The following is a 255704-nucleotide window of genomic DNA, read 5'->3' as shown; positions in this document are numbered from 1 at the left end:
AGCAGTATGGAAGCTCCTCAAAAAATTGCACCTACCATATATGATCCAGCAATCCCACCGCTGAGTAGACAGGCAAAAGGATTGAAATCAAGATCTCAAAGAAGTATCTGCACTCCCCCGTTCATTGCATTATTACTCACAATAGCCAAGATATGGCAACAGCCTAAATACCCATATGTCTAGATATGGGTAGATACATACAGCAGAATACTGTTAAGTCATAAAAAAGAAGTAACCCCTGTCATGGGTAGAACACAGATAAACCTGGAGGACATTATGCTAAGTGAAATAAGCCCGTCACCAGGGGAAAAGTACTGCATGATTTACTTATATAAGGTATCTAAAATAGTCAGACTCATAGAAAAAGAATAGCATGGTCGTTGTTAGCAACTGGAGGAGAGAGAAATGGGGTGTTGCTGTTCAATGTGTATAGAGTTCCAGTCATGCAAGACAAGTTTGAGAGAGCTGCTGTATAGCTACTATTTTGTGTAGTAGTTTCCAATCACTGAATTTGTGATAAAATTAAACCTCTAAGTCTTTTTCACACAAAGACTTAGTTTTTGAACACGCCAGCATTTCACCCTCCTGTATTTTTCTAATTACAGATTTAACCCTTGAAGGCAATGTTAGGATTACAACCGTCAAGTTTCTTGGCCCTGCTTCTGCCCTGATGCCACATTACCAAGTTCACTTTGAATGTTTGTGACTGGTGGCATTAAAGGAGACCCAACCCATGCACCCCTATTTACTCTTCCTCCATTCTGATCCAATGGAGGAGTTAAATTTGGAAAACTAACGCAGAGGGTAAATTAAGATAGTACTTTGATTTATGAGAAATTATAGTCAATGTGACTTAAGTATAGAGAAACAATGGCATCCTGATATTGTACCCCAGAATAACACAGTCAGCCACCCCATCCTAGGCAGCTCTCTATAAAGGCGTCTGCCCTTGTAAAACTTCCAACACAGAGAAGCAGAGTTGAATACATCCTTCCAAAGGCATCTGAGTTGCTAACAGCAGAGGGAAGATCAGCAGTCTTCACAGAGAGGAATAAGGGGTGAACAAAAAAGAAAGCACAGAGTGCTACAAAATCTGCAAAAAATCCCTTTACAAAGAAGAGAAGACCTGTAAATGTAAAAATAGACAATAATTGCCCATAAGTGGATAAATGATCATATTGGCTTAGTTTATCTTACAGGTTTGCTGTGACAATTAAATGAGAGAATGAAAGTAAAAATTCTTTGGAAAAGATAGGACATCGTTAGCTCGTAAGATAGATTTATCCTATTTATGCCCAGGCAATCCTGAGTTTGGGTCCCACCTCCACAAGCCAATAACCGTGACCTTGGGCAAGTTGCTTCACTTCTCAAGTCACTCATCCATAAAATAATAGTCTTCTCAGAGAGTTTTTGGGACTTAAAAAAACGGTACGTGTGAAATTTGACACGATGCTCATCATACAGAAAGCCAAAAAATTTTGTAGTAGTAGCAGCCCCCGGTCGTAGTAGTTTCTATTACTATAAAGAAAAGGTTTTCATCATATCAGAGTGAAGTCTTCAAAGATTACAGAAACATTAGCAAAGGTTTCGCACTCTTTAATGTCTGGCTATTTTCATTCAATACATCAAGGTGAGGATCTGTGCTATCTTTTCTGACCACTGCCTAATATTCTAATTGAGTGATAACATCATAATTTAATTATTATAACCTCATTTAAATGAATATAAATAAAGATATCACGAACCCACATGTACACACATCAATTATGTTTTTAATCAATTCCTAGGGGAAAAAAAACATCCATTTTTAAAGAAGTATTAAGGTAAGTGTTACAAGTCTTGTATTTTTGATACTTCCCATTGTTATGCATAGATATGGAAAATGTCCTGTATTTTTTCAAAGCCCAAACTGGGATCTCTCCCTTTTCATGAAGCTTTCTCTGATTGTAAGTCTTACAACTCTCCTTCCCTACAGTGTGGCATTCTCTCATTTATTATTCTGTGTTTTGTATCCTAACAGGTATAACATTCCAACTCTTTTACAAACTCCTGGAAGTTATATACATATTTTTCCTTTACATGACTCAAACACACTAAGGATATTAAACCAACATTAGTTTCAATTAGTCTAAAACCATTTCCCCGAACTGGTGCTATTTACCTCCCTGCCCTTTTACCTTGCTTATTCGTGCCTTGTCTAAAAAAGAAAAGGTAAAGAAATTTTAAAACCTCTAAGACAAAAGGTTATTTTAAAGGTTAGCCAATCAATAACAGGCTGAAGTGCATTTACTGCAAGTTTATTCTCAGCTCTTTGGGGGAGAGATCTGTCCACACACCCACAGCAGATGTAAAGAGAACCAGATCACCCATGTAACCCTCCGGGGCGGCTGCTGGCCATTGTTGGCCAGATTAGCGGCCAGATAAATGTGCTCATGGCAGACTTGTGGGACCATGATGAGAGTGTCCTTCACTCTCAGCAGTATACACTCCCATATGGACAATTTTCAACATTGTACAGGAGCACAGGTTCTCAAATTTGACCAAAGTGCAAGATCATGATCCAAATTTACCCTGTTCTCCCGAATATGACGTCGAGCTACAATTAATTTACAGGTGGGGTCAATGCTACAGATTAAAATATCATGTCATAAGCTTTCAAAGATAACATTTTAAAATAGTTTTGCTGAAAGCAATGCTATGATGTAGGCGAAATAAATGAAATTTAAATATTATGCCTAAACTAGATTATTCGCTATTTTAAGAGTTTCATGTGCAAGACCTTCATTTGTATCGAAAACGCAAGAATCTAAATTATAGAATATCTTACTGGACCTATTTTTCAGTGTAAGAAGACCATGAGATGTCTTTATTTTTGCCTACAGTATAGTTTAAATAAGGTTTGTGGGCTTTTCAGTGGTACAAGTACCCTAGCTGATTGCTTCTATATTCAGGAAATCGTGTATTTAAAGCTGGTCCTTCTGTGGAGACAACTGCTGATAAGCAAAGCTGTTTCCTTGGAAACATCTAAGCAGCATCTGACAGCTTGCTGAACATTCGAAATTCACAACAATTGATCTTGGTAGCCTCTCCTTAGACAAACTGACTTATGAGGAGGGAGTGGAGGGCTGGGGCGAGGAGCCAAATTTGAATATTAATTGGACAGCGAATTTCTCACTGTCAATCTTCTTCAAAGACTCTATTCTGGCTCATTTTATTATCTTAGAATTCATTCAGTGACCGCAGCATTGTATTTAAAATTCAACATGCAACAAAATTTTAATTTGGGATATGATATTTTCTGGTTTATACTTTGAAAACATAAATTGCTAGAATGCCTATTGAGGGCCTCGTATCCCTTAAATGCAGAAGCCAACTAGAGGTCAGTCAGGGCAGACCTTGGGCATCATTAAAAGAGACAGGGTTTACCACTGTCACTTGTCTACCTTGTCCGAGAATAAAACCTGAGGAATTGTTGGAGCATAGAAAGAATCATAACAGTAAAGCAAGTCTTATGCATCAACATACTGCAAAAAGTGTATATTTAAACATGTTTAGGGGTGCCTGGGTGGCTCAGTGGGTTAAGCATCTGACTCCTGATTTCAGCTCAGGTCGTGATCCCAGGGTCATGGGATCAAGCCCCACCTTGGGCCTCGTGCTGAGTATGGAGCCTCCTTAAGATTCTCTCTCTCTCTCTCTCTCTCTCTCTCTCTCTCTCACACACACACACACACACACACACACACACACACACACAAATAAAAAAAAAACACGTTCATCATATGTTTATATATATATAAAACTCTGGGATAGTGTCCAGCCGTTTGTGTTCTAACAAGCCCTTCAGGGAATTCTGATGTAAACTAAATTTTGAAAACCACTGTTCTAGCATATGAATTGTGGGATGGTTACATCCACCTGAAGATGGTCTTCATATGCTTCTGATGATGACCTACAGTAAACATTATGAAGGTGCCAGAATTGCCTTGACAGAGGATTGAAAAAGGGGTCAGTAGGTTCACAGCGGTGGACAAACAGTGTGTTATTATGTAAGACCAGAGAACTACAGTCTGCATGATCCCAAGAGAGTGAGGAAAAAAAAAAACAAGTTACTTCACTAAATCAATAGGGAATTAATGAGGGAGCACTGGCACTGCTGAGAATCTGTCGAATGTCTATTCTCTGTAGCCAAGGTCGATGGGAGGATATGTTGCTATGGAGCCAGGCTCCCTCCTGTTGATGGGGTGATACAAATGATGGTATTCTGAAACATCAGAGGCCAAGTATTGCACACAATCATCAGAGGCAAAATGGATATAATTACTACAACAGGCAGAAGTTAGGATGGCAACAAGGGGTTAATAGACCATTGGGTCACTAAAAGAAAGATAAGCTAAGGAGGCAAGGAGGACATAGCTTGACTTATACAAATGAAAATGGTCAAGAGCTGATGAGCAGCTGCTACATGGAAAAGCCATGATCCCCCTTTCACCTCCCAGACCTGAGGCTGATTTTTCAGTTCCAGAGCCCATCCACTGAATTTGGAACATTAAAGAAGAATCTTGCGGGACGCCTGGGTGGCTCAGTGGGTTAAGCAACTGACTTCAGCTCAGGTCATGATCTCACGGTCCGTGAGTTCGAGCCCCGCGTCGGGCTCTGTGCTGACAGCTCAGAGCCTGGAGCCTGCTTCAGATTCTGTGTCTCCCTCTCTCTCTGCCCCTCCCCTGCTCATGCTCTGTCTCTCTCTGTCTCAAAAATAAAAAATAATAAAAAATAATTTTAAAAAACATTAAAAAAAAAAGAATCTTGCAATACCACAGAAGGTATATATGATTAGGATTCCCAAAAATCCTTCCCCAAACAACATACAGTTACGTACTAGATGAACCAAGGTAGGGAAAGGAAAATAGCCAGTTCCTTCAAGGACTGCTGGATAGAGGGCCTGAGTGGTGACAAGAGAACAAAAAGTACATTGTGACCCATCTGTTGAAATGGAAACACACAGAGGGAGGCTATACATGGACTCTCAGCCCATGCCCACATCACAGTAGGTGCAATAGTTCCAAGGAGGCATACTGTTGTCATATCCCTAGTCCCTGAGTGCGTACCTGAGATGGATAATTGTAGTTGCTATACAACTTCCTGTAGATCTCTGACCAGCAGAGTAAGATTCATCACGGTAGCAATGGCCAAAGCCTACAATAGTCCCCTTTTATAGGCCAAGATAGCAAATCTGAAGCAATACCAAATACCAGGTGTATTATCAAAGATTAGTACCACTCAAAAATTTAAAAGACACACAGTGAAGCCCCTGCATAAACCAAAGAGATCAAGCAAATGATCAGAGACTGCCATAAACTTAACCATGTGGTAGCCCTGATTGCAGCTGGTGTGCCGATGTGATATCTTCACTAGAACAGACCATTGGCCTTAATTAATCTGGTAAATGCATTTTTTTTAAATATAATGCACTATTTTCAAATACTATCAGGAAGAAGAATCAAGAGAAGTTCTCATTAGCATCAGTCCATAGCAGTTCACATTCATTCTCTTGCCTCGATTACATTCGCTCTTCACTGTCAAAATATAATCTGAAGAGAACTCCATCATCTCAACCCTATGCAAAACATCACACTGGTCCACTATAATGCACCATTATACCTTTTTATTAGGTAAAATGTAATCAGAGCATAGTACTCAGGCCCTAAGTTCTTGGGACAGTGACAAACTGATTCAAGAGAAGTAAATGAGTGAGGATATTGCAAAGAGATATTTGTGATTGACTCAACAATATTGGCTGCCCTTCCCTATGTGAGGATTCTCACTCTAGTAACCTTAGATGAGAACATTTGAGCTACGACTCTTCCACTGGAAACTTCAAGAGCCAGTAGGTGCTTCCCTATGTATTCTTTTCCCCCTGCCGCAACAACTGGCACTGTTCCAGATAGAAGCTGATCCATCTTCTTGGATCCCAGAGTGAAGGTGATATGGAACAGAGTCGTAATGAACATTATCCATAATGAACATTGTTGATGCAAGCCAGAGAGATTTTCTATATTGTCTTTTATACTGCATAACCTAGCCTAGCTTAGCCAAGCCAACATCCTTCTGTGATGAAGTTGACCAAGACCAACGCTGCTCCCCAACAGGAATGAAATGAGATGCCTACAAGAAAACTTCCCAACTCTAACTACTATATTATGTGATTAGTTCTGAAAAAATGAAGGACTTACCTGTATGCTAACTGAAGAGGTGATCAGTATAAAATGAATTATAATGTGCCAAGAAAGTCTGTTGAAATGATAGATGAGGTTGCAAAGTCATCACAAACAAAAAGGAGCAACACCCCCGGAATCTACAAAAAGTAGAGTTGAGAGGAGATATTGTTAGGTCTCCCTAAATCGTGACTGGGAGGAAAAAGTTGCTTTATGTGGCTGACAAAGAACTTATGTCAATACTTTAAAGATTTTCCATTTAATAGGAAACTGATTCACTGGGCTCCTATACTCTGGTAAAAACAACACTTAAGACCATCTTATTTTTGTCTCTCATTTTATATTTCCAACATTGTTTTCAAAATTAATATCTATGGTTTCTGTTGATTATTAGAGACAGAATACACTGATGAACCAACAAGAACATTCTGATCACTTGGCAGTCACATCTCATTACTAATTAATGATCAGCATTCTGACCGAAGTGGAGGCAAAGCTTCTTAAAAAATAAAACACATTACATATTTGTCTTTTACTCTTTCATTATCTCCAGCTTTGGCAATCTCATTGCAAACAATTTATCATACAATGAAAACACTCAAATTTGTGTCTCCAACATTGACAACTTGTCAATACCCTAGTTCTGGTTGATGTCTTGTCAACACCTCAAATACATATAAGCAAATTTCATGAGCTAAATAGAATCATTTATCTCCCCACCCAAAACCAATCCTACTCATCTTTCTTTATCTGTCATTGGCACTAACCAAATAGTAATCTTCTCTCTTCTTCCTCCCTATTTTGTCGTATCCAAAATGGTAATTACCTCTTTTCCCACGTTGATTGCCCATTTGGTTTGGCCTAGATTTTCACTCCCAAATCCCCAGATGTCCTCACCAATTCTATCATCAGTCTCAAAAGAGTTCAGAAATACGGTAATAGTCTCTAGCTACCTCTCCTTTTATAATATATTGGGTATTAAAATTAATACCGAGGGCCACTACCCAGGCATAATTGCTGAGTGTTTAGATTTCTTTACTGCCAGTCAGACCTAGGACTCAAATATACAATACCAAGCAAGCCCTGAACATATATGTGACCTGCAGGTTAAGTCCAAGCACTTCTACTCTTCTCAGTGGTCTCACCATATAGGACTGGAGCCCATCCTAACCTCAGTTCCAGTGAAATGGGTCCTAATACATCACTTGGGTCTTCTCTTCTCACTTCCCTTTCATGGGCCTCAGTTCTTTCCCCATTCCTCTACTATGTATTTGTAGATCTGCCAGAATCTCATCATTGCCCCTGCTATTTCTGGATTTCATAATGTTAGACCCAGTCCACATGCTCAGATGTTCTGACAATAGACACCACTCCTAACATCATTTTTAAGACTATTGTTTCACCAAAATGATATGTCTCAAACGTCTCCAGTTTTTTACTACGTTGATTTCTATGGCTGCTGTAAGAAGTTACCATAAACTTAGCAGTCTAAAACAACTGCTCAGTTTAGACAACCAACCTCACAGTTCTGTTGGTTTCAACTCCAGGTTGGCTCAACTGGTTGCTCTGCTCTGAATTTCACAGGCCAAGATCAAAGTTTTGACTGGCTAGACTCATCAGAAAATTCTGGGAAAAATCCACTACCTGGCTCATTCAGGATATTGGTACAACTCAGTTTCTTGAGGTTGTAGCAGCGAAGTCCCCATCTCCTTGCTGGCTGTTACCTGGGAGCCACCCTTAAATCAGAAGCTCCATGCATTCTTCCTCACGTTTCCCTCTGTCTTACCAGCAGTGGGACAGTGAGTACTTCTCACATCTCAGATCCCTCTGACCTCCCGTCTACCATATCTCTTGCATCTCATTTTCTGCCTTCCTCTTGTGTATTCCTCTTCTGTTGATGCACCTGGAAAATCCAGAATAATTTCCTTACCTTAAAGTCAGCTATTAAGTATTCTTTTTTTGTTTATTTATTTTAGAGAGAGAGAGAGAGAGTGAGAGAGTGAGAGCAGGGGAGGGACAGAGAGAGTGGGGAAAAGAGGATCTGAAGTGGGCTCTGTGCTGACAGCAGCAAGTCCGATGCAGGGCTCGAACTCATGAACCATGAGATCATCATGACCTGAGCAGAAGTCAAATGCTCAACTGACTGAGCCACCCAGGTGTCCCAGCTAATAAGTATACTTAATTTAATCTATAAAGTCCCCTCAAAGAAGTAACTAAACTAGGTACCAAACAGTGCATAGATTACCATATAATGGGATAGCCAAGCTGGGAATCCTGGGAGGACACCTCTAGAATTCTGCCTACCACCACTACTCTTCAGACACATGAACCAGAGAGACTCAGGAGCCTGTAAGTAAGCACAGCGATGGCAGGGAGAAAGCAGGAGACTGAAAACAAGGGGATTGTAAAGGTCTTCTCCTGAATGATCCAAGGCACCTCCGTCCACTCAGCTCCTAGAACACCGAAAGTTAAGCTTTGATACCCCAGGCAAAGGACTGGAGAATTTCTCCCTGGAGAAGCTAATGGGCACAACAGAAAAGACCTGCTGAGGTTTGATGGGTGGGTCCCCAGTGAATTAGTTATTCCCCACCAATCACTCTACAGGGAAGCTCAACAGGGAACAGCCCTGGCCATGCAGCCACAGTACCCAAACAACTTGGTAAGTCTCTCTCTGTCGGGGCGCCTGGGTGGCGCAGTCGGTTAAGCGTCCGACTTCAGCCAGGTCACGATCTCACGGTCCATGAGTTCGAGCCCCGCGTCAGGCTCTGGGCTGATGGCTCGGAGCCTGGAGCCTGTTTCCGGTTCTGTGTCTCCCTCTCTCTCTGCCCCTCCCCCGTTCATGCTCTGTCTCTCTCTGTCCCAAAAATAAATAAAAACGGTAAGTCTCTCTCTGTCAAATATGATCCCAAGGAAAATTAAATTAAAAAATAAATTTTAAAAATAACATCACCGTTACAACCTAACTCAAATCTCTCTTTTCTTATAACAACCTTCCTGCCCTCTTTAGGTGCAAAGAATACCTCCCTGAATGCCACTAGCACTTTGTCTGTAATTCTCTTAGGATTTCTGTCACGTCCTTTCTATCATTGCCATACTGCTCATTTTCATTTACTAAGCCATAAGCTTCTAAATATCCATTTAACTTATATAATTCAGAAATTTCTCATCCTGTTCTCTGAACAGTAACATCAAGAAATATTTCTAGAATCATATACTGTAAAAAAAAAAAAAAATTCAACAATGTTTCTTTTATCCTGCATTAGATTGTGAGTTCCTTGGGCGCAAGCACTATCTTGCATGCATTTTCTCCCCAGCTTATGCTCAGTGGTTAGCACTCATGGAGTATCTGTAAATGAGTGAATTCATAAAAAAAAACATGTGTCTAGTGCTCTGTTGTTTCCCGGAGATTCACATTCAATCTCATTTGATCCTGACACCTCCATATGTGGGCAGTTCAGTTGTCATAATATCTGCTAACACTTATTGAACCCTGTTTTAAGCCCTCACAAAACACTACGATAGACGCAAATTCATTACCATCCCGTTTATAGTTAGGAACTCAGGCACAGAAAGGTTACGGCTAGGAAGAACTAAATCGAGGCTTGAATATTGGCAGCCTGAACCCTGAGCTTTTGCTATTCACCAATATCCTCCACTGATTCCCTAGTCAAAAAACAAAACAAAACAAACCGTTCCATTTTATGGGAAACTGAGATCAGTTGACAACTATTCTAACTCGAGATCTTGAGTCACCTCTATTGTCTTATTGTTTTCCATAGATACTTAGTGTATTAATGAGAAAATAAAGATGAGATCCACGAAGACAGGGATTTTGTCTGTTGTGTTCATTGCTACAATCCACCACCTAAACAAGCACACTTTTTGGATATTTGTCAATGATTTGAATAAATGGTCATTTGATAGTGAATAAAATTGGTAAATATCTCTTGGATCAAATCAACTCTGGGTAAATTGGCCATCAAGTTTCTAGATCTTGTAAGGTGTGAAATATACTCTCAAAGCCCATAAAATTATAGCAATCCAAGATTCTTGGAATAAATAATTTCTTACCAATTCAGTGCAGTTTTCTGGGACGAGGGTGAGCATAAAACCACTGAATCATCATCTTGCTGTAGTTATGATAAAAGTTATACAAAGGAGGAAAAATTACATGCACGTATGTATATTACAAAGTGGGAAATAAGGTAATTATCTGGAAATTTAGAGGAAATGAAAAATCATTTGCCTTGAATATAGTGATTTTCTAGGGAAAAGCCCTTTCATTACTTTTTAAAATTGTTTGATTGGGAGCACCTGGAGAGCTCAGTCAGTTGAACATCTTACTCTCTGTTTCCACTCAGATGGTGATTCCAGGGTAGTGGGATCAACCCCACTCGGGCTCCATGCTAAGCATGGAACTGCTTAAGATTCTCTCTCTCTCTCTCTCTCTCTCTCTCTCTCTCTCTCTGTCTCCCTATGCCCTCTCCCTCCCCAGACACTCTAAAATTAAAAAAAAAAATCTGTTTGGTTTATCATTCCTTTTCTGTGTGTGTAGAAGAGTTCAGCTGTAGGTTTACTCTCCCTCGGGGTTCTTTCCTTCTCTGCGTCACCCCCTCCCTTGCAAATGATGACTGACTTCAACACATTCTATTCTCCTTACAGCTTCTACAACGGGTCTTCTCTCATTGTTCCTATGGAAAGGATCTGACCTGTACCTGATGCCCACATACTATTGGCATCGTCTCCCTCTACATCCTATTTCTGATTTTTGAGTCCTACAGTAGTAGAATCTGATTCTTTTGCAGCACTAAATCATACCTAATCAGATAGGGGATCTGTTTTACAACACAAATAGTAAGTGTATGAAATAACTTCACCCTTCAAGGTGAGCTGACTTTTATACAATGCTTCCCAGCTTCTCCATCAAGACAGAAATCTCCATTCAGCAACTTATTGAGAGAGAATGGCCACCATGCTTCATACTGTTAAAGTTACTGAAGCTTCTTATGTTCTCTCTTACCTACAGCACATTCTTTAAAGGTCTGTGCTAACCAATTGCCAGGCTGTCAGCAGGCTGCCGGGCTAAGATGAATTTTGTAGGCTTAGCCACTAACCTGAATCTCTTTCTCTTATCAGCCAGCCCTACTACAAAATTCTTTTTAACTGATAAACAATATATATCTAAATTTTTCAAAAAGACTTCTATTTCATTATCTTTATGTTGAAGAAATGTATGGAAATATACAAATACAAACATTTTTAAAATCATGGCCAATTAAATAATTTCCCAATGACACATGGCCTTTACCTGCCAGAATATTTTTGTTTTTATTTATTCTATTGATGGAGGGAAGACATAACTGCATTGATGCCCTTTACTCCCCCTAAGGGAAATGCAATGCCCAAGTAAGAAAAAAAAAATTCTGGGAGAAGAGAAATTCTGTATCAGAAGCTCAGATGTAATTTAAGGTTCACCAAAATGCTCACATATTTTTGAAACCTTATTGATAAAAGTGGGGACTAAATCTAACAAAGAAACTCCCACATACTTTTAAATCTTTATCTTTATTTTGTTCAGCTTAATCATTTCTGGGTTTTGCAAGGGGCATTTGTTATTTCTAGTTTATATTTAAATATTTAGAGGGAATAGAATGCAAACTGCAAAGCTCTTGGATATTTTTTTCTTCCATTTCTCAAGTTCTCCCACAAGTGAGAAAACAGGGAGGATCTACATTTTTTGAAAGGCATTACATCACCAGAAAAACAGAAGTTCACCATTCATGAAAGACCAGCTTTGTGCCAGACACTGGGTTGAGCTCTGGATTGGGATATAAAACTGAGGGCAACATGGTCCCTCTGAATGATCTAGTAGAAAATATGCAACTAGGCTCTGACACTGTGCAAGGAATACCCTAGCATCATTTCCAAAGTCTTGTAGGAACACGGAAAGAACAGCTTTTATTCTTTCCAGATGGTCGAGAGGCAAAGAAGCAGTGTGGCTCTTGCCCTGGAGAAGGAGCATAATTTTACCAAGCAGTGGACAGTCCTCCCCAAACCCAAATCCAAAAAGAAAAGAAGTTAAGAAGGAATGAATGAAAGGAAGGAAGAATGGAGAGAGGGGGAAGGGAATAGTTTGATTTCATCTAAATTGCCTACTCATTGAAGGCTGATTTTCTCATAAGAAAATGACATGATTAGAATTTGGAAAATATTTTGTCACACTGAGCATTTAATATCACCTAATCAACAGAAAATGATACTGAAGAAAAAAATCTTAAAGTCTTATTTTTATCTCCAGCGAATGCAATCAACCTACTATTTGATATATTTTTGATAAAGCTGCCCTTACAGAACGATCTGGCCAGATATTCCAATGATGTCACAAGATGAGTGGTCCCAGTGAAACAAGATGATGGCCGGGGTTCATCTCCCCACCCCAGAGGTTCTAATGATTCTCTGACAACTCTTCTGACTCATATGACCAAAATAATTCAAGCTTCGATATTTATTTATAACCTCAAAAATACCTTGAAGACTCATAACCCAGACTACCTCATTATTCTAGTGATTATGGCAATCAAAATCAACCTTAAATGCCCAGGATAGCACAGCATCTCAAAACTTTGCTATCTACAAGACAAGAGGAAAGTCATAAAGGGGGAAGAAATGGACAAGGTTGGCTTTTTACCAACTCTGATTATGCTACTGCCTCCGTCAGATCTTCTGACATCAAGGATTGCAAAAGTAGAAAAGTCAGTCATACAGTGACCTAGTTAACAACCTCACTAGACCAGGTTAAATGAGAAGGTTGTGTTATGATGGTGACTTCCACGTTCCCACAAACTTTCCAGGGTTATCACTTGGATAAATACAAACAATAGCCCTCACAGAAGCTACTGGACATTAATTATTTACATAAACATTTTGGTCATTGTGAAAATAATAGGATCATTGAAGAAAATTTGAAATGTATATATAGTAAACAAGAAAAAAATATCCCAAGATACTAAAGGAAACTGCAGAAAGGTTGGTATCCTGTTGTTTTATGACAAGGAAATATTATTTGAAAATGTAATTTTAATGATTATTACGTGTCATTCCATAATCTACATTAATATGCTCTTAATTTTAAAAATTAAGATGATTTCCAACTTTCTCTATAATAATTTGTCCTAAAATGAATGTCCTAACTGTAACCTATCTATTGATCTTTGTCCACATCTCTACTTAGTTCTTTGTGATAGATTCCTAGAAGTAAAATTACTAAGTAAAACAATAGAAAACGTTTTCTTAATACATGTGGCCAAATTGCTTTTCCAATACCATGTACCAGTTAATGCTTCAACTAACATAACATAATACAGCCTCCACAAACCCTCACCAGCATTAAGTAATACTATTTTGTTGCTGTTGTTGATCTGATAAATGAAAATTTGTAACTTTTTACATATTCATTGCCACGATGAAGAGGGAATTGAAAATTTTCTTGGGGCACCTAGGTGGCTCAGTCGGTTAAGTGGCCGACTTCCACTCAGGTCACGATCTGGTGGTTTGTGGGTTTGAGCTCTGAGTAGGGCTCTGTCTGACAGCTCGGAGCCTGGAGCCTGCTTCGGATTCTCCCTCTCTCTACGCCCCTTCCCTGCACATGCTCTGTTTCTCTCTGTCTCTCAAAAAATGAATAAGAACACTTAACAATTTTTTGTTAATGAAAAATTTCTTGTAGTTATTCAACATTAGCATTTCTACCATATTTTTTTTTGCCCATATTTTAGGACCTTTGTATTTTAATCATTGATTTGTAAAAATTCCAAAAATTAGGAATTGTAACATTCATATTTGTTACAGGTATCTCACTTCATAATTTGTCTTTCATTTTGGCTACTATGAAATGTGAAGTGTAGGATAATTTTATGTAAAAAATCAAAATGTTGATTTTTTAAAATCAATTTTTCCAATGCTTTTATGAATGGAAAGTCTTTCCCTATCTTGAAATCAGGCTAACAAATTAGGGGGGAAAAACCATAAATAAAAATCTTCTTTACAATTAACTCTTTTATCTAGTGAGACTGAGAATCTTAGCCATTTAATAGGATTTTAATACATAACCCTTATCATAATTTAAATATTTGGTCTTCAGATATCTCATTTTATGCTCTTATTTTCTATGCTTTATTGCTACTCTTTTGTTTCTATAGAATGTTTTTCTACTTCAATCATTTGAAAGTTACAAACTGTGCTTATTTTTTGCTTACAGACTTTTCCCACTAAGGTATTCCCAAACCTTCTTTGGCCGTTATTCCAAGGTTAACACCATCAAGAATGAAATAGCACTTTTTACTATCCACTCTAAAAACTAGGGATTTTAGCCTACTAAAACTTCCCTTCCCACCCCATCTAAATTTCCAGTATACTTTAAAACAACTTGACGGGGGCACCTGGGTGGCTCAGTAGGTTAAGCATCCAACTTTGGCTCAGGTCCTGATCTCATGTTTCTTGAGTTCAAACCCCGCATCGGGCTCTATGTTCACAGCTTGGAGCCTAGAGCCTGCTTTCAATTCTGTCTCCCTCTTTCTCTGCCATTCCCCCACTTGCACTCTTTCTCTCTCTCCCTCAAAATAAATAACATTAAACAATTTTAAAAGAAAACACTTGACATTAAAATTGTGTTTTTTTAATATTATATAACTTTTGTTTCAGTTTGCATTCAATTTTGCAACCTTAATCTAAAGTATGAGAATTCACAGAATGATTATGACAAGAAGTTTTGCTGATTAGAGAGACTTTACCGTATTGATTAGATATTCCATGTATTTTTAAGTATCATTTATTCAGATTGACTATATATTCTTTTTTAAATCTTTTTTTTTTTTTTATGTTTTCTCTCATTGATTCACAAGCACTTATCAATAGGCAATGAAGCATAGACAGGCCAGCTGTGCTGCTGATGGTTTAGGACATGTTCCTTGTGTCATCTGAACGTGAGACATGAAGGGGGGAAGCCTGGAACCAAGATGGGCACAGTTAGAATGTTATGTCTCTCCATTCAGGTGTGAAACTCTCAATGTCCACAACAACATAATCCGTTCCTAAGATTCAACACTTGCTATTTTTAGAAAATATTTAAAATTAAGTTTTCATTGTACTCTTTCTGAATTCTCTTAGCTCTGTGTATCTTTGCTTCTCAATAAAAGGTGCTAGCAATCTGCAAGTCATAAAATTTATTGCATTGGTTCCTCAAGGGGAAAATCAGTTTTGTGTCATTAAATAAAAAGCAAGCTATGGAAAGAGTGACTCTGTGTTCAAATATAATTTCAGATGTATCGTGCTTTACTTAATAGATTCACTTCTAGCCAGTAGTTTCTTAATAAATCAAGTTATGTATTAAACGTACTGAAGACGTTTGCTATTTTATCACACGATGAATCCTTTTGTATAAGTATCGTCAATCCCTTTGTAACCTGTTTTTATGTATGTGAACTCTCTAATGTCAAGATAATTTAGTTAAAATTTTTTTAATGTTTATGTATTATTGAGAGAGAGTTGCTTGAGGGGAGCCAGCAGGGGAGGGGCATGGAGAGAGGGGGATTGCACTGACAGCAGAGAGCCCAATGTGGGGCTCAAACTCATGAACCCTGGGGTCATGACCTGAGCTGAAGTCTTATGTTTAACCAACTGAGCCACCTAGGTGCCCCAAGAAAACTTAGCTTTAAACCAGTATGTTCTTCCTCTTATATATATATATTACATATTATAAATGAAAAGCATAGTAATTCCCCTAAACCAGAGGAAGAAACAATTGCATCATATCCTCAAGTCTTCTCTTGGCAAAATAAGTCTTTAACTGTCAAGGTGGGAATAAAGTGAGTATTACCTTAAATACATGAGATAAAAAGAATCCGGAAGGTAGGCTCTTGGAGAAACGGGCAAGATGAGAGATGGGGTAGAACATCTTACCCAAGCAATGCATGAGACAAATACAACAAGTCTTGAAGAGGTACCAAAGGCACAGCTATGAACCATATTTCAAATCAGAGGTCATACATATCAAACAAGGAGGTAGAGAAGTATAGAAGATAAAATATAGAGCCAAAATGACATTAGGACCAAGAAACAAGCAAAAACGAACATGAAGAGAGATAAACAATAGGAGAAGAGAGAGGTGTATTTTGGGTTAGTCAAACAGTGCAGCGAATGAACTACAGCTATGCAAATGGAAATGAGGAATCACAAAATAATGTTCAATGAGAAAAGCCTATAAGTAGTATAGCTCCATTGATATATGCAAAATATACAACATTAAGAATATACATGGTGAGAGTATTTACACCATGGAAATAAACAAATGCTACCCCCCCAAGAAAGAAATTTTTTTCTTCATTGTTTGAAAGTCAGATGTTAAACATTTGCTAACATATCAATGCATCCATCCACACGGAGATGGAATGTTCATCAGTTGGAGTGGCATCTCAATCTCCACATGTCTAAAACCAAACTTATTATCCCCTCTCCTCAAGTTTGTGTATCCAGTATCCATTTTCCAGTTAATGGCATCACCAACTATCTGCTTGCACAGCTCCAGAACTGTTACTCTTCCTTTTCTTCACTTACACACTTAATCAGTCACCAAATCCTCTACATTTACCTTCAAAATGTGTCTCACATTTGTTCTCTCATATCCTTTCCTCATGCTGTTTCTATAGGCAAAATAATCTGTGATCTGTACATATGTTTCCAGGGTTGCTATTCAAAATATTTAAAAATGAATTATGACGGCTTGACCAATCAGAACAGAAGTCAGCTGTAATGCAGGACAGGCCCTGGAAATGTGTTAGCTGCTAAATCAGAGAAGGTCCTGAGTCCCTAGAGGTGCAGCAGGTGGCCAGAGCTCTAGGCAGGTGGGGCGGGGCGGGGGGGGACATTCAGGAGCTCAGGGCAGTCACTGTTTAACAACTGGTAAGGTGGCATTTCAATATTTTAACAACTTAAAAGCCACATCAGTGTATGCCAGCTGAATTTTTGTCATGAGTATGGCATGTGTATTATGAAGATACACAGGATAAAGAGGTGCATATACAAACTTTTTAAAAATAAAAGATGTATTTTTATTACATTTTAAAAAATATAATACACTAAGGCCAAATTTCGAAATATATTTAGTATAAACTAGATAGATAGACAGATAGATAGATAGATAAGACTGATAGATGATAGAGATAGATGATGGATAGATAAATAGATGATAGATAGATAGATAGATAGATAGATAGATAGATAGATAGATAGAACACTTAATAAAATTTAGATGGGTAACAGGAATTTGGAAATTTCAAAAAAAAATTGTTAATGTTTATTCATTTTTGGGAGACAGAGAGAGACAGAGTGTGAGCAGAAGAGGGGCAGAAAGAGGGGGAGACACAGAATCTGAAGGAGGCTCCAAGCTCTGAGCTGTCAGCACAGAGCCTGATGAGTATGCAGGGCTTGACCCCACAAGCTGTGAGATCATGACCTGAGCCAAAGTCGGGATGTTCAACATACTGAGCCAACCAGGTGACCCAGGAATTTCGAAACTATGATGCCTTGCCTCCACTTTCTCCCCACTTCAGCTCTTTCAGAGCTGCCAGAGTATTTTTTCTCAACAAATATTTGATCCTTTCAACTCCATAATTTAAGTTGACACTTTTTGTTTAATCGAACAAAGACCAAATTCCTTAAAGCATACGGTAGTCTTGCAAATACGGCTTCATAAAGTTACTTTAGGCATCTCACCAGAACCTTTACATACTTAGCCACATTTGTCCAAGTTTTGCTTCACATTTTCCCAGCTGGTAAACCCCAAATGATCATTCAAACTTCAGTGTAATGCCATTTTTTTCCATGAGGCTTTCCCCAATGCTTTAAATAGAAGTAATGGCATCTTTTCCTTCCTTCCAACATGTTTCATTCACACCACCATTTAGAAGGGACTGTACACTACTTCTTCCAATTGCCCGCTGAGAACATTTGATTGCTCATTGACAACTCTCTCCCAAAGAATGGGCGCAAAATAATAGAATTCTATGTTAATTGTGGCACAACCTAAGCTCTTAAAGCAAAGAGAGTTCAGCAAAATAGAAGTTTATTTCTTTCTCTTGCAATAGCCCAGGAATGGTAAACAAAGTGTGGGAGGGTGGATCCATGGTTCTCAACCTCCAGTCTCCATCCCTGTTTCCAAAGTGTCTGCTCCACTCCCAACATCATGCATGTAAGTAGCAAGCAGGAGAGGCCATGTTCAAGCCTGCTTCTTCACTCACAGGGCATTTAGTAGAAGTTGCACATATCACATCTGTTCACACGTCCTTGACCAAAACTTAGCCAAATGGTCCCATCAAATCACACCAGAGGGTCCCTGGTATCTCCCAGTATAACTCCCAGTATCCTACTGGGGGGTAGTCATTACCTGGTCAGCAATGTGCCCAGTCAAAATCTGAGAGGTTCTATTACTAAAGGGAAATGGGGAGAAATTGAGACAGAACATAAATTAACAGTTGGTACCTCGAACATGAAACACAAAATTTCTCCATTTTACTTACATATGAAGCATGAAGATAAAAGGTTTTATGGGAAAACTGTCAGATTATTGGTCACAGCCAGGTTCCTGGTTACTCTGGCATTTTAGTCATTTATGGTCTCCTTTATTACTGTTATTATTGCTTCAGCTTCCTCCATAAAACCAAGCATATATATGATCACAATCCCTCAGCCCACGTATAAATTTTGTTATTTTATGGGACCACTAAATTCTGGGCCAGCTTGTGTACATCCCTTATTTAGAGAGATGGTAAAGTAAATTAAGTCAACCTTATTTTCCTTGTTTTCTACTTCAATGGTATAAATCTTGCTTCCTAAAAATAAACCTTCTTCCAAAAATACAGTTATCATATTCTTTTTTTTAAATTGCATACCTGACTCTAGAATTATCTAGCAGTTCTTATCTTGAATTTTTTAGCTGACTCAAAGTTTTTGCAACTTGACCACAGTTCAGAAAATAATGCACTAAACCTGAGTAGGAAAGTACCGCACTCAAAGTCTGCATACAATTTGCTAGGTACCAATTATATTTTTCAAACAGTGCTCTTTTGGGCATAATAGTAAAATCTATGAAGCTTTTCATCTGCCCTCAAATTAATAAACATTTGCCTTCTTCACTGAGCAAGACTGTAGTGAAGTGAGGGTTAAGGAACCATAATGAGATACAATTATCAACTGTAGGTGTTTGGTTTGAAGCAGTAATACATTTTGTTTTTGTATGGTAGAAAGATACTCTCATTTATCCTACTGGGGGTTCTTCTTTCTGGACTACTGAGTATGAATTACTTCTAGAGGCCAAACATGTCCCTCATTGAATATTTCAGCATAATTGAGAGCTGCCTCGGTGAGCCTGCCCACATTAACAGTGTTTTCCAGTGCCGAATTAAATTTAAACTAATAGCTTTTCATGACCCTCTGGATAATCCGAAACTGAGGGCCTGCGTGTCAAAGACGGCAAACTGGTCTACCTAGTACCACCACAATGCTTTCTATGCCATATGTGAAAACAGCTGCCCTACCCACCCTCTCCCCCTACCTCAAGAGTTGGTGGTCAGCAAATGCTTGCACTATGGGACAAAAGTTAACTAATGTAAGAGTGTCTGTCTCCAGGCTTCCTCCTCAGACAGCCCACTGCTGAGGATTTGATCTTGACCCTCTTACTATTTGGGTCTTCCACCATGAGAAGAGGAGCTTTATGATGCAGGAAAAGAGTTAAGAGGGAAGGGACAAGAGCTTGTAGACATAGACTAGAAGGGAACTCTCAGAGGGAATTTTGAAGCAAGACATATGGGGACAGCTGCAGTATTTGAATGCAGTGGATAGAACAGAAAATTGGAAATACTTAGAATTGAGTGGATAGTCTAGGAATCATGGTGCTTAGGAAATATAAGAATATATATGAAACACTTGGGTTGCTTTGAAATTACGTTTGGTTGCTGGAATTTTGTCCATCAACTATGAGATTGCCCTGGGATTGAATAGAGTGGGTACTAGTTTTAAGACATTACCCTTATATTCCCTCAACACCCTCTACTGCAAGAAGAAAGGAAGAAACCAATTCTAATATTATATTTCTCAAATACTGTCAACTCCTGATCTCGGCTTTCATCACTTTTAAAATCACATTTATGAGCAACTAAAGGAGGAGTCTCTGTTGGTTATATTGAGTGTAGGGGAGGCATCTGTGCTCAACCAAAGTAGACAAACGGAGCAAAAAAGACAGGACCAAGGAAGAGCTCGAGATGTCTCCATGTTGATGACTTAAACTGTCAGCTACAAGGCAATTTCATCTTCCTCACATAACCTACTAAAACTCTCCAATAACTACTCCCTCTCATAACTATTTTACTTCATTTATTTGCCATCTCATGTCTGATCTCTGCAGCATTTTTAAGCAGCAGATGAGTCCTTGCAACCTCATTGATATGGAGACAGTATAGCAAAGCAGGGGAGAAGAAACAGAATTCACAATCAAGCAGCACCGAGTTCAAATTGTGATTTGACCATTTACTTCCTTGGCAAAGATACTTGAAATTGGTAAGCTGTAGTTTTCTTGTCTATAAAGTATTTTGAAGATTAGATGAGATAGAAATTATAAAGTACTAAGCCTGACACCCAGCCTATAAGTTCTAAGTAAACACCAGCCATTTTTTATTATCATTAACACATTACCATGCTGTAGGTCACTATTTATTAGCTACAATTGTCACTATTGCCATCTATATCACCTTCTTTCTCTCTGAACACTTGTGTTCCTCAAGGCCATATACTGAACCTAATCTGCCTGGTTATATGTATGTTATTGCAGTTAGGAGTGGTCAGAACCCATTACAACCACCATCTGAGGATTTCAAGATGTTATCCTATCTAGTATCCATCCTGACCAGCCAACAGTGTCTCACCTGTGTCTCCCTGGTGTCTGCATCTGGCCTGAACTCATCCCTCTTCCCTGACACCAGCGAATCTAGCCTCCAATAGACAAAGCAAGGCCAGAGTTTAATCAAAACATTTCCCCCTGTATTCTAACCTTGCATTGGGACACCTCCACTCAAAAACAAAAACAAAAAAACCCCAAAACCAAAAAAACAAAAAACAAAACTAATTTGACGCATGCCTGGGTGGTTCAGTTGGTTAAGCATATGACTCTTGATTTCAGCTCAGGTCATGATCTCATGGTCATGAGATCAGGTCCTCTGTCGGGCTCCACACTAGGCATGGCACCTGCTTGAGATTCTCTCTTTCCCTCTCTTCCTTTCTGCCCCTCCCCTGCTCCTGCTCATGGTCACTCTCTGAAAGAAAGAAAGAAAGAAAGAAAGAAAGAAAGAAAGAAAGAAAGAAAAAGAAAGAAAGAAGGAAGGAAAGAAAGAAAGAAAGAAAGAAGGAAGGAAGGAAGGAAGGAAGGAAAAAAGAAAGGTAATTTGAATGCTAATTTTTATCACATAATTTTCTAAGGACTTCTGAGAAGAAAGGAACTGGATTTTTCCTATTACATTTGAAGTATTTTAATGAAATATAATACTTTAAAAAGAGAACTTTTAGGTGAGAACTTTAAAAGATCTATTCTGATCTTTAAAAAATCTAAATCATGGGTGCCTGGATGGCTCAGTCAGTTGAGCTTCCAACTCTAGATTTGGGCTCAGGTCCTGATCTCACAGTTAATGTGATCCAGCCCCACATCGGGCTCTGCACTGCTTGTAATTCTCTCTCTCCTTTTCTCTCTACCCTTCCCCTGCAAGCACTCTCACTCTCTCTCAAAATAAATAAATCAACTCAAAACAATTTAAACCAACTAACCCATAATTATTTTCTCTCTACTGAGAAAAAAGAAACCCACAGGGGACAGGAGAAAGCAATAAAACAGTAAATCAAATAAATCTCAATTTCCTTACAATTGTCTATCTTCCCAGATATTCTGTGAGATAGGTGGTATCATCTCCATTATACAGATGAGCAAACTAAGGTTTAAAGAGAGGATGTGACTAAGGCACTCAAACCAGAAAGAGTCAAGGCTGGCATAGAAGCCCCAAGTATCTGACTTCAAAGATCATCACAGTGCGAAACACTGTACCCAGGAGTAGACCCAACCCCGTGAGAGAGACCTTCCCCCCACACACTTCCTCATTCCCTTTCCACTCCCCAAATGTCCATGATAACACAACAGGGCACTATTTTAAAAAGGCACATTTTATTGGCTGATGCTTGCACGGTTTGAGCCATTTATCCTGTCTACAGCGTGCGGACGACTTCTGCATTGAGTCCACGTGACAGCCTGGTGCTCTGAATCATGATTCAACTCAGTTCTGTTACCAAACTCCCAGACACTTTTAAAAATCACTTTACTGGAGTTACCATGATGAGAAAACAAGCTACCCAGAAGCACCTGCTGAGAGGGCAGCTGGAAAGTGTCCTGAGCAATTACAGGTCAGCAGCATTTCTTCCTATTTCATCTTTACAATCACAACAGATTCAACATTTGGAGGAGAAAAATAAGAAAGCTCTCAGAAAATCGCCAGTGAGTGAATGAGAATATTTCTGAGTTCTACTGCATTGTGTTTGTACTGTGAGCATCACACCTCCTTCCATGCCAGTTACTAGCAAAGGCCCACCGGGAAACAACACCATGGAGGAAAGATAAGAGGGTTGTATTATTTTCTATACTAGACCTGAGGGATCTTGCTCTCAACCCTTATTTTATCAAGCCATCTTTACATCTTTGCCCTGTTATTGTTTTCAGCATCACTCCCTCAGTTTGCAACTGATAACGAAATGGTAGACATTTGATGTGTGTGGAAGACATCAGGGCTGCTCACCCATAGTTATAGGTTCTTCTTTCCAGGTATGCAAGGATATCTTGTTCTCTACACTCTTGAGGTTAGTCCTGGTCGGGTGATTTGGTTTGGCCAGGGAAATATGGGCAGATATGAAGTGTGTCACTTTTGGCCAGAGTAATTAACTGTACTTGACTGAATCAATCTTTCCCCTGCTGCGGTGTTCATGGTAGCATGTGTTGACATGGAATTGCCATAATACCGCCAATGCTGAGCTAACTCATGGATACCACCTAAACCACAGCAAGCATACCAGAAGCAGGAAATAAACTCTTTTTGTAGGAAGCCACTGAAATTTCCAGTGTTCATATATTGTAGCATAAACCAGCCTAACCGATTGCAACATGTATCAGTTGTGTTTGTCTTTGGTTGACAGAAGCAGAAAACTCCATTGCAATGGCTAGAACAAACAAGGGTAATTAGCTCACAGCATTAGAATGCCCAAGAAAGTAATGCAGGGCTTGTTGGGTGGTTCAATAGTATATTCCATGCCAAATCTGTTTCCATCTTCCTACCCTATTATCTCTGGTTGTGGCATTAGTCCTCATGGTATCATATGGCTCCTGCTCCTATAGGCATCATGTCCGGGTTGCAAGCAGGAAGAAGAGGTGAGCCCTTGTCTTTTACTTTGGGGAAGGAAGGCATCCTTGGAGATTTCTGCCTTTGTCTCATTGGCTAGATATGCATGCTATGATCAGTGCTAGCTGCAGGGAGATCTCGGAAGATGTTTCAGCTTCGTACTCTCCAAAGTAGAGGAAGATAAGGGAAAGGAGGTTTGGGGGTAGCTAATTCACAGTTTCTGTTACTATGTGAATTTTAAGAATATCAGGTTTTTGCAAATTGTTTGTTTTGTCTTTTATGCATCCTAGAATGACTATCACATCCATTCTCTTTTTCCCCCCTTTTTTAAAATTGAGGAAGAATTGACATGTAACATTGAAGTGTACAATGTGTTGATTGGATACATTTGTATACTGCAATGATTACTATCATAGTGTTAGCCAATACCTCTACCATATCACATAATTCCCGTCTTTTTTTTTTTGTGGTAAGAACAATTAAGATCTCATCTCTTAGCAACTTTGAAGTTTATTTTTTTTAATGTTTATTTTTGACAGAGAGAGAGAGGCAGAGCATGAGTGGGGGAGGGGCAGAGACAGAGGGAGACACAGAATCTGAAACAGGCTCCAGGCTCTGAGCTGTCAGCACAGAGCCTGACACGGGGCTCAAACTCACAGACAGCGAGACTGTGACCTGAGCTGAAGTTGGACGCTCAACCGACTGAGCCACCCAGGCGCCCCTTTGAAGTTTATAATACAGTATTATTGACTATAATCACTATGTTGTTCATTAGATCTCCAGAACCTATTTATCTGTCAGTTGCAAGTTTATACCCTTAACATTTCCCCAGTTCCTTCACCCTCCAACCCCTGGTAACCACCATTCTACTCTGTTTCTATGAGTTCAGCTTCTTTAGATTCCACATAAAAGTAAATAACATACAGTGTTTGCTTTTCTCTGTCTGACTTATGTCACTTAGCACAATGACTTCAACGTTCATCCGTGTTGTCTCCAATGACAGGTTTATTTCTTTCTCATGGCTGAATACTATTCTATTACTATAATAATGGACACTTAGGTTGTTTCCTTATCTTAGCTATTGTGAGTAATGCTGCAATGAACGTGGGCATGCAGACAGGCAAATTGTTTTTAAAAATCTAATAGTTCACCAAAGGTAGTATTAAGGAGGATACTATATAATAATAAATGTTATTTTATAGCAAAGTATATGTATTTCCTCCACTTTTGTATGGCTTACTATCCATTGACCTAGACTCATGGACAGTATCACAGAATTACAGATTTCCCCAAAAGGATTAGCAGGATTGGGCGTTCCACCAAACCAATAATTGCAGTCTTTATAATCTGAGTCTTTAACATCCTGAGCCTCCAGAGATACACCATCTAATTTCCATGTAAACCCAAAGCATGATCAGGTCACAGAATGGGAGATGCTTGTTCATTCATTCCACAGATGTCTACTGAGCCACTACTCTGGAATAGGCAACTTGCTATGTCCAAGATCTATAATTATGATAAGTGAGGCACCAACTCCGCCTTCCAGAAACTCACACCATAGAAAGAAACCTGTACTGATCAACAAGTATCTAAGTGCAATGGGACAAGAGCAATGACAGTGATACTTACAACCTATAGTTATTGCTCTGAGGAGGAAACACTCAGAGTGTGGAATGCAGAGAGGATGGGAGATTAGAAAACATGGTATTTGAACTGGGTATTGCAGGATTGAGTAGGAGCTTGCCAGGATAAATGGGTTGGGAGAGAAATCCTTATAATCAAATGAAAGAAATATCCATAGTATTTAAGATCTGAAGATTTTCCAAGCTTTATATGTTTTATCAACCCTTATTTAATACATTTAAAGATATATATTGCATCAATATCATGGGGGCATTATATAAGCCTACTATCACTAGATTTTTCCCCAATAAATTTCCCCCAGAGAAATGGGGCATAAGGGGGGATAATTAGGGCATAAGAATAGATTCAACCTTCACTTGTAAGACATATTGAGTTCAAACGCCTGCCGTCTAAAACATGCTGCTATGGTTAGGAAAGACAAATGTACTATTTTTATATGTGATTCCATAAAACAGAATAAAAAATTACAGATTTTCCCACAGGGGCCAAGGAGGGCTTTTGCGAGAGCATCCAATGTTACTGAAAATATATTTGGTGGTCTTTATGTGCCTCAGTTTAAAAGTATCCCAAGCAACTGAATCCATATATCAGACCTCCCTTCTATTTCCTCTTACCTTTTTGTACATGAGACACTGGAATATAGGGGGAAAACCTTACATAATGTAAGACTTATCAAATTGCCTACTTACATCCAATTAAATCATGAATGGGTAAAAATGGGCCTTTTTCCCACTGCAACTATACACATTTTATTCATTTGTACCAAGTATGATAGAAAGTCTTGGCTTCAGACTCCTTGGGTGAGTGAAAATTCTGAATAAGACAAGTGTCTTGTGAGCTCCATGAAAACATAAACCATGTTGGCTTTGTTTTTATATGCCACCGTAATAATATAATGTAATAATATAGTACATGTACCAGCCGCATCATAAAAACTGTTTGGCTACTTGGTTGAATGAGTTCATAAAAAAAGAAGAGAGGCTGTGAAGTTTAATATAAAATAGCAGAATGTCATTTATCCCAATGATTTGTATTACTGCAAGATCTTGTAGCAATTACTTACAAACAAAGAAAATATTGGCCCGTGTAACAACAAAATTTATTAAGGACCAGGAAGGCATTGTTCTAAGTGCTTTGCATATGCTAACTCACTTAGCTTTCCCAACACCCTATGCAAGTATCCTTGATGCTGGCAGAGATTAATCAACCCAAATCACATGTCTGAGAGCAAGAGAACTTTGAATTTCACAAAGAGAAATTAGGGCTCTGAGTAATAGATGCTTGGGTGGAATCCAGAAGTGCCCACCACGGTCCCAGGATGAGTAACATCACCAAGACTGAGCCCACATCTTCTGCCTCAGACTAATGAGCCCTCACTACACCCTGCAATCCACTTCCCAGAACAAAAACATATATGATGACTCACTAATATATGAATATTCTTTCTTATTCATACAATAAATATTTCATTCATTCAACCAACATTTATTGAGCAGGATTTGTATCGCTTTCTTTACGTACGTAAGGAAACTGTGTCTCAGAGACGTTTCTGACTAAGGTTACCCTATTCAGCAGAGAGTCTTTGGGAAGAAATTCTTCAACTTGCCAGAAGCTTCATCTTCTCTCCATGCAGTACTTTGAAGTTAATCCAGTTTCACTTCAAAAGGCACGTGGCACATGTTTACAAATGTGGGATCGATGTTTGTGAAAGAAATTATTAGAAAAGGCCCACCACAGCTGAGGATTCGTAATCATCTCCTACATTAAGCTGCATTCAGCTTAGAGGATAGGAACCTCCTGAAGGCTACCTCAAAATAAAGGAGCTGTGCAGACTTCCTCTTACTATTCCATGGAAAGCAGCCCTTCCTGGTAACCCCTATGAGCTATTTTAACTCACCACACCATCTGCAGGGGGGACTCCAAGTTTCAAGCCATGAGCTCAAAGGAGTGGTCCTATGCTCTCTCCTCTTCTTTATACACATTTTACAATTCTATTTCCAGGTAAAGAAAAGTGCAGTGAGACAAGAATAAATGGGAGTGGAATAAACAGCCCGTTAAAGAAGGCTCACATCTTTCTCTCTTATTTTTAGATCCTGTCCCTTCAACAATTATTCATCACATGCTTAACATGGGGCAAGCCCTGTTTGGCACAGGTAAAAACAAAAACAAAAACAAAAACAAAAAAAAAACACATAGGCAAATTTTTGCCCCTGGGAAACCTGTGTTCTAGTGGACTTTATATTCTAACACTATTTGAGGAAAACTGGCTAGGGCACAGAAAATAATTGAAAAGTTTAAGTCTTTTGTGAAGTCAAACTCAAATTGTCAACTATGAGTCTTCAGTCTCAAAGAACCGTGAACAAGACCCTTCCCCCACCCACACCAGCATCCGAATGATAATCTCAGAGAATGGCAACGGTCATCAATGCTGACATAAAGATGTGCCTTAAGTGTTAGGAACTTGAAACTTAGGTGAAAGTAAACTTGGGAAGGAGTCAGCTTTTTAGTCAACACTATGTCACCTCGAGAATTAGGCAAAAAAAGAAAAAAATCTGAAGTCAGCAAGTCAAACTTGAAATGGTTTAGAGGAGAAAAAGATGGGGTCAGAGACCCCCATAGAAAGATATCATCCAATACAGGAAAACTGGGTAGTGCCTTATATTATGTAAAAATAACATTTGATGAATTAGATTTCAGGGAAGTTTTTGGCTCGCTGTCTGTTAATGCTCCCTAACAGCCTCTGTCTAGACATGGAGAGCTGGTCAATTGTCCAGACCCTGTCAGAATCTTATTGTTATTCTGAACAGATGCTTCATCATGCAGGGTAATTTGGCATCACCAATGAAGGAATTAACCAGATGACTCACAGAATTTATAATGAGCTCAGGAGCTCTCACCTGTTACACCTACAAACAAGACCTCAAGTTGGGGTTCAGGTTTACTAATGACCACATATTAATTAATCACAGGAGACATATTTTCCTGGCTTTAGACCTGAAAGATTAAAAAATAATAATAATTATTATAATAATTTTTTTAAAAAGCTCTGTAATTTCTGTGAAACCAAAGGGTAATATCTACTGTGATTCATTAAATATGGTCTCAAAGTAACAGCAGCAATTGAGTAGTGCACCATCTGCTGAAAAGTTATTGTCATTTGAATACAGTGAATCTCTGGCGCTGTATATCCAGGAACATGTAAATCCAAATAAATAGAAGTAGTTAGGTGTTTCAGTTTTCCCAACAAGTTTCCAAAAAGTAAGAAGGAGAAGACTTCTAACATTTACGAAGTGACTCTCATCTGATACGTCTCTTATCACACTTAATCTTGCAGAAATCCTGAGTTCTATATTATTACAAATCTACTTTGTAGATAAGGAAACTGAGACTCAGAGAGGTATGGTAACTTCAGTAACTTTCCCTTGGTCACACAGTGAAAAAATAGCAGAAAAACCAAGTCTGAGCTTTCCAGGTGCTTACAGCTGTGCATAAAACTGCTCAGCACTATGAGGGTTCCCCTACGGGTAGCAGCCATAATCCCTACCTTTGTGGATTTATGGTTCAGTTAAGAAGATGAAGCACATAGATATAGAAGTTAAAGAACAAGATCATAGAACACATCAGCACAAAAGTGTAATAATGCCTTACACCCACACAGGGCTTTACACTTTCCAAGATGCATCCATTTACGTTCAAAAAGCTCCTGACACATATGTTTCAAGCAAAAAAGTATTCCCATGTCTTTGTTTAGGATTTGTATTTGAAGGAAATTGGGACTAATCTTCACACTTGTAAAATGTAAGCTTTCTAAATATACTGTACGTGAATATATTCATGAATATCATGCTGAATACACCAGCCTAGACCGTTAGTTTTCACGTAAGTTCAGCAGGCAGAGCATCCAGGGGCCATAGAGACCACTTTGAAGAGGGCTATCAAATATGGTTCCATAAAGCCAAAATATTAAAAATAAAATACATTGTGTGTGACACTGGATATCATATTACATCGGTATAGTCAAGTGACAGCCAGTGCTGAAGGTCTAAGGAAAATGCAGAGAGGTAGGCAAACTTAACATTAGGAATGACTCTTCCATATACGCTAACTAATTTGGATGTAAATTTAAAAAAATAAAATTAATTTTAAAAAAAAGGAAAAAAAAGAATGGCTCTTCCAATGCTTTTGGTTGACATTTCAGTAAACTGTAAAAGTTTCTTCTGCAATAATGGATTATCATGATCCCCTTCCTGGAACTCCAAAGGGGAACCCTGAAAACATCCAAGATGGTGGGCCAGAACTTCTGGTCCATAAACCTCCCAATGAATGCTGTATATGCATTCATGAGACTATAATAACACATTTTATATCCAACGTGTTTGATCAATGGCCTCTTTAGGGTCATACTTCCATTTAAAGAATAGGAGTCAATATATGTTGAGTGCCACCTATCAGTAGGATTAATACCAGGTACTTTACCTTAAATATTCAAAATGCTGGCAGACTATTGTCTTCATCTTTGGATGCGGACAGTGATATCCCCAGAGCCTATAGCCACACAGTCAATAAATAATAACACCTCACTTTGTAATAGCAGTCCTGCCAACCTCATAGAATTCTATTAAGGATCAAATGAGGGGGCATCTGGGTGGTTCAGTCAGTTAAGTGTCTGACCCTTGCCTTAGGCTTGGATCATGTTCTCATGGTTCATGGGCTTGAGCCCTGTGTCAGGCTCTGTGCTGACAGCGTGGAGTCTACTGGGGATTCTGTCTCCTTCTCTCTCTGCCCTTCCCCTTTTGCTCTTTATCTCTCTCTCAAAATAGATAAAAATAAACTTAAAAAAATGAAACAAAATAAAAGACAATAGCCTTTCAATTAAAAAAAAGGATCAAATGAGATAACACACAAAAGAATAACTTTGAAAATTTTAAACTTTCACCTAACTTCACTGTATCATCATCGCTATAATCATAATGATCATCAACATCACCATCAGTCATTATCATCAGTGGGTCACTTTTTTAACGAGTGGCAGTAAATCTGTTATGTGATAACAAGTATTAGCATCAGAATTATTTTTCTTGACTTATGGATAATTTTCATCAAGATGGTTTTAAAACTAAAACAGCATATCCATTGAAGACTGAACAGTACGGTTTCATTTTGCCTGAAAAGAGAAAAATAAATGAAGACCTAATAACTATTCAGTGATTCAGTTCCAAAAGCAACCTAATGAGAAAGCAAGAATGGTAGCCAACAGAAGAAATATCACACTTAGCCCAACCATGCTAACACATCATTGCTCTCTCCAGATTTTAATATTCATTTTCTACATAGCTACATTCAGTGGACATATAGGTATAGACCCTGTTTTTAATTCACAAACGTATCTCATGGTCATTTTAAAGGGTTATTACATGATCTTTATAAACCCTTATTTACAACAGCTTCATAATAGATCACATTGTATATTATTTAACAACAGCCTTACTGGTGATTTATAATCTTTTCATGACTACTTATGATCCTGTGATTTAACGAAAATACTTTGTACACATATTTTATCATTTGGATTTTTTTAGGAGACACTAGCAAAACTTTCAATAAGAACAATCTGTAGTTCCAGATTCATTCTAATAAATATGTTTCCCTGAAGTCTTAACCAATATACACATGTCAACAACAATTAGGACTGGACTCACCAGATACTTGTTAGAACTGTTTTATTATTATTTAAATTTATTTTTTTTGCTGATTAATGAGAGGAAAATTTCACCTTTTTATTCTAAAATATGCTTCTTTGCTAGTAGTGAAAATAAATGCTTTCCAACATGCTTGCTAGTTGTATTTGTTCCTTTTTTAATTGAGATATAATTGACCTATAATATTAAGATGTACAGTGCATTGATTTGATACATTTATATATCGCAATATGATTACCACCTTACCATTAGCTAACACTTCCACCAGGTCCAATAATTATTATATTTTGTGGTGAGAACATTTTATGAATTCTCCCATGAAGGCCTTTACACACTGAGCTATTACATTCTTAATGGTATTTCCTTAATTTATATAAAGACTTTTTCTAAAGACGCTATTTCCCTGACCATCAGTATTTGCAAACATTTTTCTCAATTTGATGTTTGCCTTTTTGTTTTGTCTTTTGTATTTTTTTTAATGTTTATTTATTTTTGAGAGAGAGGGACTAAGCGTGAGTAGGGCAGGGGCAGAGAGAGAGAGACAGAATCTGAAGCAGGCTCCAGGCCAGATGCGGGGCTCGAACTCACAAACCATGAGATCATAACCTGAGCCGAAGTCGGTCACTTAACTGACTGAGCCACCCAGGGGCCCCTGCCTTTTTGTTTTGATTGCTAACATTCAAAAGTGGTAGCTCTGTGTTCACGTAAACCTCTTTATTTCAATGTGAATGTTTTTGTTTTCTTTTTTTTCTTTTTTCTTTCTTTTTTTTTTCTTTTTGCCACTTCTATGCTTAGAAATTTAGTGCATCTGCAGAGGTTTAACAAATATTTATTTCTTGTTTCTTCAAGTTTTGATAAATTTTAAAATACCACTCATTGGTCCAGTACAGCTTAGAGTTCAGTGGCACAGGCCTCCCTCAGGTCTTATCACTGACTTGGCTCACATTCTCTGCATTAGGCCTTGATCTCAAGTTTCTTTACGCTCCTCTTGCTCTACCCAACCCTTAAATGCTGGTACTTCTCAGACATCTGCGCTGGCCCTCTCCTCTTTTTCCTCTGTAGGGTACAGCTCCCTGGCCATCCTACCCATGCCCATTATTTCAGCTACTCCCAGTATGGCTTTGACCTCCAGATCTGTATCTCCAGACCCAATTATCTGAGTCAGAAACCCAGCCATTATCCTTGACTCTTTCCTCCCTCACATCCTTGGCAATCAGATTCTGTAGGTTCTGCCTCCTGATGTAGCTCCTCTCCCCCTGCCTCCATCTGCACGGCCATTCTCTTAGTACTGGCCTTCCTCTGGAAGGCTGCAACTGCCTCCTTACCAGCATTCTCGCCTCCATTCTTGTCCCTTCCGACGCTGCCTCTTCACAGATCCAGGGAATCTCGTTACCAAGCACATACCACACTCTCACCTCCCCATCCAACATGATCTGTTCATCCACAGACCAGTAAACAATTACCGACCAGGAATTATAGTGAAGTTACACAAAGGAAATCCGGAAAGAGGGGTGTTAACCAAGACTGAGATCAGGGGTCAAACACAGGTGAAAGAGTTGATGGTGACTATGCATTTAAAACAAAACAAAACAACAACAAAACACACGCAGAAGGAGAGAAGGCAATTCTTCACAGAGGAAGCTATGGGGGTGGATTCTGCCATCTAACATGTATGGAAAGCCTGACTCTGTGCAGGCATGTCACCTGTAATTCCCTATTCAGTCTTCCAACACCCATCTGAAGTAAGTACTATCATTAACCCCATCTTATAGATGAGGACCTGTAGCAACAGGATGGCAAAGATACTGTCTTTAGTCACAGTGCCAGAGAGTAGAAGAGCCAGGCATTTGAATCTCTAGGCCAATGCTGTTAGCTATTATGCAAAACTGCCTTTTATGGGGGGAGCAGGGAGGAAGGGACGGAGGGAGGGAGACAGAAATGGTTGAAAATTGACAGAAGTATGGCATTAGGGATCCTGGTTAGGTAGGCCATGAGTCTATTGTGTTCACTTCAGAATAGTAATTAAAATGTATGCACCTTAATTTCAGTATTTATAAAATTCAGTTACTGGTACTTCCCCTTCTAGTTTCTCACCATCAAACATCATTTTACATATACCCTTGGAGTATTACTAAAATTAAGTGTTACCAGATCTATTACATGAGAAAAACTCCTCATCTTGACAAACATTCCCAACATTGTTCTCTCTCAAAATGGGTGAAGGAAGCTTAATTTTCAGTGCCCTTGACCTCTGCATTTCTTGGAATCTTATGCGACGTCACTCAGGTCTGAAGTGTGCTTGCCTTCTTCCCCCGGCTTTTAGACCTAGTGAAGAACTTCTTAGAGCTTGGGAACCTCATTGTCAGGTACTCTATGCAACTTAAAAAAGAGGTATCTTTGGGGAGTACAGGTTCCTAAAAGCAAGACAGGCATCTCAAAGAGAAGGTGTTCCTAATTGGCCTCCTTGCCTGTCACCTTAGTTCTTCCAGTGTAAGGCTTGGATCTGGACTTTACTGGAGACAAACACTGCTCATAAATTATTCTGGGGATGAACTTCTATATGACCTTTGCCTCCAAGAGCATCAATTTAATCCACGTTGTCTCCCAAGCATTAAACTTGTTCTCTTAATGGAAAGAGAAGTTTGTTGAGGAACTTTGCCTCAGTGGCAAAGTTAATCTAAAGGTGTGAGGATTTTCTTTCCTTCTTCGGGAAGGTATCTTTTAACTAAATTGACACTCAGCCACCTACACTGTTTCTATAGTAATCCCTTACAAACCAGGGTCTCAATTCCAGAAAATAAAAAGCCTAGACCATGAGCCACAGGAAACATTGAAAATTATTATATTATATGTAAAGCCTTATTTTTTTTCTTGTTCCCTTGCCCTCATAATTTAAAATTATTGCACAGTGACTCAGTGTTTCTCCTTCTAAACCTATTTTCCAGAAAGAACTATAATATCTACTGTGGCTAAGGATAATATATCAACATTTGGGAAGAAAGAAAGTACAGATTTGGCAATTTCTGTGCATATTTTGGGAACCCATGTGTAGCTCTAAGGAATGTTAATATAACCTATCCCTGTATCCTTTTAGATTTTTGTTTTCCATTGATTGCTACACACAAAAGAGGCCTAAGCAATTTGCAGAAAGTCAGTGTCAATAATCCAAAGACAAAATGTCCTAAACACTTGAATGACAGCTGAAAATTAGCTGCATTATGTAATGGATCAATATGGATTATAAAAGCAAAATAAGTCTGACATTTAGACAACAAGTCAAAAACATTTGCGGCACCTGGGTGACTCAGTTGGTTAAGCCTCCAACTCTTGGTTTCAGCTCAGGTCATGATCTCATGGTTCATGGGATCAAGTCCTGCATCAGGCTCTGCTTGGAATACACTCTCTCCCTATCTCCTCTGCCCTTCCCCAGCTCGTTCTCTCCCTCTCCATCTCTCTCTCTCTTTCTCTTAAAATAAATAAATAAACATCTTTTAAAAAAAAAGTCTGTAAAAACAAAGCATTCAAGAGATGAGAACGTAATTTTTCACCGTAAAACTGTTATGTAATTCAGTTCTTAAAAATGTAAGGGACTCCTGAAATCATTGTTGCACTATATGCTAACTACTTTGGATGTAAATTTAAAAGTAAAATAAAATAAAATAATAAAATAATAAAAAGAAAGAAAGAAAGAAAGAAAGAAAGAAAGAAAGAAAGAAAAAGAAAGAAAGAAAAATATAGCAAGCAAGTGTTAATGAAATGAGCCTCATCTCAGGATGAGATGTTATACAAAGAAAGAGGAAATAAGCAGTTAGAAATCTGTTTTTTCATTACCTCCTTTCCAAACCAAACCATTTGGAATAAGCTGCAAGTGCTGTAGACTCAGTCCTAATGCCTCTAATTTTCCTAAAGCCAGGAAGGCAGAAGAGTCATCTTAAGATTCCAACTGAGTGTCAGTGTCACCTGTGGAGCTGGATTGCAAAGAACGGTGACGGGGCACCTGGGTGGTTCCATCAGTTGAGCCTAGAACTTAGGCTCAGCTCATGATCTCATAGTTAGTGAGTTCCAGCCTCAGATCAGGCTTGCTGCTGTCAGTGCAGAGCCTGCCTCGGGTCCCCTGTCCGCCCCGCCTCTCTGCTCCTCCCCTGCTAATGCACATGCACAAGCTCTCTCTCAAAAATAAATAAACATTAAAAAAAAAAAAAAAGAACTGTGAGGTTACGACTGGACTCAGCAGGAAAGACATCTGACATGGATTAGTGATGTCTGCCATAGACACTGAAGGATGGGGGAGGAGGTGGTAAAAAAAGGTGCTAACTATGTACCCACCTTAACTCTCATGGCATTTTTGTGGGACACGAGTGACATATATGAACATTCTTTGGCATGCCCCTTAGTATACATCAGTAAGCTATCACTGGGTTGTGGAGAATGCAAATATTCAGCTTTACAAGCTAACACCAAGTTGCTTTTTCAGAGTGGTTGTACTAGTTCACATTTCCACTAAAAATGAGGAATCTCCGCTACAGAGAAATTTTCCCATAGTTTCATATCTATAAGTGATGGACACAGATTTGGATACAGACATATTACCTCCAGAATCTTCTCTGTTTGCAACTGCATTAACCACAGAGGTATATATGAAGGCCTAAGGAAAAGAAACCTGCTGAGGAAGTGTTGAGTAGAATTCAGGATATACTGGATTTCCAAGTAAAGTTCTGGTGGCAATAGACAGAGCAATTTTGATCAATATGGAGATTTTGGTCATAGGAAGAATGACACAACAAAATGGAGATTCCTGTCTGACACGTCACAGAAAGAATCACCATTCTGGATTTGAGGGGAAAAAAAAAAAAACTGAGCTCGAAATCCAGTTACAGTGGAATGAATCCAGTTTTGCAGAGCAAATTATACTCCTTGACCATTAATTACCAGTTTCCACCTTAAAGATTATTTGCCTTGAATAAAAGGGGCTTTGCATGTGAGAGGCCTGAGAAAATTGAAACTTAAAAGCTTAAGTTATGGGAAACTGAAACCTAACCAAGCTTAACCAGCTTGTTCCGCTTCTGTACAATTGCTTGGCATGCCCATGTATTCCTGATCAATCATTATTGCCTGGCACATCCGTATATTCTTGATCAACCATTGTTACTTGGCACATCCGTGTACTCCTGATCAATCATTGTTGCTTGGCACATCCGTGTACTCCTGATCAATCATTGTGATACCCGTACCCCCGGTTGTGGTCTGACCTGAAGGCAGGAACCAATCGAATACTGTTAAGTGTCCAACTTTAAACACCAACCAATCGCAGCTCTGTAACTGTGGAAAATTCCTGATTTCCCCATGACTTGTTTGTACCTGTCTATAAAAGGGGTGTAAAAACCTCTCTCAGGGCCTCTTGGCGTCACCGGCAACGGGGGCGCAGAGGTCCAGGTTCGAACCTGCAATAAATGACCCTTGCTGCTTAGCTTTGACTCTGGACTCTGGTGGTTCGTTTTGGGGGTCTCTTAGACTCTGGGCGTTTCACATGCTTCGGTATTTTGTGGGCAGGCTGAAATTAAGTAGTCCCCAGAAGAGAAAGGTAAAACATGTTTCCAAAATCCTGCTCCAGAAGGACATTTCTGATTTGTGGCTCAGTAGAGAGTTTCCTCTATTTGGGAATATACTGGTTGATGTGGTCATAGTTATAAGTCACAATGTTTTAGATGTATTAGATATGGTTTTTAGCTAGGTCTGCAACAAAGAAGTGAGGTAAGAACATCTAAAAATGTTTGAACTTGAAGCATATTAATAACAAAAATGGGAAGGTTATAAGTTAAATTAATTGCCTCTCATTTATACCTTATATTTATAAATGTCTGTTTTTAAGCTGAATCAGGACTTCACCATCACTTGACACGGGAATAAAAATAAAAGCAAACTCTTTCCAAGCCATGCTGTATGTGCAGCATTTTCTAAGTTGCTCCTTTTGTGTTGGCTTGACTTTTTAAATATTGTAACATAAAGAATTAGAAGTAAACCTAAGGTTTATTCACTTCTCAAACACGTAAATTGAGTTCTGGGTTTTGAAAGGAAATCTCCAGACTCTTTCTAATTCTCAGCTTCAGAACAACTTTTCAAAATCTGTTCTTTCACTGAATTTATTTCTTTTTTTAATATTCAGTGCAATTCAAGTTTATATTAGAATTTGATGTTTATGAAATACCTTACTTTTTATGAAGAATTCTTGACCCTCTTGTATAGTTTCTATTTTTTCAAGTTTTATATAGTTTCTATTTTTAATTAATATATACAGGATAATTTCCCATAGGTTATTAAGCACTGAATGTAAATTTTTATGTTACAAAAATAACAAAATTCCCTTGATCATTGCTCCTTAAAAGGTAATGTCAGGCTGAGGGCCACAATTTGAAGATCTGTTTCAAAAGAAGAATCTATAGTTTTGCTGACCTTTATGGTATCACATTCCCTTTACGTTCAGCCAGTAACTTACTATTTGGTCCAGGGTTGCTTTTGTTTTGCTTTAAATGTTATCATGGGTTTCATCTTGTTTTAACCCGCATCAACAACTTCTATATCCCCTCGACAGCTCCTTCTATTCTTAGGGTTCATGTGTGGGTATATGTGTATGAATGGCTATAAGGCATCTCTTTCAGGTTTCAAGTTACCGTTGAGGACAGGGTCATTAGCCACGCGCCCAAGTAGCTAACAAGACCCAAAACGTGGAGACAGGCATGCATGTGGACCCTTGTCAAGCAAGTCCTGCATTGCAGGCTGCCTGATGTCCACCGCTCACCCATGTGGGTCATTACAGAGATGCCTCTTCCTCTCGCACTGCCATCGCATGGATTAATCGGCCCCCAGTGCTTTGAGGCTGCGGCTGAATTCAGTTTTGGCTTCATACAATTGCATAAATAGGTTCTGTTCAGGCGCGTTAGTCAGTGAAGTGCTTTTTTCTCACATATCCCTTCACACGGCCCCAATTCCCTTAGCCATACAATACAGTCTTTTCTGTTATAAAGAAAACACAAAACAAAAGGAGATGAGAAGAAATCCCAAGTAAATGCAAAGTATAGACCTTTTCAATAGTTTTGATTCTGATTCTAGTGGCACTCCACTCCAGAGCTGGTGATAAATGAGATAAGGTGCCCATCTGGAATGTGGTCATTTATCACCCATTAGGTAAAACGTCTGTTGGAAGTGTTATCACGAAAGGTTGCAGTAATCAGGAGGACGTGTAATGCTGCCCAGCCTCCCTTTCTAACTTTACCAGGAGCCTTGTGATGCGATTCTGAGCAGTAAGGGTTGCTTACCAATTAGCAAAGCAAACCACACTCTGAAATGTGTAAACGATCCTTTAAGCTGGGCAGAAAGCCCAGGAATAAAGCTTCTCTGACCTGTTATAACTAATGTTACCACCGTTACCTCTTGCCTTCAATTATTCAGGCTTCCCCCATGCCTGGACTGGATTCCTGCTGACAGTAATGTGGAGTGCATTCATTAATCATTTTCTTGTCATTGTACTCTGGCGGGGGGAAGGGAGGGATGCTCACAACCAAAAATAGAATGCCTTCTCTCTCTGATAAATAGGGGGAAACTGTAATGAACATGTTATCTTGTCACGAGCAATTCCTTCTTCAATTGTTTTGAGAAGAAGCATATAATGATGGTGCTGTATATCTATAATCATAGGCACCCAATACTGAAGATGTAAATAGATACTAAATTCAAGTAACTGCCTTAAAAAATAACTATGTAAACATAAACTCTCAGTTATGCTCATTATTTCCAAGTCATGGAACACTGAAGTTTCTCAGCAATAAATGTCAGTGCGTGAAGACTGACCTTTGAGTTTTTTATCATTCATATACATGAAAAAGCCCCATTCGTGTGTGTGTTTATGCATAAAGAAATATTTTCATCACCCGACATGTGTTTGCAAAACCTCTCATGCTGGGTCACTGCTTTGAAGGGTTTCTAGAAGATTGCCATTGCACACAAATCCAATGTCATGATGATGTCATCAAGTCTAACATTTGTTAGAACTAGAATTGCTGTTAAGAGCCATTCATTGTGTCCCATCTCTTCACTTTATTTTTTTAAATTTTTTTAAAAGTTTATTTATTTTTGAGAGAGACAGAGTGTGAGTGGGGCAGGAGCAGAGAGAGAGGGAGACACAGAATCCGAAGCAGACTCCAGGCTGCGAGTTGTAAGCACAGAGCCCTGTGTGGGGCTCGAACTCACCCTGAGATCATGACCCAAGCTGAAGTCAGACGCTTACCAACTGAGCCACCCAGGTGCCGCCCCCACCCCATCTCTTCACTTTATAAGTCAGGAGATGGAAGCTCAGAAAATTTTTTTTTATATAATTTTTTTAAACATGTATTCATTTTTGAGAGAGACAGAACATGAGCAGGGGAGGGGCAGAGAGAGAAGGAAACACAGAATTAGAAGCAGGCTCCAGGCTCTGAGCTGTCAGCACAGAGCCCGATGCAGGGCTTGAACCCACAAACCATAAGATCATAACCTGAGACAAAGTCAGATGCTTAACCGACTGAGCCACCCAGGTGCCCCATGACAATTCTTATTCAAGAGACTGGAGATCCTCTCTGACCCTTGCTCCCAGTGTGAATTTTCCTTAACTCTTTGTATCAGTTCATCCATGTTCCCATTCTGGCTTAATGTGATGTCTCATGAGGCAAGCAGGGGAGAGACTCAGTGCTCCCTGATCACCCTTCCAAAGGCCGCTCTATCATACTTTGACTTTAATTTAAGAAGGGTTGCCCCATTTTTCAGTTGAGAAAGCGGAGTTAAAAAAGTCAAGTTGAGCAAATTAGTGACAGAAGGACTAGTTAGTTGGAGCTAGGCAGAGTAGGGATTAGTATCCAGGTTGCCTAATACCTAACATCCAAATGCGAGCAGTATTCTTGCCATCAAGTCCCTGGTATCTAACTACATTTTTCTTCTTTTACTCAGAAAAAAAGTACCTTTCTTTTTTTCTTTCTTTCTTTCTTTCTTTCTTTCTTTCTTTTTTTTTTTTTTTTTTGGTGTATCTGTAAAAATGACTATGTTTGCCTTCATACAGGTATAAAATTAGGGCTGTGAGGGCATTGGAGAGGCATGACTCCAAACACGCCACTTGGAACACTCTCCCAGAAGTCACGCCAACAGTGTCCCAGGAAGTCCTTGAGAGACATTCTTGGGCTGGATGCTTCGAAGGATGGTTCTAGAACCACTGCAATTAACTTTGAGTTTCATCCATCACCATCTCTCATCTCTACAAAATAACCTAATGAAAGCAAATAACACTTATGGTTTTCAACATATTGGCCTGTGGAGGAAAAATGTCAGCTAATCAGTTTAGTTGATATATTGTAGAGGAAATTGGCCCCACCCACTGTCATATAGCAAAGTCAAGCGGGAGAGTCGAGTTGATTACCCGCTGTTTAAAAGGCACCATCTGTTTCACAAGTTGTTTTTTTTCCTTTTGTCTTTCCCTCATCCACGACTTTTCTTCATCCGTGACTTTTCTTTTCTCCTACTCAACATTACCTTTCACAAAGCAGAGAAACCAAAACCTAATTGTTCTATCATGGTGCCTAAAAGCATCATTTCCCATTGATGAGATGAGCTACAGGTTGACAAACATGGAAATATCATCAGCCAGAGTAATGGCAGGGTATTAAGGAGACTATATATGACTGTTCTTAGTAAATTAATTTCCATGTAAATATTATTTTTAGCCCCCTCACATTTTAATTAGGTTCCCATCTTGTTTCACCTGACAAGGTAAAATCAGTGACTATTGCTATAGATTGCACCATCAGGTTTGTACTTCCAAATTTCTACAACATAATTTGAGACAGGAAATTCTAGCCAATGTAACTTGAGAGAGCATTTGATACCTAAGCCAAATGTTAATAAAATAAATCACTGTAGCATGTAACTCAATTCCCATCTCAGCTGAATAGTTTGATCCAGAGCTGCTGTTTGTATGGAAGCAAGACCTGCCAGCAGAATCAAAGTGAAGATTAGAGGGCAAAATGGGCCCAAGTGTAAATTGTATTTATAAAGTTTATCTGCCATCCAAACCATCAAAACTTCAACTAAAATTTATAGCACTTGGGGTTATACCATCTCATCAGCGCTCCCAGCCACATGGGGTATTCTTATCTTTGTGTGTCTTATCTGATTGACCGGAGAGGAAACAGAAATTCTGTCCTACTTCCTGCTGTCCTATCTTTCTGCGCTAAGAATGTCTGGCCCAGGATTGCCACCAAAAGTGAGCCCAGACATTTGTCAAAAACATTAGAGTGCCTTTACTGTGCAGAGGTATCCTCAAGAGTTTCTCCTGAATCCACCTTCAATGAGTTTATAATTTTTGATAGAGAATATTCTGGAATAGCAGGATGTCAACAAAAGTCAATGATAGCACACCCTTGTACGGGAATAACAGTGCAATGTCAAACATCACTGAAAAGCAGATTACAAATTCGGCAGCAAGAGCAGTATTTGAAAAGGTAGGTTAAGGGAGGTAGTGAAAATGAAGTTTGTGAAGAGGAAAAGGAAACACTTTGAATATTGTTCATGTTAAATAGAGCTTCCAAAATGTTTTTCATAACTTTCAGTGACTCCCTCCTTACCCTCACAGTAAATTTCAAACCCCTACACAAAGCATGATTCATTCAAGTAGTTATGGAATATTTATTCTCAGCCAAGTAGGAGGGAGAACACAGCAAACACTAAGCTTCGGGGATCAGTTCTCTACACCTTTCCCACAGACTGACCTACAAACTCCATACGTCTATACAAGTCCACAACTGTCCACTAATCTTTCTGCTTCTTTACCTTTGCTCATCAAAGAAGAGTCTTCCCCTTCCTTTGCAACTTTTTTCATCATTCAAGGTTCAGCTCAAAGTCACTGCCTTTAGAAAGCCTTGGATAATCCATGAGGCCAACTTTCAAAGCACTCGATTATACCTCTGTTTTAGTCCATTCAAGCAGCTACAACACAAATACCATAGACTGGGTCTTCTCAGCAACAAAAATTGATTTATCACAGTTTCAGAGGCTGAGAAATTGAAGATCAGGACACGAGCAGATTCAGTGTCTGGCGAGATCCCACTTCCTGGTTCATAGATGGCCATGTTCTTCCTGTGTCATCACAAGGCAGAAGGGGCAAGGGAACTCTCTAGAGCCTCTTTCACAAGGACACAAATTTATTCATGAAGGCACCACCCTCATGACTTAATCACATCCCAAAGGCCCCATTCTTAAAACTGTCACATTAAAGGTTAGGTTTCAACATCTGGATTGTAGAGTATACAAACATTCGGTCTATAGCAACCGCTATGGTCGATTAATAATGAACTAATTAATGAACTAATCCAGGGAGTGTGTCATACGTGAAGGGAAAGTACACTTTGGACACATGTCCACAGAAGATCCCACACGAAGCTGTTCACAAGCATATAAAGCACCTCCTCACTCCTGGCCCTGAATCCTCCCAAGGAGATTGTATCACAGGTTTGCTCCATGGCAGTTATCAGTAAGGCTGGCATCCACTGCACTGTTGAGAAGTGAGGTGGAGGAGTAAGGAAAATGAAGACAAAATCATAAGACTTCAGTTCTGTTCACAATCTAGTTATAAAGCCAAGTGTGTAAAATAAGTGTTTGTCGTTGATAAATGGATGTGAGTTCCTGAAACACTTTACACGGAAGGAAACCTGACTCCGTTGGATACTACTTCTTAAATATGGCTCCAAGAGGAAGACTTTGGTCAGCGGTAATCTGATCGGGGAGGTGGAGGCAGTTCCTTTCTTCTTTTGTGGCCTAAGGGAAATCCAGTCCCAAGGCCTTGGCTAATCATCACAGTGAAGTTAGACCCCTGGAGGAGGGAGCAACCGACTGAAGTGCTACAACCAGCATCTGAAATTCAGATTTATCGTACCTTTTCTATTTTCTGAGAAAAATCTATTTAGAAGTCATGAATAATTAAGGTTAATATTAAAAAGCACACTCGTAAATCTTGTTAAAGTCTTTCTCAATTTTTTCTCTATTATTTCCTTGTAATTTGTAAGGAACAACCATCCCAGACCCTGGAAGTTGGGAGCTCGGGGTATATTTTAAGCTTATTATTCACTAGAATTCTTCACAAGGGGTCATTGGTAGGATTTTCCTCATGTGTGTGTGTGTGTGTGTGTGTGTGATTTCCAATTGTAGTGGGGAAATTGCCTACAAATATTTCTGATGATTCAGAAACTACACAGTCTCTGGTAATATCGACGAGGAGCCAAGTATTAAGTGAATACTACCATTTGCAAAATGATTTCTGTGAAAAAGTCCGAAATTAAGGCTACTGGTTTTCATTTGCCCTGTCCATTTCATGGGAAATTGCTTTTACTAACAGGTAGGGCTTATCTGCCCAGTTTGTAGCCCACTGACAAATTTCACTTTGCCTTGTCTTATATATAGTCAGTACATTAGGCATGTTAAACAGCTCTCAGGTTTTATTTTGTAATGGGAAGGGGGAAATGTGGCGGAACCTGTAGGCAAGCTGGGTCAGGAGAGAGTCTTTTGAAACTATAGCCTTTAACCTTGATGAGGAGTCTCCCTCCTTTGACTTTTCCAGCACGAAATTGCATTCTATCAGAAAATGGAGGTACCGGTCATGGTTCCTAAGTAGTCAAAAGAAAGAACCAATTGATTTAAGCAGAAAAGAAATGAATTGAGGATAATGGGTAGATTTGGCATCTCTGGGAGGATGGAGAACCAGACTTGAGGCTTTGTGGCCAAATATAATGTTAACTCTCCACAGCATGGCCCCAACAGAGATGCAGCACTATATCTGGCATCAGCAACACGAGGGCCTGCATACATTTTCAGAGGCTTCTGTTCCACTGGCCCTAGAAACTGCACATCTCTCTAAGGCTGTCTTCACCACAGATTCTTCCCAGGGCCTGCTTCCCTCCATCATTCCCTTCTGAATCTATGACCTACACACAGATCTCTGGATGGGAGCACCTAGATCACATGCTTATGCATAACTGCAGAAAGTCTGGAAAAATCAGTTTCTAATACCTTCCACAGGGACGTGCTGACACAGTAGGGAACTCCCTAACGTAGATATGTTCAAAGGTGCCAGACTGCCATGGAGAATGACAAACGTCCATTGTCTTGATTTCTTGGCCAAGCTGGAATATCAGCCAACATTCCAGGTCAGGGTGAACGTAAGCATAAGCAGGAAATGGTGTGTTTCCATTCAACTCCTCTATTCTGGCTAACCCCATCTCACTTGGCCCTGATTTACCAGCTGAGTGTCTTTGAGTAAATTACTCAACATTTCTAATCCAAGCCATCCATCCACTTGGAGTCCCTCTGGTTCCACTCTTGCTGTCCAATAGCTCATTTTTATACCCAGTTGAGCTTTTTACAACATATATGTGATGATGTTATTTCCAGCCTTTAGATCCTCAAATGGTTTCCACAACCAGCAAGACCCTAAAAGAACTGATTGCTGCTTATATTCACTTCAAGGCCTCTAGAACCATCCTTCCTCTCATTAATTGTTCTTCTATCCCACTTTCTTCTAACACAAGCAAGCTTGTTTTGACTCAGGGCATCTGCACTCGTGGTTTTCCCTACCTGTAATATTCTTCCCCCAAATCAGTGCATAGATGGATCCTTTTGATCATTCAGGTCATACTTCAAATACCATTTTCTCAGAGACCTTCCCTGACCACCCTATCTAAACTGGACACCCCTCCCAAACCCTTTCTACCATACCCTCTTTTAAAAACATATTTCTTGGGGCACCTGGGTAGCTCAGTGGCTGAGCCTGTGGCTCAGGTCCTGATCTCACAGTTCCTGGATTTGAGTCCCACGTTGGGCTCTGTGCTGTCAGTTTGGAGCCTGGAGCCTACTTTGGATTCTGTGTCTCCCTCTCTCTCTGCCCCTCCCCTGCTCACACTCTCTCTCCATCTCTCCAAAATAAACATTAAAAAAATTAAAAATCATATTTCTTTTAAAAATGAATTTAGGGGCGCCTGGGTGGCGCAGTCGGTTAAGCGTCCGACTTCAGCCAGGTCACGATCTCGCGGTCCGTGAGTTCGAGCCCCGCGTCGGGCTCTGGGCTGATGGCTCAGAGCCTGGAGCCTGTTTCCGATTCTGTGTCTCCCTCTCTCTCTGCCCCTTCCCCGTTCATGCTCTGTCTCTCTCTGTCCCAAAAATAAATAAATGTTGAAAAAAAAAATTAAAAAAAAAAAGAATTTAAACTTAAAAATAAAATAAATAAAAATAAAAATCAATTCTTATCCATGCCTAGATTATCTTTGATCTGTTTATTAAACTATTTTCTATTTGCTCTACTAACAGATGAGGTTCATGTTTATCTAGATCTCTAGTGCCTAAAACCATTCCTAGACAATTAACAAGTGTCGAATTCCTGAGCCTCTGGCTTAATTCTTTCCACACTCTGCTTCATTCCAGGCTTCCCTTTGCCCCAATTCCTCGCACCCTAACTGAGTTCCCTGTCATGTGTTTGAGCAGATGGGACCTCCCACTTCCCTCGAAACAGATGGCACCCTCCGTGGCTAGTGTAGGCAGGGTATCAGTAGCCTGGGAGTTGAGCACGTGATCAGAGTGTGCAAGGCTGTGGAATTTGGAAGAAATTAAGTGGGAGGGTGAGGAAGAAGGATTGGAGATGTCAGGCGGGCCGGAAGTTAAGTGGGCAAATATGTGACAAAGGTGGCTATGGATACAGGGTTGATATCCAACGTCAGTTGACTTGCTGTCTGGCCAGGGCCTAGCCTCAGTCATCATTTCTTCCTGGATGAGCACAGCAGAGAGAAGCGGACGACACATACAAACCATGTGTCTCATCAAAGATCTGTTTCTTAGAGACACAAAGACGACAGGATTAGCTCAAACATCCATATGCTTGTTAATGCCTCTTGTTAATACAAAGTCCCAAGACCCAGAGTATTCCAAATGGAAGAGGAGTACATTTGGGTTTGAATTGTCCCAGTGATGTGTGAGTTATCTGTGCTTTCTCAGCTACAGGTTCGAAGGAAGGATGGTACTTTTTCCCTTCAAATAAAGTCCTATGTTAATTATGTTTCCTCTTAACATTGAGCTAAACTGATTTCAGGTATAGCTGCAAACAAACATGTCCTCAAATGGAAAACAGGCATCCACTGAGAATCTCTCCATCATAGACCTTGACCTGAATGTTGTGATGAGTTGATTAATACTTTTCAGTCATAACTACTTTCCTTTTAAGTATCTGAAATATTGAGATAATCATTCACGCTAATGGAGAAATAGCCATGACGTGGTGAACTGCAATTTGTATGAGGTACAACCTTTCACAGTTGTGAAATTTTTCACAGTCGTGATAACATAATGCAATCCAAAATGCAATCCAAACTCCGACAAAGGTCCAAATCTCCCCCTCTTTCATCAGAGGACTTACCAGGGCCCAGGACTATTGGATGGTAGGTGATGAGTGAGCAGGCAGTAAAGTGTTCATCCTCTTCGTTCTTCCATTCTGCTCTTGATTCTCCTGACTGAAGGTTTTCACTTTGTTCCTCTAAACCATCCTTCCTCTTCCACTGATTGTTAGACGGGTTTTTGTCCCCTCTCTCCCTTCCCCATGGGCAGTGACATCTAATCTCTTCAAGTGGGAGTGGAGAAATAGACCATCAGGCAGCTTCGTAACAGTCACTTCAATAGAAGATTGTTTGAATCCTTGTTTCTACTTTGCTGTGAGGTGGTAGAGGGAGAAAGTTTCTTCTGGATCAAGTGAGAGGCTAGAGGGCAAATAAATGCCCAGAAACAACTACATTATTGCTTGGAGATACAGTAAAATCTTGGTTTGCTTGAACATAATTCGTTTAGGAAACATGCTTGTAATCCAAAGCACTTGTAGTGAATTTCCCCATAAGAAATAATGGAAACTCAGATAATTTGTTCTACACCCCCAAAATATGCATATAAAAATGATTACAATACTGTAATATAATACAAAATAATAAAGAAAATACAAAATATAAAGAAAACTAAACAAACTAACCTGCACTTACCTTTGAAAACCTTCCTGGCTGGTTTGAGAGAGACAAGAGAGAGGAGGGTTATCGTGTAGCATAACCTTCATTATCACTAACGGAATCACTGCTGTCTACGGCTCAAAGGAATCTTTTTCTCTTCATGCAGCTTTAACAAGAAACCTATCCAATGACACTTGCTTTTGCCTCCTTTTGAAGAGTTCATGGGAATGTGACATTGCATTGTCGTTAAACAGATCCATCACTCACACTGCTACAGCCTTCTTTGGGTGGTGCTTTTCTACAAAATTTTGCACTGCTTCCCACATTTTAGACATCTCCCTCATCTCATTTGAAGTCAGGGATTCCTCTGCCTTTTTCTCCCCCTCTGCAGACGAGATGCAGACGTAGACGTCTTATAAAATCTTGAAGTTTTGGCCACTCGCATACCCTGTTCATACTTCTCAACGATTTCCTTCTTAACTTCCACCCTAATCATCTCCTTCTTCTTAGCACCTTTGTTTTCAGCCTTTTTCTGCACGGGGGCCATTGTATATGCTCACACAGATATTGGCCACAGTATTAATAAACTCTTGTCATATACTGTATTTAATGTAACTGGCAATAAGGCAGCAGAGGAAGGGGTTTATATCTGCAGGCAGCCTGACCTAGAATGAAGCAAAGCATTCCTAAGCTTACTCACATATGGAAAAGCAAAGAACTGTCCATAGATGCTTTGAAGTGCCAGTTGTGGGCACCTTCCAACGTTATGAAAAATCATTGATTTCTGCCAAACACCAAAGCCTGAGACTGAGCATCTGAGCATAGAAGACAATCACCCACAGTCCAGCAGCAAGAGAGAGAAAAAGAGAGAGAGAGAGAGAGAGAGAGAGAGAGAGAGAGAGAGAAAAGAACCATTGGCTCAGCTGTGATCATGTGACATTTGTGGTCATGCACTACTCTTATTGCAAGACATTGCTCATTTGTCAAGTTAAAATTCATTAGAAATATTTGTGTCTTGCAGAACAAATTTCTTGCAATCCAAGGTTTTACTAAATAACAGGGACAAGGTTGCAAATAGAAACCATTTGAGGAACTCAGAAAGGGGGACTTTATTGTAGAGGAGGTGTTTCCCACGAAGCCGTATCTGGACCCATTTTCTGCCTGTTGTCTCTGTGTCTGTTGCCTCTAACTCCCTCTCACTCTTCTCTCTTTCCAGGTCTTTCTCTCCTTCTGGTGCTTATTATAGTTCCCCTTACCCTACTCTAAATTTCTGACTAGACCAGCTTCCTCTGCTTCTCTAGTGCACGTGGAAAAGAAACATGCCTCTTGGATTCACCTGTTACAGATCCAGCCACTGAAATTCCCAGGGAAAGTCACCCAAGTTTTGACAGGTCTACCCTTGGAGTATCAATAGGAGAGGTGCTAAGTCAATGTCACATGAACATGGCAGAGTCCTGTAACCATGTGACAGGAAGTCATGGAGTGGGAGAGCAAGGAACAAAAAATAAACACCCCATATAATGGATATCTACTATACAGTTTACTTATAATGCATGGCAAATTGTCTTCCTGATTTATGAGTATCATACCAGTTGCCTAGTGTATTTCATCTCACTTGAGAACAAAGAAAAGCTCTCAGCCCTTAGAAACATTTGCAAACATGTCTATCCATATAGTAGAGATCTTTGAGAAATCTGCATGAGCTATCCTTAACCGGAAATGGGATTGGGATCTTATCATTTCAGTTGTGAGAAATTTCTTGGTGTTCTGTGTGGTTGCCCACAAGATCAAGTGCTTTATGCTACATTTTTAACAGATGGAGAGCTTTCTTTCCTTACTATAATTTTCATGTCATTGAGCCAGATGGGAGTAAGGGAATTGGAAAATAACAATAGATACAACAAATATCAGTTGCTGCTCCTTCTTTTTTTTAAGACAAAAATTTTAATGTCATTTTCTTCCTTCCTCTGTCTTTCCTCAAGTTCCTACTTCAATACTCTATATCCTGTGGTGACATATATCCCCTTCACGGTACAAGAAAGGTAATAGGTGCTCCATAAGTTCTTTCTGAAATAAACTGGGTTTATCCAACATGTGCGCGGTCACATGACTGACTTTGCCATCTCCCCTCTGATGGACCCAGCAAATAGGGAGGAGATCAATGTTTAAGCATTCATCAGTACACATCAGAAGTCCTTCATGGATATTTCAGAAGTATTATTCTTTATTGTCTTTGCAGTGTTAGGCTGTGAAGGTTTTTTTTTTTTTTTCTCTTTTTTCAGAATTAGCAGTAGGTGTGGTTCCCTTAGGGAGGGACTAAAAATATTCTGCTCCACATATGGCTTTCTTGGTGTTACTGCAGGTATTTGTGCTTTGCTAGATGCAACCGACTGTCTGCTACTTTGAATATATTCCAAGATCATTTGCCAGGGTGTGGGCAATTCATTGCAGAAGCCTTTATTAAGCACCTCCTCTGTGCTAAGTGCTGTGTAATTCCAATAAATAAAAAGCTAACATAATTGGTGATGGTAAGGAAATGCTTTATTCACTTTTTCTGTTGTTAAATGATTCACAATCCCTTATTCTTCCTATAATCATAAGAGTAGTTTTCAAAAAATGAGATCTGCTCCCATATTCGTATTTATTTTCTCTCATTTTAAGATAGTTTACACAAAGATATACATGTGGTAGTGCTCAGTGCCTTTTTTTTTTTTCTTTCCTGGCTTTTTAACTGAAATTTTTATTGTTCCCTTCTCTTGGCAGAAGGAAAGAAATATTTTTAACTGAAATTTAAAAAAAAAACCAATAAGGACTATTCGTAAGAATAGAGTAAGTGTTCTCTCTGTTCAGAGTTGTCTGCCAGCCATAAAGTAGAGTGTGGCCGCTATCAGGTTATTTGGTCCCTATAACAACCAATACTGATAATGGACACATTAAAAAGGCTTCTTAACCTGTTTCGGATTCTGTGTCTCCCTCTCTCTCTGCCCCTCCCCTGTTCATGCTCTGTCTCTGTCTCAAAAATAAATAAACGTTAAAAAAAAAAATTTAAAAAAAAAAGGCTTCTTAAGGGAAAAGTCTCTTCCCAAAGAACCGAAATTAATGAAGATACATGTTTAATAGGAATGTGAAGGAAGTAGAGATTTTGACTTCTGCCAGCTAATACAGTGCTCAACTTTTGCTTAAAAGTCCATATATAATGACAGAATTAGCAATGCCTTGAAACCACACTCAGGATTCCTTTTCATTTAACAGCCTCTTCATAATGTAAAAATGACTCAAGTTATGTATAACTGCAGCGCCTAATGAATTTCTGGAAAGAAGGGGGTCTTCGTTAAAGCACTGCTGTGGAAACTCTGAATTCAGCAGCATACAGAGTTGACCTCCACACTGACCAGTCAGGCTCTGACATAGTCAACATTCCAGATCTATGAAGTACCATTTGCTCTCTGATAGATTTTGCACACAATACTCACAGCATCTTTTATCACAGGGCTTTCAAGTGTTCTATGGCCGCAGTTTACAGCCTTGATTTGCAAATGGAGATTCAGAAAGGTGAAGTGATTCCAGATCCTATTCTTTGCTGCCCTCATTAAGCTCGTAGGGCTCTGTCCAAGCCGTATCTGAGAAGAAAACAGTGACACAGATAACAATGTCCATCTGGGTCACTGCGGCAGCCCCCAGTGATCCATCTGTACTGATACAGGAGACACGGGGTTGGGAACACGGATGGCCATGCTGCTGCCACCTCAACTCACCTTGAGCTCCTCTCTTCTGAACTCCTGCTACACTCATTCTTAATTCACACATCGGGCTCTTAATCATTCACGACTCTGCACTGTGCTTAATCATTTCATGTTCATTGATTCATCTGGCACACAATGATGAAACATTTGCAGTAAAGAAAGCACTATTCTGGATGTGCATGTACGTGTGTTTTCTTTTTAATCTTACTCAGGCAAATACCTCCATGTTATTCAAAAATTAAAAAAAGAATTGAAGGAGACTTAGTTTTCCATTGCAGTGAGGAAATACAGAGTCACTGTTCTCTGGAATTCAAACCTAGAAAAAGAAGTTAGGCCTTACATGTTGTTCATTAGGACGCTCCATAAATATCCTAGCTCTTCTTTTCTCCTAGATATATGGTTGAGTTGAAGTGACTCACCTCTCAAGTGGAATGTGACCATAAGACTTCTTTGGGCCAATGACACATGAGTTGAACTGATGTGTATAACTTCCAGGTGAAAATTTAAGGGCCAATGGGCGATTCACCATATTCCTTTGGTCCTACCTAGTGATCATAGAAGTATATGATAATGCAAAGCCTCCATCAGCCAGGGTCTTAAGAGTGTCCACGCTGATGAGAGCCTGTCTCCCAGCCCTCATTGAGTGTGTAGCATGAGTGAGAAAATACATTTTCATTGTATTCAATTACTATGATTTCTTAACAGCTTCATTAAGATATAATTTATACACTGCAAAATTCTCCCATTTAAAATGTGTGGTTTGATGTTTTTTATTACATTTATTTATTTATTTATTTATTTATTTTTAATTTTTTTTTCAACGTTTATTTATTTTTGGGAGAGAGAGAGACAGAGCATGAACGGGGGAGGGGCAGAGAGAGAGGGAGACACAGAATCGGAAACAGGCTCCAGGCTCTGAGCCATCAGCCCAGAGCCCGACGCGGGGCTCGAACTCATGGACCGCGAGATCGTGACCTGGCTGAAGTCGGACGCTTAACCGACTGCACCACCCAGGCGCCCCATGATGTTTTTTATTACATTTATAAAAACTACACAACCATCACCATAACCTAATTTTAGAATGCTTTCATCAAAACAACACCATTTCGATTTCATCAACAAGAAATCCTAATCACTTGCCATTTCACTCTCATCTTCACAGCCCTAGGCAATCACTAATCTCCCCCTGTCCCTATAAATGTACCTATTCTGGACATTTTAAGTAAATTGACTTGTACAAAATGCAGTTGTTTATGACTGTTTACTTTCACTACACATAAAGTTTTGGAGGTTCATCTGGGTTGTGGTATCCCAGTGACATGTTCCCTTTTAGTGCTGAATACATTCTATGTGGTTACCACATTTTGTGTGTCCATTCGTTGTGCGGTAGACATTTGGGTTTTTCCCACTTTTCCGTGTTTATGAATAATGCTGCTACAAACATTTCTCTAGGGGTGAAATTGCTGGATCATACGATAACGTGTTCACCAGTTTAAGGTACTGCCAAAGTATTTGCCAAAGTGAATACACAATTTTGCATTCACGTCAGCAATGTGTAAAACTTTTTATCTCTTCACCTCCTTACCAACAATTCTTATCGTCTGACATTTTTATTAGAGTCAATTCAAGTGGGTGTGCAATGGTACCTTGAGTGGTTTTGATTTGCATTTCCCTATTAAGTGATGATGTTGTACATCCTTCCATGCACCTACTCATCATTTGTAAATCTTTTTTGAAGAAAATGCCTACTAAATACTTTGATCACTTTATAATAGGTGTATATGTCTTATTATTGAGTTTAAAGAGTTCACTGTATAATCTATATACAAATCCCTTGTTAGATATATAGTTTATGGATATTTTACCCATTCTGTGGGTTGTCTTTTTGCTTTCCTGATAATAGGTTTGCATGACAAAGCTTTTTTTAATTTTTGTAAGGTTTAAGTTTTTCTTTTATCACTTATGATTTTTGTGTTATGTCTATGAAAGCATTGCCTAAGCCAAGGTTCCAGAGATTTACTCCTATGACTTCTTGCTAAGAATTTGATAGTATTAGCTCTTACCTTTAGAGCTATGATCCATTTCAAGCACATTTTTTAAGTCTTTTCTTTTTTTTTTTTTGAAAGAGAGAAAGAGTGAGTAGGGGCGGACCAGAGGGAGAGGGAGGGACAGAATCTTAAGCAGGCTCCACACACAACACAGAGACGGAGCCTGACATGGGGCTCAGTCTCTTGACCGTGAAATTATGACCTGAGCCGAAATCAAGAGTAGGACATTTAACTGACTGAGCCACCCAGATGCCCCTCAAGTACATTTTTATGCATGGTGTGAGGTAACGGCCCAAATTCATTCTTTTGTGTGTTTATATCCAATTGTCTCGGAACCACTTGTTGAAAGGATTCCTATTTCTCCTGCTGAGTTATCTTGGCACCTCCTTTAAGAAGCAACCGACCATAAACATAAGAGCTGATTTCTGGTCTCTTAATTCTATTCTTCCAATTCTGTTCTACATGTGTCTATCCTATGCCAATACCACACTGTACTAGTTACTGTAGCTTTGTAATAGGTTTTAAAATCTGGTAGTGTAAATCCTTCAACCTCATCATTCTTATTTCAAAATTTCTTTGGGTAATCTAGATTATTGCATTTCCATGAGTTTTAGGATCAACTTGTCAATTTCTTAAAAACAGGAGAGAAAAAAAAATCCCAGTTGGAATTTCAGTGGGGATTGCATTACATTTGTAGATCAATTTGGGAAGTTTTGCCATTGTGATAATATTGAGTCTTCTGATCCATGAACATAGGGTGTCTTTTCATTTATTTAGATCTTTAAATTTTTCAACAAGTTTTATAGTTTTTGGTATACAAGTCTTACACTTTTTGGCCAAGTGTATTTTTAATAAGTTTTAATATTTGAATGCTATTGTAAATGAAATTGTTTCCTTAATTTCTTTTTTTGCATTGTTCATTTCTAGTATATAGAAATGCAGTTGATTTTTTAATATCGGTCTTGTGTCCTGCAAATTCGATTCATTCATTAGTTCTAGTATTTTTATAGTGGATTCCTAGGGCTTATCTACATAGAAGTTCATATTGTTTGCAAATAAAGATAGTTTTGTTTCTCCCTTTCCAATTTCATGCCTTTTGTTTCTTTCTGCCTTGTCTAATTGCCCTATCTAAAACCTCCAGTATGATGCTGAAGAAAAGAATCCCTGGGATTTTGACATTGGTTGTTAGGAAAGACTTCTAAGAATGACTTGGAGAGGCTAAGCCTTGAAGGACGGAAGTGAAACCATTCAATATGAAAAAATACAGTATTGAGTCCTCTGCCTTTACTTAGAGTAAATCTGTACTGGAAGAGAGGAGAGAAGACAGGAAATATAAGTTGGGAACAGAATCTTTGCTTAAAGCTGTACTGGAGAACTGAGAATGAAGATAGAAAGATCAATTGGGAGATTCCTGCAAAAACCTAGAGAGGAAATAGCAAGTGTCATAGCTAGTTAGCGCTGCCTGTTCCAAGATCTCTCCAGTGCTCACACTTAGAGCTCCAACAGTAGCTAGACTCCACCTCCTCAGGCTTCCAGAACCCCCCAGCTCCAAACTAGAGGATATTTACTAGCTACTGAGTATGAATCTAATGGTGAACCTTGTCCCTGACTCTATCTTCTATTCTGGACCCCTATATCAGGAACAGCATGGGTTTTCCACTTTCAAATTGCAAGAATGCCTTTCCCATTTTGTGATCTTTCTGCTTTACCAGAGGCCTAGGAATCAATGTGCTTCACCTGTGTTTTTCACATTGCTCTAGCTCATTCCTCACCTAGGTTTTCTCATCTAGCTAGACTGCCTGTGGAGTAAAACCCAATGTCCTTAGCCGCTACCGATAGCCCTGCAACCCTTGTCCCCATCCACACAAAAACAAGACACAAAAGGGCCAAAATTCCTCAAATGAAGTTTTGTTAATTGGTTGGTTTGATTTTGTTTTTACTCCAACCTATGGATGTAAACAAGAAATAACAAACTATAAAGTTTTAGAAATCTGGCAGAGTTTTGCTGTCATGATCTTCTTTTGAATTAAAAAAAATTTTTTTTTACATTAACTTATTTATTTTGAGAGAGAGAGCACAAGGGGAGGGGCAACAGAGAGAGAATCCAAGCGGGTCCACACTGTCAGCCCAGAGCTCATCATAGGGCTAGATCTCAGGAACGGCAAGATCATGACCTGAGCAGAAGTCAGACTCCCAACCGAGCCACCCACACGCCCCACAATCTTCTTTTAAAGCAATAATTGTGAGTCAAAGCGGGCCTCTCTTCTAACAATAATCACCACCAGTGAGTACCAGGCAATGTGCTGGTCCTTTAACATGCTTACCATTCACCATTGCAAAGTAGGCATCTTACTGCCTTTTCACAGAGGATGCTAAGGCTTAGAGAAGAAGATTTACTACTACAGCCACAATTAGTAAGTGTCGGAGCCAGTACTGGAACCCACATTAACTAATTTGTCTCCAAAACTCACATCCTAATATTATAGCCTACTGCCTTTTTGAGCAGAGTTCATCAAACCCCTTTTAGATTCCTGTTCTTGCATTGTCATGACACTCTTTCATTGTGACCCTCCTTTTCCCTTCAATCCTTTTTTCTAGAGTGTTAACCAATGTCTTTTCAGGGATGTACTTGTCTTCATGGTTTTATTTGTATTTGAGAAACCTCTAAACTGATTGATGGTCATTTCATTAGAGTCTTGCCCCACACAGGCACAATCATTTTTAGAGTCCCATATTAGATTCAATTTCCTGAGAACAAGGCTGAGCTCAGAGCAAAGAAGTGCTTAACAAATGATGAATTAAAAAAATGAAATAGATGAATTTATGAATGCACAAATTTAATAGATCATTCTTGCAACTGGCATTTGCACTGTTTAGAGGCAATGTCACCCTTTAGCAAAAAAAGGCAGAGTCCATCATGGAAACTGAATCCCAGCTTCATCACTTACAAGCTCTGTAAAGATGGATGTATTACTTAACCTTTCTAAGCCTCAGATTGTTCATTTGTAAAATGAATAATAATCGTACAGCATATGGAAGGCCATATGAACACAACACAGAGTAAACATTCATTGAGCATTATTTCCCTTCCCTTCCCTTCTCTTTCCTTTAAGACAGATGTTGCAACCTGAGTTTCCTTGTCTTAAGATCGTTTTCTTTTGCCTGGTATGCTACCTAGCATCTACAGATGGGAGTATATCAATGTTTGAAACTCAGATTCTGGAGCCTGACTACCTGCATTAAAGTCTATGCCCCACCGCACCCCACCTGTGTGATTTAGGCAAGTACCTTCACATTACTTTGCCTCTGTCTCTTCATCTGGAAAATGGGAATAATAGCTCCTCCTTCTCAGAGATTCCAACTTAGAATTAAGTAATATCTATAATTCCCATAAAAGTCATATTATTATCGTTACTGATAATAAGAATAATAATACCACTACTTTAGGCACTTAAGTAAAAGACACCTACAATGTTCTTCTTGGAGGTACAGTTCTAGCTGAATCTCTGCCTACTTCATTTGCTGTTTACCTTCACCTCCTTGATGTTTACTACTGGATATCATGAATGCTGATTATCGTGGGTTATCTGCTGCTGAAAATTGCCCCTAAGTACTTGCAGCACTTTAAAGTTAGTCTGTCTCAACTTCAGGATTCATTGATTTTTTTTCTGTCCCATTTGGGATATATAGAATTCTACTGTTCCGAAATTAAGTGGCCTCTGGATCATGATGTAGTGTGTGTGTGTGTGTGTGTGTGTGTGTGTGTGTTTGAATACCTGTCTCCTCTGCTGTCATATGTTATCTGACTCTTCACTGTGAGCAGTCATTTCTTCCAGATAGCAGCTGTTCATTGTCTCTAATCTGCTGTGGTTTTGCCAACCAGGAAAAGCCACCTTGTTTGAATTTTGTACATAGTAAGTATGAAAAGACCCTGACAGAGAGCCTCTGGGGATTTCCCACTGAGTCCAGTAAGTGAGGGTCAGTGTGTATTAACATTGTAACATGCTGTCTAGCTGCTTAGGGAATTCTTTTTAGCTCACTTTCTTATTTTTGGTTGTGGTCCAAGAGAGGTGAGCTTTGCCAGGCATCTGAGTCTTAGAGAGGTGGAGCATGATTATTCTAATTTTCTTACAAGAAATGCAAAAAGCATTCAATTCACCTCTTATCCATAGCATCCAAAGTTCTGGGCCACTTACGAGCACAGGAAGTGTATTTTGCTGGTTTGAGCTGTGTAATGGTCTGACAATCTAACCTCTAAACCTCTTTCTAGTGTTTAGAGAATTCTACACAGCCTAAGTCTAGATACAGGGCAGACAGTATCTCTTCCTAGGTTCCCAGTCCCAGAAGCCAGAGTAAAGAACTGTACAGGACAATAGTGATGGCAATGGAGCCATGGTGGGATCCAGTAAATGGTACTCGTGGTGGCAATGGCGTAAATGCTCTCCTGGATGTCTGTTCCTGTAGCACTGAGTGTGGATCCAATGGGCTGACCTCTTCAATCTCTCCCATTTTACAAGCCTGGTTCTCCAGCCCTCCCGCAATAATGCAATAATTTTCCAGTGAATTGCTTGTATGCTTAAACCAATCAGCACTAGTTCTGGTTTTTTTTTTTTCAGCCAAGAACCCTGTGTAGGACATGTGGGTAATTTCTTGTATTTCTATCTAAATCATAACATAAGGCAATCACTTCATTTCAAACCATAGTTTAGCTATATATTTGATTACAGTCAGTAAATTTAACTGTTCACATTCTTATTAACACACTCAGAGAAAGTGTCAAAATTCTGTTTTGACTTACCACTTCCTGTTTAGTTTTACTCTTCTCAGTACCTGAGAAACTAGCAAGTAGCATTTAGATCATTTTTAGAAAAAATCACTTTTTCCAGGGTTCCTGGGTGGTTCAGGCTGTTAACATCAGACTCTTGATTTTGGCTGAAGTCATGATCCCAGGGTCATGGGATCAAGCTCTGTGTCCAGCTCCACACTGAGCATGGAGCCTGCTTAAGACTCTCTCTCCCAGGGCTCAGTTGGTTAAGTGTCCAACTCCGGCTCAGGTCATGGTCTCACTGCTTGTGAGTTCGAGTCCCTCATCAGGCTCTGTGCTGATAGCTTGAAGCCTGGAGCCTGCTTTGGATTCTGTGTCTCTGGCTCTCTCTGCCCCTGCCCCACTTGCACTCTCTCTCAAAAATAAATAAACATTAGGGGCGCCTGGGTGGCGCAGTCGGTTAAGCGTCCAACTTCAGCCAGGTCACGATCTCGCGGTCCATGAGTTCGAGCCCCGCGTCGGGCTCTGGGCTGATGGCTCAGAGCCTGGAGCCTGTTTCCGATTCTGTGTCTCCCTCTCTCTCTGCCCCTCCCCCGTTCATGCTCTGTCTCTCTCTGTCCCAAAAATAAATAAACGTTGAAAAAAAAATTAAAAATAAATAAATAAATAAACATTAAAAAAAAAAAAAAGACTCTCTCTCCCTCTCCCTCTGCAACCCCCCCCTCCCCCCGAGCCCACACTCACATGCTATCTCTCTCCCTCTCAAAATAAAATGAAAAATTAAAAATTTTTCCTCCCATATTTTCTTCTACAATTTTTATGGTTTCACATCTTACATTTAAGTCCTTAATCCATTTTGAGTTGGTTTTTGTGTATAACGCAAGGTAAGTTACAACTTTCCATTTTTTTTTTTTTTTTGCATCATATCTAGTTTTTCTAACAACATTTATTGAAGAGACTATCTTTCCCCCTTTTTGTCTCCTTGGTACCCTTGTTAAAGATTAGTTGACTGTATATGCATGGGTCTATTTCTGGGCTCTCTATTCTGTTCTATTGCTCTGTTTTTATGCCAGGACCACACTATTTGATTACTGTAGCTTTGCAACATAATTTGAAATCAAGAAGTGTGATACTTCCATCTTTGTTCTTGCTCAAGACTACTTTGGCCATTTGGAGTTTTTGTGAATTTCACAATTCTTTTTTCTATTAGTTTTGGCAATCATGTTTTGGATATGACTCCAAAAGCACAGGCAATAACTGAGTGAGATTACATCAAACTAAAGAGCTTCTGTAAAGCAAAGCAAACCAACAAACCTACAGAATGGGAGAAAATGCTTGTAAAACATGTATCTGATAAGGGGTTAACATCAAAATAGGGGCACCTGGGTAGCTCAGTCGGTTAAGCATCTGACTTTGGCTCAGGTCATGATCTCGTGGTTGGTAAGTTTCAGCCCTGTGTCAGGCTCTGTGCTGACAGCTCAGAGCCTGGAGCCTGCTTTGGATTCTGTGTCTCCCTCTCTCTCTGCCCCTCCCCTGGTAGTGCTCTGTCTGTTTCTCTCTCAAAAATAAATAAATATTAAAAAAAATTTTAACAATCAAAATACATAAGGAACTCATACAACTTAAAAGCAAAAACAAAACAAAAAGAAAAAATCCACAAATAATCTGACTAAAACATGGGTAAAGGAACTGAATAGATAGTTCTCCAAAGAAGACACACAAATGGCCAACAGATATATGAAAAAATGCTCAACAGCACTAATCATCAGGGAAACACAAATCAAAACTACAATGAGATATCACCTCACACCTATTAGGAAGGTTGTTCTCTAAAAAACAAAAGATAACAAGTGTTGGCAAGGAAGTAAAGAGAATCTTTGTACACTGTTGGTGGGAAGGTATGTTGGTATAGCTTTTATGGAAAACAATTTGGAAGTTTCTCAAAAAATTAAAAATAGAAGTACCATATGATCCAACAATCTTACTTCTGGGTAGATATCCAAAGAATTGACATCAGGATCTCAAAGAAATAGCTGTACTCCCATGTTTATTACAGCACTCTTCACAATAGCCAAGATAGGGAAACAACTTAAATGTGCATTAATGGATGACTGAAGAAAGTGTGGTCCTTACACATACTGGAATATGATATTCTGTCTTAAAAAAAAAAAAAATCCTATCATCTGCAACAACACGGATGGACCTGGAAGACATTATACTGAGTTAGATAAGGCAGACACAGAAAGACAAATGAAAGCATGATTTCACTTAAATATGGAACCTAAAATAGTCAAACTTCTAGACAGAGTAGGATGGTAGGTTTCCAGGGGCTAGAAGAAGGGGGAAACAGGGAGAGAATGACGAAAGGGCACAAAATTTCAGTTACGCAAGAGAAATAAGTTTGGAGATCTCCCATACAGCATAGTGCCTACGGTTAACAATACTGTATTGTATGCTTAAAATTTGCTTGGTAGACAATCTACCACAATTTGACATTAGTATTTGTGTTGAGGTATGGTAACTTCTTAAAAGAGTGGGAAGATCTACACTTAAATATCAACTCAAAATGAGTACAATCACTTTGTGTCCATTAACTTCTAAAAAGATTTCAGAAAAGATTTGGTTACTCTTTCCATGACCTAAGGCCTGAGATGTGGCTTGACCATACCCAGAATGAGTATTAGATGCCAAAAAAATGTGGGAGGGGGGAGGGAAGGGGGGGGGACAGAGAGAGAGAGAGAGAGAGAGAGAGAGAGAGAGAATATTCATGATGCTAAGCAAGAACCAGAGATGAAATGTGGAAAAATAATATCTTTTTTCCTAAGCACATTTCCAATTCTAGGTTCCAGTTTTTCTTGAGATTCATTTACACTTCTGCCCATGAAGTCTGTATAAGATCCTATATTCTTAAACACAAACAAAAAACAAAACAAATCCTCCTATATATATTTTTTTTAATTTTAAATATTTATTTTTGAGAGATAGGGAGAGACAGAGCCTGAGTGGAGGAGGGGCAGAGAAAGGAGACACAGAATCCCAAGCAGGCTCCAGGCTCCCAGCTGTCAGCACAGAGCCAAACACAGGGCTGGAACCTACAAGCTGTGAGATCATGACCTGAGCACAAGTTGGACCCTCAACTGACTGAGCCACCCAAGCCCCCTAAACCTCCTCTTTTTAAAAGAAATTCCCCCTTAGTTTCAGTTATTTACCACTAAAAAAAATTTGTCTAATGCAGAATTAGATTTGTATTCACTGTCTTTTAAAAATGTCACATATACTTATATTTTTACAATAAAAATATATATTATGGTTATAAATAAATATATAAATATAATAGATATTATATTTCTACACCATATTTATTTTGAGAGGAAGAAAATAAGTCCCCTAAATTTTAAATCTGTTCCAAAGACTCCAAATGATGGCCAAATGATCTTCCCTTACTTTCCAAGAAGTGATAGGAGTACAGAATTTAAACCCGTTTGTGAATCATTTGATTTGTAAATGTTCCTCAAAACCTCAAAGCAATCGTAAATAACTGCCTACTCTTCACCCTGACTAAATGTAAATAACCTGTCAATTTCTGCCTATTGTTCTCTAAATTTAGTCAGTAGGATCATTTACATTATGTGACCCAAGCAGACACATGGTGTAACTGTCACTAATTCAGGCTAAAGGACTGTGATGGGGACCATTATTTTGTGAAGAAGTAATTTCAATCAAATAACAAATACAAAGCAGAACTGCAAGAGTATTTTTTTAGAAAATAGAATCCATAGAATTATGTTTAGAGAGACTGTGATAGAATTATCATCTATGCTTAATTTTTACAGGAAAAATACCCAGGAAAAGAACACTTGGTCCCATTAAAACTTTGGGGGACCAAAAGTAAAATTAGCATACATTAAGTTTAATACTCTTCTAGTTAAGTACAAGCATTTAAACAATGAGATGATTGACCCGGGCAGTACATTTAAGATACTGGGGCCATGTCAGTATGGAATACTATAAAGAGAATATTTTTTGTATCTTATTCATGTGGATTCAGTCTTCTGTGGTAGAAAGATCTCATTTAATAACATTGGGAGAGAAATCTGGCTCACATTCTAGCTTTGCTATTTACTAGCTACCTGAATTTGGACAAATTATTTAAACTCTCAGAACCTCTTGTTACTTGTTACTATAAAATTGAGCTGTTAATAGAATTAAAGGATATGGAACCTAGCTTTTGCTCAATAAAAAATATGGAAACCAATGTATATAAGCCATGTAGGTAACATTGCAATCCAGGTGGAGTGTTTTATACCCTGTATGATTTGGTTTGCCTAACAACCCATATAAATTTCATAGAGAGGTACAAATGATGTCCATCAATTTGGCCAGATGGATCTTGTTATATATTGGTAGTCATGTGATACATTGTAATTAAATCCATGGTTTGGTGGTCAGAGCTTTAGTTTTAATACTGGCTCTGCCAACCACTAACTGAATGAACTTGGACATGCCACTTAAATCTCTTGATCTACTTTTTCATATTAAAAAAAAGGGGGGGGCACCTGGGTGGCTCAGTCGGTTAAGCGTCCGACTTCAGCTCAGGTCACGATCTCGTAGTCCATGAGTTCGAGCCCCGCGTCGGGCTCTGGGCTGATGGCTCAGAGCCTGGAGCCTACTTCCGATTCTGTGTCTCCCTCTCTCTCTGCCCCTTCCCCATTCATGCTCTGTCTCTCTCTCTCTGTCTCAAAAATAAATAAACGTTAAAAAAAAGTTTAAAAAAAAAATTTTTTTAAAAATTTAAAAAAGGGGGGAGGGGGGAAAGGTAGTATAGTTAATGCAGAAACTACCTCTCAGGGTTAGAATCAAAATGAGTTAACATGTGTGAAAGAGCTTTGTAAAAAGCAATTCTCCAAACCAGTATCAGATAAAGGGACAAGAGAGGAGAGGGTACTGTGTTTAAGATTAATGGCATGAGGGGGAAAATATTTGGCAATCATATAATGAAAATGAAATATCTGACTGAGAAATATGAAATAAACTACAAATTTTTAAACAACTCACCTTACTTTCTTCTACTTTGTGTGGTATGCCCAGTGCTTACAAAACAATGTGAGTATTTAGAAGGTTGTAAGAGGCAGACTGATCAAAAAATACATTAAACAGATTTGGAAGGGGGTGGATATAAAGTTAGAATTTCTGAGTCATGAAAACATCAGATAGCAATTTCAGAAAGGTGTAACTTTATTTAAAACCAAGCTGCTGTGAATTCTATTATGTCACAGACACCTCTGAATCAACCCTCTCTGTTGGCAAATTGTTATGCTGACAAATTCTCACATACACCGAAAATTTCCACTTTGTAAACAAGTAAGTGGGTTCCTGATGGCCCAGCTTTTCTCCTGAGCTGGAACCTTGGAAAGCAGAGTCCTCATCTGAGTGGACCTGTATAATCTACTCCTCACATCCCCAAAGCAGATTCAAACCTTTATCACTCACATTCAAGGGCCACCATGAACATTAATGTAATATTAAATTTGACATTCTTGTTCAAGTCTAGGAAACACAAAAACACATCATTGGCTTCATTGGCTCGATTTCCTGAGATAGTTAGAATAGGGTGTGGTAATTTGGTCATTTTTATAACACCAGGGGCTCTATTTCCACTTCTGTCCATGTGGACAAATACATAACACTGGTCCAGAAGAACCCAGGATATTTGACATGCAGAAAAGTGAGTGTACATATAGGTAAATACAGCTTGAGGGGTGGCCCTTCCTTCTGCAGGGTCAGAGTCAGCGGCAGGGGCTCTGGTTGTGTGCTTTATGATCACCAGCCCTGTCATCTCAGCAGGATGACCTGGCCAAGGGATAGAGCCATGCAGATGGGTGAAAAACCACTGCCAGGGCAGGGAAGGGGAGTAGGTGAGGTATATTTCCATAACATGGACCTCAGACAGGGGAACCTGCATATACATCGCCAAAGATGATGTGTGCACATCATAAAAGGTATTCAAGGGACAGCTGTGTCCAAAATGGGATATCAAGTGGGGATATTAGAGGTGTTGGGCCCTGGCCCCAGATACAGTGCGATTTAAAGAATCTATCACAGTGTCTAGCTTACAAGTGCTCAGTATATCAATATATTAGTTTAGGTTTCCTTCCTCATGTTTTATAAAACTACCTTGTGAGAGGGGCATTATCATATATCAAGGGGAGTTGGAGTCCATGAGCACAATGTTCCTCCTAGCTCTATGAGTAGGAAGAACCTAGCAGTAATTGAACCTTTGAACAGTCCTGTTTTTATCAAGGGCTGCGACCATTGTTGCCTAAAGACCATGCCTCTCTGTGGCCCTCTGTCCTATTAACCGGGGTGTGTGGGAGGATGAAGAGGGGAATACCCGTCCTTGGTCACAAGCGAGGTTCCCAGCCCATTTTTCCTGTACTTTTATCTTCCAATTTCTAGACGCTTTAAACTTTCCAGCCAGCTGCAAGGATGCTATGGGTTTACCTGTGGTCTCATCAGGAAACAACAGGAATACAAGGCATTCTGCAATTACGTTGGGAGAGTCTAGTCCAGTGTGATCTTGTAGACATAGACCTTCTCTGCCACACGGAAGCAGAGGTGATAACCAGCCTTCCACACCTGTGAACGCAGACCTGAACATCTATCTTCCAGGTTACTAAAGATGTCAGCCAGGGCCAGACCCAGGCAAAATTAGAAAATAGAAGAGGTTTGTTGCAAAGAGTGCTAAGACTGGGGCCACAATACCTGGATCCCATAGTTATACGACCTTGGACAAGCCCTTCTCTGTTTTGAACGTTGGTTTTCTCATGTGTAAAATGGAAGGAATAATAACATGTTCAGTATTTGATGAAGAGGAGAAAATGTTTGTAAAGTGTTTCAAACGGATATAAAAACAAAACCGTCTCCTAGCTAGAAGTCAGGGCCTGCCTTCCACATTCAAACCAGCTCCTTCCCTTCCGTTTTCAGTTCTTTTCTCTTTTCTTTCTCTCTCCACTGGTATAGTCACAAGTGCCTTGGGGTGGGAAATAAATCTAGTTAATTCCTAACAGTGTTAGTGCCAAGGGTGACATTTCCCTTATGCCATTTCCACACTAATGAATGAATCTCTGGTTTTAGGAGATCAGATATTAGCAAGAGACAGAAAACTTCGAAGATAGGAGAGAGATGTATGTGTATATGTGTATAGAGGAGGGAGGTGGTTGATTGGGTAGTGTCCTTAGGAGGTGTCCTAAGGTAGACAGCTCCCTGATAACCCAAAGACAGCGCTGGCTCTACCTATGTGAAGCTGGCTGTGCAGGGAGCCCTTTAAAACACCGCCGCACAAAAAATGTGAAAGTCTCTCTCCTCTGCATCCTTGGTCTGCAGTGACACTGGCAGATGCTAAACTTCGGCCTGTCTAGAACAGTTAATTAGGTTATAGAGGCTGCCAAAAATCCCAAAGTCATCTTAAGAAAGTGCAACACTTTGAGATGTGAAGCAAAGGTCGGAAGACACAAACACTAATCTGATTTTTAAGAGAGAAACCACCAAATAAGTAGGGGGAAACAAAAGAAAGGAAGGCAGGTCCCTGACAATCCGGAAACTTCTTATCAGTTTCTTATAAGCAGCATTGAGATTAGGCATAAAGTGGTCCTGGCTCTTTTCTCCAGTAATAAATACTGTATATTCATAAAGGCTGGTACTGTAACGGACACTGTATATTCATGACCTGTTCCAGAACTCTCAGTCCATACCTCCTGGGATATCAGGAAATCTTTCGGAGACCTCCTTCCTGCCGGACAATGTTCCCACCTGGGAGTAATAAAGCTGGAGAGGGAAGGAGATAATTTGCTAAATGGAATCAGTTGAACAAATGCCTGGCTATGTTCAACGTTTCTTTACTGGTTGCATCAAATTATTACAGAGTTCGAACGGTTGACTGCCCCCTGGTTCCCAGTAGTGGAGAGGCAGCCTTAAAAACCCAGAGACCCAATTCTTCCGAAAGATTACCCCAGAAAGCATGTTTTGGGAACGGGGTGGGGTCAGAAAATAAACAGCAGTGCATAGGACTTCACTGCCACCAGCAGGACCTAGGAGAAGTGCAGGCCAGGAGGAGGCCAGGAGAAGCCCCAGGTGAGAAGATAAAATTTGCAGCTGAGCTGCCCGCACCCTGTGCCCAAGCACCCCCTTTCCAATCCCAAAGGTTTGGAAAAGCCGTTCTTCCTCTCTAAGAGCCAGGAGTTCCTGCCCCAAAGCTCACAATGAGAGGTTTGGACGCCAAACTCCAATTAAGGCTCCAAACACACCTCCTCCCTTCCCCCACCCCAAGTACAATCACACTTTTAATTCTACGAGTTCTTCCTGTCCTGGAATTTGCAGTACTTGGCAAGGGCAGTGAGCGGGCACCGGAGATGGTGATTTTACGTTGGGGTCCCTCGGCATCTTACGTCACCCCGCCGTAGACCAGACCCCTAGAGCTACGACTCCCAACCCCGGGATAGCAGAGTTCCGCGACCGCTCTGGCCCCGTCGGATCAGCGTCAGGCGAAGCCTGAAGGGACTTGGAAAAGCGGCCAAAAGCCAACTCTGATCTCTCGCACCCCGCCCCAATCCGTGGCCACCTGCACTTTGCGGGCTCTTGCGCCAAACAGCGCTCCCCGGAGCCCCCAAAGGCCTGCCGGGCCCAGGCGCGCACCGGGCGGCACGGGACTCCTGGAGCCGCCCAGCTCCCGGAGTGGCCCGGGAATGCGCCAGGGCGGGGGCAGGAAGGACCCCTCTGGAGCCTTCCAGACCTTGGGAAGGCTTCCCGCGGAGACCCACTCTTGGAAAGGTTCCGCGACCACGCGGCGAGGAGCACGTGAGCGGCGCGGCTTCTCTATAAAAACCCCCGGCTCTGCCGAGCGTGAGGCCAGCGGAGCGGCAAGACAGTCACCTGCGCCACCTGAGGCCGGGCGACGGTGACAGCCCCTCCAGGACGCTCAAAAGGGTCCCGAGTTTTGATGCTTTGCACCCTCGGGGGCCGGGCTCAGTGCGTGAGTCTAACTTTGAGGCCGGAATTGGCGGCACGTAGGCAAAGAGGCGCCGGCGCCGGTAGGCGTGCGTTCCCCAAAATGCTGAGGGCTTGTTTGACCTTTAGGAGAGTTGGAGGAGTCAGAGGGATCTCGGGCTAGTTTCTTTCATGTTCTCCACCAAGGAGACAGCCACGAGCGCTCGGGATCGTCCTCAGAGAAGCCCGGGAGGCCCACGGGCAGCCCGCGGCCCCCGCGCCCCCGCCCCTGCCGCCCATTAAGCCGCGGGTGAGTTCACCGCCCCGCGGAAGGACGTTCCCATAAAGTCGGACGCCTTCAGCAGATAAAGTTCGAGCAGCTCTCTTCCGCTCGGTACCCGTCACCTCGGCGACCCCTCTTCCCGCGGCAGGCGCGGACGGGGAGATGGCCGCGGGCTGGGCGGCCGGCGCGGGCGCTTCCCGGCGCAAAGAGGCGCCGCGCGCGTAGCCGCCGCCGCAGCCACCGCCACGCTGACCTCCCGCCGGCTGCTGTGCTGAGCCCCCGGCGGCGGGCGAAGGCTGACGCCCAGAGAGCCGGGAGGCGGCGGCGTCAGCGGCCCGAGGGTCCGTATGGCCGCCCCGCGCCTGCCGGTGGTGTGCGCCGCGGAGCTCGCCGGCGGCGCCTCGGGCTCGGGGCGGCTCTGAGCCACGCCGCCTGCGGGGATCGACCTAGCTGCTCCGCGGAGCCGCGGGCAGGAACCGAGGACCAGGAGGCGGCGGCGGCTATTCCTCCCAGAGGGCGATGTGGCCGGCCGGCGCGGGCACCAGGCTGCCCTGTCCCCGGGACTCTGCGCTCCGGCGGGCGGCTTTCTCCGGGAACCTCAACGCCCTGCCTTCTCACCTCGTGCCCGCCGGGCGAAGCGTGCGGGTCTTCATCAGCGCCAACCCTGAAGGTAAGTCCTTCGCCCGGATTTGCCCGTCAGTCCTTCCGTCCGTCCGCGCGCGCCGGGAGCCAGAGAGTTTCCGCAGCACAGCCGGGCGCGCCGTGCGTGCCCCAATCTCCCTTCCTCCAGCTGAAAGCGTGGATGGCCTGAGCGCGTGGGAATTTCATTTGAATCACTTTTATTCTCCCTTCGCTCATCCCCTCTGCCCGCTGGCTTCCCCTGGGACCCCCATTCTCGCGCCCCTCGCCCGGGTTACGAATTCAGATCGAGCTAAGAAACGTCCGAGGCATTAGACGCTTCTGGAAGCGCCAACCTGCTTCCACTACCACCTTTTCTTTTAGCGGTGTCTTCTCCGGGGTTGTCGCGAACGCAAATAGTAGTTCGTCTCGCTCGCGGCTCAGCTGCGGGGTCCTGAAGGCGGGCTTCCTCCCTTGATACTTGTTCGCGCCGAGCGGGGTGAGCATATGGGGTTCCCTGAGACTAGCCTCTTGTGAGTGCGACGGTGCCCTTCGCTTTGGAGGGCAGGAGAATCCTCTGTGAATCGGAGGCCCGCGGCGATTGCAGAGGAAACGCGCTGTGGGGCCCCGGGATAGATGGGCGTTCATCCCGGCGCTGGTTTCGTGGCGAGCGCTCAGGAGTTCATCTCTACAGCTGGACCCCGGGCTTGATTTCCCGGTTTGGAACCTGACCTACTCAGGCCTGTTTCTGCTCAAGGCTGGGCACCTGGTAGGCGCCAAACGCAAACTTGTTGATTTCTCGCATTCGCAAATCACAGCGGCTGAGCGCTGGATGATGGTTCATTTCTTTTTTTGCTCAACACTGCCTTTGAGTTTTAGGACCTGAATATTAACTTTCCTTACTAGTAAGTGAAGAAGTAGGAAGCATTTGACTTAAGCTGGATAAAACTGCAGGAATTGCTCTTTTCTAGAAAAAGTAAATGTGTGGCCATAAGATAAGTTTTGCAGGAGCCTTTTTTATGCACTCTAACAAGCTTTGAGTCTGACAAAAAGTAAGCGTTAACAATCATTAGATATAATCTTTTTAACCCAAGAGTCTGGTTGCTTTTGAAAAGCATTTTGAGAGACTAACAAAAATCACTTTCTAAAGAAGTTGTAAAAAACAAAACAAAAATCTCAGGGAAACTTTACATTATGTCAGGGCATTGGGGAAAGACTCAAATAGGTAACTCACAGTTACCTATATAATAATAGAAAGACTGTATACTTTTTGAGACAGAGGCACAACTGTGCTAATAAAGTTTGCAGTTCATTTTCACAAAATTTAATAATTGAGGCATTTAGGAAATTACTGTCCACCCTTTTAAAACCTTTTAAAATCTCAGATATGTCTTCCAGGATTTTTACTTAAGTCCGAATAAAGGAAAACATGGAGATATGCAGCCTGTTTGAAGACTACTGGTAATCTGCAATTTAAGTATTCAAGGTGTTTTTTTTTTTTTTTTTTAATGCTAAAACATTTTTTTAAGTGGTTGGGAGAATTGTGTTAGAAAATGTTGTCTTAAAATTTTCACTTCTCCTAAGCTTGAAAGAAATTTCATGAGAAGTGTTTAAGTCTGCTGATGTAGAACCAGCAAAATTACTGTTTTTCTTTAAACATGTTCCTTCAAAAATACTGTGAAAATGTTAATATCAGTAGTTTGTTTTTCCTTTAAATTTGTAATTTCTAAAATAAAAATCAATGATCATGAATGTGTGTTAAGTCAATAATGAATTAATATTTAAGATTAATGTCATTTTTTTCATAAGCTTGTCCATATGATTCTTCAAATTTTCTAGTTTCTTAAAAGCTTTGCCATATGTTACTCTTAGGAAAGCAAACAGAAGGGAGGCTTTCATGTCTCCTGCTTACTGTGTGAGCTAAGCTTGTACATTGATCTTGAAGGACCAGAAATGTGACTTCTACGTGAGAAGTTGTAACAGGGTTAGCACCCAGATTTGATCAAATTGGAGAGTCGAGGGTATATTAAATAGAAGAGACAGAGACGGGTATTTTTGGGGGGCCTGTGCGTGAAACCTTGCAGTCTTGGTAAATGCTCTATCAGAGGCAGCACTCCACCACGAAATTTTTGTGGATGCAATTCAGGAAGCAAATGGTTGTGTTTTGGTTCCATCCAATATTAGATTCTTGGCCAATACTCAAGAGTTTCTCCACTGTCCAATTAAGACAAAGAACATTATCTCATGCTTTTCCCTACAAGTGGAAATCAATTCATGCTCTAGATAAAAGCTGCTTTGTGTTGAACTCCTAGCAGTATGTTTAAGAATTCAGCTAGGGTCTCCCTTAGGTTATTGTGTTAATACATATTGCTTTAAAAGGTTTGTATGGACTTTACTTATCAATAATGAAGGTAATACATAAAAATTACTTTCCCATGTGTTAGCTCATTCAGTATTTTAATTTTGATTTCCATCCCCAAATCCTGTCAGGATGGTGGACCAGGGGCTGTTCTCCCTGTTTCACAGATAAGGAAACTAAGGCTGTGCCAGGTTAAGCTACTTGCCTGAACCTGGATAGCAAAATAACGTGGAGCTTTCAGGGGACTCAAAACCTCTCTCTTGGTACTCTGTGGCCCAGCCTAGGTTTATGCCAGATTTCTGTGAAATCTCTTCCACCCACATGGACAAGACAATCAGCTGGATATATAGTGGATAAGTGTTATCCTTACTCTTGAATCCTGACAGCCAGCCAGAAGCTGACTAACAGAGAGGGAACATGGCTGCTCTGACCTACTTCACTTACACCAGAGGGGTAGCCTCAAGGGCATTCAAGGAAATTTCGGAATGTTCTGGACTCTAATGGACCTGTTTTGGTCCAAAAGTATATCTGCATACGACCAGTCCACGCCACATTAAGGACACTGGAGAAGAACCAGTGTGGGGGAGACAATAGCATTGTCCCAGATTCTCTTACATGAATAAGCCTTGGACTTCATCTAGTCCCACCTTCCACCCAAGGTAGAAATTCCATCTGTGGCTTCTGTATTAATCCTTGGGAGTCTTCTAGTTATTTAGCCATGCTTCTCTGCCAGAATGGCACATACACCTTTTTGGAACAGTGATTCTAAAACGTGTATAAAATCTTCCACTGTGATGAGCCTGAATTGTCCATGAATATGTGGAGGAGAAGAGCCAGCATAATTCTCTCCCTGTATTGAAATTCATGGGAGCGTAATAAATAATCCTCTTTGCCTCAATTCCTGTTGGTTTGTTTGTTTGTTTTTTTGTTTGTTTTGAGAGAGAGCAAGAAATAGGGAGAGAGGGAGATGAAGGGAGGGGAGAGGCAGAGAGAGAGAGGGGAGAATCCCAGACAGGTTCCATGCTGTCAGTGCAGAGCCTGATGTCAGGCTTGATTCCATGAGTTGAGAGATTGTGACCTGAGCTGAAACCAAGAGTCGAATACTTAACTGAGCCACCCGGGCACCCCTGCCTTAACTCTTAATCAGTTTAGAGCACAGTAATGTCTGTCTTAGCTCAGGCTGCTGCTGCAACAAAATACCATAGACTGAGTGGCTTCGACAACAGACCTTTTATTTCTCACAGTTCTGGGGGCTGGCAAGTCCAAGATAAGGGTGCTGGCAAGTGTGATTCCTGGTGTGGGACCTCCTTGTGATTTTCCAATGACCATCTTCTCACTGTGTCCTTACATAGAGCACAAGCTCTGGTCTTTCTTCTTTTTCTTTAATAAGGATGCTGATCCCATCCTTCATCTAAATCTTCTAATAACTTCATCTAAATCTGATTACCTCCCAAAGGGTCTACCTCTAAATACCCTGACATTAGGGGTGCCCGAGTGACTTAGTCAGTTAAGCATGCTTAACTCTTGATATCCATTCAGGTCATGACCTCACCATTCTAGAGATTGAGTCCCTATGTCAGGTTCTGTGCTGACAGCTCAGAACCTGCTTGGGATTCTCTCTCTCTCCTCTCTGTCTGCCCATCCCCTGTGCAGTGTTTGTCTCTCAAAATCAATAAAATACCATCACATTAGCTGTTAGGGCTTCAACATATGAATGAGGGAGGGGCAGAAATATTAAGGCCATAACATTCTGTCCCTGCACCTCCCCAAATTCATGTCCTTGTTGCATACAAATGATATTCATTCCATACCAACAACTCCAAAAGTCTCGACCTGCTCCAGCATCAGTTCTAAAGTCTACAGCCCAAAGTGTCGTCTAAATACAATCTAAATCAGGTATGGGTGAAACTCCAGATATGATTTATCCAGAGGCAGAAATCCTTTCCTGCTGTGAGCGTGTGAAACCAGAAAAGTTGTGTGCTTACAAAATGGAATGGTGGGAGAGGCATAGGATTGCCTGTCATTCTAAAAGGAAGAAATTGGAATGAAAAAAGGGATGAAGGGTCCCAAGTTAGTTCAAAAACTAGCAAGGCAAATACCATTAGGTCTTGAAGCCTAGAATAATGGTCTTTGGTTTGATGCTCTGCTTTCCATACCCCCTGGGGGTAGCAGTGCTACATGTGTAACTCTGTGGAAGGGAGTTACCCACCAAGACTCCAGGAGGCGCTGCCCTCAAGGCTTTGGACGACGCCATCTGCCCTGTTGAAGTCCAGGTGATGCCTTCCCCTACCTTTGAACCAAGATGCAACCCTGATGATCTCCAAATCTCCTTTGAGGTCATTCTCCCTTTGTGTTGAAGAACCACAGCTGAATGGCCTTATGGCTCAATCCTGCAGGATCTCAGTCCACCTATCTTCCTTGCAACCCCTGTCTTCCTCAGTTCCAGCTGAACCTTGCCCCTGCTGGGGTGGTCCGTGATTTACACCCATATCAAAGGGTTGCTCGACCACACTCTTGGTTTTCAGAGCAAAAAACTCTCGGTTTGTCCTTTTGTGTGATACGGATAAGCTGAGACTTTCCCAGATCCTAGAGTTCTGGTTCCTTTTTGTTTTAACAATTCCTTTCTCGGTTCCTCCTTTTTTTTTTTTTTTTTTTTCCTCTGCACGCAGGAGGAACCAAGCCACCCCTTCGTCCAGTTTCCTGGCTTACCAGTGCTACCTTCCACAAAACACTAGAACACAGTTCAGCTACATCGTTGACCACTTTATAGCACTTGCCTCTGCTCTGTTGGGCGATAACATGTTCCTGGTTTCAGTCTTAGGTGTCGCCCGGATGGCCAGTTCAGCAGAATGGCCATATTCTGTTCACAATTTCTGGATTCTCTAAGAATCTTTCTCCACAGCTCTCCTCTTTCCTTTCTGAGCTCTCCCCAGAATTGCCAGTAACTGTCTCTTTGTGGCAGTCATGGCTTTTTCTAGCATGTACCTCCCAACTCTTCTAATCTCTACCCATTACCTAGTTCCAAAGCTGTTTCCCCATGTTTTAGGTGTTTGTTACAGCAGCACCTGCCTCTTGGTAGCAAACTCTGTCTTCATTTCCTAGAGTTGTCATGACATTGGCCACAAACTGGGTTTTAAAGTACAGGAACTTACAGTCTCCTGATTCTGGAGGCCGGAAGTCCCAAATCAAGGTGTCAGCACGACTGTGCTCCCACTGAAGGCTCTAGGCAAGGGCCCTTCCTTGACTCTTCCTAGCTTCAGGTGGCTCCTGGTGGTCCATGCTGTGTGGACCTTGGCTTGCAGCTTTGTCCCTCCAGCCTCTGCCTCCATGGTCACCGGCAAGAAGGTCATGTCCTCATGTGGTGGAGAGAGAACTATTGTGTCTCTTCCTCCTCTTATAAATAGGACAGTAATCCCATCATAGGGCACCTTCGTGACCTCATCTATACCTAATTACCTCCCAAAGGTCTCGCCCCACAGTACCATCACTTTTGGGCTTGGGGCTTCAACATGTGAATTTGGGGGAACACAACCATTTAGTCCGTAACTGGTAATGTCTAAAGCAAATAGAAGGTCAAGATATTGCTTTTATTACTGGTAAAAACTGATGTGGGCCCATGCTCCTTTATCATCTTTTGGGCCAGATACGATTTTGGAATTTCATATTTTTTTAGGTTTAGGAAGAAAATGGTACGTATGCTATTTATTATGTAGGGTCTGGGTCATATCCCGTAAGCAAATATGAATGTGTGTATAAGGAAACATGCCTTCACTCTAAGCTGTACTTTCTGCAGTGCTGGAAGGTTTTCATCTGCATTGTCCTGTGTGGTAGTACTAGTTAAATATAGCTGTTATTGAGCTTTTGAAATGTGGCTGGTAGGACTGAGAATCTATTGTAACTTAGTTTAAATTTAAATAGGCACATGGGGCTGTTGGCTACGACATGCAACACAATGCTCTAAGGGGAAAAATGAGGATTTAAGTAGTTTCATGTCTGTTAGGGTCACGTTTTGCCACTGGTGACTCAGGTCACTTAAGGTTTTGCTGCCAGATGAATCGGGGAAAAATTTTTTTGTTTTCATTACTTTGTGGATTCTGGAAGTGCAGGTAAGGACTGTGGACCTTTCGGGAGAAATATGGCTTTGGACTCGAGCCAAGTAGGGTTTTCCAGTGCTGAACCTCAGAACTGCATAAACTTACCCTCCCAGGCAGTGTCAGCAATGGACCAGGGCATAAACCTGCCCCTTCCCCCAGCTGGTGGACAGAGTTGGCCCTTTGAAAATTTAAGACATGGAAGAAGAACAAAGAATGACAGGTTCACTTACAAGAGAGAACAAAGGGGCTGGACTGTTTGTGCTCAGATTTTCCTTCCAAATGCCTCCATCTGATTAAGACACTTCTGCCCTGAATAGTAAGTAATGGCCCTGTCCAGGGCTACTCTGCTAGTGGATCTCCCTATGTGTGTTGGGAGACATCAGGATTGGAGAAAAAGCTTCTCCAACACCTATTTTTGTCCCTTTTCACGCCCGCTCTGATTTATCCACTGGTCGACTTTGAGAGTCATGCACGTTGTCCATAGTATTCGTGATCAGCTTCTTTGTCCATTTCCACGTGGACTTTGTATGTCTTTGCATGTTCCCGTGCTCTCTCTTCCATGTCTTTGAGGTCTTAGTAGAAACGTTTGTTCTCCATTTTGGCAGAAGCCACAGTAAAGAGAAATATTTTCCCTACAGTTGTTGCAACCAGTGTTTGACTTTTACTTTATCTTGTGCTCCCAGGCAAGAGGCAGAAAGATGTGCATCAAGAAATTCAAATGAAAGCTACGAATATTCTTCACTGTGGTTCTTCTTACCTTCCCTGAAATGTGAATTATTTCTGAGGCTTCCTGGTTTTTCTTTTTTTCTTTTTAATGTTTATTTTTATTTTTGAGAGAGAGAGCATGAGTGGGGGAGGGGCAGAGAGAAAGGGAGACACAGAATCTGAAGCAGGCTCCAGGCTCTGAGCTGTCAGCACAGATCCCAACATGGGACTTGAACTCATGAACCATGAGACCATGACCTGAGCCAGTTAGACGCTTAACCAACTGGGCCACCCAGGCACCCCATTTAAGGCTTCCTGTTTTTTCATTGTTTTGGGAAGTAATCAGAAAAAATAAAGTTAAGGGGTGCCTGGGTGGCTCAGTTGGTTAAGCGGCTAACTTCGGCTTAACCAAAGTTAAGGATAAGGTTAAGATAAGGTTAAGTTAAGGTTAAGATCATGGTTAAGGTCATGATCTTGTGGTCCTTGAGTTCAAGCCCCGCATCAGGCTCTGTGCTGACGACAGCTCAAAGCCTGGAGCCTGCTTCAGATTCTGCATCTCCCTCTCTCTCTGCCCCTCCCCCATTTGTGCTCTGTCTCTCTCTGCCTTTCAAAAATGAATACATGCTTAAAAAAAAGAAAAAGAAAAAATAAAGTTAACATGGCAGAAAAAAAAAAACTGTGTGTGCGCGCGTGTATACACACAGCTATTTGCACCACAAAGTTAATAGTCTTAAAGGAGAACATACTGAACTGCTACTTTATGGTAAATGCACATAGAGCATTTATACTGTATTCTCAACTTCTAGTGGTTGTATCTTCATGTCCTGGAGTAAATATCATTCAGGCAGGGGAAGATGTTAGATGCAGGTACAAGACCAGAGAGCCGGACTGCCCGGGCTTGCCTCCACGGTCCACCTTTTAGTGCTGTGATTCTTAAGCACGTTGCTTAACTACTTTGTTCTCAGTTTCCTAATCTGTAGAAAGAGGACAGTAATAGTGCCTGCCTTGCAGGGTTACTGAATAAATAAAGAACTTACAACAGGGCTGGGCCCATAGTAAACATGAAATAAATGTTTGCCACGGTCACCCTTATTCTCTTTATCACTATTAGTTTCCGCTGTGATCCAGATCCTGTGCAGGCCTGGGTATGGAAGGATAAACCCTCCCCTCCTTATAGAAATGGAGTCTATGGAAGCATATCAGTTAGAATTCCACAGGAAAACAAGAAGCACTCCAGATACTTCAGGGAACTCAGCCATCCCAAAAGTCATTGTTAAGAGTCTGAGGAGTGAAAGGGATACCACTAGGCAGTTTCCAAAAGCCGTCACCTAGAGGGCAGGAAACCGTAGAAGCCACTGCCAGTTGTCCTAGCTGCGAGCCGTGTAGCTGGCCAGTTTGTACAAACACGCCCGACTGCTGAAGCCACGTATCAGCCACCACAACTCAAGGCAGAAGAACTTATCTTGTTCCCTTGTCCTCCATATCTCATGCAGGCGCACCCCCCCCCCACCGCCCCCCGGCAGAGTCAGAATTGCACTTGGACCCTCGCAGTGAGTAAGTCTAGGCCCTTCCAGGCTTCCAGCACAAGAGAGAGAATGAAAGGAAGCGGTGATGGACACTCACCACCAACATGCAGGGTCTAGTCCAGGGGGGAAGCAGGCGCATTGACTTATTCAACCAGGAGACATTCATGGAACACTTACTCCATATGGAGGGCTGTTCTGGTGCCTAGAATACAGCAGTAACAAAACAGGCAGGTCTCTGTTCTCATGCAGTTTATGTAAATAATATATGCGATGAGCACCGTGCTAAAGATATGAGCAGAGCAGTAGAGAGACACTGAGGAGGAGTAAGCCAGCCTAGAGCTCAGAATGAGGGTTGGGAGGGCTCCCCAAAGGAGCCAACGGAGCCAGGGTGTAAACACTATCCTACATGGTAATCAAATACGAGGCAAAGTGATGATCAGCTCTCTGGAGGGAATAGAAAGAGATTATTATTCAATGAAGAGCTTTTATCCCTTTGAACAAGAGAATGGAGCTGATGTCTTGAGGTGATAACTATGGTTTATCCCTTAAAGGTGGCCCATTTAGAAAGCCATTTAAAAGAGTGCGACTTGAGTATATAGGGCCGGCTACAAAGACATTGTGACTTTATGGTTTAGTCAATCATCTACAGCTCTTTTAAGATTCTTGTCACGCCATAGCAATGACACCACTTACTGCTTTAAAGGGTGTGTGTATATATGCGTTTTATTTTGTTCAGTTGTCTGCTGCCGTGTATCATGATGCCCACGCTGAAATTTAGTGACTTAAAACAATGATTTATGATTTCCCACAGTTCTGTGCCTGCCGGGGAATCCAGGTAGGGCTTGGCCTGAAGAAGACAGGTAGGTACCTTCTGCCGAGCGTTGGCTGGAGTCACTCACTTGACTGCATTCAGCTAAGCCTGGGCGGAACTGGGCTGTGGAAGGTCCAGGAAGGCCTCACTCCTGTGCCTGGCTCCTCAGTGCTCCTCCACGAGGGCTTGCTCTCCAGCTTTTCTCCTCACTCAGAGGTCTAGCCCAGGATTCATTGTAGGGGATTGGCTACCCGAGAGAAGGGAAATGGCAGCCACCAGGCCTCTTAAGGCCCTGGAAATCCCAGGATGTCATTTTCACTGTGTTCTGTCCATGCAAGTCCTAGGCTAGCCTAACTTCAGAGGGAGAGGAAATAGACCCTCTCTCTCAGATGAGCAGAGGTAGATGCACGTTGGGGGGGAGGGACGGGGAGGAGTTAATGATGGCCAACTTCAAAAGCTACCAAGACCCCAGTTGTATTGTGAAGTTTCTTTGGCCTGTTGTCCTAATTAGGTTAAGTGAGTAAATGCTTGCAAAGTGAATAAACTGGTGGCCTGGCACGTAGCACGTGCCCGACAGGTGTTCACAGTTGTGCTGATCAGTGAGTTGTTGAGCACTGATGGGGACTCCGTGCACAGTGCCCTTGTAGAACCTTCCAAATTCTAAACTGAGAAAAACCGGAGCCTGCAAATAGATGAAAATACCACCATTGGTACTGAAAAGGTAATAACGGAGAATGCTTTTGTGCTTCTTGATACTAAACTCCAGAATTAGACATTCTTCTACCCACACACTGGCACCGGAGGGCCTGCCCCACAAAACACTGAGCCTGGAGAAGAGAGCATGACCTCTGTGTGGACAGGTCAGTTCCTGGGGGAAGGAGTGAGCAGGTGGACTGAGCTTGCCTGGTTTATTTTTTCCCACATTTTCAGTCAAATGAGTCACCCCTTAAACCTTCCCACCCCTGTTCCAGGAAGTAAGGAAGGAGGTAAAAGGAACCCAGGAGTCCCATGCTCCAGAAGAAGCCTCCAGTTAGGGGAAGAAGGGCTTCTCCCCTAACCCAGATACTTACCTCTTTCAGTTTTAACATTTGTACACAGGATCACTTATATCGGATGTCTAGTTTGAAATAGGCCAAATTCTATCCCGGCTGGTATCTAACATAAGATGCTAAGCTATAAGGTATGACATGCTTTGTATGTAATAGCAGTAACTATATCAGCTGTCTGTATCAGATACTTTCATAAGGTAAGTGCTTCAAGTGGTTCAGGTGACCTTGGGGTAAGTCACTTCATCTCTCTAGAAACCACTACATTTTGGGGTAGATTGATAGGCAGCAATAGACAACCAAAAAAAAAACAAACAAACAAACTCACAAACACTTTTTAAAATGGCAAATGATACAGTTCCTGTAGTGTGACAGGAATTCATCTACAGGGTAATTGGGTTTGATAAAGGCTTAGAGTTCTTTGCAACTCAAAAAAATTCTTACAAGTTTTGCCCTTACTGGTCATGTGATTTAAATCAATGTAAAACCCCTAGGAGGTGGTTCAAAAGTATACATATATGCTGAGTTATGGACAATCTAAAAGAAAGTCTGGTGCTACTAACTTAAAGACCGATTCCTTCCTGTTGCTGTTTCAAAGCTTTATCTTTCATATTTTTTACTGAAATCAAACAGGATTCCTTCTGCAAATTAAAGTAAGTAGGCTAATGTATAATTAGGAAAAGGATACGTGATAGAAAGTTAATAAAGAGATTGAATGGCATCCAAAGCTGTAGTTTCTAAGAGAATAATACCCACTTCTAATGAAATGCTTCCTTGAAATCTCATTTTCAATCCAAAATATTTGCTAGGCTTTGACATGAGTACAATCAAAACAAAGAGCAAAGCCCAGATGTCAGGTGTCTTATTCCAAGAGTGATTACAGAATCTAACTCAGAAATGAAACCACAAAATTAAAAAGGTATCTTTCATAAAGTTTAATCTGATCCATTATGGATAGTGTCAGATTCTTGCCACTGAATAGATTTCCTTCAGAGTTTATTCTAAGTCTCACCTGCAGTATTTATTAGATACCCATTGTGTACAGCCAAACTCCTAACTGGTTGGTGTGGAGAGTTACAGAGGAAGTAAGAGATACATACTGTCTTCATTCTTGAGACTCCTGCAGCTAGGAGGCAATACAGGCATAACTACCGAAAGTATACTGTGCTTAGGGCACCCTGATGGCTCAGTAGGTTAAGTGTCCGACTCGACTCTTGGTTTCAGCTCAAGTCATGATGTCATGGTTCATGGGTTCAAGCTACTCGTTGGGCTCTGTGCTGATGGCATGGAGCCTGCTTGGCATTCTCTCTCTCTCTCTCTCTCTCTCTCTGTCTCTCTCTCTCTCTCTCTGTCTCTCTGTTCCTCCCCCTTACACACACACACACACACACACACTCTCTCTCTCTCTCTCTCTCTCTCCCCCCCCCCCAAAATAAACAAAACACCATGCTTGTGAGGTATTTCACACAAAGGGCACTTGGAAAAATTGGGATCAACCCGTGGTGTCTGATATCCCAGTCAGGCATGAGCTCATCAAATTTAGTCAAAAGGGAAAGACCAGGATGTGTCAAATCTAAGAAATGGACCTCTCTGCTGTAGAGGAATGGCCAGTGGGGAACTGGGTCAGTTGTAGGTGATGAGAGTAAGTCTAGATCCAAGAGAAAGGCACTGTTTTTGAAGAGAAAGCATTTGTTACCAAAGAGGCGTAGTGAGCACATATATGTTGAAATTTGTTCCATTTCCTTGAGTGTCAGTATAACTTCAGAGTTTACTCGGATAATAATTGGAGGGGTTCGGGCACAAGATAGGGACTCTGGGGAAGACAGAGGGGATAGTAAGAAGCATCTGGCAAAATCAAGGCAGGATCCCAGCCCCTCATCTTTAGGTGGGACCCAGGTCCTGAGAAAGGTGTCGGCTGCTGTTAGGACTGAAATCGAAGGCCAGGGCCACAGCTGCTGTCTGAGTGATCTGACCCTGAGTCTCAGGAGAGTTGGGAAAACAGGAACTAGGAAAGTAATAGGAAACATTTCCTGGCTGAGAATAGCCAGCACTGCAGGTGGCAGGAAGTGTGGTTCTGGATATTTCACAGAGTACATGCTGGGGCTGGGCAGCAGGAAGCCTTATTCAATACAAACAAGGAATTCAGAGCACTGAGAGATTAGAAAGGCTTGATTGGCCTAGTTGAAGATGACGAAGCATTACAAAGACGGAATAGTATATACCCTGGAAGGCAAGCTATTCTCATTGCTTAATCATTAGTGGTTGACTGAAATGTTTTGCAGCCACAAATGCGTTGGGGCCACATCCCGTGCTCAGGGATTGATTAGTAATGTCTCCTGTGGGTAAGAAATGGGGTGTATCCTTCTTTGTGCAGTGAATTTGCAACTGTGAACCCTGAGTGGGGAAGGGGTATGCAACAAACAGAAGGGTTTAGTTTTGGTTCATTTGGCCAAAGCAAGGAGAACAAGCCAGAGTGAAATAGGAAAAAAAATGCCCAAGAAATAACAGGTGAGAAATGTTCTTGCCCAAGTGACAGAACTGGTAGAATCACCACTTTTTAAAGGAGGAAAAATGTGTTAGCTGTAAAAGAGACTGAAAACCTACTTGCATGTGGTAGGACCTGCATGCTCGTTAGTTGCTAAGCAAAGGGTGTAGCTTCAAGCAGAAGACGGTGCTCTGTTGACAGTGTTCTGTAAAATTCTCTAATTAAAATAGAATTCAGAAACTACTGAAGTCAGTGAGTAAAAAGCAACAGAGGTAATCAAAGATATTACATATTAAAGGAAAAAAGAAAACCTGAGAACACGAAAAAGAAGATGTGAAAATTAAAGTTCCCTTTTAAGCCTAGGGTCGCTATTCAGAAGCCTGAATAATCTACATAGAGAGAATATGTAAAAAAAAAAAAAAAAAAAAAATGAGAAAAGACCCAGACCTTCCCACCTTGGAGGAGTTGCCTTTGGGGGCATTCATCTGCAAAGTCATGCAGGATGAAAGCATTCATAAAAGAGGAGTCTCACAATTTAACAAAATCACCATTGAACCTGAAGTCTTAGAAGGTGTGGGGGTTTCGTTACATGGCCCCCAATTTTTTTTTTTTGGCATGCATCCCACTGAGAGGTGGAATCTATGACTTTTCTCCTTGAATCTGGGCTCTCCCAACTGGTTTTGGCCAATAGAATATGGAACAAATGGCACCGCACCGGTTTCTGGGCCCTGGCTTCTGGAAATCGGCCACCTTGCAGTCAAGGAAAATGCGCCCCCTTGATAGTGCATCTCCGCTTTCCCAGTTCAGCTGAAGCCATGTGAGGCAAACGGCAGCCTTCCTTGCTGAACCCTGCCGAAATTGCAGATGTAAGGGGAAGATGAATGTTGTCTTAAGCCAGTGATTTTGATATGTTTTGCAGCAATAGACAAATTAGTAAAATAAAATAAATGCATTATAGTACGTACTGGGTAAGATGAAAGAACTTGGAGGTTACAGTTGGTTTTGAATCCCAAGATTTGTTGTAAATTTGTGTATTTAGTTTCCTCAGACTTCATTGTCCCTTCTGAAGGTTGGTCACAATAATAACTACCTGGCAAGATCATTGTGGGAAAGAAGTGAAATACGCAAGCACCTAACACAATGCCTGAAAGATATCAAGGACTCAAAAGTTCTAGATCCGAATTTGCTAAAAGCCCAGGGGGTTAGAGAAGAGAACGAGGGATAAAGGTTTCAAAGGAATGACAGTTGCTTGAGTAAGTTACTTTTTTGTAAATTGCAGCATGAAATGGTCCCTTTTCCCAGATTATGCCACCCATGTAATCACGTATGCTTTTAGCTAGAGGCAACTACATAAAAACACCGTTTTTAAATGATGGTTTTAACACATAAATATGAATTCAGCCCAAATTATAAGGTATTAAGTTACTAAGTTCCATCTCTAAATAACAGAGCAGATCTACTTAAAACCTGCTTTTAAAAATTAGCCCCAACTCTCTTTTTAAAGCCACGGATAACAAGCAGATTTCAATAAAATGACATTCAGAAAGAATAAAAAGATAGCACTTCCACCTTTTAATGTAGGGTGTGCTATAATCTTAAACCAAAAACCATAATTTCTTTCACACATAAAGAATCCCTTTAATGTTGCTTTAATCTACATAAAGTCTTGTCTTTTTTCTAACCCCTGTTAATCTTTTAGACCTTGATGCACAGTTTGCTACGATGTTTCAAAGCGTATTTGGTGCCCACATTCATGTGAGAAGGACCACTCTTCACAAAAAGGGACATCCCTCTTTAGGGAGGATTTCAATACAGACCTCACATATGTTTGAAAACTATTTCATTCTGTGTGGCCATTATGATAGAATGACCCCATGGTTACGTCAGTTGATAATTCTTAAAAAAATGTTTTTAATGTTTATTTTTTTTATTTTTGAGAGAGAGAGAGAGAGAGTGAGAGTGAGAGTGGTGGAGGGGCAGAGAGAGAGGGAGACACAGAATCCAAAGCAGGCTCCAGGCTCTGAGCTGTCAGCACAGAGCCACACATGGGGCTCAGACCCATGAACGGTGAGATCGTAACCTGAGCCAAAGTCAGACACTTAAATCACTGAGCCACCCAGGGGCCCCACATCAGTTGATAATTCTTATTGTATGTGTGTAATGGTCATTGTAAGCCCACGTTCTACTAAGCAAATGATCTAGATATTCCTGTGTGTTGGTGTTTGGGGTGGAGGAGGGGGGAGAGGAGATGGGAAGGGGAGGGAGGAGATGGGTCTCTTGACTGAGTCAGTGCAAGGTCCAGGGACAGGCGGATGCTAACTTCAATCTGGAGAGTGCTTATCATTCATTTCTTTGTTGATTCTGCTCTGCAGATTTCAGACTAGAATGAAATGAAGGAGAAGGCTCCAGAATCTAGAAGTCTTGAAACCAAAACAGTTTTGTTTCTCAAGTTTGGAGTTGGGTTATACTAGAAAAGGGCTAGCTATTTAATCTGGTCCCTCTTGGGATAGGGGAGCCAGAGTGCTTGGTGGAGGAAGGCTAGGAGCCTGCCACCCTTTATGTGCCCCATAGGATTATCTGAAGAAAACGAAATTTAGGGCTTAGCCAAGTGCTTTCATTCTTTTACTGAGATTTTTAAAAACTGTTTGAAACTCCTTTTTTTTTGGATTCAGTACTTGCTGTATAATGTTTTGTTTTTCCTTCTTTTTATCCTTTCAGAAATTAGTCTGTGTCAACCTTGTCAGGGAGGAAAAAACAGGTTTCACTTTTGCAAATCCCATGAGCAGTATCAAAGCAGACCTCTGCTCTGGGGGGCAGCCCCAGCGGGTATGTAAGCAGGTGGGTGTATAAGCTGACCTCACATGGGTATGCAGATTTCTGTCTGCCAGGGGGACAGCCGTGCAAACTGGTAGGCTGTGAGTTTCATGTGAGTCCGGGGCATCCAGGAATCATGACCCCAGAGTTCTCGATTCAGTACTGCCCACTATCTACCAGCGCTGTGACCTGAGGCGGTTTCTAGAACCATGAGTCCCATCTTCCTTCCTTTTTTTTTTTTAACTTGTTTTATTTTTTATTTTTTTAAATTCACATCCAAATTAGTTAGCATATAGTGCAACAATGATTTCAGGAGTAGATTCCTTTGTGCCCCTTACCCATTTGGCCCATCCCCCCCTCCCACAAGCCCTCCAGCAACCCTCAGTTTGTTCTCCATGTTTATGAGTCTCTTCTGTTTTGTCTCCCTCCATGTTTTTATATTATTTTTATATTATATATATATTTATATAAATTATATATGTTATATATTATATATATATAATTATATATTATATATATTTATATTATATAGTTTTATATTATTTTCATTTCCCTTCCCTTATGTTCATCTGTTTTGTCTCTTAAAGTCCTCATAGGAGTGAAGTCCTATGATTGTCCTTCTCTGACTAATTTCACTTAGCATAATACCCTCCAGTTCCATCCATATAGTTGCAAATGGCAAGATTTCATTCTTTTTGATTGCCGAGTAATACTCCATTGTGTGTATATATATATACCACATCTTCTTTATCCATTCATCCATCGAGGGACATTTGGGCTCTTTCCATACTTTGGCTATCGTCAGTAGTGCTGCTATAAACATGGGGGTGTGTATATGTGTCCCTTTGAAACAGCACACCTGTATCCCATGGATAAATGTCTAGTAGTGCAATTGCTGGGTCGTAGGGTAGTTCTGTTTTTAGTTTTATGAGGAACCTCCATACTGTTTTCCAGAGTGGCTGCACCAGCTTGCATTGCCGCCCCATCTTCCTTTCTACAGAAACAAAACCCCTCCATTGTCTCTTTTATGGAGTTCTGAGCATTAAATTCTGTTGTAGTATATAAACAGTGAGCCCGATGCAGAAACAAAGAATCATCCTTTAAAAAAAAAAAAAAACTCTTTCAAATACATGAGTTGGAAACTGACTCTTAAGTGACTGTGTTAACAGTGGTGCTCACATAGTATGTACTCAAGAAATGCTTGTTGAATTTGAAGACCCCTGAAGAGAAATGGAAGTGGAGAGGGCAGTGAGGTGGGGGCAGTCTTCCTCATGCCCCGGCCATGCTGGGTGTTTCTGCAGTTCCGGCTGTTGCCAGGACCACCTCTGGTTCCCAAATTCCATACCTCCTGTGGTGGTTCTGTCCCTGTTGTCTCCAGTCCCTCCTCAGTGAAGTAACCCTCCGTCACTATACCCAAACTCCTCATGCCTGTATGGCTCCCCTAGTCCTTCATCCCAGGGCTGATAGGGCCTCACCCACAGGCCAGCTAGGTGCCCACTGGGCTGGCCATGGAGGCCCAGCCCTAGGGTCCCCAAGCCCTGAGGCCCAAGTTCCCAGTAAGCCCCATTCCATGCATATAGCTCCCCGTCTCCTGCTGTAGCCACTGAGGAGGAAGTGGGGGGAGACGGGTGCCTTCCCACCAGGAAATCAGGGACTGGGGGTGAGGTGAAGAGAGGTCCGTCGTGAACTTGGACTGTGGCCGTGCAGCTTTACGTGCCTGTGCATTTCTCACAAGAACAGTGAGAAGGCAATTGTGCCAGTGGTACGGGCTAGCGACATTGTGTCTTTGAGGACCAGTTAGGCACCTTGCCGCTTTCTGAAACATCCTTTCTATGGCAAATTTCATTTTTTGTTCCATTTAAATCATGTGCCATCAGGCTTGCGTAACAGCCCTTTAGAAGTTGGAGAGCTGTGTTTTCACCTGAGACCTTCTCCTCGCCTTCTGATGGCCTTGTGTGCGCATATGGGAGAATGTTCTTGTCCTGGAGACATTGCGAGGTGGTAAGGGGTGGGGGGAAGAACATGGACTGAAATGTCTGGTTTGGACGGTATAGCTCTGTGACCTTGGGCATCTTCTCTGGGACACTTGCCTCATCTGCAGAATGAAGTGGCTGAGAAACAGGACCTTCTGGGACATCTTTCAGCTCCAGTATTACATTATCCCACTTCTTTGAAACTCCCCGGCAGTTCTGTCTTGTTTTGTTTCTGTGCGAGAAGAGGGAGTGTGGGGTCTAATAGCCCTTTTTCCTGACTCGGTGACCATGTCCATTCCTGTCCTCCTTAACCTACTGCATGAATGTGCACTGTTGATTTGAATGTGGAAAGTAAAACAAAGGGCACAAGTCAGTGGACGACATGGGCGGGATTTAGGAACTCTGACCAAAGTTTCAGTAGGAAGATGGGGAGCATGAGCAAGATGAAATACGCAGAAAGGGCCCCTTCCTTAGGCCAACAGATGAGACTTTAGGATGATAAAATCATTGGGCTTTGGGGTCAGATGGTTGTGTGTGAACTCCTGGGTGGAAGGGATTGGCTCTCTACCCTGAATTTTGTGGTGGAATGCATTGTGTGTGCATGTACAGCACACAACGCTTACGGGGGCTAGTAATAGAGGGTAAAGGGTCGTACTCAGGAGTCGGAAACACTTGGGTTGGAGCACTTGCCGTGTGCCATTTTCAGACTCCGTGACCTTAAAGCAGTCCGTTCCTCTAATCCTAGATTTGCCTATCTCTAAAATTGAAAATTTGCTGGGATTTTTATGAGGCTCAAATGAGGTAAAGCTTGTGAAATGCTTATCACATGCCTGGAACCTCATAAGCTTTCATTGAATGTTAACTAGGATTGTTACCATTATTAGCTCCATTATCTGTTTACCTGGGAGTTGCTGACACCTCAGCGGGTAAAGAAGTGACATCAAGCCTGGCTCAACTAGCTGGCAGTCATTCAAAAAAAAAAAAAAAAAACAACTCATCCACCATGGTATCTTTGTTGCCCACTCAGTAGGAGAAGGAAGATGTGTGCTATGATGACATAATTAGGAAGCATTTATATTCTGTTTGTATTAAGCCAGAATGTTTATTTCCAGCTGCCTATCAAGGTTGACATCTTAACGAGGCCATAGCTATTATAAACGTTTTATTTTTTTAATATGAGATTTATTGTCAAATTGGTTTCCATACAACACCCAGTGCTCATACAATGCCCAGGGCTCAACACAGGTGCCCTCCTCAATGCCCATCGCCCGCTTTCCCCTCCACCCCACCCCACCCCCATCAACCCTCAGTTTATTCTCAGTTTTTAAGAGCCTCTTATGTTTTGGCTCCCTCCTTCTCTAACCTTTTTTTTTCCTTCCCCTCCCCCATGGTCTTCTGTTAAGTTTCTCAAAAATATGGAACGCTTCACGAATTTGCATGTCATCCTTGTGCAGGGGCCATGCTAATCTTCTCTGTATCATTCCAATTTTAGTATATGTGGTGCCAAAGCCAGCACTATTATAAACGTTTTAAAAAGTGCTTTCGTAGAATTATCACCAGAAGGAAGTTTAGAGCCACAAGAATCAGCATGCCTTCTTCCTTTTACTCTCAGACCCCATTTTTAATCAGTGACAATAGTCATTTAACAAGTGTTTGTTGATGGCTTTCTGCATACAAACCACCATTCTAAGCCTTGAGGATAGAATTTAGCAATGCTAAATAACTACACATTACCCCTACCCCTTGTGGTTGTCACGTTCAGATGGAGGGACCATGACATAAAAAGGCAAATACATTTGTTTGTAAAGTTTGTGGAGGTGATGGTATGTATTATGAGGAAAAGTAGAGTGAGATAAAGAGGAAGCATTTGGGCAGGTACTGTCTCCCAGTAATGAGTGGTCAGAGAATGTCTGAGGAGATAATATTTGAACAGAGACATGAATGGCGGAAGGGAGCCAAGCACTTCTGCCAAGAAGTAAGTGGAAGGAGGAAGCAGTAAGTGGAAGGAGGAAGCAGTAAGTGCAAAGGTCCTGTGGCAAGGCATGCCTTTGGAGACCCAAGGAGCAGCAAGATCAGTGTGGTGGGGAATAGATGGAGGCAGTGCAGTTTTCACAAAAGTGTGTACCCCCCCATATTGGCAGGTACCAACCAACCAGAACAGATGCCATCTATAAGCAACCAGTAAGCTGTGCTTAGTGCGTCTCTGTTGAACATCAGTCTTTGGAGGGAACTTAGGGAGGCCAGATCACATGGGGCCACCATGTTCTTTTAGCATAATTTCTAGGCTTAGCTCCAGAAACGAACTTTATCCATAAAAGATAAGGATTACTGTTTATTTGGGGGGGAGTACATTTATTATTGACTCGGGTTATTTTTAAAAGTGAGTGTAAGAAAATTTCAAGGCAGATTTGTTACAAATCTGATCTGTACTTGTTTGTTTTTCATTCGGCAGTTCCTTCAGCATCCTGTTAGAGTAAAAAGATGTGGAACCTAACTTTCATCCCCTGCCTACTCTGGCTTCTAGGAATTAAAAGAGAAGGGGATAAGAGACACAGTTATTGGATCTTTTGAGTTAGCAGGTGACAGAGTGCCCTAAACCATGGGAATAAGACTCTTAAAAGAAGAAGCCACCTTCTCATATGTGACCTGGGCAGATCAGAAGTCCTCTGTGAGGTGGCAGAGGGTGGGGTCCGTCTTAGTCTCTGGGTGCTGGAAAGCGTCACAGGCTGCTTTGCTTCTTGGTATACCTCCAGGTGGACCCCTGTCATGTGCTTGAACTAAAGCCCTGAGGAACCCTGTTGAAAATTCTTTGAGAGTAGAAACCAGGGCAGTCATTCAGGAGCCCATGATAAAGTTGATGGGGCAAGGACCATCAACCCTACCACGTCGGCCTTGGTGAGGGCAGTAGCAGCCATGAGAGAGAGTGATGGCCGTCAACATTAGAGGCCTGAGTGAGTGTCACCTAGGGCCTCTGGCAGCCCAGCAGCAGCAGCTGTGATGTGACCCCCATCAGGGACAACCAGGGGCTACATGGTGCGGCTTTCACAGCTACTAGGATCCCAGGGCATTTTGTATCTACTAGACCTATACCTGAGGCCGAAAAACGGAACAGTCCGCAAAGGAGAAACACATAAGCCACATGTTTCGTAGCAGATCCCCAAGATGACCAAGAGTCTCATTCGTGGATTCATTCATTAGAGAAATCCTGCATGGCTGGAGCTGTCTGCCTCTTTCCCTTCTCCAGTCTGGTTTGGAGGCTGAGGGAGCGCGGGTTGTGAAAGCTTTCAAGATGTTAACCATGACAGAGAATTGTGTGGCTTCAGGTTCTGGAATCCGAAAGCGCTAGGTCTGGTATCTGGGCTCCGCCACTTTGTGGCAGTGCGTCTTCCTCCTCAACCTTCCCGAGCATTGGTTTCCTCATCACTGAACCGGGCTGAAAATAGCACTTGACTTAAAGTTCCTGTGAGGTTTAATGAGATAATGTATGGAAAGCACTTAGCACTGTGCCTGGTGTAGTGGACACACTAATGCTAGTTGTTGGTTTGATAATTCAGAACGGAAGTAGAATGAGTGTGTGTGTGTGTGTACATGTATGTGGTGGGGGGGGGGCATCGGGTGGGAAAGAAGGGGAAAAGAGGAAAAAGCAGAGAGGGAAGGAGGAGGGGAGAATATTCAGGAAGAATACAGCAGGGGAAAAAAAATCAGGTGTGCCGAGGTGTGTGAAGATAAAATATTTGAGACCCTTGAATGATAGGCTGGAATGGGCCCTAAATTATTTAAAATGAAAAAAGAAGAAATGATTTTAGCAGTAGGGCTTTGGATGATCATTGGAATTAATTAAAGATTGCTTTTATTCCTGAACATTTACTGAGTTCCTTTACACAGTGAGATGACGAACAACCACTTTCTGAGCATCCCTGAAACAAGATAGCAATTAAAGAGAGTGCTAGGGGTGTATCTGATCATTATTATGATGGAGATTCCAGACTATGGCAGCAGGGCAGTTAACAGCCATTCTATTCATTTCTGATGGAAATAACACCAACAGACCCGGGGAGGTTTTAGTCGTGGACTCCTTCAATCTGTCTATCCACTCCCAAAGCTAACAGATAACTGTCAATTTTAATTTAGTGCCTGGCTGAATTCAGATGGGATAGGTGGTGATTTTTTTTATCAGCCCCTTCCTATGATATAGGAAGACATGGAGAATTTGAGTGGCTCACTGAAGGTGAAATCGCTGGCTTAAACCTCGTATCTTCCCAGAACTTCAGAAGAGTTTGCTTTGCTTTTGGTGGATGTGTGGTCTGTATCGTTTCTCTCCCTTAGGTAAAATGAGGTTTCTCTATCCTCCCCCATCCTGGAGTTGTGTTGTTCATCATTTTGATTTTTTATAATCAGCTGACCTTTTTCCTAAATAGGTCATTTTGCTGTACAGTCAGTAAACTCAGCGTTCTGGAGATTTTTGCCCAAGGAGGCTGCATATATTTATATCTGGATGTGTCCATATGTCAAGCAGATATTTCAGTCTATATTTGAAAGCTGGTGAGGTGGTAGCATTTAAAATTCCCTGCCCTAACAGAACAAAATGAAAACAAATACCCTTAACATATAACCAGACATTTTCAAATGTTCAAAAGATGAAAAATGAGACTTCATTAAATAATAAATAAAATCAGAAGCAAAATATGCAGGATCTAGCCCTGTATCATTGATGCAACTATATTCTATGCACACATAAAAATGTTTAATTCCCGTTTAAGTTCTAAAGACGAATCACATTTAGATGTGTATAGTATATGTTTTTTTAATATTTGCTTATCTTCAGAGAGAAACTGTGAGTGGGGGATGGTGCGGAGATAGGGGAAGTGGGGGAGGGTGAGAGGATCCCAAGCAGACTCCATGCTGTCAGCACAGAGCCTGATGCAGGGCTTGATCCCATGAACCGTGAGATTGTGACCTGAACCAAAACCAGGAGTTGGACACTTAACCAACTGAGCTACTCAGGCACCCCTAGATGTGTATAGTATATTTTAAAATAAAATACTATAGTCCTCTAATACCATCTTTCAATCATCAAGAGTTAAAAAAAAAAAATACATTTGTTTTGGGCACAATGTTTCTGCCATAAGAATTATACTATCAAAATATGCAGGAGTGTTTACTGCAGAATCTGTAGGGTAGAATGAATCTCAAAATAGGTCTCCCTGCCATTAAATACTCAAAATAATACAAATTTCAAGAATATTAAAATCCGATCCAAGCAAGTTATTACCTCTCAAGCCCAGTCCAGCCTCTTCCGTGACTTGATTGTAAGCTTTTCTACCTTCCAAAAAAAGTGAAGCTGTGGAAGGGGAAAAAAAAAAAAAAAAAAAAAGGAATACTTTGTGATAATCAAGTATTGAATAATTCTTTTCCAAAAGGAGAGTAATGGGGTGCCTGGGTGGCTCAGTCAGCTAGGTGTCTGACTCTTGATTTCAGCTCAGGTCATGTGCTCCTGGTTTGTGAGATTGAACCATACATCAAGTTCTGTGCTAATAACACAGAGAGCCTGCTTGAGATTCATTCTCTCTCTCCCTCTCTCCCTCTCTCCCTCTCTCCCTCCCCGGCACACACACGCATCCTCTCTCTCTCTCAAAATAAATATTTTAAAAAAGAGAGTAAGTCCTCAAGATCCAGATTATCAAATGCTATCGTTCAAACAGGGTCAGCTGCCGTGAATTATACAAACTCCTAAGATTTAATTGACCCAGCTGTGAACAGTCTCTGTGTAAAGACACACAGAAGTATGTGACATGGGATTTATATCCAGGAGCTTACAGTGTAGTTACTGACAATGACATCTGAAGTTAGAAAGTATCTAACAAACATAAAAGATTGGAATTCATTTTCTGTTGCTTTCTTAACAAGTTACTACAAATTTAGTGGCTTATAACGGTACAAATATATTATCTTAAAGTTCTGGAGATCAGAAATCTGAACTCAGATTTTCTGGGCCAAAGTCAAGGTGTTGACAAGGTCTGCATTCTTTTTAGAAGTTGTAGGGGAGAGTCTCTTTCCTTGTCTTTTCCAGCTTCTGGAGTCTGCCTGTATTTGTTGCCTCGTGGCCCCTTCCAGCTTCAAAGCTAGTGGTGTAGCACCTTCAGGTCTCTGTTTCTGACCTCTGCTCCCATTGTCACATCTCTACCTCTGACTCTGTCCTTATGGTCACACTTCCTCCTCTCACCAGATCTTTCTGTCCGCCTCTTATAAGGACACTTGTGATTATTGGGTCCTCTCAGATAACCCAAAATAATCTCCCCATTTCAAGTTCCTGCGTTCATTCACATCTGCAAAGTCCCCTTTGTCATGTCAGGTAATGGTTACAGGTTCTAGGGATTAAAATCTGAATGTTCTGGGGGAGGGGCCCTTACTTAGCCTACCACAACTTTAAGCCACCAAAAACCACCCTTGCGGCCAAGATTTGAAGATGCTATAACAACAGTCTTTGCCTTCAGCTTCATTTCCCACCAAACCCCCTGAGTGCATTGTTTCTGGCTACAGCCCTGCCCTTTCTCTCCTCTCTGCCTTTGTGAATCCTCCTGTCTCTTGTTCACCTTTTGGAGTCCTACCCATCCTTCAAGAGTGGTCTTGAATGCAGTGTTCTCCCTTCAGTACTTGTGACTTTCCCGGGTTAGCCAGCACACTTTGTCTGCAGGGGACAGAAGCCTATCTCAAACTAATTTAAGCAAGAACTGGAGTTGTATTAATGCCAGCAATTTAATGGTGTAGGGGCAAGTCAGGGCTGAATCTGACCTCGGAAATAGGTAGGATCGGTGTCTTAGTTTGGGCAGCTGCAACAGAATACCATAGGCATGGGTGGTTTAAACCAACAAACATTCATTTCTCAAAGTTCTGGAGGCTGGGAAATCCAAGATCAATGTGCCAGTACATTCAGTTTTTAGTGAGAGCCCTCATCTTGGCTTGCAGAAGGATGCCTTGTTCCATCCTCACATGGCTGGGAAAGAGGGCTGTGGTCTCCCTTTCCCTTCTTAGGAGAGCACTAATCCCAATATGGGTTCCACCTTCTTGACCTTATGATTACCTCACAGAGACCCTACCTCCAGCACATTTAGGGATTAGGATTTTAACATGGATTTCGGGGGACACAGGTATTCAGTTTGTAACAGTCAGGAGCTTGAACATGATTAGGACTGTGTGCTGCTGCTTTTTGCTTCTCTCCACATGCCTACCAAATTATCTCAGACCAACACTTCTGACTTTGGTGGAAATAGATGTGGCCACAGGCTACTTCGGTCTCACAGTTTTACAACTTTTAACTAGGAAAAAAAAAAAAAAAGAAGAAGCAGTCTCCTTCAGCTAGAGTTTGAAAACACTTGGGTGGGAAGGACTTCGATTGGCTTGGCTTTGGTCACATGTTCAGCCTTTAGACCAATCACTGTGTCCAGATGGTCACGTATTGAAGCTGGAGAATGGAAATGGGGAAAAGATTCTCACAAGAGGTGAAAGAAGGAAAAAGGTGTTGGAAAAAAAATACTTGCTGTAGCCTCCAACCTGGTGTTACTTCTCAAACCCCACTTTATATATCTTAATTTATATTGCTGTTACTTACACCACCTCTATCTTCTTTTTCATGACATTGATCATATATTACTCTGGATCGTTATACCAACACACTGAATCCTTAGAGGAAGTGCATATGTCTTTCTCATTGTCACCCCACCCCTCCCACCTGGCACTTAGTACTGTGCAATACCGATAGTAAATGTATAGTCAGTGTGTTAAATGCAGTTGAAGATAACATGGTAAAAGAAGAGATATCTTGAGGCAGCTCCAGGTTAATTAAAATAAGTGCTAAAAATTCAGAGAAATTAAGTATACAAAAGAGCTTGATGACTTGAAAAATGTCATCGCTTGAGCTGGAACTTGGAAGATGAGTAGAATTCAGGGTAGAAAAAGACCTATAGCAAAGAGTATGAATTGTTACAGAATGCATGTGACCATAAAGGAAACACAGAGAAACAGAAAACTAAATTTTAGGTGGAGACTGTCTCCTGATTCCGAGACCACTTCTTATGACTGCGTTGCTATAAATCATAAATATTTCATGTTCACATTAATTAGAAATTGTCATTGCAGAATAGGAGATTTTCCATAACTTGCTATGATTCATACAAGCAGTCATCCAATTAATTACTTGCTGAGGGTTTACTATGATTATGTATGCATAGTAGGAGCTGTCACTCATGTTAAGGAACCTATTGCCGTTTCACCGAGGGAGGTAAGGAGCTGCAGGAAAAATGCTGAGGAAAAGGAGAAAAGCATTGCAGCCCTTGACAGTATCAACTCCATCAGAGCCTGTGGCTTTTAAGAATTCTTATGAATCTATTAATCAGAACAAAAAGAGGGTCTTACCCTCTAGTGTAGACATCAAGGGGTCCTGTCCATTTTTTTTTTTTTGATATGCCTTTTCTCTAGAAAATGTAGATGACAAGACTCTTCCTTTGAATTGAGCACCTCACCTAGGGATGCATCTAGCCACAATCTATAGACCTACAAAAGTTAAAGACTTTAAGTTTGGAGTGATAAAGATCTTGCAACCAGAGTCCTGCAATCATACCTCTCACTCTTAATGTGTTCTTTATAAATTGGTTTAAAGTTTATTCTGACAGAGAGAAAGCAAGCAAAGGGGGGAGGGACAGAGAGAGAGGGAGGGAGAGAAAGAGAGAGAATCCCAAGCAGGTTCCACCCTGTCAGTGCAGAGCCCCACATAGGGCTCAAACTCCCAAACCATGAGGTCATAATCTTAGCCAAAGTCAAGAACAGACCCTTAACCAACTGAGCCACCCAGGCACCCCAATGTGTTCTTTAAAACAAGAGTTGAGTCCCTACTATATGCCAGGAACTAATATTGTAACAATAATGGAAAGCATTATAACAAGTAATAATAAATTGATTCTGCCTCCAAGGATTTTGTGTCTAATGAGGGAGAGAAACAAAGAAATAGAAAGTAATAATTGCATGTAATAAGAACCGTGAAAGCCATTTGACCCCAGTGTCATAGGTTGTCTACTCTTCTTTATGAGCTTTTACCCTTACCTGTTCCTATGACCTATCTTACTTCCTGTAGGAGTCCTCTGTAGAAAGACTATAGCTTTGTATTCAAGAAACTATTTCCATATGCTTGCCCCTTCTCAACTTGGAAACCTCTGAATTACCCCTCACCACCTCTGGAATAAAGTCTGAACTTAAGAGTCTGAGTTGCTAGGCTTTCATATTTTGGCATCATCCTACCAGCTAGCTGATTTCTTCCTGTACTCTACCCTCACGTATTCCCCCAAATGAAGCATTTGTGTTTCAGTTTTAAGGTCTACTTGCAGGAAACTATTCTGAACGAACTCCTGGGAAAATTATTGCTTAAATGCTGATTTTTAAATCATAGACCTTTCTCATTATTGCTTCACTTTATCTAGTGTCTATGCCTTGTTTCCCCAATTCATTGTTAACTTCTAAAGAACTGGGATTGTTCTATGCATGTGTTGATTCTTAACACCTTGGACAGTACCTTGCCAGAAAGTCATCCAATGAATATGCAGTATTACAAAACGTAGCTTGAATGTTGATAAGACAATTACAAAACTAGGTTGACATATGATATTTTTATGCAGTAAGGTCACTCATCGGCATTAGTGATGTGTCCTATAATTGGTAAGAGCTTGTAAAAGGCTATTTGGTAATATTTAAAGGAGAAGGCAGACTGTTGGTATGAGGAAATCCATTTTTAAGAAAATTATTCTGGTAGCAATATGAATGGTGAGTTGATGAGGTGAGAGAGACTGGAGGCAAAAAGAGGAGCCACAAGACAGGTGTACTATGTAATATATTAAGCATAAGAGGCAAGTTAGGGGGCTCCTGGATGGCTCAGTGGGTTGAGCTTTTGACTTCTGCTCAGGTCATGATCTCACGGTTTGTGAGTTGAAGCCCACATCAGGCTTTGTGCTGGCAGTGCACAGCCTGTTTGGGATGCTCTCTCCCTCTCTACCTGCCCCTCCCCCACTTATGCATGCACGTGTTCTCTTTTTCTCTCTTTCTCTCTCTCTCAGTAAATAAACTTAAAAAAATTTTTTTTTAAAGTGGCAAATTAGTATCTGCGCCAGGATTCTCCCAAAAACCCAGCATAACCAATTGCATCCATAATTATTTAAATGTTGTTAAAGCATAAATCCTCAGGATTTATTTCCATTAATTGTTTAGAGAGAGAGAGAAAGAGAGAGAGAAAGAGAGAGAGAAATAAAGAAAGTCTGTTTTTAGCCAAGTAAGATCAGTTAGAGTGCATTCCAGATTTATTAGTATTACATAGATGTGAGCATGGGTGATTTCATAGGAATTAAATATAATAGCCTGTATCTGGGGCTAGAATAAATAACATGTGTTTTATAATCACAAATAAGTTTTAAAAAAAGGAGTATACTGAAATTGATGATGCCAGTCACAATTTGGTTTGATCCTGGACATCCAGATGCTGTCTCCTCTTGTGCTGCTCTTAATGGTTGATTGTACTTTTTAATTAAGGAGAATCTGAGCTACGCAAGACTGAGGTCTAGAATATTAAACTAAAAAGTGGAAGTTTAATCTACAGTCTTATCTACGAATGATCCAGTAATCCTTTGTGAAACTTATATGCATTAAGATATGTAGATGTTAAGGGTACAATTTAATGAGTTTTAACAATGTATTGCCTTGTGTATCCACAAGCTGTACATATCCCTTGCCCCCAGAAGCTCTTCATGGACTCCTCACCCGTCAGTTTCCACCCTTCATGAGCACTACTCTTCTTAATCCCTTTGCCAGTGATTAGTTTTGTTTATTTTTGAGCTTCATTCAAGTGGAATCATACAATAGGTACTCTTTCATCTGCGTTCTGTCACTCAGCATAAGGTTTTGGAGATTCATCATTGTGTGGTATAGTTCACTCAAGTACTATTCTGTCTTATAAACGTATTGTTGTTATTCTTTTGATGACATTGAGGTTTCCAGTGTTTTTTTTTTTTCTCTTATGAATTGAGATGTTGGCATTTTTTGAGAGTCTTTCATTGTATATATTTTCATTTGTTGATTAAATACCCAAGAGTGGAATTGCTGACTCAAAGGCTGTCAATTTGTAAAAACTGGTTGCGATTTAGGTACTTTACATCAGTCAATATTGTCCGTCTTCTAGTGAGTGTGATGTGGTATCACATTGAGGCTTTAATTTGTATCCCTCTGAGGAATACTAATATTCAGCACATTTTCCTATGCATATTGGCCATTCATACATATTTTTTTGTGAGGTGTATTCCAAGTCTTTAACAGGTTGGGTTTTTGTCTTTTTATTAATTGGTAAAATTGTTTATATATTCTGGATACAAGTCCTTTGTCAGATCTATCTATCTATCTATATATATATCTCAAATATATATATATCTCAAATATATATATATCTCAAATATATATATATCTCAAATATATGTATCAAATATGTATATCAAATATATATATATATATATAGCAAATATTTATTCACAGTCTATAACATGTACCTTTCATTTTCTAAATATCTTTTGATGAGCAGATGTTTTTAATTTTGGTGAAAAATTACCAATTTTATATTTAGTGCTTTTTTTGTCCAAATAAACCTTTTCCTATTCCAGGATAGCAATTATTCTCTTACATTTTTTTTCCCTGAAAACTGTAATTTTTGCTTTTAGGTTTCAGTCTCTGATGCAGGTTGAATCAATTTTTATATAAGGTATGGACCAGGGTTAGGATTCATTTTCTATACATTATCCAGTGATCCTGTGCCATTTGTCTAAAACATGTTCTTTACCCCCACTGAAATGCTTTAACAGCTTTGTTGAAAATCGGTTGACCCCGTGTGTGTGTGGATATGTTTCTAGACTATGTTCTGGTTTGTTGGTCACTTTGTCCTTATTCCAGTATCACACTATGTGTTCATATTGTCTTGAAATAAGGTAATGTAAGTTTTCCAACATGGTTTTCTCTTTTGGGATTCTTTTGGCCATTTCAGATCTTTCTAATTTCCATGTATATATTAAAATCAGTCCATTTTTATAAGACAGCCCACTGAGATTTTGATTGGGTTTCCATTGAATCTACAGATGAATTTAAAGATAATTGATATCCTAACAATATTAAGTCTACTAATCTATGAACATGGATATTTCAACAGTGCGTTATAGATATCAGTGAACAGGTCTTACACATTTTTATTTCTTTTTTTTTTTAATGTTTATTTTAAGAAAGAGTGTGAGCGGGGAGGCACAAAGAGAAGGGGAGAGAGAGAATCCCAGGAAGGCTCCATGCTGTCAGCACAGAGCCTGACTTGGGGCTCAATTTCACAAAATGAGATCATGACCTGAGCTAAAATCAAGAGCCAGAGGCTTAACCAACTGAGCCACCCAGGTACCCCTAGGTCTTACACATTTTTAAAAATTCTTTCCTAAGTACTTAAAAACTTTAATATGTCCTTTTAAGTGGCACTATTTTATATAATTTTCTAATTGCTGCTAGTATACAAAAATACAGTTGATTTTTATGTTAACCTTATATGCCCTATGATTATGCCGAGTTCATTTATGAGTTCAAATAATTCTTTTGTAAATTCCTTAGCATTCTCTAGATACGTAATCATGTCATTTGGAAATAAAAGGTTGCAATTCTGCCTTTCAGGTCTTTACACATTTTATTTCTATTTCTTGCTTTATTGCACTAGCCTATTATACTTCAGAGTAACTTCTTGAACAGAAATGGTAAGAGAAAATATTTTTTCCTTGTTCCCAATTTTATGAGAAAATGTTCAATATTTCACTATAAAGTGTGATGTTAGATGTAGGTTTTTGGCAGTTGCTCTTTTTCAGATTTAAAATTTTCTAATCAATTCCTAATTTTCTGAGGGTTTTTATTATGAATGGGTTTGCATTTTACTAAAGACTTTTCTGCATCACTTAAAATCTTATGGGTTCTCGGTCCTTAATTCTGTTGTTGTGGTTAATTGCATGTTTATTTTCAAATGTTAAATTAGTCTTTTCCTTTCTGGGATAAACCTAACTTGGTCATCATATATTATTACCTTTTAATATTTATGGCTGAGTTTGATTTGCTGATATTTTCAGGACCTTTAGTCTGTGCTCGTGAAGGATAGTGATCTGTAGCTTTCTTTTCCTGCATTGTATTTGTCTGATTTGAATATCAGTACTGTTGGCCTCAAAAAGAATTGAGAATTATTCCTGTCACCTCTATTTATTTATAATAGTTATATAAGATTGATACTATTTCTTCATTAAGTGGGTGTGACGGAATATATTACTGAAGTCATATGAGCCAGTGTTTTCTTTGTCAGAATATTTTATAATTCAACTCTTGAAAAGATACAGGACAATTTAGGTTTTCTGTCTTATCTTTTGTCAGTCCTGGTAGACTGAGGTTTGCAAGGAATTTGTTTTACTGAAGTTGTTGAATTTATTAGCATAGGGTGCCTAGTGGTATGACCTTTATTTTTATACTAATAATTTGAGTTTCCCTTCTTTTTATCCTTAATCAGTTTTGGTAATATAATCATTTTAGTATTATTTATTTATCTTACTAATCTTTTTAGACATCCATCTTTTGGCTATGTTAATTTTCTCTGTTTGCTTTCTATTTTATTCCTTTCTGTTCTTATTTTCTATACTCTATTTACTTGGGATTTAATTTACCCTTTATATATCTGCTTGCAGTGAAACTGAAGTTATTGATTTTAAACCACTTTTCTAATCCAAGCATTTATGGCATAATGTATGGTCTGTTTCAGAGAAAGTTCCATGTAAGCTCAAAAAGAATGTATATTTTATATACATTGGGCAAAGTGTTCTGTCGGTTGACTTGCTGTTCTTCCCAGTTGTCTTATCAATTACTGAAATCTACTGGTTTTCCCTTTAATTCTGTTAATTTTTGCCCTGTTTTAGGTATACACATATTTATCATTGTTAAGTCCTCTAGATGTATTGACCCTTTTATTCAAAGTATCTCTTTGTATCTAGTAAAAGTTCTAGAGCTGATTTTGCCTGATGTTACTATAGCCATTCCAGGCCAGTCATGGCATTCATACCTGTTTTCATGCTTCCACGTTCAACATAGTTGTATCCTTGAATCTAGAGTATGTCTCTTGTAGACGGCATGCAGTTGGTTGAGTCTTGTTTTTTTAATCAAGTCTGACAACTGCCTTTTAATTAGAGTTTTTGGACCGTTGATATATAATAATAATAAATGTAGTTGAATTAACATAATTCAGATTTCCATTTTGCTACTTGTTTTCTATGTGCCTTCTGTCTTTTTATTCCTCTGTTCCTCCTTGACTGCCTTCTTTTGTCTTAAGTAAATATTGTAGTATGCCATTTTAATTCCTCCATTGATTTTTAAACTATATTTTAAAAATTGTTTACTTTGCATTTGTTCTAGGGATCATAAGATAAATTTATTTTTTCACAATCTCTTTAGATTACGATTAACTCTGTTCCACTAAAATGTAGAAAATGTACTTGAAAATAATTCTGTTCCCTTCCCTTTTGCATTAATATTGCCATATGTAGTTATAGTTCTGTAAATAATAAGCTCAATAAAAGTTTTTTGATTCTTGCTTTATATAACATATCTTTTAACGTAGGTAGATACAAAATGAAAAAATACACCTATAGAGTATTTTCTATTAACACACATGTTTACCATTTCTAGTGTTTTCCATTTTATTCAGTGGATTCTAGTCACCTTCTAGACTCATTTCTTTTTTTTTTTTTACTTTAAAATTTTTTAATCCGTTTTTAAAATTTCAGCATAATTAACATGCAGTGTTATATTAATTCCAAGTGTACAATAAGTGATTCAACAATTTTATACAGTACTCAGTGCTCATCCCTTATTTCACCCATCCTTCACCTCTCCTCTGGCAATCACCAGTTCTCTATATTTGAGTGTGGTTTTTTTCTTTTTTTAATTTTATTTTTAAAAAAAATTTTTTTTTAACGTTTATTCATTTTTGAGACAGAAAGAGACAGAGCATGAATGGGAGAAGGTCAGAGAGAGAGGGAGACACAGAATCTGAAACAGGCTCCAGGCTCTGAGCTGTCAGCAGAAAGCCCAACGCGGGACTCAAACTCACAGACCACGAGATCATGACCTGAGCCAAAGTCGGACGCCCAACCGACTGAGCCACCCAGGTGCCCCTTGAGTGTGGTTTTTTTGCTGGTCTCTTATTTATTTTTGTTTCTGAAATTCCACACATGAGTGAAATTGTACAGTATTTGTCATTCTCTGGTTATTTCACTTATATCATTACACCTTCTAGATCCATCCATGTTGTTTCAAAGAGCAATATTCTTTTTATGGTTGAGTTATTCCATTGAATATATATGTTACAGTTTCTTTATCCATTTATCTATGAATGTATGGATGAACACTTGATGACTTCCATTATAAATGGCTATTATAAATAATGCTGCAATAAACATAAGAGTACATAATATCTTTTTGAATTAGTATTTTCATTTGCTTTTGGTAAATACCCAGTAGTGGAATTACTGGAACATATGGTAATTCTATTTTAATTTTCGAGGAAACTTCATACTGTTTTCCACATTGGCTGCACCAGTTTTCAGTCCCATCAGCAATACATGAGGGTTCCTTTTTTTCCACATCCTCACCAACACTTGTTGTTTCTTATGGTTTTGATTTTAGCTATTCTGACAGTTGTGAGGTAATACCTCATTGTGGTTGTGATTTGAATTTCTCTGATGATGAGTAATGTTGAGCCTCTTTTCATGTGTCTGTTGGCCATCTGCATGTATTCTTTGGAAAAATGTCTATTCATGTCTTCTACCCATTTTTAATTGCATTTTTTTTTTTGGTTTTGTTTTTTGGAGTTGAGTTGTATAAGGACTTTATATACATTGGTATTAACTCCTTATTGGATATATCATTTATAAATATCTTTTTCCATCAGGTAGATTGTCTTTTTGATGGTGGTTTCCTTTGTTTTGCAAAAGCTTTGTATTTTCATGTAATCCAAATAGTTTAATTTTGCTTTTGTTTCCCTTACCAAAGTAGATATATCTAGGAAAATTTTTCTACAGCTGATGTGAGATTACTGCCTTTGTTTTCTTCTGGGAGTTTCATGGATTCAGCTCTCACATTTAGGTATCTAATCCATTTTGAGTTTATTTTTGTGTATTGTGTTAGAAAGTGGTCCAGTTTCATTGTTTTCCAGGTAGCTGTCCAGTTTTCCCAACACCATTGGTTGAAGAGACTGTCTTCAACCGATACCTGTCTTCAGTTTATACCTCCTTTGTTGTAGATTAATTGACCGTATACACATGGGTTTATTTCTAGTCTCTCTGTTCTGTTGATGCGTGTCTTTTTTAGCACTGCTGCCATTCTGTTTCTATCACTACAGCTTTGTCGTGTATCTTGAAATCTGGAATCGGGATACCCTCAGTTTTGTTCTTTTTCAAGATCACTTTGGTTATTCTGGGTCTTCTTTGGTTCCACATAAATGTTAGGATTGTTCTAGTTCTCTGAAAAATATTGTTGGTATTTTGGTAAGGATGGCATTGAATATATAGCTTGCTTTGGGTAGGATGGATATTTCAGCAATATTCATCTAATCCATGAGTATAGTGTATCTTCTTATTTGTGTGTTCTTCAGTTTCTTTTATCACCATCTTATAGTTTTCACAGTACAGGTCTTTTACCTCCTTGGTTGAATTTATTCCTAGGTATTCTTTTTGATGTAATTGTAAGTGGGATTGTTTCCATCATTGTCTGAAAACTCTTTATCTCTCCTTGAATTTTTAAATGGTAACCTTCCCAGGTGGAGTGTTCTTGGTTGTAGAGTTGTTTTTTTTTTTTTTTCTTTCAGAAGTTTGATTATATTCCCACTACCTTATGGCCTGCAAAAGTTTCTGTTGAAAAATTAGCTGATAGCCTTATGGAGTTTCCCTTGTACATAACTAGTTGCTTCTCCTCTGCCTTTAGGATTCTCTCTTTATCTTTAATCTTGGGACATTTTAGTTATTATGTGTCTTGGTGTGAACATCCTTGAATTCATCTTGTTTTGGACTCCCTTTGCTTCCTGGACCTGGATGGTAGTTTTCTTCCTCAGGTTAGGACAGTTTTTAGTTATTCTTCAAATAATTTTTCTGCTCCTTGTTTTTTCTCTTTCTGGGATTTCTAATAGTGTGAATGTTCACATGCTTGATATTGTCTCACAGGTCCCTTAACCTATCCTAATTTTTTTTTAATTATTTTTTCTTTTTTCTGCTCAGCTTGAGTGCTTTCCATTACCCTGTCTTCTAAATCACTGATCCATTCTGCATCTTCCAATCTGCTCTTGATTCACTGTTGTGTATTTTTTAGTTCAGTTATTGTATTTTTCCAACTCTGATTGGTTCTCTTTTGTATTCTATATATTTTTGTGGAAGTTCTCAGTGAGTTCATCACTTTTAAGTCTTATGAGCACCTTTCTAGCCATTACTTTGAGCTCTTTATCAGGAAGACTGTTTTTCTGTGTTTCATTTAGTTATTTTGCCTGGTTCTTTCATTTGGGACACAATCCTCTGTCTCCTCATTTTGTTGGTCTTCCTGTTTCTATGAATTGGGCAAAACAGTTATCTCTCCTGGTCTTAAAGGGAGTGGCCTTGTGTAGTAATTTCCCTTGTATAGACTGTGTATACCTGACAGCTTTAGTTGGCTGGCTTGAGTTATAGTGGGCACAGGCTGGGCTTTCAGGGCAGTCTGCCCCAGAACCACCCTGGCAAGATGGCTGAGACTAAAGCAGGCACAGACTTAGAGGGTTCCAGGGTATTCTATGCAGGGCATGCCTGGCAGGATGGCAAAAACTGAGGCAGTGCAGACTGGGGGGTTCCGGGCACTCCACACAGGAGCCACTGTGGCAAGATGGATGAAGCTGAGGCAGGCACAGGCCAAGGGATCTCAGAAAGCTCTACATAGGGGTGAGGGGGTACCTACTGGGACAACTGGAGCTGAAGCAGGTGCAGGCTAGAGGGTCCTGGAATTGCTTTGTACCTGTGCTGCCTTGATGAGATTACTTAAGCTATAGTGGGCTCTGTCCTGGAATGTCCCAGTCAGTGCCATACTAGGGCCACCTTGGTGAGAGAGGTGGAACTTGGGTGGCACAGGTTGGGGCGGCCTTGAGGAGCAGCTAGGACTGGTGTGGGCTATGGACCCAGCGTTCACTGGGACAGTAGGCAGGTTGGGGCACCCAGACTCTGCTTCCATCTATTATCAAGGCGCAGGGGGAATGTAAACAATGGTGTTCACCAGTACCACTGACCCCTGGAAAGTGTTCTAGCAGCTCCTTTGCTGTTTGGCAGACTCTCTAAGGTTAGTTCACTTTTCTGTGGCCCAGGACGGTGAATCTACTGATGGTCCCTTAGTCTTATCCCTCCCTACTGCAGGTGACAGTGCTAGGTGTGAGTTTACCCATCATTGCCTTGTGTCATCTCTTCTGTTATTTTCTGTGTGGTCACTCTCTCCTTTGTTGTGCAGAAGCTGTTCAGTCACCTCTCTGTTCTTCAGGAGCTATTGCTTTATTTGTGCATGTAGATTTAGTCACCCAGTGGAGGATGTAAGTCCATGGTGTTCCTGTGTCACCATTTTGGACCCCCCCCCCCAATCATGCATTTCTGTAATTCATTAACTATGGTTTCCTTTACTACTTGGGACTTCTTTCTAAGAGCTTCTTTGAAGCTTTTATCTGCTCTAGTATTAGGGGATGTTCAAACTTCTCTAATGACTACTTTTTTTTCCTGAGTACGAGTCACACTTTCCAGTTTCTTTGCATGTCTCACAATATTTTTGTTGAAGACTGGACATTTAGATAATATTAGCAACTCTGTATTTAGATATTTCCACTGATAATAATAACAATAATAATCTGAAAATTGTTATTGTCACTGGGTTTTATTTCATTGTGTAGTAATTTACTGGATCTAATTTTGTGAAATTTGTCTCCTCTGTCATACGCTTCCATGGATACCACTGCTCAGTTTGTATGTATACATAGACCATAGATATTCTCTTGTCTTAATTTTTAGGTCTGCTTTTCTGGGGGTTTTCCCATGTATCTCTGTAGCTTGGTGGTGCGAAGTTATGCTCAACCACCTTGCCAGTAAGTCCTCTGTCCATGATCTGTGCATCTGTGTGTGGTGTAAGTAATGCATTCAAAGCTCAGGCTATTTTAAATTCTGCTCTGACCTTTACTTTTTCTAGGCCCTTTGAGGTTTTTTGTGTACATTTGCTTAACCTTAGGTTTGGTTAGGAGTATGTGAATAGCTTGGGTCCTGTCTGGTATTCCCTGGATGCACACGTAGCTGTAGCCATAATTTTGCTTTCTTCAGCCATGACTTTCCCTAACCGTTGGCCCTTCCCACTTGTCTGTTGTTGAGATGATCATTTCCATCAAACATGCCACTGGGAATGAGCCATACCCATCCATCACTCAGTATTCCAAAACAAGTGATCCCCTTTACCTGCAGCAGATAAAATGTCACCCCCACGGCCTGCCCTGCCCTGGCACAACCTCCATGGCCACCTTGCTGGTCAACAGCAATTGTGAGACACCAGTAATTTTAAGTGACGTTTTTCATCAAATGTGCGACTTAAAATTGATGAAACATGGCCATACGAGTTGGGAAAAGTGCACTTAAGTGAATCGTCATATGCATTGCTGCCTTTGTGAGGGTTTCGATCATTCTGACATCCTCTGAATCTTTGTGGAAACTAGCACTCACTTCCTTGACCATTTATAAGTATAGTGAAATTGACCCAGCCATGGCACAAGAGAAATGGGCTATTTTCCAAAACATATACACCTACAAGATGAATAGCCCATTTTCTGATTTAACTGGCATCCTCACCCATCCCATTATGTACAATTGGCTTTATAGCCCTCTCACCCAAAATAGAAGGGCACGTTCTTGGTAAATTAAGTGCAGCTTATTATTACTAAGATTTCAGCTTCCTGAATCTTCAGTTGTTGTCAATTCTGTCCAAACATTAGGACAAACCAGACTAATTTAGTATAGGCACTTGTTTCCATTGCATTTGGCTCTTTTATATGATATCAAGAACAACAGTCAAAAAAAGGAAGACAGAATGCGAAGCAAGATGAAAATAATAAGGAGAAATACACATGGTTAATATCAGACTGTATGTTTAAATAGAGAAGATGTAGAATTCACTGCTAGACTTTTCTGGGTTTTAGATCTATTTGTGCAGGAACTTCATTATGATTTGTTTTACAGATTTCCAGCTCCATGTTTCTCTGCTTTCCTTTTGAATATCCATCCCTTTGGAAGCCAAAATAAATAGAAATAGGACAAAACCTTTGCTGGAAAATGATCCTCACCAAATGGGAGGGTTGATTTACCAACAACAAAAAAAAGGATTCTGTAATACTAAGACTGTACCTGCAGAAGGAAAAAGTTAACATAGTAATTAGCTGTTCATTTCACAATTCAGCAGTAGAATTTCCTAAAATGATATGTAGAGACGGGATTTTATTGTAAATAAATATCTTGATTATTCTCAAATACGTTTTAAACTTGCTGTAATATCTGGACTAGATTGAAAAAAAAATGAAATGAAAAGTAGAAGCATCTCTGTTGTATCTGAATTATCTCAAAAATAGTTTATTTTGTATTACATTTCTTGTTAATGGAATGTTTGTAAGTTTATTTAAAACTCTTCCTATTCACTGAAAAAATTCAGCTGTTAAGAGCAGAATTTATCTTGAAAAACTTACTGCTTTCCATTCAGATTATATTATCACCCATAGCTAAATTTAAACATGGACAGCAGAGTATAATCATCAAGTGAAATGATGCCTCTAAAAAGTACACAACAAAACTAAAACTAAAACTAAGATACGGAAAATTATTCCGAAGTTATAGCAAAGATTGTTTCTCTCAAAAGAATTTCCTAAAGGAAGAAAAAGAATGGAGAAGTCTTGATCATTTTAGAATTCACGGAAGTATTTGTAGGAATAGGTGGTAAGCAGCAAGGGGGAAGTACCTGGGTCCTAAATAGGAATTAAGAGAGGAAACATTGCTGTCTAGCTGCCTAGTGGGAGGAAAGAAGATGGTTGTTTTATGGCTCTCTGTGTGTATACCTAGAGTACTGTATCAGTCAGGGCTCCAGCAGAAAACAGATGGCACACACTAGATCCTTTCTTGGGGGGCTTACAAAAGGCACTTTTAACAAAGCTTTGGGAGGAGTGGAGAGAAATTACAAGGGGTGGTGCAGCCCCCTGGGGCCAATAATAATAGAGCTGTACCCACCCCTTGTCCAAAGGATCCTGGAGAAGCATGTTTACAGGATCATGCAAAGAGAAGACCCTGCGAAATAAAGACATGACTTCTCTCTCTCCTTTCTCCCCCTGGCCTCTTGCTGTGGCTCCCAGGGTCCACAAATCACAGGAAGCTGACACTCTCTACAGATCGACCTCCTGGCTTGGGAAAAAATGAGGGGGGGCATTGGAGGATGGTGGAGGAAAGCTGACCCACATGCTATTTCAGAACGCTGCTCCTGTGGAGCTTCCAGTCCAGTGAAAGGATGCGGGTAAAAACAACCTCAGCATAGTTAAATATGAACGCAAGAGAGAAAAGCAGAAATGCCTATTGCAGGACTCTGTTTAAACATTTTTACGAAGGATTTCCGTCCTGTTTACCTGGGACAGTGGATGTCCCATGGGTCACTCTTGGCCTCCTCTCTTCTGTACCACACCAAGTATTTCTGGGACCAGTTGAGGGGGTTGGTAGATTTTACCTTTTTTTTCTTTTAAAGCTACTCTGTTCCAGACATTTTGTTAAAAGTTGATAATATAAAGTTGGCAAAATAAAGACTTCCTCAAAGTCCTGATGGGAGGAGAAGAAAGAAAGGCATCTGTAAGTCATGTCTGGATGACCCTCAAGGGAGACTAGAGCAGCCATGCGGGGGTTGGGGGGCAGGGGGGGAGGACAGAGACCCATTTCTCCTCTTAAGCTCTTTATTTATTAAAGTACTATTGTATTAAATCATGATTTCTTTGCCTGCACCTATGGGATTCATTCTGTTATCATCCCCGAAGTTAAGTAACACAGAAGGTCACACAGTAAACAAGGAAGGTGCGATTTGAGCTGGGTGGTGCTGCCCCAGCCCCTCCCCACATTCTGACCTTGACAAGGCCCTCCCGCCCACTCAAGGCTGAAAGGTCACAGAGGAAAAGAGGAAGAGTGGTAGGAGTGTCCTTAATGATGATGATAGCTCCCAGTATGTAAGGAGGAACCCAAGCTGACTTCTTGAATAACATGGGCTTGAACAGTGCAGGTCTACTTGTATGTGGATTTTTTTTTCAATAAATACAGGGCCAGTACTGTAAATATACTTTGTTTTCCTTCTGGTTTTCCTAACATTTTCTTTTCACTACCTTACTTTAAGAATACAGTGTATGATACATGTATAAAATTCTGTGTTAATCATCTTGTTTCTTTTCAGTAAGGTTCTCCCCAGTCAACACTAGGCTAAGAGCAAAGTTTGGGGGAAGTCAAAAGTTAAATGTAGATTTTTTACAGTGCAGGGAAGGTGGGGGCACAGCATCCCTAACCTCCAAGTTGATCAAAGGTCAGCTGTGGTATGCCCCCAGCATTGTGGTAACCACTTTTACGCTTTGTAACTCAACAAGAACTTTCAGTGCCAAATAATCAATGTTTGTTTAATCTTGTCAAACTACCTATGTAATAAAAAGGTTAAAAGCATGAAGTAATGATTCACTCATCTTCCCCTAAATCTCTGTGAATACTTTGCATTGGGTACCTTTTATCCATCATATTTGATGATACAAGGAGATTCATCACTGCTTAACAATAGAAACACTAGTAATAAAATACTAAGATTAATATAAAAACCGTCAACTTTTTTTAAACTTTTTAAATATTTATTTGTGAGAGAGACACAGTGTGAGTTGGAGAGGGGCAGAGAGAGGGAGACACAGAATCCAAAGCAGGCTCCAGGCTCTGACCTGTCAGCACAGAGCCCAATGCGGGGCTCAAACCCATGAGACATGGGATCATGACCTGAGCCAAAGTCAGACACTTAACCGACTGAGCCACCCGGGTGCCCCAAAACCGCCAACTTCTTACACACTTTTGGTCTGTTCTGTTATCTCCTATGTAGTCATCACAGTTCATGTGAGAAAGAAACCCACTGACCCAGTCAAAGGGACGCGGAGGCTCAGAGCACAGTGAAGCGAGGTTTTAATCAACTTTTCTTGGAAGACTGGGTGTCTGAAGGACCGACATACTCAGGACAGTTACAGCAGGCAGTTTATCTCCTTGCATGCAGGGCCTTCCCCTGGTTCCTCATTGGCTGGGTCCTACAGAGGTTCCAGCCTTTTCCGGACATCACCTATGCCCACGTAAGGCAAAAAGTAGTCTAATTGGAACAAACATACATTCCCTGAGGTGACACAGAGACTTTCAGTCCCTCCTCCCTTTATTCCATGGCACATGCTCATTGCAAAGCCCATGAAAACAAGCCCATGAAACAGAGAGGGGAAGAAGAACCAGAAAGTGAAGTGTCTAAAGGTTTGGGACTCCATCATGTGGGTGGGGGTGCGGGGGGTTGTACATATTTCTAGTGGGCTGGGGACTACTGTGAACTGGACAGCACAATTTTTTTTTATTTACTATTTCTGAAAATCATCTCCCTTCTCAGAGTTTATATGAAGATATTTTTATTATTTTTTAAAGTTTATTTATTTTGAGAGAGCAAAAGCATGGGAGGGGCAGAGAGGGAGAGGCAGAGAATCCCAAGCAAGCTCTGTGCTGTCAGCACAGAGCCCAATGCAGGGCTCGAACTCAAGGAACCCGCAAGATCATGATCTGAGTGGAAATCAAGTCAGACACCTAACTGACTGAGCCACCCAGGCACCCCTGAAGATATTTTTATTTTAAGGGGATTTATGGATGTAAAAATAATAACAGAAATTACCTCCTTTACACACACACAGTAGCATTCCAGTAGCTAAATCAAAGTAGTTGACTAAGTGTAGCTTCCTAAAGTCTCCACAATGCTTATAATTCCCTAGGGAGAAATAGAAAGATCTGTCTTCATATATACACTGTCTTCAGGGTTTCTCTGCATTACCGTGAGTATAATATTGCTTTTCTCGGGCAAGATTTTAGAGCAGCTGTGTATAGACCTTTAGTGGTCAATAACATAAGTTAATCGTCTCTCAATTTAAAATCATTAGCATGTCTCTTGTAGAAATCACAGTTCTTTCAGTGGAAGACTGTTAAAAATGAAAAGCAAAACAAAAACCCCAAACATTCCCAAGACCCCAAGTATAGGGTATGCAATCTATTGCCTAGACTGAAAAAAAAAAAAAAAAATTACTGCTTATAAACTGCATACAGTGTAGCCATATTTTATTTCTAAGGTAGGAAGAAAATTATAGAATAACAATGTTTTTTCTCCACTGAGCTTGCTTTATTTCCTGGACTTGAAGTAATTTAGGTGCTTAGGAAGGCACATTAAGACTTTAGTCTACTTGGATACTGTTTGCTGCACAGCGAATGCAGTTTGGGGCTGTAAAAATAGTAAGCCCTCTCCCTGTTAAGCATCGGTAATTCAGTAAGTCAGACCCACTGACCTTCCAGTCAGTCTAAATCCTTGTACTATCTGAGTTGCAAAAATATTCAAGTGCCATTCCGTCATTCATACTCACCACTTACTGGACTTGTATTTGGCTCCAGCTATCGTGCTAGGCATGTTCCCGTAACTTATCTCTCTTTTCGGTTTTGAGGCACAAGCTTTTCTTTCCCTGGGTCTCCTTATTTAGCATTCACTAAATATTGTGGGTAAAGTTACACCATGAGCATCCTTGGAGAAATTACTTAATCTCTCAACATTCCCATTGTCATAACTTTCAATGTTGTATTACAGTTTCTCTTCTAGGGTTGTGAGAAATTAATTGACAAATGTCAGTAATGTCATTACAGTGGGTACTGTTTAATTAAATCCCAGGACAATACATGATTACTAAGTTATTCACGGAGTATTAGAAAGACACTACTGTTAACCCTGTTAACTCTGAAAGCTCAGAGAGGTTCAGTAACTTGCCCAAAGTCACACAGTTAAGGTGTGCTGAAAGTAGGCCTCACATACTCCGTATGTATTCATAGCAGGACTCTGAAGCTCCAGGCTCCTTGTTGGACTGGGACATTGTAGAATCATCTGCTGATCTTGCCTCAGATCCAGCCTTCTGCAATCAGTGAAGAGGCTTCCCTTACCTAAAATGTGTTTTCGGAATTCTTATTGGTAATACTGTAATAGGCAGAAATCTGTTTTACACCATTCTGGAGGAATATTTGGCTCAGTACATAATGGATTTAGGAAAAAATTCTCTGTGAGGACCAATCCACTTTTTTGACAAAATAATTTCTGAAATATAGCACTTATGTTCTCTTGAATGTGTTCGCTTAATCTTTTACTAATTCAGTGTGCTTGTATACGTCTTCTAAGAGCTCTTAATGATACTGGAAGATTTGAGTTCTGTCTTCTGGTAATTGTGGCAGTCAGTGTTTTAATCAATTACAAATGTAGAGTTGTATCATTAGTGCAGTTTATTGAAATCCTAAGCTTCCTGAGCCTAGGATATCCCATCTTTCTAAGAAACCTTGCACGTTTAGCAGAGTGACTTTACACTTAACAGAATGAGACTCGGTAATGCACAGGTCTTACAATTTGGATAATGCTTATAAAGAATTGGAACTTAAATCTCATTAATGTGAATCATATGGAAATTTACATGTAGTGGGGCAAGTCTGATAATTTGACCAAGATTTCTCTTGATATATCTCAAGAGCGTCTGAGAGGTATAAAGTGATGAAGAGAACTGTCATCTCTGGAAAGTATATTTAGCACCCTTCTGTGTGCTTTATTGGTATGTGCTCAGGAGATCAAGATTCTGGAGAATGCCCCCAAAACTCTTGGATTTCAGTGTTTTCACTTAAACTAAGTGGTTGGCTCTTGGTTAGTTTACTGTATATACAGTATAAAAGTGAAGGAACAATGCAAGTGTTTTATTTAAATTCCTTCAAGAAACATTTTGGCATTCTCCCCTGGAAGGTTATTAGCATTGAGTTACCGTGAATCAGTAGAGCGCCTGTATTCCAGGAGCCAAGAGCCCACAGCCCATCTTGAGGAGCTCTCCACTTCTTCACTCCTCCAGTTCCCATTGGACTCCCTTAGAGGGCCCCAGACCTCCAGATTCTCCTTTGGCCTGAGTAACCCTGTGCATCCGATGGCCCTATCTCTACAGCCCATTTTCAGGCAAGTTTCTCTTAGCATGAATCCTGTAAAATTAGGGAATAAAGGAAGACATTCAGTTGGAAACACAGAATGTGGATGTGGTACACGTACCTCTGTGCCCGGCCCCGACGAGTATCGGGTGCCCAGGATGCTGTGATAGCCCTTGTGTTGACTTGGCTCCAGAAACGAGGCTTGCAGGTATGTGTCTTTGCAGCTGTGTACTCGCCTCATGTCCCTTCAGTGACTGGAGACCGGCTGGCTGGGATATCAGAGAGGGATGTGGAGGAAATGCTGGTAGCCTGTTTGCCTTCAGGAATGATATTCTTAGTAGTTGTGTCACTAATGAAGTACCTCTCTTTCAGCCAGTTCTACGGTTAGACGTTTACTTCAGTATCTACAGATGGATAGGACTGATTTTAAAAAATCTTGGAATGGTATACGACCTTGGATACCATATTAATTTAACATTCCTTCTTGCATGTACTACCCTCAACCCCCCCGCCCCCTGCCAATGCTCTCCCTTTACCAGTGGGGAACAGAAGTCTGATCAAGCTACAGTAATTATTGGCAGAACTTGAACTGTGTCTCCCTTTCTAGCCAACTTTATAGCACACTATGTAACTTTTAAGAAGGTAGACTTTTTGTGTGTCTTTTTAATGATCTCAGATATGTGTTCCCTGTAATTCAAAAACCTTTGATTATTTTTCTAAATCTCTGGAATGTTAGGAAAAAAAAAAAAAACCATTGGGCTTGCTAAAATAATTTGTAAATAATTATCCTAAAAGTGTCTCCTGTATTTTGAAATACGGTTTCATTGGCTGATCTCCAGGACTTTCTGGTAATGAGCAATGCACAATATAATAATATCTTTATAGTAACATACAAGAGTATAGGACCATTCTGATTTATAATTTTTATAAGTGCCCAAAAATTAAATGAAAAATAGGCATTGTTTTCACACATTCATCTTCATTAACACATGAAAGATACTATTTCCTAACGGTTTTCTTTGAGAAAATGTATAGATCTTGGTTTCATTTGGACTGGACAGTGTTTTCTAAAATATCTTTTGTTAACAATACATTATCACTTTACTTGGCATTCTGATTTCTAATATATGTGTATGTGTCTATCTTTATTCTGTTGGAAGTTATATGCAGAAGTTTACAGTAAGCTGATTTTTCTCATCCACAATTTTATGTGCAGAAAATTCTCTTTAATGCTCAGAATACAGGGTATAATTCTGTTCAGTGGTGTCACTGTCTATGTTATTCAAGTGATAGAAATTTTTTTAAATTAGTTTTTAGTATCAAACTGATCTGGAAAAGAATTTCACTCCAATTTTTTGAAAGCTCATCAGATGCATGTGAGGATTTTGGAGCTGCTTGGTGTTAGGATCATGTCACCCACTGGCCTTAGGCCATATGTGTGGAAGCAAGTCATTTAAAGGTATTGCCAACAGAAATCTACAGAGAACAATTTTCTGCGTATAGTGACTGAACAAATAGGATATAGCATCACAAAGTATCATTTAATGCATAATGGTTATTTTCAAATAAAACTTTTATTGCCATCTGTGAAAAAAATTAACTTTCTAATATGATTGGACAAGTTAATCATTTTTATGTAGTGTTGTCTTATCTAGCATCCGCTTTAGAGGGTTTTCTTCACGTAGCACTTTTGTTAACAATAACAGCTGTGATGATGAAATCCCCAAGATAGTCTAGTGTTGAAATATCATCCAAATTAGACTGTGCTTATTGGGTCAGGCTTCCCCACTGTCTGAAATGGAGAAGGGCCTTAACTCTTCCTTACTGTGAATGGGTCCTCGTGCCCTAGAATGTGAAATTACCTACGTAAGAAGGATAAAGAATTCGAATCCATTTGTGGGCAGTAGAAAGAACATGGACTCTGGAGTTGAGACCCTGGATAAAAACCACGAATTGACCAACACTGAATTGACCAACACAACTAGTGTGTGCTTGGTCAAGTTGATGAGCAACTTTGAGTCTCTTCGTTGTGAAATACAGATCATGATACATCTTTCATATGATTACTGTGAGGTTTATGTCCTAGAACCTGGAGCAGTCACCGAGGAGGTCTTAATAAATACTGGTTGAATCGTGACTGCTCGTATTCTCACACAGCTTAACTTAAATGACACTGAAAGAAAAAAAAAATCAGTACAAAGAAGGTAGGATATTTTCTAGTGTGTACTGTGTTATGTGGATCCTTTATGTCAATAAAGGAATAAAGCCACTGCGAGGAAAATTAATTTCACACACTAGCCTTCTGCAAATGCCTCGTGTTCCAGGATCATTTAAGCCAGTATCACTTAACCCCAAGGTGAAAGTGAATATACCAAGAGGGAGAAACAGTTGTCCAATTTATTACAATAGCTGAGCTATCAAATTAAACATGTTATTTATAGCATTTCTAATTGTCACCCTGATTTATGTAACAGTTTTTCAAGATCACATGTGCAGAAATTTAATCAGCAACCTGTTATTTCCATGGAGGTTTAGTGGTTATATTCTGGAATAGAGTTCAGGCATTATAGTCTCTTCTGCTGCCTCTGGCAGAGTCTGGAGGCATAGCCATGGAATGTGTAGAAAAGTAGAAATCTCTGTGAGCTGGCCATTTGTTACACAAGGCTTAACAATAGAAGTAAATTAGTGGTTGGTTTTTATGGGATTAATGGAACCCAATTGCTGTAGGAACATACAGGAATGGGCCTGATGATACTGGATGAATCGTTTGTTATTTAAATAAAACAGCTTTAGGGAAAAAAAAAGGTTATAAATTTGTGCTGAATTATTAATAATGATCTTTTATATTGTGTTTATGTTAATCCCATATGTGGTTTACATCAGGATTTTAGCCTCACCTGATTTTCTTTTTTCATCACTAAAGTTTCCCGTGATTTTTCATGATAAATCTCTTAACCTAGAATTCAAGCCGGTGCTCAAATGTTGATGGATATTTGGACAAATACCTCCAACATGGTTGCAGTGTTCCAGTTTTACTACTCCAGAGAATAATCTAGCTTGGGATGATATAAATTGGAAATTTCCACATGACTTCTGTATTTTTTCATGAGTCCCCTGCAGTCTCCGTTGTAATGTGCTTATACCCCATATCTGCGCAGAAGCCCTGTTTTTCAAAAATAAGCATTTTACTGACAAATTAATATTTTGATTTAATTCACTTAGTAATTTCAGAAAGTACAATACTAGTGATTATAGTTTCCTAACTAAATAGGGTCACTTCACCCATTTCACCCCCAATATATTGTTCTGTATGAAGGAGTACTTTTTTGTAAATGAATCCTTGAAGAAAAAAAAAACCTTCATTTACAATGTTATTTTGACAGTTGCATATTCCTTTCTTTTTTTTCACCTCCCTTACCCCTAAAGTGCCTTCCAGAAAACCCCATATAGTGTTGTTAGTTGATATCATTGGTACTCCCATTTTAATTTATCAACTTTTTTTCCTTAATTATGACATTTTTAATTCTGAGACATTTTAAAGATAAAGAAAATGTACCACCCAGATTTAATAAATGTCTTGCCACATAAGCTTTAGATGTTTTTTAAAGAAATAAATCATCAATGTGGCTAAAATACCACTACTTTCTGCCTCCTTCCCTTGAGGGAGCAGAACGTGAGTCTGTATAATATGCAGTTATGTCTAGATTTAGAAGGTTGCAACACATAGCTTTCTCTATATTGTACATGATACGTTCTTCCAGGGCCAACTATAACAAGAGTTAAGAAAATGAAAGACCTGATTCTTTCTACTTTGGAAGGCATGCTAATTTACCACTGTGAACGAAAAGGTGGTCTCACCTGGAAGTGTTATTACCCTCAGTGGATTGCCAGTACATTCCAGATCACAATGCCTCTATCCATTTAATGTCCTTGTGTGGTAGTATTCCCTGCAGAGGGTAGTCAGGACTGAAACAGGAACAGAACTGCCCCCTTGTCTGCAGCTAAGCCCCTGCCCCTCCCCCAGTTTTCTCCCCATCTTTGGAGGGGATCCCCTTGAAATCATGATGAAAATCGCAACTCCCAAGAAGATCCAAATGTTTGTCTCTTCAGTGTGTCTAAAACAGTTTCTGGTGCATACTAGGAGTCCCATAAATATTTATTGAATGAATGAATGAGTCCATCGGTCACAGATAATGAGAACTTTTCCTATTTTCCTGAGACTTTTAGAATTTCTTCATTACCCATCTTAACCTTTCATCCATGACCTTAATTTCTGACTATATAGCTGAAGGACTCCCTGAAGACAACTCAGTACTTTTGGGTGCTAATGTACCTGCATCTAAATGAGGCCAAAGAACCATTTTCCCAAGCATTTTTTAATGAAAATTTTCAAACGTACAGGGATGTTGAATTATATACTAAAAATACAATATACCTACCATCCGGTTCCTACAATTACAGTTTTACATACTCGCTTTCTCATATGTTTCCCTGTCCATCTTTCCTGTTACACACATTTCAAAGTAAATTGCCATCATGTGGGTACTCCATCCTTAGTGTATCACATCTGGTGTGCCATTAAATAGAGTTCAATATGAGGCACCTGGGTGGCTCAGTACCTTGGGCACCGACTTCAGCTCAGGTCATGATCTCATGGTTTGTGAGTTTGAGCCCCGGGTCGGGCTCTAGATGCTGACAGCTCAGAGCGTGGAGCCTCCTTCAGATCCTGTGTCTCCCTCTTTCTCTCTCTGCTCTTTCTCTGCCTTATGCTCTCTGTCTCTCAAAAATAAAATAAAAATCTTTTTTTTTTTTTTTTTTTTTTAAATTTTTTTTTTTTTCAACGTTTATTTATTCTTGGGACAGAGAGAGACAGAGCAGGAACGGGCGAGGGGCAGAGAGAGAGAGGGAGACACAGAATCGGAAAGAGGCTCCAGGCTCCGAGCCATCAGCCCAGAGCCCGACGCGGGGCTCAAACTCCCGGACCGCGAGATCGTGACCTGGCTGAAGTCGGACGCCCGACCGACTGCGCCACCCAGGCGCCCCTAAAATAAAAATCTTAAAAAAATAGAGTTCAATATTTATTGACCTTATGTTTTTTTGAGGTAAAATTAACACACAGTGGAATGTACACATCCTAAGTGCACCACTTAATGAGTTTTGACAAATGGCTGCCATCAGTATGGGAGAAATCCATTGCCAACCCCTGGAAGTGCTCTCGTATGCCTTCCCAGTTAGTCCCCATACTCACCCCCAGAGGCCACCACTGTTCTGATTTATTCCGCTGTAGATTAACTTCAAACAACCAGTTAGTAACAAATGCTTTTTCCCTCATTAAAAAAAAAAAAAAAAAAAACTAAAACTTTGGTTAGATTTGGCCAGCATACACAGGTACCCTGCCTGAAGGTTGAATGAACAATCCATTTTCCATTTTCACATTGGTCTAATTTTTGAGTCTCTTATTTCCACTCTCCTGATGTCTCACTTGCCCTTCTCCCTAATAATCCAACTGTCTTCCAATTCCTTCCTCCTAGTTCACGGGTAAGTGAAGGGAAGAGGAAAGTTCTTAGGAAGTCCAAGACACCATTTCACCTTTTATTTATTTGTCTATTTATTAAATGTTTATTTTTGAGAGAGAGTGATAGTGGGGGACGGGCAGAGAGAGACACACACACAGCATCCGAAGCAGGATCCAGGCTCTGAGCTGTCAGCACAGAGCCCAGAGCCCGACACAGGGCTCGAACCCACAAACTATGAGATCATGACCTGAGCCGAAGTCAGATGCTCAACCGACTGAGCCACCCAGGTGCCCCTCTCAAGACACCATTTCAGAAATAAATTCAACCAGTATATACTAAGGGCTTGCTTTGTGCCAGGTACGGGCTAGACAGAGCAGATACCAAGAGGAATAAAACATGAAGAAATCACAGTACAGGGAAACTATTATTCATTTACTGTGTTCAGAAGATACTTACTGAATCTCTCCTGTGTGTCAGGCAATGGGGATACCACCCTAGACAAGATAGACTTGGTTCTGCTCTCCAGAGCTTTAGGCTGGAATCAAAGGCAATCCTTAGTGATTCCAAGTGTGCCGAGTGTCAAAATCAGAAGTGCAGCGTGTTGCGGGAGCTTACAGTAGGCAGAGATAGCCTCCTAGGCCCTCTGAGAGGATGCAGACAGTCAGAAAAGGCTTTCTGGAAGAAATTGACTCCAAGCTGATCTTTAAAGGACAAGCACGAATAAACTAGGGGAAAGGGCTGTGCAGAAGTTTGATCACAGACATGTGGAAACAGCATTGGCATGTTGGAAAAGTGGAAGTCGAGGGTAAGAGCAAGGAGGAAAGGGACAGAAAGTAGAGGCTGGAGAAATCCAGTAGATTCTTACGATGTTCATCACGAGAAGGTGTGAGTTGAGCCATCATCATTTTCACTGTTCATACCCCAGATCAATTACCGATATATTGGATTAGCTTCTGAACATCATCTACAACTGGTTGTACAGTTTGAGAAAGAAGCAACGCTTAGAAGGATTGCTAAAGAGTTCTGGAACTAAGGAATGATAGGACAAGATTTTGGTTTAATCAGACTTCTTAAAATAAGCTGCTGTGTGTTGAGTCCGGAACCCTGAAAGCAAAGTAAGGGACAGCAGGAATCCTTCAACCAAAGCCCTTGAGTTTAGCCTTCTTCCAAGGCCCAGAATCCGCCCAGGGCATAGGGCAGTGATCCCCACTTTGTTAGCAGGTCTTCCCTGGGGAGTTAGTTCAGCAGTTTGAAAATAACATGGCCAAGTTCTTACCTTCGGATCACTTTGATTTTCTTTTGTTATTTAATACCTTATAATAAAATTAAGTTCCCATAACAAAAATAATAGTCCAATATAAGGATTGTCGTGAGGCTTTAAAAAAATACCTTAAATGCGATGTTTTGTTCACATGGTGAGATTCTGTAGGAAAAACTCCACAGTGATTGAGCTGCTGCATTGAATTGTGTGCCATTCCTGATAAAATCTCCATTACCTTTTTGTGAATTTAATGTTAATTACATCAGCCTAGTGGGCTCCATGAAGATATTTACTTTTAGTATAATGGATTTTTAAGGGAAAATGCTCCATGAAAGCATTGAGTGTTGAATATTTTATTTGAAAGCAAATGGCAAAAATATTTTTGTAACATTCAATATTGATACTCTGGAGAAAAGTAAAGTGAAAACATCCTTTAATGGATTACGAGGAAACCTTTGCAACCTCTAGCTGTGAGGAGTAGTTTGAAGTTCACACTAATAATAATACATTATTTATAAATGCATTGGAGTGAGGGGGTAACTTTACAAAGACGTTGTTTTGCTGTTTCCTTCCATGTAAACATTTATTAATGTGCTTCGTGTGGTGTGATAGGACCAAGAAAGCGCACCCTTTTAGTGATGAGACCAGATAAACACATCTGTAAATAAGTAATGGTCAAGGTAATTTAAACTTACCAAGGAGAGCCTGGGTGGCTCAGTCGGCTGAGCATCTGACTCTTGATGTCAGCTTAGGTTGTGATCTCAGGGTCATGGGATCGAGCCCTGCACTGGGCTCTGCACTGAGCAGAACCTTCTTGGGATTCTCTCTCCCCATCTCTGTCTGCTTCTCCCCCCACATCTGCACATGCTCTTTCTCTCAAAATAAGTAAACTTAAGACAAAATAAACGTACAATCCTTTAACTGCTTTTGATAGTTTAGAATGGAGAAGAATGTTCACTGACAGGCTTCCTCCAGGTTTTCTGAAGTCCGAATCTTTTTTAATGACCTTGTAGGACTCATTTCATGGTTGGAAGGATGTGGCCCAGGCCCCAGATGTCCACCTCACCACTTGCCCATTCATAAGATAGCAAACTGAGGGACAAGGTGGACAGCTTGGTTAAGATGTGGCTGCTGCCTTTTTCTCTGTGTTCCAGATATTCCAGTGAGATGGATTATGGTTTTGTCTGTGATAAAAAATTGTTTTGCTTAACTTGACAGGCTTGGCTATTTTTAAGGATGTCAGACCTGCTTCATGATTGATCAAGTATGGGAATCCTTTGTATAAAAACCAGAGGGTCAGCAAAAAAAATTAGTCATTGAAAGCTAGAATTACACAGGTCTTAATGATGATCCCAAGTACTACATAGATGCTTCGATTGCAGTCAGTGATCCTGAACCCGGTGAATACTGCCAGTAGGAACAAGTCCATCTTCTAAAGCAGCCTGGGTGGCTCATTCGGTTAAGCATCTGACTCCTGATTTCGGCTCAGGTCATGCTCTCACAGTTTGTGGGATTGAGCCCCATGTTGTGCTCTGTGCTGACAGGGAAGAGCCTGTTTGGGATTCATTCTCTCTCTCTGTCTCTCTCTCTCTCTCTCTCTCCTCTCTCTCCCTCCCTCCCCCCCCTCCCCCTCCCCCCTTCCCCTTCCTTGCTCAGGCACACACACTTTCTCTTTCTCTCAAGATAAACTTAAAATGAATAAAGCAGCCCATTTGGCCTGGAAAGCTCTAACTAGACAAAATTTTCTCTCTCTTTGGATTGGAACAGTCTCACTGAAACCTGTCTGCCATTCCTTATTCAGTGTGCGTATTTTAATAACTTACGTACAACAAAGGCAGGCATCACTGTGTGCCCCATTCCTGATACATTAGCCTTGATTCTGCCTGCCTTATTATATAATCCTCATCTGTGTTACTGGTTAGGCACATAATCTGGCTTTTCCCTTGCTCATGGCATCAATTATCTCTGACCAATAATTCCCATAAACTTCATCTCCTACCCTTTCTCGGCCTTCCTCAATTGCTGGATTTCCAAATGTCCCTAAGGCATTGGGGGTCAACCTTCCAGACCTATCCTATCCTGAATTAAATAGTATCTTCCCTCTCAGAACAACTCCCCAGCCCAGTGGTCATAAATTCGTTTTATTATACCACCATGTTTCTAGTTTTCCAGGTTGAAAGTATATATTCTGAACTTTTTATTTTGATATGTAGGTAGTCTCCATTATTGAAAGATTCCACATTTGCAAATTCATTCACTTACTAAAATTCATTTGTAACCCCAGAACCAATACTTGCAGGGCTTTGGTGACCATTGTAGGCCCGTGTGGAGCAGTGAAGGATCTGCGTCCCCCAGTGTGCCCCATTCCCCGCTGAGGTTGACCAAGGCGATGACGTACTTTCCTGTTTCAGCGCTCCTGTAAGCCCCGTTTAGTGCCTGTTTAGCTCCTGTTTAGTGCCACAGTTCCACATTTTTGTGTTTTTTCTCGCTGGCATCGCTATGTAAAAGGGCCCCAAATTACAGTGCTGATGGCTATATAGTGTTACTAAGCACAGGAGGGCTGTGAAGTGCCTTAGGGAGAACACTTATGAGCCAGATAAGCTTCTTTCAGACATGAGTTCTAGTGCTGTTGGCCAGCATGAATGAATCAACAATAGATATCAAATAAGGTGTCTTTAAAGAGAACACCCACAAAACAAGGTTTTTTGTTGATTGGTTGATGAAAATACTGTGACCAGCAGCTCCTAGGAACCTGACCCCGTGTTTCTCTTAGGGGCAGTGCTTTGGTATTCGCTAATTTTGGGTTCATAGCAACACCACAGAACATATAAAACTACAGAAAATAATGAGAATCAGCTAAAATTTCAGACTTTAGGAAGAGTAAAAAGAATTTCTGTATACCCTTCACCTATATGCCCCAGATGCTAATATTTTACAACATTCACTTTATACATCTCTCTGTGTGTGTATATGTGTGTATATATACACATAAAATTACAACATAGATGTATATCCTTCACACCAAAATGCTTCAGTGTGTATTTTCTAAAAATAAGCACATTGTCTTATATAGCCACTATATTTATCAAAATCAGAAAATGAACATGAATTCATTAGTATCTTTAGTATCTAATCTACAGATCTTAGTAGGATTTACCAGTTGTCCCAGTAATACCCGATCATGTGTTGCATTCAACTGTTATGTCTCTCCAGCCATCATTGATTTAGTCCAGTTCCTTAGCCCTTTATGTGAGTATATTATCAGTTGTTTTGTAGACTGTCTTCAGTGTGATTTGATGTTTCTTCGTGATTAAATTTATATTGTGCTTTTTTGGCAGAAACGTTACAAAAGTGAGTGTTCTCCTCAGTACGCCATATCAGGAGGAATATGACATTGATTGGTTCCATTTCTGGTAGTGCTAATTGATTGCTTGGTTAAGGTGGTGTCTTCCAGGTGTCTCTACTACAGAATTATTGCTGATGCCCTCCAGCCAAACACCCCCAGGAATACAGCTGTGTTTGAACACACCTGGGTCTATTGGCTTCAAACCAACCTCCCAGTAAGAGGGAGAGCCCATACCATGAGGAACTTTGGGACATCTCAGTAAAAGGGTCTCAAGGAGTGCTTATTATCAGGTTTAGACTTACAATTGATTATTGGGAGGGGTTTCAGGGAAGTGAGGTCTTACTCTAGAATGGATGCTTTCAGAAAAAGGTGGTTTCTAGCCAAAGTATGGAGAGAACCCAGATGTCCATGGACTGATGAATGGATAAATAAGATGTGGGGTGTGTGTGTATACACACATATAAATAGTGGAATACTACTAACCCATCAAAAAGAATGAAATCTTGCCATTTGCAACAATGTCAATGGAGCTAGAATGTATTGTGTTAAAGCAAACAACAAATACACATGATTTCACTTATATATGGAATTTAAGAAACAAAACCGATGAACATATGGGAAGGGAGAAGGGAAGAGAAAAGAAGGAAACAAACCGCAAGTGACTCTTTACTATAGAGAACAAACTGAAGGTTGATGGAGGGAAGTGAGTAGGAGGATGGGCTAGATGGATGCCGGGTATTAAGGAGGGCACTTGGGCACTTGTGATGAGCACTGGGTGTTGTACGTAAGTGACGAATCATGAATTCTACTCCTGAAACCAATATTGTACTGTATGTTAACTGAAATTTAAATAAAAATTTTTAAAAATTAAAAAAAACTAAGAAAAGAAACAGGTAGTTTCATTCTTGGTTAATCATCTGTATCTAGAAGGCAAGAGAAATAGAGCAAAGCTAAACCTGTATTTGATAAGCAACAGTCACTCATGTCAGTGGCAGAGGATGGATATTGGTCATTTTTTGTAATTTGCACAGTATTGTTTTTCTTCTCCTGTGTCCATCTATGTTTATAGACTGGTTTTATTTCTCTTTTATTCCATCATGGTCACAGAGTAACCGTGTCTAATACTGGTGTTAGGTGAAATTATTTACATTCACCAATTGAACACCATCATCTAGCTGTGAGAACTAGGTCAGCTCCTATTTGATAACAGTTTCAGGGATAGTTTTTTTTTTCTTATTACTATTGTTCTCTCTTTGTGATTAATGTAAGTATCCCTTCTGAAGTGGGTAGATAGATGGGTAGATGGAGTGGGTGTCACAGACTTTGAGTCTGGAGTTCTCTCTTGTCCAGCAAGAGAGCAAATGCAGAATTGAATACGAGAGAGGCTAATGTCCGGGAGGAGACAAGAGCCCCAAGTAAGGGTTCTTGCTCCATATTTATTAGGATCAGAGGATCAGAGGCTTACAAACATGATGGACATGCAGAAAAAGACAATGAAACAGTGATCATTAACTCGTGTGTGAGAGAAAGGGAGTTTCTAGCATATGTGGGTCAATACAAAACAAAATCCCAGCCCCCAGCAGATGTCTCTTTATGGCAGGCACCAGGCACCTGTCTGTTTATCTTAACTTGCCTAGGGAATAAGAGCATGCTACCTCAGGGTCAACAAGGCACCTTTCTTTTGCTAATTAGCTCCACTCCAGACAATTTCCAGGTGGTGGTCTATCATCCTGTTTACCTGTTTACCTATTCTGGATGCTTCCATCTTGTGAAAGCAGCTTCCCACTCTTATGCTTTTATTCTATGCTGGGGGCGCTTATGCCCTGTTAACCTATTCTGGATGCTTTCTTCCTAAGCCTTGTTCACCCACTGATGCAAGCTCAGGGAATTCTTAAACTTATTCCTCACAGATGGGTGAATGAAAGGATGGATGGATGGGAAGGGGGAGAGTTCTTCCTTACAATATAAGGGTAAATGTGAAAGATGATGGAAATAGAAAATCATTATTTACCAACTATAACAGTTGATTCAGGCAGGGATCTTCATTGGATGCTCTGGTGGGTGAAAGGTTGAGGAGCGAGTAGGACAGTTATATAGTCTCAAAGTATTGCCCCCACAAGATACTTATCAATTACAAGAAAAATGTTTAATCACTCTAGTATGATGAAGATGGTGGTGGTGCAGCCAACTTTTACTGAGAAGTTAAACACTGATTGAGTCCTAATGCAGTAGACAGTATGGACATATTCTGACGTTTGTAAGGGCTTATGAACTAGCCCTTAGACATGCACCTTATGGTTAACCAAGCCAGTACTCAAACCCAGGATTTTTCTTACAGAACAGCCATATTATGCCATCTCCTTTTTATTTATCTAATCTATCTTGCACTCCTTCTTTTCCTCCTGAAATCAAGGTATAAACTCTCTTCACCTCATGCATGGATTACTGTACCTGTTTCCAGTAGTCCCCCCAACTCCAGTTTCTTCCTTGTCACATCTGCTACACGATTGTTTCCTTTTGTACCTTTCCATGAGATCACATTTACCGCATCCTCGCCCTGCCCCTTCATCGAATCCAGGCCCATCAGTAACTTGGTCCCAATGCCATAACTTCTTCTTCCTATTCCGATCGGAAGTTTTGTTCACTCACTCCCCCCTTCCTATAATAAGCTCTAGGTCTTTTTCTCCATTAGTAAAGCTCTCTTTTCTACCCTACTTATTCTGAATTCTACTTATTTTCAAGCCATAGCTACCCTAAAGGCTTCACTGACTTGGGCTTCAGTGTCAGTCTTGGGTCTAGAATACATTCTATTTGGTTTAATGTGGAGTCATATTTTTGGTTTCTATGGGTACCTTAGTTGTAACTCTGTCTAAAATACAAGTTCCTTTGCACTGGGGACTATATGGTGTTTCTGTTGATTCCTTGACACCCGGTAGAGTGCTGGGTACAGGATGGGGTCTGGGCAGATGGAGGACTGCTTATTGATAAATTACTCTCAGCAGACAGATCTGCCAGGTGTAGGTGGGCCCCTTTCAGAAATGGAACAGCTGCGTTTTGGACATGGTATGAAAGACGTTTTTCTCATAGTTGACTGGAATATGTAACAAATTGCTTTTTTTTCCTTTATGTTCCTCTGCATGTATTACTTTCTTTCCCATTTGATTATGAGAAAGAATAGCTGTCACATTCCCAAATCTCCAGCACACAGAAGAACCTCAAAAGATTCGTAACTAATGGACTAATATAATGCCCGTACCTTGTACTACAGGAAACTGTGCTGCCTGACGTTCCTCAGACACACGTGCTTTTTAAGCCTTCCTCATTTGCTCCTGCTGCCGCCTCTTCTAGAAGATATTTCTCCTTTCTGCCTGGGAAAATCTTGTCCATATTTCAAGGCCTAATATAATGGTTGTCTGCTCTGGTAAACCGTCTCTGATAATCCGAAAAAAATTCTTCTGCCCTTCAGCATTTTGCTTATATGTCGAATCTAGAACTTCCTGTACATTATTAGGAATCCCATTCTAGCGGACTGTCTGCCTTCAATATGTGAGTGCTGAGAGCAAGGCTGTGCCTTCCCTCTTTTATTTTGAAAGAAACAACATAGCAGTAAATTTCAATGTGGCAAGCCCTTGTCGAGAACTACATTTGAGTGAAGTCTAGTGGAGTATGAAATTCAAATTATGTATTATTTGAGTAGATCTGAGATGCCACATATAGTTCTTACTGAATATTCTTTAAATAGACTTTGGCACGAAAGGAAGAGAATAATTAGAGATGAATTATGCCAATTTGAGGAATTTTTTTTTTTATTACAAAGAAACTGACAATTCCGAGTCACCAATTTTGTAGTAACTCTGTTTACTACGGAGTTACTAGGGAATCATTTTGTAATAAATATGAACTATTTTTGAAAAGAAAAAATCTTACTTTGTTATAATAAACCACAAAGAGGTATTTAAGCTTCTTCAACAACATGCATGGTTTTAACTTTAATATTCAGTTTAATGGCTCTCCTGGAAATTTTAACAAACAGACTAAACAAAGTATAGAGACACTCAGAAAACATAGGGAGGGAATGAAGAAGGTTTTAATTTTCACCATCTCTGATTTACATGCTAGCTTAAGATCGTAATTCTTTTTAACTCCATAAATTAAACATTATTATTTTATGCAACGAATTTTTTAGGCTTAGTTATACATTTACCACTTTCTTTGTACACCAACATTTTTTGCATCTCAGACTGAACATTTGGGGCAGTTTTGGTTTGTTTGGTTTTTTTCTACCTGAAATATATTCTTTTTAATTTCCTTCTAAAGGAAGATGGCAGAAACTCCCTTTCTGTTATTCTAAAAGCATTCCCCTTTTGCCCTTTTTCTTGAAAGATAGTATTGTTGGTTACTTCATTCCAGGCGGACAGTTGGTTTTTCTCTCTACAGAGTGAAGAAAATATTCCACAGTCTTTTGGCTTCAGTACTGTTGCTGGTTTCATGTCAGCTACAAATATTATGTTGTACGTAATCGATCCATTTTCCTGTGGCTGTTTTTCAGATCTTCTCTTGTTGTTGGTGTTCTGCATTTTCACTATGATATGGAATTCTTTATACTTATGATGCCTGGGATTTGTTCGCCTTCCTGAGGACTGGTATCTTTCAACAAATCTGGCAAATACCTAACCATGATCTCTGCAAGGACTGCTTGATCTCTCTTGTCTGTGCTTCTGGGACTTGAGAGATGCCTGTTAGATTTCAGTATTTCACCCTTATCTGCTGATCTCCCATATTTTTCTTTTCTTTATATCTCTGTACTGCATTCTGGATGATTTATTCATACTTTTCTGCTCACTTACTTTTCTTCAGTTGTTTAACTATTCTATTAAATTTTAAATATAAATATTTTTTATTTTTATTTTTAAATTTTTTTTAATTTTTTGAAAGAGAGAAAAGCAGGGGAGGGGCAGAGAGAGGGAATTCCAAGCAGACCCTGCACTGTCAGCATAGAGCCCGACGCAAGGCTCAGACTCTCAAACTATGAGATCATGACCTGAGCCGAAATCAACAATCAGATGCTTAACCAACTGAGCCACCCAGGTGCCCCAAATATTTTTCATTTTTAGAGATTCTTTCTTCAATATTAGTGTTTTTCTTGGTTTCGTACTCTTATTTTATTCATCGCCTACTTTTCTTTCTTTAAATACATTAAGTACTTATTTTGTGTTCCAGATAGTTTTGTAGTGCTGTGTGGATCTGATTCACCTGGGTTGTTTGTTTCAATTCATGGTGCGTTATTTCTTTGTGTTTTTATTGATTTTTGTTTGCATATGTGTTGATAGGAAATGGGTAAGGCTTAATATTCCTTAGAACATTTAATTTTCTGGATTTCATTAAGACATTGTTAAAAAGTATGCTTCTCAGGCACCAGGGGTCAATATCAGAATGGGACTATTTAAAAATAAATTATAGACTTAAGATTTATTAGACCGTAAATAAGATGAATTTGCACTCCTAACCTGTAGGAAGCCCAGCTTGTGATTACATGCATCAGGGAGATTGCTTTTTCTTTCACCTTATGCAGATATGATGGTCACAGTTTTTCTTGCTGATTTATTTTTGAGTCATCCTCACATTCAAGATACAGGTCTGTGGGGTCATAGCCTTTTGCATAGTTATCCTGTTATACCCATCACTTTGGGGCTCTGTGCTTTGACCAAATACCCAACAGCAGAGATGACTGATTTAACAGCAAATAACTAAAAGCTGGCCTCAGGGATCTCCTAATTTCTGAGATTCACTATGCCTTGGACCTCTGTGCATTGCTTAGTTTTTTCCATCTGTGTGACACATACAAAAATATTTTTAAATATTTTATGCTGCATTTAGTTGTGTTTAGTGTGATACTTGTACAGGTTTCTTTTATTCAACATTATCAGAAACAAGTCCAGCATTATTACCTTTTATGATTTCTTTTTTCCTAAAATGTATTTAGGTATAGAAATAATACTGAATTCCTACTGAAAGTTTTTAAGAGTATTTTCATAAACTGATAATTAGAAGAATAAGTTTATATATTTTTAAAACTAAATTTGTATTTTTTTTTAATTTTTTTTTCAACATTTATTTATTTTTGGGACAGAGAGAGACAGAGCATGAACGGGGGAGGGGCAGAGAGAGAGGGGGACACAGAATCGGAAACAGGCTCCAGGCTCTGAGCCATCAGCCCAGAGCCTGACGCGGGGCTCGAACTCACAGACCGCGAGATCGTGACCTGGCTGAAGTCGGACGCTTAACCGACTGCGCCACCCAGGCACCCCTAAATTTGTATTTTTAAAAAATCTTAGATTAAAAAAAATTATATTTTAATGGTTTTCTCTAAGGCTTTAAAAAATATCTAGATAATTTAATCTTTTTTTTTTTTTTTGAGAGAGAGGGAGGGAGCACACATGAGCAAGGTAGAGGCAGAGGAAGGGGGAGAGAGAGAATCTCAAGCAGGCTCTATGCTCCGTGCAGAGCCCAACCCAGGGCTGGATCTCGCGACTGCAAGATCATGACTTGAGCCGAAATCAAGAGACGGGTGCTCAACCAGATGAACCCCACAGGAATCATGATCTGAGCCAAAATTAATAGATGGCTTGGGCGACTGGGTGGCTCAGTTGGTTGGACATCCTATTTCAGCTCAGGTCATGATCTCGCAGTCTGTGGGTTCGACTCCCACATTGGGCCTGCTTCAGATTGTGTGTGTGTGTGTGTGTGTGTGTGTGTGTGTGTGTGTGTGTGTGTGTCTGCGCCTCCCCAGCTCATGCTCTCTCTCAAAAATAAATAAACATTAAAAAAATTTAAAAAAAAGAGTTAGATGCTTAACTGACTAAGCCACCCAGGCACCCTGAAAATTCAATCATTTTGAGTAATATGATGTGGGACAAGATATGATTGTTGTGGCTACTTTACCGTTACTCTTTCAGTACTGAAAATTGTCATAAGTTTAAAAAAAACGCTTTAATATTTGACCCTCAAATTGTGTGATAAAGTAATTGCAAACATTTATTGAGCATTTATCATACACTTAAACATACAGGTGTGTTTAAGTACTCCCAACACCTCATAAGGCTGATATTAGTAATGTTGATTGCATGTGACAAGTGAAAAATAAACGGAAACCCAGAAAGATTTAGTAATTTGGCAGAGGTCATACAGCTGGTGCATGAAGGAGCTGGAATTCAGACCTAGGAAGTTTGGTTCCAGAACCACACTCAGTCTGTCCACTGTCCTCTCTGATACCAGTCGGTGTACCTTACAGAGCAGGTAATGGGCAAGATCGACTAAGGTGTACCTTTTATTTCATGTTAATGATGGTACTCAAAAAATAGTTGCAAAATGTGCTGGGATTTTGATAGGGATTGTGTAGGATCTGTAGATGATTTTAGAGAATCTCAGGCCAGTATTTGGTAAGGATTGTCATTCTGACAATTTTGAGTCTTCCAACTCTTGAAGATGAAATGTCTATTTAGATCTTTCTCTCAGCAAGGTTTTATAGTTTATAAACGCGATATGTCTTGCATTTCTTTTGTTATATTTATTTTTCAGTGTTTTATTATTTTAATGCTACTGTAAGTGCAGTTTTTATATTTCATTTCTGGATTGGGGTGAGTATAAAAAAATATGATTGATTTCGTATGGAATATCCAGCAACTTTGCTGAACTCGTTTATCAGTTACTGAAATTTTTCCTCTGGATTCCTGACTTTCCATATAGAAGATCTTGTCATTTGAGAATAAAAATGGTTATATTTGTTTATTTCCAATGTTATTGCCTTTCTTTTTTATTATTATTATTTTTTTTTATTTTTTATTGTTCTTCACTGCACTGACTGGAACCAGTAAAATGCTGAATAGATGTGACAAGGAAGTGTTCCTGATCACAGGTAGAAGCCATTCAGTTTTTACACCATGAAGCATGGTGCTAGCTGTAGAGTTTTGTGCAGATGCCCTTTACCAGAATGAGGAAGATTCCTCTCTGTTCCTGTAGCCAAGTTTTTGTCCTGAATGGGTATTCAATTTTGTCAAATGATTTTTTTTTCCTGCACCTGTGGAGTGATCATACGGTCATGTCCTCGTGTAATGTAATGGCATGTTCCATTAATGATTTTCAAATATTAAAACTAACCTCTCCTTCTTGTAACAAACCCCCGTTGGTCATGATATATAGGTTGCTGAACTAAGGTTGCTAGTATTTTGAAAAGGATTTTTGCATTTATGTTCATGAGGGTTATATTAGTCTGTAATTTTTGTTTTGTGTTTTTTTTCTTTCGATATCTTTGGCTTTGGGTTTAGGATAATACAGCAGACTTAAAGAAGGAATTGAAAACTATTTTCCTTCCTCTGTTTTCTGAAAGTGTTTGTAAAGGATTATTTCTTCTTTATTGATATAATTTACCATTTAAACACTCCAGAATGGTGATTTTCTTCATGAGACGATTTTTAAAAGTTCAGTAGTGTCAGTATGCCATATGGTTTCTCCTTCATTCCTATTTTGATCATTTGTCTTTTTTTGTCTTTGTCAACCTAGCCAAAAGTTTATAAATGTTACTGATCTTTTAAAGAACCAGCTTTTGACTTTACTGATTCTCTGGTGGGGAGAGGGGGGTGTTTTGTTTTCCTGATTTCTATTTCATTGATTTTCATGCTTAATTTTTTCCCCTATTCTTTGCTTTGGGTTGAGTTTGCTCTTCTTTTGCTGGGAAGGTGGACTCTTGAGTTATTGATTTGAGACCTTTCATTTTTGTTATAGGTATTTAAAGATAGAGATTTCTTTCTCACCACTACATTTCATGGCTTTTAACATGTGTTTTTATTCACTTCAAAACATTTGTCTCTCTTGTTGCATTGATCTTTGGTACATGAGTATTTTAGAAGTGTGTTGTTCAATTTCCAAATATCTGGAGGTTTCCAGGGGTGCCTGTGTGGCTCACTCCATTAAGCATCTGACTCAGTTTTGGCTCAGGTCATGATCTCTAAGATCAAGCCCCACATCAAACCCCACATCAGGCTCAGTGCTGACAGCACAGAGCCTGCTTGAGATTCTCTCTCTCCTCTCTCTCTACCCCTAAACCCCACCTCTCTCTCAGAATAAATAAACTTAAAAAAAAACCTGAGAGTTTCCCAAAAATCTTTATTGATTTTTTATTCTATTATAGTAGATCATATTTGTTACAATTTTAGTACTGTTAAATTTACAAGACTTGTTTGTGGTTTAGCATATGACCTATCATCAGAGCACCAGAAAAAATGTGTTTTGCTGTCTTTTTGGGGGGGGGGATAGTTCTACAAATGTCAACTAGGTCAAGTTGTTTGATAGTGTTGTTGAAATCTTCTGTATCCTTGTTGATTTTCTGTTTTGTAGTTTTATCCGTTATTAAGAATAGACCATAGAAATCATTAGCTGTGTTGAAATGTCTATTTCTCTTTTTACTTCTGTCAATTTTTGCTTTATATATTTTTCATCTCTGTTTATAATTGTTATATCATGGCTCTTTTTTTTTCTCTAGTGTTTCTTAAAATCTGTCTTGTCTGATTTTATATATTCAGTCTGCTTTTGGTTACTGTTTTCATGTTATTTTTTTCTATCCTTCTACTTTCAACTTCTTGGTTTTTTTTTCTTTTAAAAAAATTCTTATTTATTTTGAAAGAGAGAGAGGAAGTGATCAGGGGAGAGGGGCAGAGGGAGAAAGAGAGAGAGAATCTTAAGCAGGCTCCAGGCTAAGCTGGAGCCTGACACAGGGCTTGATCCCATGAATTGTGAGGTCATGATCTGAGCTGAAATCAAGAGTTGGGCATTTAACCAACTGAGCCGCCCAGGTGTCCCTCAACCTATTGGTGTTTTTAAACCTAGTGTGTCACTTGTAGATAGCATATAATTGAATATGGTTTCGTTATCCATAGGTAATATCCATATCCAGGAGACTGACAGTCTTTTTCCATTTGAGCGTTTATTCTTACTTAAAGTAATCATTGATGTGTTTGGGTTTATTTCTCCTTTTGCTATTTGTTTTCTACATAACTCATGTCATTCTTCTTCATCTGTTCCCACTCTACACTCTTCTTTGTAAAATATTTGAATGTATCTTTTTATTTTTTTTAAATTTACTTATTTTGAGCGAGAGCACATAGGAGAGGGACAGAAAGAGAGGAAGAGAGAGAATCCCAAGCAGGCTCCATGCTGTCAGTGTAGAGCCCAACGCAGGGCTCGGTCTCACAAGCCAGGAGTCATATCCTGAGCCGAAATCAAGAGTTTGATGCTTAACCAGCTGAGCTACAGGCGCCCCTTTTAGTGTATCATTTTAATTCCTTTGTTATATTGTTTTTATTTACTTTTTTAATGCTCTAGGGATTATAAAATCTATCTTAACTTACTACACTTTAGGTGAATACTGACTTAATTCTGGTAAAACATACTTTGTGCCACTATAGCTCCATTTTCTCCTCCCTGTTTTGTGTTACTATTGGCATGTGTTATATATATATATATATATATATATATATATATATATATATATGTATGTTTGTTAAAATCAAACAGTGCAGTGTTATAGTCTTTTTTTTCAAGAAGCATGTAAAAGAGGTAACCAACTAAATAGATATTTGCAAATGACATATCAGATAAAGAGTTTGATTCCAAAATATATAAAGAGCTGTTACAACTCAATACCCAAAAAACAAATAATTCAATTAAAAATGGTCAGAAGACATGAACAGATATTTCTCCAAAGAAGACATCCACATGGCCAACAGACACATGAAAAGATGTTCAACATCACTCATCATCAGGGAAATGCAAATCAAAACCACAATAAGATACTACCTCACATCCTTCAGAATGGCTAAAATCAAAAACACAGGAAACAACAAGTGTTGGCAACGACGTGGAGAAAAAGGAATCCTCTTGCACCATTGGTGGGAATGCAAACTGATGCAGCCATTCTGGAAAACGGTATGGAAGTTCCTTTAAAAATTAACAGAACTACTTTACAATCTGGTAATCACATCACTGAGTATTTACCCAGAATATACAAAAACACTAATTCCGAGGGATACATGCACTCCTATGGGTCTTGCTGCATTTTTTACAATGGCCAAACTATGGAAGCACCCCAAATGTTCATTGATTGATGAATGGATAAAGGAACTGTGATATATATTCACAATGGAATATTATCCACAAAAAAGAATGAAATCTTGCCATTTGCAACAATATGGATGGAGCTAAAGAATATAATGCTGAGCAAAATAAGTCAGAGAAAGACATGCACCACATGATCTCACGCATATGTAGAATTTAAGAAACAAAACAAAGGAAAGAGAGACAAACCAAGAAACAGACTCTTAACTATGAAGAACAAACCAATGTTTACCAGGGGGAGATGGATGGGAAGATGGGGGAAATGGGGGATAGGGATTAAAGAGCACACTTATTGTGATTAAAGAAGATAAAACGACGGGCGCCTGGGTGGCTCAGTCGGTTAAGCATCCAACTTCGGCTCAGGTCATGATCTTGCGGGCCGTGAGTTCGATCCCCGCGTTGGGCTCTGTGCTGACAGCTCAGAGCCTGGAGCTTGCTTCGGATTCTGTGTCTCCCTCTCTCTCTGACCCTCCCACATTCATGCTCTGTTTCTCCCTGCCTCAAAAATAAATAAACATTAAAAAAGATTTTTTAAAAAGAAGATAAAATGATTAAAAATTTGTAAAAAGTATATAAAGGAATACAGAAAAAAAATACATAATTATGTAATCTTTTTTTTACATACTTTTCACAGTGCTTTTCATTCTTTGTATGGATTGGTTAATGTCTGATGCCATTTCTTTTCAGTTTGGAGGACTTTATTTTTAATATATTTTTTCTATTTTAAAAAAAAAATTTTTTTTTTCAAGGTTTATTTATTTTTGGGACAGAGAGAGACAGAGCATGAACGGGGGAGGGGCAGAGAGAGAGGGAGACACAGAATCGGAAACAGGCTCCAGGCTCTGAGCCATCGGCCCAGAGCCCGATGCGGGGCTCGAACTCATGGACCGCGAGATCATGACCTGGCTGAAGTCGGACGCTTAACCGACTGCGCCACCCAGGCGCCCCTATTTTTAATATTTTTAATATTAAATTAATATTTTTAATGTTTACTTATTTGAGAGAGAGAGAGAGTGCAAGCAGGGGAGGGACAGAGAGAGAAACATAGAATCTGAATCAGCCTCCAGGCTCTGAGCTGTCAGCACAGAGCCTGATACGGGGCTTGAGCTGACAAACTGCATGATTGTGACCTGAGCCGAAGTTGGACACTTAACCGACTGAGCCACTTGTCTGCCCCTGTTTTGTAAATTCTTAATGCAGATCTGCTAGCCGCAGCGTTTCTCAATCTTTTTAAATTTGTTAATGTTCTTATTTCACTTTCTTTTCTCAAGTTTATGGAGGTACAATTGACAAGTTGTAAATATTTAAGATGTACAACTTGATGTTTTGATACACACTGTGCATTAATCACAATCAAGCCAATTAATATATTCATCACTTCACATAGCCTTTTTTTTTTTTTTTTTTTTTTTTTTTTTTTTTGGTGATCATGCTTAGGATCTTGGCAAATTTAAAGCCTAACATACAGTATTGTTAACTATATTCACATTTCTCTATTTTACATCTACTTTTTCATCTTGCCTAAATGCAACTTTACACCCTTTGACCAACCCCTTCCCATGTCTCCCTTCAGCCCCTGGCACCGATCATTCTATTCTCTGCTGCTGTGAGTTTGACTGTTTTAGATTCTACCTGTAAGGGGAATCATGCAGTAATTTTCTGTGTCTTATTTCATTAACATCATGTCCTCCAGGTCTTTTTTTCTTTAAACATAGATTTATTAGATATGGAACTCCTGGTTGACCTTTTTTCCCCATTATTTGAGTATGTCATTCCATTGCCTTCTGGTTTCCATGCCTTCTCATGAGAAGTCAACCCTTATTGTATTGTTTCCCTTAGTGTGATGAGTCATTTTTTGCTTGCTGTTTTCAAGATTTGCTCTTTATCTTTGGTTTCAACTGTTTGACTAGGTGTCTAACTGTGGATCTCTTAGTCATTACATATTTGGGTTCTTTCATCTTCACGGATGTGTAGATTAATGTTTTCCATTAAATTTGGGACATTTGCACAATTATTTCTTCAAAATTATTTTCCTCCTTTCTCTTACTCCTGTCCTTCTGGGACTCCCTTTACCTATGTACCACTCCAGCAGATGCTGCCCACAGGTTTCTGGGAACTTGTTTATTTTTCTTTCTTCCTTAAACACAGTGACCTGAAGTTCTCTGAATACGTCTTTAATAGCTGTTTTGCAGTCTTTGTTCTCTAAATCTCATATAGGAACCACCCACAGCTCATTTCTGTTGACTGCTTTTTTATCCTGAATAGGTGTCACATTTTTCTGTTTCTTTATATATCTCAAGATTTTTTGTTAAAAAGTAGACGTTTTAGGTAATACACTGTAACAAATCTGGATTCTGATTTTTACTTCTGAGTGGTGTTTTTTAATTTGTTGGCATTTTTTGTTTGTTTAGTTACTTGCCTGGACTAAATCCATGGCATCGGTTCCCCACAGTGCAGGCTGCTGCTGTCTCTGCCCAGTTATTTGATGGTGATGGTGGTGATGATGAAGATATGCCTGACTTCCCAGGGATCACCCACTTTTCTCTGCAGCTTAATGTCTGTCAATGACTTCAAGAGTTTCTTCTCAAATGCCTCAAGCCAGTAGGGCTTCTGTTCTCTGCCAGTTTCTATGGGCTGGGGAACACCTGCAAAGCTTAGCCAGTGTTTAAGTCTATCCTAACTTTTACTTTCCACCCAGTCTTATGTTTACACTGCCTATGTACACAGGCTCAAAGTCAGCCACAAATACGAGGGTAGCTTTCAGTCTCTCTTGTGTTTGTGGGTAGCCTTCCCATCAGCTAGGAATTTGCAGAGAACTTAACAAGGCCTTCCATGACTGTTTATTTCCTTGGTCTCCTTTTTACATTTGGGTGAAACTGTAGGTTGGCTGAGCCACAGAGGTCTCTCTACCTCTGAGACCACTGCTGCTGCCAACAACACGGATGGCCATGGAGTGTTCCCATGCTCCGCTCCAGATCAAGCAAGTGCTCTCTAGCAATGAAGTTGTTGATACTCACAGCTTGACCTTGTCTGACATGGGAAGGGGTGTGGCAGTTAAAGAGGAATGGGACAGTCCCATAGATTCTCACTGTTCTCACCCAGAGTTGAGTAGTTTTTCATTAAAGTCATTTCGCAGTTTGCTTTATGCCTTTGGTCTTTGGTGAATTTACAGAGAATTAAAATGCTTATTTTGACAGTTTTAGTGAATTTTATTGAGGATCTAACAAATTCCCCACTATACCAAACTCTTTCATATGTTTTGTAACATCACCCCACATTCACACACAACTATTAATGCTGCAGACACAGTCAATTATTACTTGAAAACGATATTGCATTTTGATTTGTGTTAGCTTTGTGGAGACACATTCTTTAGTTGGGATTAATCAATGTTTTCATTGTAGATAGCATCTATTTGCCCATTCACTTATTGACTGTGTACTGGGGTCTGCTTTAATTTCCACATTGCAGAGGTGAATGAGAAAGTCCCAGCATGTCATGAATTCACAAGTCTATTGGGGGAGACAAATTAAAAATTATAATATAGTATATGATGATACATAGGAGTGAGCACAGTGCTCACTGGGATGAGCTAGACAGAGCATGCCTGCCTCTGAGTAGTAAGAAATCACTAAGTATACTACCTTTGATTGGGCCTAAGAAAGGTCAAAGTCTGCCAGGCAAAGGGGATGCAAGGATAAAGAATTCTGAGCATGGAAAGCAGTATGTATTAAGGACAAGGGTTGGGTTCAAGTAATAGCTGAAAATGTACCCAGGAGGGTACATGGTAGAGAGCAGTAGAACATGGAACTTAGCTAGAAAACACATTTACGTCTACTGAACTTTACAGCCTTTATCTTCTGGGCCACCAGATTCCAGCCAAGACCTGCATTGATCAAACTAGTTATTGCTTTTCTTTTGTCTTGGATTTCTCTCCATCTGTTCTCTGGAGTATAAGACTGCAATGAGGAGGGACAGGTAACAGGTCAGTCAAATAGGAGACTTGGGGACCCTTCGGGTTGAGAGATGGTGAGTACAAAACTAGAGAGTGGCCAGATTCGAAAGATGTTTGTGATCAAATTGACAGGATTTGGTGATACATATAAGGGTAAGCGTGGCTGGTTGGGCACAGAGGGCTTAGAGGGTATAGAGAGGAGCCAACCACTGGAAGCCATCAGACAAGAAATCAACCCAAACAAAAACAACAGAAGCCAGGTAGGGTGTCCAGAGGAATCACTGGCTGACAGGCCAGGGGAAGAAAGAGAACCCAGGCAAGAGCAGATGTACAGAAATCTGGGAGGCTGGGCTGGAACAACAGTTGTAGCAGAGGGTATGGGCTGGATCCTAAATGAATTTTCTGAGCTGCCCGGATGGAAGCGACTTAATCAAATGCCCCTGGCCTTAAGTTTGGGTGAGACAGGGACAGTAAGAAGTCCCAGTGCAACATGGTCATGTTGGCATTTTTATTTCTTTCTTTTTAATGTTTATTTTTGAGAGACAGAGAACGAGTTGGGGAGGGGCAGAGAGAGAGGGAGACAGAGAATCCGAGGCAGGCTCCTTGCTGTCACTGCAAAGCCCGGTGCAGGGTCGAACTCACGAGCTGTGAGATCATGACCTGAGCTGAAGTCGGACGCTCGACCGACTGAGCCACCCAGGGCATGGTCCTTGGCACTTTTATTTTTGATAGAAATTTGGCATTAATCTAAATCCCTCATGAAGTGGGATACATGGTATTGATTAATAATACTCCCTCAACTAAGGCTTTTCCCAGGGTAACTCATACACGGCATTAGAAACGATCATTAACTCTGAGATCATTGAGGAATTATAGAAAACAACTTCTTAAAAACCTAATAGTGCTGCCCAAGTGTTAATGTATCTTTTCAAAGCACTAAGGAGCTGGGCAGATACAAATGGATGCAGTGACTATGTAGAAAGAGTAAATGATGACATACCTTGTGTCTGACCTACACTTTTTAAAGAGGTCTCTTTTTATGTGTGACATTTTGTAACTTAATTTTTCCTGTTTATGACATTCTAATGTTTTTTTAATTGCCAACCATCCGGATTTGCTGTTAGTATGAATTAGGTTTTTTAATATAATTAAGCCAGCTTATCTGCCACCCATTATAACTAATCCATTCTGTCTTAATTACTTTTCCATTTCCAGAGCCACTCATCACCTATTAATACAAATATAGGAAAATCTGAGACTTTTTTGTAACATAAGTAATAACACAAAATGTCTGTCAGATATGTGTGTATGTTTTCTTCATATTTTTAGGAAAGGTCAACATGACTTGGTAAAATGTATTCTGCCAGAAACACAGAAGCCAAAAAAGAAACCAGTATTTCAGCCCATTCACTTACCTCATGAAACCAACTTTATAAGCCACATCGTTTATTTCCCAGAATTTCCCCTAGTCTTGATTCTGGGTCCATCCAGTGACAAATTGTGATGTAGGAAGCCCTTCTGTTTCCGGAGGTAATTACAAGGAAGCATTGCCTGTCAGTTCATTTTGGTCACTGGTGCATGTGTGGGTTTTTTTTTTTCATTCACCCATTTCTTAATCGAGCACAACTCTGATCACTGGCGATGTCGCCGTGAACGAGACACAGAAGGGTTCTGACTCTTTGAGCTCACATTGCAGTAGGGGAGACAAATAGTAACTGAATAGCAACAGTAAAGTGATGAGTAATATGCAAAAGACTTGAGAGGTGATGTGACAGAGAGTGGTTCGTAGATGGAGGGCTCAAAGAGGCCTCTCTGAGGAGGTGGCTCTAAAACTGACACTTGAATGATAGGAGATGCCTTGAGATGATCACAGGACTAACCATTACAGGAGGAAGCCACAGCTAGTGTGAAGGCCGTGAGTAGGCGTGTAATCCAGTAGTGGTAAGAGATCCCTTTGGGGGAGGGAGAACATTCAAGGTAAGAGGCATGGATGTCATTCCCAGTGCCTTGCAGAGCCCCTGGAGGGCTTTCTGTGATCTGATTGGCGTTTGTAAAAGAGGAGTCCGGCTTCTCTGTGGAGAATGGTTTGAAGGGGGCAAGAATGAGAACAGAGGCAGAATCCAGATGAGAAGTGAGTTCAGCATTCCTTAACCATTCTATGAAGTTAGTCTATGTGTCATTTTCAAAGATTGTTTCTTTGCACCGTTGCATGTTTCCTCTGGTGAGAGTGAACTATAGCATACGGCTCTCTAGATTCAAATCCAGCTTCTCTAACTTAGTGGTCATATGACTCAAGCAAGTCTCGTAACTTCTCTGTATTTCAGTTTCCTCTTATAAAAAAAATGGAATAATAATTTTACCCATTTCAGAGAGTTGTCAGGGTGACTAAGAAAATACACATAGAAATACTTAATACACGACTACAGTAAGCATTTGGTAAATATTAGAGATTAGAGACTATATTTCTGTCTTATCCTCATAATATGGCACGTTCAGATGGCTGTACCTAGTAATGAGTTACAATAACATATTAAAGAAATAATTTCTGCTCCTTCCATCATTTCATAGTTTCTCATGTTATTTTGATACTACGTTAGTATACCTTAATAGCCCTTGTTTACTTAATTATGTAATAATATAATCATTATATTATGCATGTTATTTCCAGCTTCCACATCTGGTAGTAGTTGTTTAAATTTAATGTTAATTTTTAAATGTTTGTTTATTTTGAGAGAGAGAGACCATGTGCACGTGTGCGCACTAGTAGGGGAAGGGCAGAAAGAGAGGAGGAGAGAATCCCAAGCAGGCTCCACACTGTCAGTACAGAGCACAGGACTTGATCCCATAAACCATGAGATCATAATCTGAGCTGAAGCCAAGAGTTGGACACTAACTGAGCCACCCAGGCACCCCAATATTTGTGTATTTTTAAAGTGACTTTTGTTACTGGTGTTTTAAACATGTACAGCCTTTTAGAGAGATTGGTTGAATATTAATCAGCTTTATTGCAAAGTTAGTGTTTTCAGCCCTTAAAATGGGGTGAAGGGGGATGGGGCTCTGATCCCGAGATGATATAAACCCTGTAAAACCTTAGCATACTGCCTCCACTAGTGCCTTGACAGCACGTGGGCACTGCTCAAATGTACCACTCGGTCCTCCAGCTTTCCCTTTAAACTGAGGGTCCATGCTGGATCTATGGTTAGAAAAGACTCTGACCATTTGGACCATATGGTGATTTAGAAGCCTTGTATTGAGTTTCTGGTTTCCCTGTAAATACGGGTGTTTCTGTCACTATGTCAGCCTCCAGCTGCATTTCAGACTCTTGAGATTGGTTATTTACATCTCAAAATAGTCTTGAGAATAGTAGGAAAGTAGAGTAGGTCAGCACGGCATATGGTTGAATTTGCATGGACAGACGAACTTGAGAATAATAAGGCAAGTCTTTTAAACTGGCTCTTAGTTATAAATGCGGTATGCAAATGTTTTGTAGTTATGGCTGGGATTGAGGTACATTTGGCAAATGGTAATTTTTATGAGATAAGACATTAACCTAATTTTTAAAATCTCTGTTCTCCTCTTTCACTGAAGTTAGTTGGGCAGGGAACAGCCTGTCTTTGCTGTAAGCATTTTACAGCGTCATCATCGATGCAGATAATCACCCAGCACAGGTGGCTTTGGAAAGCCCTTTCTGTGCAAAACACTTGCCATTAAATACATACATATTCTGTGGTTCTTCTGGTTTCAAGTTCTCTGTTTCTTCTTGTATGGTTTTTTTTTTTTTAATTTTTTTTTTTCAACGTTTATTTATTTTTGGGACAGAGAGAGACAGAGCATGAACGGGGGAGGGGCAGAGAGAGAGGGAGACACAGAATCGGAAACAGGCTCCAGGCTCTGAGCCATCAGCCCAGAGCCCGACGCGGGGCTCGAACTCACAGACTGCGAGATCGTGACCTGGCTGAAGTCGGACGCTTAACCGACTGCGCCACCCAGGCGCCCCTTTAATTTTTTTTTTAATTCTTTTTTATTTTTGGGACAGAGAGAGACAGAGCATGAACGGGGGAGGGGCAGAGAGAGAGGGAGACACAGAATCGGAAACAGGCTCCAGGCTCTGAGCCATCAGCCCAGAGCCCGACGCGGGGCTCGAACTCATGGACCGCGAGATCGTGACCTGGCTGAAGTCGGACGCTTAACCGACTGCGCCACCCAGGCGCCCCTGGTTTTTTTTTTTTTAATGACGTAAATTGTAACATGATTTTGAAGTTTTTACATGGTGTGGAACATGTGACACAATTCCCCTCTCTGATAAACAGGCAGTCCCTGTGCCCAGGGTGGCAGGCGTTACTCTGCTAACCCATTGGCCAGTGGAATCTACCAAGTTTGGATGTTGGCTCCCACAATTTGTCCCTCCTCACTGTTGCGTTGATTGCATGGATCCCGTACTGAATTTTGTAAAAGTCTAATTAGTTCTAAGTACTATAGGCATGATGATAGAGATTGAATTTTTTTGGAAATTGGTAACTGTGTGTGTGTGTGTGTGTGTGTGTGTGTGTGTGTGTGTGTGTGTGTGTGTGATTTTGTAACTTTTACACTTAATGGGGCTAAAACACCTCATAGCCAATAGCCCTATGATTTTTTTCTTCTGTCTCTTCCAAAGACAGCACGTCTGGCTATTCAAGAGATTCATGTGAGGGTCCACGTGGGCATAAAGGCTCAAATATGAATTCCTAGCCCTGTCACATACACGGAACTGACCAGTGAGACTCCCATCCATTCCTCAGGCTTCCTGTGCGTGTCTGGAAGAGGGGTCACTAGTCCCTGTCCCCTATTAGGAACAGGGCTCCCCAATTTGTCAGATATCCCATCATTTCACAGTTGGCACCCAATCTGGTTATATTAATGTTAATATTGTAAGTTTACCTTGTTTTTCCAGAAATACATATGTGTGGACATAACTCCCTCTCTATGTGTTTGTTTTTCTACCACAGACACAGGAGCAGAAAGACAGGCACTAAGAGAAAATGTGTATCCTAAATTGAGAGAATTCTGCAGAGAAAACTATGGATTAGAATTTCAGGTAACTCTGACATTAATTTCATTTTTAATAATGTTAGCTAAATAATGTTTGTGTTTATTTATTGTCACAGCTTCGGTGTTACAAACCAAGTTTTAAGCCCCCCCCCCAAAAGTTTTACTTCTTTAAGCATGGGTAAAAAGGAACAGTGGAAAATGGAAATAAAATATTTAGTTATTTTTGATGCTTTGCACTTTTATGCTGTTTCTTGGACCCTGCCTGGTATTGGCTCACCTTTTCCCTGTAACCATGTTTATTTGCCTCTTGGCAATCTCCACTATTTTCAAAAAGGTGAAGGTTGCTGAGCACCTGTCATAGGCTGTGGTCTCTGGAAAGGTTTACATCTAAAAATTGGGACCAGCTTTCTCACAGGTTTTTTGTTTGTTTGTTTGTTTTGTTTTGTTTTGTTTTGAGCAACTGGCCAGTCCCTTGCTTTCTATCTTGCCTTTTAGTTGTTGTTTGCATTGTAGAATGTCCTTTTTCCTATTTCAGGGATTTGCCATTTACAAAAAAAAAAAAAAAATTACATCAACCTTTCAAGAGACAGTAACTCTTCATGTCATTGCTAAAGTTCATGGACACCCTGGCATTTATAGATACCACGGATTTTGCCACCTAATAGCAAAGTATTAGAAAACATTGGGCATATCTTGAATATCCAGAAATTTAAAAAGTAAATGCCTCCTGCAACAGATAATTTTTCAACCTCATTTACAATGGACATCTTACTTCTCCAGTGCTATCTTAACTACATGTTTCCACTGTTAAGTGAGGAATAAAATGTACCAGAGGTTTGTGGTATAAGAGTGCAAAATGCATCTTTGTTAGTGGAAGAAAACTTCACCCTTCATTTATTTCCTCCTGAATATTTTATCTTGGTACACTTAATGATGCTTTCTTATCTGATGGATAAAATAGTTGGTCTCAAAATGACTCCATTCTCTGTGCATACTGTAAGTCAGCAACAGGCCATTATGACACACATATTGAACAGTTACTCATAAGTCACGAATTGCTAGATAAATTGTGAGCCTAAATTAAACCCCTTGTTGTGAATTCAGCACTGCCTTCCCTGGGGAATCTGGTTCTACTGATAACAGGATCTCAACTGTTACAAAAATTCTGATCTGTCAAGATTCCCAAAGACTTAGACACTCCTTGGGGACTCAGTTACTTTAGAGAAAAAGATGTGGCCAAGCACGTTAATCCCATATTTGAGTTTGTTTGGATTTGCATTATTTTTTTTTTTTTTTAGTGGAGGGAGGGAGTTGTTGAGCTACAGACCAGCCTGCATACAACATGGTATTAAGATTAGCTGAGAGGAAAAAGAAGAAGAATATATTTTCTAAATTATAAGTAGTCCCAGGAAAAGAGAAATAAAGCCAAAGGAAAACTGTAGAAGGCAGGGTCCATAGAATAAATTGACAGCAAGGATCATTGAACGAGGCAGGTGCATTGAACGAGTCTTTGAGATGCCAGGAAGCAGTGGAAACCACACTGGGCAAAAAAGAGCTGGAACTGAAGCCCGGCTTTCCACTGTGACTCCTTTAGTCTGGTGTCTGAAACACGGGGGTGGTGACCACTTCTGTGTCTGAGGCTGTGTTTGGAATGAAAGTTTGCTAGTTCGCATCTGCTTCCCACCTTCTGAGCTTAGCAGGAACTCAAATATATAATACCTGAATCTGCTAAAAATATACTTCTTAGTATAGTCTCTTCTAGTAAGTTGTTTATAGATCTCCCTAAGGATATGTTTTCTAGTGAGATGGTTTTCTTCCCTCAAGTGCAACAAAATATGATGCTGGAAGATTCGTGGGAAAAAAAAAACAAAAAACAAAAACAACTTCTCTATATATTACTCTGGATTTCATCACTGGCTGTGCACTGAACCCAGAAGAAGTGAATTTCCTAGGTTTACTTAAATATGCACTGATCTGCTTTATGCTTCCTTGCCTTTGTTTATGCTGTCCTTTCCACCTGCAGTGCTCTGCAGCCTGCTTCCCTCCCTGAATAAGTCCTACTTATTCAGTTATATACATTAAAAAATGTTTAATGTATATTTATTTTTGAGAGAGGGAGACACAGAGTGTGAGTGGGGGAGGGGCAGAGAGAGAGAGGGAGACACAAAATCTGAAGTGAGCGCCAAGCTCTGAGCTGTCATCACAGAGCCCGATGCGGGTCTCAAACGGTGAGATCAGACCGGAGACAGAGTCGGACACTTAACCGACGGAGCCACCCAGGTGCCCCTAAGTCCTACTCATTCTTAAGACTATGCCTATAGATCTCAAGTCATGCCCCTCTCCTCACCACCGCCCAGTAGCTATGTGTCCTCTGTGTGGTTCCTTGAATACTTCAAGCCTGTTCCCATTTCAGGGTTTTGCCCTGGCTGCGCTTTCTCTGTAAGAATGTTCACCCCCCTCATCTTCACATGGGAGTTTCCTTATTATTCTCCAGGTCTCCACAAAAATGCCACTTCCTAGAGATACTTCCCTAGCGACCCAGTCTAAAGTAAGCACCTAGGAGACTTCTTTTACGTCACCCTATTTTAGTTATTTGCATAGCATGTCTCAACACTGGATATTTGCCTTTTTTCACATATTGGCTTGCTTATTATCTCTCTCCCACTAGATTGTAAGTTTCACAAGAATAAGGACTTCTCTGCCTTCTTGACAGCTCCCCTCCGAGTTCTAGAATAGTGCCTGACACATAGTAAAACTCTGTAGGAATGTGTTGAACAAGTGAATGCCTTTCTGAGCATATGAATGAATGAAGTCTAAGTCCAACATTACTTGCTTAAGGAAGTTTTCTCTGATCCTCTGGCCCCTCCTGGGATATGCCATGTACCCTCCTCTTTGCTCCCCTATAATCCTAGGCATAACTCAACAGTGCATCCAGTTTGTTCAAGAAGTGTTTGTTAACCGATGAACACATGCCAGCCAAGTGCTGGGAACACAAAAACAAACGAATCAGACCCTCTTCTTGTGGAGCTTCCAGTATTGTTGGGGGTGGCAGACAATAAACAATATATCCCAGTGGTTATGGATGCATTTTCTTGAGTAAATGCTTTTAAGAAGAGTAAGACAGGATAAGGGGGTTAGGGAATGCCAGGTAGTCAGAGAAGGACTCCTTAATAAGACCTTTGGACAGAGGTCTGTAGAAAATGAAGGAGCAAGTCTTACAGATGCCTTGGTAGGAGAATTCCAGGCATAGGCAACAAGGAAAAGGGTCTGAGGACCCTTGTGGGAGAGGACATCAGGTTCAGATCATATGGGACTTTGTGGGCCAAGATTCAGGACTTTGTACGGTTAAGAAGGGAAAGGAGGATGTTACAGGATTTACATTTAAGAGAGTCATTCAAGGGGCTCCTGGGTGGCTCGGGTGGTTAAGCGTCCATCTTCGGCTCAGTTCATGATCTCACAGTTCATGCGTTCGAGCCCCACATTGGGCTCTGTGCTGACAGCTCAGAGCCTGGAGCCTGCTTCACATTCTGTCCCTCCCTCCCTCTCTCTCTCTCTGCCCCTCCCCTTCTCATTCTCTGTCTCTCTCTGTTTCTTAAAAATGAATTAATGTTAAAAAAAAAAAAAAGATGTAAGAGAGTCACTCAGGCTCTGTGAGGAGACTGGAATAGGGGTGCAGGACAAGGTAGAAGCAGGAGAACAGTGCAAGTTAAGAAATGATCACGGCATGGACTAGAATGAGCGACGGAGAGAATGAGACATCTGGTGAGGTCAAGTTTTCATCACCTGTCTCTAAGGTCTGCAAGTTCTCAGGATTGGAATTGTCTTGCTCATCTTATCCCAGTGATAAGTCAGGTGTCTGGCATATAGTAGGCTGTTGAGTTAAATATTTATTAAATTGGTAGAATATACAGTTACATTTTACACAAGGCCTTAACACACACACACACACTCTCTCTCTCTCTCTCTCTCTCTCTCTCTCTCTCTCATATATATATGCCTGTTGGTCAGGCTTTTTTCTCTGTTTCCTTAATTTTTTCATTTAAACTAAGATATTCATTCATTCATTCTTAGTATGCACTAAGAATATATAAATCTGCCCTGCCCAGTGCCCACTGTTACTCTGAACTGGGAGTAAGCCAGGTTAGGGCAGGAACCTCTAGAGGGGGTGCTTGACTCATGGGCACTTAGGACACCTCCATTTTGAAAGTGATTTTCGTGTGAGTCTAGCCACTCAACTCGGTATCATTCCTTAAGAATATCTTCTCTCCTGGGTGGCTCGGTCAGTTAAGCATCCGACTTAGACTCAGGCCAGGATCTCACTGTTTACGAGTTCAAGCCCTGCCTCGGGGTCTCTGTTGTCAGTACAGAGCCTGCTTCAGATTCTCTGTTCCCCTCTCTCTCTGCCCCTCCCCCACTTGTGTGCATGCTTGTCAAAAATAAAATTAAAAAAAGAAAAAAAACTCTGATAGCCAGCTTCTTCAGTGGCATCTAGTATTGATCTCACTTCATCTTATTCCCCAATGTTCATAAACCCGTTCCTTTTCTTCGCTTTTAACATCCAGTACACCCCGGGTGTTTTTAATCCTTAGACCCCCAGTAAGAGTGCTGTCTTCCCCCTAAGCTGGTGCCTCTGAGTGATCCCCATGTCCTCATATCTGGCTCTCTTCCCTCCAGAGTTACATGAAGATAAGTCTCTATTTTTGGAATGTTAATATATGTGAAATGGAAGCCGTCCCTCTCCTTTTGTCCAGTTTCTCAATTGCTATTGTTTTCTAGTCTTCAAAACTTCAAGATCTTAGCTTCCAGCACATTCTTCACCTTTTTTTTTTTAATTTTTTTTTTCAACGTTTATTTATTTTTGGGACAGAGAGAGACAGAGCATGAACGGGGGAGGGGCAGAGAGAGAGGGAGACACAGAATCGGAAACAGGCTCCAGGCTCTGAGCCATCAGCCTAGAGCCTGACGCGGGGCCTGAACTCAGGGACCGCGAGATCGTGACCTGGCTGAAGTCGGACGCTTAACCGACTGCGCCACCCAGGCGCCCCCATTCTTCACCTTTTATAATCTACAAACTGCCCCTATTCTTGTTGATTCACCTGCCACAGCATTTCTTAGAAATTCACCTTTTTCTTCCCATTTCACAAGGCTCTGTCTTTATTCAGCCTTCTGTTTCTTAGATGCTGAATGACTATGGCATTTTCCAATTCTCTCCCAGCACTGGACATTTTGTCTTCTGGTCCAGACTGTCCACAGCTGCTCAGATCATCTTCCTTAAACAGTATTTATCAGATTTAATTCATTGTAAGATGTTTCTTTTCACATTTTTACTTCTCAGAAATCAGAATTCATCTTACAAATAGCACATCCTGATGTAATTGGCAGTGCATTTGTGTTTTTAGTGGAACATACAGTATTGGAGCAGCCTACAAGGCCTGATGTTTTGGATTCAGTAAAATACAGTGAATTATGTCATTTATGGAGTGTAGTAGAAACAGCATGAATTTTTCTGTTAGAAAGACTAGGATTCAAATGCTGGGTCTGCAAGTTACCAGTTCTGTGAGTCTGAACAAATTGCTTGATTTCTTTGACATTAGTTGACCGTTCTGTAAAATGAATGGGGGGTAGTGTTTATCTTCCCAGATTGTTTTGCGAAGGCACGAGATGACACAAAGCCCCTGGCACGTGGAAGGCACTCCGCCAATGTTCATTTGTTACTGCTGCTTGCCTTTTTAAGTCTCTTCTCCTGATTAAGAACCCGGTGTAATGAAATGATTTATGTGCATTTTCTTTTGCCTTTCTAAGTACAGCAGGAGACTTCTGACCAGAAGCATCTATCTGTCTGAGGGGTGCTCAGTGTCTCGTACAGAAGGAATACAAACGGGAAGAATGGTTAGGAAATACTGTGCCGCATACAAGAAAGACCAGAACCTTAAAGGTCAGGCTGTTGGCTTGAGAGAGGATTTTGCTAAATTCGTTTAATCCTTTAGCACATCGACCAGTACTGTAGGACTCTGAGCCTGGAGGTCTAAAGTGTAGAGAAAAGGGCCGAGTTTGTCCATAAGGCAGAACCAGAACCCTCCCCCTGTAGCCTCCTGGAAAGTGATAGAAGGAGAGAGAAAGGCAGAGTCAGCACGTACACCTTTCCTTTCCTTGAGTTCTGCTTCAGAGAAGGGGCCGTGGGTTAGATAAGTGAAAATGAGTGGGAAAATAGGTAGTACTAAGGGCACCTTGCCTGTGCTCTCTACTTGGGACTCTGGAAAGAGATGGCCAGACAGTAACCACCCTTCCCCGACCTCACCCCAACCCTGCAAACAGACCTGGGCTTGGCCACATCATGGCCGTGGCAGCAAGTGACGATTAGGCTTAACTTTCCCAGGCTGCTCTCAGTTATCGTGTGTCATATATTCTGAGTTAAGAGCCAGTGCTAGTCGCCACGACCGGAAGAGGTGGCCGCACAAAAGGCCGTGGTGAAGAAACTGGATGGAGCATGGGCCCATGGCTTGGGGCAGCTCATCCACAGCAGGGGAAGCTGGCCTGGCTTGGTTGGAGAGCAACACGAGGCTCTGACCCAGCTGAGAGGGAAGGACCAGTCCCTGGGTGACATGATGCCAGCAGCCAGTGGGTATCACCTGGGGGCCATGCCCAAGCACTCTGTTTTCCCTTCAGGATATGAGGTCACCTGGATATCATCTTAGGGAAAAGAAGCAGGGGAACAGGGAAGCCATGTCTTTTGAGAAACTCGGCATTTTGATCCAAGAGAGAATAAGCACCTAACAGAGTCGTGGAAAACATCAGTTTACACTAAGGTTTAAATTGGATAAAACTGAAAGTTCACGGTCTCGTGCTAGCCAGAGGGTGGAGACTTGGACAGGAGGCACAAACTGGTCTTAGACAGAATTAAGAAGCTGCGCTCTCTGTATGTATCCGAGTTGTAGGCTGAGTGAAATTCCATGTGTCTTACACTACCTTCACCTTGCTAACGATTACCAAGTTGAGCAATCGCTTGGTCTCACACTGAAGGTCCATCCGCGGTTGCCCCCACCCACTCTTCCTCCGCCACAGCCCTCCTGCTCTGTCGAGCCCAGCCTCCTGCTCTATGCTGATTTTTTTCCTTGCAGCCGTCTGCCTGCTCACAAATCTCAAAATGTCTTTGCCTCCTGAGTTGCCAGAATACATCATTGGCTTTATAATTGACAGGCTGTGTTGTGATGCCCTTGGTTTTTTCTCCACATTGTCAACTGATGGACTTTTCCATTTCCTGTTAATCAAATGTGTGCTTCTTAAGTGAAATGTATATCCTCTTATGGAATCACAGGTTGTTTCACTCAGGCAAGCACTTCAATTTGTCTAGCTCACTTCACATTTCAGTTCTGCCCATCAGTGCCTGGACAGGTCTTACCAACTTGATATTCCGTAGAAGTATTATAAGTGTGTGACATCATCTTTCTCCCATCCATGAGCCCATTGGTTACAAGAGGGAAGGAAGATTAATAGAGATGAGAAAGAGAAGGAAAGCAGTATGTCATAACTGACCTTCATTGTTCTAGTGTGATTGTAAGTGTTGGCTCACCATTTCTGCAGCACGGAGCGGCTCTTCTGGAATTCTCCTGCCTGACTTCCCAAAACAGTCTTCTTGTTCCTCCTTTACCTGGTGTGCACAGACAATCTTCTGCCTAATATTTCTCCTAAATATAGAGCAGTGGCACTGTGGGGAGCTCCAGAAATTACTGGAGGAGCTATATACTTTGCTGAACATTTAATTCTGCTAAATTGTGGCTGGCTGATTACCCCAACGCTGAAAATCACCCAAGAAGATTAGTCCTCCAGTAAGCAGAATGAGAGATCCTCATTTGCAGGTGACATTTACGTGTCCCAGTTGGGTACAATCACTGTGAAGCCTTTCTCAGATTCTTAACACAAGGCACCTATTTCTTCCTATCCTCATTTTTTATTTCTTATAGTAGAGAGAGGAGACCTTTTAACAAGACTGTGCCGTAGAAAGAGCACTCTTATTTAAGAGATCTGATTTGTCAATAATTAGTTGTAAACCATCGAAAAAGTAACTTCAGCTCAGTTTTCTTGTTTCTTCTACTTGATCTGTATTTTCTTTTGGCTCCCACAGTTAATTATGCTGTGACCTCATCATCTCTTTATGAACAGGCTGTCACATTTCTGTCTTTGGGGAGCTTCTATCTAGAAGTCCCTCTTCTCCGAAGAACAGCCTCCTGTACATTTAACCTTCAAGTCCAGACTTCCTCACTAATGTCTCACCCTCAAGTCCTCAGGGCAGATTTAGGTCATTGGTCCCATGGGCCTCATGTATTTATTCACAGACATTGACTGAGCTCTTGCTCTGCACGAGGCAGAGTTGTGGGTGCAGCAGATACCACAGTATTGAAAACGAACCTAGTCCCTGCCTTCGTGGAGTCGTGAACGGTGGTGACCAGAGTGATGCTGGCTGCAAAGGGAACACAGGGTGCTCTGGGCGTGCACAGTGGGAGGCTTCCTCAAACTTTGAGGCCTCAGGATGGCTGCTGAGGAACTGATGTCTAAGCTGAATCCTGAAGGATGGGTAGATGCAGATGCTCACGTTGAAAAGAAGAAAAGTTCAGGCAGAAAAAACATATTTGCATAGGCAAGTTTGGAAAAGAACTTGAACATTATGCTGTACTCACTGCCTACTAGGCACTTACCCTGAGTGCTGTGTGTGTGTTTAATCATTGCTGTGAGCCTAGCTAGTAAATTCCATCTTCTCCATTTTATTGCCTGGGGATGCTTAGAAATACAGAAGTAAATAACTGCTAGAGATCTCATAGCTAGTAAGCCGCAGAGTCAGGTTTGACCCAAGGCCGTTTGGCCCCAGTGTCCATGCTCTTCAATCATTGTACCAAAAAGCCTCTTATGTTCACATGTTCACAAAAATGTGTATGGCTAGGTACAGGTATGTAAATATAAACATCTATGTAAATATATGTGTACATTTCAATATATATTTATACACTTGTACAAACACATGTGTGGAGGGCATATACAGAGCTAGAACATGAACAGTGAGGGGGGAACGTGATAGGAAATGAGGGTAGGGAGTTGGGTAGGGACTAGATCATGGAGGATCTCATAGAGCAAGTCAGGGATTCTAGATCCGATCTTCAGGCTGATAGGAAGCATGGGAAGTACCATAAAGTAAACAGCCCAGGTTCAAATCCCACCTCCATACTTGCGACCTCTGGGGCTTTGCACAGGTTACTTCTCTCTGCCTCAGTTTTTTCATTTAAAGAAGAGAGACAATATTCTTGTCTGTCTCGTAAGTTTAAGGAGTAAATAAGTTACTCTGTGTAGTATCTGGTAGAGTAGGAGGAAATCTTAGTTCTGGTGATCAGATCTGCATTCTAAAAAGCTCCCTCTGCCCACCGTGTCATCAATAGATTAGAAGGAGCAAGGATGAAGGTAATGCAGGGAGTCGGAGTAGCAAGACAGGCACAGGTGCACTCCGATGCGGTGCTTGCTGAAATCCCAGCGATGAGAACAGAGCCAACTTTGGGTCTTTCACTCGGGCACCTGCTCTGTGGACCTGCCACCAAAGGAAGCCGGTCCCTGGTTGCTGCCTAGCTGCTGTTCCTTCATGGAGTGGGCTTCTCCAGCTTCTACTCCATGGCCATTGGCTTCTAGCTTGTGGTTCTTTTTTCTGCCTCCAACAACAACTGCTCCCTTCCCTCTGCCTCCACGTTCATTAGGCCTGAAAAGTCCAACGTGCTGCCTTACTCCGTGGTTTAGTTTTCTTCACTATCACATCATAATTGTTAGGGCTGTCCAGAGGCTAAATCTCCAAGACATAGAGGCCTCAGGTGTGAGCAGTTCATCATCCTCATGAGGCTTTGGCTGAGGCATCACCCACCCTATGTCATACTCTTGGAGCCTTCTGGTGATTGTGTATGACCACTTGTCTCAGCCAGTCCTCCCTGGACTTGATTTAGCACCTGACTTTCCCAGAAAAGCCCCATCTTAGTCATGTCCCCATATATCTTTGTCCTATATGTCATGACCAAGAGAATAATTGCGAGGTGACCTAAAGTCAAGACTTGCTATAGTTCTAGTAAAAGGGTGGCCGTGGATGATGCAGAGCTGAAGAGGGTTGTTTTTCTTATATCCTATGCATCTTAGGGAAGTCATTCTAACCAGAGCAAGAATTACCATACCTGTAAACCGTACCTCCCCAGTTTCTGGAGAACCTAGTCTGAGGTTTAAGACTCCTCCTTGTTTACATTCTCCTGCAAGGTGAACATTCTAGTAACAAGACACAACTAAATCAAAATCAAATGAGTGCTGTATTGACCTTGGAAGTTATGTCCATATCACCATAATGTTGCCCTTGTTCAAAACTTTCTAACCTGCTGTGTGTTCTTTTGAATATTTTTAGTGGTGGCAGATTTTAATCCCTTTAAGGATAGGTCTGATTTTTTTTGAAAGAGCTTAAGGCCTTTTCAAAGCCATGTCTTACAATGTAAAGGCCAGTAAGGCTGGGAAAATACCATTTTTAATAAAAACAAATCTAACAGTAGAGTGACAAGAGGTTTTTTCAATACAAAATAAGATAATTCCTGCAGAGGAAATGCCCTGGGCAGTGGCAGAATCGTTGGCATGAACAGGTAGCCTCCCATTATAATAATTTTGAGAAACAGCCTTCGTTTCAGTACTGTGTCTATTCGAAACCAAAATCGGCCATACTGTCTCTGTAGTTACACTTTTGTCTTGCATTCAGGTAGCATCATATGATAGCATGGGAAAATCGAGAAGGAACCTATTTTGGAAAATACTTCAATTCAAAGGCTGTTTCTGAAGGAATGATAGTGTGAAGCCATGGTAAATGCCAATTTGACCTTTTTTCTGGTAAATCATAAGGTTATGTTTGGTTTCTTACAGGCTGCTTTGTGTTTGCTGGGCAGTCTTGGTATTTAAATGGTTATGTCTGATTCGAGTGGCCAAATTTGTTAGGGCCTTTATTTGCTGGCTTTTTGTTTTCAGACCAATTCAGCATATTAGAATCATGATAAATTAGCTTTCCTAAGAATATTTTAAAGCAAGTTAGATGGCTTTAAGTACAAAAAGATAAAATCAAATTACTTTCCTGAGTGTTTATATTTCATGATGAAATAAGTAAAGGCACATAAAATGTGCTGTCAACAAGTTAGTATTCCAATAAATAGTAAATTAGATTCAGTGTCTGCAGTGCTTGGGCATTAGGCTAAAAGCTAAACTAATTTTTGTAAGTATATAATAAATCTTGTCTTGTTGGGCACTTTGGATTCCAACCACTTTTTGCCAGTTATTGATCATGCGAATAGACGGCAGATTTGCCTGCCTAAAATGGTGTTTTGTGTTGCATAAGTTGGATGTTTCCTTTATTTATTTCCTCTCTGCCTTCATGGTTGCTTGATTTTATCTTTTTTCATCATTTTCTGCCCATAAAGACGTTTGAGAAAGAATAACTTAAGGGAGAAAAGCTGGAAGCAGGAGAACATTTAAACAAAGTGACCAAAGTAAGGAGACGTGGCATTAGACAGCCCTGGATGAGGGCCATGGTGGCCAAACTTGAAGAAAGTCAGTAAGCAAAACTTACTACAAAAGACTTCCATTGGTGGCAGATAAATCATGTGTCCCTTAGGCTTCTATTTGAAAATATAAGTGAAATCCTTGTTTTGACTCATACCCTGGTCATTTGTTCCACATATATTTATTTAGATTTTATTGTTGACTAAAATCGTAGGCGCTTGATTTAAACATCTACTGTTGTTGCTCTTGGTTCTACTGTGAGTAGGAGACGGAAGACCTGTAGAAAATTACAGTACTAAATGGATGCACAAAGTGTCATTGAGATGACAACCACAAAATCGTCCCCCTTAAAGTGTGTGATTCAGTACTTTTTAGTATAGTCAAAGTTGTGTAAGCGTTACAATTTTACAACCTTGTCATCACCTCAAACAAAAGTCACTCTCAAATTGGCTGTCACTCTCAAATTGGCCTGTTCCCCTCCCTCCCTGCTCTAGCCAACCATTAAACTGTTGTTTGTCTCTGTAGATTTGCATGTGCTAGACATTTCATATACATGGAATCATATAGCGGATTCCTTTGTGACTGACTTTTTACTTAGAATAATGTTTTCAAGTCTCATCCATGTTGTAGCATCAGTATTTCACTACTTTTTATTGCCAAATAATATTCCATTTACAGATATACCACATTATACTTCCCCATTGATCGCTTGATGGACATTTGGACTGTTTCCACATTTTAGCTATTATGAATAATGTTGCTACGAATATCAGTTTTTGTGTGAACGTATGTTTTCATTTCTCTGGGAGAACTGCTCGATTGTGTGGTAACTTTGTGTAACTGAGTAACTGCCAGGCTCTTTTCCAAAGTGGCGGCACCATTTTATATTCCCACTAGCAACGTATGACACTGCTCCACATTTTCATTAACACTTGTTATTATCAGTCTTTTTAATGGCAGCCACCCTAGTGGGTGGGTATGAGGCATTATCTCATTGTGGTTTTGATTTGCATTTCCCTGATGACTGATGATGTTGAGTATCTTTTCATGTGCTTATTGACAATCTATATATTCTGTGAAGAAACGTCTACTCAGATCTTTCGTCCATTTTCAATCAGCTTGTCATCTGATGGAGCTGTAGGAGTTCCTTATGTATTCTAACTGCAATTCCATTATCATATAGGGTCCTCTTTCTCTTTTTTTAATGTTTAATTTTGAGAGAGAGAGAGAGAGAGAGAGAGCGAGCGCGCACGAGCAGGGGAGGGCAGTGAGAGAGAGGGAGAGAGAATCCCAAGCAGGCTGCACGCTGAGTGGAGCCCCACACAGGGCTCGATCCCACAACTGCAAGATCACGACCTGAGCCCATATCAAGAGTTGGACACTTCACTGAGAGACCCAAGTGCCCCTCTTTTTACTTTCTTGACAGCATCTTTTGAAGCACAAAACTTTGATTTTGAGGAAGTCCAACTTCTCACCTTTTTTCTTTGGTTACTTGTACTTTGCTATCATATCTAAGAAACCATTGTCAAATCCCAGTTCACAAAAATATACTCCTGTGTTTTCTATAAAACTAGTTTTAATTCTAAAACTAATGTCTGTGATCTATTTCAAGTTAATTGTTGTATATGATGTGAGGTAGGGTGTCAAACTTCATTGTTTTGTATGTGGATCTCCAGTTGTCCCAGTACCTTTTGTTGAAAATATGATACATTCCTCATTGGATTATTTTGGCACCCATGTTGAAATCTGCTGACCAGAAGTGTGAGGATTTATTTTATTCCATTGAATATCCGTATGCCAGTATCACACTGTCTTAATTATTGCACCTTTGTAGTAAGTTTGCATCTGGAAGTGAGAATCCTCTAACTTTGTTCTTCCTTTACAAGTTGTTTTAGCTATTCTGGAATAGCTAAATAGCTCTTGAATAGCTAAATTGCTAATAGCTCTTGAATTCCCATATTCTGGGTTTTAGGATCAACATGTCAATTTCTGTAGGTAAGCCAGCTTGGGTTTTATAGTGATTGCTGTGAATCTAAATATTAATTTGGGGGGCACCTGGGTGGTGCAGTCGGTTAAGCGTCCGACTTCAGCCAGGTCACGATCTCGCAGTCCGTGAGTTCGAGCCCCGCGTCAGGCTCTGGGCTGATGGCTCGGAGCCTGGAGCCTGTTTCCGATTCTGTGTCTCCCTCTCTCTCTCTGCCCCTTCCCCGTTCATGCTCTGTCTCTCTCTGTCCCAAAAATAAATAAAAACGTTGGAAAAAAAATTAAAAAAATAAAATAAAATAAATAAATATGAATTTGGGGAGTATTGCCATCTTAAGTCTCCCAGTTCATTTACTTGGGATGTCTTCCAGTTTGTTCAGATCATCTTTCATTTCTTTCAGTAGTGTTTTATAATTTTGAGAGTGTAAATTTTACATTTCTTTTGTTAAATCTATCCCCTAAGTTTTTTATTCTTTCTGTTGCTGTTTTGTTTGCTCATTGCTGGTGTACAGAAGTACATTTGGTTTTTGTATGTTGATCTTGTATCCTACAACCTTGCTCAACTCGATGGTTCCAACACTTTTAGTGGTTTTCTTAGGATTTTAATATATAAGATCGTGTTATCTATGAATAAAGATAGATCTACTTCTTCCTTTCCTATCTGGATGCATTTTATTTTTCTTGCCTAATTGCCCTGACTGGAACATCCAGGAAAGTGTTGAATAGAAGTGGTGAGAATGGATATCCTTCCCTTGTTCCTAATCTTGAGGGCAGAGTTTCCATTATTAAGTATGCTATTAGTATATGCCCTTTATTCGGGTTAAGGTAGTTAATTTCTATTCCTAGTTTTTTGTGTGTTTTATCATAATGGGGTGTTAGGTTTTGTCAAATGTTTTTTCTGTATCTGTTAAGATCATTTGATTTTTTTCCCTTTATTCTACTGGTATAAAGTGCATCACCTTAGTTAATTTACTGGTGCTCAGCCAACTTTGCATTCCTGGGATAAATACCACCTAGTTGTGTTGTGTAATATTTTTTACATGCTGCCGGATTAGGTTTTCAAGTGTTCTTGAATATATTTGAGTATTCTAGAATCTTCTCCTTTTGTTTTATATTCATGAGATACTGCCCTGTCATTTTCTTATATGTTTGTCTGCCTTTAGTACGAGGGTCACACTGGTCTCAAAGAATAAGTTGGGAAGTGTTCTCCAATTTTTGGAAGACTGTGAAGAATTGATAGAGTTCACAACAGTGCATCCATCTGAACCTATGCTTTTCTTTCAAATTCCTACTTAATCTCTTTTCACATTTCTGTTCATATTTTGTTTTGTCTTGAGTCTGTGTGATTTGTCTCTCTCTAGGTATTTGTCCATTTAAGTAATCTAATTCATTGGCATATAGTTGTTCATCGTATTCTCTAATAATCCTTTTTCTATTTCTATAAGGTCAGTAGTAATGCCTCTCTTTCACTTGTGATTTTGGTAATTTTGAGTATTTTTTTTAATGCAGCTAAAGTTTTGTTCCACTGTGTTCAGAGAACTTTTGGTTTCACTGATTTTCTCTATTGGTTTAATATTTTCTTTAATAATTTTTTTCACTATATTTGTTACTCATAGTTATTTTAAGACCCATCTTCTCAGAAACTATGTATGATTTATACCAACTTAATTTCATTGAGCTAGCATACTTCCTTATAACTCTATTCCCTTTTTGGACTGTTTTTATATAGGTTACATATCCAATTATATTTTATATAATTTTATGTCCTTTAAAGAGGAGAGGAGAGCAGGTATATATTGATAGCATTTGCTATATCAAACTTTATATTTACCATTTCTTTTTCTATTCATTTGTTCTAAATCAGACCTTTCCTCACTTATGTCCAAACAGTGTCAGCCAAAAGGATGGAAAGCAGACTGTCTGAATGACTGTTAATCTGTGCGTGGTACAACTAAGTGTCAGCATTCACATTGCAGATCTGTGTGTTTGACAAGTTATTGGTAGATGGCCAAAAATGTCTTGTTCTAATAATCTCAGTAACTTACAGTTATGCCAGATTAAAGTTTCTGTTATGGTGAAGTAGTCTGTATCTGTGCTTTCCAACATGAGAGTCAGTAGCCACGTGTGGCTATTGAGTATTCGGACTGAATTAATTTTAATTTATATTTAATTTTAAATAGCCAAAGTTATAGGCTCTCATACAGGACACTGAAGTTATCATCTCAGATGACTCCTTCCTTAATACTGTGATTAAACTTTGTAAGGTAGATTAAAGGGAAGAACCCCCAAAATATATGATATTCATCATTTATCATAAAACATAAGGATATTTTTTAAGAAGTTGTTATATCTTTGTCAGCCATCTAAAAACTCCTATGCACATAGACAAAGAACTGGTGCAGACACACCCATGCAGGGCCATGGCCAGGACACGGGAGGTACGCGAGCCCTTGAGGTCCGCTTGGGGCACCATGGAGGACACACACTCTGTGGCTGCGTCTCCGTGAATGCCATACAAACAGCCAGTACGGAGGGGAGGTTCTTTTTCTGCTTGTGGGAAACAAGAAAAAGGAAATCTTCAAAGCTACAATTGGAAACATTTACCTTATGTATGCAGAACATCAGTTGAGTAAAGGGAAGGAAACCCATAATGCTCTTCATAGATTTTTCAAAGAGTGTGCTTGCGGAAGTTTTCACAGACTCTCAGCATCTTCCCTCATACTCTTTGAAGTAAGGAAATAGAGGATCCTATTATCCTCACTTCTCATTAAGGCATACCGCCTTTCATTGTTTCCAATACATGTTTCTCAGACATATATTGATGAAAGCCAAACTGCTCTCAGATGAAACAGACATAAACAAAATGTCTATTCCCGTGGGATAAAGCATGATAAAAATAAATACATAAAACCTAAAAACACGTGTTAAGAAATGTAGATGTTTCCCTCTAGGTCAGTATATATTAATGCCCATTATGGTTTTCCCTTCTCATATTAAGATGCACAGCACCATTATACACTATTGTTTAATTGTCTCAAATAATGTGGTTGCCATATCTCATATTAAGATGCGCAGCACCATTATACACTATTGTTTAATTGTCTCAAATAATGTGGTTGCCATATCCCAAATAATGTGGTTGCTTCCAGACATGTTTTTGAACTCCTGTTACCATTTCAATATAAGGAAAAGTTGGTTCCACAAAACCTCTGCTGACAGTTAACATTTCATTCTTCTCTGGGCCTATGTCAACAGTATAATAAAGAACAAAAGACATTACAGTATGCACACCTATCATGGGGTAAAACAGTATATCTGTTTGGGTCTTAAATATAATTTTCCCTCTTAAGGGAAAACGTGCTGCAAAGAGGAAAGTTAAAAGTCACGTTAGCTTAACACTGTAAGTAAGAATAAAGGTAAATTAAGTTTTCCTGCAGGTAAACTAATGTTGCCTCATCCATTCGTTCCCAGGTCATAGATCTCTACTGGGGCATCGATGAGGACGAGTGGGACAGCCCCGAGCTCCAGAAGACACGCATGAAGCAGCTGGAGGAGTGTTTGAAAACTTCCGCAGGTCCATGTTTTGTTGTGGGTATAAAAACACTAATGCTTTATATTAAATTGTAGATGACTGTGAGAATTGTTGTTGGTTTGTGATTCTTAAGGGACTTTTAGTTATTTTGAATGAGGAACAAATCCTGGCTTTTCTCTACCTATTGAAAAACTATAAACTGTCTCCTTGCCCTAAATGTGTGAGAACAAAACCTTCAGCTTCTCCATAAGCAGCACTGCAAATTCACGGTGAATAATTCGCAGTGGTAATCGAAGGGGTGACTTGGGTCTGACAGCAGTTTCCCCCACACCTTGTGATTAGCAGTAAGGATTACTGTGTCCGTGTACAGTAAGTAGCCCGATTTTCCTTACAGGGTATAATGTATTACATCAGTGTCTCCCTTTCTTGACACCGGAATTGTTGGCAGGTTGTTGTTGTTTTTTTTTAACACACTGACTGAAACATTTGTTAAAGTAAACCAATGTAGGACATCAAATCCACCAATAGAAAGTGATGCCCTATGGGAGGAAAAAATTCTTCAGAGTGATTTTCAGCTAGATGCTCATTAAAGGCTACAAATGCACAGGTTTTTCAAGTGAGACATATTTTCCAAAGAATACGTACTCTTCTATGTACACACAGTGGTAGTATGACATGCGGGTCACTCTCTGGCAGGTGATTGTGTTAAATCACTGCCTTAATTTAGCTTAAGAAAGAATTAGCTTATCCTGAATCCAGACAGATTTTAGCAATTGATATGGAAGTTACCCCTCTCAACACAGAGATGTTGAGGCTGATAGATGAATCTGAAACTAGTGAATGCTTCAAAGAAAATATCATACAGTTAAAAGCCTAGAGTTAGTGTGTCAGCAAGAGTTTTTAATATTTATTTGCATTTCTATTTATATTCAGTTCCACAAAGGATTAGGAAGACAGAGGTGATATCAGATATCCAGCCACGCGATAGTGAAGTTTTTCCTGAGGATAATAAAGTGCATAAAGGTTCTACAGCATGTTTAGTATCAGTATATAAATTATTTACTTATTTGCCAACTACTTAATGCCTCTGTGCCAGGCCTTGCTCTTAGTGCTGGGGATATGGTGGGTTGACCCATATGAAATGGTTATTTTGTCTGCCACTTATGATTTAACCTTAGTTTTGAACTAAGAAGGTAAAACTCCCTGCCCTTAAGCAAAAACAATATAAAAACAGAGAGGGGGACAAAATAGAGGAGACTCTTAACTATAGAGCACAAACTAAGGGTTTCTGGAGGGGTTGTGGGTGTAGGGATGGGCTAAATAGGAAGGGGCATTAAGGAAGACACTTGTTGGGATGAACACCGGGTGTTCGCAGAAGACTGATAAAACTAACCACTTTCAAAAGTTTTAATAATTATTGGGCACATACAAATAAAATAAAGAATAAATTGCCAAAATAAATAAATAAATCAGACAAAAAAACCCCAAAAAACTCCTTGCCCTTTCGAGAGCTTAATACTCTTAAGTGGGCCCAAAGGGAGAGGGTAGGCAAAAATGAAGAAAATAAGGAAAATAATAAGTGCTATGGAGAAGAATACAAAAAGGAAGGAGAAGAGGGAAGACCCATGAGGGGAGAGATTTGTTATTTTCGGTAGAGTGGTTGGAGACAGGCCTTACTGCTAAGGTGTGGGTAGTGCCTGTGAGGGGAGATAGGAGGAAGGACGGGAAAGAACCAGGTATATTTCCAGAGCAGAGTGTTCCAGGGAAAGGACTTGGGACCATGCTTGGCATGTTCAGGGAACAGTATGAGCAAGAGGGGGGAGGACAGGATGATCTTGGGCTTGCTCATCTTGAAGTTGGCTGCAGAGATTTTGCTTCCAATGACCTGAGAAGCCACAGAGTATTTTGAGAAGACTGAAGTGACCTAACCTCTCTTAAGGCCCACCATGGCTGCCAGGTGTAACATAGAGGGCAGAGCGGGGAGCCCCCTTAGAGCGCTAATGCAGGAAGCCAAACGAAAATACATGACTTAAGGGGTTGAAGAGTGGACATCTAACAACAGTGTCCTGTGGTCTGAACAGAACAAGACAGTCCTGAAAGCCATGTAAGATATCTGAAGATTTAGTAGGGGAAGAGGAATTAAGACCTTTTCCATAGGTCTTCAGTGGACAAAATTAGGACCGGCAGCTGGAAGGAACAAGAAGACAGGCTTCGGCTTCAGCTCCAGGTGAAGAAGTTGGAAGATACAGTACTCACTGGTTTGGGGGGGTCGCATATCCCTGGGCTCTGATATGTCATAGCTGCCTGACAGTGGAGGAGTTTCTTTACTACCCTCAGCCTCAGTTTCTTTATCTGTGAAATGGGGATGATGCTGATAATAGTTCTCTGTCTCCTGGGGTCCCTCTGAGGATGAAATGACATTCCAGAGCACTTTGTAGTGTCTCGTATCCGGAATCCGCAGTAAGTGTTGTTTCACTGTTACCTCTCAAAACTGTCTAAAGATGAAATCATCCGGCCCAGAGTGCAATGAGTGCATCATTAAGAAAGTTGTCATCAAAGGAGAGGGTAGGGGTGCTGTACAGGAGACTCAGTGGAAGACAAGTTAGACCAGGTTCCGTGATGCTTGGAAAGCCCAACTGGGGAGGTCCGCCCTGGGGAATCACGGTTGTTATGCTGTCCTGATTCAGCCTCAGAAAAGTCAGGAATGAGAGGGACATTCTCCACAACCCCCCCCCCTTTTTTGTCTCCCTGTAGAGCATCATACCCAAACTACTAAAATTAGCCACGGCCATTAATTCTCACAATTTGCTGGTAGGGAAGTGAATAAAGACTGCCAGCTTCAGCAGGTTCTGAGAATAAAGGTTAAATGAGAGAACATAGGAACAGCTTCATTGAATGTAAACAAATGATTTATCCCTTCTCCTGTTCCATGTTGAAACTCAGGGGAACCAGGATGAAACCCTGTGGATACAGCCAGGATTACTCACCCCAGTGATCCTAAACCAGGCAAGACTTCTCTCCCTGCTTATAAGAAATATAGTACGTCTCTTATGGCCTTTCTTGTTGTAACTATGGTAACAGCAGGCGTGCATGTGTTACCACATGAGCTCCAGTTTCCTTGCCCAATGCTTCCTTGCGTTACTTCTAGAAGTCATCATGACCCCTGTGGCTTGCAGCCCATGGCATATTATTCCCCCTAGTGCTAAAGTCTTTGGCAGGAAAATTCGCTATTGCTGAATGACAAAGTTTGTGTATTTTCAAAGGCTTCACAAGTACTAGCCTTATGTTAGATGCAGATAAATTCTGCAACCAAACAAAGCTCGTTTTAAGTACCCGGGGAACTGAGACCCAAAGGGAACTTGGACCTAAACGTTCTATGTGCTTGGCTCTTTCCAGCATCCTTTCCCAAAAGCGGTCCTTTGGGATATGGCCTGAGGTCGTACAGTCAAGAAGGCTAATCCTCCACACCTGTCTGTGCACATGTTTGATCACAGGATGGGATGGCATCAGGTGCCTACACACGTGTCCAGTTTCTCAGAGGATCCACTCAGGAGACCTGTCATACTGAGAATACATCATTTTCTTGTAGGAAAGCACACGCAGTGGGAAAAAGCCACACTTTGTATTTCGCAACCTGAGTTAGAGCCCTGGTTCTGACAGAGCCGTTAACTAACCTCACCCTGCTTTAATTACCACATCCATAAAATGGGGAAATAACCATGAACTACAGCAAACGTAGAACAAATATCAAAGGTTTGCTGTAGGAACCAAATGTGATAGTTCTTGATAAAGGGATGCACAACCATTAGTTATTATTAAAGTGGGATTTATTTTCAAGTGAGACTAAAACGCTTTTACCCATAATGGACATTTATGCAATACTGGACATTTTTCCCTTTGAAAATGGTGATGATAGTCTAAATGTAGAAAAGCACTAAGACTCGATTCACACCATCAGATAATAGGAGCAGATAATAGAGTCAAATGTTATAGGGGTTTTGAGTTCATTCTTAACAAACGTTGTAAAATGTAGAGTATATATTCATTTGCTGGATAGGAATTTGCTGGAATTTACTTAGACCTTGACCTGCTCCCAAGGAGGGGTGTTGACCAGGACCGCACTGTTTACAGGAAGACAGCTTACACCGGAGTCCAGGTCCTCATCTTCAGAGAGTTGCCTCAGCCCCCACCAAGTGTGGGAAGCTTAGCAGAATCTTCCCCACAAACCTGTCCCACCCACTTAGTCCAGAAAAACCTCTTATGAAGGGGGAGGGGGGATGCCCTTGAGCAGAGTTCTCATATCCGTGGCCCTCTTCGTGATGCATGTTTATGGAGAGGAAGCATTTTCTTGTCATCCTTCCAAATTTGGAGTACCCCAAAAGAATTGCTTGTGACATTTCAGCATTGACCCTGGACCTTAGGTGAAGGCCTATGTCTTGGCCAAAGTTCATTAAAGCAACTGTTGGCTTGAGGAACTGGGAGTTTGAGAAGCTTCCTTACAGGATTAGAAGAGCTTCCGCCAAGGGTGTCAGAGCTGTGGGAGATGCAGACAGCGTCTCGCTACATTCCCTCAGTCCAGAGTGGGTGATGTGGAGATTTACTGAGGGAGAGGCATTGGCAGGCTACCCTAGGGGATTCGAGCCAGGCCTGTGCAGCCAATACAGGCAGCTCCAGTTACCACGGACTGAGACAGGTAAGAGGTGATTCCATGACTTCACATTCAGAGGGCCATTCCCCATATCTTAAGAGTTGGGACAAAGAGAATGCGGCGTGCTTTGTCAAGTTCCAGAAGTCTCAGGGAGCCATAGTCCATATAGCATCCTCACTGGGGTACCAGACGTAAACAGACATAATCTGTCAGCATTGGATAGAGAAGCATTCCAAAAGAACGGAACTACTGCCATCATTCTGACCTGAACGTAAGTGGATGCACACCCATCTTCCACCCCACCCCACCCACCCCTACACACACACACACACACACACACACACACACACACACTACCGTCACTGGCACCAGTGGTACTTGCAGAGAGCACTCTTGCCGACCACAGACGGCTCCTGGCAGCTGCACTTGAGACTATGCACAAAGTGGGAAGAAGGAAGCTCGGAAATAGACATTTTCAACTGGGCTAAATTTCAAAACAGAAATATGAAAACAGAAAGAAAGGGTTGGACCAAGAAATCGATCACTATTGAGCAATTTAAAGTTTTTCCACTAGGCAGAAGAATAAAGATGAGACAGAGCAAGGTCCATAGTTGTTACTGGTAAAAATGAAGCCTTTCCATATTTGCACATCACAGAGGGACACGAATGGAGCCTACAGCACACGGATCCGTTCCTTGTCACCTGCCCCCACTCTCCTCCAGCTGCCATGATGCTTCAGATTTGGGATTGTTTTGGTTTTTTAATAATTTTCAGTGAAGGAAAACTGTACAGTGAGAGCTCTGAAATCACTGAATTTGAAAGATGTGTTCTCACAACAGTTTAGCTTTGCAAAATATTTCATTTTATCCACATTCCATTATATGGTTGATTTACCGTTTTAGGTATACTAAATTAAATAGAAACATGAAAAAAGAATACAAGTGCTTAGTCTCAGTTTGTACTTTAAAAAAAATACGCAGGGGTTGTGTATGATTTAGTTCTCACATTTATAGGTACAGGTTTACTAGTCAAAACATATGAAAAATAGAAAAATAGTCATTGATCAGAGCTGGAAAACATTTAATCAATCTAGATTTTTTTTTTAAGTCCTTCCCTAAAAAAATTAAATAAAACTTAAGCTGAAGCCTTAGATTTTCAACATGAAGTCTTACAGGGGCACCTGGGTGGCTCAGTTGGTTGAATGTCTGATTTTGGTTTCGGCTCAGGTCATGATCCCAGGGTCATGGGATTGAGCCCCGTGTGGGGCTCCGCACTGAGCGTGGAGCCTGCTTGAGATCTGTTCTCTCTCTCTCTCCCCCACCCCTCTGCTCCTCACCCTGAATTGCATACTCCCTCTAGAAAAAAATTTTTAAGACATTTGTATAAAATTAAGCTTGTCCAGTTGAAACCAACTAGTTACTGTAGCTCTAAAATAGGTTCCAGTTGAGTTCCAATAAATTACCTGGTTATCACCCAAGTAATGATAGAATGAGCAAACACTGAAAATTATTGAAAAGGAAGCTAGTTATCTTGTTTATAGAATCCAAGAGATTCCTTTAGTTCATTTTTGCTAATATATATAGTTTAAGCACGGTTTCACAGTAAGAAGAATTATGGACCAAAGAGAGAACAGGAGAGCAGTCAACCTCTGTATAACTTAATTGGTAAGAAAAAGTGTTCATTGGAAACTGTAGTCCAAAGGACTTATGTTTCCGAGTGGAATTTCAACCACTTAAAAAATTATAAATACGCTGTTTTTACAGAGATAGTAGAGCTTTGAAGATATCAATGATTAGACAAGTTCCATGTCCAGAGAGAAAAGTCCTTTCTTGGTGAGCTGGCATTACATTTGGAGGAGGGCCAAAAGTAAACACAGTTTTCTCCATGAGACATGTGCTGCTCAGTGGGCAACATGGAATAATGGAAAGCTGGGATGAAAAAGCAGAGTGGTCTTCTTCCACAATCTCTTACTGTTTAGAAAAACAAAGTCCACTGAAACCTAACATGAATATTCAAGTCCTGCCATTGACACATTTGAATTCAAAGTCAACTGAATCCAACTAAACCTACAACCTAGTTGCACCCAGTTCAAGTACTGCAACTGACATGATCAGCCTCTTCTCCTGCCTAACAGAGAGGAAAAGGAACCCATAAATAACAGCTCTTCTAAATACAATACCCAGACAAAAATAGACACATAAATAAATGGAACAGAGTAGGGAGCCCAAAAACCCACACTTATATGGTCAATTAACCTATGGCATAGGAGCCAAGAATATACGATGAGGAAAAGATAGTCTTTTCAAAAAACGGTGCCCAGAAAACTGGACCACTTTCTTTACACCATATGCAAAAAATCAAAACGGATTAAAGAACTAAATGTGAGACCTGGAACCCTAAAACTCCTATTAAAAAACAACAACAACAACAAACATAGGCAGTAATTTCTTGGATATCAGCTTAGCAACATTTTTCTAGATATGTGCCCCAGGCAAGGGAAACAAAAGCAAAAATAAACTATTGGGACTATACCGAAATAAGGTTTTGCACAGCAAAGGAAACCATCAACAAAGTAGACAACCCACTGGGAGAAGATTTATGCACATGATATATCTGATAAAGCATTAATATCCAAAATATATGAAGATCTTACACAACACCAAAAAGCAATAGGATTTAAAATTGGGCAGAAGAGGGGCACCTGGGTGGCCTAGTTGGTTGAGCGGCCGACTTCAGCTCAGGTCATGACCTTGTGGTTCATGAGTTTGAGCCCCACATCAGGCTTACTGCTGTAAGCACAGAACCCACTACATATCCTGTGTCCCCCTCTCTCTGCCCCTCTCCTGCTTGTACTCTGTCAAAAATAAATAAACATTAAAAATGGGCAGAAGATGTGTAGCAGCAGAAGAACCATATAATCCAGTAATCCCACTGGGTAGTTAGCCAAAGAAAACAAAAACAAATTCAAAAAGTTACATGTATCCCTGTATTTTATTGCAGCATTATTTACAGCAGCCAAGATATACAGTCATCACAAGTGTCCATTAATGAATGGATAAAGACTCTGTGAAATATATATATAGATATATAGATATCACAATGGAATATGAACCATAAAAAATAATATCTTGCCATTTGCAACAACATAGATGTACCTAGAGGGCATTATGCCAAGTGAAATAAGTCAGGGAGAACAAATACTATATGATTTTCCTTTTTTTGTAATTCCAGATTTTTACTTAAATTCCAGTTAACATACAGTGTAATATTAGTTTCAGGTGTAGAATTTAATGATTCATCACTTACATACAATACCCAGTGCTCATCACAACGTGTGCCCTCCTTAATACCCACCACCCACTTAACCCATCCCCTCACCAACATCTCCCCCAACCCAGCAACCCTCAGTGTGTTCTTTTTAGTTGAGTCTGTTTTATGGTTTGCCTCTTTTGTCCCCCCTTGTTCATCTGTTACATTTCCGAAATTCCACTTATGAGTGAAATCACGTTGTCATTCTTGGACTTATTTCACTTAGCATAATACTCTCTAGCTCCATCCACATCATTGCAAATGGCAAGATTTCATTGTTTTTGATGGCTGATATTTCATGTGTGTGTGTGTGTGTGTGTGTGTGTGTGTGTATCCATTCCACATCTTCTTTATCCATTCATCAGTCAGTGGACATTTGGGACCTTTCCATAATTTGGCTATTGTTGATAATGCTGTCATAAACATCAGGGTGCATGTTTCCTTTGAATAGGTATTTTTGTATCCCTGGGTAAATACCTAGCAGTGCAATTTCTGGATCCTAGGGTAGTTCTATTTTTAACTTTTTGAGGAACCTCCATACTGTTTTCCAAAGTGGCTACACCAGTTTGCATTTCCACCAACAGTGTGAGAGGGTTCCCCTTTCTTTAGCCATTCTGACAGGTGCGAGGTGATATCTCATCATGGTTTTGATTTGTATTTCCCTGGTGATGAGAGATGCTGAGCCTCTTTTCACATGTCGGTTAGCCATCTGGATATCTTCTTTGGAAAAATGTCTGCTCATGTCTTCGGCCCATTTTTTAACTGGATACTTGTTTTTGTGTGTTCCATTTTATAAGTTCTTTATAGATTTTGGATACTATTTGTCATAGGTGTCATTTGAAAATATCTTCTCTATATGATTTCACTTATATGTGGAATCTAAAATAAATTTGAACGGGGCATCTGGGTAGCTCAATTGGTTGAGCATCTGACTTCAGCTCAGGTCATGATCTCACAGCTTGTGAGTTCGAGCCCCGTGTTGGGCTCTGTGCTGACAGCTCGGAGCCTGGAGCCTGCTTCAGATTCTGTGTCTCCCTCTCTCTGCCTGTAACCCACTCACATTCTGTCTCTGTCTCTCTCAAAAATAAATAAACGTTAAAAAAATTTTAAATAAATTTCAACAAGCAAATCAGCAAAACAAAACATAAAACCCAAAAACCAAAAACAAACAAACAGACTCTTAAATACAGAGAACTGGTAGTTTCCAGAGGGAAGGTAGGTGAGGGAGTGGGTGAAATAAAGGGGATTAAGAGGTATAAAATTCCAGTTATAAAATAAATAAGTCACAGAGATGAAAAGTACAGCACAGGGAATACAGTTGACAAAATTTTAAGAGCATTTGGTGACAAATAGTGAATACACTTATTGTGGGAGCACCAAGTATAGAATTGTTGAATCTGTATGTTGTACACCTAAAAATCCTAAATATTGTATGTTAATTATGCTTCAGTAAGAAAATAATAAATGTAATGCGCAGAATACAATGAAAATTACAAGCATGCAAAGAATCGAGAAAATATGATTAATAAGCAAGAAAAAGTAGATAATAGAAGTCAGACCCCCAGATGACTAGATAGAGTTGACAGGCAAAAGCTGTTGGATAACTATTTTTAAATGCTAATGAAAATAGATGAAAAGTAAGGTTAAATGAATGAGAAGATGGATAATTTCAACAAAGACATGGAATCTATAAAAAATATGAAAGAATCAAATGAATATTTTATAATTAAAATATATACAGTGTCAAAGTTGAAACTTACTTGATGGGCTTAATAGTAGACTCAACACAGTAGAAGGCAAAATTAGTGAACTCAAAGAGAAGTCAGTTAAAATATATGTAAATTGAAGCATAGATTTTCTTTAATAGAGTAAAAGAAACAGAATAAAATAGACGAGACATGTGAGGTACAAATCGTCTCACAGAAGTATAACTGGTGTCTCAGAAAAAGACACCGAGAAAAAAGATGTGAAGTAACAAGTGAGAATTTTCCAAAACTATTTGAAGACATCAACCCACACAGATTCAAGAAGCTCAGTAAACTCCAAGGAAATTGCACCTGATCACATTTTAGTAAACTGCTGAAAAGCAAAAATAAAGAGGAAAAAAAAAACACCTTAAAATCCATCAGAGAGAAAAAAATTATTACCTTCAGAAAAACAACAGAGAGCCTATCAGTTGACTTTTTAATAGAGAAATTCTTGAAGTTAAAAGACAATGAAATAACATCTTTAAAGAGCTAAAGGAAAAAAAAAACAAAACAGCCAAGCTAAATGGCTATACCTAGTGAAAGTATCCTGCAAACACAATAAATTAAGAGGTTTTCAGACAAAAACAGAAAGACCTTGTCATCTACATTCAAAGGAAAACTAAAAGATGGTTTTCTGCCTTAGAGAAAATGACTACAAGGAGAAGTTCAAATCCATAAAAAGGAATTAAGAGCACTGAAAAGGATAATGTCAAAGAGTATTGACTGTATTAAGCAACTAATGCTGTGTAGGGATGGTAACATGAAAGGCAGATATAAGCCCATTATAGCTCAAAGGGCAAAAGGGACAAATGTGGTTAAAGGTAGTGGTTACCTCTTTTAAAGGTAGTCTTGCATTACTTGGGAAGTGATAACGTAAAACTTAGAGCTTATCTGTATTTAGTGAAGGATGAATATTATACCTATATAGGTTCTGCTAAACATAGGTATAATATTCATTCATTATAATGAATGATATAAAAATTTCATGTAAGAGATTAAATAGAATAACTCCTCTAAAAGAGGGCTAGAAAAGAATAAAGCATGGATGCAATAAATAGAAAGGTGGAAGCCTTAACCCCAACTATTTCATTAAATTTAAAATAAACTAAACACTCCAACTAAGATACAGATACAACTATGTGCTGTCCACTAACAAAAACAAAGTTTTGTCAGGCTTTACGCTAAGGGTTTAAGCTAAGAAGACATAGGGACATTTCATAAGATAAAAAGTTCAATTCAGTGGGAAGATGTAATATTCCTTTAAGCACCTAATAATACGGCTTCAAAATACAGGCACACCTCGAGATATTGCAGGTTCAGTTCCAGGCCACCACAATAAAGTGAATATCAAAATAAGGTGAATCAAATGAATTTTCTGGTTTCCACTGCATCTAAAAGTTATGTTTACACTGTATTGTAGTCTATTCATAATAGCATTAGGTCTTAATAAAACAGCGTATAATTGTATAAATGTAAATTGTCAATTTAAAAATACTTTATTTGGCTAAAAAATGCTAACCATCATCTGAACTTTCACTGTCATAATCTTTCTGCTGATAGAGGGTCCTGCCTCGATGTGGATGGCTGCTGACCCGTCAGGAAGGTGGTTGCTGAAGGTTAGGGTGGCTGTGGCAATTTCTTAAAAGAAGACAATGAAGTTTGCCGTATCAAGTGACCCTTCTGTGTAGCATCAGGTGCTGTTTGGTAGCATTCTAACCCCAGTAGAACTTTTTTCAAAATTGGAGTCCCTCCTCTCAAACCCTGCCAGTGTTTCATCAACTTAGTTTATGTCATATGCTAAACCCTTTGTTGTCATTTTAGTAACCTTCACAGCATCTTCAGAAGTAGATTCCATTTCACTCCATTTGCTCATCCGTAAGAAGGAACTCATCATCTGTTAAAGTTTGATCATGAGATTGCAGCAATCCAGTCACGTCTTCAGGCTGCACTTCCAATTCTGGTTCTCTAGTTATTTCCACCACACCTGCAGTGACTTCCTCCACCGAAGTCTTGAACCCCTCAAAGTTTTCCATGAGGGGTGGAATCAATTTCTTCCAAACTCCTGTTAGTGTTATTTATATACTTATGCTTAATTTCCCCATGAATCATAAATGTTCTTAATGGCACCTCAGACCATGAATCCTTTCCAAAAAGCTTTCAGTTTACTTTGCCCAGATTCATCAGAAGAATCACTATCTATGGCACTATGGCTTTACAAAATGTATTTCTTTAATAAGACTGCAAGTTGAAAAGACCCCTTGATCCAGGGGCTGCAGAATGGTTGTGTTATCAGGCATAAAGAGGACATTAATCTCGTTGTCCATCTCCATCAGAGCTGTTGGGTGACCAGGTACATGGTCAACATGCAGTCATATCTTCAAAGGAATCTTTTTGAGCAGTAGGTCCTAACAGCCTAAAACGTTCAGTAAAACATTCAGTAAACATTCATGTAAACAGATGTGCTGTCATCCAGGCTTTGTTGTTCCCTTTACAGAGCAAAAGCAGAGTAGATTTAGCATCATTCTTAAGGGCCCAAGGATTTTTGAAATGGTAAATGAGCAATGGCTTCAATGTGAAGTCACCAGCTGCCTTGGCTCCTAACAAGAGAGCCAGCCTGCCCTTTGAAGCCAGCCATTGACTTGTCCTCTTTAGCTATGAAAGTCCCAGATGGCCTCTTTTTCCAATAGAAGACTGTTTTGTCTGCATCGAAGATCCGTTTTGTGTAGCCACCTTTGTTAGTTATCTTACCTAAATCTTCCGGATAACGTGATGCAGCTTCTACATTAGCACTTGCTTCTTCCCCTTGTGCTCTCATGTTCTAGAGACAGCTTCCTTCCCTAAACCTCTTGAGCCAGACTCTGTTAGCTTCAGACTTTTCTACTGCAGCTTCCTCTCCTCTCTCAGCCCTCACAGAATTGAAGAGAATTAGGGGCTTTCTCTGGGCTAGGCTTTGGGTTAAGGGAATGTTGTAGCTGGTTTGATCTTCTATCCAGACCCCTCAAACGTTCTCTGTCAGCAGTAAGGCTGTCTTATCATTCGTGTGTTCATTCAAGTAGCGCCTTTAATTTCCTTCAAGAACTTTTCCTTCGCATTCACGATTTGGCTAACTGGTGCAAGGGCCCTAGCTTTTAGCCTGTCTCGACTTTTGACACGCCTTCCTCACTAAGCTGAGAGAACCTTCCTCACCAAGCTGAATCATTTCTAGCTTTTGATTTAAAGTGAGAGACATGTGACTCTTTAACTTGAACACCTAGAAGCCATTGTAAAGTTATTAATCAGCCTAATTTCAATATTTTTTCTGTCTCAGGGAATAGGGAGAGACAGGGAAAGGCCTGTTAGTGGAACAGTCTGGAACACACAGCATGTATCAATTAGGTTCAGTCTTCTTTGGGTAGGTTTTGTGGCACCCCAAAACAATTACAATAGTAACATCAAACATCACAGATCACCGTAACAAATATAATAATGAAAAAGTTTGAAATATTTCAAGAATCACAAAAATGTGACTGAGAGACACAAAAAATGAGCAAATGCCATTGGCTAAAGGGCACCAGTAGGTTTGCTGCCATGAATCTTCAATTTGTAAAAAACAGTTATCTGCAATAAAGTGAGGTACACAGGACTTGACAGAACTAAAAGAGAAATAGTTGGAAATTTTTATAAACTTCTTTTTAAAAAAAAATTTTTTTTTAATGTTTCCTTATTTTTGAGACAGAGACACAGCATGAACAGGGGAGGGTCAGAGAGAGAGGGAGACACAGAATCCAAAGCAGGCTCCAGGCTCTGAGCTGTCAGCACAGAGCCCGATGCAGGGCTTGAACTCAACGGGCCATGAGATCACAACCTGAGCCCATAAACTTCTTCTAGTATCGGAATTAATAAGTAGAAAACAAAAATCAGTAAGTATATACATTTGAATAACGTGACCAGCAGTGACCTAATTAACATTTATATCCTAGCTGTTATAACCAATAATGACAGAGTGTACCTTTTTTCAGTGACACTTCAGTTTGCTGAAGTGGAAAGTGTGATTCATCCATATGATGGGTAATAACACAAGTCAAAAAATTTCAAAGGACTGAAATTCCACTAAATGTGTGCACTCACCTCAGTGGAATTAAAAACTAAGAAAAAAAATCACTGAAAGAGAACTGCGAAATCTCTAAATACACAGAAGTTAAGCAGCATAGTTCTAAGTGAACCAGGGATAAAAGATGAAATATCATAAGGGAAATTTTATAATATTCTTAACCAATTAAAATGAAAACACAACATAACTAAACGTGTGGGGTTCAGCTAAAGCAGTGCTTGCAGGAACAAAGGAGGAAATGCACAGAAATGGGTTTATTAGAAGAGAGTTTGGCAATTAATGATTTAATTGTCCATCTCAAAGAAGCTCGAAGAAGAGAAAATTAAACCTAAGGAAATCCAAAGACAGCAGCACATTCATCAGAATGTGTCAGCTTTCGGGTGCCTGGGGGGCTCAGTTGGTTAAGTGTCCAACTCTTGATTTAGGCGCAGGTCATGATTTCATGGTTTGTGAGTTCAAGCCCCACATCAGGCTCTGCGCTGACCTTGCAGAGCCTGCTTGGGATTTGCTCTCTCCCCTCTCTCTCTCTGCCCTTACCCCATTTGCTCTCTCCCTCAAAATAAATAAGCTTAAAAAAATTTGTTTAAAGAATTCATCAGCTTTGAAACCACTTTCAAAGGTTCTCACTACTGTTCACACCTCTAAAGATAAGAGGGTAATGTGACTTTAGAACTGGAAAGAGCCTTGAGATCATCAAGTAACTAAGTGGTTAAAAAAAAAAAAAACCCACGTTTTACACACAGGTAAAAATTGAGACCCAAAGAAATGAAGGAATCCAATATTTCCTGCATGCCTAAAATATGCCAGGTTCTATTCTGAGCACGTTTCATCTACTAGTTCTTACACTAACCCATTGCAACCGTTATTTTTCCAGTTCTGTCCGTGAGGATGCTGAGACACAGGCAGTTTCTTTAATTTGCCTGAAGTCTTCCAGCTAGTAAGAGATGGGTCCAGGATTCCAGCCAGGTCTGCAACTCCAAAGGCCATACTCTCCCTACAAGCCCCTAGGTGGCTTACTTGGAGAATATAGTGAGCTCTAGAAATGACATCCCTTCCTCTCGGTCTCTTCTCACGCTATAAAAGCCCAGAAATTGTACCATAGTACTCTGTTTCCATTGTGTGGAATTGTTTCACACACCGTTGAGCGGGTCAGGTACAGTAATCACTGATCTAGTGTGCAATATACTTTCCAGTGTGCAATAGAATGTCCAGTGGGGAATGTAGCTGTTTTGCCCAAGGCTTTATTAAAATTGCTTAAGCTAACCATGAAATTCTGTAATAAACTTTGACTTGTTAACCGAATTTCCCTGGACAGAGGACCTGGAAGCTGCCAAAGTCTGTGCTTGGAAATGCCATACATGCACATTGTCAGAACAACACAATGATTTCTTAGATTTCTTTTCCCCTTACACTTACCCAGTGTCTATCTACTCACAGTACAAGGTCCAGGTCGGCTATACCAAACCAGCCTAAAGTCCCCATGTGGTTCTAGAAATGCACAGTGTTGCTCAATAAAAGCAATTCCTGGAGTGTCTATCATGTATAAGACTCTGTGCTTTGTTCTCTGAATGACATATTAATAGCTAAATATTCTGTGCTCAGAGATAGAAAAATAAGGAATATACTATCTCTGTCCTAAGCATTCGCCTAAACAGAGATGTGTATGCAGTTACATATGATCCAGTTTGACAAACACGTCAATATGGTGTTAGACAAGTGTTATGAGAGCCAAAGGGAAAATGGGGCTTGTTCTGACTCTCTGGGTCGGAAGAGGTCTACAGAGGAAGGGATGTTTGCAAAGAAGCTAGAAGGACTTTCCATCTCTAGATCTAGCACAGCGAATGGGAGGGTGCCTTGATTGTCCAGAGAGCAACAGTTCCTGAATGCAGTTAGAATACAGGCAGCGTGACAGAGCCGTGGGGAACACGAGGCAAGAAATGTCATTTGAGGCCAGATCTTATAAATAAGTTGCAGCTTACACTTGTTAGCAGTGAGGGGGGACATTGTCTGCAGATATGTAGCTCTGAAGGTAGTGTTGGGAAAAAGCTAGAGACACTGGAGCCCAGCTAATGTCATGCAGCTGACGTGATCGAGGTGGAGGATTATCTGGTGTGGTGAGAGGTGAAATAGAGGGGTGGGTATAGACTAGAGACATTTAAGAAATAGAATGGGGGGAGGAGTTGCTGAAGAAGGATGAACAGTCAAAGGTGCTTATGCTAATACCCAGGGTATTGCCTCTTCCATCCATTCCACTGTCACAGACACTGAAATGACACACGTTATAGAATAACCTATAATCCAGCTTTACAAAAGCTAATTATCTGCTGAATATAAAACCTAAGACCATCAAGAGTGTATAATATTTATTCCAATCTGTTTTCTTCCTGATTCTTCCCTATCTTGGGCCATGTTGGGGGCAGGGGGCGTTAAAACCAGTAACCAAGAGTGAATAAGGAGCAAATGGAATCACAAAATCAGTGTGGACCATCAGAGTTCTATGAACACTTCTCATACTGGTTTTTACTTCTTTAAAGCATCAAGAAAGGAGCAATTTTTTAAACATCTGTTATGGGTCAAATGCGAAGAAAACTCTGCGGTTGGAGGTCAAAGTAGGTGCTCTCCTAGCTTGGAAATCTGTACAAACATGGGACAGCCTTGTGGGCCTTCTCTGTCTTATGGCCCCTTTATTCTCAGCTGTCTATAGCAGCGCCTGAAATACCAGCACGTCCTTCCCTTTTTCCTGTTTTGTCTTCATTCTTTAGCACCTGAGATGCTAGAAAAAATACAGATCTAGTCATAGGATCATCATTGCTCTCCTCCCCTCCCTGCTTCGCTATGACAAGTTGACAAACCATCTTCCCAGCCATCCTGCAGAACTGAACTGAATGGTTTGAGGCAATTTAAATATTTTAACATTTTCATTTATTTACATATAACGTCTCTGATTATGGAAGAGGTGATGGCTTTAACTTTTTAACTTGGAGAGAATCTCCGCTTATTTTTACTTAGTTCAGCATTTACACTGAATTGTCTACTATTAAAAAAAAAAAAAAAGGCATAAACGAATGCTCCAAGTTTTCCAACCCTGTCATTAAGATTAGTGTTTCTGAACTAGAATCAAATACTCATATACCACTCTCATTATTATACATAATTTTAAAGGTATCTTTTCAGGCTGTGGATGAACCATGGTACTTTTTTTTAACTATAATTTATTTTCTTGTCCAAACATGGGTGTGGACTTGGGGATTTTTACCTGGCTTTGTAAGAGGCAGCTGAGTAAGCATTTGGATGAGTCTTTGAATTGAATTGAAAATGGATATTAATTGATCTCCAGCTTGAACCAGTTATAAATATAGAGGTGACCCCGATTAACCAACTGGGAAGCAGTTGTATTTTAATTGCCTACACCAGTCTCATGAAATGCTGGACTCAACTTTTTCCAAAATGGAGCAAAGAAGTATAAAAAAGAATCTATCGCAGTCATTACATCCATCTCTCTACCTCATTTCTTCAAGACCAGAATCATAATGAGACTAGAGCTTAATTATAAAATGTTCAGCCCAGCCTTAGTTTTTACTAGATTTGTAACTGTGTTACCTACAGTCACCTACAGATGCGAACACACCTACCAATTAGAGGGCTTGGTTTTTAGTTTGTCTGTAGGACCTCTACAGTGTGAGCTGGGGGTCTTGCTACCCACATGGAACCACCTATGTTCCTTTACTTTCTTATTAATCACAATCACTGTGTTTTTGAGTTTCCTCTTAATACACGGCCAAAATGGTTTTTTAATAAAGTTTAGGACGGAAGGCTTTCCTTGTTAATTTTTATCAATGATGTGATCATGATTTCTGCTTTTATTCTAGTTAAATATGTTGACGTTTCTCAGGAAGTGAGGCAAGAGGCTTCCCTTTCCTCACTTTATCGTGTACAAGCAATAATTGTGGCTGACACACACTGGCTCTTGTTTACTTGAGGGCACCAGGTATGTCGCCTAATTCTCGTTCTTTGACATTACAAACCAATCAACTGAATAGATGTTCCACTTTGTTGTTCCCCTGGAGAAAACGTTTAAATATGTATTCCTATTCTATCTCCTTTCACCCTGTAGTGCAGGATAATTGTTCCTTTCTTAGAAGTCTTTCTAATGCACAGAAATGAATTCTTACAATGGAAAACTTTCTGTATTTTAACAGTGTCCTTCTAGAATGAAGCAGAACTGTGTTCACGGTAATAACATTCATAAAGTGTGAAGAAAAAAATGCACTAAATTTTAGGGAACCAAAAAATCCCCAAATACTGTGTTTTTAATAAGAAAATTGGTATTATACTCTAGCTTATTGAAAAGCTGGTGCAAGGAAGTCCTTTCAAATCATTGTTCGGTGAAATTATAAGTTTTATATGAATCATAATTGTACATTTAATAACTATTTGTATCTTCTTTTACTTACTACTTAATTATCTCTACCTCAACACTATTATTTAAAACTAAGCACACACTTGTTTGACTCATATTCTTCATTTTTTAAAAATGTCCAGATTATATTTACAGATTTATGAATCACATAAACATGTAAAACATTAGTGGGACACTTTTTCCGGCCTGTACTATGAGTAAATTTGTGGGTTAGTTCATTTACTCTTCCCAATAATTTATGAGGAAATTGCTCTTGTTACAACCATTGTACAGATGAGGTAACCCCAGGGGGAGTAGAGGGTTCCTGATCCACTAGCACACCTGCTGGTGAAGGAACAACGCAGGGCACAAACTCAGTTGGTCTGATCTAACCATCCCACAGTCTTGTTCCTCAGTCTTTGCTCAGCTTGTGTTTCCCCTGAATTAAGGTGTGTTTTTAGTCTAAGGAACCAAGTCCGTCTTTATCAATGGGTCTTAATCTCCCCTTGGAGCACAGTTATCTACTAGTAACACCTTTTCAGTATGCTCCAGTTCATATAGATCCAGGTTAAAGAAAAGCATTCCTGACTTCACCCTTCTCAAAGTTCCAGTCCATAGTTTTCATTCTGTTTTAAGACACATCCATCCATGTGCCATTGTGCTGTGCAGCACAGAAAACTGCTCATTTCTAAATGTGATTAGTTCACATTTCCTTATCTCCCACAGAAGCCATCATCCCTCTAACCCTTGGCAAGAAAGGGAGTGAAAGAATGCAGACTTACATCATAAATACCTCCTGACTGTCCCAGCTTTACAGCGAACTTTGAGGATCCAAGGCAAAGATAAAAATCTACAATGCTAAAACCAAGACCAAATCAAGGAGGAAATTCAACTAGTTATAAGACCTGGAGAGCTAAATTAAGAGGCACAAAGTGTGGGTAATAAATAATGATAGCAGCAAACATTTACTTGGCATTATTTATGTAGTTACATATAGTAATTTGTGTAACCTCACAACAGCAGTAATGATGTAGGTACTGTTATCCCCATTTTACAGATAAGGAAATGGGCACACAGAGTTGGGATTTGAAGCCAGACAGACGGATTCTGAGGTTCATAGTCTAAACATTTCTCCTGCCACTTGGTCTGAGATACTTCATTCATTCTGACCTCACTATCTACCCTTTGCCTCAAAATCCGGGTCAGTTACATGAAATGCACTGAGCAGCCATTCTTGGCCATGTATATATACTTTCCAGAAAGGTTGTCAAAGTTCGATCAGCAAAAATTCAGGAACTGCAAATCGTTATCAACAAGGAACATGATAGAGATTTGGTAGCTTACTGTAATTTGGCATAGATATTCCCAATAGACCAGTTGCTGCTTGGAAACACCTTAGCAGCACTGCATTCTGAGAATTCTAAATACCTATATACCCCATCACTTAAGACACTGAGAGAATAAGCAACAATGGTAGATAGAAGATCCAGCTCAATCTACTAAATGCCTATTAGACACTGGTTTCTGAATTAGGAGAAAGGGCATCAATTTGTCCTCCCACAACAGATGGAGAGGAAGAGTTGACCAACACCCAGATGGACAGAGATCAGGACAAGAGAACAAGCCAGACATTCTGTATATTCATCAAGTTTCCGAAAAAGCTTTTGAAAATGATTTTATGGATAAAGGGAAATAGACTAAGAAGAAGGGTAATATATCTGTAAATAATTTGCCCCAGGAAACCAAACACTTTAAAAAACATGTTGGCATCTCATGCAAAGGACTCTCTTGAGGCTGAAAGTTGTATGATATGAACAGAGTAATGTAAAAACAACAACCAACCAGCTAAATGGTAGGAATGGGTGATTTGCGAGGAAAACAAAGAATGGAATTAACACAGTAAAAATCAAGTCGGTGATGCAAAACGTCAATATAATTTCTTGATAGAAGAAAAAAAACAAGAAGTAAAAAGAAAAAAAGCAGAGAATGGACTCCTCCCCCCCCCCCCCCCCCCCCGCCGAAATAAATAGTACAGGCTACTTAGTACACAAGGGTCAGAAAGCCATAATCAGAGACAAAATTTGAAGAAAAAAATAGGCACAAATGATTTTGAGTAGCAGTAAAAACAGACCTTTGGCAAATCTAATAAAATAGAGCAAATACGTACAAGCAAAATTAGAAATAAAAAAGGTAATTTAGCCACATGTATAGAAATAGCAGAATAAATACTAATAGAGCACTAAGTGCCATAAGTCTAAGAATTATATATACAAGGTTTTAAACATATCACAAGAAAACTTTTAAAATTGAAATACTGTGTAAAACTCAATGCTGAGAAAGTTTCAAAGCTGAATGATACGAACACTTCTCTGGAAAGTGTAAATTACCAAAATAGCTTCAAGACTTGGACAAACTGGTAGTTGTAAAAGAAATTGAAAGCTGATCAAAGCAGAAGTTCCAAAAATAAGCTTCCTTTTGCTTCCAAAAACTCAGAAAAGAAAGTGGTTTTACCTGTATGTTCTTACAGGCTTTCGAGGAACATGTTCCCCTGCTAATTGTTCCACTGTGAAGGCAGGATGCAAAGCCATCCTGTTCACTTTCTAACTTGCCCAGCCCTGACCCCAAACCTGAAAGACCACAAAAATTAATGTCCCTCATTAATTTTTTTTTTAAATTTTTTTTTCAACGTTTATTTATTTTTGGGACAGAGAGAGACAGAGCATGAACGGGGGAGGGGCAGAGAGAGAGGGAGACACAGAATCGGAAACAGGCTCCAGGCTCCGAGCCATCAGCCCAGAGCCTGACGCGGGGCTCGAACTCCCGGACCGCGAGATTGTGACCTGGCTGAAGTCGGACGCTTAACCGACTGCGCCACCCAGGCGCCCCTGTCCCTCATTAATTTTAATGTAGATCCAAGAATTCTTTATAAATTACTAAATTCAAAAGTAAGTTTAGGAAAGTATATCTACCATAGTTATCCAAGAAATTTAAGATTATGAGAAAGCCCATCAATAAGTAAATCAATGCAAAAATGTTAATTTATGCTAAATAAAGCATTTAATAAAATTCAAGACCCATTTCTAACAAGTAATGAATTCTATAAATCTATCGATAGGAAGATTCTTTTTTTTATATTTTAAGAGTATCATCTATTAATAACCAGCTTTGTGATGACTATAGGAATACCTATTACATAAAAAAATTTAATATTTATTTATTTTATATTAAAATATAATTTATTGTCAAATTGGTTTCTATACAACACCCAGTGCTCATCTTAACAGGTGCCCTCCTCAGTGCCCATCACCAACTTTCCCCTCTCCCCCACCCCCAATGTTTATTTTTGAGAGAAAGAGCATGAGCTGGGGAGGGGCAGAGAGACAGGGAGACACAGAATCCGAAGCAGGCTCCAGGCTCTGAGCTGTCAGCACAGAGCCCAGCATGGGCCTTCAACCCACGAACCATGAGATCATGACCTGAGCTGAAGTCGGACACTTAACCAATGGAGCCACCCAGGCACCCCCAGGAATGCCTATTATAAACTCAATGCTCATTGACAGGAATTTGCAGATGATTAGAAAGAAAGAAAATATAAGTCACCCGTAATCTCACCATCCAGAGATACTCACCATTAATATTTTAACTAATATTTTTAATATGTACCAGGCCCTATTCTAAGTGCTGGCATGTTTCCATTTAATTCTACCAGTCTTCTGCCAGAGGTATTATTTTTGTAGTCCCCATTCTCCTGATGATGAGACTGATGCTTACAACAGTTGTATAGTTTGTCAAGGTTGCCGATCAAGCAGTAACACAGTGAAGGTATGACCTCTGGGAATGTTACTGTAGAATTCACTCCCTCAATCCATTGCCTTATACCGTCTCTTTAGAGAAATTTTTTCCAATATTTTAGCGTAAGCCTTTTTCAATGCTAGGTTTTAAAATTAGGATTTTAATAATCGTATAATATTCTAGCATATGAATGAACTGTTATGTATTTTTAAATTGCCTATTTTTAAATATATAGGTCATTTCTATTACTATAAATATTAATGCAGTTAACATTTTCATATCAATTCAGGCTACCAAATTTCTTCTTTGAGGATAAACCCCAAGATGCAGAATTACTAGGTGAAAAGTATTAATATTTATGAACTGTCCTGAGTTTTTGCTTGTTTTCCAAAAAGAATGTGCCATTTGTGTTTCTACCCAGAGAAGCTGAGAATGTCCATCTCTGAATAGTACCACCGTGTTTAAAACTTTTGCAAATTCAATAAGTGAAAAGGGGGAATCTTACTTTATTCCACATCTTTGGCAACTAGTAAGCATGCTTTCATACGTTAATTGGCCACTGGAATATTGTTTTCTAATTTACCTGTTTATTCCTGCCCCTGAAAAAAGCAGCATAGCTCATGGTTAAGAATGGTCGTTTTTGTCAGCCCTAGATCAAGATGCTTTCAACTTTTAAGAAACAGAACATCACTAGACTAGATAAATTGTTCTCACACAAAGGCTGGCATGAAAAATTCATACAGGTATTCCTGGAAATCTAACTTAATCCTGATCCCACAAACCTTAATCTCACTGAACCTTATTTCCTCCTCTTTAAAGTGGGGGTAAGGGGCGCCTGGGTGGCGCCGTCGGTTAAGCGTCCGACTTCAGCCAGGTCACGATCTCGTGGTCCGTGAGTTCGAGCCCCGCGTCGGGCTCTGGGCTGATGGCTCAGAGCCTGGAGCCTGTTTCTGATTCTGTGTCTCCCTCTCTCTCTGCCCCTCCCCCGTTCATGCTCTGTCTCTCTCTGTCTCAAAAATAAATAAACGTTGAAAAAAAATTAAAAAAAAAAAAAGTGGGGATAATACTTCATTTCGTTTATTATCAATATTAAATAATACAAAGTTCTAAGTGTACAAACGGTTTAGTGTTTAGTGTAGAGCAGCCTACAAATGGTAACTATTTTAAAACATTGTTCTGTGCTTTCATATCACTTACTTGAAGCTCTATTTAGACTTGAATTACAGTTTTATATATACTTATCAATAGATTATGGAATTTCAGGAATTATCTTTGTCCTGTGTCTCCAGTACTGACATGAAGTGGGGTATATATTGAAATACGTATCTACTATATTGAGCTGAATATGAAATTACTGTGTCTCCAAAGGACAACTTGTGAATAAATGTCATGATTCCGTCTAGCTAGCCTCTAAAACATTTTATCGTTTTCCTATTGCAGAATTTTTAAAAATAGAAGCAATCAAGTTTAAGTTCTTAAAGGCAGCTTTTATAGTTTCAACTACTTGCTAACTACTTTCCTTAGGGCAAACTCAATGACAGGCCAGTGCCGTACGGGCCATACTCTAGGGCATAGTGACCACCATAGTGTAATTTGATGAACAGAGGTGTGGTGGTCACAGTGTGGACCGCAGTAAATGGAGAAGTGCTCACCTCACCCCCTTCTTCCTCTTTCCATTCAAAGTGAAATGTTTTCAAAAATAGCTCACAGTGTTTGGCATAGTAAAGCAGACACACACATGACGAATCTCACTGCTAAGTTTTCATAAAGACCTGCAAAAGTCAACATGGTTTTTAAAATTATTTTCACTGACATACCGAAGTCATTAGAAAAGTTCAGGGGGAAACTTTGCAGAATAAAATAACTTAAAGCCTGTCTTAGCTTAGGCGGCCATCTTTTTCATAATAAATATAAATTCATAAGGCTAATTTTGGTTATGATAATTAAGAAAACAAATGTTGGCTCTCTGTGCCCCTTATCCATCCCCAACCCACCCTCCTCAACTTAAGGGCCCATTTGCTTAACATCCCTGTTAATAATCATCTTTTTTTAAAAAATTTTTTGGGGCGCCTGGGTGGCTCAGTCGGTTAAGCGGCCAACTTCAGCTCAGGTCATGATCTCGCGGTCTGTGAGTTCGAGCCCCGCGTCGGGCTCTGTGCTGACAGCTCAGAGCCTGGAGCCTGTTTCAGATTCTGTGTTCCCTCTCTCTCTCTGACCCTCCCCCGTTCATGCTGTGTCTCTGTCTGAAAAATAAATAAATGTTTAAAAAAAATTTTTTTTTTAATGTTTGTTTATTTTTGAGACAGAGACACAGCATGAACGGGGGAGGGTCAGAGAGAGAGGGAGACACAGAATCCGAAGCAGACTCCAGGCTCTGAGCTGTCAGCACAGAGCCCGACACGGGGCTCGAACTCATGAACCATGAGATCATGACCTGAGCCAAAGTTGGACACTCAACTAACTGACTGAGCCACCCAGGCGCCCCCCTGTTAATAACCATCTTACAAAATACTAACAACAACTTTGGTTTGGAGAACTTCAAATGTTCTATCATTATGTGCTTCTATACTGATGTCTGAATTGAAACAAAGGACATACACAACAATCATCTTTATAGACAGGTTTAAGTTCAATTTTATTATCCAAGCTTTCTCAAACAGAAAAGTGAAACACAAGCCAAAAAATAATGATGACGATGATGAGGCTCTTGGTTAAGAAGTGAGCAGTGTGACAGGGTGTCATTTAGTTCATCATCTAGCTGTCATTCGTCTTGGATGACAGCCCACAATTTCAGGAAAGTTAGGAGGGGACTCCATTTTCCCTTGGAACCATGGCTGATGCTAGCCAGACTCTAGCCTGGTTTTGCCAGCATCTTGGGACAATTCCTTGGCCTGGTATGCAATTGCCTTCCTCCTGCTGACTCTTACGTTTTGCCTTATTTTCCTGATTTTTTTTTTTTTTTAGTGACCTTTGAGTCAGAGGGACTTATAATTTGGTGACTGTTATAAAAGTGTTTCTTTCAATATACCCCCCCCATGTGTCCTCTCTAAATGTAATTCTGTAAATCATTTTTTTTTAAACTGCTTTCTCTGTAATGCTGGGCTCAACAGCAGATTTCTTTAAAAAATAAGAAGTTTAAAGAATTGGGCATTTTGCTGAAATTCACAAGGACTTGTGTGTTGTGTTGTTTTAAAGCTGCTGAGGGAATGAACATTTGTTTTTATAGGTTTTCAATTAGAAACTCTAACGCTAGTGGAATAGTTTTATTTCCTTTGTACCGAGGCTATAAAACTGGCTACAATTTCAATTCCCATTTTATAACTCAGCTTTCAGATTAATTGTATAAAGGAAAGCCAAAGCTTAGCAAACGCTTGCTAACATGCGTCCCTCTGTGTGCCCGGGCCCAAAGCTTCTTTTACTGCAGTTATCTGATCCTTCGGTGGAAAACCATGACCGTTCATGAATCCGCCCAATGTTTTGTTATATTTGAGGTTCAGCAAAGGGCGGCATTTTAGGATGTGTTTTGCAGGGTGTTCACAGGAATTGTGATGGATGGAGCTACTACAGTTAGTCAACCTCGAAGGATAAGAAGGATAGCGATCACTACATTGTACACCTGAAACTAATAGAACACCCTGTGTCAGCTGCACTCAAAAAAATACCCCCCCCAAAAAAAGAATAAATAATAACAAAATACTTAGGGAGTAGGTTTCTGTACTTTCAATCATTTAGTCCTTCCAACAGCATGAGGAGGAAGGTACTCTTGTTACCTTCACTTCACAGAACAAACCAAGGCACAGAGAAGTTGAATGGATGCCCAAGGTCGCACAGTAAGAAAGGGAGCCGGAATTCAAAACCTGACAGTCCAGCTCCAGGGTCCGTTTATTCCTGTGCCATGCACTTGTGTTTTACAAAGCAAGTATGATGTTTTTTTCACTGACTCTTCTTAATAGCTCCAGGAGATATTAAGGGTTTTTTTATTCTGCTTCTTCACTTGAATAAACTGAGACCTAGAATCGTGAAGCAGGACTGACCAAGGCCACACACGAGCAAATGTGAAGCCGTCTCAATCCCAGGCATCCTGACCACAAGCCTCCTACTCTTCTCTCATTTTGTTTTTGTTTTCCTAAGGAACAGTTTCATTCAATGAAAAGTTAAGCTATCTCTTTATAGAAGACCAATAAAGGCAGAACTGTCCTGTTGAAGCAGAATGACCAGGTGCTTAGACTTCTCTCCTACCTCTACCTGTTTCCATGCCAACCCCAGGAACCCCTAGAAGGGCTCTATAGAAGAGAGCTGGGAACCCATGGTCTTGTTCTGTGTTGTCTTTCAAACCGGTAAGGACTGGTTTTGTTCTGACGGACTGTAAGGTATAAGGAGAAATTCGTTCTGGAGAGGCCAGAAATTACTGGCAACAGGAATAACATCTAGGAAAAAGCAAGCTGATTCCGTTGGAGAAGTCAGGACTTGAACTTAGCACTTGTAAGCTTCGGTCTGTTCATCGGTAAAGTGAGAAGAAGAATTTCTGCCTTCCGTTCAGTGATCCTAGCAGGCCAAGTACTAAACACTCTTTCATTTAATCCTTCCAGCAAATCTATGAGGCGTAGGTATTGTTATCCTCCGTTTACAGATGAAAACTTGAGGTTCAAAGAGATTAGCTATCTTCCCCCAGGTTACTAAGGCAGAAAATGGCAGAATAGTCAAAACTACATTTTTTTACTATAAAGTCTGTGTTCTTAACCTACATAGGATTGTGGACATTATGAGATAAAGATCCTGGTATATGCCACGCACATTTCAGGCAACCAGCAATGGCAGGTATTATTTTAGAGAGACAGTGTGTTATTGAACAGTACAGACTCTGAACTCAGAATGTCAGGGTTCAAATATCTCCTCTACTATTCACATAATGTGCGACCTCGGACAAATTTCTCAATCTTTGTTACCTCGTGTATAAAATTGGAATAATATTAGCGCCTACTACAGTTTTTGTGACAATCAGACGAAACCCTGTGTTTATTTAGCACAGGGTGTTACCCATATCGTGTGTTAAATAAATGCTAGCTGTGATTATTAGTTGGAACTGCATGCTAAGGAATCAGGGATAGGAGACCAAAAAAAGCAGATTTTATAAGTAATCTAAATATCTCACTTTGTTTTCACCAAAACGTATATGAAGTGGGTGCTACATTATTTCCATTTTGCCAATGTTAATATTTTTTCCCTCAAATGTTCATAGCCAGTAAGCACTGGAGCCAGAATGTGAGCCCAGGCAGAGGGGAGTCCGAGGCCTCATCGCCCATCTTTGATTCTGACAAACCAGTTGAGATCGACTTCTCCTAGTCTAGATGGAGCCCAAGCGTTAGGGCTGTAGCAGGTTAGGAAAAATGCCCGTATTTTCCTGCTTAACCAGTACTAGTTAAGAGGTGGTTGCAGGAATCAGGCAGATCACCTTTTACCGGATAAAGCTGTTAAGGAACATGACTTCGATTTGATGCCAGGGGTTAAATCTTTCATGAGGCAGAATGACCTCCCTCCTGGCCATCCTAACACCTCAAGCCCCACATCCACCCCATGGAGCCCGCCCTGGGGAGGACTGGAGCTGGGTGAGGATTTGCTGCAGGCAGATCCCAGAGAGAGAAGGCCAGGTCATTCGAATTCCATCCTTTCTCCCACGTGACCAACCAATCAGATAAGTGTAAGTGACGTCTCTCCTGGATGGAGTGGGTGAGGGTGGAGACAGGCCAGGGGCGTCAACACTCATGGAGCTCCTCCAAATAGAAACACGTGGAATGGGGGCATGGGAATCACACTTAACATTCCCGGATTTGTGTTCTCTCAGCTTCTCCGGGTTCAACCTTTAAGGCTGTGGGTCATCCAGACCTGTGACTACACCTCTCAGGTGAGGAGATTAACGTCTGTCTGGGCAGGACTGCTCCCGGGCATCGTGAGGCCACTCACCTAGATCAGCTGCTGCTGCTTTGGGTTTTCTCCCTGGACCGTAGCCAGACAGTGTTCTTTTCCCTCAAAAGTCCCAAAACAGGTCCGAAACGTGTAATTATTAAATTAATGCCAAGGCTACTCTGTACCTAAATCCAGAATTCGGTCTATATTCTATTTCCCTTCCCAAATTCTGTGCAGCCACATCATCCAACATAGCCCTTGGGCTGTGATGGCATTAAAAGGTGGCAAATAGCCACTCCAGTGATGAAATGCTAACAGACACTTGTATTTATTAACATAAATCTCATGCCATTATGAATTATAAAGGGAGAAATTAAAGGTAAAAGAGCGTCCAAAAAATTAAAGTGCAAAATAGTTAAGTCAAATATCAAAATAATTGGAAATGCTCTTGCTTTTGTAGGATAAAATTTTTTAAAGTTTAGAACTGATCTCCTTTAACGTCCTATTCTGCTCAGTCTTCGTTCATAGACAGTCTTGATGCCTGGGACAAGCTTGGGCTGTCCTCCTCTGGATGGGTGTTATTACTTCAGCATCTCAGAAATGAACTATTATTCTGTGTTTCCAAGGAGATGATAAAACATAACCAGCCGTTTTAGTACTGTCCCCACGCCCATGACATTTAGAAAACAAGCCAACCCCAGCCTCTGAAGAAGTTAGCCTGGGAACCCTGATGTTGCCAGAAATCATAGCAGGGATTTAGTGGTTGCCAGCGAAAGAGACACAATAGGAAAGTCCTGATTTCCACCTCGCCAGGATGCCAGCTGGTCTGTGCATGCACTCCAGTGACTATGACCTGCATTCATTTGGGAGAAAATTCCCATCCAGAGACTAATTTTGGCACTCTGTCTACTATAGTCAGAAAAACATTTCTCCTTGCACATACCGTTTCCCCTCACAGGACGTAACATTGACGGGCTCCTCCCTTGCCAATTGACATCTCCAATGGTGGCAAGCCCCGGACGTCAAGCTCTATGTGAGGGGTGTCATTCTTCCCCAGTGGCACTATAAATGGGGAAAATGGTGCTCTTCCCCACCTCTCCCTCCCCTGCTCCCCTTTGAGCGCCATGTTTCTGACATGCCAGTGATGCACTAAGGGTATGGAGTCAGTGACACAACCAAAGCCTCTGTGAAACTCTATTGACAAATGTCTATTATGATCTCTTACCATGGCATCACCTCCACCTATGAAGCATGGTGCCTGAAGAGGATTTTCGCTGCATCCACACATCTGTTTCAACTGGAGAACTACCCTAAGAAGATTCCTGAACTGGAGATGTTATGGAAGTCTTAGGAAGCTACTGAGAACCATTTCTTCCATCGTTTTCTCCTTAAAGTACTCCCCTCAGATTTTGACTATTTGAAGCATCAGGAGCATTTCTCTGTGTAATCTTTCTCTGCAGTAACATCATCTAGTATTGTAGAAAGGCTCAGGGTGGCATCTGGGTGGCTCAGTCAGTTAAGCTTCCAACTTCGGCTCAGGTCATGATCTCACAGCTCATGGGTTTGAACCCTGCATCAGACTCTGTGCTGACAGCTCAGAGCCTACAGCCGCTTCAGATTCCGTATCTCCCTCTCACTCTCTCTCTCTCTTCCCCTCCCCCACTTGTGCATGCAGGGGTGCGTTCTCTCACTTGCTCTAAAATAAAAACTTCAAAAAAAAAAAAAAAAGCTCAGGGAAGTTTCTAACAGTTCAACCTAATCCTTGGCTTCCCTCCCTGTCCTAACATGCCTAGGACTAGCCTTGTTTACTGAATTTGAGAGCCTCCCCCCACCTTTAATTTATAGCCAAAACAACTGATTTTCTAAGATCTGTCTTTAGATTCATCATGTGAGAAATATGAAATTATGAGTTCTCGATAACCAGAGGCTTCTGCTTCTCAAACAAATCATGCCTATCTGGCCCTCGCTGAGTTGGACAGTTCCACGTAGGTGATTTTCTCCCATCAGATCAGCATGGAGTCTGACGTGGACTTGTTCTGTTGCTGCACTGGCTGTTCACACATAGCGGGTCTCATCTCTGTCTCTGAGTTCTGATCTCACAAGCTTCTCAAGCAAGTCCCTAGAGCACATGAAACACCCACATGCCTCCCATAGTGGCTCTATCACCTGAAAATTCACCCAGGCATTCTTTTCTGCATTCCCCAGACTTCATATCCAATCTCTCCACATATGTAACCACTTTCCACACCAACCCCGTAACCAGAATGTGGGTCCTCAATGACTTTTAACTTTGGACTTTGCAGGGCTCTTAAGGTGTTTGCAAAAGTGTTCTGGATTCCAGTGCCCTCTAGGGAAGTAATTTCAAGTTGTTTGTTTTAGTTTATTTTGAGGGAGAGAGAGAATCCCAAGCAGACTCCACACTGTCAGCCCAGAGCCCAACGTGGGGCTTGAACTCACTAACCATGAGATCATAACCTCAGCTGAAATCAAGAGTTGGACACTTAACCGACTGAGCCAGCCAGGTGCCCTGATTTCAGGTTGTTTTCTGGGATCTCGCCTTCTGTTCTCTTCATTGGGCTTGAGTCACTCTTTCTGATCAGCTTAAAGGCATCTCCTGTTTTAGAAGCAGACAGACTTAGGCCCATCTCATGTTTGAGAGCTGTCTTTTCAGGCTTTCAAAGATTTTCATACCTATTTAGTTTTAGATGTCAGACTTTCCTTCAAGAAAATCTTTTTGTCCTTCAACCTTTAATCAGCTTGTCTTATTTTTTCAATCTTCCATTGATCCTGAAGGGATTGTCAACCTGGAGCACATTTTCCAACGCACTTGAGTTCTTCCTGCATTCCCTGATTCCTGGTGATGGGACTCTGGGTTTGCAGTAATATTGAGTTCTCTACTTCAACCCAAGAAGATGGCATATTCTGTTTATTCTGAATATACTGCCTTTCACAGGTGACCTTTGAGAGCCTTTGGCAAGCGCATAATCACCAGACATTAGCCATATTAATTCCCTCTTTGGGTCCTGAATGTAGTTCATGGATTCTGAGACGGCCAGAATAATGCTGCCTCCCTGGGCCTGACACTAATAATTTAAAGCTAGAACTTAGCAGTCTTAGTGCACACAGAGCTCAGCTAGCTCTACTCTTACAAGTCCTGGCCAGTAGGCACAGCTGAGAAATAGCAGCAAAAAGCCATTTAGCTCATGAATATCTAAAAGGCCTGTACCTGTTCGCACACTTTCCCCATCTCGACTCCGTCGGGACTACTTTTCAAGGTGGGCAACTATACTCCTGCCAACATAAAATTATTTTCTTACCCCTACAAAAATAGCCACTCACCTGCAGATAAAGCCATCCTAAGCCACTGCAGGAATCCCACAAGACCCACATTTGCCAAAGCCTGAAGCCTTCTGGCTCAACTGCACCAGTTAAAAACCAACAGTGAGGGGTGCCTGGGTGGCTCATGATCTCGACTCAGGTCATGATCTCACAGTTTGTGAGTTTGAGCCCTGCATCAGGCTCTGTGCTGATGATGCAGAGCCTGCTTGGGATTCTGTCTCTCCTCTCTGCCCACAACCCCCCCCCCCCCGCCCCGCTTGTGCTCCTTCTCTCTAAATAAAATAAGTAAATAAATAAATAAATAAGATTTTAAAAAATGGCGAAAGACAGCTGCATGTCACAATATAGATACCAAGTCCCAACATTAACATGCGTGATCCCTCCCTGCCCACCCTAGAGGCCTGAAGCCATGTGCCTTGGCTCCACAAAAACCCTCTCTAGGTTGATTTCTCAAAGTTCCCAGCTGAAGGTACCAGACACTGGGGATTTAGGGAGATAAGTGACAGTCCCATATCCCATGCTTAAATTCTGAACCGACTGAGACAGACACAGGAATCACGTATCATTTAAAAACCTCACCTTTCCTGTGAATCCATCCGTTTGGGATTTCCAGGTAGGCGGGCTTGTCAGATTTCACAATCATTACCTTCCACGCACCATCGGACAGCCTCAGGCCTCCCTCAGGGGCCCCTGTCCTCATGCTACTAGCTGCTCAGAGGAGCAGAGCAGAACGTGTTCTCTGCCAACAGGTGGATTCCAAAAAGAGATGCCCGGCTGTATCCCCCAAAGCCTCCAGAGAGTCCTTCCCCCACCCTGGGAGGCATGATTGGAGGAGGGCGAAAAATGAGGGTCCCTCCGCATGGAAACAACAGCAGCACAAAGTCCTACCTTAACACCAAGTGGAGGCACACACCCACCAAGAAAGCACACGCTATATCTCAGAACAAGGGTGGGAAACCCATAAACTGCTTTGATATATGTGATATATTTATTTTATAGGACATATGTACACATACAATCTTCTTAACAGGATAGGAATTAACAGGGGGCAATGCAGAAGCATTTCCGGTCTTAGGAACAAGAACGATAATGATAACGTTTACCTAAAGTGTTCACTGCAGGCCAGGAATTCAGCTGAGGGTGTTCACGAACTCAGATGGGCCTGAGCACAAAGCTGGGGCTCTTAACTGCACGATCATTAGTTGTTATCTAAAACAAAGTTCTCTAAAGAACTGCTTTGGAGATTAACTGGTTTTTAAAATCTCCAAAAACGTGTTCCTCTCTCAACAAGCACACCAACCACCCTGCCAAGGTGCTCACCAGAAAGCAGTTGTCATTCAAGAGTTCAGGGAGTTTCTTCCTTTGATGTTGGATATTTAGGGATTTTGTGAGATTTCTCTATGGCACTTGTTCATCATACTGAGTTTTGTTATTTCTGTGTAAAGAAAGCTTTCCAAGGATTTCTGCTGCTACACTGTACTAATGTAGTCTAAAAAATAAAAAGCACTCCTAGTGTGTGCATTGAAATAAACTGCTGTTCACACACACACAAAAACACGAATTCTAGACAAAAGTACATTACATTAACATTGAAACCTATGGTTTCATGTAGGTAATTTTTTATTTTATTTTATTAGTGTTTATTGAGAGAGAGAGAGAGAGAGAGCAAGGGAGGCAGGGCGGTAGAGAGAGAGAGGGAGACAGAATCTGAGGCAGGCTCCAGGCTCTGAGCTGTCAGCACAAACCTCGACACGGGGCTCAAACCCACAAACTGTGAGATCATGACCTGAGTCGAAGTCAGACGCTCAACCTACGGAGGCACCCAGGTGCCCCAAATTTGTAGGTATTTTCTTAGGCTAGAAAATTGAATGCAGAAATGTGGTATCATTTCTGCAATATCTAGTGAGGTATTTCTGCCCAACCCCTAAATGTTGAAGTGTCTCAGGGTTTGGTTCTGGGTCCTTACTGGGCGCCCTCCTACATACAGGCTTTCCAGAAGGGGTCCCCTACTCTCACTTGGCTCTCCGTGTTGGCTCTGTCCTACTCTTACTTGGCTCTCAGTGTTCTCTACAGGCTGGTGACATCCAAATGTGCAGTGCCAGCTTTGACCTCTGCTTCAAGCCCCAGGCACCCCATCTCCACCTGGGTATCTTGCAAACATTGCAGACTTTCTATGTCCTGAACATAATGTATTTCCACTCTTAATCCCCTTCTCCATCTTTTCCAGTTGAGTAAATGGATCACCATTAATTACATTATTCAAGCAAGAAACTAGGGCATTATCCTAAACTGGTACCTTCAAGAGAAATACAATGTGAGCCACATAAGTCATTTTATATTTTCTAGTAATCCCATTTTAAAACAATTAAATTTATTTTTTTTTTTTTAAATTTTTTTTTTTTTCAACGTTTATTTATTTTTGGGACAGAGAGAGACAGAGCATGAATGGGGGAGGGGCAGAGAGAGAGGGAGACACAGAATCAGAAACAGGCTCCAGGCTCTGAGCCATCAGCCCAGAGCCCGACGCGGGGCTCGAACTCACGGACCGCGAGATCGTGACCTGGCTGAAGTCGGACGCTCAACCGACTGCGCCACCCAGGCGCCCCAAAACAATTAAATTTATTAATAACAATGTATCTAGTCAATATATCAAAAATATTGCCACTGCTACCTCAATGTAAAAATCGTTAAGATCTCACAGGAACGTAAACCCTCTGGAATCCCAAATGTATTCTGTGCCCATCAGTACACTTCATTTGATTTTTTTAATATAAATATTTTTAATAGATGGCTTCATTGAACATAAGAAGGATTAATTATCATTAACACTCACCAGAGACCCTGAAATTAGATCAGTTATCTGCATCTCTCTTTTTTAAGTTTATTTACTTTGAGAGAGAAAGAGAGCAGGAGCTGGGGAGAGGCAGAGAGAGAGAATCCCAAGCAGGCTCTGCACTTCCAGCACAGGGTCCGATGCAGGGTCAAACCCACGAACTAAAAGATCATGACCTGAGCCGAAGTCAAGAGTTGGAAGCTTAACTGACTGAGCCACCCAGACACCCCTCTGCATCTTTTTTTTTTAATTAAGTTGTTTAATTCCAGTAAACATAATGACACCTCATGTCTTACCAGCCACATTTCAAGTGCTCAGTAGGTACATGGGGCTGATGGCTGCCATATTGGACAGTGCAATCTTGATCTCAGCTTCATGTTTACATTAGCATATCCTGTTGTCTCTGTCTTAAAATATATGTTAACTGTCCACTTGTCTGTACCTCCGGGGCCTTCACATCTTTCACCTACAGACTTCCTACCGTCACCACCCCTACCCCCACCGCCAAGTTCTTCACCCCTCCACGCCTCTTCTCCACCGAGCAACCAAAGGAAGCGTTTGGAAGTATTTGCTCTTGAAGTGAATATTTATTAAATGATTACAGGCCAGACTCTATTCTAGGTATTAGATACAGCAGCAGTGTAATTGTTAAGAGCAATCTATCCAAGCGTAAATCCTGCCTCTAGACCCGCTGAGTGACCCTGGGCAAATTGCTAAACCAGTCTGTGCCTTAGTTTCCTCATCTGTAAATGGGAACAATAATAGTATCTACCTTATGGGGTTGCTGCAAGGATCCACTTAGCTAACACATGTAAAGTGCCTGATACACAGAACGCAAGCACTCCATAAGTGATAGCGAGATTTTTTTAAGTCACCCTGCAGGTTTCAATTTGGGGTTACTAGTGATTTTGATTTTTTTATTGTGGTAAGATATAAACAACATTAAATTTGCCATTTTAACCGTTGCACGATTCTGCGGCAGTAACTGATTTACTGTGCTGTGCAACCATCACCCCAGTTAGAAACTCTAGACGCAGGAAGCAACAACTCCCCATTTCCCCAACATCTGAGTTCTCCACTTTCCATCTTCCATCACGGAGCCCACCTCTACCTGAGGAGAGGCAGCAAGAAGATATTTAACCTGATGTCTGCTAAAGCTAAAGGCTAGTGAGAACAAGAAAGCCTCATGAGGGGGTGGAGGACAGGAATGCTTTGGTGATCAGGAAAAGCCCGAGGAAAAGGCGTGTGCCCAGAGAGAGGAATGATCCCACCAAGTTCTTCCCCTGCCAGAACCCTGCAGTGGGATTTCCATGCACTTTGAATAAAACCATTAAGTGCTGCCTGAACCTGAGCCTGTGCCTCAGGCCACTCTGCTGCCCCCTGGGGTGCTTGCTGTTTTTTCCCCTTTTCTGGAAATGTGTGTGCTTTGACGCCTAGATGCCCAGGAAAGAATCCAGTGTGCTCCCATTTTGTACGAATTTAATCGATGTATTGATGTTATCAGCCTTAACGCTCTTACCTTTTATCACAGAAGCCCAACACGTTTGGACTTACATTCTGCTTCTCTCTGTAACTTTGTGGCTAGATTTCAAACCCTTCTCTCCCCTCTGCTCATTCCTCATCCACAAGGGCTGCCATTTTTCGAGTGCTGATCATGTTAGTTAAGCTTTCTGGTTCTCAGTGCCCTCGACTGGGAAAGGGACAGAATCTTGACCTCGTCAGGTGGTTGTGGGTAAAAACAGCCGGAAAGCACTCCACACAGGGTCTCATTATTCATCAGTGTTACCTGTTAACATAACTCATTTTCCAACAGCAATGCTCCTTTTAGTACAAAATATATTTTTGTCTGGATGTGAAATATTCAATCACAGGGATGTTTGTTTTCACTTTGCAGAGTTCCGAGTGTGGATTTGTGCTTTCCTTTCTTTAAATGTGAGGGTTCCATCTAGTGGCTAAATTGTAGGACCTAGCCTGTGGGTAGGGCAGCGTTTTTCAATTTGCAGGTCATGAAATTTTTTTTAATTGCTTAATTTATACAATAAGAAACGTCAGAGTGCATGGAAATGGCTTTATAGAATTTGACACATTCCACAAAATTTTGTTAATCTTAAAACATATTCACATGGGTACTTAGGCACAACATGAAATGCTTTTTCTGACAATGGGCCATTTTTAAAACGTTCAGACAGGATGCCTGGGTGGCTCAGTTGGTTAGGTGACCGACTTCGGCTCAGGTCATGGTCTTGCAGTTTGTGAGTTTGAGCCCCACATCAGGCCTGTGCTGACAGCTCAGAGCCTGGAGCCTGCTTCAGATTCTGTGTCTCCCCCTCCCTCTACCCCTCCCCTGCTCACGCTCTGTGTTTCTCTGTCTTTCAATAATAAATAAACGTTAAAAAAAAATTAAAAAAAAAAACAAAAAAACAACGTCCAGAACGTCACCAATCTAAGAGATTTGGTTTGTCATAAGTCAGGGATGAACATTGGCCCTACTTGGACAGAACATTCGGAATTACCTGGGGAGTTTTAAAAATACCGTTGCTTTGGGGCACCTGGGTGGCTCAAGTCGGTTGATCGTCCAACACTTGGTTTCGGCTCAGGTCATGATCTCATGGTTCGTGGGTTCAAGCCCCACATGGGGCTCTGTGCTGACACCACAGAGCCTGCTTGGGATTCTCCGTCTCCCTCTCTCTTTGTCCCTGCCCCTCTTACACATGCACACTCTCTCAACGATAAACTTTAAAAATACATAAAATAGAAATACTGTTGCTTTGTTCTACCCTCCAGAGATGGATTTATTTGGTCTGGAGGGGTCTCACCTGGGCGTCGGGATTTTTTTTAAGCAATTCAGGTGATTCCCTGTGCAGCCAGGGTTGGCACCTGTAGTCTTTAGAACCATCAAAAATTTGTTCTGCCCGTGAGAGAACTGCAGTGTGGAGAGTTTCAATGACTTGACAAAAGTCACGCTTGTAACTGGTAGAGAAACTTTAGGAAGGACCTTGATATCTTGGAATCTGGCAGAAGTTCAGGAAAGGTTTCATTTTGGGGAGGGCTTTTAGAAAAAGAAGGAAATAAAATGGAGAATGGGTGTAATTTGTTTTCCAAGTTTTAAACTGATTTGTATATTTCAATGCATTTGTGGGATTCATCTGTAAATTTTCATTTACAGAGTTAATTCAAATTAGAGTTGTGTGTTAATACCATCTACATTACTGATGCTTTGGTTTCACAACATCCAGCTTGAGGTCATTTGCCACCTACAGCCCTGAATTCAGTAAGATAGCTTCACCTTTCTGTTGCTTTTCTCTCAGAAACTGTTGGTGTTGGTGATGCCTTGTCTCTTACTAATAACTAGGAAAGCACTTGGGAAAATCATCAAGAAAACTTCACACCCTATAAATTACAATGATTAAATGTGGTAGCGCTCGTATTCCAGAGTTCTGTGATGTGTGGAAAGAGAAGACAGATTTTTTTAGAATTAAAAGGATGTGGAAAACAGCGTTAGACCATAACCCGAGCATGCTTGTTATATGTTAAAGGTGCTCACAGCCAGCAGATAGGACATAATATGCACATATCGGAGCAATGGGGGTGGTGTGGGGGGCAGGGAAGGCTTCAAGAAGAAGAATTTTGAGTGGGGAGGAAGCGAGGGGTTTAGACTTAAGTCTTCAAATAGCAAATAACTGTCTTAAGTTGGAGTAAGAAAAATATTTTCTAATAGAAAAGGAGAGTATTTGGGAAGGTGTTTTGGTAGGTGGGGGAGATGGAAAGAGAAATATGTATGAAGACATACAAAGAAGGGAAATGGGTGTACAGGTTTCAGTCACCAGGAGGTGTTTGTTTTTTTGTTTTTTTGAAAGCACACACACGCATGAGCAGAGGGGGAGAGAAAGAGAATCTTAGCGAGACTCGGATCATGACCTGAGCAGAAATCAAGAGTCGGAGGCTCAACCGACTGAGCCACCCAGATGCCGCATCATCACCAGGAGTTTTTAGTGGTAGAATGCTAGAGCCCTAACAGAACGTGGAGCTAAAGCTCATCCTTATCATCCACAGGAGGAAGCGGAAATATGAAGACCTCAACAATGTGGCCCTACCTCCCCCAACCCCAAGTTCTTCCTCCTGCTCCAGTGTCTTCCCTCAGCTACAGTACATGACCTCACCTCACCAAATTTGAACAATAATTAAGAATCTGTATGTTCTGAGGCAGCTGAGTGGCTCAGTCGGTTAAGGGTCTGACTCTTGATTTCGGCTCAGGTCAGGATCTCACAGTTGAGGACATTAAGCCCTGCATCAGGCTCTGCACTGACAGCTGCGGAGCCTGCCTGGGATTCTCTCTCTCCCTCTGCCCCTCCCCGGCTCTCTTTCTCTTTCTCTCAAAGTAAATAAACTTAAAAGAATCTGTATGTCCTGTGCCTATCTTCATCAAAAATACTCATTTGATAAAGTATGAATACATAAAGGCAAGAACAAGCTCTTAAATCCATATGCCCGTTAAAAGTTTTTAAAACGTCAAGAGTTTATTTGAGCAAAAATAAAATTCAATTGGGCAACATCCAGTCTAGCAGACTGGAGCTCCAAGTAGCTATACACAACAAAGGCTTTTTAAGCAAAAGGAAACAGGAGCAAGAAAGTCTAGTGAGCAAAAAATCAGGTTGGCTGCTTTCCTTCAGGGGATGGCAGGAGTCTGTCAGGCAGATTCCCCAAGTAAAGCTGATCAGACAAGTCCTGACCAGTTTAAGATTCCATTTCTGGGACAGCTGAAACTGTGTCAGTTTGGTGAGGCGGGGCTTAGCATAAGCAACTCCATTTTGGGTCTGTCATTTTTAACATGCCTGAGAATGCATTACACAGGCTTGAGCCTAATCCTCTCCCATAAAAAAAATAAAGACTAAAGGATTGATAATAAAACAATCATGAACAGTTAGACCAAACCATTGAGATCAGGGTTTCTGAACCTCAGCTCTATTGACATTTTAGGTCAAGGGTCGATCGGGTATATTGTAGGATGTTTAGCAGCGTTCTTGACCATTCCTGATTAGATACCAGTAACAACCCTCCACCACCACCACCCCCAGGTTGTAACAACCAAAAGTGTCTCCTGGGGGCAGAATCCCTACCCACGCCCATTGAGAACTATTGATATAGATGTGAGAGATATCTAGATATCTGAGGGCACAGTTCTGTCAGCATTCCTGATTAGAAGTGGGCAGAGAGTAGCCAGCAGGGTGCCTTGCTGAACGATGATGTCTCAGTTTTGGACAGCTTGAGCTCTCGCCACTGCTCCTACAGAGCTCTGCACTCTGCAGGGTCCTCCATAACCCTCTCTGTGAATGAAGAGAGACTCAGCGGTTGGCAATTTATTCACCTTAACATGGTATCCACCAGTGGGAGTCGTCTGACCCTTCTAGAGTCTCTCCCTTACAGAATTTCCAAGCACCACGGAATTCTCTCATTCACTGAGATGTCTATGAATGTTGTGGATGCTTCAGAATTCTGCTGGCCCCAATCTCGGTCGATCATAAAATCATTTCTGGTCACGGTCAAGTGAGTGGCAGACCTGGAGCAGGCAGTCTTTCGGTTCCCCTCTCTGGGAACCACTGGCTCCACACCACTGAACCACAGAAAGTGGGAAGCAGTGGGCAGTAAGGCCAAACTGTGAATGTTAGGCCTTTTACTTAGAAGCCAGAGACTGGCTTTAGGCTAGCAGGAAAACTTCTGGAGGGTGGGGATGTGAGGGTGGGGATTGACCTTGATTATAACCAAAGATGGGATTCAGGAAAAACTGTCTTTCATGCCACGAGTAATTGTCATTTTGTTGGGCCTTTTAATCCTATCATTTCTGTTAGAACCATCAACATTACTGAATTTACAAGAGAAGCAATTGACCCTTTTCAAAGCAAATTTTTGGAAGAGGTTCTCCAGGAACTTTAGTAGTTTTTATATTTTTAATCAGGACTCTTTATTATTTCCTGGGCTCTGTGTTATAAGAAATGCCTAAGCGTCATAAAGAGTAGAGAAAATTGGGGCACCTGGGTGGCCCAGTCAGTTAAGTGTCCAGCTCAGGTCATGATCACATGGTTCATGGGATCAAGTCCCCCATCAGGTTCCATGCTGACAACGTGGAGCCTGCTTGGGATTCTCTCTCCCCTTCTCTCCCTGCCTCTTCCGCTGCTTGTAGGTACACACCCCCCCCCCATGCTCTCGTTCTCTCGCTCTCTCTCAAAATACACTTTAAGAGTACAGAAAATTCATAAAAACCCAGTACAACTTGGAAATGTCCAGAGAAGATAGCCCCGGCATATTTTAAAAATGCAAAGGGATGCTATTACTACCCTAGACACGTTAATGGACCACAGTGTCTTAGTAGAAACCACTATTTTAGTCTCTTTTTTTTAATACATTGGAAAGCTGAACCCTGCACAGCAGCTAGCACTCTGTTGGTTTGAACTTGGAGTTACTGGATTCCTAACTTCCCTTCTGTCTACACACCTCCCAGCTCCTGATGTAACGTGAGGTTTATCAAGTCCTACCTCTGTGGTTTTCCTCTTAACCAACATCCCTCTCTCCTATCACAACTTTCTCCTCCTTAAGGCTTAAAGCGATGCCTTGGGCTACTTGAGTTGGTCTGATTCCTTTGGTCCCCAGGCTGGGAATATGAGGTTAACCTTTGAAAAATAATTCCTTACTTCATTAAAGAATTGCAAAATGAATTATCCTCCAATTACAAAGAAAAGCCTCCAAATAAGAGTATTCGTTATTTTAGACATCTTCTAGGAAAAATAGAGGAAGAGAAACATTTCAGGTGAATATGGAAGTCTTTACTTCTCTAATCTGCCTAGTACTTTTCATCCCCTAACATAACCCACCCTAAACCCTGCAGTAAATGTATCATCTCACCTCACTGTTCCCTGGTTAGCCTTTGTTTTTATTCTGAGATCTTTGCCAGTGTTTTCCTTCTGCATTTGTCTATTATTGTCACATGATTAAACAAGAAGCCTCAAGAGGGGTAGGAGCAGGAGACCAAGGTTTTGCAGGGGAGATAGTAAAATCTGTTAACACCAGATGGCTCAGAACAGAAGTTGGACATAAATAAGTTATTGATTCACATAAGCTAAAAAAAAAAAAAAAAAATCAACCTATTGTTTTGAATAGGGTCTAGCACAGCCCGTGACAGAGTGATCCCCATAAATAGGCATTTAAGTACTTGATGACAGTACTCCTCAATGAGGGGCAGACCCCTCCCGTTTAATTAAAAGAGGGGTGGGGCACCTGGTTGGCTCCGTCAGTTAACCAAACGACTCTGGACTTCAGCTCAGGTCATGATCTCATAGTTCGTGGCTTTGAGCCCATGTTAGGCTCTGTGCAGACAGTATGCAGCCTGCTTGAGATTCTCTCTCCACCCCATCCCTGGTCATACTCTGTCTCTCTCAAAATAAACATTAGGGTGGTGGGTGGGGGGGAGAAGAGGGACTACAGATAAGCCGTGGCACTAGTAATCTATGTGTCCTGCAGTCACATCTAATTCCTTCTTCTCTCTCGCCGACCTGAAAGTTAGCCCAGCCCTACAGGAACAGGAAGCTTATAAGTTAGTGTTTGCAGTGCAGACACATGGGAACTTTGTCCCTGATCGGCTCATGTAGCTGAAACAGCATACAAATTGGCCTCTCGTGGGAGCCTTTCATTCTTGACCCGGACCTCACCCTCCTCCTAGTCCTCAGTTGGCAGAGATGTAGTGCCCAGACACGTGGAGGGTTAGAAAGCATTCCAAAGCGTGTGCTAAACCAGGACAGTGGCGGCACCTCCTAAGCCCAGGTGGGGCCGAGTCTTTTTAAGTTTGTACAACCGGTGTCTTCAGAGGGCTGAACGCAATTAAGGACACATGAGAGAATTTTCCTGCATCACTGCCTCCAAACGTACTTTGCAGGATTCCTTCCCTGCCCTGGAAGCTTTCTCAGCCAGACACTATCAAGGCTCACATTCAAGTACTAAAAAGTCCAGGTCAATCTAACTGAAAGTGTCTACTTCTCTACTAGATTAGTGTTTTCTTCTCTTCGGGTCAGCTTCTCAGGTAGGGAAAAGAGAAGGGGCTGGGTCGGTTCTTACACCAATCCTCCTCAGCCTTCATTCCACACCAGCCTTGTGGTGCTCAGAATATGGCTTCTGGGTCCTTCAGGTCGAAGGAAGGGGGAAGGGAGAAAAAGGAGCAAAAACTAAAACTTCTTCAACCCTGCCTGCCATCTTGCACTCCCTCATGTCTAGTGTCTACCAGCTGACTCTTCCCTGGAGCTCATTGTGAGGAAGCCTTCAGTGGGACCTCCACACTGACATGAGTGGTATTATCTGATTGCCCTCTTAGGACTTCAGCCCAGTTCCCACCATTGCCGTCCACCTCATTTTTTCTCTTACTCGTGGTTTCCTCACCTTGGCATATAGCCCTCTTGGATTAAGTTTTATCAGAATGTCTAGAGCCCAGCTATTTGCTATGATTCCACTTCGTTTATGGGAAACTCACACATCCCTACCCCTCACCTACCAGTCTCTGGGGGCCCAGGCTGCCCTGTGTGTGCTCTGCTGTCATGGGAAGCTCCCATCAGGCTGTGTTCACTTCTCTTAGATGGAAGGATCCCATCTTGATACTTGTGAATCTTCAAAAGCTTCTGGGGCCACATCTTGGGTTCTCTCAAGAAATATTTAAGTGTGTTGCATTCCCCAATGTTCACTGGAGAGGATTTTATGGCTGCTTTAGCTCAGCAGGTCTGAGAGAGGAGAATGTGGTCTCCCCAGTCTATAGATAGAACTTTCCTCACTTTGTGGGGATGTGGATAGGGGAAGCAGCATTCAGTCTGAAAATAGAAAAAAAGCAGAGAAGACTCTACTCCAGTTTCCTCCAAAGAATCTTTCTAGTCTCCTTTTCTCGGTTATGTAGACTGGAGGTGGGTGATTGAAACAAGGGTCATAGGAACAAGATGACCACTTTTCAGTCAGCCCAGAGGTAACGTCCAGCAACTCCTTTTTACATTGTTGGCAATGGCCTACTGCTCTTGCTTTGGGTTTCAGTGAAAATTCTGAGTTTCAGGCAGAGACCTTGTGATGGTTCATTTTGTGTGTCAAATTGACTCTAGAATCCAGATATTTGGCCAAACACCAGTCTAGAGGTCACTGTGAGGGTATTTTTAGTTACATTGAAATCAGCACATTGAGTAAAGCAGATTGCCCTTCATATCGTTGGGTGGGTTGAAGGCCTTAATAGAGAAAGACTGAGGTCCGCCAAGGAAGGAGGAATTCTGCCTACAGACTGTAACGTTGACTTTTCTCTGAGTCTCCAGCTTGCCCTACAGATCTCAGCCTGTGTGCCAGCCCACACATCATATAAGCCAATTCCTAAAAATGGAGATACACACACTCACATACCCTGTTTGTCTGTTTCTCTAGAGAACCCTAATCAATACAGCCCTAGTCAACATTTTATAACCGCTCTACAAAGACTTACAACTTGTTTTGCTCACTCTGGACACCGTAACCTTACTCTCCTCTCCAGTAGTCTGTGGATTCTATTCTGTCAGCATCTGTTTACCAGTACCTGGAAGCGTTTTTCAACTCAGAACTTTATGAAGATATCACAAGGAGATATCTAGATATCTTAGAAGGGGGACAACCCATATGATAAAGTGAGAATAGTACTTAATTGTCTGGCATATAACTTGGTACCGCCACATATACTAACCATCTAATTGGGACATTTGGTTCCAAATTGTTCCCTCAGAAACAGGGAATTAAATCTATCATGCTCAGTTCCGGATTTTCTCTGGTGCCACCCAGACCCTCACTGTCTTCTCGTGTGCCCACATTGTTCTTGCCATAAAGTAGCCCGTGCCGAAGTGAGGGTGATTTCAGAACCCTTATTTCTAATTCCCCAACATTCTCTGGTTCGCTTGCTTAAGGTTCACTGTAAGTACAGAGCATTTTCATTAGACGTGGTTCAAAGAAACTGCATTTCTCTGGTGCCCTTTGCCAAATGCTTACCCCTAGCAACCTGTTTCCCTGGGAACGGTCTCCCCCTCTCTGCTGAGCTGCATCTTTCTGTGGCTCTCTGTCCACTGCCTGTGGGTTTGGCACTCGCCACACCACGGCCATAGACATTTCTCATAATAAGCGCTCACTGAGTGGAAGCGGATCTTTCAAATTAAGTCCAAATTAAAACCACAGCTCCTGTTGCCCAGAAACATGAACCCGTGATTGAAATGATACCATTTAACTCCACAATTGAGGGAGTTACACAATCTCATCACCACTGTTTCTAATTGAAATAGCTAACGTTTACTAAATATTTAACTATCCTCCGGGCACTGTTCAAAGCACTTTATTCAAAGCACTAAATCATCCTTGCAAGAATCTATGGTGGTTGGTACTGTAACTGAGGCTATTTTACAGATGAGAGACCTGAGGCCCCCAAAGGTTAAACAACATATCTAGGGTCACACAGCCAATGGGGCAGGGACAGATTTCAAATCCCAGAGATAGGTCTTCAAAGCCTATGTTTCTTATTACAACGCTGTGGCCCCTAAAAGAATATCCTACTGCAGGGTCAGCCTGGTCTTTTTAAACAAAGACTTTTATATATTTTATAAGTATTTATGACTAAATTGGATCATTATTTTTAAGTTCATTATGTGTAACCATATCGACACCAAGAAGGTTTTGATAAGAATTTACATTCAGAGAACAGTAAGTTTTTCTTTCCTAACGTGAAAGAAAGAAGAAAGAGAGAAAAAGGAAAGAAAAGAAAGAAAAAGAAATTACTTGCTAAGAAAGAAGAAGCTAGGGAAAGGCAACAATATCAGAAAAGCATTTCGGGGGAGCTACCAGACTTGAACAGAAAACTTAGCTCTGAGGTTCCTGGCTGCTGTGACCAAAAGAGGAACAGTAAATTTCGCATCTTTCCTCATGTGATAAAGCAAGCATGGAAGTTCATGGAAAAAGGTATACATCTGAGAACACTGAATTGTGAAAGAAACTTATCCTAGGTCTTTTTTGTTTTTGTGGGGCTTTTTTCCCCAGCAATAGCTGTGTTGTCAGTTGAAATTTTAAGACAAAGCAGAAGATGTCCACCTATGAAGGTCAATGAAAAGTTTAAGTCTCTGTAACTTCCCTACCCAACCCCTCAAGAAAACTTCAGGCGGACTTTCTCTCACAGGTCGGGCCAATCACATTTTCAGCTAATAAGGGGCTCAGGCCAATGGATTCACTGTTTAGGCCTCTCTGGCTGGCTGTCATCTGGCTCTAGGAAGACACTAGGAAAAGACTTGGATTCAGCCAACACAAACTTCTTGTGCCAAATTCTATTTTTTTTTTAATTCCAAATGTCTTGGCTAAAATAATTTTTTTTTTTTTTTGCCTTTTTGAATGCCTTGTTTCATGAGCTACAAGTCTTAAAGTTGGTCGTTTTGGATTAAAATGATGGTTTCCCTTTTAGATCACTCATTTGAAGAATCCATCATGTAACTTTGGTGGCCCAATATTTCCCATATACCCAACCTTATAATACATCTCCTTGCCCCTTAGACCACTTCCTCCTATTCTGGCTGTTGTTGACATGAACTGAATTTCTGACCTGGTCCTTCCAGTTGGTAACCTGGTTTTCCTCTTCATCCTCTTTTTCCAAAATAAAGTTAAATTTCTTTAGCCTTTCAGTCAAGTCCAGTCTTCATGCTTACAGTCAGGACTAACTTTACTGCTGCTTCTTCGGGTATGATCTCATACCAGCTGCAACCAACTCTCACCTGAGAGTTGCTTCAAAATAGATTCTCTGGACCCACCCCAGACCTACAGAATCAGAAACTTGTGGGGGGTGGGGCAGTGATCGGTGTTTGAACAACCTCTCCAGGTGATTCTGAAGCAGGCTCAAGTTGAACACCACAGCACCCCGTTTTCCTCACTCAAGGTTTTAAGCCTTTCCTTTTTGTCCCCTATTTTCTAAATCAGTAAGTAGCAGGTAACAAGAGCTAATGCAGACTGTAGACTCTTCACCCCCCAACGATCTTGAGACTTGAGAGCTTCAACAACCTTGGAAATTGACTGAATCTAAACAGATACCCATGGGTAAATTGCTGCTTTTAAAATCCCTTATTTGTTTGCCTTTCCAACTGATCTAATATTCCTCGTATAGTCTCCAAATGAGTTCCGTCTGTCCTATATAACTTAAGAAATGAAGATGTGCAGAGGGAACAGCTCAATTCCTCCCCATCAAATCTTCCATTGGGAAAATAAACAGAAATTGCCTTCCTGAATTGTGTTTTAGGGTATCAGGCTTGCTATTCGGCATGGATTTTTTTCCATCTGTCTGTGGCTGTTAGCCAAACTGAAGTAGGGAGCAATTTCCCATCCTTAATCAGAAAGTTGGGAGTGATGGCATGCATTCCCTCCTCACATGAGGCAGAATTCCTAGCCATCATCAATCAATTCACCTAGAATGGAGTGCCATTTTTCACATAGAAATTGTCTTGATTCTTGCCAAGGTTTAGAAAGCTGATGAACAATTCTCAGACACTTCATTTCAACTTTGTGACTAATTGCCTTATACACTTTCTCTTGAGGAGTGGCTGGCAGATGGCCATTCTATGGAAGCCACGATGGAGTGCTTTGTTTTGTTTTGTTTTGTTTTAGTGTTTATTGTGAGAACGTGCACGAGTGGGGGAGGGGCAGAGAGAGAGAGAGAGGAAAAAGAGAAGCCCAAGCAGGCTCTGCACTGTCAGCACAGAATCTGACAGGGGGCTCGATCGCATGAACCATAGGATCATGACCTGAGCAGAAATCAAGAGTAAGAGGCTCAACTGACTGAGCCACCCAAGTGCCTCTAGAATGCTTTGCTTTTATTGTTACTACTGATGCATTATAAACAAAATGCAAAATGTATATATTTTAATCTCAATTTGCATTTCTTGAAATGAAGTTTGGAGAAGCCAGATAGCCTTTCCTTAAAGGAATGATAGCTGTATAAATTTTTTGTTGTTACAGTTGCAACAGTTATGCTTAAAAGGGAACTTCAACAGGATTTATTTAGCAAAGTGGAACATTAAGGATTCAGTGACCTGTGCTGTCATTAATGGATATCGTGTAGTCCTTTTGTACGAGGCACTGACAATTGCCAAGCAGAACAAGTGAGAAGAACGCTCATGTAAAATGCACATATATAAGTAAATAGCAGTAAACCACTTCCTAAATTAGGGATCATGTCTCCTGGAAGAGCCCATAATGTTTATTTTGTGTAGTAGCTCTTTCACTTACCAGTTACAAAACCTACCTCTTCAACTTAGCTCATTTCCCTCTTCGCTGAGAAACACAGAAGACCACTGTGAACCCCCTGAAGGCCCAACTCCCTCCACCTCAGAATCTCTCTCCTCCATTGGGCCCAGTTGGCAGACTGAGTCTGCAAGAAAAGCTGGTCTCCAAAGATTCGCCTGAATCTGCCTCAGCTGCCCCCAGATCCCCTCTGCCAGGTTGCTCTTGCTGTCCGCTGGAACCTCAGCATGGCTCACATACTCCCTTTCTCCCCATTCCAGTACTTTGGACACCGCCCTGCTTTAGACCTTCATCTTCTCTCACCTGGACCCTTAACTAGTCCCTCCAGTGGTGGCTCCTTTTTCTCAGCATTTTACACCATAATTACTTGATTGTTACAAGGTGGATGTGATTATGTTAGTCCCCTCTTCAAAAACTCCATGATATCCAAAAAAAAAAAAAAAATTCTTAAGGAATCTCCAGGTTCTCCACAATCTACCTCCGAGTGCTTGGTTTTCCATTCCAGAACAACTGTCTTCCACACCTCCTTTTCCAGCCTCATTAGGCAACCTGCAGTTCTCCAAGCTGCCCACCTTCAGACCCCTTGCCTTTTCCCCATCTGCAGTGTCTTCTCTGTGCTTGTTGAAATTCTTCTCCTTGGTGTGCTTCTAGTGCAAACCTAGGACACCCACCTCTGTTCACATTTTATACTTCTGTTACAACACAGCCTTCCATTGGGGTTGTCTATGCCCGAGACCAGGAACAAGGTCCTTTGCATTTTTTTTTTAACTTCCCCATTGAGAAACGTGGGGTTTTACCATAATTAGATGTTTAAACACTGAATTCAATTGTCTGCTGTTAATCACAGGGACGTAATACGGAAGTATTATAGAGAAGAATGTTAGCTCATTTTTAATCAGACATTTTCTTCCTTTGCAATATTACTTCAAAGTAATGCAATGTATTCCACCCCTATCTAGAATATGCATCTATTGTAATCAGTTAAATTCTCATTTGAAGAAAGCGTTATGGAAGTTCTGTGTAAAGTGGAAGGAAGGTAAGGCCGGGATTGGAGATTCTAAGCTCTGCTCCCAGCTCTGTCTGCTAATCCGGCTGCCTAGGTTCTGGCATGTCATTTCAACTTTTGGAAAGATTCAGTTTCCTTATCTGTAAAGTGAAGAGTTGGAACTACACTCTCCCTAAGGTTTCTACCAAGTCTAAGATTATTAGCCATTACCTTTTGTCAGCCTCTGTTATACAAAACCTACTGGTTATTAACTTTGATGAACCATTTTCACAGCATAAGCAAATCCACTTTAAACACCATGAGGATTTTTTTTTTAATGTTTATTTTTGAGAGAGAGCCAGAGTGTGAGCAGGGGAGGGGCAGAGAGAGATGGAGACACAGAATCCGAAGCAGGATCCAGGCTCCGAGCTGTCAGCACAGAGCCCGACACGGGGCTCGAACCCACAAACCATGAGATCGTGACCTGAGCTGAAGTTGGACGCTCAACCAGCTGAGCCACCCCGGTGCCCCAAGGAGGATTTCTTGATGGTAAAAGGTCTCAACCCAAGTCAGTTAGCCCCCTGGGAGAAAGGATTAGGCTGTTGATTTCTTCCTGATCTTTCCGTGGAATCACCAACAACAAAGTCTACTGGAAAAAAAGCACTAGGAAGACTGCGAAACCACAGCGCACTACTCTCAGGAGCTGCCTTCTAATCACCCACCGAGATTTCCTGAACTTCTATTATATGCCAGACCCTATTCTAGGCATGAGAATATGGTAAGGAGCAAGACAGATAAGGATGCTGCATTCTCGGAGCTTGTAACAGAGAAACTATAATGAACAAGAAAATAAAGGCGTTTTCAAAAGGTAAGGCACCATGAGAAATGATATGGCAAGGTGTAGTGGGTACTTGAAAGGCTAATGTAACACAAATGGATAGAGCAGCTTTAACTGAGGGAGTGACATCTGAGCAGAGACTAGAATGACTCCCATCAGTCTACTCCTGCAGAATCTGGGGCACCAGGCAATCTACCCAACTGTAAGAGTTTCAGTGGGTCTGGTCCACGAGGAAACTCCTGGGAGTCAGATCCATTTTGCCCAGTGGAGAAGACCTCCCTTAGGTTGAGGCACCTTCAGACCCAATGCAAAGCTCACATCCTCTCTAAGGCAAAGCTAAAATGCATAGATCTTTGACACCCTACAACAGCAACTCTACACTTGTTTTTCTAATACATACACTTCAAGATGGGGTTTACGTCTATGCAGCCCTCCCGGGAGCAGACCCAGGTATGGTTATGACCTGTGGTGTAAAAGAGATTGGCTTCAGGTCATGGGCAATTTGTGGTACTCTGCCCCTCTAGTCCCATTCAGGAATGTACACCAGATTACATCAGTAAGAACATTTCTGTTAGTAGACCAAATAATATTTCATTCACCAACTTTAGTAATTCCTTTTCAGTGATATTTGACCTCTCATAGCTGATCAAGTCATAGTAATCAGAGACCTGTAGAATAGGCCCACATTCCGCAGCCAATCCACACTTGAACTACCCATCCCTTAAATGTCATTACATCCCACCACGTGCTGGCTCTTAATGGGAGTTCTGTCCCAGTCATACTACAGAACACAAGGACAGGACTGTGAACTTGAGAGTTCTGTAGACCTGAGCTCAGATCCTTATTCTGTCCCACACTTGCTCTGTGACCACGTTCATCAGACTTTCTCAACCTTGAGAATAATAGTACCGAACTCATAACTTCATAGTAATTGCTGTTCTTATTGATAGAAATAAAAGCTTTGCTGTTATTGTTGCCAGGCTTCTAGTTGTCTCATTTATAGCTGCAAGCATTTAGAAGGTATTTCCCCACCCTCACCCCAATTTGGCCTTTTTTGTCTAGCAGGGACTGGTTCAAGTTCTGCTTCCTTCCTCATCCACAGTCAACCTCTCATTAGTTCAATCTTCTCTGAGGTCTGTGAGTCCTGACCCACCCAAGCATGCTGTCCCTTCCTGTCTCCTGTCTTGTTTTCTTTCCCATCTGGCCTATAACCAGGGAAAGAATCTTGTCCTTCACTCATTGTGCCTTCCTGTTCATTTATGAATAAATGAATAAAGTTTTATCCTCGGCATAAAACCTTCCCTTGTGACTCTAGTTCAAATAAATAGCACCCACCTGTGAATTCATTTTATGCTTTTCTCTTTTATTAGCAGCACCACCTTACTGTGTGTGCCTGAGATCAGGGACACTTCTATTCAATAGACAACCAAAGAAGAATGAAGCAATCTTGGGGAAGATGAGTTTAGAACTATGGAGGAGAAGAGATTTTTCTTTAAAGGATTACACATTTTCTTTTTAAATGCGGGTTATTATCTAAGAGTGGGCCAGGAAATCATTGTAATCTAGTTTCTAATATAGCAGGTTACCACCAGCAATTTTTCATAGAGTGGGATAAAATAGAACTGGAATGAAATAGAAAGCATCGGGATGCATTGCATGTAATGTAATTAATTGATGAAACAGATTACCGGAGATGTTCTCCGTTTCTGATTCCATAGGTCTGGGGTGGACACAGATGGTTCCACTTCCAAAGTATGTGTGTGAGAGAGAGGGAGAGAACAGGGTCGTAATATAAAACTGTTTCTTTCTGTAGGTCTCTGTCATAAAAGGTTTGAGAAATGTTGCTCTGTCTCATAGGTTAAATGAGTCAGATCTAAGAGACACATATTTATGATTTCACCCAAAGTACTCTGGCATTGCCTCAGGAGATCTTAAAATTCTTATCAGGCAGGTAGGAACAGGTGATATTGGCATCACGGCATACAGGGTACTGAGGCATCCAAACACTGGTCTAAGTACCACATTTTGCTTGAGCGGCACATGTGGTTGTGCACAGATACGCAGGCAGACTGTAACTGACTCAAAACCAGAGCCCATGTTCAAAACTGTTACGTTGTCATCATTTCTTCACTAATTGAGTGGTTTCTGAGCAAATGCAAATCAGCGGTCTGCAATGGATTGTCCTAAGAGTCATCCAAAAAGTCCTGATTTTTTTAAAATCTGCGAACAAAGAGTTACATTGATTCCTGCTGCTTTTAAACTGTAACTGCGCCACGGAGGTGGCCATAGTCCCAAGTAAGCAACAACAACAAAGGGCTGAAAGTGATTCATAAACGCAGGACAGACACTAGACATCATCTCACCATCCCAAAGGAAATAGTAAGTCTAGACGACACTTCTCAATGGTTGATACAATTATTCAGGAAAGCAGGCATCAGGCAGGCGCCACACAGGCTCTGGTAGTCTCAGTGCTACTCTACTCACGCTGGGTCAGAGGTCTTGCGAGCCTCATGATTGATGCAGCAGGAAAGCACAGCATGATCAGTGGAAAAAAAAAAAAGATTGAACCTGACTATAATCAAGGTTCTAAATCTAATTGCCGCTGATTGGAAATATGAAGGCTAATTAGAGATAAATGGCAACAAGAGGTGGCAATCAGCCAAATCTCCTACCAACCACTGTTGTTGACTAGCCCACATCAAGATCCTGGAGGGCTTGTTAAAGCAAACGGCTTAGCTGCATTCCCGGAGTTTCTGCCTCGGGATGGATGGGGCCTGGGAACAGAATTAGCATTGCTACCGCATTCCCAGGGGTTGCTGAAGCCACTTGTCCAGGGCCCGCACTTTGAAAACCGGTCTATGGGACAAATAACCTGCTACTCAACCAACCAATGACCTGCCTGAAAGAGGGCAGCTATTACAGAATTAGATACATTTAAAAGGCATGCAAACCCAATGCAATATATGGGCTGTATTCAGATCTCGATTTTCAAAACCTGCGACTACAAAAATGTTTTGAAACAACTGGAGAAATCTAAATATGGGCTGGAGGAGGCATTAATAAATTATACTTCATTCTTTGGAGGATAATAACAGCACCATGATGACATTTAAAACTTTCTGCAAGTTAAAAATACATGCTGAGGGTTTTTTGTTTTGTTTCCGTTTGATAAAATGATGAGATTGCCAAAGATGGATAAAACAAGATTATCAAAGTGTTGGTAATGATTGAACCTTGAAATAGGTTTGTGGGCTCATCTTGTTGGTCTCTCTACTTTGGGGGATGTGTCAAAGTCTTCATAAGGTTTATTTGTAAATGACCGGTGCCCGCACTGTACTTCTTCACATTATAGAGAATTACATTTTTCTCATCTGGAGATCAGTCTTTCAGTGGCCTCAACACTTCAAAAAATAAAAATCTGACACTCCAAAATAAAGATAAATTAGCTTTATGCTCCAGAAGTAGCTGTAATGAAACTATACCAAAGCCACCAATAATCTGTCTTCTTCAAATGTCATTCAGACTCACTTTAATATACAGTTCTATAAAAGGTTGGCTGCTACAGTTTCTCATTCCCCATTAGATCGAGTAAAGGAAGTCTGCTGGAAATGGGTATTGTGACAGCTGGAAAAATGACAGCTCGCAGCCTGACATTTAAAGAATAAAAATGTGTAAAAGAATTTGATCAACGTAGTACACAGTGATAGGTTATTGACTGGTTCATCAATTAAAATGTAGCCTTGACTGAGCATTTATGCTTATGATCAGTTATCCTTCTAATTCCCTTAAATTAATACTCTTAATCCACATGGCAACCCATGGAGATTGGCACTGTTGTCATCTACAGTTTACAGATAAAGAAACTGGAGCACAGAGAGGCTAAGTAACTTCCCTGAGGTCACACAGCAGGAGACTGTGTTCTTAACCACTCTCAGTACCACCTCATCAATAAAAGTTAAATTGCACCCATTGTCTTCTGTTTAAGATCTACATCAAGGTGAAATAAAAGTATAAAATACAGCTGAGACTTTTTTTTGTCCTATTGAAATTTATTTTAAAGAGTTTTTAAGGGGCGCCTGGGTGGCGCAGTCGGTTAAGCGTCCGACTTCAGCCAGGTAACGATCTCGCGGTCCGTGAGTTCGAGCCCTGCGTCGGGCTCTGGGCTGATGGCTCGGAGCCTGGAGCCTGTTTCCGATTCTGTGTCTCCCTCTCTCTCTGTCCCTCCCCCGTTCATGCTCTGTCTCTCTCTGTCCCAAAAATAAATAAAAACGTGGAAAAATAAAAATAAAAAAAATAAATAAAGAGTTTTTAAGATGCCTAAGGGATAAACTAGCCATTTGGAAGTCTCCCTGAAGAAAGCATGATACGGTAGAAAGATTATGGACTTGCATTAGGAAGACGTGGGCTCAGAGTTGAACTCCATCTTTAACCAGCTGTGGGATCTTAGGCAAGTTACTTGACCTTTCTGGTTTTCCAGTTGCTCAGCTTCAACATGGAAGAATTCACAATGGTGTTACAAGGATCAGATGAGTTAATGGCATGTGATTGGTTCGTATTTCTCCCTCTCATGTGGAAGAGCTAGTGGTGCTGGATGAATCAGTTACTGTACAATTGGCACAATCACTGACATTACTGGAAGACGAACCCTAGAATGAGTCTAAGAAACTGCCCTGACTCGAGAATTCAAACAAGTTAGCAGCGAAGAGAGGAATGGTGGAGGGTCCCTTCAAAAATGGTTACATCGAAAAGCCTCCAGATATTTCTCATCCAGGAAGGGTAAAACCAGACGTAGGAGTTTGGTCCCAGGGAAAAAGGCCATCATGGAAGGGAGGGGTGGGTCTAAGTACAGCCCATGTCCTAAGATTGGGAAAGGAGAAAAGAGGATGGTCAGAGCAAATGGAGCTGTGGACAGCTAAGAACTCAGGATGGCAGGAGCTCAGGCATCTGCAGTGACCACAGACAGCAACACTGGCATCTATGGGGGATGGGAGGAGAGAGGGACACCTGCTCTTTAACACCTGCTTTGACATCAGTCACCAGTACCCTTGGCATGAAGGTCTTCAGGCATCGGCTCTAGCATTATGGTCCATGGTGGGTACTGGCTGCCGTAGCAGTGTTGATTAGGCCCCCACAACCCAGTTGTTGCTTTCCCACTGCTTCTGGAGACACTGGAAGGCTTTGCAAAGGCAAAACGGCAGAGTAGCATGACCACTAAACCCCAGGGCAAATCTGAAATCCCCCCTGCCTGAGTCTCCCAGATCTCTTGTGGAGGAACTCAGGATTCTGAGCTCCATGGAGGGTAGATAGAAAGCCAGGTCAATCCTATTTTGTGGCAATAATTTTGACTCTAGTTTATCACCAGTTGCTACAGCCTAGGAAATATGGATGGCCGTAAATAATTCCATGTTTAACTCCATATTTTCCATCAGGAAAGAAAGAGGATAATATTCAAATGTGCATTCCTTGTACTGAAAACCACTTAAATGCATTTGAAAATACCGGATCAACAAAAAGAGAATACTGGCTCAATTTACTACCATCTAAGAGGAGAGATTATTATGCAAGATATTAGAAGAACCTCGAAATGTAAAACACCAGTTATGAATTAGGCAAATACTGAGGGGGACACTTATAAGTCGCCATAGACCTTCATGAGCCCAGGCCTTATTTATTAATGGGTACCCGTTAATAATGCTGCCATTTAGACAGTTAACACTCAAGCCAGCTTTCCTTCTGTCCAGCCCTTGGGCCCATGGTGCAGATGCCAGGCTTCCTTCTAGGCCTCTCTTCTCTAACCCCAGTTCAAAAGAAGAAACTTTGCTTGGAACTGTGGACCAGAGGCATGCATCGACAATTCAGCTCTTTTGGGAAGGCTTTCAAAGCGGTGCTGAAAAGCCTCACATGATCTGCACACGGATGGGCAGTTCTGAAAGAACCTTAGACACACTGACCGGGGCTGACCCTTGCAGGGCAGCAGGAAGAGAAGGGAGAGCCCCCTGTGGACGAGGCGTTGTGCGATATATCCAAGCCGGGATACAGACCCAGCCAGCTGGACAATGGCTGCAAGAACCAGGCTCCACAGGCACTAAAACATGACTGGACTCCATTCATTCATCTATCTATGTAACTATATTTAGAGAGGGCAGAGGCAAGTGCAAGCAGGGGAGGGGCAGAGAGAGAGGGAGACCAAGGATCCCAAGCAGGTTCTGCTCTGTCAGCACAAAGCCCAACACGGAGCTTCATCCCACAAACCGTGAGATCATGACCTGAGCCAAGATCAAGAATCAGACACTTGACTGACTGAGCCACCCAGGCACCCCTTGAATCCACATTTTTAAGTATGAAGGTAGCAATCTGGTCCAAGTGTGGGACTTTCGATATGTTAAATATAAACGAGTGTCATTTCCATGAACATAATGCCCTCAGTATCTACTAACTTAATGGTAGGATATTTAGTATGGTATTATTTGTATTTAAAAAAATGGAAGAGTCTAACTATTCATCAGTAGGAAAAGCCTATTTTTAAAAAGTCACTTGAAAATATGACCAAATGTTGAGTGGCCAAGCTAGGCTGTGGAGGCATAGTTGTTTATTTTATGTATTGCGTTTCTCTAGTTTTTAAATTCTCAGAGTTAGAAAAATAGAAACTCAAGCAGAATTCTGTCCCACACCTTAGGTGAATTGATTTTGATGGGCAATTTGTTTCTGTTTTCTTGTTTACACAATCACTGGTATATTTAATATATCTTCTAGAATAAAACCAAAATAGAAGCTAAAAATTGCTGAACATCTTAGTAAACAAATCTTTATGCAGAGTAGAATGGATTTCTAAAAGTAGAATCTTCTACCTACTGCCAGATTACATTCTCAGCAGGGTTATACCCATTTGTACTGGTTCTCTGTGTCAGAGTGCCTGGTTCCTTCTGCCTCTGCACTATTAGGTATTAGTTTGATTATCAAAAAGCCTTAATCATGTGCGTTTGCGTTTACAGTTCTGTGATCATTAATGAAGCTAGAGTTGAGCACTGTTCTCTCTCATGCTCACTGGCCCTTGCTTTTCTGCCTCTATGAATTACCAGTTCATGTCCTTTATGCATTTTCCCATGGCTTTATGAGAACTCTGTATGAATGTTTTCAGCAGCATCATTCCCTTCCCTCTGGACTTCTGTGACGCTGTTCCACTCTTCCTCCTCCTGCCCTGTGCCCACACTCAAACGTGGTGGTCCTCAGCCCTGTTCTCTTTCCACTCTGTAATTCGCCCTTAAAGTACCTAATTCATACAGATAGCAGAGTGCTCTCTTTATTTATTTTTTTTTCCCAACGTTTTTATTTATTTTTGGGACAGAGAGAGACAGAGCATGAACGGGGGAGGGGCAGAGAGAGAGGGAGACACAGAATCAGAAACAGGCTCCAGGCTCTGAGCCATCAGCCCAGAGCGCGACGCGGGGCTTGAACTCACGGACCGCAAGATCGTGACCTGGCTGAAGTCGGACGCTTAACCGACTGCGCCACCCAGGCGCCCCCAGAGTGCTCTCTTTAAAAGCTCAAAGGAGCAAGGACCATGAGCGCCTACGTGTCACCAATGGTCTCAGGTTGCCTGGGACTTTCACTTCTCGAACTGGGACAGTCATGAGCAAACCGAAATGGTTGGTCACCCTGCAAGTTAGACGCTCAATATTTGCTGAATGAATATATGATGACTTCCAGGACTACTTTTCCAGCCAGATTAGTCCTGGGACTTACAGATCCTTATTTGTGACTGCTTCATGGACAGCACCACTGAAATAACAGCATCTCATTTCTGTGTCCAGAACGCTCTCCCCACTCCTTTTTACCGCCCCCCCCCCCCCACCAAACACCCTGGCTCTTTTGTATCCACTTTTTCAGTGAATTACTCCTTTAGCATTTTAGAATTTCAGTAATCCTTACACAGTTCTTAGTGCTCAGTTTTGTGAGGCAACGGGCCACAGTTAGGGTTACGATCTGTACTTTGAAACTGATGCGAATTAACCACCAGCTCCAGGATGGTTGTGTTTCCTGTGGTTCTATTACCCAATCCTCTCACACTTAAACGCTTGCTTCCCTTGCTTGGGTGTTTCTAAAGAGCAAGAGTTGTGTCCAGTATTTTCTAGGTAATGGAACTTCCTACACACAGAAGCACATCATAATAAGTAAAAGGTAGCAGAATTATTATTGATGTTATTATTAATGAGTTCAGCAGTGGGTTTCAGTATGTAAATAGCCATAGTTAAACCATAAAAGAAAAAAAGTAAAATTATAATTTGATTATGAGCTGAGACTCTCAAACTAGATCGAAGCATTAACTTATTCTGTTGCATACTTTATGTAATTGGTAAATCATTTAATCTATGAATTTACCCCCTCAGGACATTTAATGATGAATTGCCAGAAATACCACATCTTACACTGACAAAATTTGCTTTGTTTTGTTCATTAGGTTTGCATTAGTCAGCTCGGACTAGCATAACAAAATACCATAGAATGGGAGGCTTCAGAAAAAATAAGATAAAAACAGAGAGGGAGGCAAACCACAAGACTCTTCAATACAGAGAACTGACGGTTGCTGGAGGGGTGTTGGGTGGGGGGATGGGCTAGATGGGTAATGGGTATTAAGGAGGGCACTTTTGTGATGAGTGCTGGGTGTTATATGTAAGTGATGACTCACTCAACTCTACTCCTAAAACCATTATTACACTATATGTTAACTAAGTTGGATTTAAATAAAATTTTTTAAAAAAGGAAAAAAAGATAGGTCTTTTCTCACAGTTCTGGAGTTTACAAGTCCAAGTTCAGGGTGCCAAGATGGTCAGATTCTGTTGAAACCGCTTCCTGGCTCAAAGACAGCTTCCTTCTGGCTGTGTCCCCGTAAGGCAAAAAGAATGCTTGTGTCTCTTCCTCTCTTACAAGGGCACCGGTTCCGTTGGAACAAAACTCCACCCTGATGACCTTATTCAACCTTAATCACCTCCTTAAGGCCCTACCTGAATCACATGGGGGAGTTAGGGCTTCAGCATATGAATTTCAGGGGACACAGTTCAGTCCAAAGCAATGCTGGACTTCTTTGGTAGAATGATTGAATCTAAGTAACTCTCAATTCCTCCAAACATAGTTAGGAACACACTGATGACACAAACTGCTCCATTTTTTACAACTTATTTGACGTGAGGGTTGTCAGCTGTCCCTAAAGCACTGCTTGAATTCTCCACAAAGGTTAACTCCGTGCATCTGTATACTCTGACTAGCTAATATGGTGAACCCCGCATAGTTTACTGAAACCTCTTTTCCTCCCCTGCTCAAGAACAGAGGAGTTTGTCCTTACCGGACTACGTATTTTCTTTTTTTCAATTCTTTTAATGTTTATTTTTGAGATCGGGGAGGGCAGAGAGAGAGGGAAACACAGGATCTGAAGCGGGCTCTGCACTGACAGCAGTGAGCCGATGCAGAGTTTGAACTTGCAAACAGTGAGATCATGACCTGAGCCGAAGTCAGATGCTTAACCGACTGAACCACCCAGGTGCCCCAGGGCTATATATTTTCTTACCATCTTACACCTGTAAGCAACTAGCTACCCACTCTTTTCCTCCTTGCTATCTTCTGTTTTCCTTTTTGCAGTCAAGAGGTATTTTATTCCTTTATCTACCTATCCAGTAGTACTTCTCAGGATTTATTCCCGTTACATGTATGTTTGAGTGTATTGCATACGTATGTTTCTCTATAAACTACGAGTAAAGTAGTGGTGCCTTATATATATTGCTAAGTGTGCCAAGCATTCTGTGAAATGTAAAGCATTTCATCTGTAGTAGCCATTTGATTCTCCCGATAAACCAGAGTGGATGTGCTGCTAGACAAATACACAGAGCCTCAAGTATTATCTCCGTTTACAGATGTGAAAGCTGAGACTCAGAGAAAGAAGGTCATTCTTAACATCTGCCTTTCCTAATTTCAAAATATTCTTTATTGACATGCAGGTTATTTGTGTGCAAGAGTGTATCTTTGTGTCGGTCGTATTTCAGAAATTCATTTTTGTGGTATGTGAAACACGGGCTCACTATGTACAAATGGTGGGAGGTGGATAGATCCTTTTGCCCATAGACAGATGCCAGTAAATGTCTAATGAGAATATACTGTTAATTCCAACATGGGTATCTGGATAATTGAGTGCTTTATGTGCTAAACATATCTGCTAACATCCACTTTTGGCAACCCCGTATGCAAGAGTGCATCTTTAATGACCAAGAGAAGCCCAGTTTTCTGAAGATATTACCTTTCTGTCTTTTGGCGCCAAAAGATAAACCTTTCTTGCAGATCTTATCCAGATCGTCTTTAGTGTGGACATAATTTAATTCTAACAGATAAGTCAGAAGTCTCACAATCTGCCGTCGGCAAGCTGGAGACCCAGCACTACCGCTGATGGAAGTCCCAGGCAGAGGGCGGAAGACCAATGTCCCCTCTCAGATAGGCAGGGAGAGTAAATTCTCTCCTCCTCCACCTTTTTGTTTTATTCAGTCTGCTGATTCGAATGCTAATCTCATCCAGAAATACCCTTAAGGACACACCCAGAAATAACATTTGGTCAAACACCTGGGCACCTCTGGGTCCAGTCGACACATAAAATTAACCGTCACATTCTCTTCTCTGCATTTACTCTTGCCTCTTATGACATATGAAATGTCATGTTTGAGTAATTTGAGTTGCAATCCACTTCTAAATAAAGTACTTTGTATTACGTTTATGTTAAAAAATGTAAAAGTCAGTTGTAAAGTTGCCTGTTGACTTCAAAAAAACATTGAGAAAATACTATTAAGTACGGAAAGCAGGTACTGACCCTTTGGTTTTGGGGCCCCACTCAACAGCAGAGCTCTCTGAAGGCTGGCTATGAGCTCCTGGGAATACATCGCGACCGTGCTTGTCCCTCCACCGAACAATACATCCGATAAAAAGAATACCAACAGCCAGGGCCATAACACTGAACATGCTGCCGTCCTTGTGAACAGTGCCCCCTGGGGGTGTGCTGCACACAGACTGCGTGGCCGTGGATGGTGGCCCTGCCAAGGGCACTGGCCGGAAGAGCCATCACGGGCAAATCAGCCGCTGGAAGGCACTGTTAGGAGGGAGCATAGCACAGTAACCTGATGAAGTAGAAAGACTGAAAAGCCCCATGTTCGAGTGCCGGTACTCGAACGTCTTCTTAGAGAGGTAGTCGTGGGCAAGCCAGTGGAGGTCTGTGAGATGGGGTTTTCTTCTGCGATTCTACCTACCTCACAGAATCCTGAGGGGAAGTTGTGTATATGAATGTGGGTTTTATTTTAAGAAATAAAAGGGAATCTTACAGAAGGAAGGAAGAGTGGCACCTGCCTCACATTAGTGACTGGGTTAGTCACAGGGCATTTATGGAGTATTGCTTCCGCCTGTGATAGCGCCAGTGTGGGGAAGATCTCTCCCTTCCAGTTGCCCCCATGAGTTTTGGCTCATAAATAGCAGCCCAGAGCAGTCGTCCACCTGCCTACAAGGCATCTCACCCATAACCCCAAAAAGACTGCCTTCACATGCCTTTCCTGGCACCCCACAACAGAGTAAAAGACACACTGAGCTTACTGACACCTTTACCAATATTTCAATCCCTCTGTTCTTTCCATTTCAATATAAGCTGCATACCATCAGACTCCGAGCCCAAGGATTCTCAGTTGCAAGCCCAGGGAGAACCAAGTGCACCTGAAGAGCAGAGGGAGGTGGGGGTGGGGATCAGTGTTTGCCCAGTAGAAAAGAAACATCAACGAAAAGGAAAGAAAATGTTCTAAGCCTTTAAACGCAATGGGATTAGATGTATCTATATCAGCGTATAAAGAAAGGGAGCTACAAAAAGTAGAGTCCTTTTACATTCAAGTTCCTGGTTGCAAAGAACTGAAAAATTCAGAAAACATTCCTTTTTTCACTTGAGGTGAAATTCACAGAACATAAAATTAACCACTTTAATGTGAACGATTCAGTGGAACGATTTAGTACATTTACAGCGTTGTGCAGCCATCACCTCTATCTAGTTCTAAAGCATCTGTCTTGAACTATTTCTTATGCTAGGATTTTACATGCAGAAACTACCTTGAAAATAGTAGAAGATTATCTTAGGCTGTTCAGACAAATGAACTTAACTCCCAGATTCTATTTGACAATTCAACTGGATTGTTTCCACCTACCTATCTTCAGTGTTGAAGAATGGGCAATTTAAATGTATTCACATTTGATTAAGGGGTGGGAGAGGTGATTATGGTGATTCTGCAGACAGGAGAAATTCCATAGATTTATGTTCTTATGTATATTGACAGTGTGTTAAGCAATTCAATAAAAGGTTAAAAATTATTTCAGACAGGGGTGCCTGGGTGGCGCAGTCGGTTAAGCGTCCGACTTCAGCCAGGTCACGATCTCGCGGTCCGGGAGTTCGAGCCCCGCGTCAGGCTCTGGGCTGATGACTCATAGCCTGGAGCCTGTTTCCAATTCTGTGTCTCCCTCTCTCTCTGCCCCTCCCCCGTTCATGCTCTGTCTCTCTCTGTCCCAAAAATAAATAAACGTTGAAAAAAAAAATTTTTTTTTAAATTATTTCAGACATAATGCGTTTCTTCCATACAGGGTCACACAGGTAGATTGATCTATATAGTGTAGTTAAAAAAAAAATGGACCTCAATGCAAAACCCAATGTAGTCCCTCAACTTGCCACCAAATTTCTCCCACACATGGGCAAATTTGATTTAACTAAGCAAAAAATGAGCTTTTGAGCACTGGGGCCAGAAGGATATGGACGGGTTAGTGAATATTCTATTGCCGGTGGACTCTTGCTCATAGTTTCTGAAGTCATTCATGGATACTGCCTGTGACTACAGAGCTAAGGAATCATCGGATTAGAAAACCAAGATGGACTCCATCTTGCCACCTCAAATCTGACTGCTAGCCTCCTAAGTATGGTCCTGTATCTCTACCCCCACTCTGAGCCATCAACCATATGTACTGGACTTTGCAACCAGATTAACCGACTCTAAATTGATTGTGTCCATCCCTGGTAGATATAGGCATGCTTTGTGAGTTACCTTGAAACTATAGCCACATAGAACCCCATAAAGTCTTCCTGAAAAATGTGGTGGCAAAATTCTCTTTTGCTATTTCTCTTTTTGCTATTTCTGAAATAGCAAGATAAGACTAAGACAGAATCCTGTCCTGGACTCCTGAAAAGTAACTGCTTCATGATTTATGAGCATTCCACCTAAAGGAAGAATCAATAGAAGGAAAAGACTTGGGGAGAACAATCCAATAAGAAACTCTAAGCCTGTAGCACATCATTACTTTTCTGAAGTTCTGTATTACCACTTTATATATAGTAGGTGCTCGATATACATTTGCTATTTGAATTGGATGAGGATATTTTTTCTTCTTTAGTATCTCTCCTCTAAAAAACATTTTGCCTTACTATATCGATCCAATAATTGTAGTATTTGGTGCCAGCTGTTCCACTCAAATAATTATTTTTGAATAGCCTTCGATTTTTATGTTGACCTGCTGTGTTCCCCATCCTGCCCCTTCAGTGCTTGCTAACCATTACTCATATGCATTGCCCATAGAAGTGGTTCTCAAATTCTAGATTCATTTGCGATCTCATTTGAAAATGCATATTCCTGGGCTGCCAACCACAGTGTTCTTCAGGTCTGAGAAGTGATCTTGAAACGTACATTTTAACAAGCACCCTGAGTGATCCAGGTGTGGGTAATCCATGGCACACATTTTAGAAACCGATCCATAGATGTGACCCGGCCCTAGGCTCTGGAACCAGCCTTAGTTAGGGCAGAAAGACAAAGAGCCAGGAGTTAGTTCATGGCTAGTGCAGTGATGATGGTCCTGTACTAGGACACCATCTTGCTTTGCTAAGCCATTATTTGTCCTCTTTCTGACTCCATATCCCAGATCCAGCCAGTCCTGCCCTGGACCTTGATAGCTGGGTCCATGTTATTCTTGGACTTCATCGACCGCTAGCTGGAGAAGTGTCAATTAACCCCATATTTAATTTTCTGGCTGTCCTCCATATCCTCCACCCATGGCCAGACTCCACTGAATGCCTTTTTGGATTTCTCCAGTGGCTACTGCTTAGAAGTCTGCGTATTCCCTATTTTGCCCATATGGGTTTTCTAGGTAGCTCATCCCAGCACTAAAACCTCACTCCTCATGACAGAGAGCCCTGACTAAAGATGTTGACTACCCTTATCCAGACTAGCCAACAGGAATAGGATAATCCTCAGGCTGGTTAGCCTTAAAAATGTCATCTCCTTCTGTATCTGTGGCAGAATGAGAAGTCATACCTGCTCATTTATCCAAGTTTAACATCAGGGATTTCAGAAGAGGAACGCTGAAAGTGAGAATAAAATGATGGTTGCCAGAGGGGAGGGAGGTGAGGGGGTAGATGAAATGGGTGAAGGGGATTGAGACGTACAAGCTACCAGGTATAAAATAAATAAGATACGGGGATATAACGTACAACATAGGGAACACAGTCAATAATATTCTAACAACTTTGTATGGTGGCAGATGGTAACCAGACTTATTGTGGTGACCATTTTGTAATGTGTACAAATATTGAATCACTATGCTGTACAGCCGAAACTACTGCAACATTGTATGTCAATTATTCCTTCACAAAATAGAAAGTGAGAAGCAACTCAAAATAACATTATTTTTGTTGCCTACAGCCTGTTGTCAAGAACAGCCCAAAACAAATGCAGATTATAATGAAAGTGTTCCCACATGGCCTTCAAGCTGATACAGTGAATCGAAGTTAGAACACCCTTATGTCAACAGAACCCTCCAAAGACCCTTGTTTACCATGCTAAAATAATAAAGTGGTGGTGTCCCTCCATTCAAGGCCCTTCCAAAGGACCTTTATGCAGCCAAAGAGGACGAGCAGGTTGTATCTTCCTCCTCTCTGGCCTTTGAGGCTAGTACTGAGAAAACCTGAGCTTGAAAAGGTGAGTTCAGTTAGCCACAATCAGCTTGAGTAAGCCAATTAGATGAGACAGATTATATCCCAAGGAGACAGGGCATGGCCCAACCAGGAATGCGGGTAGACAGGAATTATTAAAAGATCACAGGCTGAAACAAAGGTTGCAGACAACACTGGTACCTTCCCAAATTGTTAGTCCCCCTGTTAAGAGCTGAAATATTACCTCTGAACACAAGAAGAAGCTTCAGCTGAGAAGAGAGCAAAGTCTAAAGATTTCTTTCTCTACCTTGGTTCATTCATTTATTCAATAAATAGGGTTTAAAAATACACATGTTTTCTATGTGCTAGGAAGCAACACCTCGGGACTCAGTCCTTATGGGGCTTACCATCTTGCAACAGAGTTTAGGTTAGGAATTTAGTTGGGACTTTGATTTACCAGGACTTTAATTCTCTCGCCTGCCAGTATGAGATGACACTCTGGATACTGCAGTGATAAGCAGTAGAGGTAGTTCAAAAGTGGACCAAGGTCAGAAGCCAAACCACAATTCACATTCCAATGGGTAAACGAGGCTTGAAGTTTAGGGTTAAGTACTAGTCAACAGGAGGAAAGGATGAAGGTGCCCACGGATTAAGGAGAAATCTTTCCAGGGATTCTATAAAGCAGACAAACTTGTCTTGGATAGCACAGATTTGTCGTGGAGTTTCATTATGTTCCTTCCTTGTTGCTACTAGATAAGACTGAAAAGTAATTGGAACACCAGATGCTAGAGAAGCTAACATTTTTACTAGCTTAAGCCAGTGGTTCATGCACCTGGAGGGCCTGCGAAAACACAGACTGCTCGGCCGTACCCCCAGAGTTTCTGACCAGTAGGTCTGGGATGGGACGTGAGAATTTGCAGGCCTAGTCAGTCCCCAGGTGTTGCCAAGGCTACTTGTCTGAGGACCACACTGCAAGAACCGCAAGCTTAAGCAGACATTTAGAGGAGCTTGGAAGTATGGTTCCACAAGGCAGGATAGACGGCATCACTAGGTTTAAGAACTTTTTAAAATTTTTTTAATGTTTATTATTCATTTTTGAGAGACAGAGAGAGAGAGCATGTGAAGGGGAGAGGCAGAGAGAGAGAGAGAGAGGGAGTGACAGAATTTGAAGCAGGCTCCAGGCTCTGAGCTGTCGGGATGCAGCACAACACAGGACTCGAACTCACGAACTGCAAGATCATGACCTGAGCCGGAGTGGACGTTCAACCAACTGAGGCCCTTCCAAAGGACCCAGGCGCCTCAAGAGTTTTTAATCCTTGTTGTTTTTCTCATTACAAAGTAATAATGTGTACACAAATTCTTAATAAAAAAGCAGTAAATTCAGGGGTGCCTGGATGGCTCAGTTGGTGGAGCATGCAACTCTTGATCTCAAGGTTGTGAGTTCGAGCCCCATGTTGGGTATAGAGATCACTACAAAATATAAATAAACTTTTAAAAAAAACCAGGAAGTTCATAAAACAATCTAAGTAAATTTAAAGCCACCCAAAGATAATAATTGATAATACTTCTGTGCATTCTTATAAAACCTTTCTTACATGTATATGTATGTTTGTATATACATATACACAATCTTCTCTTGTATATATATGTAATATATATATAACATTAGAATCATCTTATACATACTGTTTTGTAACTTCCCTTTTCACTTAATAATATATTATAAACATCTTCTACAATTCAGCAATTGCACTACTAGGTATTTACCCAAAGGATACAAAAGTACTGATTCGAAGGGATATATGCACCCCAACGTTTATAGTAGCACCATCAAAAATAGCCAAATTATGGAAGAGCCCAAGTGTCCATCGACCGATGAATGGATAAAGAATACGTGGTACATATATACAATGGAATATTCCTCAGTCATAAAAAAGAATGAAATCTTCCCATTTGCAATGATGTGGATGGAGCTAGAAAGTATTATGCTAAGTGAAATAAGTCAGTCAGAGAAAGACAAATACCATATGATTTCACTCAAAAGTGGAACTGAAGAAACAAAACAGATGAACATAGGGGGAAAAAGAAAAAAGAGAGGCATATCAGAAAACAGACTCTTAACTGTAGAGAACAAACCGGGGTTATTGGAGGGGAGGGGGGATGGGGGGATGCATTAAATGGGTGATGGGCATTAAGGAGGGCTCTTGTGATAAGCACTGGGTGTTATGTAAGTGATGAATCACTAAATTCTACACATGAAACTAACATTACCCTGTATGTTAACTAACTGGAATTTAAACAAAAACTTGAAAAAGAAAAAATAACCTTTTTACATCAATACAGTTCTAGAATATGACTTGCTGCATCCTTTGAACAGAGGTCCCAGAGTTTATTTAAATGTTCCCATGGGCAGGACACTTAGGTTGTTATGCCAATTCTTTCCTGTTAAAATAGTATCAGCATAAATATTCTGGTAAGTCTTTATATGTACAACCTTAATTATCTTCTAAAGACAATTTTGCAGAAGAAACATTGCCAAGATGAAAGTTATATAGATTTTTAAGGCTTTTAATACGTTCTGCCTGAATCAAATATTTCAGTGAAATATTGTATCAATTTATACCCCTGTCAAGGCTATGTGGGTATCTTCTCACACCTTTTTTTTTTAATGTTTATTATTTATTTTTGAGAGAGAGAGACAGAGTGAAAGCAGGGAAGGGCAGAGAGAGAGACATAGAATCTGAAGCAGGCTCCAAGCTCTGAGCTATCAGCACAGAACTCAAAGCAAGCCTCAAACTCATGAACCGAACTGTGAAATCATGACCTGAGCCAAAGTTGGACACTTAACCAACTGAGCCACCCAGGCGCCCCTCACACCTTCACATAACACTGAGCATGTTTTTCTTTGGGAATTTCATAAGGAGAAAATTGTGTCCTGTTTACATTTTGAATTGTTTTTAGTTATACTGGGGTCCACGGTAGCATTGCATTCAATGATTTCCTACTTGCATTTGTAGCTGTGTTAATCTGGGGCTTAGAATCATATACTGTTTACTCTTCACAAGGCAATTTTTTGTTTGGGAGTTTACATGTTTGATATTTCACAGAGTGCAGCATGTCATTTTTCTTTGTCATGAACAAAAAACGTCAGAATAGAACAACTTTTGCTGTATCATGTAAACTTTGGGAAAATAAATTTGTGACAAAATTCTGTATGTTGAATTTGCCTAATATGATATGCAATCTCAATTCTCAGTATATGAATTTATTATGATTACAATATAAACGATCCGATTTTACTTATTAAATAATCCATGGGGAAAAAAGTATCTGCCGTGATTAAAAGAAAACAACTGATGGAACAATGTACCTGGTGTCTATTTATTATTTATCAAGTAGCTACAGGATGTGAATACGACAGAATGAATTTTCTTGGTGATACACTAACCTGAACTTTTTTGTGGATACACAGGGACTATTAGGAGAAAAATATGGGAACATCCGAATCCCCGGAGAAGTCGAAGCCTCGGAGTTTGAAATGATCTTGGATGCTGCCATAGAGGCAAAGCTGGAGACGAAGCTCCTGGAAGAGTGGTACTGTCGCGATGAGAACTCGGTGCCAGCGGCTTATTACCTCAGACCTAAGTCAGAAATGCTGCAAAGCAATAAAAATGCAGTGAGTTATCTTTCTCTCCAAAGTATACATGTGTCCATTACTCTCCACTGTTCATCATCCAGAGATGCTTCCCTCCACAGAAAAGGCACAGTAGACAAAAAATTATTCTGCCCTGGACCCTACATTCTTTTGAACAACATAATCCAAAGCTAAGAAACTTTCCCATTTTTTTAAGTTTATTTTATTTGAGAGAGAGAGAGAAAAAGAGAATCCCAAGCAGGCTCCATACTGTCAGTGCAGAGCCTGACACAGGGATCGAACCCACAAACTGTGAGATCATAACTGGGCCGAAAGCAACAGTTGGATGCTTAATGGACTGAGCCACTCAGGCACCCTGAAACTTTCCAATTTTTACTTACCTTTCCTTTTTGGCCTCTCAGATTTTCCTCCTGGGGTTCTTTCTCAAGTATACCTTCAGAAGTTCCATTAATGGAGGTCTCTTAGTGATAAACTCTGTTCATCTGAAAATATTTTTACTTTTCCCATTTTGCCATAATGTGCCTATGTTATTCTGAATGATATATGTCATACATCCTCTATGTGTGAATTTATGTATTCTATCTGTTCTGGAAAATTCTCGGCTATCATCTTATCAAATAATGTTTTTCCTCTATTTCCTCTGTTCTTTCTGTTTTACTCTATAATTGGATTTACACTGGACCACTTCAGTCTAGCTTCCATGTCTCTTGATTCTCTTTTATATTATCAATTCCCTTAGCTCTCCATGCTGCTTTCCAGATTATTTTAGGTCTTTTCCAACTCAGTAATTTTTTTCTTCAGCTGTGTCCACTCTGTTCATGCATAAAATTTTCAAGTTCAACAGTTGTATTTTCGATTTGTGGAAGTTTCTTTGGGGGGGGTGTCTTTTTAAAGTCTGCCCAGCTATTATAGTCTCTCATTGATTAATTCAGTAACTGTCCTTAAACATTTCATACATAACTTATATTCTTGTATATCGTGTAAAATCTTCAAGTGAGGTTGATTCATGATGCAAACAGTTATCATTGTCTCCTCTCCAGTTTGGCTCCTAAATGTATCTACTATGTGTCCCCTGAAACAGAATAAAGGAGGAAGAGAAAATGGATGGGCCTATTCCTTATTAAGGATTCCTAGACAGATTGAAAAGAAGGCATGGTGGTGCCCAGCTGGCTCAGTCAGTAAAGCATGCAACTCTTGATCTCAGGGTCATGAGTTCAAGCCCCGCATTAGGTGTGGGGCCTACATAATTAAAAAAACACATTGTTTTCAATTTAAAGAAGGCATAGATATCCATCCCTCTTCCGAAGAGAACATCCTTGATATATTTGGTGCTCAGGCATCTCTGAGAGGACGACAGCCCTGGCTTAGTGACAATTCTTCATTCAAGAACCGTATGTATTTGTCATCCTGGTATTTAACATAAAGCATTTTCTCCATGCAATATGGAATCATGTCAGGATCCTTCATTTTCTTCGTCCCCCTCCATGCACTATTCAAAGTAATTATCTGCAAGATTCTTGCTTCTATGGATGGGAGTATTAGGGCATATCCAAGCCATTCCTCAGTTAAATATATATGCCAGGAGGATATGTAGTTGCTGGTAAATGTAGATATCAAAAGACATAACACCTCAGGAAACCAGGTTTACATAGTGGTTTGGGAGCACTTGCTCATATGTTACTATTTAATTCGCTTTAGATGCTCCTTTGTCATTTGATTTTAAGATCCTCCAGGGGAACTTAAGTTATTCTGTAAACCCCACCCATGCAGGAATTTCTGCATAAATTTTTGTTAAATTAATGAAGGTGTGAATAAGATTATCACCAAGACTCTATAAATGTTACTTGTTTGGTAGTCAGTCCTCCCATTAGATTGCCTAGAGAATCATAAAAACAAACGAAGAAGAAACAACTAAAGACGAATGGAAACATATGAGAACCTCTCTTTTAACTTTCGGTTCTCTTTAGAGGATATTGAAGAGATCAGTTTTTTATGAAATTTGTATCAAAACCCAAGAGACACTTGCTGCCTAATCTGCTAGCAGTGCACCATACCCATGAGTTCTCCTGAGGACTGGCCCACTAGCCTCACCTTGAGCTCAGGGAAAATTTTGTTAAAACCAAGTTCTGCACACCCTGCCGCTGCCTGGCCCACAGCTGCCACCATGCCATGCCCAGGCATGTACCCTCAGCCACCCTCTAGCACCAGACCCAGATGTGCCTCGCCGTCACCACACCCCCCACCCAGCCTCCCATCCCTGGTCACCCTGCGGCACAGCCCCCGACTGCCTTAGCACTTCAAGGATCTGACGTAAGTCCAGGGGCCCAGCACGAATTTTGCTAATACTGACGCCCCATCCCAAGTTCCCTGGCGGGCACACCCCCTCAGAGATGGCCTATCTGGTTTCCACTAACACCACAGAGAGAAAGAACAGCCCACAACAGGCAGAGAGTCAGTACAGATGACTGCACTGAAAGAAAAAGTGACTCAGACACCACAACAGGGCATAAGCGACACACACAGGATACTCTTCTGAAGGTCCAGGTTCTGGTAAACAGGAGACACTCCACTGCAGGGCACTCCAGGACCTCTTCTTGTAGTCACTACTTTCAAGAATAGAAGACACAGGTGACTTGCTTAATACAGAGAAACAGACACAAAGAGACAGACAAAATGAGGAGGCAGAGAAATTTATCCCAAGTGAAAGAAGAGAACAAGGCCACAGCCAGAGATCTAAGTGAAATAGACATAAGTAATCTGACTAATAGAGAATTTAAAGCGATGATCATAAGGATACTCACTGGACTTGAGAGAAGAGTGGAGGACATGAGTGAAACCCATAACACAGAGATAAAGAATAACATAGCAGAGATAAAGGGCTCAATAAACAAAATAAGAAACACACTTGATGGAATGAACAGCAGGCTGGAAGAAACAGAGGAATGAATTAGTGACCTAGATGACAGAGCAATGGAAAGTAATAAAGCTGAACAAAAGAAAGAAAAAAAGAATTATGCAAAACAAGAAGAGACTTAGGGAACTAGTCCCAGAAGAAGAAGAGAGAAAGGGGATAGAAACTTTATTTGCAGGAATAATAGCTGAAAACTCCCCTATTCTGGAGAAGAAAATAGATCCAGATCCAGTAGGCACAGAGAACTCCCATCAAAATCAACAACAGCAGACCCACACCAAGATATATTGTAATTAAATTGATAAAATCTAGTGATAAAAAAAATTTTTTTTTAGCAGCAAGACCAAAGAAGTCAGTTACTTACAAGGGAAAACCCATAAGTCTAGCAGGAGGTTTTTCAATAGGAACTTTGCAAGCCAGAAGGGAGTGGCATGATATATTCAAAGTGCTGAATGGGAAAAACCTGCAGCCAAGAATACTCTATCCAGAAAGGTTATCATTCAGAATGAGGGAAGAGACAATTTCCCAGACAAATAAAAATTAAGGACTTCATAACCACTAACCCAGGTCTGTAAGAAATAGTAAAGGGGTCTCTTTAAGTGGGAAGGAAAGACTAAAAGTGACAGAGCAGTAAAAGTGAATATTTCCATAAAAAAATCAATCAAGGAATTCACAAAAAAATGGGTATCAAATATAATAACATATACCTAAAACATGGGGAAGAGAAGAGAAAAGAATGTGTTCAAACTTAAATGATGATCAACTTAATATAGACTGCTATATGCAGAAGAGGTTATATACAAACCTAATGGTAACCACAAATCAAAAATTACTAATAAATATGCAAGGAATAAAGAGAAAGGAATCCAAATTGGCAAACATAATAGAAGACAAGAAAGGATCATAGAAAATCTTCAGAAACAACCATAAAACAAGTAATAAAATTGCAATAAATATATACTGTCAGTAATTGCTTTGAATGTAAATGGACTAAATGCTCCAATCAAAAGACATAGAGTGACAGAATGGATAAAAAGACAAGACACATCTGTATGTTGCCTACAAGAGATTCACTTTAGACCTAAATCACCTGCAGACTCAAAGTGAGAGAATGGAGAAATGCTTATCATGCAAACAAATATCAAAAGAAAGCCAGACTAGCAATACTTACATTGGACAAAACAGACTTTAAAAAAAAGACTGTAACAAGAGTCAAAGGTCACCATGTAATAATAAAGAGGACAATCCAACGAGAAGATATAACAATTGTAAATACTTATGCACCCAACATAGAGGCACCCAAATACACAAAACAGTTAATAACAAACATAAAGGAACTAACAAATAATACAATAATAGTAGGGGACTTTAATAACCCATTTACATCAATAGATCATCTAAACAGAAAATCAAAAAGGAAACAATGGCTTTGAATGGATTTAACAGATATATTAAGAACATCCCATTCTAAAACAGCAGAATACACATGTTTTCAAGTGCACATGGAACATTCTCCAGAACAGATCATATATTAGCCCACAAAACAAACCTCAAAAAATACAAGAAGATCAAAGTCATACCATGCAACTTTTCTGACCACAATGCTATAAAACTAGAAGTCAACCACAAGAAAAAATTTGGAAAGACCACAAATACATGGAGGTTAAATAACATGCTAGTAAATAATGAATGGTTCAGTCAAGAAATCAAAGAGGAAGTAAAAAAATATATGGAGACAAATGAAAATGAAAACATAATGATCCAAAACCTTTGGTATGCAGTAAAGGCAGTTCTAAGAGGGAAGTTTATAGCAATACAGGCATACCTCAAGAAGCAAAAAAAAAAAATCTCAAATAAACAACCTAACCTTACACCTGAAGGAGCTAGAAAAAGAACAACAAATGAAACCTAAAACCAGCATAAGGAAGGAAATAATAAAGATTAGAGCAGAAATAAATGATATAAAAACCAAAACAAATAAACACACACACACACACACACACACACACACACACACACACAAGAAGCTGGTTCTTTGAAAAAAAATCAATAAAATTGATAAACCTGTATCCAAACTTATCAAGGAAAAAGAAAAAGGACTCAAATAAATAAAATCACAAATGAGAGAGAAATAACTGACACTACAGAAATACAATTATAAGAGAATATTATGAAAAAATAGATGCCAACAAATCGAACAACCTAAAAGAAATGGATAAATTCCTAGAAGCATATAAACTATGAAAACTGAAACAAGAACTAGAAAATTTGAAGATACTGATAACCAGAAAATAAATTAAATCAATAATCAAAAATCTCCCAACAAACAAAAGTCCAGGGCCAGAAGTCTTCACAAAGGATTTCTACCAAACATATAAAGAAGAGGTTAATACCTATTCTTCTCAAACTATCCCAAAAAATAGAAATGGAACGAAAACTTCCATATTCATCCTATCAGGCCAGCATTATCCTGATACCAAAAGCAGATAAAGACACCATTTAAAACTGTAAGCCAATATCCCTGATGAACAAAGATGCAAAAATCCTCAATAAAATATTAGCAAAGTGAATTCAATAATACATTTAAAAAATCATTCACCACATTCAAGTGGGATTTATTCCTGGGTTGCAAGGGTGGTTCAATACTCATAAATCAATCAGTGTGATATATCACATTAACAAGAGAAAGGATAAGAACTATATGATCATTTCAGTAAACACACAAAAAGCATTTGACAAAGTGCAACATCCATTCATGATAACAAAGTAGGCTTAGAGGGAAAATACCTCAACATAATATTAAGTCTATATATGAAAAACCCACAGCTAATATCCTCAGTGAGGGACAAACTGAGATCCTTTCCCCTAAGATCAGGAACAAGACAAGGATATCCATTCCCACTACTTTTATTCAACATAGTACTGGAAGTCCTAGCCATACGAATCAGAGAACAAAAAGAAATAAAAGGCATCCAAATCTGTAAGGAAGAAGTAAGACTTTCACTATTTGCAGATGACATGATACTATATTTGGAAAACTTGAAAGACTCCACCAAAACCCTGCTAGAACTGATACACAAATTCAGTAAAGTTACAGGATACAAAATCAATGTAGAAAAATCTGTTGCATTTCTATATACCAATTATGAGACAGCAGAAAGAGAAATTAAGAAAACAATCCCATTTACAACTTCATCAAAAATAATAAGATACCTAAAAATAAATCTAACCAAAGAGGTGAAAGACCTGTACTCTGAAAACTATAAATAACCAATGAAAGAAACTGAATATGACACAAAGAAAAGACATTCCATACTGATGGATTAGAAGAACAAATATTGTTAAAATGTCTACACTACCCAAAGCAATCTACACATTTAATGCAATCCCTATCAAAATGCCAACAGCATTTTTCACAAAACTAGAACAAACAATTCTAAAATTTGTATGGAACCACAAAAGACCCCCAATAACCAAATCAACCTTGAAAAAGAAAAGCAAAGCTAGAGGCATCACAATTCTGGACTTCAAGTTATATTACAAAGCTGTAGTGATCAAAACAGTATGGTACTGGCACAAAAACAGACCCATGGATCAATTGAACAGAACAGAAACCCCAGATATAAACCTACAATGATATGGTTAATTTTCAACAACTATATGGTTAATTTTCAACAAAGCAGGAAAGAATATCCAGTGGGAAAAGGACAGTCTCTTCAACAAATTATGTTGGGAAAACTGGACAGCAACGTGCAAAAGAAAGAAACTGGACCCCTTTTTTTGGCACCATACACAAAAATAAATTCAAAATGGATTAAAGACCTAACTTGAGAACTGAAACCATAAAAATCCTAGAACATAGCACAGATAGTAATTTCTCTGACACTGGCTATACCAAATTTTCTAGATAGGTCCCCTGAGGTGAGGTAAACAAAAGGAAAAACAAACTATTGGGACTCTATCAAAACAAAAAGCTTCTACACAGGGAAGGAAACAATCAACAAAACTAATAGGTGACCTACTGAATGGGAGAAGATATTTGCAAATGACTTATCCAATAAAGGGCTGGTATCCAAAGTATATAAAGAACTTATAAAACTCAACCCCCAGAAAACAAGTAATCTAGTTAAGTAATGGGCAGAAGACCTGCACAGACATTTTTCTGAAGAAGACATCCAGATGGCCAATAGACACATGAAAAGATGCTCGACATCATGGATCATCAGGGAAATACAAATCAAAACCAATATGAGATATTCACACCTGTTAGTGTTAATGGTTAAAATCACCAACACAAGAAACAGCAGTTGTTGTCGGTTAAAAGAGAAGGGAAACTTCATATGCTGTTGGTGGGAATGCAAACTGGTGCAGCCACTGTGGAATACAGTGTGGAGGTTCCTCATAAAGTTAAAAATAGAACCACTCTACTATCCAGCAATCGCATTACTGGGTATTTACCCAAAGAATACAAAAACATGAATTTGGAGGGATACATGCATCCCTATGTTTACTGAAGCATTATTTATAATAGCCAAACTATGGAAGTAGCCCAAGTGTCTATTGATTGATGAATGGATAAAGAAGTTGGACAGTGGAATACTACTCAGCCATAAAAATGGAATATATGCAATGGAATATTACTCAGCCATAAAAAATGAAATCTTGCCTCTAGCAACAACATGGCTAGAGGTAGAGAGTATAATGTTAAGTGAAGTCAGAGAAATACAAAATACCATAATATTTTACTCACGTGGAATTTAGGAAGAAACACAAATGAGCAAAGGGAAAAAGAGAGGGTGGGAAGGAGGGGGAAAGACAGGGAGGGAGGGAAGGTGGGAGAGAGAGGAAGAGTGAGAGAGAGAGAGAGAGAGAGAGAGAGAGAAAGAGAAACCAAGAAACAGACTCTTAACTATAGAGAACAAACTGATGATTACCAGAAGGGAGGTGGGTAGGGGGATGGGTTAAATAGATGATGGGGATTAAGGAATGCACTTGTGATGAGCACCAGGTGATGTATGGAAGTGTTGAATCACTCTACCATACGTGTAAAACTAATATAACACTGTGTTAACTCAATATAATTAAAACAAATATGTAAAAAAGAAAAAAGGAAATACCTGTTATAATAAGAAAGCGCAACAAACAAATTCTGTGTGATTCGGGTAAATTCACACATAACATGGACATCATTTCTAACTTTCAGGGTTATAGGGGGATTCAATGAGATATGGCCCGTTAGGCACCTAGCATAATATCGGCACATAGCGGGCCTTCAAATAATAGTGCTTTTCTTGCACTTAAATAGTGACTTATCTTTCGATGATTTTAAGACTAATATCTCCCTTTTACAATTCCATAGATGCAGCCTTCTGCCAAAGCCAACAATGAGAAGACCTGGCAAGAGATATCAGATGAGATCAAGAAGATATTCAAGGCTGCTGTAAAACTGTTACATGAAAAGGGGAAAATGAAATATAGCCAAGCTAAGAGGTACCTGTTCTCAGGTAACTGTCACACATCTTTGGTAAACTAAAGAAGTGATCAGTAAGAGATGTGTTCATGGCTTCCCTTTTATGGGTCTACGAATTTCATTTCATTTACTGCCTGATGAAATCTAACTTTTCTAAATGTTTCCTTCTCCTGGAGAGGCAAGTGTTCTTTTCTTTTAACCCACAGACAGGCCTTTACTTAACTTGATGACTTCTCCAGAAAATGTGATTTTAAAAGAAGTCAGAGGAGGCTGCAGAGAATAGAGCAAACTCTGCCAGTGTTCTCAGTTCATTCATTCATTCTGTTCATTGATTCATGCACTCACTCCCTCACTCAGCAAACATTGAAAGCCTGCTATGTGCCAGGCACTGAGGATACAACAATGAATAAGAAGGCAGATCCGTCTCTCCTGGAACTTATTTTTTTTAGTGTGGGAAAATAAACGACAGGCAAGTTATCAAATAAATGAACAGGATCATTTTGGAAAGGATACATAGGATGAATAAACAAGACACAGTAACGGGGTCTGGTTAAGGAAGTCGCCTTTTAGTTTTGTTGAACGATGTGGGGGTTCAGATGTCGACAGAGTGGGCAGTAAGGAAAGGACTTTGAGCTGAATGATGGGATTCAGAGCCAGCTGTACTCTAAGAGAATTCCGGGCAGAGGGATTACCAGATTCAAGATCCCTGAGAGAGGAATGTGCTTAGTAAGTTCCGGGAGCAGGAAAAAGGTAAAGGTAGCCGGGCCTGGGGAGGCAGAGGTGAAGCATAATAAGAACCTTATGCTTTCTTCTGGGTAAGCAGGTAAGCCATTAGAGGTTGAGAAATAAAAAAGGCGGTGGCAGGATCTCATTTAACTTTAAAATAAAATAAAAATCTAAAATGAAAACCTTAAAATAAAAATGAGCAGAGACCCACTTGTCAGCCTTTCTCAGCCACAGAAAGGAGGCTTTATTTTTAAAAAAAAAAATTTTTTAACATTTATTGATTATTAAGGGACAGAGACAGAGCATGAGCAGGGGAGGGGCAGAGAAAGAGGGAGACAACAGAATCCGAAGCAGGCTCCAGGCTCCGAGCTGTCAGCACAGAGCCCGACGCGGGGCTTGAACATGCGAACCGTGAGATCATGACCTGAGCTGAAGTTGGACGCTTAACCGACTGAGCCACCCAGGCGCCCCAGGAGACTTTATTTTTAAAGGATGCGCAGGAAGCCACAGATCTGAAGGAATATGTCAGCTGTAGTTTCCAGGGGACAAACACAACTGGGTAAAAATAATCAGAATAGAACATTTATTTTTAAAACTGATAATGAAGAATTATTGAGGAAAAAGCAACGGCAGATGCATTTGCAGGTTGGTTTTGTGAATGATGTGACAAAGAATCTATGAAAACCTAAAAGGCACTTGAAACCATTCTCTCTGTATACGTGTATTTCAAGCTTAGGGAAATTATAAGTATTTTTGAGAAATGCATTCTCTGGAAGCTATCAAAAATTAGGTCTGATTTTAGGTCTCTCTGAAAATATTTAAATTGGCCAGAATAAGTACTATCTTTAGAATACACAGATTGACAAATATCCTTGTTCCTCTGGGATCTTTTTGATCCGATTTTGAGGCTCCAGTTCGTCATGTTTATCAAGAACAAAACCTGGTCCTAAAAATGTGCTGTAATGGGAGAAAATGCCCAGACCAAAAGCTTTCCTATTCATGATGTAAGAAATGCCAATTTGGGGAAGGCTTCCTCTTATTTAGGATCATACAGTTCAAGTATTTCACCAGCAAAAACTGTCCCCTAATTTTCTCTAGAGAACTCTGTCCATGTGGCCAACCATAGGAAGATGAATAACTTCATATTCATACTATGTAGTACAAACACTCCTTGTGGACTGTTCTCTGCTTGGAGTACATCTCTTAAAGATATGCATGCTTCTAACAATTTTACTTGTTTTACATTTCAAGCTCATTTTAAGACCATGTCTACACAAATAAGAATGGCCGGGGAAGTGTCGGTTTTTTGAAGGGGATATAGTAGATTAACATTTTCAGAAATGTTGGAATATGAATACTTGGCAGCATCTGGGAAGGTGAACTCTTTATATCTGAATGTAATTTTTCACACTCCCACTTTCTCCTTCATAAAATAACAGCAGAGGAACAGAGATAAACTAGACCCCAACACAGTGTCCAACTATGAACGTTAAAACTGAGTGGTCTCAGGGACAGTAGTTTTGGGGATTTATATCTCATGAATGACAGTTGCCAGGGCTGGAACTCTCCTAACGTTATCTTTATCAGGTGCTGTGGCCAGTTAAACTTTAGGATATTTAGAAAAATGCAAAGACAGAAAACAAATATGGTGTTCTGGGAAGAATTTTCTGGGGAAATTTATAATATTTGTAGGCAAATAAATATCAGTAATTATTAATAAAAGTCCCCCCAAATCACAAGAATACACTTGGTTTCTAGAAATACATCTATGGAGTTTTCTTTGTCTCACGTGACTCACTTATTCAGGTATATTTAGTAAGTCTATACCATCAACCAGGCATTCTTATGTACAGCCTCTTTTCTCCCCCCTGAGCCAAGCTTAGATGGGTTCTACCAACTTGGTTTGTCTCTATCTCTTCTTACAATCTCTTTATAATCAACACTCCTGATTGAAACATTCTTTCCATAGGAATGATAACAATGTCAGGTTACAGTTGATTTGTTTTCTGGGCCTCAGAGGTAACAGTGCATATCTCTGGTTATCATCTGTTAGGTATACGTGCTATAGGTTGACATCTCCTTCCTCCTCATGACACACAGAAGGTAGCACCTGGTTGATCCAGGGTGCCCCCCGGCATGTTACACAGATGGCCGGAAAAGAGGAGCCAAGGCTCCTTCTGTAGGTTTCTTACAGCCTCCCTCATCTACATTACAGTAAGTTCTTACTCCCATAAAAAGAAGAGTAGATGTAGATTGTATAAGGTCCTTTAACAGGCCTCGTTAACCAACTTGCTTGATCAAAACCCTTTGTATTATGTACTGAGGACCATAGCACAGCTCACTCCACACTGCTGGCTATAAACATATCTTTTTTACTTGAGTCATCGCTTCTGATTGATTGTATCATTACTGAAAAAATTATCATGAGAGTTCCACAAAAAGGCACCACTTAAAAATACAGTTCCCGACTTCCTTCATAGTTACTGTATAGAATACATGTATGTTCTGGGTTTTGTTTGATGTTGGAGTTGTGGCCAGCAAGCACATTGAAATGTTTTGTTTCTTTTTTTTTTTTTTAAGTTTACTTATTTTGAAAGAGAGAGAAAGCATGAGTGGGAGAGGGACAGAGGGAGAATCCCAAGCAGTCTCCACACTGTCAATGCAGAGCCTGATGCAGGGCTCAAACTCATGAACTGTGAGAGATCATGACCTGAGCCAAAGTCAGGTGCTTAATCGACTGAGCCACCAAGGCATCCCAGAATATTGCCAGTTTCTGGCCGCCCACACCCTGCATATTCATGGCCCACCCCAAACCCCAATTCTTCCATCAGATCATAGCCTGGTAGTCACCTCCTTAAGGAAGGCTTCCCTGACTCTCTAAGTAGGGTAGCCCTCCTAATGGTTTGCTCTTATTGTACCATATTATTCTCCTTCACAAGACTCAAAAAGTCATAAAACATTTCTTTGTGGGATTCAATGATTCAAGTCCACCAACCTCTACTAGACTGTAAACGCCATAATGGCTTTTTCTCTCAGCATTGTCTATTTTCTCTCAGCACTGTATCCTGAGCAGCTAGCAGCACACCTGGCACATAGTAGACACTCAGTTAAGACCAACTGGATGAAGGAAAGCAGAGGAGGGTGGGGAGGGAGCCAGTTTTAAAAGATTACTTGCCTCAAAGTTCATTGCCATTGGTTTAATTATTTCATTTCTTTTTATTTGTCCTCCCTAAAATCATGCACAAGTGATGTTTTTGTTACTAATGCTCCAGTTTTAAATGTTGCTATGGGGCCTCAGTGATTTATAATGTGTATTTACTTGTAAGCATATTGTAAGCCATAACCCGGTTTATTTTCAAATAAATAAATGTACACACTAAGTCCCTTTTCTGTACCTGCTCCAATGGACATAATGGAAGTTACAGTGATATGGGTTAATTCATATTGATCAATTATATGCTGAACATGCTCTTATACTAGTATTTACACATACCTGTCTGGGGTACAGTGCACCCCAAACACAATGGTGAAGCCACATTGTAAAGGAGACACTGACAAGCAAAAAGGAAACTGGATGTGTCATTTGGCCTCTTCCTCATTCCTGCCTGGCTCCAGCAGGTCCCTGCTCTTCGCTATTAGAACCCCTGAGGTCAGAGAAGCTGAACAGGAACTTAGAAGAATCAACCATAAACTTGGTACCCTTTCTTTTTCATGCTTATGTTCAACTTCTCTGGGAAGGCAATTAAATAATTGTAAGCAAAACCCACAGTGTCCCGGTTTCCTGGCTGGTTTGGTTTTTTTTTTCCCCAGGTTTATTTATTTACTTATTTTTGAGAGAGAGAGAGAGAGAGAGAGAGGGCACATGCACATGTGTGTGCATGCAAGGGGGAGGGGCAAAGAGCTGAAGCAGGCTCCACACTGCCAGCGCAGAACCCGATGCAGGGCTTGAACTCCCTAGGTGCCCCTAGGTTCCCAGCTGTTTAGGAAAAGGCAGATAGGAAATTAAGGAGTCAAGAGAGTAATCTACAGACAACTCTGCTCCACACTGCAAGCTAAACAGTCTCCCCCAGCGACTAGAGAGGTAAGTACTGGGGGTGCAGGCCCACCGCTGCTTTGCTCTAGACAATAAACCCCGTGCCATGTTTTCTTTCAGCGATAGAGGACGAGTTTGACTTTGCTCTAGGAAAGCAAACTCCAGCATTCCTAAAGAAGTGTGTCTGCTACATTCGGAAAATTGCTAACATCGAACGTTTTGTGAAAATCCCAGAGATGGGAAAGTACATGGATATAACTGGAGCAGAACCAAGGATTATGCGGGACGCAGAAGCCCAAGAGAAGCTGATAAAACTCAGGGATGAATTTATTCCTACTATTGTTGCGTCATCTAATCTGAGAGTGTACACGTCGGTTACTCATTGCGACATGAAACTGGGATATTCCCAAGAAATAGAAAATCATTACATAGAAGGACTCGGTAAGCAATTTTATGAGGACATGATCGATATAATTCAGGCAACCGTTCAACAGAATTTTGACACCGAAACTGACACGCTCTACGATGAAATCCTCCAGCATTCGTCATTATGTAAGACATACGCCTCCTTCTATGAGTACAAATGTGAGTCTCTCAACATAGTGCATAAATATGTTCTTCCGAGCAAAACTGGGCACATCAACCCTCTCGTCATTTACGGCGGACCATGTACCGGGAAGACCCTCCTGCTGGCTGAGGTGGCAAAGAAGGTAAAAGCCTATTCTTTCACCTGCTTGTTTGTAACAATCTTTTACTTTGCAGAGAAGATAAGTTGATCACGGTCATTTCCATTTTCTGTGAATTTTTATTCGTCTTTGTGGAATGGATACTTCAGTGTCTCTCTTATGCTGGTGTAACAGTCAGAGTGAAAGAATAAGGCATATCGGGTGCAGTTAGACAACAGCTTCATTTTTTTCTCTCTTTGGTCAAACTCATGTTGTGGGGCTCATTCCCATTTGGATGGAAACCAGGGCAGATCTCACAGCTCCTGTCACTTCTATCACCACAGACAAGCCCTCCAGTCACTCTGGACACTGAGTCATTCTCAGTTCAGAAATTAAATATGTCCAGTCTAAGGTGATAATTAAAACTTGAGTTTATATTTCTCTCCCGCAGCTGGGGCTCACTGGTAAGCATGGCACCTGCTGTGGGAAGTGGGGATGTGATTGTCTTCTCCTTCTTTCACCACATAGTACTTCCTCCCCTCCATCCCTAACCTCAAGCACTAGACCCTTGTAGGGCTGTGACTCCTATAGGGTTGCGGCTTCGGGGATATAAGAAAGGTAAGGTGGCCAGAAAGTTCTGAATATTGGGTTCCACCCTCTCTAGTCTTGGCAGGTGCTTACAAAGCGGCCTCCTATTTCTTCTGAGGCCTTCTTCTAGTTTCCTGGATGTCCTTTCCCTCCCACATCCCTTGACCTGTACTCGCTGAGCATCTTACCTACAGTTCCCTAAACACAGGATGATGCATTTTTTTTCCAGCTGGTCACTTCCATGGCTCCTGGACATGCAGCCACACTTCTAATACCTTTCTGCCAAGGTCCCTGGCCCAGCAAGCTCCCTTGGACAGGACCTGGGGCAAACAGAACCAACCAAAACCTCTGTCAGCTCAGTCTTGCCAGTGGCCCATATCTGACCCATGGGGGACACGCAGGTACTTTTCACCCTGTGAAACTCCAGTTGCAATACAGCAGCTCTCCATCACTCCTCCATCCCAGCAGCTAGCCAGTCTTGTCGGTCAACCTCCATATTTCTCAGGCATCTGATGACATCTGTCTCCCCAGCTCTGGGGGACACCCCATAAGTGGCTCATCACTGCCCCTTTCCCTGGGCGAGAAGTGGGGACATCTCTCAGCCCTCCCCTTTGGGAGTGAGTGGTCATAGATATGCCCCCCCCAGCACCCTAACCTCCAGTGTTTTTCTTGGCCTCTTGAAACGCCTCTTTAGGCTGAAGGTGAGTAGTCCACTAAAGGCAGCAAAACTGGTTTTCACAAGTCCCTTACAAATCTTGCATGATGGTCTGGAACCTCACTCTGGAATGTGGTGTCTATTGTCTTGGCATGTCAGTCTAAACTGGATGAAACTAGTTCCATTTTGAGCTCCTGTGCACTTGCTCTCCAAGCCTGATGGTCTACGTTATCCTGGCATTACTTCAGTGTCCCTATACTGTCGTTCCTGTGGTTACTCTCCCGAGAACACAGCTTCCTTCATCTTCACAAAACACCCTTGTCATCTGTCACATGCTACACAATCTCAGGCAGGTCATCTTGAGGACAAGAGCAGGGAAAGTTGTGTTCCAACTTATATCGAGATTAGGTTCCTGGGTAAGCACGCCGGCAAAATCAGGTGCATAAGCTTACTGTTAAAAAGTCCTCAGGAGGAGCGCCTGGGTGGCTCAGTGGTTTAAGTGTCCAACTCTTGACTTGGGCTCAGGACATGATCTCAGATGAGATCGAGCCCTGAGTCAGGCTCCCACTGACAGTGTGGCACCTGCTAAGGGTTCTCTTTCTCCCTCTCCCAGCTCATCCGCACGCACCCTCCCTCTCAATCTCTCTCTCTCAAAATAAATGAACATTTTTTTTAAAAGCCCTTAGGAAAGTTAATTTGCCATTTCTTAATATGCCAAGCTCAGCTGCTGGTTTTTCCTCTAGCGTTAAATGACATAGTTCTCTTCTAATTGAACACCGAAAGCAGTGGCAGGCTTGCATTTAAGACCCATGCTGCGTCAAAGTAAGTTTTGTGTGCGTGTATGTTTGAATACTAATTTGTATGTGAACCTTCAAACTTTAGAGTTGTTCCAAGTAAGCAAGACAGCAACGCTACGAGGAGCACATAGCAGCTGAAATCCAAGGAGAAAATGACCATGTACACCATTTCACGTTCACTTGAGGGCTCTTTTACTCTGGAAGAGGGAAGGGTGAGGTGGTTGAAGGGACAAATGTTGTTGGACTCGACTATATTAAATGTGCATGGGATGCAACTGTGCGTGCTGTAGCCCAGGAGGTAAAGAACTGTGAAGCATGTGCTGATGCGCCTGTAGAGATAAACAGTCTCCCCAGGGGCAGAGTGTGGTGACAGTTGAGTTGGTCAACTTGAGAAATGTTTTGTTTTGTTTTTAATGTTTATTTATTTTTGAGAGAGAGAGAGAGAGAGAGCAAGTAGGGGAGGGGCAGAAAGAGAGGAGACACAGAATCCAAAGCAGGCTCCAGGCTCTGAGCTGTCGGCACAGAGCACGATGCAAGACTTGAACCCACGAACCACAAGACGATGACCTGAGCCAAAGTTGGACACTAAACCAACTGCACCACCCAGGTGCCCCGAGAAATGGTTTTCTGAGCTCTCATTCTTCTGGACGTTTTGTTCAGCCACCAGTGTGTCTACTCACAGTCCAGGACCCTGGCGCCACAAGAAGCCTTACCTGTTTCTACGTCCACTGCCTCTGCTCCACTCGCCTCTCTCCTGGGGAATGTCTGTCCCGCCGATGACAACCTGTGCTCTATTTGTGACTTCATGTCCCTTGTCAGGATGCAGACAGACATCTTGTGTTTATCTCGAGATTATCTCCTACATGCCTAACATTTCCATGGACACAAGCTCATGATCAGAGAGGCACTCTCTACAGATATCATACTCTCAACAACGCATGACTAGCAGGACAGAGGACAATGCACATAATCATCATAAGCAATCCACGGAGGGACAAAATACTGCATTCTCTGATTTGCCACTGAAGGGCAGTTGTAGTAGGACGGCAGGATTATCTTCCTCCCTATCAACCTCAAAGGTTGGGGCTAAACAATAAACTGCTTCTTTTCCTGAATAGCTCATGCTGAAACTGACATCCATACTTTTTTCCAAACTTACTCATACCTTAACCTGAACTAGATCTTTTCCCCCCCTAAATTTATTTATTTATTTTGAGACAGAGAAAGAGAGCGCAAGTAGGGGAGGGGCAGAGAGAGAGGGAGAGGGAGAGAATCCCAAGCAGGCTCCGCACTATCACTGCACAGCCCACAGAGCTGGGTGTGGGGCTCAAACTCATGAGATCGTGACCTGGAGCTGAAGTCAGACGCTTAACCGACTGAACCACCCAGGTGCCTTGAACTACATATCTTGAGGAACCAAGTTTCATAAACTTACTCACTCATTTATAAAATATGTTTCCTAAGGAGTATCCTTGGTAAATTCCAAGGGTTACTAAAAGACATTATTTCCCTAAAAATAGACTTTGGAATCTGTTTTACACTTTGATCGTATCCCTTCTTGTCCTTGCCTTTCCAGACAGAGAAATACTAAACTTAGCAGCCCCTTTATATATGTTATCTCCTTAACTCTACAATTTCAAGAGAAAAAAATAAATAGCTCCAGCTTTGTCTCATTTAACTCTGAGCAAGTCATTTCTACAGTCTGGGCCTCAGTTTACTCTGCTGTAAAATGATACTATAATCCATCTATCCTACAGAGACATAATGCTAGGGCTGATAACTGACTGTTTATATATGGTAAGCTGTCTGTTATGAAAATGCAAAATTTAACAAAATTTTAGCCAGCATTATATAGATTTGTTTTAATGTTTATTATTTGAGAAAGAGACAGAGAGCAAGCAAGGGAGGGGCAGAGAGGGAGGGAGACACAGAATCAGAAGCAGGCTCCAGGCTCCGAGCTGCCAGCACAGAGCCTGACACGGGGCTCAAACCCACAGACCGCGAGATCGTGACCTGAGCTGAAGCCGGCCGCCCAACTGACTGAGCCACCCCGGCGCCCCTATATAGATTTTTATGACAGTGATAAATAATCATAAAGATGACCCTGTATATCTGAATCATATAAGATTATATTCAGTATCTTAGTATTATTTTTACTGCATTCTAATTAACTAGGAATTTGATCAGCCATACGTGATCCCAATTAATGAAAATATCTGATGCAATATAATGTGTAAATCACTACTTAATCTATTCATTGAACAAATACTAAGCACCTACTGTGTGCCAACAACCATTCCAGGAAATAGGATTCAGTGATGAAAAACTGACCATACTGGATATGCAGATTTTGTTTGTGAGATACTTTGTAACTTTTAGAATACAAGCTTAGTGCTGCCTTGTGATTGAATAATACTTTTATCACTATTTTATTACCTTCAGTACAGTGATCCTGAGGGTCTCACCTATAGATTTTAGCGCATGAGCTTTGTGACAGCTCTTTGATCTTCTCAGAAGGTTTCCTGGTTCTAAGCCACTCTCTGCATGGTCAGGGTTACCAGCAGTCTGACCTCTGGAGAGAGGAAATGCTGTTGTACGTGTACATATATGTGAATATATATTACCATTCTAAACACTACCTTTACGTTTTAGGCTTATGGCTGGCTACATGAAGACACAGGACCAGAATCTGACCCAGTAGTCGTCGTGAGATTTCTAGGAACCACAGACATGAGTACTGACCTTAAGACTCTCCTTCTAAGCGTTTGTGAACAATTGGCAGTTAACTACCGGTGTCTGGTTCAAAGCTATCCTAAGAAAATCCATGACCTTCGTGACTTATTCATAAACCTTTTGAATGAGTCTTCATTGCAGAGACCTCTAGTAATAATATTCGATGCCCTAGAGCAGCTCTCAGAGGGTGATGAGGCCAGGAAGCTTTGGTGGCTCCCAGCTCACCTTCCCCGCTTTGTTCGAATAGTCCTGTCCACACTGCCCAACAGACATGGAATCTTACAGAAACTGAGGTGCCTTATCCACGAAGAAGCCAACTACATCGAGCTGATTCCCCGGGACAGGAAGATGTGCAGCCAGGTCCTCAAACACCAGCTGCTGCGGGTCAAAAGGAAGGTCACATCAGGCCAGCAGATTTATGTGAACAACGCATTCTCCAAGTGCACGCTGCCCATGTTTGTGAACCTGACCTTCAGGGAGGTGAGGCATTGGAGATCTCATAAAGACGTCGATGAATCCTCCCTCTGTGTCACCGTTCATGAAAGTATTGAGCAGCTATTCTGGTCCTTGGAAAAGAAGTGTGGTCAGAAACTGGTCTCTAGGGCTCTTGGTTACATCACCATGGCCAAAATGGGTTTGAGTGAAATGGAACTGGAGGATGTGTTGGCCCTAGACAACAGTGTCATGAATGAGCTCAATGAGAACGCTAGGCCCAGCAATCCCCTGAGAGTACCTTATCTGTACATCGCGAGGCTCAAGGAGGGTCTCAGCGGATACTTGATAGAAAGACACGTGAAGAACGTCACACTCCTGGTCTGGGCCAACAGACACCTGCAGCTCATAGCCCAGAAGTTGTATCTGCAGGACGACAGTGACCTGCGTGAAATGCACACCAACCTGGCAGACTACTTCCTGGGAGTCTGGTCAGGGGGCAGGAGGAAAGCTTTCTGCCTCGAAGATCCCTACTTGAATGGCTGCCTTGACTTGGAGAGCAGAAGCCTGCTGGAGGAAGAAAAGCACTTCATGGAACAGGCCTCCTTTGACAGACAGGCTCCAGACCAGCCCTGGGTTTTCCAGTGTAATCCCCTGGAGCCGGACATCTTTTTCGTCAATCATCGGAAAATGTCTGAGCTCTTGCACCACCTGACAAGGTGTGGAAAAACCGAAGACCTGCTTTACGGAATCATCATGAACTTCAGCTGGCTTTACACCATGATCAAAATCGGCCAGTTCGACAAAGTGCTTTCAGACATCGAGCTGGCTTACACCTACTCTCAAGAGAAGGAGCTGAAGTTCCTGGCGAGCACTCTCCGTGGCATCAAAAACAAGGTCACTGCATTTCCGGGCTCCCTTTCAGCAGAGCTTCAGCAAAGACTGCTGCCTGTCGTGAGTTCCCTGCCCAAACTTAGACACCTCCTTTTAGAATGTGACAAAGACGGGCCCAAATATTGCTCCATTGTGCCGTTACATTCATCCATGGACGTGACATATAGCCCGGAGCGTCTTCCTTTGTCATCTAGTCACCTGCATGTCACCGAGATTCTGCCCACCTGTAACCCGAGTACTGTCCTTGCAGCTTTAGAAAATGGTTCCATCAGCACGTGGGATGTGGAAACTCGTCAGCTGCTCAGGCAAATCACCACAGCCCAGTCTGTCATCCTGGGCATGAAACTCACCAGTGACGAGAAGTATCTTGTGGTGGCTACGACAAATAACACCTTGTTGGTTTATGACAATGTGAATTCTTGTCTTCTGTCTGAAGTGGAAATCAAAGGGACCAAGCACGGAAGCGGCTCCACCTACATCAATGGATTTACCCTGTCGGTCAACCACGCCCTTGCGTGGCTTGAAGCCAGCAAAGATGTCACTGTCATCGATCTGCTCTACGGATGGCCCCTTTACCAGTTCCACTGCTGGTACGAAGTGACCTGTGTCCAGTGCTCTCTGGATGGCATGTATGCTTTCTGTGGACAGTACCTGAACACCACTACCATATTTCATTTAGGGAGTGGAGAAAAGTTATGTACAGTGACATCTGAATTTTCGGGTGGGTTTGTGAAGTTTCTTCTTATCTTGGACACGGCTCGAGAAATGGTAATGGTAGATAGTGAGGGAAGCCTTTCTGTTTGGAATACTGAGGACATTTCCAGTCCCCAGCTGACTGACGACTTTGACTGCAGAAGAGAAGACAGCGAGGTGGTCAGCATAGAACTTTCAGAGGACCAAAACGCAATTCTGATCTGTAAAGCCCTCAGCATCGAGCTCTTAGATACTGGCATGTGGAAGGTGGCTGAAAAGTTCAGAGCTAAGCACAATGAACGCTTTATATCTGCTGTGCTGTCCAAGAATGGAGACTGCATCATCGCGACCATGGAAAATACCTCAGCTGTGTTTTTTTGGAGGCGGGACACGGGACAATGTATGGCAAGCTTACAGGAAATCTCAGGGACCATCGTCAAGTTGGTGAAATCTAGTCACCACAACATGCTGCTATCTTTATCAACCAGTGGTGTTCTTTCCATCTGGGATATAGATATAATCACGGCTATGTCCAACATAGATAAGACTGGGAAGCCCATCCAAAGCCTGGTGTTACCTGCTAGAGGGGAAATCATTTATTCCCTCGATGGCTCTGATTGTGTCCATAAGTGGAATTTCAGCAGTGGGTTCCTTGAAGCAGTGTTTAAGCATGAAGGAATAGTCGAACACTGCGTGTTGACATCTTCTGGAGATGTAATGGTGACCTCAGATGACAAAAGCAGCCAGTATGTCTGGCACACCAGCAGTGGCGAAAACCTCTTCCGAATTAACGGGCAGAGAATATCTCAGCTGCTAATTACACACAATGACCAGTTTGTGGTCTCTCTGTGTGAGGAAAATGCCTCCAGGGTTTGGAGACTGGCCACAGGCCACAGGGTCTGCAACATTTTGACCACTTTGCAGAATGCCTTTATCACCTCAGCGAATACCTTCGTGGTGGGAATGACCAAAAGCAAAGTGCTGGCGGTCAGTCTCTGGACCGGAAGCATCACCAAGAAATTTTGTTGTGAAGACGGCACGACCATTGTAAGCTTTAAGTTGATCCCTGACTGTCCTGACATCATTGTGTTTATCACATCGGCCGAGACCGTGAATATCTGGAGTCTGACCGATGAGGTGATCTGTCGCCGTGTGCAGCTTCCCAACAACTTCTTGAAGAATCTGGAGGATTTCGAAATTTCTCCCAACGGAAAGCTAGGCATTATATCCAGGGGAGACGACAATATCAACGTACTGGATTTACACAGCGGTAAGTTACGGGTGGTTCACGCCTCTGGGGTCATCTGGCGGCAAAGGCTGTCTCGAGATGGTCGCTACCTGGTATACATTTGTTTCCGAAACGGGGAGGAAGAGGACGAGAACGGCGTGATATCCAGTTTGATTGTAATGAGGCTGGCTGACGGCAAAATTATCGGTGCTTGTTCCCTTTACAAAACGCCAACTTTTCTCGCCCTCTCACAGAGGCACCTGAACATCATAGTGGGTTTTGATGATGGCAGTATAGGGATATACACAGTGGTCGACCGTGTGGATGCTGCACTGAAAATCAAGATCGCCACGTCAAATAGCAGGCAGATTTTCAACAACGCGACACAGGCCTCCCGGCCGAAGTGTAGCAGTTACTGTTTCAAAGTGTCTGTGGATTGCTTATGGAGAGAGTCTACTGAGGTCTTTGCCAGAGACAGTCCCATCACGGTGAGCGACTCCACTGAGCCCAATGAGGCGACACCCTCCAAGAAACACAATCCCTGCTGTGACCGCGGGTGCTCCGCCCTGGAATCCAGGGGCCACAGCTATGCCCCCGACAACTGACACAACGCTTTTCCTGCTCAGCAGACATGAACGATACACATACAAAAGGGGGGGGAAAGTATCTTCTGTATCCCAAATGATAAACTACTCATTTCTTGAAAGACAGGACAGATACTGAAGTGCTGGTGTTGACGTGCTTGACAAAGGCACAGAAACGTGGAACTGGTTTGGAATTTGCTCTTCTTTTTTTGGGGGGGGGGGGGCTGTCAAAATTAATCCGGGAATGAAGTCTTGACCGAGAATGTCTCAAAATGGTGTTTAATCAGCTACATCAACTGAAAGTCAGGGGAATATTTTTTAAATCAGCTGTGTGGGAAGCAGCCGCAGAACCCACACCACGGGTTCAGATGACAGAGGCTAGAACTATAAACAGACTGCTCGGACTGGGGTTAGTTCTACAGAAATCGTTGGGAGCTGTGAACGTCAACGATTGTGTGGCCGTAAGTAAACAGAGCCTTAATCTCTCCTTACATTTTACCAGCCTGACAACTGTGTAAACCCAGTCTGCGGATGGGAGGTCAGAGGTGCAAAATAACGTTAACAAAACGCCCCCAGTGTACTCCCAGTGTCCCAAGGGAAAGGCCGTGAAACGTGGGGCCACAAATTGTACTGAGCACGAGCACTAAGTTAACCACTATCCTAGGGCTACCCAACACGCAGAGTCGGTCTTCGTTAAGACACAGCTGGGACAGTTGCACGCAAGGGCTTCCCTGTCACGGAACATAACGATTTTTAAACGACTTCCTGGGCTGCAAGAGAACACATTGAATAAGGACGTGCCATCTTCTCGTGTCTTTTTGGAATGCCTATTTGTGCCAGATGTAAAGAGGAATTACAGAGAGGGCATCACAGATTGGGTCAAGACATCTGTTCATTTCCATCCTTGTACTAACACAAGCCTGTGCTGCTCGGTTAGTTCTATGGAAGCATACACTAGTTCCTAAATCCCTGCAGTAAATCCTACCAGAAAGAAAGCTTTCTCGACACGCCGTCTTATGAAACACTGATGACATTTGCCTTATTCTTATTCCTCCTCTTTCCTGTGTAAAACGCAGATAGATGACCAAATACTCGGGGACAACTGAATATGCCTGTCTTTGTGCTAAAATATTCCATAAATCTTAAGGGTGTCCAAAAGGTCCTGATTGTCCCTGTTTGTAATCACTTTCTTACTTCCCCACACTCTATGTATGCTTCTCCCTCTGTCAGCCTTTTTCTGCTCAAGGGCTCTTTGGGGCTCTTTTATAATCGCACCCATTCAAAGCAGAAGCTGTGAAATGGTATCAAACACTTTTTAAACACGACTTCACTTATTTAAAAGAAAATAATCACGTCTCCAAAGAGGGAAAGTGATTTTCTTCCTTCCATATCCTCCACGTGGCATGTCCTCGGACGACTGTGCGAAGGGTGTCTGTCAGTAGCGGGGGTCTGGTTTGGCTCGGAAGTGACAGCAGTGACGCGTGTCAGCAGGATAATGGCCAAGGAAACGATGCGCTGTCAGCCCAGCTCTACCAGGAACTCGCCGACTATGCCTAGACAGATCTTTAGCCTCTCTGCTATACTGTTTTTGTAAACGGCAAAACAAAGGTAGTGATAGCTTCTGCTCTAGTCGTTATATAAGGAATGGTGAGGACCAGTGTGAGAAAAAAAGGTAGGGACGTCTTGACTGTTTTTGCTAGTGGGAGAAGCAGTGATCTGATCCACAGGGAATCCAAGCTCATTGCATTTCACTTTGGAAAGCAGTTTGACACATAAGCATACAGAGATGGGATTCAGATATAAACACCCTACTCCGTGGTGAAAGACTTTTTTTCAGTATATTCCTCCCGGTCTAGCTAGCAGCCAGAAAGGGGGTAGCCCAGAGAAGGCCCCGTCCACGTAGAAATCACCTGAAGTTGATTATATGAGTCAATTGCCTTCTGAGGCAACACATTCCTATTCCTGTCATGATCAGTTGGACCGCCATGCCACACATTTCTAAGAATTAAATGCCTAGATGGATTAAATGTAGTGTGTGAATATTCTATGTAACAGCCAATAGAGTTTAACAAGTGACTTGAATGATTTTTCCTACCTTGTTTGCAACTGATAGCTCATATTGAATGTTTTTATGTAAACTTTGTATTGTTGGGAAGAATTACCCAATCAGAGATTTATATTTTCATAAATGTTACATTTAGTTAAATTTTATTACAGAGTTGTTACACTAGAAAATTACTGCGGTCTTCAAACAATGTACAGTCTTGTGTATGTATTGTTTGTATGAATAAAAAGAGAAACTACTTAGATTTGTGTGGAGTTTTTCTTCCCCAACTTTGGCAAGGGTAGAGACTGTCAATAATTTTTTTAAACTTTTTTTTTATGTTTATTTATTTTTGAGAGTGAGAGAGAGAGCAAGAGAGAGAGTGCAGGTGTGGGGGAGGGAGGGGCAGAGAGAGAGGGAGACACAGAATCTGAAGCAGGCTCCAGGCTCTGAGCTGTCAGCACAGACTTGGGGCTCGACTCTGAGCCCGACTTGGGGCTCGAACTCACGACCCGCAAGATCATGACCTGAGCCAAAGTCAGACGCTTAACTGACTGAGGCACCCAGGCACCCCCAGTAGTAATTTTTCATGGTTACTGTATACCAGATGCTATTTTTGGAGCTCGGTATGTACTAAGCCATCTCCACAATGGTCTTATGATGTAGGTAGAGTTACTATTCTAAATTCACAGATGTAGAAACCTAGAAACAGAGATCCAGGGGGAATAGCTGAATAGGATGTCAATATAACATCAATGTTTACTTTTCCAAAGCACACAAAGTATAGCATTGAGTATCCAGTAGGCACTTACGGATTATGACCTATAACATATTTTCTGACCTGCAGATTAGAGACCAGGCTAGGCTCTGAAGGTCACTGGAAGTTTCTGAAAACTCCCAGGACTTTCAGGTATACCACAATTGTTGATGTACTCATTCAGCAAATAGTTATTTGGTCATGGCATTTTGCAAAGGTTAGTAAAGTAGCCTGTGCCTTCTAAGATTTCACAGTCTTAACAGAAAAACAAAAAGATTCTATGGGCAAGTGCAAGGACAGTGTGCTTCCTCCTGGGGCCTGGGGCAGAGGTGGGAAGAAGGATAACTAAGGAGTTGTCCCACTCACAAACTGCCTCCAGGTGAGAGGGCGGGACCAAGGGGGAGCCTTCCCAAATGCACCTTTTTCCGTTTCTTGCCTCTTGGAACTGAGAATCCCCTCTCGCACACACACAGACACACACAAAAATTTTTCAAACAAGTTAGCAATGATGAGCTTAAGTGGTGATAAGTAGGGAATAATCAGATGAAACTCTGTGTCTAGTTTCATGAAACAATCACTTAGAGAAACTTAAAATCAAGGCATTAGGGGAAAAAATTGAAGAAATTACCTATTGGGTTTCATCTTCCTGTAGCTTAGACATTTCTGTTTAGATTTTAGCTGCCTCGAGGGGCACCTGGGTGGCTCAGTCAGTTAAGCATCCCACTCTTGATTTCTGCTCAGGTGGGGGTTTTGTGGTTTGTGAGATCGAGCCCCACGTCAGGCTCTGTGCGGAGCGTGGAGCCCACTTGGGATTCTCTCTCTCACTCTCTCTCTCTGCCTCTCCCCTGCTTGTGGTCTCTCTCTCTCAAAATAAATAAGTAAACATTAAAAAAAATTGCCCCCTTCAAAAACTCTCCCTAATTCCACTACCCATGGTGGGAATTCCTTCTTGGATTCTGATCTAAATCCTTTAGGTTGAAGATTACACCTGTTCTTTCAGTTTTGAGAAAATGTACAGGAGTTGGCTATCGTTTTCATAAAAGCATTTCATGCAGTTTGCTGTTCAACAAACTTACGCGTCTTCTTTCCCAGGGTCAAGGACACAACAAATATTGTGTGTTTGCTTTGTCCAAGACATTATGCTTATGCCCCAGGATGATTTGAAAATGAGTCCCGCCACAACCCCTGCCCTCCAGAATCCTACAATCTAAAGGAGACACAACTAAATTAGATGTAAGACAGACTGTGATAAAGTGAATGGCAGGTGTTGAGAACACACTGCAGAGGAGCAATGAACTTGAACTGGGATTCAAAAAGGATGGCTGAAAGGAGGTGACAGCGGAGGCTTGAAGGATAAACAGGACTTAGCTGTCAGAATGTTGAAAAGACATTTCAGGGGAGGGAATCTGTGTGAGCAAAAAAAGGAAGACAGGAAGAGTCAACATATACTGTGGATGACTTCAGATGCTACGTTGGCTTTTTAAACTTTACTCTGGAGGTGCCTGGCTGGCTCATTGGGTAGGGCATGCAACTCTTAATCTTGGGGGTGGGAGTTCAAGCCCCATGTTGGGCACAGAGCTTATTTAAATAAAAACATACATCCACGAAATTGAACTTTATTCTGTAGCTCATAGGGAATTATGGAAAAGGTTCTGAGACAGGGATAGGCCTGGATGAAATGGTATTTTAGAATGACTCAGGCAGTACGATGTCAGGTGTATCAGAGATGGAAGAGACCAGAAGCTGGGGACCAGTAAAGAAACTACTGCAATAATCTGGCAGAAAGTAGAAGATCTCGATCTTAGGACAGCAGTAGTGAGGACGCTAAGAGGAGGCATGATTTCAGGGCTTAACTGACAGAGCTATGTGACAGACAACGGAGAACACACATAATTCCAGCTCCAACTGAAACTGGGTGGACAGTAGAATTACAGATGTAAAATGAATAGGTTAGGAGACGAAAATGAAGGAAATACTAAAATAAAGGTGGACCTAGAGAGTTCAAAAGTAAAGACATCCATGCAGGCAACTGGAAAAGTGCTCTCCACCCAGTGGAGACACCAGAGCTAAAGGGAAAGAATCCAACCGTGACCTCTTTCCCAAAAGTCTAAAATGCATAATATGGTGCTGTTCTGGGTTATAACGTAAGCCAATACCATAAACTTTTTTAAATTCTGGGGTTTTTTTTAGAACAATGCTGACAAATTTAGAACTATATTGACAAATCCACTCAAATCAGTTTTTCCTTCTTCTTCTTTAAAATTTTTTGAATGTTTTTTATTTTTGAGAGAGAGAGAGGGAGAGAGACAGAGCGTGAACAGGGGAGGGGCAGAGAGAGACAGAGACAGAATCCGAAGCAGGCTCCAGGCTCTGTGCTGAGCTCTGAGCTGTCAGTACAGAGCCTGATGCAGCCTATGAACCATGGGATCATGACCTGAGCCACAGTCGGACACTTAGCCGACCGAGCCAGCCAGGCACCCCTGGTTTTTCTATCTCTCGCAACTCATCGGCTGGGAAGGATTTTTATGCCAGTGGAAACATGAACACACCTAAAATACTAACTGAATCATGGTATTCCACTTCCACAGACATCAAGAAACCAGAAGTTTTTTGCCTGTGTTTTTCACACGGATCCCCTCAGGCCTCCTCCGTGAGGCATTCTACATGATCTGCATGGAGTACAGACGACTCGTGTATAGGCACATGGGAGGGCTTTGTCTCAGTGTATCAATAGGACAAATTATGTAACACTAAATTAAGACAACCAATAACACCACCACTTCTGACTGTATAGAATCCCAGCCTGATAGATGAAGGTACCTGAGTCCCTTGCTTGACCACACTCAGTGCAGTGGTTCTCAAACTGGAACATCCATCATTTGTTAAAAGAAGATTTGTTTAAAAAAAAAAAAAAGTTACTTCTTCACCCTCCCTATCCCCACCTATTTCAGAATCAGTATGTCTGGGGTGGAGCCCCAAAATTTGCATTTTTACTAGATTCCTCCAGATGAAGCTGATTCTGCTAGCCTGGGAACCAATCACGCTCTGAAACCGAAGATAAATACCAATGGCTTTTTGGTCAGAACAAATTAACTGAGAAATGTACCAATATTCTGTGGACAGTAAAGCGTCCACTAGACGTTGGGCATGAGGGGCCTCTATTATGACAACGCGTTTTATCAGAAAATAATGCAAAAGCGCATAGAATTTCTCTCTACATCTATCATTTTAAAGCATGTAGGTACTAGACCACTGGCAAGGTTTTTAAAAATGAGCTTTCTCCCACAAATCCTGACATACGTGTAAATGGGGCAGGAATCACTGCAGTGGACACAGTAACAACTAAGGACAGCATGTCCGTCTTTAAATAGTATTCGGTCCCGCTGCTTCTCCAGCATCCTATTGTATCCTGGCTCTCCCTGGACGGTTGGAAGAGGAGAGAAGAGGGTGAGCTAGGTGGCGCAGTTGCTTAACGCATTTTCCTGTCAAACCCAACTCCACTTGGGAGCACAGGTGAAAAGAATCTCCAAAACCTAAGTAGTTAGTATTTTAAGGAAGAGCCCCCAGCTCTCCACCCATCTTAGGTGCACGCACTGCAACAAAGTACCGCGTGGAGCTCAGCAGGTG

The 255704-nt window shown here is 40.9% G+C and overlaps 1 protein-coding gene and 1 non-coding gene across 2 annotated transcripts; one reads left to right on the top strand and one right to left on the bottom strand.

Moving 5' to 3' along the window:
- The first annotated feature begins 67261 nt into the window (after positions 1-67261).
- Positions 67262-249297, top strand: NWD2 (NACHT and WD repeat domain containing 2). The gene is made up of 7 exons (XM_047856983.1): positions 67262-67566; positions 141947-142035; positions 158994-159110; positions 226685-226888; positions 235138-235282; positions 240128-240717; positions 245365-249297. Exons 1-7 carry the CDS (start codon positions 67416-67418, stop codon positions 249295-249297), a joined length of 5229 nt encoding a protein of 1742 aa, XP_047712939.1. The 5' UTR covers positions 67262-67415.
- On the bottom strand, positions 86737-86843 carry LOC125164981 (U6 spliceosomal RNA). Its single transcript, XR_007151890.1, has one exon. It is a non-coding gene; the product is annotated as a U6 spliceosomal RNA (small nuclear RNA).
- Positions 249298-255704: the final 6407 nt, after the last annotated feature.

The sequence above is a fragment of the Prionailurus viverrinus genome, chromosome B1 (genome assembly GCF_022837055.1).
Source record: "Prionailurus viverrinus isolate Anna chromosome B1, UM_Priviv_1.0, whole genome shotgun sequence".
In the NCBI taxonomy this organism is placed as follows: Eukaryota; Metazoa; Chordata; class Mammalia; order Carnivora; family Felidae; genus Prionailurus; species Prionailurus viverrinus.
This window is presented reverse-complemented; position numbering and strand designations above follow the sequence as displayed.

What these genes read in the sequence shown, in the direction of transcription:
- NWD2 (XM_047856983.1), top strand. Translation starts at nt 67,416, where the DNA reads ATGTGGCCGGCCGGCGCGGGCACCAGGCTGCCCTGTCCCCGGGACTCT. An exon ending in ACTATGGATTAGAATTTCAG is followed by an intron (nt 142,036 to 158,993) that starts GTAACTCTGACA and finishes ATTCGTTCCCAG; the next exon opens with GTCATAGATCTCTACTGGGG. An exon ending in TAAGAGGTACCTGTTCTCAG is followed by an intron (nt 235,283 to 240,127) that starts GTAACTGTCACA and finishes GTTTTCTTTCAG; the next exon opens with CGATAGAGGACGAGTTTGAC.